The sequence below is a fragment of the Dendrobates tinctorius genome, unplaced genomic scaffold (genome assembly GCF_039654945.1).
Source record: "Dendrobates tinctorius isolate UK_male_01 unplaced genomic scaffold, ASM3965494v1 ptg000143l, whole genome shotgun sequence".
In the NCBI taxonomy this organism is placed as follows: Eukaryota; Metazoa; Chordata; class Amphibia; order Anura; family Dendrobatidae; genus Dendrobates; species Dendrobates tinctorius.
Genome location: NW_027361810.1, coordinates 23,914,484 through 24,202,841, shown reverse-complemented (window position 1 = coordinate 24,202,841; position 288,358 = coordinate 23,914,484). Strand labels below are relative to the sequence as shown.

Genomic DNA, 288,358 nt, shown 5'->3' with positions numbered 1-288,358 from the left:
CTAACTGTAGCCTTTTCTGGCTAATAAAGTCTCAGGATCACTCCATATGATTTAATATGTCTTAATCAATCATCTGGCCAGAGGTTATGCTAGTAGGATATCCTCTATAAAGTCCAAATTGACTTTTTGTTAAAAAAAACTTCCCTATTAGGTGAAATAATTATAATTCTACAATTTCTTTGTATTTTTTCCCATTGACAGCTTGTGATAAAACGTTTTTTTTCTAACCATATTATTATTATTCCTATTAATAACCAATTTGGCTTTTTCTGATTTGCTGACGCACATCAAAGGCAATGAGCTTAATAATGAAGTGGCCTTCCAATGAGCATAATTATACTTCAGTATCTGTGCGGACGGATGTAAGAACAGCGGCGCTGGAGAATGACTTTTCTGTACACGATCTCGGTTTATCTCCCACCCGGCGAGAGCCGGAGCATTGTGCAATATGCAGGGATGAGCTTATCATACAGTGACATGCCGCCATGCGATTTCATATGGGGAATTTATAACACGGCTAACCCAAGGCCAGATAATCAGTTCTATTAAATTTTACACCAAGAAATCCAGCTCGTTGCAGACTACAAAGAATGTCAAAATAATCCAATGAAAATGTGTGAAATATGGGATAATATTTATAGCCGCATAATGAAACCCTGTGGGAGCAGATTCTTTAGCTTGAGTTCATAAAATAAAAAACATACATACATTAGTTTGCTAAGGAAAGAAGTCATTGTCCTTGTTAAAGTTTTAGTCCAAAATGGGTTTAATGGGGTTGTCCAGGAATAGAAAACGGGGGATGGCGGGCGAGGTTCCCCTAGGAAACAGCGCTCCACCTGTCTATAGGTTGTGTTTGGTATTGCAGATCACTGCCCTTAAAGTAGACAAGAGTGGTGATGTTTCTAAGACACAGCCCATAGAATCATAGAATGTTATAGTCGGAAGGGACCTCCAGGGTCATCATGTCAGACCCCCTGCTCAATGCAGGATTCACTAAACCATCTCAGACAGATGTCTGTCCAGGTTTTGTTTGAAGACTTCCATTGAAGGTGAACTCACCACCTCTTGTGGCAGCCTGTTCTACTCATCAATCACCCTCACTGTCAAAAAGTTTCCTCTAATATCTAATCTGTATCTTCTCCCTTTCAGTTTCACTCCATTGCTTCCTGTGTTTCCATGTGCAAATGAGAATAAGGGTGATCCCTCTACACTGTGACATCCCTTCAGATATTTGTAGACAGCTATTAAGTCTCCTCTTAGCCTTTTTTTTTGCAAACTACACATTCCCAGATCCTTTAACCGTTCCTCGTAGGACATACTTTGCAGTCCGCTCACCATCCTTTTAGCTCTACTACAAACTTGTTCCAGGTTTTCAATGTCTTTTTTAAAATGTGGAGCCCAGAAGTGGACACGGTATTCCAGATGAGGCCTGACCAAGGAGGAGGAGAGGGGGATAATTACTTCACGTGATCAACACTCTATGCTTTTCTTAATACGTCCTAGAACTGTGTTTGCCTTTTTTGCTGCTGCATCACACTGTTGACTCATGTGCAGTCTGTGATCTATTAGTATTCATGTGGAAAAGGTTGGCACTATTTGGGGGGTTTAGTTGTACTATCAAAAACCGAGCATGTATGCTAGTATTGTTTTTGGTACGTCATGTCCCCAAATGCCCATATGCTATCTACCTGTAGATATAGGGTTAATTTGCAGGCCAATATCAATACATTAGTGTCCAGCCTCTGTACTGAAAGTGTGGCTACCAGCAGAAAACTAACTTTATTTCTTCTGGGAGCCTTTGACTTGCAGTCATAGGGACATACCCAGAGCAGCTACAGTACACAGTGAGCGACGACTGTACGCAAGCTCGCTCTCCAAGTGCAAATGGAGTGGTTGGAGCCAATCGTTCATTCGAAGCAAATACCCTGCTCAATCATTCCTACAGTATCTGACTTTTATTACCTCCTGTTGGTCAGTCAAAAGTGACAAAAGGGCTCAAGACAAGAAACTTGCTCTCCAACTTATTCAAATCAAGGACAGTTTCCAACAAGTTTAAAAAGTATCTCCTAAAGGTTGTGCCCTTGATTTGCCCTTTCGAGGACAGTGGATTAAGCACACCCTCTAAGATGCAATAGACCTTTATGTCTCATTTATAGCTGTGACCCCAACTTTTTTTTCATTACACTACATTGAATCAATGATCTAATTAATTATAGCATCCAGACTGCATTTACTGCAGTGTTGGTCCCAGTATCTCTCTCGGTATATTCAGACTGGCGCATATATTTTGGACTGAGGGAATGTTAAGTAAAAAAAAAAAAACTATAATGGCAACACCCAGCTAAATGTCAACAGACGTGGATGTCATCAATCAATTGTGGCTCTCATGTGGTCCTCATTACCGGTCCTGGACTGAAATGAATAACAGAAGGAAAGTAACATTCAGGTACAGCAATCAGCGAGCAATCTGAAACGTTAATTAATCAGTGTCAGGGCCACTTCTACAAGGCAAAGCTGATTCTCATTTTATAAATGTGTTTCTAATGAGCGCCTTCGCCTGTTTTATTATCATGGTCACATGTTCTCTGTTACATTCAGCGTCAATGAATCCTATTATAAAGAGAATCGTTGGGGGCCATGCTTCAAGAACACACGGAAGTAGATCAATCATCAGTGATGTGTCCAAGACTTGTGGACCCCCACCGATCTCAACAATGGTGGTGCTAAAGTCTAGTTAGTATGAATGGAGCAATCCTGCACATGCAAGGTCACCGCTCCATTTACTTATATTGGACTATGGTGCAGCAGTGAGCATCTATAACTGCATAACTACTGCTTCATGTACTTCTATGCGACTATGGGAGCAGTAGTGGGCATGCACAAGAATTGCTCCATTTCTATGGAGCTACTGGAGCTATAGTAAGCATGCATAACCTTTGCTCCATTTACTTATATGGGGCAATGGGAGCAGTAGTGAGCATGCATAACCTTTTCTCCATTTACCTATATAGGACTATGGGAGCAGTAGTGAGCATGCATAATCATTGCTTCAATGACTTCTATGGAACTATGGGAGCAGTAGTGAGCATGAATAACCATTTCTCCAGTTACTTCTATGGGACTATGGGAGCTGTAGTGGCCATGCATAACCATTGCTCCAGTTACCTCTATGGGACTACGTGAACAGTAATGGGCGTGCATAACCACCTCTTCATTTGCTTCTCTGGGACTATGTGACCAGCAATGTGCATGCATAACCTTTGCTCCAGTTACTTCTATGGAACTATGGGAACAGTAGAGGGCATGCATAACCACCTCTTCATTTGCTTCTATGGGACTATGTGACCAGTAGTGACCATGCATAACCATTGCTCCATTTACTTCCATGGGACTATGGAAGCAGTAGTGTGCATGCATAACCATTGCTTCAGTTACATCTATAGGATTATTTAAGCAGCAGTGAGCATGCATTACCATTGCTCCATTTACTTCTATGGGACTATGGTAGCAGGAGTGAGCATGCATAACCATTCCTCCAGTTACCTCTATGGGTTTATTTGAGCAGCAGTGAGCATGCATAACCATTGCTCCAGTTACTTCTATGGGACTATAGGAGGAGTAGTGGGCATGCATAACCAGTGCTTCATTTACTTATACGGGACTATGGGAGCAGTAGTGAACATGTGTGACCACCATTTTTATAAACAACTAGCTGAAGAGCCCGCCGCTGCCCGGGCATAGTAACTAACTGTGGTTAGTTATAACAAATTATAATTATCCTCCATCCCATAGTCCCGTGCCCATATACCCATCATACATATCCACTATCCCTTAGTCCCGTGCCCATATACCCATCATACATATCCTCCATCCCATAGGCCCGTGCCCATATACCCATCATACATATTCTCCATCCCATAGTCCCATGCCCATATACCCATCATACATATTCTCCATCCCATAGTCCCATGCCCATATACCCATCATACATATTCGCCATCCCATAGTCGAGTGCCCATATACCCATCACACATCCTTCATCTCATAGTCCCATGCCCATATACCCATCATGCATATCCTCCATCCCATAGTCCCGTGCCCATATACCCATCATACATATCCGCCATCCCATAGTCCCGTGTCCATATACCCGTCATACATATCCTCCATCCCATAGTCCAGTGCCCATATACCCATCACACATCCTCCATCCCATAGTCCCATGCCATATACCCATCACACATCCTTCATCTCATAGTCCCATGCCCATATACCCATCATGCATATCCTCCATCCCATAGTCCCGTGCCCATATACCCATCATACATATCCGCCATCCCATAGTCCCGTGTCCATATACCCATCATACATATCCTCCATCCCATAGTCCAGTGCCCATATACCCATCACACATCCTTCATCTCATAGTCCCATGCCCATATACCCATCATGCATATCCTCCATCCCATAGTCCCGTGCCCATATACCCATCATACATATCCGCCATCCCATAGTCCCGTGTCCATATACCCATCATACATATCCTCCATCCCATAGTCCAGTGCCCATATACCCATCACACATCCTCCATCCCATAGTCCCATGCCCATATACCCATCACACATCCTTCATCTCATAGTCCCATGCCCATATACCCATCATGCATATCCTCCATCCCATAGTCCCGTGCCCATATACCCATCATACATATCCGCCATCCCATAGTCCCGTGTCCATATACCCATCATACATATCCTCCATCCCATAGTCCAGTGCCCATATACCCATCACACATCCTTCATCTCATAGTCCCATGCCCATATACCCATCATGCATATCCTCCATCCCATAGTCCCGTGCCCATATACCCATCATACATATCCGCCATCCCATAGTCCCGTGTCCATATACCCGTCATACATATCCTCCATCCCATAGTCCAGTGCCCATATACCCATCACACATCCTCCATCCCATAGTCCCGTGCCCATATACCCGTCATACATATTCTCCATCCCATAGTCCCGTGCCCATATACTCGTCATACATATCCTACATCCCATAGTCCAGTGCCCATATACCCATCACGCATCCTCCATCCCATAGTCCCGTGCCCATATACCCGTCATACATATCCACCATCCGATAGGCCCGTGCCCATATACCTGTCATCCATATCCTCCATCCCACAGTCCAGTGCCCATATACCCATCACACATCCTCCACCCCATAGTCAACCATTATGACATCACAATGAGCGGCGGGGCTTGATGTCATCAGCGTCGCCATGGCAACCATTGTGACATCATAATGGGGGCGGGGATTGATACGCACACACTGTTTCCCCATTATGTAGACAGGGGCAAAATTGTTTGGTGAATTGGAACGCGCAGGGTTAAAATTTCGCCTCACAACATAGCTTAGGACGCTCTCGGGGTCCAGACGTGTGACTGTGCCAAATTTTGTGGCTGTAGCTGCGATGGTGCGGATGCCTATCCCGGACATACACACACACACACACACACACATACACACATACATACATACATACATACATATGTGGCGCCCCTGAGGCTCAGTCGCCACAGAGGTACTGCACCTTCTCCTAAGGTGTAGTGCCCCACCGCCTAGGTAAGTTGGGAACTCCTTTCCACACTCCAACACCTGCATCCCACACACAGGATAGTTCAGTAGGTCCACCTAGCAGCTTCAGGCTAGGGGTAGCAGAGCACCCTTCGTGGAACCTGCTTCGTAACACGAGATGTGCTGGGAGGTGGGTGGAGTTAGTATAAAAGAGGGGGAAAGCTTAGAATTGGAGGTCAGTCTGACAGAAGGTCAGTCTGGGGTGAGTCCCAGAGAAAGAGGAGTTCAGTTCTGAAGTTAGTTTTGAGTTCAGTTTGAGTTCAGTTTAGAAAGAGTGCTGCAGCTGCCTCAGTGATCTGAGCCAGCTGGCACGAGAAAGAGAAGAGAAAGACGTAGATCTGCAACCTAAGCTTCCATAAGAGAGAGAAGGAACAGCGCGGAACGAAGGAGTAAGAGAACAGAGAGGAGTTGTGGGTTGGAAGAGGAACCCTGCCTATAGGTTCTCAGTGCAAGGCCGGAGCCCGGTCCCTGAGGTTGTATGGACACTTATGGTTCTGCAGCAGACACCGGTGGAGTAGTTGGCTGTAAATGCACTACTCCCATCCAAGACTTGGGACACAACAGCAACCGATTTGCGAGCCAGGACTCTGAGAGGAATCCCCGATAGAGGCTACAGCTGTCTGTCATACAAGTGAGGTTCTAGGAACATCTGACAGGAGGAATTCCAGAGAACTACGGTACTGGAGTTCTTCACACTAAAAGGCGCAATAGAGGAGTCGTTCAGGAAAGGCACATGTTGGCGGAGTGTTGGAGAGGAGAACCCTGACTTGCCCGGGAGGTTGATTGAGTCTCTACCCCAGAGGACACGGCACGGAGGCAGGCACCAGTGGGTGCCACGAACTGTGAGTAAAGCTTTGAAACTGCAAGCCCTGGTGTCCTCCATTCATTCGTCGCTAATACCTTCAGCACCGCTACATCTGGGTACCAGCATCTATACCATTCTGCGCCTCTCCTCATCCATGGCACCCACACTGCCCTGGGACTACAGCTCCACCTGTGGGGAGCTACACCATCTTTTCTGCACCACACCATCAGTCCCAGCGGATCTGCATGCAGCGTTGGCTCAACACCTTACTTGCCAAACACCACGGGTGGCGTCACAAACTATTCAACTAAGCTATAACACTATTGACATCACCGCCATTGATATTGGGCGCCCAGGGCCACGGACCGGGTCACCGCTACTGTGACACATCCCCCTGACACCGGCCTTGTACCGAGTACCCCGCTGCCCTGGGTGTGAGGGGGCGACCCACATACACACTTTGAGCTTTATATATTAGATAAGTTGCAAAAGGCATTTGCACTACTGCTCCATTTACGCGGTGGACCACCATTTTCTTGATCAGTGGGGCCCCAGTAGTGAGACCATCACCAATTATATATTTGTCACCCATCCTGTGAGGTTGCTCACTTTTAACAATCATTTCATGTTAGAAGGGTTGTTCTGCCTTCTTCTACATACGGCCTGTGTAACCACCGCCTGCGACCGGCGGTTCCGTTTTTACTGAGCTCTGGGCTTTTATCCCTGTGGCTGTATGGCGGCTGCTGTAATACCCGTATGCGGAGAAGTTTGGGTGATAGCGGTTTAGTATAGCCTGTGTAATCACCGTGTGCGACCAGCGGTTCCGTTTTTACTGCTTTGCCTTCTTACACGTATGACGCTGTGTGGATTCCAGCATACGGTTTAACCTTTCATCCACTCCCAGAAACAAGACTGTATGGGTGCTTAAGTCTATATTTATTGGGATGATATGGACAACAATGGGAGATGATAACAGATGGTATAGTAAAACACAGTAGTAGAAGATTCAGGGGTTGTTGTACAAAGTTGTAGATGAATTCAGAGATTGTTGAACACAGCTATGGATGATTCAGGTAAAAACTATAAGAAACAGATAATGCAGCATGTCAGTACTGGTAGACACTATCACAGCAATACAGGGTACTATCACAACAGTAGCAATGATACAGGATGATGTTATATCGATAGCATGCATTATATAGAAGCTGAGTAATACAACATACACAGCAGCAAAGAAGAAAGATATCTAACACAACTATTGGCTGCCAGCTTTGCACTCACTGACAAGAGGATGCATATCCAGAGGACGCATATAACTAACATGCATTGCAAACATCATGGGGGGCTGCATTATGGCTGCTAACACAGATGCATAACATATATACATAAATGCATTAAACCTTACCAAAATCCGCTTGTTATAAGCAGTGCTTTTGCAAAGAGCTGAGCACATGTGAGCTACTCAGAAGACCAGCTGAAAATGGTTACATGTTGTTGACCAGGGAAGGAAGAAGGACAGTTCTGAACAGTTAACCATTTAGGAAAACAGAAGATTCCAAACACATGAATAAGAAAGAGAAGGGCAACTTATGACACCTACTGGCGATAGCTGGAACAGCACTTAAAAATATCTTGCTGCACAGAATGGGCGGAACAAGGGTCCTTAAAAATAAGTTGACCAAAAGGTGTCCTGTCACTGGGACCACCAGGTTTATGCAGGCCTCTGTTTTTTTCGATTTGGGTATCCTTTACATACTTTTGGAAATATTTTTCATTATTTTTTACATTTTGCATTAGCATTAGTTTCACCTAAAGGGCTTTAACCTATGATTAATACTGTAATATTGCAGATTATATTGTAAAATTACTGATCTCCTGTGAAGTCAAATCACAAGTTGGGCTTCATACGTGTATCAACATGGCGGACATGGGTGCATTCCATAGGCCTGTGGCGACCATGACAAAGCCATCTACATCACACAATCATATTGGTGGGGGGAATGATGGGCATTGAAAGGTACACCTCCCCCCATTTTGCTTCATACATGCCGTGTTCATGAATGTTGCAAATGGAAATCTGGGCCAAGTGAGCACAATAGATCTCGGCACGTTCTCTGAATCACGGGTTGCTGGCCCCGGCTGTAGGGGGCACCTGCCATGAAAGCATTGATTTGTTTAATAAAGCTGGCCTGAATCAGGTCTTCAAAAAAGGAAAAAAAATATATATGGCAGGAATCAGATGGGCATATTTCACCATATATGGACCTGGACAGACTGTGGGTCTCCTGACGGGTAAGTTAAGGTTGGAGGACCTATGGTCTGTATTAGGATGGTGACTTACGCCTGTCTGATTCTGGTCTTATCCAATGCAACTATCACAACACATTGTGAGAAATGAGCAGCTCAGTTCTGCAAATCAAAAGCACAAATAGTCATCCGGTGTCTAATAGCAGGATGACCTCAGTTGGGTTTAGCGCTCCATAATAGGCTCACGTACTCTCATGATTGCAATCTGCACAGAAATCCATCCCACACACCTGCGCACAATTAGCTGCCACAAGTACAATTAGCTCTGACACGTCCTCCTAATTGAGATTACAGTATCACCACCTACAGTACGACTGATTAGGGAGTCGGCGCTATTCTCTGTGGAACGGCTGCGATGGACTAAAAATAAAATGCACAAACCCAATGTGCGCGTAACATGTAATGCCCTCTCGGGGGATTTCAGATTTAGGGGAACAAGCATGGAAAGTCATAATGGTGCCTGCGCTCTTCACACATATATACTGTACTATTGATCATTTCAGAGCAATGCAATTATCCACTGGTAAAAGGGAGGGAGCCAGTACCTAGGATTAAGCCTTGTTTTAGAGCCAGGTTTTGCCACCAGATCAGAAGGGGCAGTACTAGTAGTATGTTTCTTTGTCTTCCTTTTTAAGATCAATGGGTAATTGCTAACAATAGGGGAGTCCTGCACATGTTCTCGCCACCCAGTATCAAATGATATAAAGCCAACTAGAGTCGGCCCTGTCCAAGTACTCCAGAGCTGTTGCAGGGGCTGCCTCTATGGTGCCCCTAAAGGAAACATAAGCAGACATTATAAGAACATCCAAGAAAGAGGAACAGTGTTAAATCTTAGGCCCTGATGGTGTACAAGAGTGCCTTCTGTATAAGTGTCTGATAGTGGTGGTTACAGATGATGCTGTTGTGATCTATTAAATATATATTTTGGACATTGAAGCTCTTGGTGATTAAGAGATTCCCCAGTCACAAATGGTGATCAACGCAAGTGTACATAGGATGCTATGTGCATGATGGCTGCACAGCTTTACTTACAGGGAGGAAATGTACTCAATGGTTACACAATTTTACTAACAGGGAAGCAATTTACTTGATGGTTACACAAGTTTACTCACAGGGAATCAATCTACTTGTTGGTTACACTTTACTTACAGGGAGGCACTGCACTGAATGGTTACACTAATTTACGAATAGGGAAAATATCTACTTTATAGTTGCACAACTTTACTTACAGGGAATTCGCTGAATTGTTACATAACTTTACTAACAGGGAAGTAATCTACTTGATGGTTACACAATGTTACTCACAAGGAGGCAGTGTGCTTGATAGTTACACGGCATTGCTCAAGGTCTCAAGATTGATAGTTTTAAAAATCTTCAATAAAGAAAGCAGGTTGAGCTGAACAGGAGTAGACACTTAGTCCTGATCATGGTAGGTTACACTTGTGACAATTTGCTGACACTTGTCTAATGGAAATCTCTTTTCTAGCCACTCCTTCACTATGCAACAGTCTCTATACTCACAGTCACCTTTTTGGCATAAATGTCCTGTAGAAGCTTATTTGGCATTCTTACTGCAAACCCATTCACATCACAGTCTGTCACACACAAGCACCAATCTTCTAGTTGTCAGAAATCGTCTTACGGGTTCATTGTTACATCAGCATATAAAATTCCATCCACATTATTACCCATATGCCTGTACCATAGAGGGATACAAAGAAAGGAGGTTTAATGTCTCATATGGGTACGCCTGTTGCTATAACTCAACTATGCTTCATCTGACCCCGTAGATCCAGATTACTCTTCCTGTTGCTGTCCTGCACAACAATGTCTATGGTTCCATCTGGGACACCCCACTGCGCCAATGCCATCTGTCCATGCTGCAAAACAACTCCTGATAATACAGCATAAACCACAGTGTCCTTTCACCGTCATTGGCTGGCATGCCCGTGGTGCCCATGAAATAGTACCAGCATAGACACTATTAGCGTCCATAATGAATATACACAGAGATGCCCACAGTAAAGAGTCATTCTTCATTGTGTTCCCAGTCAAAGAATAGTAGATGGCAGGTGTGATTAACAAGACTGGTGCCAGCACCCAGCCAACCTGGACCAGTACCGGGATCAGTGGCACCTTCGGGGGGGGGGGGCCACTATGCCCAGGATTTCCAATCCCCATCAGTCCTCAAAACATGATTGCGGAGCATTGACAGCATTGTCGTAGCAGCTGGAAACCTGCTGAAGGCTCCCCTTGTCTGATATATTTGTATATCTGTAAAGTCCACCCTGTTGCTAGGAATCAAAGAAGATAAGTAATTTTAAAATAAACTGCAATATTGCAATATCACGATCAACTGCTCTCAGGTACAGGTCTCCTGCGGAGACCAATAATAGGGATACAAAATTAAAAAATATTTTTTTAAAAATATAAACGGACATATTAGGTTCAAGAATGTACATCAAATCTAAAAATTAAAGAAAAAGTGGAAAAAATAAAAATGACATAGTTGGCATCTCCAAACGTGTGTCTGTCCGAACGAATAAAATGTTATACTATTTATCCCATACGTCGAGAGCCGAAATGAAAAAGAAAAGTAACAGTATTGCTGTTTTACAGTTTCTTCGCCTCCCAAAATGGGACAAAAAGAGATCAGAAAATAGTAATGATAAAAACTTCAGCTGATTCCGAAAAGAAACCATGTAGTATGCTAAAGACCAAACAATAAATACTTATAGCTCTTGGAAGGCAAAGATGAAAAACCAAAAGCAAAGAGGAGCCCACTGGGACTGTCGCCCAAGAACCCGCTTAAAACAGGAGTCGGCACTGTTGATGAACACAAAGGCGGAAACATCTTAGACACGACCCTCTTCAGTCTGAAATATGGTCCAGATTTAACCCCTTTTTTCATTCTATAGGGTATAGTTAAAAGTTGCAGTTAATTCCCAGTAAGGCCCATAAGACAATTACATTATCCCGATTAAAACCTTTTCATTGGACGGCGTGATTATCACTAATTGTACATGATTTGGTTAAATTGAGGGTCCCCTGTCACGGTTTTTGTTTTGTCATCTGATCTGCCAGTAAAAGTGTCGAGTTTTTTGACACTCGCTTGAAAAGCTTTCCTGACAGCTGGTAACTCGCCCCGGGCAATTCCATATAATTAGAGTGTCTTTATGTACGCACCCGCATATTGTCCTTCCCCTCCGCACATTTTAATGATGACAGTCTGCATCGGGTTTTAGGTGGGAAATCTGGCTGTGGGGCTGGAGGGAGGGGATTTAATTACTACTACTCACAAACCGCAAGCAAATCATGTCTACTTGTACGTCTGCAAAGATGGACACCTGTCAGATTTGGAAATTACTTTGATTGTTACAGTCTTATCAAAATATTTTGTTTGGACTCACAAGGACCAAAAATCAAGCAAAGTGGAGGACATTAACACCCAAAGTGACAATACCCTTAGTTGTATATAAATCCAAAAGTAGGTATATAAAACTAGGCCCAAACAAAGGGGCTAAAATCAGTAGTTAAATGTACTTAAATTAGTAAGTTATGCAAAATAATAGTAGGATGCTCCAATTATCAGCTGTGAGCTCGAGTCCTGGGTCCCAGCGGATTCGCCCTCAGTTTATGATTAATACTACTACACAGCTAAAAATGGTGCAAATTAATTTGCATGGCCCGATCCAGAGGCCACGCCAGTAATCTGTGGCTGCCGGACGGGAGTCCTGTGAACTGCTTCTTACCTGTTGATTATCCGTTTTTTCCAGATGTCATTATTGCAGCATGACGCACGTGTGAAGTTGCACCAGGCTGGGTAATCAAAAGAAGAACCGCGAACGCTGAACTTTAGGAAGCGATTTACAGGGTCCTGCAAATTAAATAGCAAAATCTCTAAGAACTGTGCTTCCTTTGATGGAAAAGTGAAATCAATCTAGAATATAACATTAAGATGTACTGTAAGATTTGCGAGTTTATAGAGGTTTAATACAAGAGGATAGGACTGTCCCGACTGGGTACATCTTGGGATGACTTTTACGCTTTATTTCATTAGAAACAGTGTTTACTAAGTACTCTATGTCATTTATATGCAGTATTGCTTTTTTACTTAAAGCAAGGTATATGCTTATTTTGTTTCTATCTTAGGTTTTGTGGGTTTATAGAGGTGGTCCGAAGAAAAGAGTTTTATATCTCACCTGTTGCTTTAACTCAAATCTGCTTCATCAGATCCCGTGGTTCCAGTTTGTAGTTTGCTCTTAGTGCTGCTGACCTGCCACAACATATTCTGTGTTCCATCTCGATGTCCTCGCTGCACCAACGCCACCTACCCATGCAGCACAACAGCTGCTCTTCCAGAATAAGAGCTTCAAGGGTCCACTTTATGAGGTGAGATGCAACAATCCCCTCTTAGAACCTGACAAAATTACATCTGAATCGTCGTTCATGTTATATTCTACTACAATGTCTAGATTTCCACCCAAAAAACAAAAATTGGACATATGATATATTGGTAAATCAGAAAAGATGAATACTGTATTCTGATAATTATGTACAAATGTACAGAGATGTTGGTATTTTTCAGTTTTGATGTGGTTACTTTTGAATTAACTTATAAATTATAATTTTGAACTAATTTTGCTGAGCAATCTAAATTTTTATTTTCTCATTCTTAAGCTTTGGGTGAAAATGCTATTTAAAGAGATTGCCTATCGAGGATAACCTTTCCAAATTTAGTCCTCTATATCCAAGGCAATACATTTCATAAAGGTAGGCCTATTCTTGGTCGAAACAATCCCCTTTACAACTTGGAAATGTATCCTAGCCCTGATGGCAAGAACTGGCATCTATGAAGGGTACATTTAGATCTTTGCTATGGGATAACAGTTCCCTTCTCACCATTAGGCTTAATTGAATGGAGTCAAACTGCAATAATATATGCAATCTTTGCACTGCCAACCACGGCCTACTTGAAACTATGAAATTCCAACTAGGCCTAAAACATCTATTGGTGGATAAAATCTACAATTAGAGATAAGCAGATCTATTTCTAAGAAATTAAATTCATCACAAATTACAAATTTGGATTTACCAGAATCTGAAATTTTCACTATTTGAGTTGCAAAATAACGATCGTTTGAGGAAGGGGCTGAAGACAATAAAAGATTATACTCAGCCAGTTTTTCACTTTTCCTACCACTGCAGCTCCTCTTCAGGTCCACCGTTCTTCCATTCCAATTTTTCAGCCTCCAAATCTTCCTTTCTCTTTACAGATCAAAGACCTGTTCTGTCGCTCCCCTCCAAGTCCTCTGCTCTCCCCTTCAAATCTTCCGGCCACGGTCTTTGAGATAAGACACCTGTTCTGCTGCTCATCTCCAGGTCCTCCACTGGTCCCTTCAGATCTTCCAACCTTGATCTTTGGAGATCAGAGGCATGTTCTGCCACTCCCCTTCAGGTTCTCCCCTCTTCCCATCAGATCTTCGGGCCTCAGTTTTTGGAGATCAGGGGCCTGTTCTGTTTCTCCTCTCCAGGTCCTCCTCTCTTCCCTTCAAATCTTCTGACCTTGGTCTTTGGAGATCAGAGGACTGTTCAGCAACTTTCCTGCAGGTCCTCAGCTCTTCCCTTCAGATCTTCTGGCCTCAGTCTTTAGAGATCAGAGGCCAGCTCTGTCGCTCCCTTCCAGGTCCTCCTGTTATGGTGAGTCACCGAAGGAGGAAAAAACAAAATACCAGCTAAGTCCAGAAAAACCAGAGAGGTTGGCAGCTATCGGATTGCAGACCCCTGAACCTATCCACAACAACTAGCAGTAGCCGTGGGGGGTTCCTACGGTGCCCTAGACCCCTCGATCACAGCCGGAGAACTATATAGCCTAAAGACAGAAAGGGGAAAAACTAAACTGCCCCAGAGCAGACCCCAAAGCAAAAGGCAGCCCCCAACATATAATGACGGTGAAGCAAGATGAAAACACTAACACAGATAGAAAGATAGTTTGAGCAAATGATGGGGCCCAAACTAACTACATAGGACAGGATAGGAAAGCTGCTGTCTGCCATCCGCAAAAACCCTATCAAAATAAGCCATCCGACTGATAGGAAAAACTGGCCCTGAAGTCGCTAAGCTTCAAAAGACTATATCAGCACTCAAGTATATTCTGAAGACAGAGCAAAATATCAACAGATCAGAGACAAAAATGGAGTTCAGCTCACCCCCGGCCGGGGATGGCAGAACTCCCAAAAAACAAGGCAAAACAAAAACCAAACTGAAGAGTACAAAGCAGAGCAGAAAAACTTAGCTTTGAGATGCAGGAATCAGACTGGTCTCCAAGCATCCAGCAGGAAAATCACCAGCCAGGAAGAAGGGTGTCGGCAGCCTTATATCCAGTCCTCAATTCCAGCCACCCAGTCATCATCTAGCTGCCCATGTGTTTGGTAATCAGCCTCACTACCTTCCTTCACCAGAGGAGGGAGTTCATCAGACCTCAATGGTGAAGGGAAAAATGAAATCACAACAGTACCTTCCCCTTGAGGAGGGGTCACTGAACCCTCATCCATGCCACCAGGGCGATCCGGATGAGCCCGATGAAAGGCACGCACCAATCTTTCGGCATGAATATCAGAGGCAGAGACCCAGGAATTATCCTCCTGACCATAACCCTTCCACTTAACCAAATACTGGAGTCTCCGTCTAGCCAGACGGGAATCCAGTATCTTCTCTACCTCATATTCCATGTTACCTTCAACCAATATAGGGTCAAGAGGTGCCACTACAGGAACTACTGGTTCAACAAACCTCTTCAACAAGGACTTATGAAACACATTATGAATTTTAGGGAGTGGTACAAGATGGACCATCTTAGAGAATCTATCACAAATCACCCAAATAACAGTCATTCTCTGAGAGACAGGCATATCAGAGATAAAATCCATTGAAATATGGGTCCATGGCCTCCTGGGCACCGGCAAAGGCATCAACAAGCCACTAGAGCGAGAACAAGGTTTAGACCGGGAGCAAGTCCCACAGGACTGCACAAAATTCCTGACATCATGAGACAAGGAGGGCCACCAAAAAGACCGACTCACCAGATCTCTAGTACCAAAAATACCTGGATGACCAGTCAATGCAGAGCAATGAACTTCAGACATCACTCTCTTCCTCCACTGGTCAGGAACATACAACTTTCCACAAGGACAACGCTCAGGTTTGTCCTCCTGAAACTCTTCCAGAGCACGTCTCAAATCGGGGGAGATGGCAGAAAGAACTACCCCCTCGCCTAAGATGGTAGCAGGCTTAGTCACAACAGGAGAATCAGCAAGGAAACTCCTAGAGAGGGCGTCTGCCTTGACATTCTTAGTGCCCGGAAGAAAAGAGACCACAAAATCAAAACGTGTGAAAAACAAGGCCCACCTAGCCTGTCTAGGATTCAAGCGCTTGGCCGACTCCAGGTAAATCAAATTCTTGTGGTCAGTAAGGACCACGACTTGGTGTTTGGCTCCCTCCAACCAATGTCTCCACTCCTCAAATGCCCATTTCATGGCCAACAGTTCCCGATTCCCCACATCATAGTTACGTTCGGATGGGGAGAACTTTCGGGAAAAGAAAGCACAAGGATTCATTTTAGATGTCATAGGATCTTTTTGGGACAACACCGCTCCTGCACCAATCTCAGAAGCGTCCACCTCCACCTGAAACGGGAGTGAGACATCAGGTTGCCGCAAAACCAGAGCAGAAGTGAATCTTCGCTTCAGCTCCTGAAAGGAAGAAACAGCCTCCGGAGACCAATTCAGCACATCAGCACCCTTCCTAGTCAAATCCGTCAATGGCTTGGCAATACCAGAAAAATTAGCTATAAATTTCCGATAAAAATTAGCAAAACCCAAAAACTTCTGGAGGGCCTTCAAAGAAGTTGGCTGAACCCAATCATAAATGGCCTGTACCTTGGCCGGGTCCATTTCAATAGTTGACGGAGACAAAATAAATCCCAAAAATGAAATCCTCTGTACCCCAAAAAGGCATTTCGATCCCTTGACATACAGGGAATTCTCCCTCAAAATCCGGAACACAGTCCGAACATGTTCCACATGAGAGTCCCAATTCTTGGAGAAGATCAAAATATCATCCAGATAGATAATCAAAAATTTATCCACAAAGTCTCGGAATATATCGTTCATGAAGCACTGGAAGACAGAAGGGGCATTAGTTAGCCCAAAAGGCACCACCAGGTACTCAAAATGTCCCTCCGGAGTATTAAACGCCGTCTTCCATTCATCCCCATGCTTAATGCGAATAAGATTATACGCCCCCCTGAGGTCAAGCTTGGTAAACCAGCAAGCACCTTTAACTCTGGAGAATAGATCAGAAATCAGGGGTAACGGATACTGATATTTAACAGTAATTTTGTTGAGGGCACGATAGTCAATACAAGGCCTTAATGAACCATCCATTTTAGCCACGAAAAAAAACCCAGCACCTAAGGGTGAAGAGGATGGTCTAATATGACCCTTCTCCAATGCCTCCTTAATATAGGATCGCATAGCCTCGTGCTCGGGTACAGATAAATTGAAAAGCCGACCCTTGGGGAATTTACACCCCGGGTTCAGCTCAATTGCACTGTCATAACTCCTATGAGGAGGCAAAGATGCAGACTCATTCTCACTAAATACATCATAAAAGTCAGCCAAATAGTCAGGAACATCATGCGACTGGGGAGAGGTGGAGAAAACAGGAGCATCACTAAGGGCTCACCGACAACCCCAACTCACCACAGACAAAGATTTCCAATCCAGAACTGGATTATGAATTTGCAACCAGGGAAACCCCAGAACAATGGTATCATGCAAATTATGCAACACCAAAAATCTGCAATTTTCTGGATGGTCTGGGGCGACCCGCATTACCACCTGGGTCCAAAACTGAGGTTTATTCTTCGCCAAAGGAGTAGCATCAATACCACTCAAAGGGATAGGCATCCGCAGAGGTGTCATAGGAAATCCACAACGTTTAGCAAAATCCAAGTTCATTAGGTTAAGAGCTGCTCCTGAATCCACAAAAGCCTTGGCGGAAAATGTGGACAGGGAGCAGATCAGAGTAATTGCCAGAAGAAACTTGGGTTGGACACCACCCACAGAAAACGTGTGTGCACAACGTTTCTCTCGTTTAGGGCAGACAGAAATAATATGCGAGGCATCTCCACAAAAAAACACAGCTTATTACGCCTTCTGAACTCCTGACGTTGCGCCCTAGACAAAACTCTATCACATTGCATAGGTTCAGACATTTGTTCAACAGGTGGCAACATCTCTCATGTAGTTTTGCGTTCACGTAAACGCCGATCCACCTGAATGGCTAATGACATAGAATAGTCAAGACCAGAGGGAACAGGAAATCCCACCATAGTATCTTTTACAGTTTCTGACAAACCCTTCCGAAAGAGGGCTGCCAAGGCACCATCATTCCAGGTAGTAAGGACCGCCCACTTTTGGAATTTTTGACAGTACAACTCTGCCGAATCCCGACCCTGGCTTAATGCCAACAGTGTCTTTTCAGCCTGATCAATAGCATTAGGTTCATCATACAACAACCCCAAGGCTTGAAAAAATGCGTTCACATTATTCAGAATAGGATCATCAGGTTTCAAAGAAAACGCCCAATCCTGGGGATCGCCGCGCAGCAAAGAGATGACAATTTTAACCTGCTGCGCGGAGTTCCCCGACGAGTTAGGCTTCAAGGCAAAAAATAATTTACAATTATTCTTGAAATTCAAGAATTTAGACCGATCCCCCAAAAATACATCAGGAGTAGGAATCTTTGGTTCAGCAGCATGTGAATGAGCAAGATATGCGGAAATTCCCCGCACTTCAGCAGCGAGCCGCTCCACACGATCAGACAATTGCTTCATCTCCATTGAGAGAAAAAAAGTTCCCCCTACGGCCTCAGAGATATAGAGGAAAAAATATGCACATAAAAAAAAAAAAAAATTCTGACACTTTTTTTTTTTTTTTTTACAATTCTCTCCTGCTATTGAGTAACCTAGGATCTGCGGTATGGCTGGTGATTCTGTTATGATGAGTCACCGAAGGAGGAAAAAACAAAATACCAGCTAAGTCCAGAAAAACCAGAGAGGTTGGCAGCTATCGGATTGCAGACCCCTGAACCTATCCACAACAACTAGCAGTAGCCGTGGGGGGTTCCTACGGTGCCCTAGACCCCTCGATCACAGCCGGAGAACTATATAGCCTAAAGACAGAAAGGGGAAAACTAAACTGCCCCAGAGCAGACCCCAAAGCAAAAGGCAGCCCCCAACATATAATGACGGTGAAGCAAGATGAAAACACTAACACAGATAGAAAGATAGTTTGAGCAAATGATGGGGCCCAAGCTAACTACATAGGACAGGATAGGAAAGCTGCTGTCTGCCATCCGCAAAAACCCTATCAAAATGAGCCAAACGACTGATAGGAAAAACTGGCCCTGAAGTCGCTAGGCTTCAAAAGACTATATCAGCACTCAGGTATATTCTGAAGACAGAGCAAAATATCAACAGATCAGAGACAAAAATGGAGTTCAGCTCACCCCCGGCCGGGGATGGCAGAACTCCCAAAAAACAAGGCAAAACAAAAACCAAACTGAAGAGTACAAAGCAGAGCAGAAAAACTTAGCTTTGAGATGCAGGAATCAGACTGGTCTCCAAGCATCCAGCAGGAAAATCACCAGCCAGGAAGAAGGGTGTCGGCAGCCTTATATCCAGTCCTCAATTCCAGCCACCCAGTCATCATCTAGCTGCCCATGTGTTTGGTAATCAGCCTCACTACCTTCCTTCACCAGAGGAGGGAGTTCATCAGACCTCAATGGTGAAGGGAAAAATGAACTCACAACATCCTCCGCTCTTCCCCTAAGATCTTCCGACGTTGGTTTTTGGAGATCAGAGGCCTGTTCTACTGCTCACCGTCAGGTCCTTCGCTGTTCCCATTAGTTCTTACGGCCTCGATCTTTGGGTATTCGGGCACTGACTAGGACTCACACATATCTCTGACAATGTTGTCGTTCCTCACGTGACTGTATGAGGCTAAGTCGAAGTTGAAAGATTAGATCTTAAGTGAATACCAGAGGGCTGAGCTGGGAACTATGGCAGCAGGACAGGTGATGGGAGCTTAGGACAAGTATAATTTTTTATCGTTTTCTCATACCATTTTCTCCCTTCGTTTTATTAGTCTTTAGGGTTTGGAGATAAAAGAGCATAATAAGAGTCTTAAGAGGGCACTTTCCATTTCTCACAAATCAATTTGGTCCAAATTGAATTTTTCGTCCAGTTCTGACAAATTGAACCCAAAGCAATATTTTACAAATTCTCTCACTTCTATCATCAAATAAATGTACATTTCATCTGCCTGACACTGAGAAGGGTATCATAGAGAACACATCGATCACCCAGTGCCATACTTTATCAACAAGGAGGCCTATAATAAGGGGGCAAAGAGAAGTGATGGCACGAGGCGTACACATGGGCTTTATTACATCTGGCGCCTCGTCACGTTGCAGTTGCAGCAGTCGGCACACTACCTGTCACCAGGGATTATTCCCCTCTATGCTCACAAGTTACTTGAGGTCTTCCCTTGTCAGAGGAAGGAACCCAGAAGCTCTGGTTGAAGACGATGAGTGAACGTCAGCCTCACACTTCAGCCCTGCGGATTGTCACTTTGCGTCTCTCTTTACTGGTGGCTACATAGCTCAGCTGTGCAGAATGTCATCTCCATTCTTGTCTTTACGAAGCATCGGGGTGTAAAGGCCGCCTGAAAGACGTGGAAAATCTCCCCGCGTCCTGTCTTGACATTAAAGACATACATATTGTATAAACAGATGATTGATGGACCCAATTAATTAACTCTTGTATAATTTAAATCATTTACTGTAGTGGGAAAAGGAGGAAGAAGGAGGGATAAATATAAAGAAATGGTTATAATATCAGATTTGGTAATGAGAAGAGGATTGATTTAACATGTCAGTTACCAAAATTGTTGGAATAAAGTGATTGCACAATGAAAAGATAGAAAAACTGAATGCAAAAGTGACCAAAAATAAAATAATATTAATTGGATAAATAGATAGATAGATAGATAGATAGATAGATAGATAGATAGATAGATATCGATTTCTCACTGCCGTTTTATCTCACTGGTGGGCCCAGTGCAAAGGTTCCATGAGTTAATGACGTAACTTTGGGGCTTGTGGGTCCCAAAGCAAAATCTCCAACAGGGCCCCCTACTATCACGTGTCTTTAATATTACTGGTCTTCTCACATAAGTTAAAGGGAACTTTTGGCCCCCTGTTGGAACTTTTTGCCCCCTCTTCATCCCCATAGTCCACAGGTCCCGTATACAACTGTAACCCCTGCACTCATTATAGTTACGCCCTGTTGGGTGTTTCTGAATTTCTTCTGTGTGAAAAGGGACAGATATACAATAAATAGGGTCTAAATGTGAACTACACGTACATGTAATTGGTGTCAAAATTGCAATTAACTTGAATGTGACCTCTAGAGGAGGGGAGCCTAGGATAAATGAAGCAGAAAGCATCAGGGGAATATGTATAGTTAGCGAATGTTACACTGGTGATGATGAATCCCAGCGGAATTAATGTTATCTCGCTAAAGAAATAAAGCAATACAAAGTGTGTGCTACCATAGTGATTGAGCAATGACCGTATCATGCGGAAATAATACTGGGGGTAATTGTAGTAATGATAGGAGCAGGAGTTCTAACAAAAGTTGTAGTTATAGAAGTAAAAGGAATAGTAATGATGGCTCGTAGTTCGGATCATATGAGATCAGACCGATAGGTTATATCATTATTTGAGTTACTCCGTCCAACAGAACCCATATGGGTACTGCAAATCCTAAACATGTGAACCTACACCTTCCCCTAGCTTCGCAAACGGTGAAATCTGCAGTGAACATCTAAAGCCTAAATTGACATGCTGCAGATTTTTTTTTCAGCAATTTGATGAGATTCTGGAAAATCTCATCCACAATTATAGTACTGCAATAAGCAGCGGATTTTCTGCTCAGGAAATTTGCTGTGTATCGGCCCCGTGTAATCATACCTTTATGAGTTTTTCTCAACATCATTAATGGGCAAAATTTTAAAAATCAAAAACTTTGCAATTCACTTGTTATTAGAAATCTTTTATCTTCTTAAGAACAGAGTTTGTTTTTTGTATTTAATTGTTTATTGCTCATTGCCTATGTCACCAGCCACCTTTGCAGGGTATCAGAGAAGGACAGTCTCCTAGGCAAGGAGTGCAGTGCTTACAAGTTCTTTACTATAAAGCTTGTAAGTGCTGCAGTGAGGCTGGAATTATCGCAGGATCTGGACAGATTTAGTGCCTTTACTTTCCTCTCAAGCTATAGAGGTACTGGTCAAGAGGCACGATAATGTCGCTGGTCCGAACTGTCAATCAATCAGGAGTGCACCGCCCCCAGTAAGCAGGAAGCCAGGAGACAGAGGAGAGCCTGAGCAATGATCATTAGGCAACTCTTGTAAATGAGAAAAACTGGTTATAGACCCTTTCCTTCTAGGGGCCACTTAGCAGACATGGCTGCCTCTAAGGTGCTCACACTTTTGCATCAGATCTATTTTCATCCCCACAAAATTTCACAAAATAACAAAAATTGCAAAAATCACAAAATTGCACAAAATAATTATTTTTTTACATATATATATACAGTGCCTACAAGTAGTATTCAACCCCCTGCAGATTTAGCAGGTTTACACATTCGGAATTAACTTGGCATTGTGACATTTGGACTGTAGATCAGCCTGGAAGTGTGAAGTGCACTGCAGCAAAAAAGAATGTTATTTCTTTGTTTAATTTTTTTTTAAATTGTGAAAAGTTTATTCAGAGGGTCATTTATTATTCAACCCCTCAAACCACCAGAATTCTGTTTGGTTCCCCTAAAGTATTAAGAAGTATTTCAGGCACAAAGAACAATGAGCTTCACATGTTTGGATTAATTATCTCTTTTTCCAGCCTTTTCTGACAATTTAAGACCCTCCCCAAACTTGTGAACAGCACTCATACATGGTCAACATGGGAAAGACAAAGGAGCATTCCAAGGCCATCAGAGACAAGATTGTGGAGGGTCACAAGGCTAGCAAGGGGTACAAAACCCTTTCCAAGGAGTTGGGCCTACCTGTCTCCACTGTTGGGAGCATCATCCGGAAGTGGAAGGCTTATGGAACTACTGTTAGCCTTCCACGGCCTGGACAGCCTTTGAAAGTTTCCTCCCGTGCCGAGGCCAGGCTTGTCCGAAGAGTCAAGGCTAACCCAAGGACAACAAGGAAGGAGCTCCGGGAAGATCTCATGGCAGTGGGGACATTGGTCTCAGTCAATACCATAAGTAACGTACTCCACCGCAATGGTCTCCGTTCCAGACGAGCCCGTAAGGTACCTTTACTTTCAAAGCGTCATGTCAAGGCTCGTCTACAGTTTGCTCATGATCACTTGGAGGACTCTGAGACAGACTGGTTCAAGGTTCTCTGGTCTGATGAGACCAAGATCGAGATCTTTGGTGCCAACCACACACGTGATGTTTGGAGACTGGATGGCACTGCATACGACCCCAAGAATACCATCCCTACAGTCAAGCATGGTGGTGGCAGCATCATGCTGTGGGGCTGTTTCTCAGCCAAGGGGCCTGGCCATCTGGTCCGCATCCATGGGAAAATGGATAGCACGGCCTACCTGGAGATTTTGGCCAAGAACCTCCGCTCCTCCATCAAGGATGTTAAGATGGGTCGTCATTTCATCTTCCAACAAGACAATGACCCAAAGCACACAGCCAACAAAACCAAGGCCTGGTTCAAGAGGCAAAAAATCAAGGTGTTGGAGTGGCCTAGTCAGTCTCCTGACCTTAACCCAATTGAAAACTTGTGGAAGGAGCTCAAGATTAAAGTCCACATGAGACACCCAAAGAACCTAGATAACTTGGAGAAGATCTGCATGGAGGAGTGGGCCAAGATAACTCCAGAGACCTGTGCCGGCCTGATCAGGTCTTATAAAAGACGAATATTAGCTGTAATTGCAAACAAGGGTTATTCCACAAAATATTAAACCTAGGGGTTGAATAATAATTGACCCACACTTTTATGTTTAAAATTTATTAAAATTTAACTGAGCAACATAACTTTTTGGTTTGTAAGATTTATGCATCTGTTAATAACTCCTGCTCTTGGGTGAAGTTTGAAGGCTCTAACTTATTTGCATCTTATCAAACCTGCTAAATCTGCAGGGGGTTGAATACTACTTGTAGGCGCTGTATATATATATATATATATATAATATAATATTTAGTGTTTTCTGTGGTGATCCTTAGCACTGAGCCGTCAAAGGGTTAAATAGCCGCTCGCTCGGTGCAGTGTAATTGCCTCGACTCTGTGGCTGCCTCATTCACATCCAATTGTTTTGACATGAAGACGACTATGGATGTATAAATTACAAAACACATTATGACCGTCTATAGAATTTCCAAAGCAAATTGAACAGCAACAAAAAAAAAAAGAAAAGTTCTGTTTGTAGTAAAATACAGCTGACGGTGCCATTACCATCCGCAGACTGACAGAGCTAATTTTGCTAAATGTCATTAGCTGTCTGTGGAAATAAAAAAATTTTGGGCAACGCTGCCAAAAAAAGACGCCAGTTTTCTCTATGCCATGTATGGAATACTGTACTTATAAGATGCAGCAAAGCTAAATCTGATATTTGGTGAAATGTGCCACCCTAAATCGCCATCTATGGCAAATCCTTCTACCCAGTGGTCAACGTGCCAGAAGACACATTAGTATATACAGTCTTGGCAGGGATCCTTGGAATAGACTCCATCAAATTCTTGGCTCTACGAGATGGTGGGTTGTCTAGGGTTTGTACAAGTCCAGTTTAAAGCCCCCAGTTAGTCCCTCAAAAATGGGCTGTAAGTGTAAGCTGTACTACAGCCAAGCCTCCGCCATAGTTTCCCTATGAAGAAGAAGCGAGACATGGACCTGCCTACAGACCCTCTCTGCTCACAGTCACATATAAAGGTCTTCCTTGGGGTGGGGAAGTGTGGGATACTTTTCATGCCCTTGCTTGGCTTCTTCTACATTGTAGTCTTCTTCACTCTGTTCATTGTGGAGCCCCTAACAATGCGAAACACAATCCTGGTGATGGCCTTCCAAATGGTGGCAAGAGGGGATCATGCCTGTGCCGAGTACTGGAACATTTTGGGCATTTTAGATTCTTCTCTGTAACTGCAGTCTGTGAAAATGCCAAAATTTTCTAAATTTTTGCGCAACTCCATGTTGGACAAATTTTGTTCGACTTTTCAACACGATTTACGCCATAATTCTGGCCTGAGAGTAGTATCTCCAAAAAATATTGTTATTCTGTACATTTGTTTTACATTAAAATTGGAAATATGGGGCACTTAAATAGCAAAGGATGGATACTTAGCTACTGGATCCCGCTTTGCATAGCACCGTTGACTATGTCCCCAAACAGGTTTCCTCACTTAATTTTTCAGCAGGAGACGTGACCACTGCAGCCAGTCAGCCACTGATCGGCTACAGTCTTTAAATTCCATACCGAATCCAGTATAGATACTGCTTTTTCTGTTCAGAATGTGACAGTTACAGGGGTGCAATGGAGCAGTGGGGGCCCAGTAAGTGAGTATCGGTTCTTTGTTGTTTTAATATCCCAATGGGCCCATTTTTAATATAAAAAAGTAGTAGACAACCCTTTCAAGGGCCAAAATTGTCTTTGTTCTCCAGGAATCAGAGCTGTATCGCACAGTACTGTTGGCCTTGACTTGCCCATCGATGCTGCAGTCACTGCACAGCTCTATTAATACTTGATATTGATATTTTCTCAAATAAACCTGCTTAATCTGGGAATGTTTCCATATGTGCAAGCGTCCAGATACAGATTTCAATAGAAAAATAAACAGAATTATCCAGAATTAGGTCAAACGTTTCCCCATAATCTGGTGGTAACTCATACCGTCTCACCTTCATAATAAACAGATCTGAACCCTCCTCTCCTGTGAAATTAGATGCGACCTGTGAGGCAGGAAGGAATGTGACCTCCTGTCGCTCCGTAAACTGGATCTAATTCCATTAGATGTTACGCTCTAATCTATTAAACTGCAATCTAAAAAAAGATCCTTTTAAGCGCCAGAGACGTGGGATTTGCAATTACTCATGGGCCGGGTAAATTCTCGGCATGTGTGATAATGCAATTATGTGTTCTGCAAGAATAAATCGTCACACGTTATTTGTTTTCCAATAATTTTTATTAAGGTATTTCAAATTTAACAAACATAGGAAAAAAGGGTATGGGAAATGGGATACAGAAGGAAAGGGAAGGGGTCACACGTTATTTGTACATGTTTGAAATGTACAGTCCAGTGTAGGTAGTAATATCCAAGTCAAAGGAGGTGTTTGTTTGGTTTTTCCCACGAAAAAATTGAACACAACAAAAATGTCCAATCTGTTAGAGACACCTTCATGATCAGAGATTCCCAGCATGGAAACTAGATCCGTTTTTCCAGTGATTAGTTTCAGTGTCAATCCAGAATGGGAAAACCGTGCCACACCAAACAAGTTATCAAGACATGATCACTGATGCTAGCCTAGCTGGCGCTTGTATCTTGTAGGTTTTGACCTTGCTACCTTGCGTAGTTTTCTCGTGCAAAAATCAAAAATCGTAGAGAGCATGTCCGATTTCTGTCCTTGTAAAATCAAAGAAAAACATCTCACAAAATTAGGTCTTGGGGATGTAAAGAACTCATCTATGAATGAGGTCAGACATAGATGTGAAGAATCGTTCTTACAAGCAGTCAAATTGCAGCCAAACAAAACTCTGTTGTAACTAACGTGCCCAAACATAATGCAAAGAGTGAAGAGTGCAGAAAATCCGCAGCATTTTCACAGCAAAATCTTCAACATTGTTTGTTGAAAATTTTGTTGAAATCTTCAAGATTTTCCTGCAGATTTTTCGCTGCAGAACAGATAAGTCTGTATAGCCGAAACCTCATGGGAAGAAAATGCTGTGGATTTTACCAGCTTTCTGCTTGTGGGTTGAATTTTACAATCCACAACATGTTTGTTTTTTTTCTGCAGCAAAACCTGATCTCTTGGCAGGAAGAAGGTTTTTCTTGCGTTTTCTTGCGGTGGTTTTGGCATGCTAGATTTGTCACTTGTGCGTGCCGATAAAGTTTATTATTGAAAAAAAAGTCCTATTCCAAAGAATGAGATTTTGGCAAAAAATGATACCTGCATTTTTGCTGCTTTTTTAGCGTTTTTTTTACCACCCATTCAAGTCAATGGGTGAAAAATGCTGAAAAAACGCTGAAAGAAGTGACAAGTTCTATATCCAAAAAAAACTATGCAAAGCACAAAATACTGATGATAAAAAAACCAAGCTGTGTGCATGAGATTTCTGAAGTCTCATAGACTATGCTGGTGTGGGAGGAACGGCCCCCGTCGAGTGTCCGGGCCGGAACCAAGGTAGCCGTCATCTAGGTTCCGGGGGGAAACTATTCCCAGGGGACAGAGTTCGGGGACGGACCGTTGAGATAGGCAGATGGGCTAGGGGAAGGGCCAGTATAAAAGGGGCGGGGAGCACCAGTCACGATGAGTCAGCAGACCAGGACAGAGGCGAGGCAGCAGGAAACTGTGGAAGCGACTGAGAGCTAGAGCGACTTACCAGTGCCAGGGAAGACGCTCACTGAGGACTTCGGAGGGACGGCGCCAAGACGACCGTCCGAGACTTGCTGCCCCGCTCCAGCCCGCGGCCACTGCCGCCCCAGCTCAGCCTACAGCCGCTGCCGCCTCACCACAGCCCGCGGCTGCGGCCTACCCGTGGTCGCCCGCGGCCATTGCCGTCCCACTCCGGCCCGCAGCTGCGGCCTACCCGCGGTCGCCCGCGGCCATTGCCGTCCCGCTCCGCCCCGCAGCTGCGGCCTGTTCCCCGCCACCCGCAGCCGCCCTGCTCTCACCAGTGGCCGCGGCAAGTCCAGTGCCGTCGGCAGCCACCACTGTCTCGCTCCGGTCCACGGCAAGGGCCGAGCCTCTGCTCACTGCGGAGTCCCTGTCGCAGCGGCTAGCTGCACAGGTGGCCTGTCACCCGCCACCCCGCATCGCTGCCGCTTGCCCCCATCCAGGGGCTGCGGCCTTCTCGTCCAAGGACTCCTCCAGGGCCGGAGGTGCCCCAGTGCCACAGGAGCGGCGGAACACTCGGAGACTACGCCAACTCTTCAGCAGCTGGGCCCAGCGGCTGCTCCGCCGAAGAACCACCGACCAGAACACCGAGGGACGTCAGGACGGCTAAGTTGACTATATAGTTAAGGACCCGTAGTCGGCCATACCGCGGCCCTATAATGACCGGCTCTCGCCGGACGTAGTCGTGTTCTCCTCTGTTTGTGTGAACTGTATTGAGCCCCTGAGAGGGCAACCCTTGTTACCCCCTTTGGTTGAACAGGCTGAGACTGAGGAAAGTCCCCTTTAGGCCTATAAACGTTATTATAAAAGCACCAAACCGACTCGCGACTCGTCACTGCATCCTGCTAGTACCACATTTGGCGTAGTCGGCAGGATGCAGTCTCCGAGCGCAGACGGCGGTGCGCCCGATCAGAGTGGGGCCGCAGGTGCTGCTGATAATGGGGGCCCCCGCTCCAGCATCTCCCTGGGTGCTATGCTAAGTAACTTGCCCCGGTTCTCGGGCTCCGATATGCTGTTGTGGAGCTGGACAGAGCGTATGTGGGGCCTTTTCCGCATGCACCCCATAACCCCCGATTTAGAGGCTGAGGTGGCCCTTATGGCGCTAGATGGGGAAGCCCGGAAGTCAGTGATGTTGAGACCCCCGGGACGCCGCAACACCTTCGCCAGGGTCTTGCAGATCCTGGAAGAGACCTACGGGGATCCAACAGACGTGGCGGAGTTCAGAACTCGGTTGTTCAGTCGGATGCAGGGGGAGGGGGAGACCATCATCCAGTATATGATCACCCTCCAGGAGCTATACACAGCCATAGAGAGGAAGGACGGAAATAGGGGTAGGGCTAGTGACTGGACTCTGGGACCAGCTAATCAAGCAGGCATTGCGGGAACAGGTCCGAGTGAACCCACGTATAGCCTTCTCCAAAGTGGGGAGTCAGGCCCGGGTACGAGAGCAAGAGCAGGGGATGGCGGCTCCCGTGGGGAAGGCACGGAGCATGGAGGCTTCCGTAAGCGTTGTCGAAGAGCCTCAATGGATTGAGGAAATGAGACAAGAACTGAAGAGTATCCGGGGCGAGCTGACTGAAGTGAAGAATAGAACGGAGCCCGCGCCCGGCCTGGCTACAATCCCGGGCCCTGGGGGCCTTGCAATACCCGGGGTGGCCGAGCCTCACCGCCCCGGTGTTATGAGTGTGGAGAACTGGGCCACTTCGCACGTGAGTGTCCATGGCGTGGGAGATACCCACCCCGGCGGACATTAAACGAGAGGGCTCCGGGCATGGGGGACGCCGCTCGGATTCGGAAGCCACAACAAGGGGTGGTGGAAGTCCTGAAGAACTGGTCCATAGTATGAGCCAAAGTCGAGGGTCGTGCTGTACGGTGCCTAGTGGATACGGGGTCGCAACTAACCACCATGCCGGCAGCTTACTTCAGGCAGCATTTCCCGGAAGCGGCGAGGCACCAGTGGGGGCCCATGATACGACTAGTGGCCGCAAACCAACTGCCGGTACCTGTCGCCGGAGTGGTGTGGCTCCAGATGACATTGTGTGGTAATTCCCTCGGCCGCCGGGGAGTGGTCCTAACCCAAGGAGAGACTAACAACCATCATCCAATCATCTTGGGCATGAACATACTGCGGGAGTTCGGCAATCTACTCCTCAACGATCCCACGCAGGAGGCCCTACGTCAGTGGGGTTCTCACACGGCCCAAGGGCAGGTCTTCCAGCGGTTGGTGCGGGAGGAGCGAGTGCTCCAGGAGTGCCAGAAGGGTGAGGTGCTGGGCAAGGTCATCGCGCCGGCGGCCCCCTCGCTCGTGCTTCCTCCAGGGCAGACCGTGGTGGCTCTGCCGATCCGCGCCCCGATGCCACTGGAGGGCATGGAGGTGCAGGTGGAACCATGTTACTCGGAGCGCCTGCACCCTGGCATCCTGGTGGCCCGCTCTCTGGCCACGGGGCGGGAAGGGACCGTCCTGGTGCGTTGTGTCAACCTGGAAGACCAAGATATCACCCTGAAGCCCCGGGCCAAAATGACCAAACTAGTAAGGCCATTGGAGGAGATGCTGCCGGACCCTGAGGTCCAGTTGAAAGTGCAGCCCGAAGATCCCTGGGCAGTAACGGTATGAACCCAACAGACTGCCGCATCCTCGGCCCAAGAGAAAGGTCGAGCCATCCTGGAGAGAATGCGAGCTGAACTTTCCGGCCTAGCGCCAGCCCAGCTTCTCCAGGTAGAGACACTTCTTGGACAATATTACAGTGTCTTCGCCAGCCACGAGGACGACTTCGGATGTACTACGGCCATCACGCATGAGATTCCCACGACCGGAGCGGCCCCCATCCGGGAGCGATATCTGCAAATACCACCGCAGCTATACCAGGAATTGAAAACTCTATTAGCCCAAATGCTCCGGAAGGGGGTCATACGAGAAAGCCAGAGCCCTTGGGCGGCCCCTATTGTCCTGGTTCGTAAAAAAAGATGGCACTCTGCGTTTTTGCGTGGATTATCGGAAGTTGAACGCCTGCACCATCAAGGATTCTTATCCACTGCTTCGCATAGAAGAGTCCCTGTCCGCCTTGGGGAACGCAACGTACTTTTCAACTCTAGACCTGGCCAGTGGGTACTGGCAGGTGCCGATGTCGGAGGAAGACAGAGCCAATACGGCATTTATCCTCCCCATGGGACTGTTCAAGTTTAATCGGATGCCGTTTGGGCTGGCCAACGCCCCAGGAACCTTCCAGCGGTTGAAGGAGCGGTGTCTAGGAGACCTCAACTTCGAAGCCACGTTGATATACCTGGACAATATTATCATCTATTCCGCCACGCTCGAGGACCACCTGCGGCGGTTGGGGCAGGTGCTCGGCCGGCTGCAGAAGTGCGGGTTAAAGGTAAAGTCCCAGAAGTGCCACCTGTTCCGCACCCAGATCGAATATCTGGGGCATACTGTCTCGGTGGAAGGTGTCCATCCCTGGAAAAGGTCGCTGCCATCCAGGGGTCGCCTACCCCCAAGACGGTGAAAGACGTGCGGGCCTTCTTGGGGTTGGCCGGCTACTACCGTCAGTTCGTGAAGAATTTTGTATGCCGAGCCCGAGCCCTGCAGGACCTGCTGAAGGGGGCTCCCGCTGAGGTGAATGGACGGAAGATCCAGTGGCAGCAACCACAAGAGGATGCATTTCAAGACCTCAAAGTTGCACTCTCGGGCGCCCCGGTATTGGCGTATGCGGATTTTTCGCAACCGTTCATCTTGCATACCGACGGGAGCCTCCAGGGACTAGGAGCTGTGTTGTCACAGGTGCAGGACGGCCGGAAGAAAGTGATTGCCTATGGTAGCCAGTCGCTGCATGACTGAGAACGTAACCCGGACAATTACAGCTCCTTTAAGCTCGAGCTCCTCGCGGTAGTGTGGGCAATGACGGAGCGATTCGCAGAGTACCTGGCGGGCTCCGAAGTAGTGGTGCAGACTGATAACAACCCATTAGCCCACTTGAAGAATGCCAAACTGGGGGCCCTAGAGCAGCGGTAGGTGGCTCGGATGGCCAAATTCAACTATAAGATCATCTACAAACGGGGAGCTGAAAACGTGCACGCCGACGCGCTCTCCAGAATCCGACACACCACCCCAGGGAGGAATCAAGACGACGAATTAGAAGCAGAAGAGACGCCATTCGCCCTCACCACCGCCGCGCTTACAGCCGATGCGCAAGAAGCGCCTCATCCGGGACTCCTAGGAGGAATACTGGGACAACCACGCGACAAATGGATTCAGCAGCAACAGGAAGATAGAGAAGTTGGACTCCTGTGCCGATGGGTGGCCACCGGTAAATTGCCCGCTGGCTCACAGAGACAGACGTTGACCTAGGATATATTGCTGATGTTGCACCAGTGGGAAAAGCTAATCATCAAAAAGGGACTTTTATATCGAAAAGCCGTGTCACGAACAACGTCAGCTACAATATGGCAGGTGATCGTGCCCGGAGCCCATCTCAACCAACTGGCCCGGGAAGCCCATGAGAAGGGGGCCCACTTTGGTGCTCAAAAGACTTCACAATGGTTGCAGCAGAGAGTGTACCATCCACGCTTGCACGCTGCTGTGGAAGAAGTTTGCCGAACCTGCCGGCCGTGCGAGCTCGCTAAACCCCCCACGCAACGAGCCCCGGTGCAGACTATTGCAACATTAGCCCCCCTGGAGCTCCTCACGGTGGACTATCTGACCATAGGTTCTGCCTATCAGGGGTATGAACATTGTCTCGTTATGGTGGACCATTTCACCAAGTTGCCGTGGTCATCCCCACCCAAGACCAAACAGCGGAGTCGGCCGCCTATGCGATTTGTAAAAACTTCATCCAAGTGTACGGCTGTCCGCAACGAATACAATACAATCTGAAGGAAACAACGCGCCTCTCACTCGTGTTGTGCACCGTAACATGTTACGGCCTTGTACGTCTACTGATCCCCCGCGGCTCGAACCGACCCCTCAGGTCCCCGACCCCCCCGCCCACGGTCTGGGACCTAGATGACGAAGAGGACTTCCCAGTCGTATCTGTGGGCCACCCAAGTAGTGGCACTAAAGTGGACCGGGACATCTCCCCAGAATCAACTAGTCGACCACCCTCCACCTCCCCAGAAGACTCCACTACACCCGAGCTTCGATGCTCCGAGTGGTCAACAGCTGGCAAACCCCCTGAACGTTACGAACAGGACCAGTTCGTATGGTGACAAGGACTGCCGTCTTAAAAGACTAACCCGAGTCTACGGAAACCCTCGCCCGAGGACTGGCAAGCATAAAGGGCGGGAGAGTGTGGGAGGAACGGCCCCCGTCAAGTGTCCGGGCCGGAACAAGGGAGCCGTCATCTAGGTTCCGGGGGAAACTATTCCCGGGGGACAGAGTTCGGGGACGGACCGTTGAGATGGACAGATGGGCTAGGGGAGGGGCCAGTATAAAAGGGGCGGGGAGCGCCAGTCACAATGAGTCAGCAGACCGGGACAGAGGCAGCAGGAGACCGTGGAAGCGACTGAGAGCTAGAGCGACTTACCAGTGCCAGGGAAGACGCTCACTGAGGACTTCAGAGGGATGGCGCCAAGACGACCGTCCGAGACTTGCTTCCCCGCTCCAGCCCGCGGCCACTGCCGCCCCAGCTCAGCGTGCGGCCGCTGCCGCCTCACCACAGCCCGTGAACGGCCCGTGGCTGCGGCCTACCCGCGTTCGCCCGCGGCCATTGCCGTCCCGCTCTGGCCCGCGGCTGTGGCCTGTTCCCCGCCACCCGCAGCCGCCCTGCTCTCACCAGTGGCCGCGGCAAGTCCAGTGCCATCGGCGGCCACCACTGGCTCGCTCCGGTCCGCGGCAAGGGCTAAGCCTCTGCTCACCACGGAGTCCCCGTCGCAGCGGCTAGCTGAACAGGTGGCCTGTCACCTGCCACCCCGCATCGCTGCCGCTTGCCCCCGTCCAAGGACTTCTCAGGGGCCGGAGGTGCCCCAGCGCCACAGGAGCGGCGGAACGCTCGAAGACTACACCAACTCTTCAGCAGCTGGGCCCAGCGGCTGCTCCGCCGAAGAACCACCATCCAGAACACCGAGGGACATCAGGACGGCTAAGTTGACTATATAGTTAAGGACTCATAGTCGGCCATACCGCGGCCCTATAGTGACCGGCTCTCGCCGGACGTAGTCGTGTTCTCTATTTGTGTGAACTGTATTGAGCCCCTGTGAGGGCAACCCTTGATACCCCCTTTGGTTGAACAGTCTGAGACTGAGGAAAGTCCCCTTTAGGCCTATAAGCGTTATTATAAAAGCACCAAACCGACTCGCGACTCGTCACTGCATCCTGCGTACCTGCTAGTACCACACTGGTACTATAAAAAGTAGCTGAAAATTAGCATAAAAAACGCATTTAAAAAAACGCAGCAAAAACGCCCAGTGTGAACTTAGCCTAAAAGTCCTACTATATTAAAATGACTGAAGCGGCTCATGAAGACTTTATAGCACTCAGTTACATTTCTGTGACCCTAATGTGACTCTCTGAATTTAATAACTGTATAATAACTGTACAGGATAAATATACATCGGGCAGGAATCACAGGCGTTTTGTATTTATAAGCTCTTTCTCACCAGTGTAGGTTACGATCCATCCCATTAATATGGTAACAGATACACAGGGAAGATTGCACTGCTGGGTCTGTCCTTTGTACTTTTTATGTCTTGTCCTCCCTTTAATGGGTCTGTTCCTCTTCCAAGAATCACATTCCTCTGGGTTCCCGATCATATTTCACAAAGGATGCTGAATATCTCTGGCTGGCAGGTATTTTCTGCCGTGCTATCTAGAAAACTATTCTTTAAGCCCCTGAACCTGAAGCTTCCTAGGGCTGATGGTATCATCATCACATTCCAGGCCGCAGATTCCTATACCTGATTCCTCTGTATTTACTGATGGAGCTCCCAAGCACGTTCCTCCAGGTCCTCGTTACGAGACTGGGGTTTAACATGAATATCCAACCCTGAAAGCTGTTTTGTTTTTTAATTTTAAATTGATATCTTAAAATATATGTTGCTTAATTTCTAAATTTATAGAAATATATATATTTTTGCATACTAATTTTATAATGAACTTAAAGGGGGTAAAACAAGTTATCATCACCTATTCCCGGTACGATCACTGGTACCGTCACTGATCCCCATCAGAATGGTGCGGCAGTGGACATATGTGACCTGCGCTCCATTAATTCCCAATGGGACTGATGAGTGCTGCCCTCAAATTTTTTCGACAGCCCTATAGGGAATGAATGGAGCACCAGTTGGGCGTCTGACCTTCTGCACCATCTTGAAACGGGGATATAAGTTCCCTGATCTGCTGTCCTAGCCGTGGGACACCCACCGATCAGCAGGTTATCATCTACCCATTGGATAACTTGTTTTAACCAGACCACCCCTTTTTTTGCGGTATGCTCCAAAGCTCCCCCTTGTGGTGAGCACAGGTAGCCAGAATTACATCACTTAATGCGAACCTGTCAGCACCTTTTGCTGATATAAGATGCGACCACTGCCTTTCAGGGCTTATCTACAGCATTCTGTAATGCTGTAGATAAGCCCCAGATCCGACCTGAAAGATAAGAAAAATAAGTTTTATTATACTCACCTGGGGGGGGGGGCGGCGGTCCGGTCCAGTGGGTGTTGCAGGTCGGGGTCCGGCGGCTCCTGCGCAGGCATAGTTAACTGCCATGTTGAGGGCAGAGTAAAGTACTGCAGTGCGCAGGTGCTGGGAAAGGTCAGAGAGGTCCAGCGCCTGCGCACTGCAGTACTTTACTCTGCTCTCAACAGGGCAGCTAAGTACGCCTGCACAGGAGCGTGGTGCCGGGGAGCCATGCAGGAGGATAGCATCGCAAGAAGATGGGAGGCGCCGGACCCAAACCTGCAACTCCGATCGGACCAGACCGCACTGGACCACCCCCCCAGGTGAGTATAATATAACTTATTTTTGTTAACTTTCAGGTCAGATCGGGGGCTTATCTACAGCATTATAAAATGCTGTATATAAGCCCTGAAAGGCAGTGGCCGCAGCTAATATTGGCAAAAACTGCTGACAGGTTCCCTATAACTCTATGCAGGGAATTTGGAGATATTGAAATATATCTGGGTAGAGTTGAGTGGTCAGTAGCCCTGCAAACCTTTTCTTATCAGCAGCCATATTTGGCACCACTTCTGATTAGTGGGTCCGGCGTAACATCACTCAAACGTCTCATCAAAATGATGACATTAAGCCGTGCATACTAATCAGAAAAGACATTGAGGATCCCTGCAGTTAAGGCTGGTTTCACATTAGCATTTTTTTGCACAGCGCATCATGCGTACCTATGTTTAATATGGCGTGCACATGGTCTTGCGTTTGCACGCGTTCGTATGCGTTTTCGTGCGCATGCGGTTTTTCAAGGTGTGCACCTAGGCGTGCTGGATGCAACCTGCTGCATTTTTGGGTCCGCCGAAAGGCGTCAAAAAAACGCATGTGCACGCTTACGCACGGAATGCAACAAAATAACTCATTACAGTCTATGGGACCGCAGGCGTGCGCATGGACATGCGTTCGTCTGCGTTTTCGTGCGCATGCGTTTTTGGCGTAAAAATGTGTAGACACTGGTTTCAACCCCTAGAGAATGAATGCACATAAAAAACGCAAACGCATGTAAAAACGCATGATGCGTTTTTTGCATGCGCTTCTATTGTGCACGATGCGCTGCGCAACAAAACGCCAATGTGAAATTAGCCTAAAGGCCCAGTCACACACAGGGATCTCGCTAGCAAGATCGCTGATTTTGTGACGCCACAGCAATCTCGCCAGCGAGATTGCTGTGTGTGACGGGGATCAGCGACCAGCCCCCCTGCCAGGTATCGCTGATCGTGCTCGATCGTCCTGGGCCATTTTTTGATCGCTGGCCAGCTCGCATCGCTGCGTATGACAGTGAGAGACCAACGATCAGCGACGCTGGACGCTGATTTCTAATGTAAACAGTGGGTATCCAGGAGCCGCGCAGTTGTTAGATACCCGATGTTTACATTAGAAACCAGCTTGCTCGCTGGTCCTGATCGCTGGAGGGGCTGTCTATGAGACAGCTCACCAGTGATCAGCCTAACGATGTCCCAGGGATCCCATCCATGTCGGATCGTTGGTGGGATCGCTGGAACATCGTTATGTGTAACGGGGCCTTAAGAGAAGATTTGCAGTGCTCTGATGTGCTGGACCAGAGTCCTGCAAATCTTTACGCTCAACTCCTGTGATAAAAAAAAGTCCTAGTCAGCGGAAAGAAAGCATTGACATTGGAATTCAAGGAACTTGACTTATAGAATCTAGACTGAAGGATTTGGTTGGGGTAAGGGGCTGTTTCATAGTTTGGCATGTACACAACAAAGGTATCCACAGGCCTGTGCAAAAAGGGTGTCCTCCAGGTGTTTGCTTGTCTGATATGCGTCAGTCAGAATACCTTTAATTTTTACTGTGGTATTTTTCCGAGAAAAATGCCAGGAAACACTTAGGCTATGTGCACACACTGCAGATTCACCTGCGGGTTTTTTCCCGTGGAACCGCAGGTAAAGTTACCTGCGGTTTTGCTGCGGTTTGGCCTGCGGTTTTGCCCTGCGGTTTCACACCTCTACTATGTTAAAGGTGTGAAACCGCAGCAGAATCCGCAGAAATAATTGACATGCTGCGGAAAAAAAACGCAGCAAAACCGCGCGGAAAAAAACGCAGCGTCAGCACTGCGGTTTTGAAAACCCATAGGCTAACATGGTAAAGTACCATGTCTGCAGAACTGCTGCGGTTCCGCAGGGCCAAAACCGCAGCGGAACCGCAGCAAAAACCGCAGCGTGTGCACATAGCCTTACAATGTATACCTCCAATTGATTAAAAATAATCTTAAAAAATCTTAAAAGACTGGGTTTATTACATTGGGTTTGGATTAATAATAAAAATGGTTTTGTCATTTGGTATCTATATACTGGACACTCTGGTGCTGGGGTACTGTAGTGACTGAACACTGATCACTTTTAACATGAATGGGGTTATTCCCATCTTTAGAAGTTATTACTTTGCAGAAGGTGATAACTTAATAATCGGTGGAGCACCAACCACTGGTGCCCACACAAATATTGGGGATGGGACTCTGCAGAGCCCTTTCTAGATGGAGTGGTGGCCTAAAACGCATACCATACTCCATTCATTCACTATGGGACTGCTGGAGAAAGCTAGACACTGTACTCGATTATTTTCGCTGTCCTATAGAAAGTGAAAGAAGTGGTGGTGCACAGAACACTGTTTCCAGTGGTCAGAGCTCCACCAATCAGAAACTCTCCAATTGAATGGTCCTAACTTCTAAAGAATTAAATAACCCTTTAAAAGGGTTGTATCATAAACTTCATTTATCACTGTAACACTGGTGTGTGTGGACCTACTGCACCATGGCCCGGGCTTACTCTGGAGAGGCATGACTTCGTGTCTACCGATCATTCATTAACGCCTCTGTAACAACCCTGCTGGCGTCACTGCATGGCCTCCCATCCCCCCCGCACATCTACTTACTCACTGCTCCGGGTCATGCTGTGAATTCTGTCTGTTGCCAGCCCTGTGCTCTGTGCCTCTGCTCTCCTGTATGTTTCCTGGCTATGTGTGTATAGGAGGCGGCGCCAGAACTCTCTGGTTCTTATGCAGTCAGGGTGCACCTGTCTAATCTGTCCCTGACCAAACACCTAGAGCCCTTGACTATTTAGTTCCGCAACACCCACTGAAACATTGCCTGTGCAATGTCTAAACTCGGTTAGCTCTTTGCTGCTGAGCTAGCCAGGCCCTGTCCTATGTCTTACCTTCTCTGAAGGCTCTTATTGCGTATTCCTGTGTCTTGGTACCTTGCCTAGTACTTCTCTGTCCGCCTGCCAGGAGGCAGATTATCCTGGCCCTTGAGTCTTGGTCCCAGTACCTTGTCTGTACTCTGTCCTACCTTGGTCTCCCTTTCTCCTTGTCTGTGGCTTACTTCCCTGCTGTGTCTTTCCTTGTGTCTTCCCTGTCTGTACCTCTGCACCCTTGCAGCTCTGCCTGCTCTGCACCCTTGCAGCTCTGCCTGCTCTGCTCTCTTGCAGCTCTGCCTGCTCTGCTCTCTTGCAGCTCTGCTCTCTTGCCGCTCTGCCTGCCCGGCTCCCTAGCCGCTCTGCCTGCCTGGCTCCCTAGCCGCTCTGCCTGCCCGGCTGCCTAGCCGCTCTGCCTGCCCGGCTCCCTAGCCGCTCTGCCTGACCGGCTCCCTTGCAGCCCAGCCTACTCCGCACTCCTGCGGCTCCACCTACTCCGTACTCCTGCGGCTCAGTTCCTAACATGTTCCAACATATTCCACTCCTTCCTGCCTGTATCCATACCTGCACCTCCTGTTGTGAGTTCATTTTCCCCTTCACCGTTGATGTCTGATGAACTCCCTCTGCTGGTGAAGAGAGGTAGTGAAATTGATTGGGTTGAGAAGAACCTGTCATCTGAACAGGTGGAGCCTGATTGGACACCCGGAATCACTGAGTGGATATAAGGCAGCCGACGCCCTACAGGGGTGCTGGTGATCCTTTCTGCTCTGAGCTCTTGCAACCAGTTAGTCCTGTCTTCTGAAAGCTAAGTTTTTGCTCTCTTATTTTTCCATGAGATTTTGTCTGTTTGCTTCGTGTTTTGTGTTCAGCCTGCCTTTGTTGGGACGGGCTGAGCTCCATTTTTGTCTCTGATCAGTTTATCTCTTTGCTCTGTTTTCAGAATATACCTGAGTGCTGATATAGTGATTTTGAAGTCTAGCGACTTCAGGGCCTTTTTCCCTATCAGACGGTTGGGACATTTTTGGTAGGGTTTTTTGCGGATTGCAGCCAGCATCTTTTCTGTCCTTTCCTATTTAGTTAGTTGGGCCCCATCATTTGCTCAACCTGTCTTTCTGTCTGTGTTTGTGTTTTCATCTGCTTTTCACCGACAATACATGTTGGGGGCTGTCTATTGCTTTGGGGTCTGCTCTGGGGCAGTTTAGATTTCCCCTTTCTTTCTTTAGGCTTATTTAGTTCTCCGACTGTGAACGAGGGGTCTAGGGCACCGTAGGAACCCCCCATGGCTACTGTTAGTTGTGGTGAATAGGATCAGGGGTCTGCAATCCGATAGCTACCAACCTTTCCGGTTTTCTGGACTTAGCTTGTATTTTTGTTTTTTCCTCCTTCGGTGACTCATTCATAACAACCTCCTATGTGAACAGGTCCAAACCTGTTCCTTCATATTTCACTCCTTCCTGCCTGTATCCATACCTGCACCTCCTGTGTGAACAGGTCCCAACCTGTTCCTTCATACACCACACCTGCTTGCCCTGTGTCTCCAAGCCGTGCCTGCTTGCCCTGTGTCTCCAAGCCGTGCCTGCTTGCCCTGTGTCTCCAAGCCGTGCCTGCTTGCCCTGTGTCTCCAAGCCATGCCTGCTTGCCCTGTGTCTCCAAGTCGTGCCTGCTTGCCCTGTGTCTTCAAGCCGTGCCTGTTTGCCCTGTGTCTCCAAGCCGTGCCTGCTTGCCCAGAGTCTCAGCCGTGCCTGCTTGCCCAGTGTCTCAACCGTGCCTGCTTGCCCAGTGTCTCAGCCATGCTTGCTTGCCCAGTGTCTCATCCTGCCTGTTAGTCACACCTGTCCAAGTGACTTGTCCCCGAGTGGGATCAGCAGCCACAGCCAGACACCACCCTGGAGTGGCACCCGACAGCTACCTGCCGCACAAGCCTGACCTCACCATCAGAGACTCCAGTGAAGACCGAGGTAGCTGTCGTAATCACGCCCCTTCCAGGCTAGTCTGGTTTGTGGCCCAGTGGGGACACAACCCCCCGGCTTGCGCCATTCAGCCAAGGCGCGAGCGCGACAGTTTGCACAGGCCATGGTCCCCGCTGAGTCCCATGTCCTTCCGCTCGCAGAGCGTCATGAACTTGTGTCCTGCCAGTATGAGCAACCAGAGGAATTTGTTCCGTCCTGCGTGGTTCCGATTGTGGAGACCTCTGAACCAATCATCGTCTCCAATGCCCTCTATAATCAGCTCCTGGCCTATGAAGAGCACGACCCAGCAGACCTGCCTAGGTTCTATGGGGACCCTAAAGAGTGCCAAGGGTTCCTGAAAAAGTGCCTGCACTACATCCTGCAGAATGCAGCTTGTTTCCCCTCTGACCGGGTCAAGGTGGGATACATCATGTCCTACCTAGCTGGTGATGCCTTGATGTGGATCTATCCCCTTTGGGAAGCAGGGGACCCTGTCGTCATGAGCCTGGGGGCCTTCCTGGTGGCCTTCCGTAAAGTGTTTGACATGCCTCGTCCAACTGCTCTTGAAAAGTCTTCCCCTCCAAGCTTCCAGGGACAGACCAGACAAGAGGAACCTGTGGGTGAATTGTCTCAACCGCCTGTGACCATCCCTGACACTCCTGTTCCACAGCCTGCCAAGTCGGCCTCCCGTGCAAGATCCAAGCGGTCTAAGAAACAGCGGCTGGCAAGCTTGCAGCCACAATCTGGTCTGGTGAAGGAACATCTTGACGGTCTCTGTCCTGTGAAGCCAATGACTGTTTCTCTGTCTTTAAGGAGCTTTGGTGTGTATAAACCGCCAGCCATACGGAGTCAGTGTGTGGTCTCTGTCGTACAGCTCCCGAAGCCGGCGTGGGCGTTGTCTCGAGGTGGCCGAGCCCTACTTGAGAACAGTCTAGTCCTGCAAGGACAGCTACAGCTCCAGATCTGAGCCTTATACATGAGGAAGTTCATCTTCCACTTGCTGACTGGTATGCCCATGGGTCATTCTGATCCAGAGATTCTAGTACCCGTGTGTGTCTGGAGACCCAGCAGGGCACCACACTTGAAACAATCAAGTGACAAGAGGTGTCTGGTTCCCTTGCGTCAGATTCAGTCAGCCAAGTCATCGTCTTTATCCAGTCTGCTGGTCGTCGAGTCTAGGGGTGATGACGCCTCCGAAGAGGGCGAAGCGGAGGTCTCCTCATCACACATCTCCAGCAATGATGCCAGTGATCTGCTCCCTAGAGCATCCCTGCCTCCTGATTGTCTTCCCCAGGATAAAGGGCTGAAGATGGATCCTGAGTGGATGCCCTCGGCTCCTCTATGGCCAGTACGTGAAGGTCCCAAGATGGAGCATTACTCATCCTCTAACCTGAAAAAGGGGGCCCAGTTTTTTCTGAGTAACAGGTTGAAATGGCTCCCTGTATGTATGCCTCCAGCTTCCATATGGCAAGTGGATGCAGAGGTGGGAACTGTGGCCTACGTATCTCTGTTGTTCACTCACCTGGAGGAGATCCAATTTTCTTTAGATAATGGGCTAAAAATGGACTCTGTGCAGGTGTGTTCAGTTTCTAGCTGGCCGGCTGATGTAGGGGCAAAGTCTGAAGCTGCCAGGGTCCCGCTTTTTGCCAATCTGGAGGAAGAAGTCTTTGTACCCTCTGTGTTGGAAACTGACTCCCTTGGGCACCAAGAAACTGGGCAATCTGGGATTCCTGATGGCACACATACTCCACCCTACCTGAAAGATGTCGTGTCAACCTGGACTGTGTGTGGTCCCATACTCCTTCTTCAGGTCATTCTGGCAGGCTTGAGGAAGAGGGGCCGTAAAGGGGGGGTACTGTAACAACCCCGCTGGCGTCACTGCATGGCCTCCCATCCCCCGCACATCTACTTACTCACTGCTCTGGGTCATGCTGTGAATTCTGTCTGTTGCCAGCCCTGTGCTCTGTGCCTTTGCTCTTCTGTATGTTTCCTGGCTATGTGTGTATAGGGGGGAGGCGCCAGAACGCTCTGGTTCTTATGCAGTCAGGGTGCACCTGTCTAATCTGTCCCTGACCAATCACCTAGAGCCCTTGACTATTTAGTTCCGCCACACCCACTGAATCATTACCTGTGCAATGTCTAAACTCAGCTCTTTGCTGCTGAGCTAGCCAGGCCCTGTCCTATGTCTTGCCTTCTCTGAAGGCTCTTATTGCGTATTCCTGCATCTTGGTACCTTGCCTAGTACTTCTCTGTCCGCCTGCCAGGAGGCAGAATATCCTGGCCCTTGAGTCTTGGTCCCAGTACCTTGTCTGTACTCTGTCCTACCTTGGTCTCCCTTTCTCCTTGTCTGTGGCTTCCCTCCCTGCTGTGTCTTTCCTTGTGTCCTCCCTGTCTGTACCTCTGCACTCTTGCAGCTCTGCCTGCTCTGCTCTCTTGCACCTCTGCCTGCTCTGCTCTCTTGCACCTCTGCCTGCTCTGCTCTCTTGCTGCTCTGCCTGCTCTGCTCTCTTGCTGCTCTGCCTGCCCGGCTCCCTAGCCGCTCTGCCTGCCCGGCTCCCTAGCCGCTCTGCCTGCCCGGCTCCCTAGCCGCTCTGCCTGCTCGGCTCCCTAGCCGCTCTGCCTGCTCGGCTCCCTAGTCGCTCTGCCTGCCCGGCTCCCTAGCCGCTCTGCCTGCCCGGCAGCCTAGCCTACTCTGCACTCCTGCGGCTCTATTCCTAACCTGTTTCAACATATCCACTCCTTCCTGCCTGTATCCATACCTGCACCTCCTGTGTGAACAGGTCCAAACCTGTTCCTTCATATTTCACTCCTTCCTGCCTGTATCCATACCTACACCACCTGTGTGAATAGGTCCAAACCTGTTCCTTCATATTCCACTCCTTCCTGCCTGTATCCATACCTGCACCTCCTGTGTGAACAGGTCCCAACCTGTTCCTTCATACACCACACCTGCTTGTCCTGTGTCTCCAAGCCGTGCCTGCTTGCCCTGTGTCTCCAAGCCGTGCCTGCTTGCCAGTGTCTCCAAGCCGTGCCTTCTTGCCCTGTGTCTCCAAGCCGTGCCTGCTTCCCCAGTGTCTCAGCCTGCCGGTTAGTCACACCTGTCCAAGTGACTTGTCCCCGAGTGGGATCAGCAGCCACAGCCAGACACCACCCTGGAGTGGCACCTGACAGCTACCTGCCGCACAAGCCTGACCACTGCATCAGAGGCTCCAGTGAAGACCGAGGTAGCTGTCGTAGTCACGCCCCTTCCAGGGTAGTCTGGTTTGTGGCCCAGTGGGGCCACAACCCCCCCAGCGCGCGCCATTCAGCCAAGGCGCGAGCGTTACAGCCTCTAATGGTGAGGATAGGCTTGGGCTTTGAGATAATCACTAGGTGCCACTCCAGAGCAGTGTGCAGACCTGCAGCAGCCTACCAATGGGTCAAGGCAGAAATGCAAGGCACAGAGGGCAAGACAGAAGCATAGTCAGACAGTTCAGAGTCAGGACAGAGAGCACTGGTTCAATGTACATAGTCGAGGTCAGGATAAATGGGTCAGAAAACAAGAGAGACAAGACAAGAGCACGCCTTACAGAAATCTAGACAGACTGAATTAGAACCTAAACTCAGGCCAAGTATGGAGGGTGGCGCTGCCTGATATAGCACTTGCTGGTTGGTGATTGGATGGGGAGTGCAAACCCTGCAGGTCACAGTAGGTTTAAATTCCTGCAGGATCTGGCTGTTCCATCCTATAGCCATGTGGAAACTGCATACACATTCAGCAGTGCTGAGGATTGCTGCCAGAGACAAACTCAGCAAGTTAGCTTTACATGATGAGAAGCAGAGCAGTGATCACAGTGAGTAAGGCGGTGATGAGGAGGCATGTGAGTTATTGCCGTGAAAATTACCTATCCACAGGATAGGTGATAACTTGATGACCTCTGGGGGTCCACTATTAAGACTCTTACCAATCCCAATAATGAGGCTCAGGCATGCTCAATTTAAATGGAACTGAGCTCCTCCACTCCATTCATTCTTTACCAGACTGTCAGAAGAGAGTGAGCACTGTACTCCACTGTCTCCATCTACCAATTAATGGAGTGTGGTGCGCACCTGAGGAGGGTCACTCTAGCACCCTATTCTCAAAATTGGTGGCAGTCCCAGTTGTGAGAACAATTGAGTCCCATTTATCACCTGTCCTATGGACTTGTACTTCTAGCACAACACATTTAACAGTGATGATGAAAAATAGTAGCATGCTTTGCTTAGGGGTGAGCTTAAAGGGGTTTCCCATCTTTATAGATGGATATTGTCAAATAGTTCTCGAAAAGACAAGCCATTTTGCGATTTACTACTTGTTAAAATTTGCAGCCATTCTTGAGATATTAACACTTTTATTTTGTTTACAGCTTGTTGCCAAGGAGACCGACCACCGCTGCTGTCTAGCTTGTAAGCGCTACAATGAAGCTGACCAGGATTAGAAAGTAACTGCATGCTCCAGCGATCCTGACCAGCTTCAAACATTGCTTACAAGCTCAATAGAAATGGGCCTATAAGCACTGCTGTCTAGCAGCGGTGGTCGGTCTCTATGGCAAACTAAAGAAACATGTTAATATCTCAAGAACCGATGAAAATGTTAACAAGCAGTAAATTGCAAAATTGCTTGTATTTACCAGCACTATCCAACAATATTCTTTTTTATGAAGATAGTGTGGGAGGAACGGCCCCCGTCGAGTGTCCGGGCTGGAAGCAAGGGAGCCGTCATCTAGGTTCCGGGGGAAACTATCCCCGGGGGACAAAGTTCGGGGACGGACCGTTGTGACAGACAGATGGGCTGGGGAGGGACCAGTATAAAGGAGGCAGGGAATTCCTGGGATGATGAGTCAGCAGACCGGGACAGAGGAAGCAGGAGACCGTGGGAGTGACTGAAAGCTAGAGCGACTTACCAGTGCCAGGGAAGACGCTCACTGAGGACTCCAGAAGGACGGCGCCAAGACGATCATCCGAGACTTGCTGCCTCGCTCCAGCCCGCAGCCACAGTTCAACCCGCGGCTGCTGCCGCCTCACCTCAGCCCGTGGTTGCGGCCTACCCGCGGCCGCTGCCGTCTTGCTCCAGCCCGCGGCTGCGACCTGTTCCCCGCCACCCGCAGCCACCCTGCTCTCACCAGTGGCCGCGGCAAGTACAGTGCCATCGGCGACCACCACTGTCCCGCTCCGGTCCGCAGCAGGGGCCGAGCCTCTGCTTGCTGCGGATTTCCCAACGCAGCCGTTAGCTGCGGAGGTGGCCTGTCCTTCGCCACCCCACATCGCTGCCGCTTGCCCCAGTCCGGGGGCTGCGGCCCATCCATCCAGGGACTCCCGCCGGGGCCTGTGGGGTTCCAGTGTCATCAGAGCGCCGGAGCGCGCGAAGACTTCGTCAACGCCTCAGCAACTGGGCCCAGCGACTACTATGCCGAAAGACCACCATTCCGAACGGCGAGGCACATCTGGATGGCTAAGTTGACTCTATAATTGAGGACCCGTAGTCGGCCATACCGTGGCCCTATAGTGACCGGCTATTGCTGGACATAGTCGTGTTCTACCAGTTTGTGTTTGCTTGTTTAGAGCCCCTGCGAGGGCAATCCGTGTTACCCCTTTTGTTGATCAGGCCGGGACTGAGGAAAGTTCCCTCTAGTCCTATAAACGTTATTATAGAGAGCACCAAATTGTCTTGCGACTCGTCACTGCATCCTGCGTACCTGCAAGCACCCCAATGGGACTAACACTTTAAGGGACACTTTAGATGACCTGAGCAACATTCAACACAAAGGCTGGCTCCGGCTGCTTCCTTGGGATCATGGCTAGAAATTAGAGACTGATATCAAGGATAAACAATGAGAAGTGTCGAGATAAGGAAAAAAGACAGAGCTGGCGGCTCAGACGTTACATCTCCTGTAAATGCCCTTTTATGTTGACATAAAATAATTCTGTTGGAGGAATGAGCAGCTAAGAGATTCTTGTAAGGCTCCTTTCAAGTTATGACATTGATGTGACCTTTAAAGACCCCCGAGTCGAGTTGGAGAAACGAGTCCTATGAGGTATGAAAAACTACCGCAAATGGCTATTTCCTGTGATCCAGACGTGACGAGAGAAATGGGCGCAATTATCAGACATTTTACAAAGCGCAACACCAAAGGGAAAAAAAAAATAGAAGAAAATTGAAAGAAAAACAAGGAGTTTCTTCTCTCTGTCAGGTCGTGAGCAGATTTCCCACCGAGAACATAATTGCAATTTCTGTTCCACATCATCACACGATCCTTTCCTGGAGAGATAATTGTATTGATTACATAACATTCTGTCGTGTCTCAGACAGGTCTACCCATCTCATCGCCTGTGCCGAGCCGGCGGCTTTACCGATTCTGAAGTGCAAACTGCCCCCGCAAAAAGGGAATCAAACTTTTTTTTTTGCTCCATCTTCTTTGCAGATGTTTTTAGTTAAATAATTTAATGATAAAGTTAAAATAAATATTTTAATAAATGAATCTGATACTTCTAGAAAGTCAATTAGTATACAGGGTGAGCCATTTATATGGATACACCTAAAGTAAATAAAATGGGAATGGTGGGTGATATCAACTTCCTCTTTGTGGCACATTAGTATATGGGAGGGGGAAACTTTTCAAGATGGGTGGTGACCATGGCGGCCATTTTGAAGTCGGCCATTTTAGATCCAACTTTATAAATGGCCCACCCAGGTGTATCCATATAAATGGCCCACCCTGTAGATATTTTGTAGCTACGACCATTAATATTGGTCAAACCCTTTGATTTCAGCAATCTGATGTTGATTGGGTTGTCCTGACTTTTTTGCAGGGTCAGGCTGTTGAATATTAATATGCCCTTTTCTTTGTTTTTCGGAGAGATAAGCAGACACATGAGGTGTCACCTCCCTCCATTCAAGAACATATGCACACTCGGCCAAGCTGAGCATGCATGTGTATTGGGGAGGTCAGGAGTAATAGCTGTTGGACGAATGAGCTTTCGGCAGACGGCTCTCTATAGTGTAAGTTCATCATTAAAAAGGCTGAGTGATGCAGAAAAAAAATGTAAGTACGGATGCTCTTAAAATAAAAAAAAATGGAGGCATACTCACATACTAGCAGCCCTATGGAACCAGAGCAAGTTGCTCTGGAGATCTCCATTACCACTTCATTCTCCATTCAGACATCACAGGACTGCTGAAGCATGTGTCTGGCTGCAGCGGTTAGGTGATTAAAAGAGCACAGAAACGTTGGATAATGCACTCCTCTTATTCACCTGGCTACTGTAGCCAGTCACAGGTTTCATAGGTCCTAACTACCTGTTGCTGGGCAGATTATAGCTTCATTCCTAACAATGAAAGTCATTACACACAAACATCATTAACGCATAACACTATTCACATTATACATCACAATTCACCTTGCATCACATAACATATTGTAACAATAAACTAGTTTCTTCAAGGCGGGAACATGGGCAACACATCCCTCTCCTTACACATCCGTGCCACTGATTAGCAGCTTCCAGTCAATGTACAGTGCACACAGAAAACAACCAATCAGTGGTGTGGGCGGAGTTATACACAGCTCAGCATTCTGAGATCTGCTAGATCTGCAGCAGAGAAAAAAGAGATTTTAGCAAAATTACAGCAAGCAGCACAGTGAATGACACATCCCTGGAAATAGGGTCTCAACCCTTACATCATGCTGCACTCAAATTACCAAGCAAAAACCTGCGGACAGATTCCCTTTAAGAGCATCCATGCCTAAAAAATATATATATATTAATTCTTAATGCACATGGGCGTATTAAATTGGTTGTCCACTATTGGACAATCAATTATTAATGGGCCCAGAGGAGGTAATACAAATTTTAAAAATCGTACTCCATGGTCAGCAACACGTTCCCTGCTGGAAATAATATCCAACAGCGGTATCATATAAGCGCTGCAGCCAATCAGTGGCTGCTGATTGGCTGTACGACTCACATGATGCCCCCCTACCGGATGCTGATTGCGGAGCGAGGAGTATCAGGGACAAGCACAAAATTTAATCCAAATGCAAAGTCAGGGGGAGCTGGGTCATAATACAGGAGGTCAATTGAAAATAAAAGGGACAGAAGGTGCCAGGAGGTCAAGGGTCAGGACAGAATGCTGAATGTTCCCAATAGATATTGTGGGCACTAAACCCATCGTTTGGGTCTCCTCACCATTTAGGACCGTCTGATGGTGGGAATTAAGTGGCAGCACAAATCCCGCCAGATCAGAACCAGGTGGGTTTTTGACAATGACTATGTGCGTGAGGTCTTATGCCTTCTCTATTCTAAGGGTTAAATATTTAACAAAATACAACATAGCAATAAAAATAACACGAACAGGGCCGTGACGGCAGAGGCGAATCCGCAACATGCAACCCGACCACGTGAGCAGACGTGCAACAACGCGTTCCACATTACATCAGCTTCTATGTGATAATCATCAGCCACTAAAACATGTCACAATATTCCGTCATTCCCTACGGCTGGCACCACGCGGGCTCGATATGGGCACCCAGGAGATTTTGGATATGTGATGCCAGATGCCTCTTAGAATTAACGACACACGTGACTTTCACATTCTGGCCCTGGAGAAAGTGCTCTCGCTGCAAGGACAGGTTACTCCCCAGTAAATTGCAGTCTCTGGTACAAGAGAATGGAATGATAATTGCTTGAAACGTTTCATATGGACAGGGCCGAGAACAAGAATGACTCATGGCAATTATCCTAACAAGTGCTGCTCTGAGCCGCCTTGTATCATCAGATGTGTTTACAGCTATTTATGCATCTGCAAAAAAAAAGCTTCAGAAAATATTATTACTATAGAAGAAATAAATCCTGTTTTTCACAATCTGTACACATGGATAATAAGGTCATTCGGGCCACCCAAGAAGTCCTCAAGACTTCTGTAACTTGGGCCAGGACAAAGCTCAGGCCATGTTCACACAAAGTTTTTTATGGGGCTTTTGGAGCAAATCCGCTCTAAAAATCCATCTCAAGAGCTGCGTAGAAATCCTTGGAAACCTCTTTGATATTCATATTAGGAGTGTTTTTTTTACTGAAGAAGTTTTGAAAAACTTTTGGGAAAAAAAAGTGCATTTCACTTCTTCGAGTTGGAATCTGCTACAAATTAGGCATTGTCTAATCAAAAGGTTGTGTAAGGTAAAAAAAAAAAAAATCTTCAAAAACTCTTAAGGAAGCATTTAAAGAAAAGCAAAACGCCCAAAATATGAACATTTTCTGAAGTGGCTTCTGCTTGAAAAACTTTGGAAAAAGAAATTGTGCATGTCACTTCTTTGTAATGAAATCCACTATAAACTAGGCACTATCCAACAAAAAGGCTTCAGGTAAAAAAAAATTTTTTAAAAAATCTTCAGAAGGAATTTCAGGAAAAGAAAAACATCTCAGAAAATGTACCCGAAATAGAAGCATTTCCTAAAGTGGCTTCTGCTTGAAAAAACTTGTTGTCTTTGAATGCCTCAAGAAATCTGACGTAAGCTTAAAAACCTTGTTGATGCAAAAACTGTTACTCTCTGCTGACATTCCCACCATCATCAGGGGTGACTTCAACATCCCCATCCCCATTGACACCCACCAGTTAGCAGCTTCCAAACTCCTGTCCCCATCCTTTGGACTTACTCAGTGGTCCTCCTCAGCCACCCACACAGAAGGACACACATTAGACTTGGTCTTCATCCATCTCTGCTCCCTATCTAACTTCACAACCTCCCCTCTCCCTCTGTCTGATCACCATCTACTCACTTTCTCATCCCTGTCCTCCGCACCTGTCACCCATGTCCAGCAGCATGCGCACCCCCGCAGAAACCTTGCACATCTAGACACTCACACACTCTCTAACTCTATCCTACCACTGTCCTCCATATCCTCACTCCACGACACAGACACTGCCACTAGTTTCTACAATGCCACTCTTGCATCAGCCATCGACTTGGTCGCCCCTGTCATGCATAGCAGAGTGTGACAAATCAATAGACAACCCTGGCACAATAACACCACTAAAAAGCTTCTGCAAGTATCTAGAATTGCTGAATGGCCCTGGAAGAAAACGCATTCCCAAGATGACTTCACTGCACTCAAGCAAGCAACACTTGCATTCAAATCAGCTCTCGCCTCTGCTAAACAGGCCTACTTTACATCCCTTGTATCTTCCATATCCCACAACCCTAAACAGTTGTTCGATACTTTTAACTCCCTCCTCCGCCCACCACTGCCCCCTCCAACTTCCCTAATCTCTGCTGAGGACTTTGCCATGCACTCCAAAAACAAGATAGACCAAACACGGCAAGTCTTTATTATTCAACCACCACAACCCCATTGTATACCAGACCAATGCCCAAACCCCATAACCTCCTTATCCAACATCACTGAAGGGGAGCTTGCTCATCTCTCCAAATCACACCTCACCACTTGTGCACTTGACCCCATCCCACCTCCTCCCCAACCTTGCCACCACTCTTATTCCATCTCTAATCCACCTCTTCAACCTATCATTAACTTCCGGTACTTTCCCTTCTACTTTCAAACATGCTACAATCACGCCTATTCTCAAAAAGCCAACCCTCGACCCAACCGCTATGTCCAGCTATCGCCCAATATCGCTGCTCCCATTCCAGGCCCGGATTGGTAATATAACCAACCGGGCATTTTCCCGCTGGGCCGCTGTCATGTGGGCCGCGGGCGGCAGCGCCCGATCATCTGGCCGCTTGCCAGCTGATGCGGCCACTGGCCTGGCTGTTGCTCCTGCCGCCGGCCCTCTGAGGGCACGGCGGTTATAGTTCCCAACCCTCCCGCACTGCAGGGAGATAAGCCGCCACGCCCCCCCCACGCACCCCATCCTCGCCGTAGCATGAGACCTTCCCCCCGCAGCCACTCACAGCGTCGCTTGCCTGCTCTCTTCTCTGTTCACAGGACCTGTGATGAGGTCACAGGAGGGGAGGAGTCAGGGGTCACATGATCAGGAGCCTTTGTCCAGACCCCTGATCATGTGACCCCTGACTACGCCCCTCCTGTGACCTCATCACAGGTCCTGTGCACTCAGCCTTGCCTCTTGGTGTCTGCAAGACTCTGCTGTGCTGTTGTCATGGTGCTGGATGAGGTAAGTATGTGTGGGGTCAGGAGGGGTTTACAGGGTAGATGTAGCAGAGCTGTGTGTGTATGAGGTGTACGGAGCGGAGCCGTGTGTGTACGAGGTGTACGGAGCGGAGCCGTGTGTGTACGAGGTGTACGGAGCGGAGCCGTGTGTGTACGAGGTGTACGGAGCGGAGCCGTGTGTGTACGAGGTGTACGGAGCGGAGCCGTGTGTGTACGAGGTGTACGGAGCGGAGCCGTGTGTGTACGGGGTGTACGGAGCGGAGCCGTGTGTGTACGAGGTGTACGGAGCGGAGCCGTGTGTGTACGGGGTGTACGGAGCGGAGCCGTGTGTGTACGAGGTGTACGGAGCGGAGCCGTGTGTGTGTACGAGGTGTACGGAGCGGAGCCGTGTGTGTACGAGGTGTACGGAGCGGAGCCGTGTGTGTACGAGGTGTACGGAGCGGAGCCGTGTGTGTGCGAGGTGTACGGAGCGGAGCCGTGTGTGTGCGAGGTGTACGGAGCGGAGCCGTGTGTGTGCGAGGTGTACGGAGCGGAGCCTTGTGTGTGCGAGGTGTACGGAGCGGAACCGTGTGTGTGCGAGGTGTACGGAGCGGAGCCGTGTGTGTACGAGGTGTACGGAGCGGAGCCGTGTGTGTACGAGGTGTACGGAGCGGAGCCGTGTGTGTACGAGGTGTACGGAGCGGAGCCGTGTGTGTGTACGAGGTGTACGGAGCGGAGCCGTGTGTGTGCGAGGTGTACGGAGCGGAGCCGTGTGTGTGCGAGGTGTACGGAGCGGAGCCGTGTGTGTGCGAGGTGTACGGAGCGGAGCCGTGTGTGTGCGAGGTGTACGGAGCGGAGCCGTGTGTGTGCGAGGTGTACGGAGCGGAGCCGTGTGTGTGCGAGGTGTACGGAGCGGAGCCGCGTGTGTCCGAGGTGTACGGAGCGGAGCCGCGCGTGTACGAGGTGTACGGAGCGGAGCCGCGTGTGTACGAAATGTATGGAGAGGAGCCGTGTGTGTATGAGTTGTACAGAACAGAGCCACGTGTACGAGGTGTACGGAGTGGAGCCGTGTGTTCGAGGTGTACGGAGCGGAGTGGACATGGGTGTGACTAGTTGCAAAATTGGTGTGGCCGGGCGTGGCCTAAAATTTGCAGCGGCAGCACGCCGCAGTCTTTGTCCCTCTTTCCCTTCTTCAAAAGTTGGGAGGTATGATAGGGACGGCTATGACCAGGGGGTCTGGTTGCCCAATGGATAGCAGTTCTGCCAGGAATTCTGTCACCGTGCGTACAAAAGGGGACAGAGCTTTGGGAGGAGTACTGTACCTAAAAGCAATAAATAGGACTGAGCTGAAATACTGGGCACAGCTGTGACTACATGTTATATAGTCGTGTTAATCTCCTCTCACTTCTTGTAACCTACAAGTGTACAAAATTATATAGTCACCATGTGACTAGTGGGCCTGTGTAACTTCAAATGCCAGGGCTGAATTTTAGTCCCAGTCCGGCCCTGTCCCATTCGCTTCCAAACTCCTGGAGCAGCATGTCCACGCTGAACTTTCCTCCCACCTCTCATCTAACCTGCTCTTTGACAATCTACAATCTGGTTTCCGCCCCCATCACTCCACTGAGACAGCCCTGACTAAAACTACTAACGACCTACTTAAAGCCAAAGCGAACGGACAATACTCTATACTCCTCCTTCTAGACCTGTCCTCTGCCTTTGACACAGTTGACCACTGCCTTCTGCTACAGATCCTCACTTCCTTTGGCATCAAAGACCTTGCCCTATCCTGGATCTCCTCATACCTCTCCAATCGCACATTCAGCGTCTCCCACTCCCACACTACCTCCTCATCCCACCCTCTCTCTGTTGGAGTCCCCCAAGGCTCTGTTCTAGGAACCCTACTCTTCTCAATCTATACACTTGGCCCGGGGCAGCTCATAAAGTCCCATGGATTCCAGTACCACCTTTATGCCGATGATACTCAGACCTACCTCTCTGGCCCAGACGTCACCTCTCTGCTCTCCAAAATCCCGAAGTGTCTATCAGCCATATCATCCTTCTCCTCCCGCTTCCTCAAACTGAATGTGGACAAATCTGAACTGATTATCTTTCCCCCATCTCACAGATCGTCCTTACCTGACCTATCTATAACAATTGACTACATCACGCTTTCCCCCGTACTGGAGGTCCGCTGCCTTGGAGTAACCCTTGACTCTGCCCTGTCCTTCAAACCGCACATTCAGGCTCTCTCCACCTCCTGCCGCCTCCAGCTCAAAAATATTTCCAGAATCCGTCCCTTCCTCAACCTTTACTCTACTAAAATGCTTGTGCATGCCCTCATCCTCTCCCGTCTCGACTACAGCAACTTCCTTTTCTGTGGCCTCCCTGCTAACACCCTCGCACCTCTCCAGTCCATCCTTAACTCTGCTGCCCGACTAATTCATCTCTCTCCTCGCTACTCCTCCGCTTCTCCCCTCTGCAAATCTCTTCACTGGCTCCCACTCCCTCAGCGTACCCAATTCAAATTACTAATACTGACCTACAAGGCTATCTATAACGTGTCTCCTCCATATATCTCTGAACTAATCTCCCGATATCTTCCCTCACGTAATCTCCGATCCTCCCAAGACCTCCTTCTCTCCTCCACACTTTTTCGCTCCTCACCCAACCTCCTCCAAGACTTCTCCCAAATAGCCCCCATACTCTGGAATTCTTTGCCCCAACATGTCCGGCTATCAACCACACTCGGATCCTTCAGACGGAACCTGAAAACCCATCTCTTCAGGAAAGCCTACAGCCTGCAATGATCCCCACTGCCCCCTCACCACTACTGGAGCTACCGCCTCACCATCACTGGAGCTGCTGCAACCCCTCAACCTACTGTCTCCTTCCCCACCATCCTGAAGAATGTAAGCCCGAAAGGGAGGGTCCGCTCCCCTCTGTATCAGTCTGTGATTGCTAGTTTGTATACTGTAAGTGATATCTGTAATTTTTATGTAACCCCTTCTCATGTACAGCACCGTGGAATCAATGGCGCTATATAAATAAATATTAATAATAATAAATAACTCGGGATAATGAAAACTTGTGAATGGCGGCAGCAGCAGAAACAAAACAAGATCAAAAACAGTTCACTTTGATCTGGTGACAGGTCGTCTTTAAGGACTTTTTATAAGGTAGAAATGGTAAAAAAAACATTCTGTTCTTCTCCCCTGGGTGCCTGTGTGTCGCTGTCAGCAGGGCACCCGACCTGTGGCTGTCTGATTCTCATCTGTAGAACAAGGTGACATCTGATCATTGTGAGCCGCTCGTGCTGGAGCAAAGATAAAGAACCACAGGCTGTAATATGTACCGAGGAGGAGTCTTATTGATCCTTCATTTAGTTCTATGGATCTCGCCAAAGGCTATTTGATTAAATGACTTTTACAAACCACTCGGCAAAAAGAGCAGCAAATGTTCTTCGAGTTCTTCCGTGTGATAACAATACACTGTGTTCCAAATTATTATGCAAATGATATTTTTCTATGAGTTTCCTAAATAGTCGGTACAAATGACAGTCAGTCTAATAAAAGTCATCACCGGTTAGAGTATACATCAAATTTTATTGAAGAAACCTCCCAATAATAACAGTATAATCTCCAAAATGAATAAAAGCTCAAATTGCACTGTTCCAAATTATTAGGCACAGTAGAATTTCTAAACATATGATATGTTTTAAAGAACTGAAAATGCTCATTTGTGGAATTTGCAGCATTAGGAGGTCACATTCACTAAGCAAATAGGATATTTTGGAGTTAAATAGCTTAACAGGCCAAGTTACATGGTAACATAGGAACCCTTCTTTGATATCACCTTCACAATTCTTGCATCCATTGAACTTGGGAGTTTTTGGAGAGTTTCTGCTTGTATTTCTTTGCATGAAGTCAGAATAGCCCCCAGAGCTGCTGGTTTGATGTGAACTGCCTCCCACCCTCATAGATCTTTTGCTTGATGATACTCCAAAGGTTCTCTACAGGGTTGAGGTCAGGGGAAGATGGTGGCCACACCATGAGTTTATCTCCTTTTATTCCTATAGCAGTCAATGACTCAGAGGTCTTCTTTGCAGCATGAGATGGGGCATTGTCATGCATGAAGATGATTTTGCTCCTGAAGGCACGTTTCTGCTTTTTATACCATGGAAGACAGCTGTCAGTCAGAAACTCTATATACTTTGCAGAGGTCATTTTCACACCTTCAGGAACCTTAAAGAGCCCTACCAGCTGTTTCCCCATGATTCCGGCCCAAAACATGACTCCTCCACCTCCTTGCTGACGTTGCAGCTTTGTTGGGACATAGTGGCCATCCATCAACCATCCACTACTCCATCCATCTGGACCATCCAGGGTTGCTCGACACTCATCAGTAAACAAGACTGTTTGAAAATTAGTCTTCATGTATGTCTGGGCCCAGTGCAACCATTTCTGCTTGTGAACACTGTTTAGGGGTGGCTGAATAGTAGGTTTATGCACCACAGCAAGCCTTTGAAGGATCCTACACCTTGAGGTTCGAGGGACTCCAGAGGCACCAGCAGCTTTAAATATCTGTTTGCTGGTTTGTAATGGCTTTTTAGCAGCCACTCTCTTAATCCAATGAACTTGCCTGGCAGAAACCTTCCTCATTCTGCCTTTATCAGCACAAACATGTCCGTGCTCAGAATCAACCACAAATCTCTTAACAGTACGATGGTCACGTTTAAATTTTTGGGAAATATCTAATGTTTTCATCTCTTGACCAAGGCATTGCACTATTTGATGCTTTTCAGCAGCAGAGATATCCTTTTTATTTCCTAAATTCCTTGAAACCTGTGCCCTGCTTAATAATGTGGAACATCATTCTTAAGTAGTTTTCCTTTAATTGAGCTCACCTGGTAAACTAATTATCACAGGCATTTGAGATTGATTTCAGTGATCAAAAGAGCCCTGATACACAATACCTTCTATGAGTTTATTTGAAAAACAAAAAATTACATCTTTATGACACTTAAATGCAATTTGCATAATAATTTGGAACACAGTGTAGATATTACGAGCTGACAAGTTCACACAGAGACTATGTTAGAAAATACTTGTGTTTCCTATGACATATTGTATACAAGTTCTGGAACATTTTTTGCCCCTACACGCTCTTACACTGTCATCACAGATTGCCGAGATGAATGGTAACATGATCTTTTCATTTCCATTTCTGCCAACTACCGATCTCTTCCGGCACAGAGTGGTCACAGACCGTTCCTGCCGGCGACTCAGCCACTTCCAATGTCGTCACATCAACAGAGCAGCTGTTCTTCTTCCACTCTGCTCTTTTGACAGGGCGTGACTGCCAACGTCATGCTGATTGACAGCGGGTTCCACGCTGCCTATCTGCGAGGAGTCGGCAGTCAATCAGCATAACATCTGCAGTCATGATAACCTGTCGACAGAGCAGCCTGGAAGAAGAAGAGCAGCTGACTATCCTGAATGAGCGGTCAGTGACAGCTCTGAGTCTGCATCAGGAACAGCAGACAGGTAGTTGCCTCTATTAGCAACTACCTGCCTGGACGACCCCTTTAAACCCACTATACACATCTGATGGCTATCAGCCGAACGATTCTCGATCATCTCTCCCATACACAGGAGCCATAATTCGGCAGAGCGCTCCTGTTTTCTCTATGAGAAAGCTGACGTGTTAGGAACGGCCGAACGCACTAAATAAAAATAATAATAAAGTGCGTTCACCGCTCGGGGTCCACCATGCAGTAGGTGTTACACCGCTGCTAGGTAATGACAGAGGAGCAATATGGCGTTATAACGTGCACGGGTTCAACTTCACCCGGAGTGCGCAGAGCGGGCTCTGTTCACACACAGGCGCCACAACATAAACATACAAAAACGCTGAGCCTGTTAGTGACACAGGCCTCAGGTAAATGCACACACGGTATCTGGTCACAGGAGCAGGACCTAAGACAGAGGAGCTGCGTCCGTCTAGACCTACCGTGTGTGCGGTGTCGCTATTGCGAGCGCCAAGGAGGGCTGCAACTTCAGCGTGGCGTAGGACACTGCCGTTCGACGACAAAGCCAGAAAGCAAGCGCAATGTTGGACGCTAGCGTAGACGTGCGGTGTGCACAGTGGCCTAAGACTTGCCACTGACTGGCGCTGACTGCTAAACTAATTCCCTATCCACATGCGTAATATCAGAGGGAAGGGGTTTTATAATGAGTCAGTCACCAGAATCATACATCCGTCACCATTCACACATAGCACGTTTAGTCTATACTAGCGCATGGCGGAACGGCCATGCGCGCTTTTTATAGCCGTGCGGGACCTTCCAGATCTCCGAGATGGACCAGTGAGATCTGGAACAGGACCTGGACACATGACTCCAGATCTCCAATGGGAGATCGTCTCATGAGCATGCCCAGTAGGAGCACAGAGGGACTTGGAGCGGTCTGCTGCAAAGTAATCTCCTCTGCAGTAGAAAGACAGCAGGAGACCGCAGAATGTGAGGCTCTGGATTCCTGCAGAGCAGACGCAGAAACCTGACGCCTAACATGACGACTGACATCTTGGCCAACAGCTTATCTCCAGGAGAACAAAGCCATTGGCAGTCAAAAATCGGACATGTCCAATTGTTGCCTCCCAAAAAATCATTTGGGACCTTTTGACTCCTGGGCCATAGACTATAAATTTAAATACAAGTAGGACTGTAGGATCGATCCAGACCTTAAAAGAAACAACCTTAGTCCAAATTCACACATTCATGTTTCACAGCACAAACCATGATGCACAAGCCAACCATGGGTCTCCGAACCTGAACCCAAAAGCCTCCTACAGTAAGTATCTATAAACTGTTGAGTTCAGGTCAGGAGACCTGGGTCCGATTTGTGCATCGTGGTTCGTGTCGTGAAACATGTGTGAACCTGGCTTTAGACTGCGGTGAGAGCAGTTGCACCTGTTCATATTTGACTCATTTTTCAGATTTGTTATTTATTCCATTTTCTCTGGTCGGCCCAAAGAACCCTGAAGTGACATTGAACAGCACATTGCTGTTATGTATTATGTGAAATGCGTCAGTGCCATCGACCCTATTACTGCAGCATGGAAATGACAAGCAAAGTTTTCAATAGAAATGGACTTTGGAAAAAGTTAAAAATGTGAGTTAAAACCACCGCAGAGCCAAGGACTGACCGCCGCACTCAATATGGTACACTGCAACACGATCCATTGTTCACTGGAGACAATACAATGACTGCAGGGAAAAGAAACATGGGAACAAAGATGGAATTCCTTCCCCAGAGAGAGTGCAACAAAGGTAAGAGTGTAACTACAGACCTGAGCGGCTATTGGAACAAAGGAGCATTGTATGAGGGCCAGCGGGCACACAGCACCAGCACAATGCGGGCAGAATGAGACCCCGGGAGCGTACGAGCCCAGTATACGAGCCGCAGCACAAGAGAAGTCACTTCCCGAGTGTTAACTTTTGTATATTGTAAATGTATATGGAGAAATTGAGGGTAAAATCTATACGACAGACAGAAAGATAGATAGTAGATAGATATTGATGATAGATAAATAGATAGATAATAGATAGACAGATAATAGATAGATAACAGATAGATAGATAGATAGATAGATAAATAGATAATAGATGATAGATATATAATAGATAGATAAATAAATAGAGAGATAGATAGATAGATAGATAGATATAGTAGATAATAGATAGATAAATAATAGATAATAGAAAGATAATTGATAGATAGATATAGATGATAGATAGATAGATAATAGATAGATAGATAGATAATAGATTATAGATATATAATAGATTGAGAGATAGAAAGATAGATAATAGATAGATAAATAATTGATAATAGAAAGATAATTGATAGATAGATAATAGATAGATAAATATGGTAGGAAATAGATGGATAATAGATGATAGCTAGATATTAGATCGATGATAGATAGATAGATAGATAGATAGATAGATAGATATGAGACAGACTCCAGGCCGCTTGTCTTCTCGCAGAGATTAGCCATGTAGTATACACAGGGCATCACCTCAATGCTCCAGAATCCTCTAATTGTTTTACACTTCTGGCGCAATAGACATGAGTAGACAAGAAGATCCTGCTATCAAAATCCTTCCCTGTTCATCTGTAAGAGTGATGGACTGTTCTGATGTGTACCTGCCCTGGAAGACAACAATCGCGCCATGTGTGCAGTGTTATGCGGTTTTGCATGTAGAATGACTGGTGATGTGCGTCTTATATAATATGTTGTGAAAATGTACAGAGTATAAGTCATGTAAAGTGTTAATGTATAATGTGAGTAGTGTATAGCGCAGGGTAATCATAGGATTAAGTATAGATTAGGAATAGGACACAAGATTATGATAGGATGCTTAGTGTATATTGTTGGTAGTTAGCTCAAGTTACAGGTATAAGATATGGGAAATGTTTGGGGTAAGCCCATAGTATGTGGGGCCTAGTGTTAGTAACAAGTGGGCACTTCCTGGTAGTGAGTCAGATAGGGAAGTGCAATCACAAGGTCAAGATCATGTACAGTGGGCTGCTAGGGCCAGCATGTACCTATCACACGAAACAGTGGGAGGCCATACTGATATCCCTTGTGGACAGTCCTGCAACGTCTGGAGCCTAGGACCCGATCCAAGCATTAGGGAGAGTGCCTGGTCTTCTGACATACAGAGATCTGTGGACGTGGAATTGCGTGAAAAGCAGCTGGCCGGTCCCAGGTGCACTGCTGAAGTGGACAGGAAATTCCAGAGGCTGACGGGGTCAGTGGGCTTAGGGATAGTCCGGAATGATCGAGTGTTAGGACTGAAGATGTGCTGTACTAAAGAAGTAAGAAGCATGAAGTGCTGTGCCTTATCCCACATGTTGCACCCTGATGAAATTGAACTGACCAGTAAACGTTTGCTTGTTGCAATGAACTTGGTGTCCCCTGACTTGTGTGCAGCGGCTCCTGCGGATGGAGGTCTGGAAACAGCGGAGGCCTGCAGTCATCTCGGCACTGATTATCCCCGATAGGGAGTCCATTGTATCCCTGGTTTTCACCTTTTAATACTATATAGTAGGATCAGGAGTCCATAAATTCCAAATTCTGCAGTCTATGACTTTGCAACCTACATCTTGATGTTGTGTGAGTGGTGAGATGCCGAGCGCAGAAGCCAAAACTGTCCCGGTCCGGCTGCCGCAGAGGACTGGACTGGAAGCCGGATCAGGGTAGCACAAATCTTTTCGCTCAACTACATTTTGTTCTAAATAGTGATGTTTCTGACGGCCGGTTATCCCCCCTCTCCCCAATTAGAAAACATGCATGCTCACCACTAGAGAGCATCCATGACTATAGGGAGGTCACAGGTAACAGATATTGGCTGAGGTTGGTTAGCTTTTGAAGGTGCATCTTAAGGAAGAAGGTAGAAAATTTGCTAAAATGGCATTTAAGTTGCAGAATAATCGTGAAGGACCTTTGTTAAAAACGTTTGCTTCCCCATTATCTTGCCGTGTAAACAGGCTGATGATGAGAGAGTACAATGCTCGTTCGTCGGGTGAAATGATCCTTTGTGCAGCACAAAAAAATCGTCGTTCTCGGCGGTGTAAAGATAAAGAGGCATTTAAATAAACGCAAATCGGTAACAGTTTATCGATTGGTGGACATCTTGTGCCGTCAGTGGGTCCGTTAGGGTCATAGAAAGAAGTGGATGGGGAGGAAAGTAACATCAAACACTGCACCGGGGAGCCCTCGATAACCCTCGCTGTGTGCATCGGGTTATCAGACTTATTTGGCTGCCAGAAGACGATGAAAGCCCCATTGTGCAGCTGTATACAGACACACCTTGTATGGACATTCCCAGCCGCAGAGAACATTCACTCACAATGATGTTTAATCACTTTGACAACGCATGAACTACACCGGCTCTATGGAGGATACCTCACAAAACACTGAAACAACTCCACATATTTCCACCCTGACATATTTCATCTCTGCCCAAGAGACTGGGAGGAAAGAGAAAATACGAAGGAGAATTTTGGGAAGAATTCCAAAAAAAAAAAAATGTACCCAAGGGGCTCAGGTTGTAGATCTGAAATGCAGCCTGAGGAAGGACGCTTTCACCACCATCTAGGTATACATATAAGGCCTGGAACATATGGTGCTGAATCAGGAGGAGGATTCGGGGGTCTTCATTTTTTCAGTTCCACGGTGTTAGTCCCAAAGGAGCACGTAGTTAAACTGGAGGATTGGCAAAACATTTTAGTGGAATAAAAATTGCAGCTATATAGGATTTATGAGCTGGAAATGTTACAGTGATGGAGCAGATTTGGATTATTTAACTGCAACGTTGTTTATATGCAGTCCTATGTAAACTATATGGCAAGATTAGGACTGATCCAACCTGTCCACATGGGTAAGAGACATTATCCCTAAAAACCTTTTCTGTGAACTCCTTCGGGTATGATGCAGATTGCAGGGTATAGAGGTGCTTATTTAGTCTTGTTACTTGTGAGTTGCTAGTAGCATAGTAAGGGAACATTATCCCATTTGCCCCCACACTTGAGGATGTTAACTTTGATCTCTGTATGAGGCATGAGCAATTTTATGCACAGGCACTTTATTATCACTAATAACCTACTCTAGTTATACCCTGCACTAGATGTTATTTAATGGTTTACATCCTGTGCACATTGTGTCGAGCGGTTTGTTGTTTCCACCTTATATATGCTCATTGGATTTGTGATTACATGTATTTTATCCAATAAAATTGATTGTATATTTTTGCACAAAAACAATTGTTTTGTGTGATTTCTCGTTAGAGTCAATATTTTTCCAGGCATTTTGAACTCAGGAGGTTCTTGGTAGGTGTCATTATAATAGAGAGTTGCCTGATTACCTATATATACACATATGTGTGTTCTTTGTATTTAGTGTGATGATCAATTATAGGTATGAAATTTGGTGTTAAAATCATTGTTATGTATACCGAAACCTGGATCTGTCCTTAAATGCAGGTTAGGTAAATCTGAACGTGGCAAATAAAAAAATAACATAGAAAGGAGAGAAATGCAAGGGCACAAGGCAACATGAAGTCACACAAGAACTGCGCAAAGGTTCCTAATGGTGCTCCGTGGCAAAGGAAATTGTTACAAGACATTGATGTTGCAATCATTGCATAAAATTATGACCGTGCAAAGGGGTCACGGTGCCGTATAAGTCGCCCGTACATGCAGTGAAATGGGTTTTTTCTTACAAAATTTTGTGCAACCTACATTATTAATCCATGGTCCCTGTGATATTTAGATTGTGAGCCCCATCAGGGACAGTGATGAAAATATGTGCAAACTGTAAAGCGCTGCGGAATATGTTAGCGCTATATAAAAATAAAGTATTATTATTATTATTATGTATCGTAGGGTGAAAGTCACAAAATGAAAGGAAAATGTTCTGGAAAACTTTTCTAACTTAGGCACAAACAAGTTTTTGCATCTAAACGTAACAAGTCAATCAAAAGATATGTTCACATTAGAGGATTTTTTTAAAGTGAATTTTTCAGTTTATTTGTTGTATTTTTTTTCTGGTGTTTTTTATGCTTTTAACAGCATAACTACACAGATTTGGGGGCAAAAAGTGTATTTTTGGCACCGAAATCCATCCAAAAATGTATTACAAAATAAGCCCAATTGTTTTAATCGGGTAACTGCCTTTGATACCAATGTTTTTTTCTCCCAACACAGATTCAAATACCATTTAAATAGACAACATGGCCCACAATTTAGCCCCACTAAACCCAGTGGAGTTTAAAGGGACCCTGCCACCAGGTTTTCACAACATGAAGTACAGCCACCACCTTTAAGGCCTCTTTTACAGTATTATAGTAAACTGTGCATAAATCCCCAATCCCTTCTGCATAGAACAAAAGAAACCTTTTATCATCCCCCCATACGGTGCGCTCTGGTCCAATGGGCGACTCTGGTCTTGATCTGGCACCTCCTCTCTTATTGTAATCCCCGTCCTCCTGCCATGCTTCATGTGGATGACGCATCCACAAACTATCACCCAATCTCGCTCTTGCGTAGGCGCACTTCTCTCTGCAAAGTATTACAGTGCGCATACCCCGGCTTTACTTTCGGGTCATCTCTTTGGCCTTTTCTGGCGCATTAGAGTGTTTTGCCCTTGACCTCAGTAGGGCAGAGAAAAGTGCCCCTGCAAAGAAGCAAGATTGGGGAACCCTGTGTCAATGACGAAGGACATATCATCCACATGAAGCAAGGAAGGAGGATGACGACTGCGACATGAGAGGAGACGCTGAAGCAAACCAGTGACACCAGTCGAACTGATCCATACCGTATGGGGGGGTAATAAAAGGTATTTTTTGTGCTGTGCAGAAGGGATTGGGGACTTATATACATCTTCCTAGAATACTGTAAAGAGTCTTAAAGGTGGTTGCCATATATTAAACTGGGAAAGCCTAGTGACAGGTTCCCTTTAAACTGCATTGGGATTAGAGAAAACTGAGGTTCTACAGCAGATTCCAGAATTCCAACGATAAATCTGAAGCATTTTATGACAAGGATTTTTTAAGCTGAATTCATCCTAAAATTTATGTGAAAATACCCAAAGGCCATTTAATGCACTGTTTGCTCTTGCCAGATTCCCCAAACTGTAAGGACTTGCTTGAAATCAAATTGCCTAGACCTCTGGGGAAAGAGATGATTTTTGTAGAGAATAACATGGATGGGAAGGTCGGACAGTGTAAGGAAATGATATTTGGGCATTTAGAAAAAGGAGTTAGTTTCTCTCCTAGTCAATTTGACTTGTGTGATGGCCACAATATCGAAGCCATGGCAGGAGAGTTATAGTCACAGGTAGCATGTGATCCTAACATGAGCCCAGCAATAGTCCTTCCTACAGAAACAGACACCACAATCTCCCGGCTTATGATGTACATACGTCCCGAGCCAAAATAAACACATCTTTACCGGATGGCCCATCTGTTCAGAAGAGTGAAATGGAATAATGAAGAAGCCTCCAAGGAGGTCATTCCCTTCCGTAAGTAATGGGCCATTGATTTCTTTTCAGATTCCTTTAGTGACTCTCAAGTAAGATCATCCTCAGAAAAGAAGTTTTGTTTTCCTTAAAAAGAGTACTGGACGTTGGCCGGTGACCTTGATATTGTCATTAGGGTCTTATCATTAATGCTAATTGTCCTCTGCTGCTTGTTTGGAGTCATTATCTACGTGATGGATGAAACTTTAGGATTAGTCATTGCTAAAGATAATCAATTAGTCCCTGATGTCCCTATGTTAGCGCTGATATGATGTTCTTATACCAAGGTAGCAGCATATGGGGCAGCATGGTGCCAACATCTGCAAGGAGTTTCTATCTTCTCCACATGTTTGGTTGTGTGTCCTCCGGGTTCTCCATCTTCATCCCACACTCCAAAGATATACTGAGAGGGAATGTAGATTGTGAGCCCCAATGGGAACAGCAATTAAAAAAAATTCTGTAAAGCGCCACAGAATATGTTGGCGCTCTATAAGCAAGCATAATAAATAAATAGGTAAATCACTTTGTGCCGGACAATGATTATCCCCTTATTTTCCTAGGATTGCAGGGCCATAGGTAGAGATGGCACAAATCAATTCTCAGGACCCGCTCCAGTGGCCAAGTCTACACTGCTATGTAGGAGACGGTTCACAGGCCTCCCATCTGATGGCCGCAGATTACTGATGTGGCCTCTAGTCACAGGGTGCTAACTGCAAAGCAGCTTCTTTGCGGGAACAAAGATGTGAAAAACTGCCTGTGCCGCGACCGCAGAAGCCAAATTGGATGGAGACATTGGGCTCACACTACGTGAAGATGGTGCATTGTCCCTCAGTGGGTACGTTCGGGAGCCTTGCATGTGTAGGGCAGTTAGACTACCTGCTAAAACCTACTTCATATTTTGGCAAAGCTTTTGCATTGCAGCATATTTAAGTCTGTCTACGCCATTTTTGCTCCATGGCACGTTACAAAGCCGCCAATTGCAACCCGTTCCCCAATTCAGATCAGCCATTGCTTGCAAAATAAAATGAATCAAACAACAGGTAAGCATGGCGACATCATTCACGGCACAAAAAAAATTCACCAACTCAGGGGAGACAAGCAACGTTCCGACTTCAAAACCACAGATTGGCCCTTTTTCAAGCCTTGACCTATCTATGTTTTGTGGTCGAAGCGTTGCTTGTCTCCTTTGTATTGGTGATGGGAGAATGGGCAGCAGGGTGGCTCAGTGGTTAGCACTGCAGCCTTGCAGCGCTGGAGTCCTTGGTTCGCAACCCACCAAGGACAACATCTGCAAGGAGTTTGTATGCTCTCCCTGTGTTTGTGTGGGTTTCCTCTTGGTTCTCTGGTTTCCTCCCACATTCCAAAGACATACTGATAGGGAATTTAGATTGTGAGCCCCATCGGGGACAGTGATGACAATGTGTGCCAACTGTAAAGTGCTGCGGAATATGTTAGCTCTAAATAAATAATAATGGAATTTTTTTATACTGGGAAGATCCTTACCTGTTGGTTGGATTATATATTGGACCGGGGGTCATCCTTCTCTTTCCTGTACGTACATGCCATGATTTTATACAGTATTGAAGGTTGTTGCAGTCCTAATTGATTGTCACAAAATAAAAGGGTAACAAATGTGATCAATTAAAGTTTGTGCCGTCTACAGCTGGACGGTTTCAGATACGAGAGGGAGAACCAAGATAGGCAAGAATTTCAAAAATGTTCTAAAATCTTATGATTCACCGGCTCGGACATCCGTGGAAATCAAATACTGATTTAGTTTTCCTAAACTTAAATGCCTTACAAATGTTCTGCAACGTAGATCGCCACGTCTACATTAATATTAATAGAAGAGAAATAAATTGATACTCCAAAGAAAATATTCATTAGCAACAATCTGCTCTGATTTGGATTAGTAAAGGTGCTATTACATCTGCATAATGCGATTCTTAAATAGTTTGCAGGCAATTTGTTTTTGTCATAAAACAGCCCCAGAGAGTTACCCCCCGCTCACACCCCGCGCCGCCATGTTAATAACCTGCTTTAAATTCACATTACAGCTCAGTGTGGCCAGAGCAGCTCACAGGCGAAGCGAGGATCTCCCGGTGTGATAAGATGGTGATCTCTCAAGAACCAACCATGTATAATTCATTATATTACAAACCTTTTCTATTCTGGATCCTTTGTTTTACTTGTATGCGTTCCCAAGAACTGAAAATATGAGACGCGTCAATAAAAAGCCCCTACTAATAATTACACCATTTTAATAGTAAAAGGCTGCACGTTCTAATGTGTTTTACTCGACAATTATCATACGTGTTTTATTAGTTACTGTACATTTACTAAATACCGTATATTATTTAAGAATCCTCTGCTTCAGATCATTCCTTTTTGTATGAAGAGTAACTTTAGAGTTCTCAAGATTTAGAAAACAAATAACGAACCAACAGAAATGTCATTATAAATAAATTAATAAATGCACTTACGGTAATTAGCAAGTCAAACTTGTTTTGCCTAGGGAAATCATAATTATAGAATTAAAATGGCCTCAATGTCTTGCTGTACTGACGGAAACCTGTCCTAGAATGTTTATAGGGCATGCGTCTGTGAGTATATGAGAAAAAAGATCCGCTCGTCCCCACTTCTTCTTGTTTAGGAAGATGTCCCAATGGATATTCTTAGATAATACTGGAGATACCAGGGGTGCTGAGGTAAGAAGAGGCTGCTCACACCGCTGTCCACCCTGTCTATCTGATCTAATACTGGGGATACCAGGGATGCTGAGGTAAAAAAATGCTGCTCACACTGCTGTCCACCCTGTCTATCTGATCTAATAATGGAGATACCAGGTGTGCTGAGATAAGAAGAGACTGCTCACACCGCTGTTCACACTATCTATCTGAACTAACACTAGAGATTCTAGGAATGTTGAGGTAAGAAGAGGCTGCTCACACTGCTGTCCACCTTGTCTATCTGATCTAATACTGGAAATACCAGGGGTGTTGAGGTAAGAAGGGCTGCTCACACTGCTGTCCACCCTGTCTATCTCATCTAATACTGGAGATACCAGGGGTGCTGTGGAAGAAGAAGCTGCTCACAGTGTTCTCTATCCTGTGTATCTGATCTAATAATGGAATAATGGAGATATCAGGGGTGCTGAGGTAAGAAGAGGCCTCTCACACTGCTGTCCACACTGTCTATCTCATCTAATACAGGAGATGCCATAGGTGCTGGGGTTAGAAGAGGCTGCTCATAGTGTTGTCCTCCTTCCCTGTTTATCTGATCTAATACTGGAGATATCAGGGGTGCTGAGATAAAAAGAGGCTGCTCACACTGTTGTCCTCCCTTTCTATCTCATCTAACACTGGAGATCCCATAGGTGCTGGGGTAAGAAGAGGTTGCTCACACTGCTGTCCTCCCTGACTATCTGATCTAATAATGGAGATACCAGGTGTGTTGAGATAAGAAGAGGCTGCATACACTTCTGTCCACTCTATGTCAGGTCGGGGCCGGCATCACCTATCTCACCGGGTCCCGCTCTTCCTGCTGCTGCTCCAAGGGTTCCCCCACGGATCCCCGCTTACCGCTCTGGCCGCCGCGCGACACCCTCAGCCTCCTGTCCTGCAGCCCGGGGGATGCAGCACGAGGGTTCCTCTTCCTGTCCTGCTCCTGCTCCAGGTATGTGCCTTAGGCCGCGGGCGGGCGCCCTTCTCACTTAAACCCTTCTGCACCACCCCTGTAGAGCAATCACCAATCAAGCTCCAGCACAGGGTATATCAGGCGGCTCCTCCCTCATGGAGGCGCCTGATTATCGTGTGCCTTCCGTACGGTACTCTGGCCCCGTCTGGTCACTCCTGTCTCCAGTCGCTCCTGACTCCGGTCGCTCCTGACTCCGGTTACTCCTGACTCCTGTCGCTCCTGACTCCAGTCGCTCCTGACTCCTGTCACTCCTATCACTCCTGACTCCAGTTACTCCTGACTCTTGACGCTCCTGACCCCTGTTGCTCCTGACTCCGGTCTCTCCTGACTCCAGTCGCTCTGCCTTGTCTGTCTCACCCGCACCTGAGCTGCCCCTCTTGGTATCAGCTGTCACGGTATTCGACTCCTTCGGGCCTGCTCCTAACGGTCCCTGTATAGGGGTCGGCACCACCTGGCCAGCTCGCCCCAGGGATCCCGGTACCGTGACCCAGAGGGTCCACTCTTGCTACTCATAACAATTTCTATGTAGCTACATAGTGGGCCCCAAGAATGATTTTCTCTGGTGGGCCCAATTTGCTCCAGTCCGACGCTGACTCTATCTATCTGAACTAACAGTAGAGATTCCAGGAGTGATGAGGTAAGAAGAGGCTGTTCAGACTACTGTCTACCCTGTCTATCTGATCCAATACTGGCGATACCAGTAGTGCAGAGGTAAAAAGAGGCTGCTCACTGCCTATGGAAGTACACATTACTGCTTCATTGACCTGGTGACACAAAAATCCATTTTCAGAATCTGTTTGGGTCCCCTAGTTTGGATCACCATCGATTATACATTTGGGAGCAGTGGTCACGCATACTGTATGTACTACTATCATTCCCATAGACCTGGAAGTGAAGGAATCAGTGGTCAACCGCTTCCATGAACCTATAGAGGTGAATGAAGTGGTGGTCACGCATTTGCATTGATTAGGCCTCTTTCACACATCAGGTTTTCGCCGTCAGGCGCGATCCGGCGCTTTTGACAGAAACCGGATCCGGCGAAATGCAATGCCGGATCCGGTTTCCCCCCATTGACTTGCATTTGCGCCGGATCGCGCCGGATGGCCATGCGTTTCATCCGGTTTTCGCCGGATCCGGCAATGTGTCGCGATCCGGCGTCTGGAAAAAACGGCTACTGTAACGTTTTTTGTCTCCGGCGTAAAAGCCGGACACGCCGGATCCGGCGCGTCCGGCTTTTTCACACAATGTAAGTCTATGAGCGCCGCAATGCGCCGGATCCGGCGAAAGCCGGATCCGGTGGCCGGATCCGGTTTTTTTGGTCTGAGCATGCTCAGTAGCTCTGCCCACAAGACATATATAAAAGCAAGACAGTGGGACCCACAGCCAACCCACACCCAACATGCCACCCAAGAAAGCAACCAAGCGCAGCAGGAGAAGGCAGGAGACCACTGCAGCACCATCAGCACCACCACCACCCCAAATGGAGCAGCAAATGGAACATGCTGAGGAGGGGAGTCCAGCAGCAGATGAGAGACGGTAATTATCAAATCCCCCATTCCTCCAAACTAGGGCTATTGAATATCAAGATATTCATTGGCCCTTTGTTTCTCTTTATTCAACAGCCGCCCAATAGATGCAGCAGCAGCAGCAATGGCAGCAGGTGGAACACCACCCACAGGCATGGAGTGTGGCCACCAGGAAGACAGCACATCATCTTCTGGGAGCCCTCCCTCGCATCGTCAGCGTTTGACGGTAAGTTTTTATTTCCAAAATCCATCATCTCTGTAATATATGTCTATTCATTGCCTTTTATTTCAAAACAGGATTCACAAGATGAAGAGGAGCTCCCAGAAGAAGAAGGAAGGGGTGGACAGACGCTTGGAGTGGGCTCACAATTGGTAAGTTTTTTGCATCAAACGCAGAAACACAACATCACACTACACACAACACATAGAAAACAATGTTCTGCAGACCACACACAGCAAACAAATGCCTACATCCAAAGACATAACATTTTTTGTTTTCTTCTCTAGTCTTCCCAATCTGGTGCTCGGCCAAGAGGTCCTCGCAGTGCCTCCCAGGGTCGTCGGCGACAGCAACGCGGCGGTCACCAGCGTGTAAGTATAAATATTTTTGCTTTGTTTTTTTGCACTTTTTATTTCATTTCTTTTGTGTAGGCTAATTATGTTATTTTTGTCTTTTTCTTTAACAGCCTTCACAGCGTGCTCCCGACTCTGACGGTGAGGATGGAGGGATTGATGTGGACCGCCTCATCGATCTCGTCAGAGAAAGGGAGCCGCTCTGGAATATGGCTGACCGCCGCCACGCTGACCTGATCATTACCCGACGACTCTGGAAGGAAATCTGTTCGCTCCTTGTGGGCCGCTGGGAGGACCTCGATGTTCGGGCCCAGATTAAAGAGCGTAAGTATATACAGTACCGGTTGCTTGATGTAAACCAGTGTTTCCCGAACTCCAGTCCTCGTGGTCCCCACGGATCATGTGTTCAGGATTTCTATTTACTATGGAAATCCTGAAAACATGACCCCTGGGGACCATGAGGACTGGAGTTTGTGAAACACTGATGTTGTATACTAACCACTCCTTTCTCGTTTCAGGGAACAGAATTGTGAATCGGTGGCGGTCTGTGAGGGATCGTTTCAAGAAGGAGTTCAATAAAGAGATGCGGGCCCCGAGTGGATCTGGAGGACGCAGGAGCAAGTACAAGTACGCACAAGCCCTGTCGTTCCTCCGGGAAACAATGGTCACTAGAAGGTAAATATTACACACCACATGTGAAAAAAAATGTTAGATGTAACTTTTTTTTTTCAGCCAGGGCCATACCATGTCAGTATTTTAATTGTTTTTTTTTCTCTTTATTCCACAGCACGGTGAGCAGCACTCGGGAGCCTGCACGATTGGACCCTTCTGAGGCGATCCCTGAGGAGACCGGCACCGAGGGACACTTCGACCGCCCCGGTACATCTGCACCTTCCCAGCCTTCCCACACATTCGACCCATCTGTCCCATCCACCAGCACAGGAGCATCGTGGCCGCCTACATTACATGAAGCTGCTGGTGAGGAGATCGCTTTCCCTTTACCCCACCCTTCTGCCCCTGCCACCTCTAGTACACCTGCGGGTACTGGGCGGCAGCGGCAGAGGGGTCAGGAAAAGAGTTATGCGCCAGAGTTCTTGCATCTGAATGCATCTTTCCAGAACTGTCTAAAAGTCTTGTCAGAGCAAATCTCCGCAGGCTTTCAGCAGATCAACTCCAGCATTCTGGAGGTGAAGACACTTCTGCAAACCATGCATTCAGAAGCAAGATCTTCGCCAAACCACACCTTTTTCAGGTCTGTTGTGGAGCGCATGGCAACACTATCTCCTACCCAGCAGATGCATGTAATGCATTCGTGCCACGGTGCTCTACAGCAGGTTACCTCCCAACCTCCACCTCCCACCACTGTAGTTCCTCCACCTGCACCCCCTCCAGCCACTTTCCATCCTCCCCCTCCTATTACATCTGCACCCCCTCCAGCCACTTTCCATCCTCCCCCTCCTATTACATCTGCACCCTCTCCAGCCACTTTCCATCCTCCCCCTCCTATTACATCTGCACCCCCTCCAGCCACTTTCCATCCTCCCCCTCCTATTACATACCAGCAACCTCACCAGTACCAGCAACCTTCCCAGTACCAGCAACCTCCCCAGTACCAGACATCTCCCCACTTCCAGCAACCTGCCCCGTACCAAACTCCTTCCCCGTACCAAACTCCTTCCCCGTACCAAACTCCTTCCCCGTACAACTTTCCATCAACATCATCTGCTCCTACAGTCCCTGCCCAACCCTCCACTCCACCACCCACCACCTCTTCTGCCTCCCACATGTCCACCCATTCTGTATCTTTTTCCACACCATCACCTCTAACTGTTCCTTCCCCACCACGATCCCAGTCCTCTCTCCACACTCCCATTGTCGAAGTGTCCCGCAGCCCCTCCAGCAGTATTTCCACCCCACACTACACCGAGTTATAATGTATTTTTTGTAATAAAAATGCCCATTTGGTTGGTTTCAAACCTTTATTAAAAAAGTTTTTTTAACTTTAAAAACAGTTTACACAAAAAAAAATTTTTTAAATAAAAGTTAAATTATTGTTTACACTGGTTGTCTGTCATTTCTTTCTGCGGCGAAATATGTTAAAAAAAAGGTTAAATACAGGGTATTTAAAAGGTAAAAAGGTATTCAAAACCAGGTATATAACTGTGGGTAAATTTTAGCTTTTTGCCACAGTTGTGTTCCTGGTTGTGTTTGAAGCAAAGTATTTCACCTAAAAAGTTGTGTTTATTGTTGGTGATTTCCTAACAATGTACACAACTTTTGTTAAAAGGTGAAATACTTTGCATAAAACACAACCAGGTACACACCTGTGGCCTAAAGCTAAAAAATAGTAAGACCATGACAAGATAGCCAACTTTGGTTGGCAAAGGTATATACTGTTGGTCCAGAAGGTACACAAGTTTGGTAGGGCACAAATCTTTCACACTCTGTCATCCTGCCAGTGTACTCTGCCTTGAGGTGACATAAAGTATAGTGCAAAATTGTCCCTCATTACTGAAACCGTCACAGAACTTCTAGTGGTAATATTTCCAATGACAACATCCATCTTCGCCAGTAACTTGCTCTTCTCTCCAACCTGCACTTTCTCCTCTACAACCTGTCAAAGAAGGGCTGTAGGAACACGCTATATATAGTTTTCCAGTAGCCAATCCCGTTCGGAAGGCCACAAGGGTCAATTTTAAAAACCAGATCCGGCGTAATCCGTCGAAAAACGGATAGAAAAACGGATGAACCGGATGAGACGGATCCGGTTTTGTCTGTCAAGAACAAGACGGATCCGGCAGAAAACCGGATCCGGCACATCAGGTTTTACAAAACATTTGCCGGATCCGGCATTCCGGCACGACGCCGGATCGCGCCTGACGCCGAAAACCTGATGTGTGAAAGTAGCCTTACTGATCAAGTGGATAGCTAATACATGTTTGTAGGATAACCTCTTTAAATTGAATCGCTTTTATAGCTAATGAGCTCATTGATTTAGAAGACTCCAGGAGACTCCTGATGCATACATGTAATGCCAGAACTGCAATGCAGACTGACAAAGGCCTCATTCAGACATTCATTGTTTTATTTTTTGCAAGCGAGAAAAAAATTATTATTTTTTCATCAGTGTGCTAGGTCCAATTTTCATCCGTTCTTGGTCAGTGTGTGGCATCCATTTTTCTAGTTCACGAAAAAAAAATTCCAAGCTTCTACCTATTAATAAACAAACAACACTCAGGTGATGCATGGATGGCAATCCTCGTACTATTCAATTTTTCATGGACTTATTAATTTGAGTGGCTGGGTTTGATCTCTGACACAGATCCATAACAGACATGTCTGGGGTTTTTTTTTTTTTACACTTGGGGGGGGTCCTGACACTTGGTCCTCAAAAAGACACTGATAGGTGAACAGTCCCGTAGACTCTAATGGGTATGTGTTCTGTCCACAAAAAATGGGTGTCTGAATGAGGCCATAGAGTCGGTGAATGGAGCGTGAGGAACGCCATGTTTTTCACGGGTAAATCACATACCCATTATAGTCTACGGGGCTCTTTACATGTCTGTGCGCTTTTGAGGACCAATGGTGCACAAAAAACAAATGCAGACGGCCGTTTTAATTCAGAGTCGCACATCGAAGTCACCCATTTGACTCAATAGGTTTGTGAAAAATTCATCTGTGTGTCCTCCTAGTGCCGTCCATATTTTACTGTGTAACAGATGGCTGAAGCTTGGATTTTTCCAAAAAAATTTTTGCATTCGATTAAAATGGACATAATATCAGATTCTAGCATTAGCTGCACTTTTATGGCTAGTAACGGGCATCGTGGTGTCCACGCATCTCAGACATCTAACGTGTCACATGGAAGCGTCTGGTTTCAATTAGATGTATACATCACAAAACACAGCTCAGACATCAAGGCACCACCTGAAAATCATTATGGTTCTAATTAGCCGCCCCGGACCCTCTGTGAATATGGGCAAAAAAAAAAAATGAATATGACATGACAGTCGGGAAGGGTGGGGTGGGGGGATGAGATTTCATTAAAGGTTCTCTTTTTTTTCAAACTGATTAACATGAAGAAAGGAAATTGTGCCTCAGTTCCATTTAGTTCATATATTGTTGGTTCACCGCAGCCGTCTGTATCAATGGATCCACAAGGATCTGAGAGATGAAGAATATTTCAGGGGTGAGAAACTATTGTTAGAAGGGGGCTGGGATGGAAGGTCCGGAATCACAAATAAGTGTTATTATTGTAATCCAGCTAAAAGTGAAGCAACTGTGGAAAATATATTTATTAAAAAATATTCTATTCTTTTGTGACCACAACTCATACAAAGACCTTTGTGTCTCCATGATAACAGACTACAAACAAAACTTGTGTAGTCTGATCCTGCAGTCCCTCCATCTATCATCTACTTTTTAAGGCCCTCAAACAAATTAGAGAAAAGTCGGCTGTATCGGCCAATCATTAAATGTGTAAGGAGGCTTCTGATGGCCCCCAGTAGATTACTTTGGGGATCAGGCGGTTAGAAGTTAAGTGCTTGATCCTTTTGTTTGGCATGTAGATAAGCTGCTGCCAAGGCATTTTGGCAGTGGCTCTCTCATAAAGAACATATGCATGGCCTGCTCCACCAGAGGTTTCTGGCCTCCATGACCTCTCCGTAGGACGCAAGCGTTATGGATGGACAGGTCAATCACTTCACTAATATGACACCATTTGACAAGTGGAGACATGTAATTGGCGATATTACTGCAGAATCTGACTACAAGTGTTGTTTGTAGTCTGTTACTATGGAAACATAAGTATGGGCACAACTATTTGTAATTAAAACTAATTGCAAAGATTACTGGCTTCAATGTTTCCCTAGAGATCCAACCAGGTCAGACGCTTTTACCAATTAATGCAAATTTTTTCTTTTCTTTTTTGGAAACACGGAGTTGGCGTCAAGGTTGCAATAACCCTACCATTGTCATCTCAATAAGTAGTTGATCTGATGAATGAAATAAGCTCCTCTTAAAGGGGTTCTCTGAGACTTTAAGGAGGACCCGCCACCAGCAATAAATATGTAATGTTTCTACTTTAGGAAATACTGATGAGTTGTTTTTCTTTTGATCCAGTGCCTCTCCTTTCCTACTATACACATCCCTTTTTCTTACAGGTAAAATCTGTTCTGTTTAGCCAAGTGGGTGTGGTACTAAATTTCCCTCTGATAGACCATGCCCAGTTGGCTAAAAAAAAAAAGAACCACATTAATATTCAAGGATGAGAGGGCCATATCTCAGGAATGGAGAGGCGCAGGAACAAAAAATATACAACGCCGGATTCAGGAGAACAGCACCATTTAGAACAGGTATTTATTCTAAGTACCAGGTCCTCTTTATTATTCATGGCCTATGATTGGGGTAGAACGTCCACATGAGAGGGCCGACTCCTAGCACCGCAGTCAATCTGCTGATTGAAGGGAACTCAGTGCACCGTATATGGGTTGTTGTTGTTGTTGTCATGACTGGTACTGTAGACTTTCTCCAATTTACTGCTCTCCAATATTTATAGGCTCTCATGGGGCAGGATAAGCCGTCAATGTGCCATCAGCCGAGGTCCGACCCCAGTACCTGCAGTGATCATCACATGGGGAATCCTAGAAAATCCTTTACTTCTACACTCCCCGGAGTGGGGGGTGGGAGGTGACAACCATTCTGAGCCACATTCCTGTTTTAGAAAATCTGGTTGTCACTTTTTTTTTTTCCATATCTTGATTCTACTGCTCAGGAACTTTATCGTAAGGCTTACAAATTACATTATAAACTCTAACGAGCTCTTGTGAATGTGTAATTTCATGCAAAGTTGAAATGTGTCTTGACAACTACCTGGGCCGCTTGTGCTTAATAAATGCCAAAAATAAAAACTGTGGGTAAGGAGGCCCAATCTGCTGTGCGTGCTCCAGCATGAGTAAACCTGGCACAGTCTGTACCACTCACAAGAGAACAGGAAAGATGACTGTGCCATGGGGTGAATAAGGAGATCGGATTGGCAAAAAGCCAAGGTGAAGATCATCCATAGCTCCACTACGCCTGTGTCAGATACGAGCAAAGTTTCAAACTGACGTCATTCATAAAGGAATTTACAATGAAGGGTTAATTGGAAAAGCACACTCAGATTATGGATTACACATGCACAAAAAAAATCATTTTTTTTCCAATTTAGCTGTTAAAAATCTGAGCCTTCAGGAGAGCTTGAATTTCTTCATTGGGGCTACTTATCCACCATCCAGACTATCCTGCTTTCCAACATTTCATCAATTTTTCTTTGCCGTCCATGTCCAGGGAGATTAGCTACAAGGCAGCTACAAGGCCATGGGTTGTAAACTTCTTGATTCATGTTGCGCACACTGGACAAAAGAACATCAAGATTTATTGAGATGGACTTGTAACCTTGAGAGTGTTAATATTTTTCAGCAATTTTGGTTCTCAAGTCCTCAGACATGTCCCTTCTGATCTTTCTGCTCTCCATGCTTAGTGTGACACACACAGACATGCAATCCAAAGATTGAGTCAACTTCTCACCTTTTTATCTGGTTTCAGGTGTTATTTTCATATTGCCCACATTTGTTACTTGCCACAGGTCAGTTTGAACGAGCATCACATACTTGAAACAAAGTTGTTTGCCCACAGTTTTGGAAAAGTGCTAGCATTTTTATCAGGCCCATTTTGTGGGTTTTGTGTGAAATTATGTCCAAATTGTCTTTTTTTCTCTGTTTTTTTGTGTTCTAATACACACAAAGGAAATAAATATGTGTATAACAAAAAATATGAAATTGCAATAATTTTCTGGGAGAAATACTTAATTTTTTGGAACAATTTAAAGGGTGCCAACAGTAACAGCCATAACTGTACTTGATTTGATCACATTTCCTCAAAAAACCCAAAACATCAGATATACGAATATTTTTGATCACAACAAAAATATGAAATCTTTTGAATATGAAGTCTTTTTTATGCAGCGATACATCCCTCTCCACATTACTGTATGACTATGTGGATTTGCCATTCAAAAAAGCTCGTTGACAATTCCTATAGGAGCTGTCATGTCTGATAGGATATCATCTCCAATGGAGATTCCTTCCATTATCGACCACCTGACACTCATCATTGAAAATTGTACATTTTTTGGTGACGATATAAAATTACAAGATTGACAAGACTATCTGGGATGAGTAGGGACTGGAAGGGGGGGACAAACATCACATAATATCTATGGCCAGTTTTAAAGAGGTTAACTACTACTTTAAAATATTTTATTAACGGGAATCTGTCATTAGGATCAACTCTCCTAAGCCGTCTATATGGGCATGTAGGTCAAAGAAAGACGAGTAAAGTGATACATTGATATCAGCAATCCAATGTCTTATTCCAGAGAAATCCACATTTTCCTTAATATGTAAATGAGCGGTTAAGATCTATAGGCTGGACAACACGGAGAGGGGTTAGCATGGTGGGAGGACAGTGAGGAGATATAGAAAGACTAATGGAAAATTAGAGAGGGAAAAGCGATTGGTATAGGCAATGGTTATTATTTATTTATATAGCGCCATTAATTCCATGGTGCTGTACATGAGAAGGGGGGTTACATACAAAGTTATTGATATTGTTAACAGTAAACAAGTTTACAATGACGGACAGGTACAGAGGGGAGAGGACCCTGTCCTTGCGGACTTACATTCTACGGGATAGTGGGGAGGAGACAGAAGGTCGAGGATGCAGCAGATCTGGTGGTGATGAGGCGGCAGCTCTGGTGGTGATGAGGCGTCAGCTCTGGTGGTGATGAGGCGTCAGCTCTGGTGGTGATGAGGCGTCAGCTCTGGTGGTGATGAGGCGGCAGCTCTGGTGGTGATGAGGCGTCAGCTCTGGTGGTGATGAGGCGGCAGCTCTGGTGGTGATGAGGCGGCAGCTCTGGTGGTGATGAGGCGGCAGCTCTGGTGGTGATGAGGCGTCAGCTCTGGTGGTGATGAGGCGTCAGCTCTGGTGGTGATGAGGCGGCAGCTCTGATGATGGTAAGGTGGCAGCTCGGGCGGTGGTGAGGCGGCAGAATGGTTATTGCAGGCTGTAAGCTTTCCTGAAAAGATGGGTTTTAAGGTTCCGTTTGAAGGATCCGAGGGTGGTGGATAATCGGACGTGTTGAGGCATGGTATTCCAGAGGATAGGGGATATTCCGGAGAAATCTTGGAGGCGATTGTGTGAGGAATGAATAAGTGTGGAGGAGAGTAGGAGGTCTTGGGAGGATCGAAGATTACGTGAGGGAAGATATTGGGAGATTAGATCAGAGATATAGGGAGGGGAAAGGATGTGGATGGTTCATAAGGGCGTATGGTGTGGCGGTTATAGCTGATAATGGCAGACGGTGTGGAGATCATATACCATAGGAGGCTTATTTAGGGTCAAAATATGAACAGATAGGAAGGTCTGCAGATAACATCTGTGGATGTGCCATGGCCTTCATCTGCCTAGGGCACCTAAATACTTTGTCCCGATATACAGATATCAAGGTATAATTTTGTTCAACTTTCTATGACCTGCGTGCCCATATAGATGGCTGAGGAATTAGGAGGGTTGACAGATTCCATTTAATGATGCTAAAAAAAAAATAAATAAAAGTATATTAGCCCTAAACATTGTCCCAAATACACATGAGATACCTGTCAGCTGAATATTCACTCGACAGACAGGTACCAGGTATACATGAGCACTGATTGTCCGAGCGTTCTTTTTAGTGGGGAGAGAGGAGAAAGCCACTGCCAGACCCTATTGGCAGTGGATTATCTTCCCTGAAAATGAATAGATCAGCTGTTGAAATTCCAGCTGCCAGATCCTTCTCTCCCTGACATCACCCATAGACATCAGATCATCATCTGGTCCCTCAAAAATGATGGGTTCTGGCGACTTTCATCTAATGTGCACGGGGACCTTTTACATTTGGCGTCTCGTATGACCTATTTCGATGGTCACGCTATACACCTCCAGTCCTTCATGGAGTATAATTGAGAAGTTGCACGGTTAGGGCGCTCGCTCCCTATGTGGGGTCTGCATGGGGGGCTCTAATGGTACGTCACATGAATTTCCTAGAATTTCAATTCATTTGGAGCCTGTTACTGTTATTAAACAGGGAATGCAGAGGGGACGAGAACCAGAAAATACAAATGTGTGGTTTTCATCATTTCCGCCATTGTGTTTAGTTACACACATTTGTCTTTGTTAGGGCTGAGTGTGCGCTGCTATGGCAGGAATGAGCCAGAGGGCATCCCTAGCACTATACATAATAATATAATAAGCGGAAATACAATATGCTCGCCTCTCTCCTCTCACAGCTTTGGCTTATATCTGTATACTATGATAGCACAAGAGTGCCCCCTAGCAGCCACACATGGTCATGACCCCTAATTGTAATGTAAAGAACATCTAATCTGGGCACTCATTTTTACTTTCTTTGCGCAGATGAACACTTGCTATGTTCACACGTTGCTTTTTGCTGCTTTTTTATGCAAACTTTAAGCTGTGTTTTACAGTACCAGCAAAAGCTGAGAGATTTCAGAAATCTCATACATTGTTTTTTTTTCCTGACTTAATTGGAAAAATGCTGCGTTTTTGAAAATTGACGCATGTTACTTCTTTCAGTGTTTTTGCACCGTTTTTCACCCATAAAAAGCTATGAATAAGTGCAAAAACGCTGCAAAAAAACGCAGGTATCAAGTTTTGCTGCGCTTTTAGTGAAAAAAAGCAAGTACAGCTGTATGTGAAACTCATTTACTTTTTGTGATTTTTCCAAATTTAAACCATAATGTCTTGGTCTCCTCACCTGAGAATGGCAGTTAGGATTAGTCCACTTTAATTAAATTAGTGATGCATGCAAAGTAAAGATTGGCCGACCAAGGTGTGAAATTAAACAATACCTGATCAACTCAAGAGCTGACCAAAGTGTGAGAGTAAACAGTGTGGTACAAACTCAATGTATTGCCAATGTATTAGGTAAACTATACTGTACAGATTCAACTCACCCCGCTGCTCCAAGTAATTCTAACTTTTTTGTTCAGAATAGTCACTATTTTTTCAGACATAAAAATCTTTTTCCACTAAATAAATTGATCAAATTGCCCTTTTTTCAAAATAGTTTTATGGTTTCGCATAGGTGTTTCATTGGTGACCTAACACTTTGCAGCGTTCATGCTTCTGTGGTGGAAGCAAAGCTGAACTTTGAGATCCTGAAAAATGCAGCAAAAAATGCAGCAAAACAACGTGTGAACATAGACTAAGATGCGACAATTTTAATGAATCATGCAACTTGTTTTGCTCTAAAAAAAATGCAAAAAATGTAAAAGGCAAAAAAATTATCTTTGATTTTGCAAAAAAAATGTATAAAAAAATATGGTGCAAAGAAAGCACCAAGGAATGCAGCAAAACATAAAAAAATTACTTAAAAAAACACAAATAATGCATCTGGACCCATGTTCCCAATCTTCAACATCTTCTTGTATTGGAATTTAGGGAATCTTGGTTTGGAGGAGAAGTGACGATGTTGTGACCTCCAAATTCCAGTTGAAACTGAGTTTTCAGTAACTTTTTGTTCTTTTACTGGTAAACCTCACAAATTAAATCTATCAATATCCTATATTTTATCTGTCTACTGTATCTTTCTATACATCTATCATCTATCAATCTTTCTGCTGTCACAGAGACATAAAAAGTTAGACTGCAATTTGCCAAAATGTATGTAAGTCAAAACCCTTCTGATAAAGCATCTTGTGGACAAATGCGACCAAGAGCTTTTTGGTAAAGCACATCATTCTTCTGTTTACCAAAAACTGAACGAGGCCTACAAAGAAAATAATACAGTACCTACAGTCAAATATGGTGGAGTTTCACAGATGTTCTGGGGTTGTTTTGCTGCCTCTGGCAGTGGGTGCCTTGACTGTGTGCAAGGTATCATGAAATCAACCTTGTGACCAAAGGATTTTGGGTCACAATGTAGTGCCCAGTGTCAGAAAGTTGGGTTTGGGTCTAGGCACATGACAGGTCCCCTTTAAGTTGAGGGTCCTAACAAATATATGTCCTGCACATTTTATGGGGTTTTGTGTGAAGTTATGCCTATTTTTCCTCAGTTTTTTTGTGTTGTTTCAATACACAAAAAAGGAAATAAACATGTGTATAACTAAACATATGTAATTGTAATAATTTTTTGAGAGAAGTACTTCATTTTCTGGAACAATTTGAAGGGTGACAACACTTTCAGTCATGACTGTATGCTGTTCTTGTTAGGCATCAGGTTTCTGCGTCTGCTCTGCAGGAATCCAGAGCCTCACATTCTGCGGTCTCCTGCTGTCTTTCTACTGCAGAGGAGATTACTTTGCAGCAGACCGCTCCAAGTCCCTCTGTGCTCCTACTGGGCATGCTCATGAGACGATCTCCCATTGGAGATCGGGAGTCATGTGTCCAGGTCCTGTTCCAGATCTTAATGGTCCATCTCGGAGATCTGGAAGGTCCCGCACGGCTATAAAAAGCGTGCATGGCCGTTCCGCCATGCGCTAGTATAGACTATACTGCTATGTGTGAATGGTGACGGATGTATGATTCTGGTGACTGACTTATGAAACCCCTTCCTTCTGATATTATGCATGTGGTTAGGGAATTAGTTCAGTAGTCTGCGCCAGTCTGTGGCAAGCCTTAGGCCACTGTGCACACCGCACCTCTGTGCTAGCGTCCGACATAGCGCCTGCTTTGTAGCTGTGTCGTCCAGCGGCAGTGTCCTGCACCACGCTGCAGTTGCAGCCCTTCTTGGCATTCGCAGTAGCGACGCCGCACACACGGTAGGTCTAGACGGATGCAGCCCCTCTGTCTTAGTTCCTGCTCCTGTGACCTTACCGTGTGTGCATTTACCTGAGGCCTATGACTCTAACAGGCTCAGCCTTTTTGTATGTTTTTGTTGCGGCGCCTCTGTGTGTGAACAGAGCCCGCTCTGCGCACTTCGGGTGAAATTGAACCCATGCGCATTATATAGCCATATTGCTCATCTGCCATTACTCAGCAGCGGTTGTAACACCTACTGAACGGTGGACCCCGAGCGGCGAACGCACTTTATTATTATTTTTATTTAGTGCGTTCCGCCGTTCCTAACATTATACTAGCTCCAGGGTCTGGCTAGTGATGGCAGATCAGCAGCAACTCCTTCAGTGCATTCGCCAGCTAGAGGGCCGGTTGGCTACTCCTGAGTGTTATCGCAGCGGCGAAGTCTTCGGAGGCTGCTGTACAGGCGATCGCAGAGGCAGTTTCTCATAGTATGTTCACGTCCTCCCAAGCGCCGACAGTTACCCGCCTCCCGTTGCCCGATAAATTTTCTGGCGATGGCGCCTCCTGTAAGGGTTTCGTCAGCCAGTGCTCTATCCAGCTGGAGTTACTGGCTGCGCGATTCCCTACGGAGCGGGCCAAGGTGGGGTATATTGTTTCCCTTCTGTCGGGCAAGGCATTGGAGTGGGCTACGCCACTATGGGAGCGTGGTGACCCAGAGGTTTGGACCGCTGCTCAGTTTTTAACAGCTATTAAGCAGGTGTTCCTGGGACCACGGGTCACGCACGACACCTCTCTACAGCTACTGGCTTTGACTCAGGCATCCCTCTCGGTTAGTCAGTATGCCGTTCGTTTTCGGACACTGGCTTCCGAGCTGGAGTGGTCTGACAAAGCCCTCATCCCTGTGTTTTGGAGAGGTTTAGCTGAGCATGTTAAGGATTCTCTTTCTACCAGAGAGGTTCTTGCAAGTCTGGAGGAGCTGATTGCCATTGCCACCCGTATTGATCTCCGTTTTTCGGAGCGCGGGCTGGAGCGTGTTCAATCCAGACGGAGGGTTACTCCGGCTCCCAACCTCTTTGAACCTCTGGAATCACCCAAGCCAGAGTGTTCACTTCCAGAGCCCATGGACGTGTCTCGCGCTAGTCTCGAGGTGCGTCCGGCACTAAGCTCCACTTGCGGCTGCCACTGTCAGCACTCTGTTCACCAGGATAACGGGGCCCCGCAATGGTCAAACTCTGTGCCGCCGGGCAAGACCTTGGTCCCCCCTCGCCTTCGGCCGAAGGTTCTCGCGTGGGCACACGCATCCAGGGCGGGTGGTCATTGTGGCTACATGCAGACCACAAAACTCCTGGCAGGGTCGTATTGGTGGCCGCACAGGGCTCGGGACATTAAAAAATATATTCAGGCATGCGCCTCGTGTGCTCGGATAAGCTTCCTTAAACAGAGAGTGGAGACGTCCGCCAACACACCGCGGCATCCCACTTCAACTTATGCTCCGGGTGGTTTTGCCGCTCCCGTTGTCTCCCACGTGTCCCTTCTTAAACCTGGCAATCTTGCCGCCTCTGATACCTTCCACGTGTCCCAGTTTTCTGTGTCACCTACCGGGACATAAGACTTGCCTTCGGACGAGTCTGAGGCCTATGCCTCTGATGGGCACAGGGTGGTGGATTGGAAGGCTCAGAGAGGAGTGGGCCCTAGGATGGGGGGTAATGTTAGGCATCAGGTTTCTGCGTCTGCTCTGCAGGAATCCTGTGCTCCTACTGGGCATGCTCATGAGACGATCTCCCATTGGAGATCGGGAGTCATGTGCCCAGGTCCTGTTCCAGATCTCATTGGTCCATCTCGGAGATCTGGAAGGTCCCGCACGGCTATAAAAAGCGCGCATGGCCGTTCCGCCATGGCTAGTATAGACTATACTGCTATGTGTGAATGGTGATGGATGTATGATTCTGGTGACTGACTTATTATGAAACCCCTTTCCTCTGATATTACGCATGTGGTTAGGAAATTAGTTCAGTAGTCTGCGCCAGTCTGTGGCAAGCCTTAGGCCACTGTGCACACTGCACCTCTGTGCTAGCGTCCGACATAGCACCTGCTTTGTAGCTGTGTCGTCCAGCGGCAGTGTCCTGCGCTGCAGTTGCAGCCCTTCTTGGCATTCACAGTAGCGACGCCGCACACACGGTAGGTCTAGACGGACGCAGCCCCTCTGTCTTTGTTCCTGCTCCTGTGACCTTATACCGTGTGTGCATTTACCTGAGGCCTGTGTCACTAACAGGCTCAGCCTTTTTGTATGTTTTTGTTGCTGCACCTCTGTGTGTGAACAGAGCCCGCTCTGCGCACTTCGGGTGAAGTTGAACCCGTGTGCATTATATCGCCATATTGCTCGTCTGCCATTACCTAGCAGCGGTGTAACACCTACTGCACGGTGGACCCCGAGCGGCGAACGCACTTTATTATTATTTTTATTTAGTGCGTTCCGCCGTTCCTAACAGTTCTAGACCATAAAAAACGACATTCTAATGTTTTAGAACCCGAGAATGTCATCTACCGACGACCAGGGCCAGCAAGGATTAGATATGGAGCGCGCTGTGCGGTATTACATAGTGTGGGCTCTAATTGTCGGGATCCCACACATTTACTCACATTGTGCTCATCACATTTTTAACTAATGTAGTTATATGAAATTTGTCAGTATCCATGGTTACATAATTACTAACACACGCAGAGATCCATGACGCTTAAAACCTGGTATGGATACGCGTCTGTCCAGAGTAACGCTCCATCATGGCCTCGGTTTGCTTTGTATGTTTGCCTGGGTTTATGTACAATAGGTAACAAGAGTCGGCTTTATTTTTTTTTTCAGCAGCTCCTCCATCCAGCAGCTAATGGTCTGGTGTGCAGTCTACAGTCACAGCAAAGACAAGAGATAAGGACTATACTGCCACCTACTGCTGGTTTCGGAAAGCTGATTATTTTGCAATTTTTGGGTCGACACCTATTAAAACTTCCCTTAAGGGAAAAAAATGACATTTAATAGAGGTTCTACAGAAAAGTACAACACCACCATCATCATCATCACCATATCACTGGGGGGGTAATGTCAATAAACCACATCCGATCACTGGCTCACTCTTGTTATCTGCACCTCAAAAACATTTCTAGAATTCGACCTTTTCATACTTTTGACTCTGCAAAAACTCTTACTGTTTCTCTTATTCATTCTCGTCTCGACTATTGTAACTCTCTTCTAATCGGTCTCCCTCTTACCAAACTCTCCCCTCTCCAATCTGTCTTGAATGCTGCAGCCAGGATCATATTCCTCACCAATCGTTACACCGATGCCTCTACCTTGTGCCAGTCCTTACACTGGCTACCCATCCACTCCAGAATTCAGTATAAACTTATTACCCTCACCCACAAAGCCCTCCATAGTTCAGCACCACCCTACATCTCCTCCCTTGTTTCAGTATACCACCCTACCTGTGCCCTCCATTCTGCTGATGACCTGAGGTTAGCATCCTCAATAGTCAGAACCTCCCACTCCCGTCTCCAAGACTTTACACATGCTGCGCCAATTCTTTGGAATGCACTTCCCAGGTCAATATGATTAGTCCCCAATCCCCATAATTTTAAGCGTGCCCTCAAAACGCATTTATTCAGACTGGCCTATCGCCTCAACACATTAACCTAACTATTCCTCTGTGGCACAGCCAAAAGTTTTACCATAATCAGGTTCCCCGCATCATGTTCCCACATGCTTTATGCATCCATTAGCCCTCTGTGTCTGTACTGTCACACACTTAACATTATGGCTGGTCCATACAATCAGGGCAACTGTTACCACCCACCTTTCGTGTCTACCTTTTTCCTCATAGATTGTAAGCTTGCGAGCAGGGCCCGCATTCCTCTTGGTGTATAACATCCGGCCCCCACCCTGGTGAATAACATCCAGCCCCCGCCCTAGTGTATAACATCCGGCCCCCCACCCCAGTGTATAACATCCAGCCCCCGCGTATAACATCCGGCCCCCACCCCGGTGTATAACATGCAGCCCCTGCCCCCAGTGTATAACATCCGGCCCCCACCCCCAGTGTAAAACATCTGGTCCCCGCTCCCAGTGTATAACATTCAGCCCCTGCTCCCAGTGTATAACATCCATCGAGCCCCAGCGTACGACAATCACCAGGGTAACAAGTCCGTCCATGACATTTTGTCCTCCTGAATCTTTCCCCATCACCTGTGAGTGATATTATTGAGAAGTGCAATGAGCCGCAGCAACTCATCCACTAAGTGGAGACCCCATAACACTACAGAGCGGGGGGCTGAGTACTAAGGAGCAGAGGACAGCAAAGTCCCCACCGCTCTGCTGACTCCATAACTGCAGAGTCCGGATCCTCTGGTATCAGCACAAACACTGCTGAAAGTGGAAAGCCCCTTTAAAAAAAAAAAAGAGGTGCCGATGGTGTTACTATAGGAGCCGAGGGGCTCGGGATTTTCCCCAGTGTCTATCATATTTGCTGCCAGGCGCTATAAGAGATCAGTAATGTTACTGTATAATAGTACAGAATACGAAAAATAAATAATGAAAAATCAAAAAAAATAATAATAATGAAAAATCTACAAAAAAAAAATAAAAGTTCTTATCCTCCAATTTTTCCTAAAAAAAAAAAGGAGGAATAAAAATAAACACATTTGGCCTCTCTGAGTGCGTAACGATCCAATCTAACAAAACATCAGAATATTTATCCCATGTGGTGAACAAAGAAAAAAAAATCAAAAGGAATAAAAAAAATCTGAAAGTCGTACGATAAAAACCACGATAAACTATAAAGACCACGGCTCAGAACAATAAAAATCAGCAACATATGTCTGCAAATCGGAAAATAAACAGTGGAAGTGAAAAAGAACCCGCTGCCCTCATATGTAGGATAATTGGAGATTTAAAAAAAAAACATAAAACTGAAAAATATTTTGAAAGATCCCATTAACGTGTTATAAAAACTGCATTTATATAGGACCTCGCATACACTGACAGCCCGCGAGCGGCAGCCTGCGGTTTTCATTAGAGACGCCTCCATGTTTACTACTGGCAAGCGTCCATGTTTAGTACTGGCAAGCTTTGTTATCTCTTACAGCGTGAACGCTTGTCGCTTGGTTGGTAAGGCGTCAGGACCTCGTTCCTGAACGTCTATTGGCTCGTAGAATTATCAGTCTGACATGCCTCCAATCAAATCTTTATATCCCAACAGCTTCCGCGTTTTCAGCCAATCGCACGGCAGCTTACGTTCCACAGAGGGGCGGATCTCTCCTGGCCAATCAGACGACAGCTGTGACGCTCGTAGACAGTGGAAGAGCAGAGAACAAGGCTGGTGGGCGCACTGATACCCTGAGTGTGAGGACAGGTAGGACGGAGCCCCGGGGGGCCACACGGTGCTGACCCAGCAGGCACCGCGCCTTGTAGCGAGGCTCGCTGTACGGCCCGCGGTCCCGATTGTCTGATGCAATCCTTTGTTGTAAGGTGTCATTGTATAGCATTATAGTAATAGTATACATTGTTCTGGCACTTTAATAGTTAAAGGGGGTTTCTGCCTCCATTTAATTAAAACACCAAAAAAATGACAGTTTGAATAAATTGTAAAGCCCTTTAAAATGAGACGGCAGTGACAGATTCTCCGGTCGCTCGCCATTTTTGCGTTATTTAGTTAATCACATCATGTGACTTTCAGCTTCCAATCCGCTGCAATGGATTTAACGGAGACCCCCTATATACAGTAAGAGCCTCCACACAGCCCCTATATACAACATAAGCCCGCCACATATCCTCCTGTATGCAGCGTGAGCCCGCGCGCAGCCTCCTATGTGCAGCGTGAGCCCGCGCGCAGCCTCCTATGTGCAGCGTGAGCCCGCGCGCAGCCTCCTATGTGCAGCGTGAGCCCGCGCGCAGCCTCCTATGTGCAGCGTGAGCCCGCGCGCAGCCTCCTATGTGCAGCGTGAGCCCGCGCGCAGCCTCCTATATGCAGCGTGAGCCCGCGCGCAGCCTCCTATGTGCAGCGTGAGCCCGCGCGCAGCCTCCTATGTGCAGCGTGAGCCCGCGCCCATCCTCCTATGTGCAGCGTGAGCCCGCGCCCATCCTCCTATGTGCAGCGTGAGGCTGCGCCCATCCTCCTATGTGCAGCGTGAGGCTGCGCCCATCCTCCTATGTGCAGCGTGAGCCTGCGCCCGGCCTCCTATATGCAGCGTGAGCCTGCGCCCATCCTCCTATGTGCACCGTGAGCCTGCGCCCGGCCTCCTGTATGCACCGTGAGCCCGCGCCCGGCCTCCTATATGCAGCGTGAGCCCGCGCGCAGCCTCCTGTATGCAGCGTGAGCCCGAGCGCAGCCTCCTGTATGCAGCGTGAGCCCGCGCCCGGCCTCCTGTATGCAGCGTGAGCCCGCACGCAGCCTCCTATAGGCAGCGTGAGCCCACGCCCGGCCTCCTATATGCAGCGTGAGCCCGCGCGCAGCCTCCTATATGCAGCGTGAGCCCGCACGCGGCCTCCTATATGCAGCGTGAGCCCGCGCCCGGCCTCCTATATGCAGCGTGAGCCCGCGCCCGGCCTCCTATATGCAGCGTGAGCCCGCGCCCGGCCTCCTATATGCAGCGTGAGCCCGCGCCCGGCCTCCTATATGCAGCGTGAGCCCGCGCGCGGCCTCCTATATGCAGCGTGAGCCCACGCCCGGCTTCCTATATGCAGCGTGAGCCCGCGCCCGGCCTCCTATATGCAGCGTGAGCCCGCGCCCGGCCTCCTATATGCAGCGTGAGCCCGCGCCCGGCCTCCTGTATGCAGCGTGAGCCCGCGCCCGGCCTCCTGTATGCAGCGTGAGCCCGCGCGCGACCTCCTATATGCAGCGTGAGCCCGCGCGCGACCTCCTATATGCAGCGTGAGCCCGCGAGCGGCCTCCTATATGCAGCGTGAGCCCGCGCGCGGCCTCCTATATGCAGCGTGAGCCCGCGCGCGGCCTCCTATATGCAGCGTGAGCCCGCGCGCGGCCTCCTATATGCAGCGTGAGCCCGCGCGCGGCCTCCTATATGCAGCGTGAGCCCGCGCGCGGCCTCCTATATGCAGCGTGAGCCCGCGCCCGGCCTCCTATATGCAGCGTGAGCCCGCGCCCGGCCTCCTATATGCAGCGTGAGCCCGCGCCCGGCCTCCTGTATGCAGCGTGAGCCCGCGCGCGACCTCCTATATGCAGCGTGAGCCCGCGCGCGACCTCCTATATGCAGCGTGAGCCCGCGCGCGACCTCCTATATGCAGCGTGAGCCCGCGCGCGGCCTCCTATATGCAGCGTGAGCCCGCGCCCGGCCTCCTATATGCAGCGTGAGCCCGCGCCCGGCCTCCTATATGCAGCGTGAGCCCGCGCCCGGCCTCCTATATGCAGCGTGAGCCCGCGCGCGGCTTCCTATATGCAGCGTGAGCCCGCGCGCAGCCTGTATGCAGGGTGAGCCCGTGCGCAGCCTCCTATATGCAGCGTGAGCCCGCGCCCGGCCTCCTATATGCAGCGTGAGCCCACGCCCGGCCTCCTATATGCAGCGTGAGCCCGCGCCCGGCCTCCTATATGCAGCGTGAGCCCGCGCCCGGCCTCCTATATGCAGCGTGAGCCCGCGCCCGGCCTCCTATATGCAGCGTGAGCCCGCGCCCGGCCTCCTATATGCAGCGTGAGCCCGCGCCCGGCCTCCTATATGCAGCGTGAGCCCGCGCGGGGCTTCCTATATGCAGCGTGAGCCCGCGCGCAGCCTGTATGCAGCGTGAGCCCGCGCGCAGCCTCCTATATGCAGCGTGAGCCCGCGCCCGGCCTCCTATATGCAGCGTGAGCCCGCGCCCGGCCTCCTATATGCAGCGTGAGCCCGCGCCCGGCCTCCTATATGCAGCGTGAGCCCGCGCCCGGCCTCCTATATGCAGCGTGAGCCCGCGCCCGGCCTCCTATATGCAGCGTGAGCCCGCGCGCAGCCTGTATGCAGCGTGAGCCCAACATAGTTTCTTTTATACATACTAACATCACATAAGCATGGAACTAAAAACCCACCACCACATACTCGCCTCTCTCCTTGTTCCCCGGAGCGACTCTCCGCAGCGCACAGTTGACGCAATGAAGTGACGTTATCACGTCTGCTGTCTCACTTGCTGATTGGTGGAACACTGAGCTAGCGGCGCTTTCTTCCACCACTGGATTAATTCCAATGATGGTGACAGCAGGTGGCGAAGGCGCATGTCAGGCGGGTGAGTGCACGGTGTGGCATGTAGGCCACTCTCATCTGCTCTCCGGCTGTCTCGGTCCGTTGGCTGCAGTTTGCCCAGGTCTGGTGTAGATGACAGCCATCCTGTGTCGCGTCGGGACCTGAGTATGTGATGCACTCTCTGGACGGAAAATCCAAAAATGACGTGGGTCTACAAGACGCTGTGCACACAATACACACAACCAAGAACTCCCCAAAGACGGAGCGTTTCCTGGAGTGGTTTGGGGTTTAGAAAACTTTTCGTTTTTGACCTCCAAAAAAAAAACCCTCAGGTGCAAACGGCCTTAATTTCCTGAAGTTTTCTTTTCTAAGGCTGGAGTCACACACAACGATTAAAAAATCGGTCCAATTTTAACGGTCCGAAATCGCACAAAGGTTTCTTCACCATGGCTCCGTCTGTGATCCGATTTTCCAGCGTAGAACCGATTTTATTCGCATGTAAGCATCCGTTTGACATCCATCTGCCGAGATTTTCTCGCAGACTTGCAAAATGGACATCTAATGGAGCCCTATGACAGGGTTTCAAACACAAAGGAAAGAATAGATATAGACACATATATATATATATATATATATATATATATATATATATATATATATATATATATATATATATATATATATATATATATATATATATATATATGTAGTGGGGAAAAAAAGTATTTAGTCAGTCAGCAATAGTGCAAGTTCCACCACTTAAAAAGATGAGAGGCGTCTGTAATTTACATCATAGGTAGACCTCAACTATGGGAGACAAACTGAGAAAAAAAAATCCAGAAAATCACATTGTCTGTTTTTTTTTCATTTTATTTGCATATTATGGTGGAAAATAAGTATTTGGTCAGAAACAAGCAATCAAGATTTCTGGCTCTCACAGACCTGTAACTTCTTCTTTAAGAGTCTCCTCTTTCCTCCACTCATTACCTGTAGTAATGGCACCTGTTTAAACTTGTTATCAGTATAAAAAGACACCTGTGCACACCCTCAAACAGTCTGACTCCAAACTCCACTATGGTGAAGACCAAAGAGCTGTCAAAGGACACCAGAAACAAAATTGTAGCCCTGCACCAGGCTGGGAAGACTGAATCTGCAATAGCCAACCAGCTTGGAGTGAAGAAATCAACTGTGGGAGCAATAATTAGAAAATGGAAGACATACAAGACCACTGATAATCTCCCTCGATCTGGGGCTCCATGCAAAATCCCACCCCGTGGGGTCAGAATGATCACAAGAACGGTGAGCAAAAATCCCAGAACCACGCGGGGGGACCTAGTGAATGAACTGCAGAGAGCTGGGACCAATGTAACAAGGCCTACCATAAGTAACACACTACGCCACCATGGACTCAGATCCTGCAGTGCCAGACGTGTCCCACTGCTTAAGCCTGTACATGTCCGGGTCCGTCTGAAGTTTGCTAGAGAGCATTTGGATGATCCAGAGGAGTTTTGGGAGAATGTCCTATGGTCTGATGAAACCAAACTGGAACTGTTTGGTAGAAACACAACTTGTCGTGTTTGGAGGAAAAAGAATACTGAGTTGCATCCATCAAACACCATACCTACTGTAAAGCATGGTGGTGGAAACATCATGCTTTGGGGCTGTTTCTCTGCAAAGGGGCCAGGACGACTGATCCGGGTACATGAAAGAATGAATGGGGCCATGTATCGTGAGATTTTGAGTGCAAACCTCCTTCCATCAGCAAGGGCATTGAAGATGAAACGTGGCTGGGTCTTTCAACATGACAATGATCCAAAGCACACCGCCAGGGCAACGAAGGAGTGGCTTCGTAAGAAGCATTTCAAGGTCCTGGAGTGGCCTAGCCAGTCTCCAGATCTCAACCCTATAGAAAACCTTTGGAGGGAGTTGAAAGTCCGTGTTGCCAAGCGAAAAGCCAAAAACATCACTGCTCTAGAGGAGATCTGCATGGAGGAATGGGCCAACATACCAACAACAGTGTGTGGCAACCTTGTGAAGACTTACAGAAAACGTTTGACCTCTGTCATTGCCAACAAAGGATATATCACAAAGTATTGAGATGAAATTTTGTTTCTGACCAAATACTTATTTTCCACCATAATATGCAAATAAAATGAAAAAAAAAAACAGACAATGTGATTTTCTGGATTTTTTTTTCTCAGTTTGTCTCCCATAGTTGAGGTCTACCTATGATGTAAATTACAGACGCCTCTCATCTTTTTAAGTGGTGGAACTTGCACTATTGATGACTGACTAAATACTTTTTTTCCCCACTGTATATATATATATTTCATGCAGTTCTTCATAGCAGAATAGCCACTGTAACATTTGCCAGCTTCTGTAAAATCATTCCCCTACCCGACATGAAATGACACATGGTTTACATACAGTTAACCATTTCATTTCATGTTTTTTTTATGTCTATCACTAGTGATTAGATGAGGGTTTTTGTGTAAAATTTTGGAGTTGTAGGTGTTAATTTAAGGAGTTAATTCGTTGTAAAAAATTGTGGGGACTCCCTGCAGCCTCAGTGATGTCAGCGGAATTCCCCGCAATTTTTTACAACGAATTAACCCCTTAAATTAACACCTACAACTCCAAAATTTTACACAAAAGCCCTCATCTAATTACTAGTGATAGACAAAAAAAAACATGAAATGGTTAACTGTATGTAAACCATGTGTCATTTCATGTCGGGTAGGGGAATGATTTTACAGAAGCCGGCAAATGTTTCAGTGGCTATTCTGCTATGAAGTACTGTATGAAATATATATATATATATATATATATATATATATATATATATATATATATTGTATTCTGTGTGTCAATATCTATTCTTTCGTTTATTTAACCGGTCAGTGTGATTTTACTGTATTGCTAAATGAATTGCCGGCTTTTTGTAAAGGACACCGGGTGCGATTTTATCGCAACTCACATATCTGGTCCGTTTGTACTCCGATTTTTTTATCGCCCCCATAGACTTGCATTGGCGAGTCCGATCCGAAAATTGGTGACAATCGCAGCATGCTGCGATTGTCTCGGTCCGAGGAAACGTTCAGAAAAAAAAAATCGGATGATGGGAGCAGCACCATAGAATAACATTGGGACGAATGCAATGTGATTTTTTTATCGCATTGCATTTGTCCGATTTAATCGCTAGTGTGACTCCGGCCTAATTCTTTAATAAGTTTTGAAACGTTTTAAGGGTATAATGCAAAGCTATCTGAGGCACCATAGAGATTCTGATAAAATCCAGAATATTTAAGACGTCGCAGCAGTGAGGAGACAAAACTAAAGCAACGTTTCCGCCAAATGGCCTTTCTCGGGCACAGTCACAATAAGGCGATGTTCACACGTTGCGGTTTTGCACGTTTTTTTTTTCCTGCAGGCAAAATCAGCTCTCTTGGCAGTAAACAAGCTGCTTACAAAAAGCAGGTTTTGCTGTGGGTTTTTTTTTTTTTTTTTTTATTGCTGAGTTTTTATCATGTACATTTGTCTCTTGCGCATGCTGATAAAGTTTAGCGCTTAAAAAAAAAAAAAAAAAATGCAACTTCCTGAGATTTCTGCATCAAAACCTGATGCCTGTGTCTTTTGCTGCGTTTTTGCACTTGCTCATTGCTTTTCATGGGTGAAAAAATGCCGCAAAAAACGCAAAAGAATTTTACGTGATGCAGTTTTCCAAATCAGTCAGGAAAAAAAAAACAATGTGTGCATGAGATTTAAGAAACCTCGTAGCTTTTGCCGGTACTGTAAAACGCAGCTTAAAATTTGCATTAAAAAGCAGCAAAAACACAACTTGGCTTACGGGTACATGTTCACGCCGTCTTTAGGACAGACCCGCATATTTTTTGCTGCCGGCGACTTTTTTTAAATTGTAATTATAGCAAGAGCCCAAATAATGAACATTTTACTTCTTGTAACCTATTTTTATTCTATATACGCAGGGGGTCAATTATGTTGTAGAGATTCCCCCTCTAAAGGCCAACTGACAAGGGTGGGATTTGTCACATCGCCTCTTCTGGCTTTTTGACCCTGCTGCTCCCCATATGCTGCGGTGGATGTGTATATAATATACGGTGACGTCGTTCTCATCCTTTTATTTAATTCTTAATTTTTTTTTCTCTATTTCAGGTAAAGGAAAATAATAAGGAACCCCCCCCCATTAGAATGGCTACTGTGAGTAAGCAATCATTCATGCATTGTGTCCTCTCTATCCGCTGCCGTCGACCTCTGGAGAGTGGTCTGCAACGCGAGACTGCAACTCCCAGCTTGAGGCCTGTATATGGCTGAGCTTGCTGGGCGGGTTACACAACAGATCGAAGATCACTATCGACTCCCCCCTAAATTCACAGAACCTACAAGATAGGAGCAGAAAAAAATGTAATGCTGTCACGCCGGACCTAGTAATCGGAAAAGGTGCGGGTATTGCCGGGAGGTAAGAGGCGGCTCGCGGGGCTTTGGTCTGGTGGCCTCTGACTACTGACATGGCTGCTGGACCAGGGACCTGCGAACCTCGCTGCCCAACTCTGTTTAATAGGCCTCACTGGTGTTCTGTCCCTTTTTGATAAGAGGTTCTTCGATGCTGAATAGATGACACAGTTAAAGGAATTGTCCGGTCTAAAACTACAAGTCTGCAGTCGCTCTGTTGTCTGCAGACTTGTGAATCCTCACATCGCATGTTCTGTCAACTCCCAAATATCCTGCCGGTGTGTAGAAGACACTTTCTTCCAGCATGAGAGCAAGAAAAAGTCTGCAGCTTTCAAGAAAACAAGGATTGTTCTGCAGGACAAGGCTCCATCACAGCATCAACGTCTCCACTGCTCGGTGCCAGGAAAGACCCTGAAGATGGAGAATAATGACCCGGCCCCGTCCTCACCCGACCTAAACCCTAGTGAGATCTTGTGGCCCTTCTTATACGGGAGATTTACAGTGAAGGAGAACAGTCGCCTCTCTGATCAGCGTCTGGGGCTGTGGTTGGTGCGGCCCAGAAAGTTGATCATCACCAGATGAAGAACTTGACAGACTCCATGGATGGAGCTTATGGCTGTAACTGAGATGAAGGGCGGCCATATTACTATGTTGTCACTGAGCTTGTTATGGAAATGTCACAAATGTATTTTGTACATGTTGAGTTGTTGGTTCTTATTCTCACTGTAACACATGAAATTACGTTTTCTATTTAGTCACCCACTATCTCGGCACACAGAGATATTCTCCTAAGAAAGACGAAGCCGCACTGTAACTTACTTACATTTTCAGATTTATTATCCTTATGAATGGACACAGTGTACCTCTCATTGAGAGTGAGGGTGATCAATGAGTGGAACAGGCTGCCACAAGAGGTGGTGAGTTCTCATTCATTAGAAGTCTTCAAACAGAGGCTGGACAGACATCTGTCTGGGATGATTTAGCGAATCCTGCTTTGAGCAGGGGGTTGGACCAGATGGCCCAGGAGGTCCCTTACAACTCTACCATTCTGTGATTCATTATTATTATTAAGGAGAAAATCGAATTTCATTAATAAGAATGCAATCATATAAGATTTGCAAAGGATTGAAATAGGCATAAATCAAAAGTCTGGTCTTTGAGGGTCCGGGGCCTGGGACCACCAGCTCTGGGCATGGAGGGTACCTGTTCACCAGATACACAAATAGCCAGAAGTGTGTCTTCACCATTGCACCAAATCTATATTTGTTTACTCCAAGTGCAAGAAAATACAGATAGTAATAAAGCACGGATTTGTGTTTTCCAGGCCTTCTGTAGCAGAGCCAGACTGGTCACCTACCTCCCAGGCTTCTGCTCCCTCATAAGACGGGTGAGGGGGACTCGAGCGTTTTCTGCTGCCGGATCTTCGGGTTCTGATGAGCCTTACATTGCTGCTACCCCACCGGACCTATGTAAGTCTCCAGGACCGCTGCTGACACTAATGCTTCACTACCACATCTGTATGTCAGCACGTCTGAGCTTGACTTGCATCATGTCTTCTACTCTGCTTACCTCCATACAAGCTTTCTGAGTTCTCCACATCACTATTTATCTCCTTAAAGGGGTTGTCCAGGATTGTCACAGAAGTCGGCAGTCATCCTGTGTGACTGCAGACTTGTGAATCCTCACAAAATGTTCCGTTACCACCAGGGCCAGGAGTGGCTGGTCATGTGACCACAAATGTGCGATGTGCCTACTTCCGACCACATTCTGAGTAGCAGTGCGCATGTCAAGTCAGAAGTAGGTGTATCGCTTACTTGCGGTCACATGACCACTGGTCATGGTGGAGAAAGCAAGCATTGAGTGCTATGAAGATTTCCATGTCTTCAATCACTTAGAGCGACTGCAGACTTTCGTGCCATACTGGAACAAGACCTTTTACTGCACATGTCTTGTCTCACCACCGGAGCCCACATCTTTCTTGGGACATGTCAGCTATTAAAATGCAATAACGGGCGATCAAAAGATTGTATCTACACCAAAATAGTATCATTAAAAACGTCAGCTCGACACGCAAAAAATAAGCCCTCACCCAATCCAAGATCACGAAAAATGGAGACACTACCGGTATCAGAAAATGGTGCAATTTTTGGAATTTTTTTGACCACTTAGATAAAAAAGAGCCTAGACATGTTTGGTGTCTATGGACTCGTAATGACTTGGAGAATCATAATGGCAGGGCAGTTTTAGCTTTTAGTGAACCTAGTAAAAAAAAGCCAGACGAAAAAACAAGTGTGGGATTTCACTTTTTTTTTTGCAATTTCACCACACTTGGAATTTTTTTCCCATTTTTGAGTACACAATATGGTAAAACCAATGGTGTTGTTCAAAAGTACAACTCGTCCCGCAAAAAATAAGCCCTCAAATGGCCATATTGACAGAAAAATAAAAAAGTTATGGCTCTGGGAAGAAGGGGAGCGAAAACAGAAGCACAAAAACGAATGGAAGGGGTAAAAAAAAATGCAAATTGGCTATGTCCTTAACCTCTTCATGACGGAGTCCATTTTCGTTTTTGTGTTTCTGGTTTTTGCTCCCCTTCTTCCCAGAGCCATAACTTTTTTTTTATTTTTCCATCAATATGGCCAAGTGAGGGCTTGTTTCTTGAGGGACGAGTTGTACTTTTGAACAACACCATTGGTTTTACCATTTTTCTACCCCTTCCATTCTTCTAAAAGTGATAACCTTTTTCTTTCTCCCCCAATCTTCAGCTTGTTCTCCGTTTGCCAAGCTATTGTTTCTAATTATTCCGTTTTGGGCTACATACTGATGTTTTGATTGCATTTTTTGGTGGAGGTGCAGTGACCAAATAAAACGTAAAGTTTTAGAAATTACATTCTATGTTTTTTTTTTTTTTATGTAGTTTACTTTTTATAGGTTAAATATTTATGTTTTGATAGATCTAACTTTGATCAATGCGGCGATACCAAATATGTTTACTTCTCAATTTTTAAAATCCGTAAAGTGATTTGAATTTAATGTTTGTTTTTTTTACACTTCACATTGTATTTTTTTTTACTCTCCATAGTGTGGTGTAGTAACCACTGTGTCCGCTAGGGGGCGCTGTGTGGATGGCCCAGGAGAAGGGATGAATGGCAGAGTGTTGAGTTGCCGTTATGTATCTCAAAGTGGGTGGCTTTGAGATGGAGACTTATATATCTGTGATCAGCAAGGACATTGCTGAGGTGCTGCGTTAATACAGTTGTGGCCAAAAGTATTGACACCCCTGCAATTTTGTCAGATAATACTTAGTTTCTTCCTGAAAATGATTGCAAACACATTCTTTGGTATTATTATCTTCATTTAATTTGTCTTAAATGAAAAAACACAAAAGAGAATGAAGCAAAAAGCAAAACATTGATCATTTCACACAAAACTCCAAAAATGGGCCAGACAAAAGTATTGGCACCCTCAGCCTAATACTTGGTTGCACAACCTTTAGCCAAAATAACTGCGACCAACCGCTTCCGGTAACCATCAATGAGTTTCTTACAATGCTCTGCTGGAATTTTAGACCATTCTTCTTTGGCAAACTGCTCCAGGCCCCTGATATTTGAAGGGTGCCTTCTCCAAACTGCCATTTTTAGATCTCTCCACAGGTGTTCTATGGGATTCAGGTCTGGACTCATTGCTGGCCACCTTAGAAGTCTCCAGTGCTTTCTCTCAAACCATTTTCTAGTGCTTTTGAAGTGTGTTTTGGGTCATTGTCCTGCTGGAAGACCCATGACCTCTGAGGGAGACCTAGCTTTCTCACACTGGGCCCTACATTATGCTGCAAAATTTGTTGGTAGTCTTCAGACTTCATAATGCCATGCACACGGTCAAGCAGTCCAGTGCCAGAGGCAGCAAAGCAACCCCAAAACATCAGGGAACCTCCGACATGTTTGACTGTAGGGACCGTGTTCTTTTCTTTGAATGCCTCTTTTTTTCTCCTGTAAACTCTATGTTGATGCCTTTGCCCAAAAAGCTCTACTTTTGTCTCATCTTACCAGAGAACATTCTTCCAAAACGTTTTAGGCTTTTTCAGGTAAGTTTTGGCAAACTCCAGCCTGGCTTTTTTATGTCTCGGGGTAAGAAGTGGGGTCTTCCTGGGTCTCCTACCATACAGTCCCTTTTCATTCAGACGCCGACGGATAGTACGGGTTGACACTGTTGTACGCTCGGACTGCAGGGCAGCTTGAACTTGTTTGGATGTTAGTCGAGGTTCTTTATCCAACATCCGCACAATCTTGCGTTGAAATCTCTTGTCAATTTTTCTTTTCCGTCCACATCTAGGGAGGTTAGCCACAGTGCCATGGGCTTTAAACTTCTTGATGACACTGCGCACGGTAGACACAGGAACATTCAGGTCTTTGGAGATGGACTTGTAGCCTTGAGATTGCTCATGCTTCCTCACAATTTGGTTTCTCAAGTCCTCAGACAGTTCTTTGGTCTTCTTTCTTTTCTCCATGCTCAATGTGGTACACACAAGGGCACAGGACAGAGGTTGAGTCAACTTTAATCCATGTCAACTGGCTGCAAGTGTGATTTAGTTATTGCCAACACCTGTTAGGTGCCACAGGTAAGTTACAGGGGCTGTTAATTACACAAATTAGAGAAGCATCACATGATTTTTCAAACAATGCCAATACTTTTGTCCACCCTCTTTTTTATGTTTGGTGTGGAATTATATCCAATTTGGCTTTAGGACAATTCTTTTTGTGTTTTTTCATTTAAGACAAATTAAACGAAGATAATAATACCAAAGAATTTGTGTTTGCAATCATTTTCAGGAAGAAACTGAGTATTATCTGACAATTGCAGGGGTGTCAATACTTTTGGCCACAACTGTATGTGAGGGAGAAGTCTCCAGGTAACTAGAGAGTGGGGGGGCCTGGTTACCTACAAACCCACCCAGGGGGTGTGTTTAAAGCACAGTTGTAAAGAATGTGAAAATGCCTGAAGGACCTGTGATGAGGTCAGAGTCATTTGACCCAGTGGGCGTGGCTATGAACGATATAATGTGGCCAGGGTGAGTCACAAGTGGTGAATGCTGGGACCTGGTTGGTCCAGTGTGGAAGGTCCTGCTGCGATGGAGCTTCCTGCCTGACAGCACGTATGGAGTGGCTGTGTGTAATGGCTGCCACCACCTGTTAGTTCCCTGGAGGGAATGAATGTCGGCTGCATGATAAAGGAACCGTGAGGTTACCCGGACGTGGGTGAGATAACTTGGTAGCCTATATGACTATAGGACATTGCTAACAGAGGGAAACTCTGTAATGGACGCTATGCTGATTATGCTGGTGAAATGAACTGTCTGTTGCTGTGATGGTTTATGATGGTGAATAAACCGCAAGGACTGTATTGATTTGATGGAAAACCCGTGCCGGATCTGATTTTTGTGGCTGCAAGCGAGTGATCCCCTACTTAAATGACAGCGCTACCTCACATTAGGAATCATTTGATCACTTGTTCTATATATTGTAATATGTAATGGAAAGTTTTCTCCAAGAGCACCAAGATGGCGTCTGGGTGCGTAGGTACCCAAATGGATGAACTAGTGGAATTTTGCCACTTAAATGCTGCTGTCAAGATTTTCACAGCAGCGTTTAAATGGTTAAACAGCAGTAATTAGGGCGGGCTCCAGTCTCTGCCGCTAGAGACAGAAGCCGACTGTGTTTCACGGCCGGCACCTGCACATAATACGCCATGGAGCAGAATGAGGTTATAATTTGGTGCTACTTTCCAAATCCTCCTGTAATGCAGAGTTTTGGTTCCTCACATTACAGGAGATGTAGTCTTGCATGATGATGGGAAATCTGCGGTATCAGAGGGCACCTGACTGTCGCCCATTTCCCGTACGACTTTCTTTTATGAAATAATCCGGTTATATTATTTGAGGCCCTGAGGTTGTCGCTTGTCTCCCCAGTGCCCCGGACAGTTTGGCCTGATGAAGTAATGGGACCTTTTGGTCCCCAGGACCAGCGCTTTCAGCTACCCGGAAACGTCGGCTTTGATGCTCATGTGAATGGAGTGAATGATCTGAGGAAAGTTGAAGTCCCAAGAAATTTACCAGATCTCCTATGTGAACCAGCCGCCAGCGAGAGGCACGAGTTCGTCATGGCGCAGTTTGTCAATGAATTTCAGGTAAATCGTGCCGTTACACCCTGTCATTGCTGGTTTCCAAAAATCCATTGTTTGCGGTGAGACATCAGACGAACGTCTAATATACGACTCAGACTCCCGGTTCCGGTGACGATAATCTGTTGTGATTACTCAGCTTTTTTGTTCAATTTAGTGGGGGTCCAAATCCTAGCAATCCCTGGAATAATGTGGCAGCGGTACTAGATAAACTTCTGCAGCCTTTGTGGATGTCGTTGCTCAGTTTCGGAGATATACACGGTGGCGCTCTCCAGTCTGTGTCTTTTAACTTTTCTTGTCAGTCTCTCTGCAAATCAAGGGGGGGTCCATGAACACTTGAGGTCTTCACCAATCGCTTAGAAGACTTGTCAGAAGTTTTTATTGAGTCCGTACTTTGCCGAGATCTTCTGCCTCCGGAGCAGGACACGCCATACAGCTCTTTTGAACAGCCGGTTGGAGTCTCTGGACTCGGATCCACTGATCTGCATGACGTCTCGGCTCCTATCGCATATTTATTAAAAATAAAATGTTAAGTGTAGATACACTTTAGGAAAAAGTGCCACATGACATCAAGATATCATTCATACTTTATGACGTTGCTTCTTTGCTGACCAAGTCCAGCGTTCATCAGGAAAGCTCCCGGCAAGAGCCGAGCAAAAAGACTTGCAAGAGCCTAATCCAGCGGCCACCTCAGTAGTCAGTCCATGTCCGGCAGACCTGAGCCCTGCAAACATTCAGGCTTGTAGGGCTCTGATCTGGTGGCCACGGACTATAGGGTTGTGCGAATCTTGTTGTTCAACCTCACTCTTGGCAAATATTTTGACGGTAAGCATGGCTGCCATGTACATTATGGAAGCCAAAATAGTGTGCTTTCAACCTTCATAGCCGCAGGTGGTGGCACTGTCCCCTACAGTTACCATCAAAATAAGTGTACTTTTTTTTTTTTCTTTTACTGGGGCCGATTGGTATTCATCAGGTTTCCTCACTGCCGTGGCTGTATTACATGCTGCAGCTGATGGAGATGATTTCTTTTCCCTAGATTATTGTCAATGTTTCTTGCTTTTGTTGAGGACAGCTCTTTCTTGGTTTTTTTCTGCCATTTCCTTCTATGGCAGACACTATATCAGCTCTTAAAATGAAGGACTGGATGCTTTTCTCACATCATTTTTAGTTATACATATTCTAGCGATAGATATTGTCTAACTGGACGAGAAAGTTTGACCTTGACGGGACCCGAGAGGTACGTCAAAATATTTAAAATTTGCTAATAAAATCACATTTTTATTTTAGGGAAACGAAGCTTCTCTACAGCAGCAGGAGGTAAACCGCATCGGGGCATACTTCGAAAATGCAAAAGTCGAGTGCGCCATGCAGTCCTGTCCGGAGCTGCTAAAAAGAGGTACTAAAATTGGGGAAAAGTGATCGTACTGAAGTGGTGGAAGCCCCTATGATACTTATGACCTGTCTGACTGGTAAGGATTAGTGATGAATGAACGTGCTGGGATAAGATGTTATATGAGCATGCTCAGGTGCTATCCGAGTGACTTCAGCGCATTCGAAAAATATGTTCAAGTCCCTGCGGCTGCATGTCTCGCATTGTGCAGGGATTAACAAACAGGCAATCATTGCATGTGTTGCTGCTGTTGAACAGCCACCAGACATGCAGCCGCGGGGACTCGAACATATTTTTTGAGCATGCTGAAGACACTCGGTTGGCACCCAAGAAAGCTCAGATAACACCTTATCCCAGCACGTTCTCTCATCACTAGGAAAGATAATGAGAATAAAGGGATAAGGGTCCATTTACACTGGGCGACCACGCTTGTCACCAGCGCAGGTCTTGTTTACACAGGACGATGTGCTGCCGAGAGCGATGATCTTTTGTTGAAACAAAAAGACCTTTTCACCCTACGAACGAGCATTTTCCTTGTTCGTCGGGTGATTGGCAGCCTTTGTGCAGTGTACATTGACCTTCAATGGTAGCAACATGAAGAAGATAATACGCTCTTTACACAGATGAATCCTGATGATTCCAGAGTAAAGTTACTGTCACACTTAGCGATGTACCAGCGATCCCGACCAGCGATATGACGCGGTCAGGATCGCTGGTACATCGCTAAGTGGTCGCTAGTGAGCTGCCACACAGGCAGATCTCACTAGCGACATCGCTGGGGACGGGGGTCGCTACTTACCAGTCACACCAGGCGATCCTGATGTCCTCCCGCCCGGCTCCACGCGTCGCTCGTCGTCACAGCAGGAAGCTGACGACGAGAAACAGTCCAGGCCGTTCTCGCGCGATCAGCGATAACCAGCGGGGGAGCCGGTCGTAGGTAAGTATCACATGCAGCGATATCGCTAGCAATATCGCTGCAACGTCACAAAATCGGTGACTTTACAGCGATATTGCTAGCGATATCGCAGTGTGTAACGGGGGCTTTAATGTTGGCCGAGCGGTCAGAACTTTATTACAGAAACTCTTTGCCACTGATCACAAAGGACAGTAAAGGTGGAAGCAATATTATGAGAAATATTCTTCATTTTTAGGCATTAGACCTTCTAAGCTTTTGCAAAAGATAAAAAAAACCTTCACTATGAGTTGGCCGCCATTTAGTAGTTCTCAGCTCCTGGTTCATGTTACAGCATATGATGGATGTGGACACTCTTGGGGGCTAATTATTATTTTTGCACTTAAAAATGTTGCACCATTTGGATTCTATTGTCTCTGGTTAAACAGCCTATATATGACTGCAGAATGAGTTAACTGAGAATCAATCAGGGAGCTGTCTGACTTTAGTTTATAACTCTCTTCTCCCTTTGTCTGAGCTCTTTGCTGATTTTATGACCAAATTAGTTGAGCAAAAACCTTCATGATGTGATAAATCGGCTTAGAGGAAGATAAAAATGATAAACTAATCCCACTGTTAGAAGGAGCTCACAGACAGATCCTTCATCAACTCATTCTGCATCCAGCAATAGGAGGCTTTAGAAGCCAAATGGTGCAAACATTTTTAACAAATCACAATTGCTAAAATTATTTTTTTTTAGCCAAAAATACATTCATCGTAGTAAAAAAAAAATGCAAATAGTTCCTGAAATCATCCATATCATCTCAGTTTAATGTAAAGGATTTTGGTGCGTCATTGGCTCCCTCTAGTGGCTAATTGGAGACCTACAGGCTTTTTGGGGTTTTTTTTTTACTATTTTTTTTATACCAATTATTTGATAGAAATATAATGTTATAATTCCAGATATATTTAGAATATATTTAAAGGGAACCTGTCGCCCCCCCCCCCCCCGGCGTTTTTAAGTAAAAGAGCCACCTTGTGCAGCACTAATGCTGCATTCTGTCAATGTGGCTCTTTTATTTAGCGTCCCTTCCACCGCTGAAATAATCGTTTTTTTTAAATTAGTCAGACATACCTGAAGTTTGTCAGGGGGCAGGTCTCAAACCCCCCCCCCCCCCCCGGACACTGACGCCTCACATACGCCAGTCATGTCCTGCTTTTGAATTTGGCGCCGCCTCTTCAGCGTTCATTTCTTTTTCTCACCGTTGTCCGGCACCTCCCTCCCCTAGCATTCCTCTAATTCCTCTAACGTCCTGCATGTCCACAAATCTATTGATGGAATTCATGTGAAATAAAGACGCACAGTTTTTCAGCTATATCGGTGAGTGCTGCATATTTTTCCTTTTTTCGCTTCACATTGAAATATTCATGTTTTTTCATGCAGGCACCTCCGTTTTTTGACTGAAACATATACCGCAATACTTCAGATCAATAGCTCCGTCTGTTAGTGTGATGATTTGTGTGCCCTACTATGCCGTTCATCTGTTTGCTCTTTGCTAGAAAAATGAATATATCGTGTACGATAATTGTTTCTCTGAATCACTTCCATTAAATACTTAAGAGCACAATCGCTAATAGCAGTGGTGCAGAAAACTGTTCTTGTGCGAGCCCCTCCACTACCATCTCTTCTGTATACTTTAGTGGCTCCTAGTATAAACCTTGAGATTAGCACAAGTGCTTGTGGCTCACTCGCCCGATCCTTAGCTGCTTTTATTTTTTCCATGATTATATATTACAGATTTTGCATCGATGTTCCCCGAGGTCTCCAGCAGCAACTTAATGGTATTAACCGTCACACAGAAAACGGTGAACGACATGACCATGTGGAGCGCGGAGGTGGAGAATGAAAGAGAATCCATGATGGAGAAGGTCAGTGTCTCTTGTACATGACAGCGGCTTCATGATGAGAAGAAAAGTGACGTTCTCTTGTGAAGCCCAGCGTGCAAAGATGGCTGCTTTGGGGGGGGGGGGGGGGGTCTTCAGCGGTCTTGATGAGTTTGTGGTTCCTGTACAATAGCATTACATGGCAGCCATGTGTGCGAGCTTGTGCAGCGGCAGTCATGTCATTTAAATGCTGCTGTGATTGACAGCAGCATTTAAGTGGTTTAACAACAGTGATCGGAGAAAACTCTGGTCTCATCTGTTACAGGCAGCGCTGGATTGCACAGGAATTACCATGCCGCAAAAAAAAAAAAAAAGAAAATCATCATACAGTTACTTTAACGGAAAATAAACCTAAAAGCGTTATCAGATGCCAGGAAACGTGTGCGATAACCTGCAAAGTTAGTGTCCCCCACCGCTGTGCACCTCCCAATGCAGACGTGAGCAGCACCTGACGACCTCCATAAGCGTGTGATCACGTGGATGGGTTTGTTTTCTTTGTGCATTATGGAGCGTATTCTGCTCCAAATCTACATTAAAAACACTTAAAACGCTCTGTCTCAACTGGAAAACACGCCAGGTGCTGATTTCCCCCCCCCCCTTTGCTCATCGGGAAACCACACTGCACATGGTGCTGTTTTATTCCATGGGAAAAGAAGTCCACATGCTTGGGGAAAAAAATGCTCCACATTTGACTACTGAATCAATTGAAGAAGAAAACAAAAAACACCCCATGTGTAGAAAATAAGCACCAAAAACTTATTGGTTATTTAAGCTTGAATTTTTAACGTGTGTCGAAAAAACTGCGTGAGCACATCCTCGGGGAAAGTTCTTACATTGAATATTTGGTGCAGGATTTCCCACAGCACATCTGCAGCAAAATAAATCCATGCTGGTTACTTGTGGATTTTTGGAGCAGGTTTTCCCCTTTCCATTGCAAAACCCACAATGTGTAGATGCGATTTGTTGACCCCTCATCTGCTTAGCTGGCTCTGTATTGCACTGTGGGTTTTCTGCATGTAAATTCTAATCTAAAATCCAAATATGCAACTTTTGAACTTGGCATAAGGTTATCTTCACACATGGTGTATTTGACCAGCGAAAGCTGCGAGATTTCAGAAAACTCACACACACACACAGCTTTATGTTTTCCTTACTGAATCTGAGCACTTTAGCGGTTTTGAAATTCTGCAGCTTGTCAATTCTTTCAGCGTTTTTACAGCTTTTTAACTCACTAAAAGTAATGACGAAAGTGGAAAAATGCTGAAAAACCACAGAACTACAATTGTGTTGTGTTTTTGGTGAATAAAATGAACTTTATTAACATGTATTGTGGATAAATTACACTTGTAATTGCTAGGCCCTATAGTTTTGCAGTAACCTTATCCAGAGCTCCTTCTGTGTGCTCCATCCCCAGCACCACTTCTGATTAGTATTCTCATTTCTCTGCTCTATGTAGAAACAGGAAGTCTCTTGTCCCTGCATAAATCACCCCCCTCCTCAGCGCCTGACCCAGCTGCTCCTTCCTCCCCCTGCCAGAGACTTTTGCAGTGAATCATGTCTCCTACAGGAAAATTTACCTCATGTTTCTACATAGAGCTTAGAAGGATTCAGCTAGTCAATTTTTAATCACGTGATGTCATAGACATGATGGAAAAGAGAAGAATTATCTGGGTAGAAAGTCAAAATGAACAATTGTAAGTGCACAGTGCTATAGAATAGGATGACTGCAATATATTAAACTTTGACAGGGAGGGCTTTTTTAACTCTACTTTGCCCTTAAGGCTCAAAATAGGGTGGTCTTTTAAGGAGTATTCTCATCTCCAAGATCCTATTCCAAGATGTAGTAGGTGTCATAATAATAATATTATCAAATACCTTCAATTAGAAATGCAGCATGGTTCTTCTGATTCACTATGTCACTTACCCCATGTGCAGGACATCGCAGTAGCTTATGTATCCATGGTTACGACCACTCATGTAGTGACAGTTAATTAGTTACTTAGTATTTAGCGGTTGTAACCATGGATACCTAAGCTACTGCAATGTCCTGTTCATGGGGTAAGTGACATAGTGAATCAGAAGAACTATACTACATTTCTAATTGGTGGTATTTGCTAATATTATTATTGCACCTAATACATATTGGGATAGGATCTTGCAGATGGGAATGCCTCTTTAACATGTCACAAACTAAAATTCACTTTCACAAAACCAGACAAGTGGTTTAGCCTTGTTATGTTTTTCCTTTCCCCTTCCCTTTCTTTCCAGTGATTTTAATGACGACGTCTTTTCGGCTTGAGCAATAATGTAGTAATTAACGTTGCCTGAATGTAGAGGTGCACGGGCTCCTAATTCTAATCTGGCACATGATATACTTTGCTCTGAGTAGATGGCTGCTGTGCGTATCCGGCATCACGCCGTTCTGACCGGCTGTGCACTGCTGATGCATTTTTCCACTAAGCGTCAGTGTTAGGCCAGTCCACATGGCGATCTGCTTTATAAAGGCTGACGATGTACTGTGTTCTCTATGAAGCCCCCCCCCCTCAGGAGGCTCCCGGTGCATTGTGTTCTCTATGAAGCCCCCCTCAGGAGGCTCCCGGTGCATTGTGTTCTCTATGAGGCCCCCCTCAGGAGGCTCCCGGTGCATTGTGTTCTCTATGAAGCCCCCCTCAGGAGGCTCCCGATGCATTGTGTTCTCTATGAAGCCCCCCTCAGGAGGCTCCCGGTGCATTGTGTTCTCTATGAAGCCCCCCTCAGGAGGCTCCCGGTGCATTGTGTTCTCTATGAAGCCCCCCTCAGGAGGCTCCCGATGTTTTATGTTCTCTATGAAGCCCCCCTCAGGAGGCTCCCGGTGCATTGTGTTCTCTATGAAGCCCCCCTCAGGAGGCTCCCGGTGCATTGTGTTCTCTATGAAGCCCCCCTCAGGAGGCTCCCGGTGCATTGTGTTCTCTATGAGGCCCCCCTCAGGAGGCTCCAGGTGCATTGTGGTCTCTATGAATCCCCCCTCAGGAGGCTCCCGGTGCATTGTGTTCTCTATGAAGCCCCCCTCAGGAGGCTCCCGGTGCATTGTGTTCTCTATGAATCCCCCCTCAGGAGGCTCCAGGTGCATTGTGTTCTCTATGAATCCCCCCTCAGGAGGCTCCCGATGCATTGTGTTCTCTATGAAGCCCCCCTCAGGAGGCTCCAGGTGCATTGTGTTCTCTATGAATCCCCCCTCAGGAGGCTCCCAATGCATTGTGGTCTCTATGAATCCCCCCTCAGGAGGCTCCCGGTGCATTGTGTTCTCTATGAAGCCCCCCTCAGGAGGCTCCCGATGCATTGTGGTCTCTATGAATCCCCCCTCAGGAGGCTCCCGGTGCATTGTGTTCTCTATGAAGCCCCCCTCAGGAGGCTCCAGGTGCATTGTGTTCTCTATGAATCCCCCCTCAGGAGGCTCCCGATGTATTGTGTTCTCTATGAAACCCCCTCAGGAGGCTCCCGGTGCATTGTGTTCTCTATGAAGCCCCCCTCAGGAGGCTCCCGGTGCATTGTGTTCTCTATGAATCCCCCCTCAGGAGGCTCCCGGTGCATTGTGTTCTCTATGAAGCCCCCCTCAGGAGGCTCCCGATGCATTGTGTTCTCTATGAAGCCCCCCTCAGGAGGCTCCCGGTGCATTGTGTTCTCTATGAATCCCCCCTCAGGAGGCTCCCGGTGCATTGTGTTCTCTATGAATCCCCCCTCAGGAGGCTCCCGGTGCATTGTGTTCTCTATGAAGCCCCCCTCAGGAGGCTCCCGATGCATTGTGTTCTCTATGAAGCCCCCCTCAGGAGGCTCCCGGTGCATTGTGTTCTCTATGAAGCCCCCCTCAGGAGGCTCCCGGTGCATTGTGTTCTCTATGAAGCCCCCCTCAGGAGGCTCCCGGTGCATTGTGTTCTCTATGAATCCCCCCTCAGGAGGCTCCCGATGCATTGTGGTCTCTATGAATCCCCCCTCAGGAGGCTCCCGATGCATTGTGTTCTCTATGAAGCCCCCCTCAGGAGGCTCCAGGTGCATTGTGTTCTCTGAAGCCCCCCTCAGGAGGCTCCCGGTGCATTGTGTTCTCTATGAAGCCCCCCTCAGGAGGCTCCCGTGCATTGTGTTCTCTATGAATCCCCCCTCAGGAGGCTCCCGATGCATTGTGTTCTCTATGAAGCCCCCCTCAGGAGGCTCCCGTGCATTGTGGTCTCTATGAATCCCCCCTCAGGAGGCTCCCGATGCATTGTGTTCTCTATGAAGCCCCCCTCAGGAGGCTCCCGTGCATTGTGGTCTCTATGAATCCCCCCTCAGGAGGCTCCCGGTGCATTGTGTTCTCTATGAAGCCCCCCTCAGGAGGCTCCCGTGCATTGTGTTCTCTATGAAGCCCCCCTCAGGAGGCTCCAGGTGCATTGTGTTCTCTATGAAGCCCCCCTCAGGAGGCTCCCGGTGCATTGTGTTCTCTATGAAGCCCCCCTCAGGAGGCTCCCGTGCATTGTGTTCTCTATGAAGCCCCCCTCAGGAGGCTCCAGGTGCATTGTGTTCTCTATGAAGCCCCCCTCAGGAGGCTCCCGGTGCATTGTGTTCTCTATGAAGCCCCCCTCAGGAGGCTCCCGTGCATTGTGTTCTCTATGAAGCCCCCCTCAGGAGGCTCCAGGTGCATTGTGTTCTCTATGAAGCCCCCCTCAGGAGGCTCCCGGTGCATTGTGTTCTCTATGAAGCCCCCTCAGGAGGCTCCCGTGCATTGTGGTCTCTATGAATCCCCCCTCAGGAGGCTCCCGATGCATTGTGTTCTCTATGAAGCCCCCCTCAGGAGGCTCCCGTGCATTGTGGTCTCTATGAATCCCCCCTCAGGAGGCTCCCGGTGCATTGTGTTCTCTATGAAGCCCCCCTCAGGAGGCTCCCGTGCATTGTGTTCTCTATGAAGCCCCCCTCAGGAGGCTCCAGGTGCATTGTGTTCTCTATGAAGCCCCCCTCAGGAGGCTCCCGGTGCATTGTGTTCTCTATGAAGCCCCCCTCAGGAGGCTCCCGTGCATTGTGTTCTCTATGAAGCCCCCCTCAGGAGGCTCCAGGTGCATTGTGTTCTCTATGAAGCCCCCCTCAGGAGGCTCCCGGTGCATTGTGTTCTCTATGAAGCCCCCTCAGGAGGCTCCCGATGTTTTGTGTTCTCTATGAAGCCCCCCTCAGGATGCTCCCGATGTTTTGTGTTCTCTATGAAGCCCCCTCAGGAGGCTCCCGGTGCATTGTGTTCTCTATGAATCCCCCCTCAGGAGGCTCCCGTGCATTGTGTTCTCTATGAATCCCCCCTCAGGAGGCTCCCGATGCATTGTGTTCTCTATGAAGCCCCCCTCAGGAGACTCCAGGTGCATTGTGTTCTCTATGAAGCCCCCCTCAGGAGGCTCCCGATGCATTGTGGTCTCTATGAAGCCCCCCTCAGGAGGCTCCCGGTGTATTGTGTTCTCTATGAATCCCCCCTCAGGAGGCTCCCGGTGCATTGTGTTCTCTATGAAGCCCCCCTCAGGAGGCTCCCGATGCATTGTGTTCTCTATGAAGCCCCCCTCAGGAGGCTCCAGGTGCATTGTGTTCTCTATGAAGCCCCCCTCAGGAGGCTCCCGGTGCATTGTGTTCTCTATGAAGCCCCCCTCAGGAGGCTCCCGGTGCATTGTGTTCTCTATGAAGCCCCCCTCAGGAGGCTCCCGATGTTTTGTGTTCTCTATGAAGCCCCCCTCAGGAGGCTCTCGTGCATTGTGTTCTCTATGAAGCCCCCCTCAGGAGGCTCCCGATGCATTGTGGTCTCTATGAAGCCCCCCTCAGGAGGCTCCCGGTGTATTGTGTTCTCTATGAAACCCCCTCAGGAGGCTCCCGATGTATTGTGTTCTCTATGAAACCCCCTCAGGAGGCTCCCGGTGCATTGTGTTCTCTATGAAGCCCCCCTCAGGAGGCTCTCGTGCATTGTGTTCTCTATGAAGCCCCCCTCAGGAGGCTCCCGATGCATTGTGTTCTCTATGAAACCCCCTCAGGAGGCTCTCGTGCATTGTGTTCTCTATGAAGCCCCCCTCAGGAGGCTCTCGTGCATTGTGTTCTCTATGAAGCCCCCCTCAGGAGGCTCCCGATGCATTGTGTTCTCTATGAAACCCCCTCAGGAGGCTCCCGGTGCATTGTGTTCTCTATGAAGCCCCCCTCAGGAGGCTCTCGTGCATTGTGTTCTCTATGAAGCCCCCCTCAGGAGGCTCCCGATGCATTGTGTTCTCTATGAAACCCCCTCAGGAGGCTCCCGGTGCATTGTGTTCTCTATGAAGCCCCCCTCAGGAGGCTCTCGTGCATTGTGTTCTCTATGAAGCCCCCCTCAGGAGGCTCCCGATGCATTGTGTTCTCTATGAAGCCCCCCTCAGGAGGCTCTCGTGCATTGTGTTCTCTATGAAGCCCCCCTCAGGAGGCTCCCGATGCATTGTGTTCTCTATGAAGCCCCCCTCAGGAGGCTCCCGGTGCATTGTGTTCTCTATGAAACCCCCTCAGGAGGCTCCCGATGTATTGTGTTCTCTATGAAACCCCCTCAGGAGGCTCCCGGTGCATTGTGTTCTCTATGAAGCCCCCCTCAGGAGGCTCCCGTGCATTGTGTTCTCTATGAATCCCCCCTCAGGAGGCTCCCGATGCATTGTGTTCTCTATGAAGCCCCCCTCAGGAGGCTCCAGGTGCATTGTGTTCTCTATGAAGCCCCCCTCAGGAGGCTCCCGTGCATTGTGTTCTCTATGAATCCCCCCTCAGGAGGCTCCCGATGCATTGTGTTCTCTATGAAGCCCCCCTCAGGAGGCTTCTGGTGCATTGTGTTCTCTATGAGGCCCCCCTCAGGAGGCTCCTGATGTATTGTGTTCTCTATGAAGACCCCCTCAGGAGGCTCCCGATGCATTGTGTTCTCTATGAAGCCCCCTCAGGAGGCTCCCGGTGCATTGTGTTCTCTATGAAGCCCCCCTCAGGAGGCTCCCGATGTATTGTGTTCTCTATGAAGCCCCCCTCAGGAGGCTCCCGATGCATTGTGTTCTCTATGAAGCCCCCCTCAGGAGGCTCCAGGTGCATTGTGTTCTCTATGAAGCCCCCCTCAGGAGGCTCCCGATGTATTGTGTTCTCTATGAAGCCCCCCTCAGGAGGCTCCCGATGTATTGTGTTCTCTATGAAGCCCCCCTCAGGAGGCTCCCGATGTGTTGTGTTCTCTATGAAGCCCCCCTCAGGAGGCTCCCGGTGCATTGTGTTCTCTATGAGGCCCCCCTCAGGAGGCTCCCGATGCATTGTGTTCTCTATGAAGCCCCCCTCAGGAGGCTCCCGGTGCATTGTGTTCTCTATGAGGCCCCCCTCAGGAGGCTCCCGATGTATTGTGTTCTCTATGAAGCCCCCCTCAGGAGGCTCCCGGTGCATTGTGTTCTCTATGAAGCCCCCCTCAGGAGGCTCCCGGTGCATTGTGTTCTCTATGAAGCCCCCCTCAGGAGGCTACCGGTGCATTGTGTTCTCTATGAATCCCCCCTCAGGAGGCTCCCGATGCATTGTGTTCTCTATGAATCCCCCCTCAGGAGGCTCCTGGTGCATTGTGTTCTCTATGAAGCCCCCCTCAGGAGACACCTGGTGCATTGTGTTCTGTATGAAGCCCCCCTCAGGAGGCTCCCGATGTTTTGTGTTCTCTATGAAACCCCCCTCAGGAGGCTCCCGATGTATTGTGTTCTCTATGAAGCCCCCCTCAGGAGGCTCCCGATGTTTTGTGTTCTCTATGAAGCCCCCCTCAGGAGGCTCCCGATGTATTGTGTTCTCTATGAAGCCCCCCTCAGGAGGCTCCCGGTGCATTGTGTTCTCTATGAAGCCCCCCTCAGGAGGCTCCCGGTGCATTGTGTTCTCTATGAAGCCCCCCTCAGGAGGCTCCCGATGTATTGTGTTCTCTATGAAGCCCCCTCAGGAGGCTCCCGGTGCATTGTGTTCTCTATGAAGCCCCCCCTCAGGAGGCTCCCGATATATTGTGTTCTCTATGAATCCCCCTCAGGAGGCTCCCGGTGCATTGTGTTCTCTATAAATCCCCCTCAGGAGGCTCCCGGTGCATTGTGTTCTCTATGAAGCCCCCCTCAGGAGGCTCCCGGTGCATTGTGTTCTCTATGAATCCCCCCTCAGGAGGCTCCCGGTGCATTGTGTTCTCTATGAAGCCCCCCTCAGGAGGCTCCCGATGTATTGTGTTCTCTATGAATCCCCCCTCAGGAGGCTCCCGGTGCATTGTGTTCTCTATGAAGCCCCCCCTCAGGAGGCTCCCGATGTTTTGTGTTCTCTATGAAGCCCCCCCTCAGGAGGCTCCCGATGTTTTGTGTTCTCTATGAGCCCCCTCAGGAGGCTCCCGGTGCATTGTGTTCTCTATGAAGCCCCCCTCAGGAGGCTCCCGGTGTATTGTGTTCTCTATGAAGCCCCCCTCAGGAGGCTCCCGGTGCATTGTGTTCTCTATGAAGCCCCCCTCAGGAGGCTCCCGGTGCATTGTGTTCTCTATGAAGCCCCCCTCAGGAGGCACCTGGTGCATTGTGTTCTGTATGAAGCCCCCCTCAGGAGGCTCCCGATGTATTGTGTTCTCTATGAAGCCCCCCTCAGGAGGCTCCTGGTGCATTGTGTTCTCTATGAAGCCCCCCTCAGGAGACACCTGGTGCATTGTGTTCTCTATGAAGCCCCCTCAGGAGGCTCCCGGTGCATTGTGTTCTGTATGAAGCCCCCCTCAGGAGGCTCCCGATGTTTTGTGTTCTCTATGAAACCCCCCTCAGGAGGCTCCCGATGTATTGTGTTCTCTATGAAGCCCCCCTCAGGAGGCTCCCGATGTTTTGTGTTCTCTATGAAGCCCCCCTCAGGAGGCTCCCGATGTATTGTGTTCTCTATGAAGCCCCCCTCAGGAGGCTCCCGGTGCATTGTGTTCTCTATGAAGCCCCCCTCAGGAGGCTCCCGGTGCATTGTGTTCTCTATGAAGCCCCCCTCAGGAGGCTCCCGATGTATTGTGTTCTCTATGAAGCCCCCTCAGGAGGCTCCCGGTGCATTGTGTTCTCTATGAAGCCCCCCCTCAGGAGGCTCCCGATGTATTGTGTTCTCTATGAATCCCCCTCAGGAGGCTCCCGGTGCATTGTGTTCTCTATAAATCCCCCTCAGGAGGCTCCCGGTGCATTGTGTTCTCTATGAAGCCCCCCTCAGGAGGCTCCCGGTGCATTGTGTTCTCTATGAATCCCCCCTCAGGAGGCTCCCGGTGCATTGTGTTCTCTATGAAGCCCCCCTCAGGAGGCTCCCGATGTATTGTGTTCTCTATGAATCCCCCCTCAGGAGGCTCCCGGTGCATTGTGTTCTCTATGAAGCCCCCCCTCAGGAGGCTCCCGATGTTTTGTGTTCTCTATGAGCCCCCTCAGGAGGCTCCCGGTGCATTGTGTTCTCTATGAAGCCCCCCTCAGGAGGCTCCCGGTGTATTGTGTTCTCTATGAAGCCCCCCTCAGGAGGCTCCCGGTGCATTGTGTTCTCTATGAAGCCCCCCTCAGGAGGCTCCCGGTGCATTGTGTTCTCTATGAAGCCCCCCTCAGGAGACACCTGGTGCATTGTGTTCTGTATGAAGCCCCCCTCAGGAGGCTCCCGATGTATTGTGTTCTCTATGAAGCCCCCCTCAGGAGGCTCCCGGTGCATTGTGTTCTCTATGAAGCCCCCTCAGGAGGCTCCCGGTGTATTGTGTTCTCTATGAAGCCCCCCTCAGGAGGCTCCAGGTGCATTGTGTTCTCTATGAAGCCCCCCTCAGGAGGTTCCCGATGTTTTGTGTTCTCTATGAAGCCCCCCTCAGGAGGCTCCCGATGTATCGTGTTCTCTATGAAGCCCCCCTCAGGAGGCTCCCGGTGCATTGTGTTCTCTATGAAGCCCCCCTCAGGAGGCTCCCGGTGCATTGTGTTCTCTATGAAGCCCCCCTCAGGAGGCTCCAGGTGCATTGTGTTCTCTATGAAGCCCCCCTCAGGAGGCTCCCGGTGCATTGTGTTCTCTATGAAGCCCCCCTCAGGAGGCTCCCGATGTATTGTGTTCTCTATGAAGCCCCCCTCAGGAGGCTCCCGGTGCATTGTGTTCTCTATGAAGCCCCCCTCAGGAGGCTCCAGGTGCATTGTGTTCTCTATGAAGCCCCCCTCAGGAGGTTCCCTGTGCATTGTGTTCTCTATGAAGCCCCCCTCAGGAGTTTCCCGGTGCATTGTGTTCTCTATGAAGCCCCCCTCAGGAGGTTCCCGGTGCATTGTGTTCTCTATGAATCCCCCCTCAGGGCATCTGTGTCTTTTTGCTCTGGACATTTTATTCTCTGAAATATTCTATCTAGAAACTATTTGCAGCATCGGCATGAAGTGAGATCCCCGGTTGAAGCCCCTTTTGTTTCGCTGGCGACCTGTCTCTGGGGCGCGTTCTGGTCTGTTGCATTTTGCTGCTGTAATGTGGTCTAATTCTGCATTAATTGTCATATTTCTCAGCTCATCACCTCCCTGTCGGCTCCAATCTAGCAGCAGCGATTGTGTCCTGCTTGTTAGACGTAACCTCTGCGGCGAGGTTTCCCAGAGCGGAGGCTTCACCACATAATGAGGCCACGTTACAGCAGCGCCGGACCCGCTGCACTTGCGTCACGTGAGTTAATGTGTTTATTAAGTGACTGTCGACATAGATCTAGAGAGCGCAGATTAATCCATATTGTCAGGGTGTACACTCAGCTCTTCTCCGGGATTGCCCTCTCCATCCAAGTATATAGGAGGTAGGGATAGATATTTTATATAAGATGTTATTATTTGCTTCCTGTGTGCTGAGCTTGTGCTTATACACAGAAGATAATCTGAATAGGCAGGGATGCAGTGTAAAACATGGTGGACAGGCACAGTAACTGCCAAAGCCTGTAATAACATAGGAAGATTTTAGACCTGTTACTCCACTTAGATTATGCATCAATCATTGACTTCAGCTGTGCTATTTGCTGCTCCAAAATTTGTAAGTTTAGGGAGGAGGAGTTTTTGCCTCGTTCATCTGACAACTGGTCAAATAATTAAAGGGGTTGTCCGGGCTTTTCACATAATCTCAGTGCACATCTGGGCTGCAGAATGCTGACAATAAGTAATTTACCTTCTGTGGCCAGTCTGCACGGTTTACAAGATATCAGCTCTTGCTTGTAAGAAAAACGTCCAGGGGCGGTGTGTTCTGGCATTGAAATGAGAACTGGTCGTTTCCTCCTACTGTACTAAAAACATGCCCTCTATAGCAACAACCCCACCCTCCATAGCAACAGGCCCTCCCCCAACCACATGAAGAAGACCTCATCACACAGTTACAAATCCTCCCCCTCTAGCAGCCTCAGTGCAGAGAGCAGAGCCACCCAGCTGCTCCTCCCCCAGACACACGCTGAACAGTGATCTATGGAAAGTGAAACTAGTGAGGAGGAAATGACCAGTTCTCATTTCAATGCCAGAACACACCTCCCGGACGTTTTATTACAAGCAAGAGATCATATCTTGGAAACAGTGCAGACTGGCCACAGAAGGTAAATTACTTATTGTCAACATTTTGCAGCCCAGATATGCACTGAGATTATGTGAAAAGCCCGGTCAACCCCTTTAAAGAATGTGCACCCTCACAAGCTTATATTTTGTCTAGTTCAAATGTATTGGCAATGAAACCAGTTTGCAAATGATCTTAATAAAATGTCTATCATTGTGGCTATACAGCTCTGATTCAGAGCGATGTGTCTCCATGGTTACAGACTACAGTTAATCCCAGTGTAGTCTGATCTGGCAGTCATGAGGACCGCCCAGTGACTGTGCCTCTCCAGGGGGAGGACCGCCCAGTGACTGTGCCTCTCCAGGAGGAGGACCGCCCAGTGACTGTGCCTCTCCAGGGGGAGGACCGCCCAGTGACTGTGCCTCTCCAGGGGGAGGACCGCCCAGTGACTGTGCCTCTCCAGGGGGAGGACCGCCCAGTGACTGTGCCTCTCCAGGGGGAGGACCGCCCAGTGACTGTGCTTCTCCAGGGGGAGGACTGCCCAGTGACTGTGCCTCTCCAATGGGGAGCACCTCCCAGTGACTGTGCCTCTCCAATGGGGAGCACCTCCCAGTGACTGTGCCTCTCCAGGGGGAGCACCGCCCAGTGATTGTGCCTCTCCAGGGGGAGGACCGCCCAGTGACTGTGCCTCTCCAGGGGGAGGACCGCCCAGTGACTGTGCCTCTCCGGGGGGGAGGTCCGCCCAGTGACTGTGCCTCGCCGGGGGGGAGGACCGCCCAGTGACTGTGCCTCTCCGGGGGGAGGACCGCCCAGTGACTGTGCCTCTCCGGGGGGGGAGGACCGCCCAGTGACTGTGCCTCTCCGGGGGGGAGGACCGCCCAGTGACTGTGCCTCTCCGGGGGGGAGGACCGCCCAGTGACTGTGCCTCTCTGGAGGGAGGACCGCTCAGTGACTGTGCCTCTCCGGGGGGAGGACCGCTCAGTGACTGTGCCTCTCTGGAGGGAGGACCGCCCAGTGACTGTGCCTCTCCGGGGGGAGGACCGCCCAGTGACTGTGCCTCTCCGGGGGGGAGGACCGCCCAGTGACTGTGCCTCTGCACAAAGTTTGCTTGTGGTTTGTTTCCATGGGGACACATAGGTTGACACAGATGCTATGAAAAAAAAAACAGATACACAATTACTCCACATGGACGTGACATTTTCATACATTTTTATGACTACTTTAATGTGGAGAGTGAAGTTCCTGTGACCCGTACAAGATACTCTATTACTTAATTCCAAGGCATAAAGTGTTCATCATCTTGTCTCTCACGCCAAGTAAAACCACAAGTCTGGGAAAGCTTCCAGCAGTGAATTTTGACTACATGTTGTATGATCAGGTGTAATCGCGTCGGTTGCTTTATTTCTCACTGGTTACTGTTCTGGGTGATATTTACTCTGTGCTTTATACCTTGTCTCCTGGGCGGCCCTGACACCAAGCGTCCTGCTGCCGATACTGCGAGAATAGACATTTTACATGTATGCTTTGCTGGCTGACGGGTAATTAATTTGTTTTCTTTTCCCCATTTTCTAGTTTATTAATGGTGCCAAAGAAATCTGCTTCGCCCTAAGATCAGAAGGATACTGGGCGGACTTCATTGACCCATCATCAGGACTGGCGGTAAGTGACAATACAACCAGTTTTACCCCACGTTCTCACATGTTCTTTTTGTTGTTGCCAATTTAAACAATGTTACTGTAGAAAGCGTGGAGGGGGCAGATGCAGCTGCAATCTCTCATCTCTGAGATTACACGGTGTGAGAGGGGAAAGGGAGCCGAAGAGAGAAGATCCTAGCTAGCATGACAGCCTCCCTAATTAAAGGGGCTGTTTGCAAGCAGACTTCTCTCCTTTAAAAGTTCCCCACTTTTTGTAATCCACTGACCTTACAGTGAGCGGCTCCTTCCAAATTTTCTGGTGTGCAGTCAGACGTCCTCGCTCTCCTGTTTTGATCCAGCCATGATAATATCACGTCATCCGGACAATTGTTGTTCTGAGCTTTTCAGGACACCTAGCACCGCGCTGTCAACAGGATGTCCTCAATGACGTCCCGTATCAGGGCGGGCGGGCTACATTGGTATGTGTACGACGCATGCACACGTCAGGCTGACGGCTTTGTGCACATGCGCTGAGATCAGTACTAATGAACATGGAGAACAGTGAAAAACATATTTTATTTGTAGCCATTTTTTTTTTCTTTAACAAAAACAGAAAACCCATTTAAATGCACCAATATATTGGGCAATTGCTTTAAGGGGTTTTCCAGTCTTCTGATAAGTCTGCAGTATGACTGCAGGCTTATGAATCCTAACAGCGTGCGGTGTCCACGCTGTCAGGATTCACCAATATTGCCGGTGAGAGAGGGAGGTCATATGTGATGTATATACTTCCGGTCACATTTCAACTAGACGTGACTGGCTACAGTACTAATGATCGCATACTTGTGACCACCAGCAACACTGGAGAATCCTGAAGGCGTGTGCACCGCACACTGTCAGGATTCCAAAATCTTTTATCAGAAGTTCAGACAACGCCTTTAATTCCTTCATGCCACAACCATCTTCTATTTTTTTCGTTTTTGTTTTTTTCCGCCCCTTCTTCCAAGAGTCATAACTTCTTTTATATATTTCCGTCAATATGGCCGTATGAGGGCTTGTTTTTTTTTTCTGGGACAAGTTGCACTTTTGAATGGCGCCATTGATTTTACCATATAGTGTAAATTGGGAAAAAAAAATTTAAGTGCGGAAATATTGCTAAATGAAAGTACAATTCCACAATTGTTTTTTTATTTGTTTATTTCCAATGTTTACTATATGGTAAAACGGACCTGCCATTATTCTCCAGGTCCGTGCGAGTGCGCAGATACCAAACAAGCATACTTTATTTTTTATTTAAATTGTGAAAAAAAAAAAAAAAGCTTTTGCGTTTGTAGCCAGTTTTTGAAACTTGTAGCCTTTCCATTTTTCATGATGTGGGGCTGGGTGAGGGCTTATTTTTTTGCACCCTGAGCTGACGTTTTTATTGATACCATTTCAGGGAAGATAAAATATTTTGGTCTCCTCTTATTCCAATGTTGTGGTGGCCAAAAAAACTTGATTCTGGTGTTTAATTTTTTTTTTTCTCGTTACGCCATTTACCGATCTGATTAATTTTTTATATTTTGATAGATCAGACATTTCTGAACGCAACGATATCAAATATGTGTAATTTTTTTCATCGTTTTATTTTCAGTAGGGCAAAAAAAAGGGGGGATCTAAAATTCTTTTCATATTTTTTAAAATCTTTCTTTTCACTTTTTACTGTATTTATTAGTCCCCTTAGGGGACTTGATGCTGTGATCGTCCAATCTCCTGTGCTGTACATGGCAGGGCTTCAGCACTACTGTGTATAGCAGAAATCATGGTCTCCTATGAACGTTGGCCATGAGCCGGCATTCACAGGCGTTTAGTAATGACCGGCACGAGGGGCTTCTGCAGACCCTTGGTATCATGACAAGCTATCTGCATATGCGACCTTTATCTGCGGCTCTCCTCCGCGTTGTGTTTTTACACTTGTTCTCGTTTCCTTCAGTACTTTGGACCTTACACAAACAACACTCTCTACGAAACCGATGAACGTTATCGACATCTTGGATTCCGAGTGGAGGACCTGGGCTGCTGTAAAGTGATCCGCCACAACGTCTGGGGAACGCACGCGGTGGTGGGCAGTATATTCACCAATGCCCCAGCTGGGAGTGACATCTTGAGGAAGTTAGGGGAGCGCTAAAGCGGAGCTTTACCATCCAGCCATTACCTCTATACTTGATACTTTGTCTCTCTGACTCGTGAAAAGGGGAGAGCGCGTGAGGAACTGTGCAAATGTATTTAACATTAAACCTATCATTTATTTATCAGGAGCACCGATTAAAGAATGATCGCTGTAAATTTTGTTATGGGTCTCTCTCTTACTGCTTGTAAAATATGTGAATCTCAAATACGATCCTTAGTAAAAAAGTGTTTTTCAATTATATGGGATTTTTTATTAATTATTTACGCCTTCAGTTTGTAATGAAACAACAAACGACAACACCTCCTCTCTGATTGACATCACCTCTGTATACAGTAGATAACACAAGATCCACCATTCACAATAAGTGATGTCACAGCTCACCTCCTCCTCCTCTCCAATGACTGATAACACCTCTATATGCAGTAGATAACATAGGATCCAGTATACACAATAGTTGATCACAGCTCACCTCCTCCTATACAATGACTGATACCACTATATACAGTAGACAACACAGGATCCACCATTCACAATAGATGTCACAGCTCACCTCCTCTCCCTACAGTAAAATGACCTGGCTTCAGAGACATTTTCCAACATGGTTGGAAAGATGATTGTTGCCCATCCATTAAGTGGAAGAAGAAATAAGTGTGGCCTCATGTGCTGAAATTGTACCACAGTTTGGTGTTGTTTAGTGGACTAAAGTAAGTCTAATAGTCCCAAGATGCTCGAAGCTTATCAAACCGTATAAATGCACTTATTTTCAGGCGTTTTCGGTGTGGATTTAGGAGAATAGGAGAATAGGAGAATTGTTAGTAGCGGCCAAATCAACAATTTGGTACATTCCGCAAAAGAAAGAGCGCACTGGTGATACGGGAACTCGAAGAGGCCTAGATGTCCATGGGAGACAACCGTGGTGGATGATTGCGGAATCCTTTCCATGGTGAAGAAAAACCTTCACAGCATCCACCTAAGTGAAGAATGTTCTCTAGAACATCGGTGTCTCAGTATCTAAGTCTCCCATAAAGAGAAGACTTCATGAGAGCAAATACAGAGGTGCAAACCATATCCTCCTGAAAAATAGGCCAGATTAGACTTTACTAAAAACCATCTATAGAAGCCGCATAGTTCTGGAAAAGCAAAACTAAGGTCAACCTGTACCAGAATGATGGGAAGAAGAAAGTCTGGAGAAGGCTTGGAACGGTTCATGATCCTCGGCACACCACACCCTCTGTAACGCATGGTGGAGGCGGTGTGATGGCGCGGACAGGCATGGCTTCCAATGGCATCGGTGGTTATTGATAATGTGACTGAGGATGGATAAATCCTGTGTGTACGGGGCGATAATTTCTGCTCAGATTCTACCAAATGCAGCAAGGTTGATTGGACGACGCTTCACAGGACAGATGAACAATGACCCAAAACATCCTGCGAAAGAAGAGGAATATTCTGCAATGGCCGAGTCCTCACCAGATCTCAGCCCATTGAGCAGAATTTCACATGGTGAAGACAAAACGTGAGGCAGGAAAGACCCACAAACAAGGACTGAAGTCACTGCTGTAAAGATGGCAAAGTCTCACAGAGGAGGAAACCTGGCGATGGTGACGTCCACAACTTCCAGACTTCAGGCTGTCATTGCTGCAAAGGATTCCCTACAAAGTATTAAAAATGCACATTTTATTTATGGCAAAGTTAATTTGTCCAATTACTTTTGAGCCCCTGAAATGTGGAAGCGTTGTAGAAAAATGGTCTCAATTCCTAATCGTTTCACAGATTTTTGTTCAATCCTTTTAATTACTGTAAATCTGAAAATCTTCACTTCAGTAGCTTCTTAGTTGTTTCATTTTAAATAAAAAAAATAAAAATAGCGGCTGCAGAGCTGAAATCACGAAGGCTCGGTCACTGTCCAAAGATTTCTGCATCTAACTGAAATTAATAACTTAAAAATTATTTTTTATATAATTTTCTTCAGTATGTATACTTTATTGCAAAACTTCACAGTGAATTATTTCATAGTTTCACTTAATTATTTTTTCATTTTTTTTAATTTAATAAAAAAATATATATTTTTAATTTAATAAAAAAAAATTTGATTATTTTTGTTTTTATTTATTTTGCCTAAGAGGACAATGGTAGAAGGAATTTTTCTTTTTCATTTTTATGTAGATTGTGTTAATTTATAAACATTTAATATATTTTTTGTATTGTCTATAAAAAAAAAAAACTGCAGAGTGGATTATTTCCCAGATTACATAAACTAACTTAACCTCTGATTTATCGGGCTGATCTCGCACACTGGGAATCGACTCCAAATAATATCTATTCATACAGTTCTTTTGAGTTAAGTATTCGGGATGGCAGCCAGCATCATTCAAGGGCTCGTGAGCTGTGAAGGAGCCATTATCTCCCCTCTGCCCATAGACTCTGCTATAAAAAGGCATCTTATAAAACAAGGTCAGAGGTCCTTATTCGAAGAGACTGCATCCTTTCTTGTCTTCCATCTTGATTTCCAGATCCTTTTTTTTTTCTTCCGAATTGAGGTGTCATTCAACACCAGATGTCCCGGCAGTAATGCCCTAAATCGCACGCTTTGTAGTTTTAGATGAACTGACCCACGACAGGTAAGCTCTCGCGGAAGATCTATGTTTTATTCATGTCGGGCTGCTGTAATTTTTGAGAACTCGTTCTAGTCGATTCCCCTTAATTTACATTTTTTATTGTGTGGATTCCTCCATAGTTTGGAAAATTATAGATTACAAATTAATTTATCCAAATATTTCAACTTTAAGCTTTTTAAGACAATATATTTAAAGGGAATCTGTCTCTCCCCGGGACGTATATGACCTGTTATTATGGGCATACAGGTAATAGAAATGTTACACTAGTCCTACCTGTACGCCTCATATTAATGGTCTTGTTAATAAGAAATCTTATTTTATTTCCTTATGCTAATGATTTCTTCGAGACGTGTGGTGCTTATAAGAAATCTCATACTACCTCCTCCCATCAGCGTCAGTTATAGTGCCTGAATCCCGCTCCTGTGCCCTGCACTCCCTCAAAAATCCACACCTCTTCCTCCCTTCTATGGGCACTGAATTTAGGGATTTTCTGCACAGGCGGCGGCGACTCACTGTGACCTCCAGCGTGCGCTCTGATAAGCTGCACTCTCCACTTCCTCCCTGCATAGTCATTGCTAGGAACCCATGTGTACATAGCGATGACTATGCAGGGAGGAAGTGGGGAGAGCACCTTATCGGCACACACACCGGTGGTCACTGGAGCGGTAGTCACCGGCACCTGCGCAGAAAATCCCTGAATGCAGTGTTTATAGAAGGCAGGAAGAGTTATGGATTTTTGAGGGAGTGCAGGCGTGGGATTCGGCGCCACAACTGATGTTCACGAGAAGGGGTAGTATTACAATGAAGACAGGAGGCAGGGATTTCTTACAGGCACTGTATGCTTCAGAGCCTGGAAGAAATCATTAGCATAAGGAATAAAAATAAGATTTCTCCGCAACAAGACCATTAATATGAGGCAGATAGGTAGGACTAGTCTAACATCTCTATTACCTGTATGCCCATATTAATAGGCCATATATGTCCCGGGGGGTGACAGATTCCCTTTAAAGAAGGACTTGTCCCTTGCAATCAATATGTAATATTTTTACGTGATGTAAATGCCGCTGTTCTCCAGAATTTAGCAATGTTTTTCTTTTGTTCCTGCGCCTCTTCTGTTCCTGAGTTATGCCCCCTTTTCAGTATGTAAATCTAGATTTGTTAGCCAATTGGGTGTCTTCTCGTAGAAGTCCGTCCCTTGATGTCTCCACCATTTCACAGTACGAGGTGACCCGCAGAGCTTGCTAAAATCACTCTGATCAATCACGGCTGTTTAGCGCACAGAAAATTGTCTAGGATGGATGCAACTGTAAAGAAACCTGATAGTAAGTGTTCAGTTTTCCTGCAGCACCCCTACAGGTAAAATGAAGTATTACACACTGCAGCTCCTCCAGGGGGAGAGACACTATTTGTAAATGCTCATTGCTCTGGCCAAAATATGTGGCTCTAGAACAAGGACTCTGTCCATTAAATCTGCGTTACCTAATAGTATATATAAAACACGCATGCAGCAAAAAATGGATGAAAATCGGATCCAGCGCAATGATGAAAAATTGTCTGTTTCTGGCTCAAAACCAGAAGTTTGAATAAAGCTTTAGGCTGAGCAAAAAGTCATACAAACCTCCCCTAATATATAGAAGTACCTGCCACCTGATCACAGTAGGGGTAAAAAAATAACAAGTCCAATCCAATTGCATTCAGTTCACGGATACATTGGCGGTAAACCAGATCAAGTGAAGTTAGTTGAAGGCAAATTACCAAATACAGGGGTTGGACAAAATAATGGAAACACCTAACGTTTTGGCATCATAATCTTCGAACATGTTATAAACATGCAAACCGTGACATATGGTAATGTTTTGTAGTTGATTATTTGTGTTATGTGTATGTAAATTAACTTTGTTTTGCAGAATTGTAAAAACATTGATGTGAACCTGATGCCAATGGCAGACCTCTCGGATTTTCAAAGAGGCCAAATTGTTGGTGCCCGTATGGCAGGTGCTAGTGTAACAGAAAGTGCCCGAATGCTTGGCGTGTCAAGAGGTACTGTCTCCAAAGTAATGACTGCATTTGAAAGAGAAGGAAAAACGTCCGCAGCAAAGCACAGGTCCGGCCGAAAGTCGAAGTTGACTGAGAGTGACCGTCGGACTCTAAAGCGAATTGTGAGAGAGGATCGCAAGACCACGGCTCCAAAAATCACTGCTGAGCTCGATAAACACCTACAGAACCCACTTTCCACGAAAACTGTTCGTCAGGAGCTGCACAAATCTGGATTCCACGGAAGAGCTGCAATTCGAAAACCGCTGCTCTCAATGCAAATGTTTCCAAGCGTTTAGAGTGGTGTAGAAACCTCCAAAATTGGTCCCTCGAGCAGTGGAAACGTGATATTCTCAGATGAATCATCGTTTACCCTATTTCCGACCTCCGGCAGAGTGTACATTTGGAGACTGCCGAAAGAAGCATTCCATCCAGACTGCCTTCTCCCAACCGTAAAACATGGCGGAGGTTCTGTGATGATCTGGGGTGCTATTTCGCGTAAATCCGTCGGGCCAATGATATCCCTTCATGGAAGAATTAACAGCCGAGATAATTTAGGCATTTTGGGCGACCAAGTGCATCCTATGGTTCAAGCACTGTTCCCGGAGGGGAACGCCATCTTTCAGGATGATAATGCACCAATTCATACAGCTAGAATCATTAAAGCATGGCATAAGGAACATTGTAATGAAGTTGAGCATCTCATCTGGCCCCCACAATCCCCAGACCTCAACATTATTGAGCATTTATGGTCAATTTTAGAGATTCAAGTTAGACGTCGATTTCCGCCGCCATCATCGCTCAAAGAACTGGAGGATGTTTTACCTGAAGAATGGGCTACAATTCCTTTGGAAACAATTCACCCCTTGCATGAATCCATACCTCGGAGAATTGAGGCTGTAATCGCCGCAAAAGGTGGACCTACACCATATTAAACAAACTTTTGTTGATGTTTCCAGGTGTTTCCATTATTTTGTCCAACCCCTGTAGACCGGTACTGATCGGTTATTTCAGCCGTTCTCCAAGGCTCTTATTTGATTTAATGGTTACAACCAAACTGCAATTATCATCAGCGGAAGCTCGGAGGACTGTTTAGCACTGGTTAAACAAAAAATGCTTGAAAAGATCCTTTTCAGATTGGTTCAGGGGCAAAAACACGGCGGCCGGTGTTATGGCAGATGTCCTTATTTCCAGACTGATTTGACGCTTTGATCGGATTTTCTACTCTTGATTTTGAGCTTCTAGCCTTTATACCAAAAGGAACTTTACGTCAGAAGCGGCCATCCACCTACCTTATATCTGCAGATTTCTGCCTTGCGCCTACATCTCAGATGGCGGAAAAGAAAGGATTGTTGCTAACAATTTTTGGGAACTTATGATGCTTTGATCACTTTTTATTGCACCTGTTTGTACAAAAGAAAGCGTTTAGTTTTTCTTTACGGCGTTAGATAATTTTATGTTTTTATTGCTCAGACTTTTACAGATGCGGCAAGTCCAAATATGATTTTTATTTATTTTTTGGGATGAGGAAAAAGGGGAGAGTGACATTAATTTTTCAGTATTTTTATTTAGTACACAGCAATTTAAAAATAAGATTGCTGTGCACAAGTTCAGTGTTTTGTTACTTCTTTTAACCACTTCAGGGTTCAAAATCCTTGAAGAAGTATCATGTCCATCCTTCAGGTGGCTTCTGCTAGGGAGCTGATCACCAGCTATAGTATATAAAGTATAGGAAAAACGATCGCAAAACCACCCTCGAAGTTGCTCCAGAAAAAAAAGATCGCCGGCCTTTCCCTGAAGCCGCCTCGCTTGGAATTACTTGGCAACTATGCACCGGAGAAAAGACTTATGTGCACAATTTCTAAGGGTATATGCACAAATTAAGTATTTGCTGCAAACATTTCTGCATCAAAATTGTGTCTCTTGACAGGAAGAAAACTGCGTAAAAAACACATTTTTGACTTGTTTTGCCTGTGTTATTTTTATAAATTTTTTTCCCCAATCATTTCAATGGGTGAAAAACACTAAACGCGCTGAAAGAATTGACCGGCTGCAAATTTGAAACTAAATCTGCAAGTAAAAATAAAAGCTGCGTGTGCATGAGATTTCAGAAATCTCATTTACTTTGCTGAGACAGTAAAATGCTGCGTTTTTTAGGGGGATAAAAAGCCACGTCCTTAGGGGGATCTGAAAAAGATTTTTTACTGCTTGTTTAAATGGGACATTTTCAAGGTTTACTGAGAACTGTAGTGTATAGTGTGTATTACGGCATGATATATTGTGGTTTTACGCTTTTATGATTCCCATATTCGATTTTCTGCTCTTCAGCCTTCGATGGCGCATTCTTCTGCCCGTCTCCTACGTTAGTAGGTTTTTTGTTTTTTTTTTTACATAACATGAATTACAGAATGGGGCAATTTGTAGAAAGTTATAATGTGACCAGATTAGCCCCGAGCTGTGTGTAATTCCAGCCCTATAATCCCATCCGCATTTCCTTTCTCAGGACATGAAATAGATTTGTGATCTGTAAATTTCAGCCGTCCATCGGGCTGTGACTGCTTTATCCCAAACAACTAATGATACCTCCTTGAAGGGACTTTTCCAGGTTCTGCAAATAAAGCTCCTTCCCTGCTGAGTAAAAGCCATAAAATCCTAATAAAACTTCTACATCAATTCCTTTGCGAAAAGCAAAATGAGCATATACCCTGTAGTAATAGTACATATAAAATAACATAGGAGACTTGGCTAGTACTATTTTGATCAAACAAGCCATCCTACCGCGACAAGGTGACCCAATAGGTTAGGACCATCCCTATCTCTAGTAGTGATGAGCAAACGTGCTGGGATAAGGTGTTATCTGAGCATGCTCATGTGCTAACCGAATGTCTTCGGCGTACTCGAAAAATATGTTCGAGTCCCTGCGGCTGTTCAACAGCCGCAAAACATGCAAGAATTGTCTGTTTGTTAGACTATCCCACCATGTGTGCGGCGAATAAGCCTCCTTACCTTGACAAACCAGAGCTGGTATGTCACTCTGCACAAGGAGAAACCTTACCTTAGACCTCATTCCAGAGCCTCTCGCCTAGCCAAATCAGTTCTCATGCTTTGCGCTAATGAGGGCCAATAGGCCGAAACATTGTGTCTTCAAATTGAGATTCTGATTTGGTTTTTATCCTAAATCATATTGCAAGACTCGTTAAAGGGTTCATTGTGACTTGTGACTTGTAGGATTGCTGCTTCCAATGGGGGGGGGGCTATAGAGTTCAAGTCCTCTTCCTCTCTGAAGAAGCAATTTGCATATTGAATCTCATACAACCACTTTAGCCAACTTGCAGAATTATTCCCTCTTGTCGATGTTTCACACGCGGTGTCCCTTGATCACTTTTATGTAAATGTAGCAGAACCGAGAGCTTTGTGACGGGTAAACAGGTTAGAGCCGGGGCGCTGCAAGGCGACAATACCATTTAGCGCTATGTAAAGCTGACACTACCATTAAATAGCTAATATTTACTTATGTCACTTTTTGTGTTAAAGTTCACGTCCTCTCACACACCCTGAAAAATAACGTTCACCCTGTGAACTCGTGACCGTCTAACGAGACACGTTGTTTGGAAAGCGGAGAGCAGAATAAACACGACGCTGAGATAAAGCACATACATATATGTATATTTATATGTCCTATTCTTCACGAAAACTCCATTTAGTGTCGCTCGGCCCCCTTTGTGTTTGGAGAGTTCGGGGACGTGCCGCTTATACTGTGTGTACAGAGCTCAAGAACTAAGGGGAGCAAAAACAATATAGTAATGCTCAAAAAGGGGAACGTGTTGTGTGTTTTCCAAGGTAGTGGCGGTCTTCTGACCAGTAGGGTCAGCACCGGAGCATGCTGAGATAACACCTTATCCGAGCACGTTCGCTCATCACTATTTGTGACCCTTTTATTTAATGGCACCCTACGCGAGGAGAAATGTTACTCTTTACATCCCCTGTCGGAGGCTTCTCACCCAGCCAAAAAAAAAAAAAAAAAAAAATTTGCTAAGATCAGAAATTTTTTTTTTTTTTTTTTAAAGAGTTCTTTCCAAAAGTTTTCAGATTCCGAGCATGACGTGTGCGTTGTTGTAAACGAGTTGTTGTTTTTTTTTTTTCGTGAAGCGCCTGTTGAAAGTGTGCGGCGTGTTGTATGTGTGTGCGTTAACTGTGCGCATGAAGTGTGTCGCCTGCCAGAGCGAGTGCCGGACGGTGAAGGATGGGGCTGTGACAATAAAAGAGATATTTGTAAGAACATCAGCAATTTATGTTGGCCTGCGGGCTGTGCTGCGGGGCCGGGGAGTGCGCTGACAGCGGACCGTAAAAAAGGTGTCAAGCATTAGAGCTACCTGGGGTCAGAGGTGACATTCCGCACTGCAGAAATTCATCACTCACAAACAAAAGAAAAAAGAATCTTTTATTCTCAAAAGTAAACAACAGTTTATAGAAAAAGGAGAATAGCCGACACCATGATAAACACCCGGACAAATTACCCCGTCCTCGCCCTCACCGGGGCAGTACAGGGCTGGATGACACTAGGCCAGAGCCCACGGCGGCGGCGGAACCTCTGTGTCATGTTTGTGTTCCGGTAGATTCAGTGGATTCCAGTCATTAGGACCGGTAAGGCAGGATGTTTTCTTAGATATCTTTGAGTTGCTTCAGGTTATTGAGGCCATATTTCTTCTGACAAATTTCATCCGCAGGTGTTTTTTTTTTTATTATTATTATTTGTCACGATAGACAAAAATATATATTTTTAAAGGTTATGTAGTATTTTGTGAATGTAATTATTGCACCAGTGCCTATAAAAGACTGAAATCTGGTGACAATAAATACAGTACTGTGCAAAAGTTTTAGGCAGGTGTGGAAAAAATGCTGCAAAGTAAGAAGGTTTCAAAAATAGAAGTGTTAACAGTTTATTTTTTTTTTTTTTATATATATATATCTGTTAATAAATTATAAAGTGAATGAACAAAAGAGAAATCTAAATTTCTTCAATATTTTGGTCACCAGACTTGGCCTGAATCACTTCTTCTCAGTCACTTGCACTCAGTTTGTCAAAAAAACTTGGCAGGAGGTTGTTCCAAACATCTTGAAGAAATAACCCCAGATCTTCTGTGGATGTCACTTGTGCTGATACTTCTGTCTCTTCATGTGATCCCAGACAGACTGGATGATGTGAGATCAGGGCTCTGCAGGGGCCGGATCATCACTTCCAGGACTCCTCGTTCTTCTTTACACTATAAGTCCTTCTTAGGGTTCGTGCACTTGACTGTATTTTTTATCTAAATGCGATCCGACAAAACACCAGATCGCTCTCAGCCGATGAGCGCTTGGAAACCACTGAACTGCACTTGGATGTCTTCGAGTGCAACACATTTTTTTTTTTACACAGACTCCTTGACCTTCATGGATCAGTAAAAACTCATACCATAGAATAACATTGGTCCGAGTTCAACCTGATGTTTTGCTGGATCGCAATCTGACCGAAAATACAGCTGTGGCCCGGAATCCTTAATTTGGAGCCAATCAGATGCGTTCGGATGGTATTATATGATGGAGAAGTATCTGAATGTGTTTCTCACCATTGAAGTCACCATTAATCCTAACGAAATTCCCAGCTCCATCCCTGTAGACACATATACTAATCCTATCAGTCTAAGGTCCCGTGCACTCGTTGCGTCTTTGTGGGGGGTTGCCACAAAACCTCAAGGGTTTGCTAGTGCCAACAAAGTGAATGAGATTCGTGAAGTTTCAATGATACGTTGCCTATTTTTTCTTGCAGATTTAATACTGCGGCACGTCAATTCTTTTACACTTTTTGCTGCAGATTTCACCAATAATAATGAATGAAGGAAAATCAGCAGCAAAAACTTATGCGCATATTTTATCCAGAATTTTCTGCTGTAAATCAGTGCAGAATCCAACTTGTCCTTTGGATTCAAAGGCTTTTTGCTGAGCAAAGTTATATCTTTTTTTTTTTAAAAAGTTAGTGCTCCATAAAAAAGTTGTCCTGTAGGCACAGACGAACTGGACAATTTTTGCACCTTAATTTTATAAATAATAATAATAATTTTATTTCTATAGCGCCGACATATTCCGCAGCACTTTACATTTCAGAGGGGATTTGTACAGACAATAGACATTACAGCATAACAATAATCACATAGATTATAACAGATACCAAGAGGAGTGAGGGCCCTGCTCGCAAGCTTACAGTCTATGAGGAAAGAGGTAGACATGAAAGGTGGGTGGTAACAGTTGCCCTGATTGTATGGACCAGCCATAATGTTAAGTGTGTGACAGTACAGATGCAGAGGGATGATAGATGCATAAAGCATGTGGGAACATGATGAGGGGAACCTGGTTATGGTAAAACTTTTGACTGCGCCACACAGGGATAGATTAGGTTAATGTGTTGAGGCGGTAGGCCAGTCTGAATAAATGCGTTTTCAGGACACGCTTAAAATTGTGGGGACTGGGGACTAATCGTATTGACCTGGGAAGTGCATTCCAAAGAATTGGCGCGGCACGTGTAAAGTCTTGGAGACGGGAGTGGAAGGTTCTGATTATTAAGGATGCTAACCTCAGGTCATCAGCAGAATGGAGGGCACGGGTAGGGTGGTATACTGAAACAAGGGAGGAGATGTAGGGTGGTGCTGAGCTATGGAGGGCTTTGTGGGTGAGGGTAATAAGTTTATACTGAATTCTGGAGTGGATGGGTAGCCAGTGTAATGACTGGCACAAGGTAGAGGCATCGGTGTAACGATTGGTGAGGAATATGATCCTGGCTGCAGCATTCAAGACAGATTGGAGAGGGTAGAGTTTGGTAAGAGGGAGACCGATTAGAAGAGAGTTACAATAGTCGAGACGAGAATGAATAAGAGAAACAGTAAGAGTTTTTGCGGAGTCAAAAGTAAGAAAATGTCAAATTCTAGAAATGTTTTTGAGGTGCAGATAACAAGAGCGAGGATCGAATGTGGGGGGCAAAGGAAAGCTCGGAATCAAGTATGACCCCAAGACAGCGGGCCTGTTGCTGGGGAGTAATAGTAGAACCACACACAGAAATGGCAATGTCGGGTGTAGGTACATTAGTAGAGGGAGGAAACACAAGAAGTTCAGTCTTTGACTGGTTCAGTTTCAGATATAGTGAGGACATGATGTTAGACACAGCGTTTAGACAATCGCCGGTGTTTTCTAGAAAGGCTGGCGTGATGTCAAATAGTCGATGTTTCTACATATCCAGGGTGCTGCCATCTTTGACGATTTCCCATGTGTTTTTTTATGAAGAGTGGGGAGTGAGCTGCGGCTGACGCCTCTGGCGGTATCTTTTCTTCCAGGGAAGTGAAAGCATTGGGTGTTGTAGTACGTACAGTCCTTGTCTTTCCCAATGTCATCGGCCCGGTAAGAGTCAGTTTGTTGTGTTCTATCTCTAGATCAGCCCAGGTCTAGGAAGCCGTAGACTCAAAAACGCAAACACTAAGACCATTTGATATAATTGCTCTCTAGACAAGAGTATAGCGGTACTACAATTACACCACTTGAGTTAAAGTATCCTCTTGTGAGGCCTCTTTACAAGGTCTTGACTTGAGTTCTTGAGTAAAAGTTGTCCCTATTTGGCGTTGACATATGCTACAATGAAAATAAAAACTTACTAGTCATTATGGCAAAGCTATTCATTTACTGATGTCTATATCACCCCCCCAAAAAACTGTCCATAAATGCATTACACCTAAAATATAGCTTCCTCCTACTTATTATCAACATGTCCAATAAACAAAAAGTAATATCTCCAGACACTAAATATATATATATTATATATAGCTAGTAATAAAAGTTGGGAAAAAATTATATAGGCATAATCAATATCAAGAAACCCAGTAAGAACTAGGACAAAATCACTGGAAGATAGCAGCGGTAAACTAAAATGACTAATGTAATGTGTATCAAAGTGACGTAACGCCAGATAAATGACTCAATAGTAATATAAATAAGAAATAAATATTTCCCCCAACGGAGAAAAATTCCTGGACGCAAAAATTGGAGCAACGCGTCACGCTAGCGGAGAGGAAATGTCCTGCACTCCAGTGTGCAATTTGCAACCAGATGAAGATCGGTGGATATACGGGTGTTGGGTTTTCAGACATTTTTGCACCTGTAACTATTTATACCACTTGGGAGTGTTTTACGTGATAGTTTAGCGCTGCTGTTTTGAACTGTATACACATATACATACAGCTCTGCAAAAATTAAGAGACCACTTTCATATTTTCAGTTTGTCTGATTTTTCCCTTTATTGGTATATTTTGGAGTAAACTGTAAATTGATCTTTTATTCTATAAACTTCTGACAACAAGTCTCCGAATTTCCAAGCAATAAATTTTGTATTTTTTTTTTCGGACAAAGAAAAATGGTCAAAATTTAAAAAAAAATAACTGCTTTCAGACCTCAAATAATGCAAAGAAAGCAAGTTCATAATCATTTAGAAACAACAATACTAATGTTTTAACTCAGGAAGAGTTCAGAAATCAATATTTTGTGGAATAACCATGATTGTTAATCACAGCTTTCAGGCGTCTTGGCTGCTTTCCACCAGTCTCTCACACTGTTTTTGGGTGACCTTATGCCACTCCTGGTCCAAAAAATGTAAGCAGTTCTTCTTTGTTTGATGGCTTGTGACTGTCCATCTTCCTCTTGATTACATTCCAGAGGTTTTCAATGGGGTTCAGCTCTGGAGAATGGGCTGCCCATGACAGGGATTTGATGTGGTGGTCTCTTAATTTTTGCCAGAGCTGTATATTTCCAAGGGTTTTATAGAAGAATTTACCCATTGTGCCCCCTAATCTGGAAGATACTTTACTCTAAATTTGAGCAGAGTGCAGTATGACCCCCAGCAGGGTACTTTGGTACTTAAGGCAAAAATTACAATTCTATCTCTCCTTCCGCACTTCTAAAAGGATATTCCGATCATAGACATTCTTGGTATTTCCCTGCGTGTGTGCTGTGTGTTATTATGAGAGCGGACTGTCTGTTATTACATGTCTCACACTGGTAACATATCCCCTTAAATTTAAGATAAGCCCGGGAGGCAGTTTCTTGGGGAGATCTATGTCTGCCCCATAGATCTTAACAGCTCATTTACATATTAAGAAAAACATGGGGATTTCTTTGGAATAATATATCAGATCAAAGATATCAAGGGATCATTTTATTCAGCTTTCTATGACCTACGAGTCAATATGGATGGCTTAGGAGGGTTAATCCTACTGACAGATGCCCTTTTAGCTCAGTGAACTTTCATATTTTTACTGGTTTTCTTCTCTAAAAATACTTGGAATATTGAAGCAACAGAAATAGGAAGAGTACACCAGGAAATTAATGTTAAAGGTACAGATTTATTTTAGTGTATGTATATTCTGGAAACAAACAGACATATAGAAATCTTGTAGAAAGTCAGGGTTACTTTTTTTTCCCCTACCTTTTTTATTTGGAGATGGCCAAGTAGGTGAACCTTAGCATTCTTGCTGTTGCCAGTGCATTGCGGTAGGGCTCGTGTTGTGCCAATGCATTGGGGAAGGGCTTGTGCTGCAGCCAATGCATTCAGAAGGGCTCATCCTGCGTGCAGTGCATTGGGGAAGGGCTCGTGCTGCGGCCAGGGCATTGGCAAGGGCTCTTGCTGTGGCTAGTGCATTAGGGAAGACTCCTGCTGCTACCAGTGCATTGGGACATGCTCTTGCTGCAGCCAATGCATTGGGAAGGGCTCTTGCTGCAGTCAGTGCATTGGGGAGGACTCGTGCTGCGGCCAGTGCATTGGGACAAACTCTTGCTGCAGCCAGTGCATTGGGGAAGGGCTCATGCTGCAGCAAGTGCATTAGGACAGGCTCCTGGTATGGTCAGTGCATTGAGACAAGCTCCTGCTGCGGCCAGTGCATTGGGAAAGACTCGTGCTGAGACCAGTGCATTAAGATGGGCTGCTGCTGAAGCCAGTGTATTGGGGAGGGCTCCTACTGCATTCAGTGCCTTAGAACAGGCTCCTGCTGTGGCCAGTGCATTGGAACAAGCTCTTGCTGCAGTCAGTGCATTGGAGAAGGGCACCTGCTGCAGCCAATGCACTGGGACAGGCTCCTGCAGCAGTCAGTGCATTGGGAAGGGCTCCTGTTGCAGCTAGTGTATTGGGAAGGGCTCTTCAATCAGTGCTTTGGGGAGGGTTTGGCTGTGGCCAAAATATTGGGAGAAGGCCTCCTGCTGCAGCCAGTGATTTGGGGGAGGGATCCTGCTGCATCCAGTGCATTTGGACGGGCTCCTGCTGCGGCCAGTGCATTGGATAAGGGCTCCTGCTGCAGTCAGTGCATTGTGGAGGGTTGCTGCTGTGACCAATGCATTGGCTAAAAGCTCTTGCTGCAGTCAATGTATTGGGGAAGGCTCCTGCTGCGGCCAGTGCATTGGGAAGGGTTCCTGCCGCAGCCAGTGCACTGGGAAGGGCTCCTGCTGCAGTCAGTGCATTGGGAATGGCTCCTATTGCAGCTAGTGTATTGGGGAGGGAGGGCTCTTGCTGCAATCAGTGCATTGGGAAGGGTTCGCTGTGGCCAAAGCATTGATTGAAGGCCTCCTGCTACAGTCAGTGTAGTAGGGAGGTGCTCCTACTGCAGCCAGTGCTTTGGGGGAGGGATCCTGCTGCATTAAGTGCATTTGGACGGGCTCCTGCTGCGGCCTGTACTTTGGGGTTGGATCCTACTTCAGCCAGTGTAATGGAAGGGTCCTGCTGCAGTCAGTGCATTGGGGACAGGCTCCTGCTGCAGTCAGTGCATTGGGGACAGGCTCCTGCTGCAGTCAGTGCATTGGGGACAGGCTCCTGCTGCAGTCAGTGCATTGGGTAAAAAGGCTCCTGCTGCAGTCAGTGTATTGAGTAAGGCCTCCTGCTGCAGTCAGTGTATTTGGGATGGTTGCTGCTGCCGCTAGTTGCCTTATAGATATGCCCTAGTCCGATCTCAGGTTTGTGAGAACAAAGGAGAGAAAATGGCTTATATCTTTGGACATCTATTGAAAAATTATTTTGTTACATTTGCAGAATAAGTCACATCACAATGAAAGGAGAAGAAAATTGATTGAATTGCTGGGATTTTTTTGTATATTTGCTATACTTTGTGCTTTTTTAAGTTAAAGATCTGTCACCTCTGCTGACATGTCTATTTAAATGAATACTTGTATTCTTCGTGAAATAACAATAACGGGGCATATTTGCTTAGTACTCTGCATTGTGCTTCCTCTGATACTCTTACTAGAAATATATAAATTGACAATTCCCCCTGTCAAAGGGGTGTGCCCCTGTATAGTCTGCCTGCACTGATTGTTATTGACCAATCTGTTTTGGGACCCCCCTACTGGTAACTTCCAGTTATCAATTTATTCCCAGCTAGTCCCTCCAGCTAGTCCCTCCTGTGGATCATGTGTTGGAGGATCTCAGGAATAACAGCTTCTTCCAGAATATTTACCGCAGCTACATCGCCAAAACCACATCCTGAAAAGCCATCCATCTGCGTGTAGGGAGAATGTACCATAAAGCAAATGTCAGCACAAAAATGACTGTTCAAACCAAGCACAGGTGCTCGGTGCACCCTTGCGTGACCAAACATTTCAGTGCAACTTCTCACCTAGTTGTTTTTGCATCTAAACTCCACCTTCTCTTCCTTGATTGACAGCTCTGCTCAGTAGGCAGAGGAGGGCAAATAGCTAAAAACAGTAGGTGGGAAGATACACTTTTCGGCCACATCAAAGGGTGCACTGAGAGACAAATTCCCTTTATATACACTGGGACCCCAAGATAGCAGCAGCAGCTGGGGGAAACGTGGGGCACTGATTCATCTGACTGGTCCTGGAGAATATTTAGCGTTACATCTCTTGGCCAATCTGAAGCACGGAGGTTTTCAAGGAACATACATTTACAAGGGTTGTCCAATAAACAACATTACCTGTCCCCAAGATAAATGGTTAATGTGTCTGAATCCTATTGATCGTAAGAGTAAGAAGCCCAAAGTCTTGGGTGAATGGAGCAGTAGTGACCACCAAATCTATTCAATGAATGGAGAAGTGGTGGCACATGCTCACTACGACTCCATTCACACAGTGAACCTTGAGACCCCTATTCTCTCCATTATGGAGGTCCCAATGATTGGTATTCCAGGGATCATACATTTATCATCTAATCTGTGGATAGATGATCTCTGTTTTTTTCTGGGACAACACTTTAAGGTGGCAACCAATGAGAACTCCTCAGTACAGATTCGGGGATTATCTTTGCAGAAATTCCAGGAGGTCCTGACTCCAGAAGTCACATTCCTGCTATGAATCCATTGAGAATCAATGACAGGTCAGACTGCATTCTCATTGATGGCTGCTCCGTGTTCAGAATGGCCACCTCCATCGTAAGTACACAAAGGAATGACCTTCAGGGCCGGCTTTCTGGTAAAGTATAGTGGGCCGGCACAAGCTCGTGCCTACGGGCAGCAGAGGTTGAAAGGCAAAAATTGAGGCAGAAAATAACATTCTTTTACAACATTTTTCATAAGACTGGGGCTTTAAAAGGAGCTGGAAGGTTGGATCTAGTCCCTAAAAAAAGGTCACACTCTCTGAATTCATTGGAGATTTCCACTTCTGTTGCCATAAATGGAAGATGCAGAAACTAGTGATGAGCGAGCATGCTCGTCACTCAGTCGCGCGTCGGGGTGCTCGGGTTACGCATCGAGTATCCTTGGAGCTGGAGCACCATGTTTAAGTCCCCGCCCCATATGTTTTGTGACTGTTAGCCAATAAATATGCAGGGATTGCCTACCATACATGGTAATGCCATAGCCGCAAAACATGAGGGGACTCAAGTATGGCGCTCCAGCCCCCCGCAATATTTGATGTTAACCCGAGCACCGCAACGCAAGATCAAGTGGGGAGCATTCTCACTCTTCTCTAGCAGAAACCTATAAAAGCTTTATATTATTATACTGTTATGGAACGATGGCCGGGCGCACACCCGACCTGTGGACGCTGCCTCTGTCTTATCTCTACATTGGTCCCATCAAACACATTGACATATTAACTCCAGCTATAGAAAAGTTATTTTTCATCTCATGGCTCTGGATCAAACACTTCACTTCTGTAAATAGTGTCTATAATATCCTCCAAATAACCCGCTCCGCCATTAATCCAATAATAGAGGACTTCCGCTGCGCAGCCTTTTAGCTGTCATTTACTGGTAAACTTCTAAAGCCAAAGTGGCGTTTCTGGTTTTCACGAACAATGGAAATTTCTTAATCTCCTCCTTCATAGAAAAACTAAAACTTCCCCATGATTTCTTAGGAAAACGTTTATTAAAGTAATTGCATCACTAATCTCAGCCGCTAATCGTGTACAAGTCCCGTAGTAAGTCCTCCTGTCAAATAAGTGACTAATAATAGAATATATGGACAAAAGTATGTGCCCCCTACACATCTGCTTCCAGGACCTTTTCTGACCTCCCATCCTACATCGATAGACATTAATATGGAGTCGGCCCCTCTGCAGATATAACGGATCCCGCTCTTCTGGGGAGGATTTCTATGAGATTTTGGAGGCCGTCTGTGGGAATTTTTGCCCGTTCGTCCAAAAGATTTGTGGGGTCAGACACTCATGTTGGGGGGGGTGAGGAGGAGGTCGAGCTGACAATCTCCATTCTAGTTCATCTCAAAGCTGTTGGATGAGGCTGAGGTCCGGGCTCTGGGCGTCAGGCCATGTTCTTTCACACCAAACTCTTCCAACCATGTCAGTATGGGTCTTCCCCAAACTGTTCCCACAAAACTGAAAGTTACATTTGTCCACAATGTCTTGTGTAACATTAAGATTTCACATTCACTGGAACTAAGGCCTCAGCCAACACCTGAAAAACAAGCCCATGCAATATCCCTCCTCCACCATCTGTACAACGGGCACAATGCAGTCAGGGGGTAACATCCTCCTGGCATTCACCAAACCCAGACTCCTCCATCACATGCAGATAGCGAAGTGTGATCAGTCACTGCACAGAACAAGTTTCCTTCGGAGTCCAGTGGTGGCGGCTTTACACCACTCCATCCAACGTTCGGCATTGTGCTTGGTGATGTACGGCTGCATGCAACTGCTCAGCCATGAAGCTTCCGGCGGTGGGGGGGCGCAGCATTTGTGCTGATAATACCAAAGGAGGTCTGGACTCTGCAGTTACGGAGTCAGAAGATTTTTCTGCCCTCTGGTCCTCAGCCCCCTGCTCTGCCACATTATGGAGGTCTCCACTACATGGCTGAGTTGCTGCGGTTCCTTCCACTTCTCAATAATATCACTCACAGGGGGGGGGGGGATACGGGAGGGCAGAAATGTCATGGTCGGACTTGTTACCCCGGAGGCTCCTATTACAGGGCCGCGCTAGGATCAGGGCGCTCCAAACCACCGGCTATTCTGTCACATGGTAGTAAAGGCAAATTGCATCAGCGGTCCAATGTAAGAAGCATCTACATTACACATAGAGGTCATTTTATTATATATTACATTGCAGCAGCACGTTTATACACAGGAGGCGTAATAAAAGTACAAAGCTATACTGTACAATATATACAGATCTGCAGCAATAAATATTTGTACATCACATGAAGAATACGGTCTATGTTTGTACACCGCTGTTCTGGCCATAGGTGCAGTTCAGGAGCCCATACTGTATGTCAGTGTATAAGACTGGTGGCTGTATACAGAGTCTGTGCTGTATACCCTCATGGTCCGTCCTGTAAATATCACATATGAATACAGTATGGTGTGCCCCCCCCCCCATGATGGGGAGGGGGGTGTTATACAGATTGGATGGTCTCATTTTATTACAAGGGTCCTCCAATAAAAAGCTGATCACAGGGTGTTGCACTATTGGAGGATTCTAACTGCAACTGTTTGATTTCCCTGCAGCGCCCCCGCAGGTAAAATGAAGCTTTTAATGCAAATGGATTGTCTGGAGGACCATTGCCCATTATTTTAATTATATGATATAGAGATCAATTAGTATACCAGGTGGTACATGAGGGAAGAACTGAATCGCTTCCTCTGATTACCGTGACCCTGGAATAAGTGCAACCTTTAATCTCCACTAGGGGGAGCTCACTGCGTACAGATTGTTACAGCTCACAATGAGTCCTACACTAGCTGTGTTAATGCATACTCAGCTAGCTCCCCCTAGTGGCGGCTCCATGCACCCAAAATTCTATCACTTATGAAAGCAGAAGCCCAGAACTCTCCTTTACAGATATAGATATTATATAATTAATCAATACAGGACTTAAAAATGCAAGTGGGAATATGAGCTTCAACGTCATAGTACATTTGGCAGAATTGTCTTTGAGGTGGGGAGTGGGAATTGTTAAGTGCATAAAATTATTTCTGCGTTGGGTAACAGGACTTCAGAGTTTAACAAAAACACTAGGACGTAACCATACTTGGTACTTCATACTTAAGTGAATATAGAACTTTGACACACATTTTCCATTTTATATCACCTGGCATCTAAAGTGCTTTCGTACCGTTTAATACTATGATTTTCTGTGCAATTAAATAATTGCCTAATATATCTTCATTGCAGTTGGAGATCCATTTATCTGATACAGAGCTCCAAATCCCCTGCTTAGGCTTAGAGTTAAGATATAACATTCTGAATGTTTGCAGCCACCACTAGGGGGAGTTTTGTGTATACTGGATATACATTGAATTCAATAATCACACAGTATGCAGTCAGCTCCCCCTAGTGGTGGCTGAAGGCAGACAATTTTATCACAGATGATTTTGAGCTCTGTATTGAAAAAAAAAATAAAAAAATCTGAGCTCCAGAGACTATGAAGAAATCTAAAAAAAATATTCAGCACAATATTAGGATACAAAATGGTCATTCAATTTAAAGAGAGTCCTGGGATAAATACAACATTATAGGTGACAAATATAATCATCTATGTATCATATAATATAACAGTGCCATCCTGGATTACCTTCATTTCAGCACATCAGTATCTGCAGTACAACACACTGCCTCTCTGACCTGCACAGACTTGTTTTAGGTCCCACCAGAAGACAGGAAAAGCATCAGTAGGGAGAGGTGAGAAGAGTAATAGTTGTTGAATGTAAACCAGCATGTTTCTATTCACTGACAGCAAGATCAACTTTATGATTTCTAATATGCCGTCAGGTTCAACTGCATAAAACTTCTTCAGGTCTAAAACTAGAGAAGCAAAAAAAAGGAGCATGACATCCAATAATCACTTACTGATTGAGCGCCGAGGCCTCTCGATCTGCAGCCAAATCCTGATATATATTATACCATTGTTAAATAATAATGTGTGTGTGCTGGCATATAATATAATTATATACACACATTATATACAGAGTCCGGGGTTGGGGGGGTGTCACATAAATAAATCCTATGTACACATCCATGGTGGGAATCGAGCTCACGTTAGTAATAGCCACATAGTGAATACTAAGCATAGCGGGTAGGTGGCGCTGTGGGCGGAATGTCTCTGAGAGTGACTCAGCGGGGACGTTGTCGCAAAAACGGCATCTGTATCGTTCCTGGGCACAGCCATGTTACAGATATTCCCTTCACAACATGAAGTGCAGACCTAGAAGAACAAGATAGTAAAGGTAAAAACTCAAGAGGGAATTGCCTAAATAACAATTGCTTTATATATGATAATTATGGCAGCTACTCCCTTTAGGAGGAAACCTATAGACGCAGGTTCCCTGTCAGCTCATCAGCCAGGATTCGCTGTTTTATAGCAGCCTGTGTAGGCAGCTTTGTGGACAGGATGTTGGCTACTGTATTTGGCAGCTTGTATTCTGCTGACCTATTTATTTGAAACATAATACTTGGCTGCCTGTAGTCACCTCCAGAGGGAGCTCACCACCGTCACCTCCAGGGGGAGCTCCCCGCTGTCATCTCCAGGGGGAGCCCACCACCGTCACCTCCAGGGGGAGCTCCCCGCTGTCACCTCCAGAGGGAGCCCACCACCTTCACCTCCAGAGGGAGCCCACCGCCTTCACCTCCAGAGGGAGCCCACCGCCGTCACCTCCAGAGGGAGCCCACCGCCGTCACCTCCAGAGGGAGCCCACCGCCGTCACCTCCAGAGGGAGCCCACCCAATGCCTACACCTTATACTCAATAACAGTATGCAGTACGCCCCTAATTTCCCTCTAGTGGTGGCCATAGGCAGCCAATATTATATTCATCTAACTTCAGTTTATACAGAGGGTTTGTAGCTTTGTATCAGGAAAATAAAACTGTGGCTGCTATAAAGATATGCTAACAAATTAGTCACCACAGAATGTAGGACTAAAACCTGACATAACAAACGGATGACATTCACTATTTCCATATAAAAGAGGTATAAAGTTTGGGGGTTGGGGGGGTGCAATATTAAATGACCCTAAATTGAGTTGAGGCTGCACACATCAGTCAGGGGAGACGGCATCTTAAAGATTAAGCTAAAGAGGATTTCCAATCCCAATAAAAACAAACATTCTCTGTAAGTTATAAAACTGCATGCATAAGGCCTCTTTCACACTTCAGTTTTTTGCATCAGTTAAGATCCGCCAAAAGGACGGATGGCGGATCCGTTTTAGTACTGATGCCAACGGATGGCACCCGTCCGTTTTTTTGACGGATCCAACAAATGAAGAATTTTAAAGGAATCGCAGCAGAGAAAGATTTTTTTTGTCCGGCACCCAGAAAGAATTTATGGTTAAATGAGTGTCTGGAGGATCCGCCACAGAATAAAACGTTGCAAGCTCCGTTTTCAAATCTTTGAGGATGGTGACGGACAGGAATTTTTGGCGGATCCGCAAAAAAAACGGACGGCAATCCGTCACAATCCGCCAATAATGGAAGTCAATGGGGAAAAAAAACGGATCCTCAAAAGAAAATTGCGGATCCGTTTTTTTCAAAACCTGGCGGATTGTGACTGATTGTAAAAAACTGAAGTGTGAAAGAGGCCTAAGGCTACTTTCACACATCCGGTGTGTGGGGTCTGGCGGCGTGCGGCGAAAAGCCAGGCCGCCGGATCCGGCCTGCAGCCGTGACACCGGATGTGTATGCGGCGAGACATACGGCTCGGACATGATTTAAAGGAGCCGCAGGAGGAGGTGGACAGAGGCAGCCGCTGAGAGACAGCTGCTGAAAGGGAGGTGAGGGGAGGAGAGGAGACAGAGGAGAGGGGAGGAGAGGAGACAGAGGAGAGGGGAGGGGAGAGGAGAGGGGGGTGGAGAGAGAGAGACATGGGGTTAACACTTAGTGTCCAGGCCGAGAGAATCTCTCTCTCTTGCCGGGCACTTGTGGGGTTAACCCCACACAGAGATCTCTCTCTCTCACCCAGAGACTGAGTGTTAACCCCACAAGTGCCCGGCGAGAGAGATCTCTCACAAGTGTCCGGGTGACAGAGAGAGATCTCTCTCTCTCTCGCCGGGCACTTGTGGGGTTAACATTCACAGAGTCCGGGCATGCGCTGTGGAAAAAGCCGGTCCGGCGCTGACAAAAAACGTTGCAGAGAGCGTTTTTTGCAGATGCCGGACGGCTAATTTTTGCCGTGTCCGGCAACAACCGGACACGACGCATAACCATCCGGCACGATGCGGCGCCCATGAAAGCTTATGGGACAAAACCGGATCCGGTTATGAAAAATTTCGCCGCATCGTGCCGGATTACAAAAACCGGATGTGTGAAAGAGGCCGAAGTCTTACCCTGTGTCCCTGAAGACCGGACTCGCTGCATCCCGTGTTCAGGCACTTCCCCAGCGAGGCACAGCTTTTAGTCACTGACAAACTTTCCCCTAATGGATCCATAAGATGCTGAGAATAGCAATATCTGGTATCTGGGGGGAAACATACATTTGTATGAACGTTAAGCATCTCTACAACTTTAGAAAAACATCACAGCGCCACTTACGTCCATTGCCTGTGAGTGGTATTGCAGCTCAACGCTATTCACTTTAATAAGGCTGAGCTGTAATATCAAAAACAGACCATGGAGACGAGATGCACAGTTTCCTTAAAAAAGCAGATGTTTTTTAGTTTTATAAAATCCTTTAAACCTTCACTCCCCAAGATGTAATAGTACGTCATGGGAACGGTTCAGGTACATGGAGCAGACTCCAGCGCAAACTCTAGAGGTGACCGCAGTGGAGGCTCCCTCCAGAGGTGACCGCAGTGGAGGCTCCCTCCAGAGGTGACCGCAGTGGAGGCTCCCTCCAGAGGTGACCGCAGTGGAGGCTCCCTCCAGAGGTGACCGCAGTGGAGGCTCCCTCCAGAGGTGACCGCAGTGGAGGCTCCCCTCTAGGTATCCATGGTTATGACCACTCATAGTGAGTTAGTTGCCGTAACCATAGATACCAAAGCTGCTGCAATATCCTGCACATGGAGTAAGTGACATAGTGAATCAGAAGAACTGTGCTACATTTCTAATTGAAGGTATTTGCTAATTGCTTACTACACCTACTACATACTGAGATAGAATCTTGGGAGATAAAAATACCCATTTAATTCAAGCACAAATCTGATGGGGCATCCATTTGGACTGGGGGGGGGGGGGGGGGCGCATCAGCATACTCTCCTCCTGTATCCCCTCTTCCCCCTTCCACACACACACATATTTCACCAAATATGAAAGCAAGGTGCCAATAAATCGGCATGATGGCCAAGGGCCTGCTGAAGGGCCCGGCTGGCACCATTTTGGTGCTCATAACTAGGTTTTACGAGAGACTGGGATTTTCATTATATACAGTCATTTTGCGGTATATAGTACAAGTGAATAAATGGTTTTAGGTTTAAGTCCCTTAAAAATATTAAAAATTTTTAATCAAACTGCGAAAAATAGAAAAAAGTATAAAGCATCTTTAGTAATGTCACATGCATAAAAGTACAATCTTTATGTATAAAATTGTTTAGCTCTACAGTAAACATTGTAAAGAAAAAAAAATAAAAATTATTTTTATGGTGGCACGTTCCATAAAAAAATGCAATAAACAGTGATCAAAACATCATATATACCCCAAAATGGTGCCATTAACTACAGCTCTGTACACCGAAAATCAAAAGCTCTCAAACAGCTCCATCCATGGAAGAATAAATAAAAACGTTCTGGGTCTCAAAAAATGGTCACTTCATACAAATTTTTTTTTTTTTTTTTTTTTTTTCTTCTTACAAATTTATTTATTTTTTCTTAAATAATAAAAGAACTATACCAGTTTAGTATCTCTGGTATGAGACTGACTTGAGATATCGTATTGCCAAGTCATTTTTACCAAACATGACCTCCATAAAAATGAAATCCAAAAATTAACAACGGAATTGAGTTTTTTTTTCCCCCTCACCATTTCACCGCACTTGGAATTTTTTTCCTCAACTTTTCAGTACATTATAATGGTAAAAAAAAAAAAAAAGAATGGTGACAATCAAAACTTATCATCCAGCAAAAAAAAAAAAAAAAAAAAAAAAAAAAAAGCAGCCATCAGATGACTACGATGACGGAAAAATTAAAACGTTATATCTCTTGGAAAAAGGAGATGAAAATGACAAAAGTGCAAAAATAAAAAAAAACGGCTCCATCGTTAAGGCGGTAACGAGGCTGTAGGAGGTAGAAGCTCAATCAAGGTCTAGTTCTCACCTAAAAAGTCTTCGGCTACTCCCGGCAGTGACACATTCAGGCCACGTTGTGCCGTTTCTTCCCCCATAGGGCCGTGGCACATCGGCTCCGCCTTGACCATGGGGCCTTAATAGTTAAAATACATATCAAAACGTTCACATTGAAATTATGATCTCAACCTGCCCCGAAATAAAACAAGAAGGTAACTAAGCCCTCCTGACAGAAGGCGCCGTGTTCTCACAAGTCGTCTGACAGATCTCTCATCTCCATTCCCAACACATAAGGCTACAATGCAAACAGAAATATTTATCCAGCCAAAAACAATAATACAAAAAAATAATAATGATACTGACAGATGATGGATTTGATACGTGATTTAAAAGCATGCATTGAGGTTTTTCGCTGGAATGAATGGATGTGAATTACGCAAAACGTGCGGAGGGGGGAATGTGATTATATATAATAAAAAAATAAAAAAAAAAAAAAAAAAAAAAAGGGTCGTTGTTGCCTGTGGCAACCAATCACAGGACTGTTTACATTTTACCAGAGTGCTTTAAAAAATGGAATCTGTGCTATGATTCGTTGCTATGGACAACAGAGTGGTTCAAAAAAAATTGAAGCTGCGCTGTGACTGGTTGGTAGTGGCGATAGGCCGAGTTTCTTTTAGAGAGTTTGATAAATCCCCCTATAATTCATATTGATGGTCCACATTGTTTTCTGGCCTCACCATCTAACGACTGACAAACACACCGATGTTCAGTATGGTGGCACCTATCGATCGCCTAACCCCTGGGCACAGCGGCCTATTTCCTCCAGTTACAGAATGTACAGATATGAGTGTTCAGCCTAGTCTGTTTCTTCTATAGGGAGAGTGGTGAAAGCCGCTGCCAAACTCCCCTGGCAGCTTCTTATTTCCCCTGGAAAAAAAAAAAAAAAAATAAGGTCACTGAAATCCCCAAGGCCAAGACCTTATATCTGATCAACATCATCTGTTGCTAGAAGAGTCGGGAGGCCCACATACCCATCTTATGGTCAGCCTGTCCCATCAAATTGGCGGGTTCGGACCACTTTCATCTAGTGTGTATGGGGGCCCTTAAGGCTACAAGTCTGGTAAGTCCAAATACTATCCATGGATAACTCCTCATGCACACAGCCATATTATGGGCCAGATAGTAGCTACGGTATGTGATGTGCCGCCAAGTAACATCAGTATTTTAAAAAAAAATTTAAATAATGTAAAAAAAAAATAAAAAAAAAAAAAAGGTAGAATTTGAATAATTGCCATTTTCCATATACATGTCATAGTATAGGGTTATAACGAATGTAAATAGGAAATGAAAAAGCGTAAAAAAATAGGGGAAATGATCATATTCTGGTTATGGAAAAAGGTCCCCCCTCCCCGGCTTTATCAGACAGCAGCAATCCTCCTGTTATTCATCAAGTACCAGAATTTTCCAAATGACAGAATACGAGAGGCGGATTCATTATTGCAGTTGCCCATTTTTATTGTGGAATTTTTAATGTATTGTACCTTTTTATTTGCGCCATATTCATCTTTAAATTTGCATCTTTTTTTAAAGTCTATGTTAGATATTTTCACCTGTTTTTTTTTTTTAGTTAGTCATTGTGGGACATCTGGATTTTCCAGATGTTTTCACCCGACTCATCCAATTGTGTCTTTTGAAAATGTCGCTAAATTTTGGCACAGGTGTATTCCAGCCCACCCTACAAAGTTGAGTTTATTTACACCAAATATTTTGACACAGCTTTTGCGCCATTTTGTGAAACATGCTACTTTTTCCATGAAAAAAAAAAAAAGGTTAAAGACAAAAAAAAAAAAAAAGGATTTTTTATTTAGCCCAAAATTTATGAACGGCATGTGCTATTTTGAAGAATTTGGAGCAAAAAAAGTGAAAAATAAATACGAGACAAAAACAAAGAAAAAAGTAGAATGATAAATCAGGTCCAAAATTCTACATTAGTCTGAGTTACCCCCCTGGGGGTTCTAGGAGGATATGACATGGTCAAGTGAAGTTTTCCGAATGTGGGGACTAAACTTTACAATGGTCCTGATTATAAACTGGTTAGATTGGCGCTCAGGACCCCAGTCCTTACAGCCACCGCCCTTTACATCAGTAACAATTAAAAAATTAGCAGAGCCACTTAATCGTACAGTATTTCTATACTTTTGAGTTTTTGTGTTTTGTGGGGGGTTTTTTTGGGGGGGTGTCATTTTTCTCCCCATCGTCTCTCTCTCGTCTTCCTGGTAATAATCTCCTGCCAAATTCACTTAAAATGAAACAACTGCGCATTATAATATGCTACAGGTTTAATCCGCGCCGGACAGAACGCCATTGTGCGCTGATTAATTAGCTAGTGTGTGGATTCCAGACGCATTTTATTATTTGTCGAAAACACATTCTTTGCGGATGTTGATGTTTGGCAAATAAAAAAAAAGCCACTTTCCTCCTGGAAATAAAGAAAACTTTGAGGGCATGCTGAAACACCGGCTCCTCGCTAGTCGCAGACGCCAGGTGAGGTGCCGAGAGATACACAGCAGGTAACGTATAAATCATGAGAGCTGTCAGGAGTCTGCGACGAAAACATGGCTACAGCACACAATGACTCTCCCAGGGAAAAGTGAGAACTTTCAGTGTGACCAGGACAAACCCCTTTAAATTGGAGCATGCATAAGATGCCTCATTGGGCCAAGCTGCCGAAATGTGGTATCAAAGGCATATGGTGCCCCCAGCCTCTTAGTGAGCTAGATGAAAGCATCTTACAGATTGACTATTGAAGAATCATAAAATAAATCAGAAACAGAATGTTATTAAAGGGCTGAGACATCTTCATAAAATTCCATACCTGCAGGATCTCTTTAAATGTTCAGAAAACTCCTCAGTCACCCAAAAATCTACTTAGGGTAAAACAGTAAATAGAAGACAAGAAGTTGGGGGAAGGAGGGAGATGCAGCTGCAGATTTTCTCCCAGTGTTTATGGAAAACCGTTTGAAGGAGATGAGGGAGAGAAAGTGGAATGAGACATCAGAGTGGTGGAGTGCACAGCACAGCTCCGACACCGCAGGAGGAAAAGCCCACCCACTTTGCAAGAATTAAGAATGAAAACATGCATTTAAACCAAGCAGCAGAGAAAACCCTTTCCATGACTGCAGGATCTCTGTAATTGTTTCAAAACCTCCTAAGTCACCTAAAAATTACACTTAGTATGAAACGGTAATTAGTTGGCAAGGAGCAGGAGTAGGAGGGAGATGCAGCTGCAGGTTCTTGGGAAACCATATGGGGAGGAGATGAGAGGGGGGGGGGAAGACATCTCACTGGCTCAGAGAAAAAAAAAAAAAAAAAAAGCACAGTTCTGGCATCACAATAGGAAGGGAGAGAATAGGGAGAAAAAGGGCCAAAAGCATGGGATTTTTGTTAATAACTTTGCCACATGTGCCAAACAGCCATTTATCCATCTAAACACAAAACTTTGGGAAACTTTCAAAGTCTTTGTTTGGAAAAACTTTTAAAACGAAAATGCTAAAGCAAAGAACAGCAGCCGTACAAACTGATCTACTAATGGCATCTGTAAATTAAGGATTTGCACCGATAAGATCGCCGGGAATTGCTGCACATCTCAATCCTTACAATTACCTGCCGGACATATTTTAGTAACAGCATAAAACTGAGCGTCCGAAAAGTTTTTTTATTTCTCGCCTTTGACGAGCCGCATATCTCCCCATAGCTGCACTCTCCCACCAGCACTTAGAGCAGATTTACAGTGAAAGTTGGATACATCAGGTACAGAAGGTTATGAGCCCCGGAGGGTGCAGTAATGTCTGATCTTGAACTTTCTCTGAAATACCAGAAATAAAAACGATAGAGGTAATTTGGCTTTATTTTCGCAGCATGGGCGCTTTTAGACCTTACATTTTGCCCCAAGCCATTAAACTTCATATATATCCAGTAACTTGACACAGTCAGCTGTCAAACTTGTGCACGCAAAGCTGACTGATGTCCCCAAGTATTGTAACAAATCACAGATACGCGGGTAGTGAGCAGAATGTCGTGTTACATGATGGTCTTTCAAAAATAATATGCAGATGGGCCTGTAGGGATGCATGCTCTCAGGTAGGCATAGGCAGTGTTCACACAGGCAATACGGTTTGGTCCAAACAGGTGCAGTTTTATTGCTTCATAAAACTCCAAGGGATTCTAAAACAGCCTCTTCTGGGCACAAAGTATCACAGAAAATAGGCCGTTCATTCAGCAGAAACATACATATGTAAGTGCTGGCTCACCCGAACAGATTACAGTCATTTCTCCTAATGCAGACTTCATACACAGAAGAGGCCAGATCAGATCCCACCAGTCCTGGTATCCCCTTCATTCCGAGCTCCAACAGATTCCAGCACCAAACAGAAAAGTTCATCTCCAGGCACAGTTCACACTGAGCAGACTGCAGCTTCCACATGTTTCTCTGCAGCTCCAACACACAGACTGCTCAGTTTTCCTAGCTGACCCGTGCAGTCTCCATCCAGAGAGAGACCCCGGCATGTATCTCTCAATGTTCATGAGACTGCCGGAAATAGCCGAGCGCTGTACTCAGCTTTCTTTAGCAGTTCCATAGACAATTAATGGAGTGGCGTTGGACATACACAGCTCTGCTACAGTCAGGACAGGGATCTGCAGAACATTGTTATTCTTAAGATCACTGGGGGTCCCAGCAGTCGGATCCACAACAATCAGCAAATGATCACTTATTCAGGACACTTATATGGTCGGCAGACACTTCAGCCTTCACTTGCAGATAAAGAATGGTTTCAAAGTAGTTTTTAAATAACATGCGGTGCAACAATGGACTGATGATGTTTTCAGGCGAGAACCAGTGGTCACAGGTTTATAGGGGTAGATCCTGTTGACAGGTTCCCTTTCAAGGACTCCACATAGTTTGTCGTCTACTTTGTACATTTTGCCTCAAGAGTAATAATACCCCCAGAAGGCTATCCCGTGCTTAGAAGGGCATGTCCATCCCCTGTCTGCTTTTCTATTGTTTGGCACATGTGCAGAGATGGAGGAGAGCTCACAGGACAGCAATGGAAAGTAGTAAGACACCAAGAATGCAACCAAATTCCTACCCTTATAGAACCACAAAACTAACAAAAAACTAAACTAAGTACAACTCCAACATAACAATACTGATTACAGCCTGCAACGTTACTAATCACAAGGTCGGGTCTTCTAGTATTGGAGAATATTAAAGGAAAAAGCAGGTTAAATGAGAATATGTATGTGCAGACGGTCAGGAATCAGCAGCACATGTCCGCTGCGTCCAAAACGCTGCCGGCTATTGAAGCAGGTGATTCCGCATGTGTTCATTGAACCGTGTGAATTCACCGCGTCCAATACACAATACATTGTATGGGTGAAATTTCTCTTATGGAGACTCGCATCTCCGCATGAAAAATTAACATACTGCAGTCTGGAGAGACGTGCCGCATGTCCGTCTCTGCGGGTGTCTATGGACGCATAGTGGACATGGGATTTCTTGAAATCCCATCTACTATGCTGTAACATCTGGACGCTGCAGAAGTACGCAGCGTCCAATCTGCAGCCTTTACTGATCGTCTGCACATACCCCAATTCTGTCTGGGGCTGATTTTGCAGATTTTCTCAGCTCAGTTCGAAAGGGGTGCCATCTGTGTTGCACTTAAAAAAAAATAAAAAAAAAACAAACATACAAAAATATTGCTCTTTTTTGATCACTTTGCCTCTCCCCCCCAACAAAAAAAAAATGGAATAAAAAGATCAAAAAGTTGAATAGCCGCTTAAAATAGTACTAATAAAAACAAAAAAAAAGCAAGAAAAAAAAAAGTCTAGCTCTTTAGACGTGTGGAAAACAAAGATTGGCCCAGTGGGACTTATCAACAAAAGTTCTGCAAAAATCCTGGAGCCGGTCCTGCCTGTGCCAGATACAACTAATGAAGTTGATAACTTTGTGCATCGGAGGTTTGGAGTCTGTAAATGGATCTAAAAAACACTGCATGGAATATTTTTTGATCTGTGGTCCATTGCAAAAATCATCCTCCATTAACAGTTTGGAATTGCAGACTTTCCTCGGTGAAGAGTCCAGTGTGCCGGGAGCAGCTATGCTATAATGGATTTTTGCTGTTGACTCCTGTCTTCTGGGCGTGGGAAGAAAATCATTGAGTGGAGTGTTTGTGTGCCGTCTTCTGAACGGACTGGTGGAGGGCTGTGCGGCGAGACGGCTTCAGTAAGGATACACTATAACTGTGTAGTCTCAGATCTTCTCCTCCATCTCCTCGGATATATCCCATGTAATCTAAGAAATGTATTATCTGATCAGAGACGCTGAGTGCATGTCGGAATATTGGGTTGCACAGATTATCTTCTGATTAGATTCAGACTTCCCAACAATTGTCCATCGCTTAGATATGAAGCTGGTTTATTTAGTCTAAAATTCGGGTTTAGGTTTCACCATGAACTCCTGCCTTGGTGTAGCTCCAAGAGTCATCCCTGATTCACGCAGAGAAAAGTAAAACATGGATGGTGCAGGACGAGGATGGGCCATTCCCCCACGCGTGAACACGGGAAACCTAGAACGTGTAGGACCATGTTTAGGGACTGTTTTCACGCTCTCACCTCTCAGACCTACCAATGTGACCCATTCATCCATACTAACAATAGCGTCTTTGGAGCAATAGGACCACCCCCCGTCCCTCCCGAAAATGCCACCGATCTTTCAGGAAGTGCCCCTAAAGTGCTGTTGACCACCCACATCCCAGATTTGCTAGGACTGCAAAAATTGAGATATTCCTGGCAAATTCTGGACTGTTGGCAGCTATACTCATAGTTGTGCACAGTTTTTTTTAAGAGGATTTTTTTTTTTTAATGCCTGAAAATCACGTGAAGTATTCCTCCTATTCATCTCTATTGTAAACCCACTTTCCTGTTCATACTTTCAGTCACCTGAATGTTTTGTTTCCAGTTTTTGAAAAACGCCTGATGGGGAAAAAAAAAAAAAAAGTACAGTACATGTCATTTCATTACAGTCACTCCTGATAGAAAATGCCCCAATCTAGGCAATGTCTGACGAGCAGGCAGCAAAAAAAAAACTCTTCCAAAACCTCTTCAGGGATGAAAACCTCCTCCAAAAGCGTCCCAAGATGGAAAGTTTCCTCTTGATAAACTCCTCTTTTTAACGTTGCCTGCACACATCTTTCTATAGACTCGTAGGCTTGGCTCACAGACAGTTCTTTTGAGGCGTTCAAAAACCATGACTTAAACAAAAAAAAGCATCATCATACGCTACTTTTTTTGGGAGTTTTTGTAAGAGGATTTTTTTTCTCCATGAAGCTTTTTTTTTTTTTTTTTTGCAAGATTTTAAATTTGTCAGCTCCTAATTTGGAGCAGAAGCCATCTGGATCCCTTTACGAAGAAGAGCACTTTTTTTCCCACCTTTCCAGGGGAAAAGAAAAAAAAAAAAAATTAAACACTCCTCATATGAACAGCAAAGCTACATGCACACGGAGTCTTTTGGCCGAGTTCTCGGAGCAGAAACTCCAAGTCTTTGATGCATCTTAGAGGAGAATTTGGAGTTTTCAGTAAATTTCTGTCCAAAAAAACTTTGTATGCATAAAACTCAAAGCAGATTTCCCATGGAAATTTATTGGAAGAGTTTTCCAAGCGATTTTCAACTTTTTTTTTTTTGTTTGTTTTTTGTTTTTTTTGGAGTGGAGCTGCGCCAAGAAATCTCTCAATAACTCTGTGTGAACATAGCGTATCTACAATATTATCGCTCTGGACCACCAGTGTATTTTCTGGAGGTACACACAGTTTTTCCATATGAACTTGGAAGCATTAAAGGAGGCACATACGGCGGCATAGTGTGGAGCGCACAGTGTGGAGCGCATAGTGTGTAGCACATACGGCGGCATAGTGTGGAGCGCATAGTGTGGAGCACATACAGCAGCATAGTGTGGAGCGCACAGTGTGGAGCGCATAGTGGGCAGCACATACAGTGGCATAGTGTGGAGCGCACAGTGTGGAGCGCATAGTGGGCAGCACATACAGCAGCATAGTGTGGAGCGCATAGTGGGCAGCACATACGGCGGCATAGTGTGGAGCGCACAGTGTGGAGCACATACGGCGGCATAGTGTGGAGCGCATAGTGGGCAGCACATACGGCGGCATAGTGTGGAGCGCATAGTGGGCAGCACATATGGCGGCATAGTGTGGAGCGCATAGTGTGTAGCACATACAGCGGCATAGTGTGGAGTGCATAGTGGGCAGCACATACGGCAGCATAGTGTGGAGTGCATAGTGGGCAGCACATACGGCAGCATAGTGTGGAGCGCACAGTGTGGAGCGCATAGTGGGCAGCAGCACATACGGCAGCATAGTGTGGAGCGCATAGTGGGCAGCACATACGGCGGCATAGTGTGGAGCGCACAGTGTGGAGCATGCACAGTGGCACAGAGTGGAGCACGCACGGCGGCACAGAGTGGAGCACCAGGGATTTCAAGCAGACTCTGCATTATTGCTGCACATAGTACTACTCATGGTAAATAATGGATTATTACTGTGACCCGCACCCTAGGAGATCACCGACTGTGCAGCGCCGGATTGCTGGGTGCTTTTCCCTTTAACCTCCATTTAATTACACATTAATAGGATCAAGGTAAGAAATTCACCAACTTTCTATTCATCCGAAAATTAAAACTGACACAAACTTCAAAACCTTCTGCATAACAGATTAACATTCTTTTAAAAGGAAAAAAATTCTTACAATTAACTGGGTTCACAAAGTCGGGGGAAGCGGGGGCGGATCTAAAGTGACGCGCAGACGAAGTTCTAAAGCAGAACGCTGTGCGAGTGTAACCGATGTGCTTTCATCACAAGGGCAAAAACTCACTGTGTGACAGTCATTAAAGGATTAGAGCGTATGATTTCATGCATGAGAGCACTCACCTCTTGGGCAGTAGACATCAGGGGCCCAGCGATTGCACTCGTAATTATCTCTTGCCTTTTCGCAGGTGAAACATTTAAATCCCCCGGGGTATGGCGTCGCTGTAAAGACAGTACACCCAACTGTTAGGAAAAACACATCGATGTCACCAAGGTGCTCATTACAGAAAAGCGGCAGCGACCCAAGAGATGGCGCATACGTGTCTGCTAGATCTATCGGGCATCCCTCCGCCAAGTTAGCAAGTATATTGATTGTTGGTTCAATCAGAAGCCCCCTGACATATCAGTGCCCACTCAGGTCAGCCTAAAATGAATGTGTTAATAATGGGCTATGTAAGGGCCTATCTCTCCCTGAAAACAGAAGGATCAAACATGTTGATATTTAAATCTGCCCCATCCTGCTCGCCCCAGAACTCTGCCCTCGAAGAGAGTTGGGAAGTAGCCAAACACTTTAGATCGTTGGACTTCACACCAAAAATTGCAGCTTTGACAGACATTAATTTGTCTAGCCATTTCCTTAATTGAGAACACATGCACGCTCAGCAGAGCAGAGTGTGCATGTGATTGGTGTCTCAGAAAACATGAGCCAGCAGCTGACTGGTTTCCCATGCGTATGACCAGCTTATGTCTGCACATAAAACAAGTGAGTAGAAATTACTGCATGCATAAACATATATTAAGAGTTTGGGAAAACTGAGTGACATTCAGGATTTTGGGAAATCTGGAAAACATTCAGAAGTTTGGGAAAGCTGCGTGACATACGGGAGTTTAGGAAACCTGGGTGAAATTTGGAAGTTTGGGAAAGCCGGGCGACATTCAGGAGTTGGAAAAGTTGGATGACATTCAGGAGTCTGGGAACGCTGCGTGACATCTAGGCGTTTGGGAAAGCTCAGTGACATTCAGGAGACTGGGAAAGCTGGGTGAAGGTCCAGCAGGATCTATAGTGCCATCCATACGGTCTTCCACCCAGCTTATCAAGAAGTAATATGTAGAATTCTTCACAAGCTGACAAACAGGGGAAAACTTGTGATGTCATGGTCCCTAGGAGACTCCGGGGATCGTTCCTACGTCGCTCTAGGTCGCGGTCTCATCACGATTCCGCCGATTCAGGTCGTTGGGTGAATAATAGTAGATTTCAGGACAGAATCTTACTTGATGGATAGAGGAAGACTATGTCTTGCACTGTGAAGTCTCGGCAATGAACTGTTTGGAGCCAGTCAGCAATGTGACTGAAGAGCAGGAACCAGGCAGCCGCCGGCCACAATTCCATCGCAGAAAAAGCGTCCAGTTCATGCAGCCATTAGTGCGGCCTCCCTAACACCTGAGAATAGGAAAAAATATTATTAATATCTAGAAGACAATCTGTGAACTGTAAATCATCCTGTTCTTGTATTGTAAGCACATCACCTGCTTGTTGATGGTTTCCTTAAGATGTTCAGGTGATTAGCATTGACCTCAATGAATGCACTAGTGTTCTAAACCTATTGTCGTGACTTCTGCTGTGATCACTTTTTTTTTGTAAGGCAGATTTTTTTTTTTTTCATTCTATTTATTTTACATGTGCGAATATCCAAGGCATGATAGATTGAGCTTTCCAGCCATATATTAAAAAAGAAGATATTAAGGGTCCAATCCAATAAGAAAAGGACGTCTTTGCCGCACCTTCTTTACTAAACAGAGACATAAAAAAAAATATAACCTGCTTGCTGATGGTTTCCAGGTAGCAACAAGAAGAAAACAGCTCTAATTGTAGAATACAGGATTTCAATCTGCCAGGTCTGTTTGTCTCAGATAATGGGGATGATGAGCATAGAGTCTCTGTAGAGCGCTACGGAATATGTTGGCGCCACATATGGAACGAGCAATAATTATGTGGCTACATTCAGCGCCGCTCATCAATCCCGCGGCCTCCATTGGATCCATTCTCGCCGTCTGCCAGGATAAGCACATTATCCATTGAGAACGTGTCAGAAAAATAACATTTAATCTCGGAGACACCCGGTCTATTGTATTTGGCTCTGGCTCTGATTCACAGGATGTTTTTCCAAATTTAATCCATGGCAAAAAAGTCCTGACAAAACACAAAATGCTTTCCTGCTGTTTATTTAGACAGGAGTAGATGTTGTGCTGACCGAAATCCGCCTGTCACGTTCATGACATCAAAGTGGTTTCTCTTAAAGGGACAGTGTATATTATTCTGAAGTTTCCCTTTGTAATTATCCATCAGAGATTCATTCAGGTCTCTTAATAAAAATGTGGCAGTCTGAGTACAATACCATTAAGTTTTCCATTTTTTTTGGCATGCCCAAATAAACGCTACCTATGACTGAGCAACTAAGGACCTTTTTCTGGGAATAGCCACAATGGGAGCTTTAATAACAGCCGTATTGATCAGTTTTCCCACCTACATCAAAGAAGCATCCAAACTGGCACTTGATTTTGCACCATTGATTTTCTATTAATCTACATAAGGGCTCATGCCCTCGACCAAAGAAATGTGACGTGTATCATCCGTAGTTTTGGCAGATGGTACTAATCCCCATGTTATTCTATGGGGTCGTGAACATGTCCCTTTTTCTTTTTTTTTTCCTTGGACCAAAAAAAATCTCAGCATGCCCGAATTGCATCCGACTATGGATCATTGGAAAAAATCAGATCGCACTCGGATAATATTCGAGTGCGGTCCGATTTTCAGACTGATGGAATGGAGAAGGCAGAGATTTTTTTTTTTTTTTTTTTAATTCTCCACATCCGAAAAAATCAGGTCACAGTCTCATCAGAGTATTAATACCATGATTGACACAATTTTGTAGGATGAGAGAAAAAAAAAGTCTTGTGACCCTAGCCTTAGGGCCCCGTCACACATAGCAACTCACCAGCGATCCCAACAACGATATCAACGTGTCAGGATCGCTGGTGATTCACTACATGATCGCTGGTGAGCTGTCAGACAGCTTCACCAGCGATCAGCACCAGCGACGCTGTGTACATTAGTTACCAGCGCTCTGATGCAGGGAGCTGGTAACTAAAGGACACATCGGGTATCTAAGGGACGCACGTCCCTTAGATACCCGATGTGTACGTTAGTTACCAGCTGATCGCTGGTCTCCCGCAGCGATGCGTGCTGGCCAGCGGGAGACCAGCGATCAAAGAAATGTCCAGGGCTTTCCTACAGCGATCAGCGATACCGGCAGGGGGGCCGATTGCTGTCACACACAGAGATCTCGCTGGTGAGATCGCTGTTGTGTCACAAAACTTGTGACTCAGCAGCGATATCGCTAGCGAGATCACTATGTGTGACGGGGCCCTTAGAGTTGAGCAAAAAGCTAGGCAGAACCCTGGTTCAGAAGCCACATTGGTAGTCGGTGGCCACCATACCAGAGTCCTGAGAATCTTTTTACTCAACTCTACTCTGCATAATGTGACAAACATAGAAAAGCCTTGATAGAAGTGAGTGTAACTTACCAGTCTAATAAAAAGGCAATCGTAACAACCATGCAGAATGGGTGTAATTGTAATTAGTGCATGTGCTTCACGTGTTTAATCCTCTGGATGACAAAGTTTTCACTTTCCAGCCCAATTCCGGATGTCCATCCATAGCCTGAAACACAAACATTTGGATTGTTAACGTCCATACCTTAACTGAACATTTAGAATTTACCTTTAAGTATGGAGTTAAGTTATCCATGCCTTTTAATGCTGGTCATACACATATCGGCCACAATCAGAATTATAGGTGAAACATGACCCACCTTTTCTAAACATTCAAAAGCAACCTGTTTATGATCATTTCCCCATGTCGACCTCAGTATGAAAATAATTTGTTATAAATATTCCAGATAAGAACTGTATTCACATCAGAAATGTGGTACCGCCATGGGGTTTGCCACATGTCTAAATTTCTAGAAACATTGCTTGGTACTTTGCAATATAAGTAGTCAAGGTCATTATAACGTAAAAAAAAATAATTCTGACATCAAACTTGTCATTATTTTATAACTATTGAATTAGCAGGTTTGCGCTTACAAGCCAAGACTGCATAATGGGATTAGGTTTTTAAATGACGACCTGTCACCAAGCACTCTCTTGACAGACCAATAAGTGTCTCTAGGAGTTTACTCTACAGATTTTTTTTTTTTTTTCATTTAACTTGCCTATATCACACAAGTAGATCACACATGTGTTGACCTGGGTCAGGATGAACAAAATCCTACATAAGTATTTCTTATTGGCCATAGTTATAATTATTATTTGTGTACCAAATCATCAGTTTATCCATACATATTCGTGGAAACCCCATAATATTAGAAAGCTGTGGATGTGCTTCAATGTTTTGCTATCTCCAGTGGGCTTTACGTGAGAATGACTGGACATATGTGGTGTATTTAAAACTACCATTTTAAGAAATGAATCACTACTGAATGCCCTAAAACTTAATGAAAACCTTAATAAAAGGTACTTAACTACAGATAATTGTGCAGATATGCATAATTGATCTTGGGTTTAGGGGCAGGTGACAAATCCAAAGACAATTGAAATCTTTTTCATTTTTTTTTTTAAGTGGATCCAAATAGAATTTATTTTCAGGAAGAAATTATTAGGAATTCTCCCCAATAACAATCTATTCTTTATTTTACCCTTTTAACTTTAATCTTATCCCTTTAAGTACAAGGGAAAGGGAGAAAACATTGTTTCACATGACTCCAGCTAAGTCTCTGCTCATATCATTTTACGCGGGTCTGTTTGGAATGAATGGTACACAACTGTCCTGACTGAATGTGATGGATCCTATTTTATATACAGTATCTGTGGGGTTTGGTGGGTGTTGCTGATGTCTGTCATGTGGTAGATCCGACACAGCATTGTGGCTTCCATTACAAACACTGATGTGAGCATAGCCGAAATCAGGAGTGATGTGCTGGATTATTTAAAAACTTTTGGAAATCTGGCGATGAATATACCGATGCTTATTTTGGCTTGATGTAGCACTTATATGCTGCCGAATTTTTGGACTATTGAAAAATGTAATTGTACATATCTCAAACTCTATGTACTATAGTTCTACATCCCACCAAGCCAGATGCAAAGCCCTATTTAATTATTAACTTCATTCTTCAGCTTATTGGACACTGACTTCAATGTTATTTAAAGGGGTTTTCCATTGAACAAAAGTTAATTTTAATTAATTTAATCAATTGTGGCGGACAGTCGGATGTCTTGGCACAGAATTCCAGAGAATGGAGGACACTTGAAACAAGTCTCGGAAATGATTGGGTGAGGAACATATGAGTGAGTGTGGAGGAGAGAAGGAGGTTTTGGAAGGACCAGAGGTTGCGTGTTGGAAGATATCGGGAGACAAGTTCAGAGATATATGGTGGGGACAGATTATGGGCGGCTTTGTAGGTCAGTGTTAGCAGTATGAACTAGATATGTTGGGGAAATGGAGGCCAATGAAGGGATCTGCAGAGGGGAGAAGCACAGGAGTTGCATGGAGAGAGATGGATTAGTCAGGCAGCAGAGTTAATGACGGACTGGAGAGGTGCAAGAGTGTTAGCACGAAGGCCACATAAAAGGATATTGTAGTAGTCAAGGCGGGAGATGACAGCATTCACTAACATTTTAGTAGATTCAGAGTTGAAGAAAGGACGTATTCTAGAAATATTTTTGAGTTGGAGATGGCAGGAGCTTTGGTGTGCGGTTTGAAGGACAGTGCAGAGTCGAAGGTAACTCCAAGGCAACAGGCTTCTGGTACTGCAAAGAAGGCGGTGTCGTTAATTGTGATAGCTCGAGTAGGAGGGCTAGGCGAGATGCAGGAAAGATGACTAGTTCAGTTTTGTCCACATGGAGTTTTAGGAAGCTAGAGGAGACGAAGGATATGGTTGATAGATGGGACTTTATGAGCTGTCCTAGGCCAAAGAAATAGATTGAGAAAAGTAGGGGTCCCAGAACATAGCCTCGAGGGACACCAACAGAGGGAGGGTGAGGCAGTATTGGTATAAGAGACACTAAATGTTGCCTCCGTTCACTGCCTATCATGCTGGATGTTTCTCGGAGAGAATACCTACATAAAAACTAACATTGCATCCTACCTTAAATACTTTCACATACCTCTGTATGAAATTGGAGGGAAAAAATGGAACAGCAGAAGGTTCACGGAGCTCTTTCCAGTAGCGGAGAAAGGGGGCAAGGCAGAGGAGTGGTTTCCCTTGGCACAAAAGTAGAAAGGGAGTCCCCTCTGCGCCTATACTGTTGTGGAGTGAAGATATGAAGGACAGAGGTAGAATAAAGTCAGACAGTGTGTGTGTTTAGGTGTGCAAGGTTTCTCTGAGGGTGTGCAAGTTGCTGGAAATGGTTGGCAGGTGAGGAGAAGAAGGATGACAAAGTGAGTAGATGGTGATCAGATAGGGAGCAGAGGCAAATGAAGATCAGGTGTAATGTATGTTCATCCACGTGGGTGGCTGTGGAGTACCACTGGGTAAGACCAAAGGTTGAAGCAAGTGACAGGAGTTTGGAGGCTGCAGGCTGCTGAGTGTCAGTGGGGATGTTGTAGTCATGCATGATGATGGCAAGAATGTCAGCAGAGAGAAAGTGTAGAAGCCAGGTGGAGAACTGGTTAATAAAGGCAGTGGCCGAGCCCGGTGGGTCGATATATGATGGCCACTTGGAGGGAGGGTAGATACGAACAGAATGCACTTCAAACGAAGGGAGGGTAGAAATGGGCTTGAGTTGAAGGTGCAGTTGGTAGAAAGTAAGACCTACTCCTCTACCATGTTTATTACCAGGGCGAGAATTGTGGGTAAAGTGAAAGCCACCATAAAACAGCGTAGCTGGCGAGGCCGTGTCGGGGGGCGTCAGCCATGTTTCAGCCAGGCCCAGGAAGTATAGGTTACAAAAGGTAAAGAGGTCGTGGAAGGCGTGGAGCTTATTGCAGATGGAATGGTCGTTTCAAAGCGCTCCAGAAAACAAGAGCGGTGAAGTGGGGGTCAAAGGAACAGGTTTTAAGTTGGAAAGATTATATTTTCTGGCAGGTGGTGTGTGATAGGAGGGAGAATTAATGGGGGTAACAATGTGGAGCTCCTGGTTTTTGAAATATACCACTAGCTGCTAGGAAAAGCAGAGAGAGGAGGTGAGAGAAGGCGAGTGTACGGATTGTTTTGGTAGGAGGGATGTGAGGTTGAGAAGCAGGTGTTGAGATTACATCAGATGGGGAGGTAAGAGAAACACTTCTTTGGAGAGTGTTGGGATGTGAGGTTCGGAAGAAGAGTAAGTATTAGTGGAGCAAAAACTGAACTGGCATAAGTTAGCATGGTGAAAAGTAACTGTGGGAGATAAAGAGGTGAGTACAGGTAACGGTAGCTCTTACCTTCTGGTCACTTCTCGGAGATTTCTGGTATATTTCTAATGTGCACTTAAGAGCAGAACTTAAGAAAATGCACTCAGAGACCAAAATCAGAGACCCCTTAGTCCAAATTTATACACCTTTAATTGCACATGAAAGACACCAGGTGAGACCAGAGGGGAGAAGCCACAGGGAGGCAGGTAAGAAAATGACAGAAATAGGATCAATTAACAGACAGAAGTGAAAACTTTGCTAATTACCCAGCAGGGAAGCAGCAGACATTCCAATATAGAAAGACAGGTGTGAATTGTGATCAATGAATGTGAGGAATATTCAGTTCAGGATTAGTGGTGGTTTATTGCAGCTAATCCCATCCCCCGGCAAATATTTCTGCACCACCATGGACTGACCTTCTCATTATGTCTATCTTGTCATTTCAGTGCTAAAAACTTTAGTAAACTTCTCATCTGCCCTGTAAACTTAGCCACCTCCTGAACCAAAAAGTCTTGCGGTAAACACCCCGGGGTTCCGTACAGTCTACAATCTCCTCAAGTTTCAAATCTCATCAAAGGAAATTTAAATAATTTAAGAAGAGCAGCTGCAAGAAAAGGCAGTCGTAGGTCTCTGCAAATAATGAGGCCGCACGACACCCCAGGGGAGGTGGAAGGTCAAAGTAAAAAAAATAAAAAAATATTCAGGGCTTTTACCAAACTGGAGATGGGATTCCACTGAAGACGAGAGAACTTTAGAAGATGGTTTTAATGAAATTCTATTGCTATTACAAGCACACAGGCATCAGTGTAACATAATATGGGAAGGTGATATCTCCCGTTACTTCATTAATAGAATTTTTAATCTACCGTTAATGTTGTTTGTTTTTATCCATTTCACACTTATTTTTTAACATATTTTAACCAATTCCTTTTATCTTTGTTTCATTTTTGTTTGGACCCACGCTATGCCACCTGGCACAGAATTGACTGTAAGACACAGAAACAAAACACAGTATGACAAACGTGCATAAATACTCTGTTGTAAAATATATGTAACAGTAACAAGCAAGTGCTAGTAACAGATGTTAACAAAACCAGGGTATTTTGTTGATACTTTTTTTTGCAAAAAAATGTACGCTAAGCCACTCCGCCACGTCAAGGCATACCCTTCTCGGAGCAGTCCTATATAATATATTTAAAACCTGAACATGTGAATAATACCTTCATGAGCAGGGTTCAGAAAGGTGCTGCCCGGTATGGGCTCGCTGGGCAAAATGGCTTTTTATGTGCATGTCCCAAAAGAGAGAGGCGGGGATCTCCCAAGACTTGCATAAGCAAGAAATCAATGGATTCAGAACACATGACACATGCACAAAAAATGAACAGGTCAATAAGACCCTGTTCACACCACCCAAGAACTAAGACACAGAAACAAAACACAGTATGACAAAAAAAACGCAAAAAAAAAAACGTATCAACAAAATACCCTGGTTTTGTTAACATCTTTTACTAGCACTTGCTGGTTACTGTTACATATATTTTACAACAGAGTATTTATGCACGTTTGTCATACTGTGTTCTGTTTCTGTGTCTTAGTTCTTGGGTGGTGTGAACAGGGTCTTATTGACCTGTTCATTTTTTGTGCATGTGTCATGTGTTCTGAATCGACAGAATTGACTGTGCATGACGCTTTAGTATGGCCACGGGTGTTTTTGTGGACAGTTATTGGTCCCAACTTATCCAAAAATTTGGATTGTTTGATTTAATTGGGCATTGAAAAACAGGTTTTATAAACACTTTTTCAAGTTACTTATTTTGGGGCAGAAATAAAATATTTGGAATCTTATTCCCTCTGATGACCGAACTCAGTATGGGGTTATTCTGACCTTCCAGACATAGATTGTTGGTAGATCATTTAAAAACTTTCTGCTGACAAAATATAATGTCTCTAGGCAATTTAATATCATGGTCATAATATTAGGTTCTTTAGAACAGGGGTCCCCAACCACCGGTCCGCGGCCCAGCACCGGGCCGTTGCAGTGCCCTTGCCAGTCCGTGGACACAAGGGGAGCCGGCGGCGGTGCAGCAGCTGATACTCATCTAGCGGTCCCTGTCGGCGCGGCGGCTTCATCGAGCGCTGAGCGGTCAAGTGTACCGCTCATTTAAGGTCATGAATATGGACGCCACTCATCTCCCATAGGCGTGGCGTCCATATTCATAGACCTTAATGAGCGGTAGCATGTGACTGCTCCGCACAGGAGCTGAAGCGCCGCGAGATGCAGGGAAGGAAGTTCAGCGATGTGAGGGTAAGTATGATGGGGGAGCCGAGCAGAGCCATATATACAAGGGAGGGAGAGTGGGAGCAGAGCCATATATACAAGGGAGGGAGAGTGGGAGCGGAGCCATAAATACAAGGGAGGGAGAGTGGGAGCGGAGCCATAAATACAAGGGAGGGAGAGTGGGAGCGGAGCCATAAATACAAGGGAGGGAGAGTGGGAGCGGAGCCATATATACAAGGGAGGGAGAGTGGGAGCAGAGCCATATATACAAGGGAGGGAGAGTGGGAGCGGAGCCATATATACAAGGGAGGGAGAGTGGGAGCAGAGCCATATATACAAGGGAGGGAGAGTGGGAGCGGAGCCATAAATACAAGGGAGGGAGAGTGGGAGCGGAGCCATAAATACAAGGGAGGGAGAGTGGGAGCGGAGCCATAAATACAAGGGAGGGAGAGTGGGAGCGCAGCCATAAATACAAGGGAGGGAGAGTGGGAGCGGAGCCATAAATACAAGGGAGGGAGAGTGGGAGCGGAGCCATATATACAAGGGAGGGAGAATGGGAGCAGAGCCATATATACAAGGGAGGGAGAGTGGGAGCGGAGCCATATATACAAGGGAGGGAGAGTGGGAGCGGAGCCATATATACAAGGGAGGGAGAGTGGGAGCGGAGCCATAAATACAAGGGAGGGAGAGTGGGAGCGGAGCCATAAATACAAGGGAGGGAGAGTGGGAGCGGAGCCATAAATACAAGGGAGGGAGAGTGGGAGCGGAGCCATATATACAAGGGAGGGAGAATGGGAGCGGAGCCATATATACAAGGGAGGGAGAATGGGAGCAGAGCCATATATACAAGGGAGGGAGAGTGGGAGCGGAGCCATATATACAAGGGAGGGAGAGTGGGAGCGGAGCCATATATACAAGGGAGGGAGAGTGGGAGCGGAGCCATATATACAAGGGAGGGAGGGTGGGAGCGGAGCCATATATACAAGGGAGGGAGAGTGGAAGCAGAGCCATATATACAAGAGAGGGAGAGTGGGAGCAGAGCCATATATACAAGGGAGGGAGGGTGGGAGCAGAGCCATATATACAAGGGAGGGAGAGTGGAAGCAGAGCCATATATACAAGGGAGGGAGGGTGGGAGCAGAGCCATATATACAAGGGAGGGAGAGTGGAAGCAGAGCCATATATACAAGAGAGGGAGAGTGGGAGCAGAGCCATATATACAAGGGAGGGAGGGTGGGAGCAGAGCCATATATACAAGGGAGGGAGAGTGGAAGCAGAGCCATATATACAAGGGAGGGAGGGTGGAAGCAGAGCCATATATACAAGGGAGGGAGTGTGGAAGCAGAGCCATATATACAAGGGAGGGAGGGTGGAAGCAGAGCCATATATACAAGGGAGGGAGGGAGGGTGGAAGCAGAGCCATATATACAAGTGAGGGTGGGAGCGGAGCCATGCATACAGGATGGGACAGGGGAGCCATGCATACAGGATGGGAGGGTGGAAGCAGAGCCATGTATACAGGATGGGAGGGTGGGAGCGGAGCCATGTATACAAGGATGGGAGGATGGGAGCAGAGCCATATATACAAGGATGGGACAGGGGAGCCATGCATACAAAAGGGGGAGCCACACAGAGCTGGACAGGACAGGGGGAACCACACATACATTTTCTGATTATTAGAAAATAATCAGCATGTACAGTACTCCAGTACAATTTTTCTTAAGTGCTCAATGCTCCATTTCCTTGTAGGTTCCAATCATCATTAGCAGTGACTGTCATCAGTAGAAGTAGCCCGGTGCTCTCACTGAAACAGAGAAACAAGCCAGGTGCTCCCACTCATTCAAAACCTATGGTGAGTTGAGTCACATTATAAAACTACAACCGCGTCCATAGCCCCGCCCCCTTATGACCAAATCCCCGCCCTGCCGGGCCATGGAAGAATGGTCTTGCTTGAAGCCAGTCCCTGGTGCAAAAAAGGTTGGGGACCACTGCTTTAGAAGGACGTAGATCTGGGGATTTATTCTGATGGAATATAGGCTGAACTGGAAAGACAAATGTCTTTTTTTCGGCCTTGCTACCTATGTTACTATGTCCATCCATTCAGAGGTGCAGCAGCTAGGCATCTGATCCAGAAAATCCTACAGATCAAACTTCTGCACGTTTCACCCTATTTGCGGTTTTAGACTTCCCATGTTCATACTTCTGATATATTTTTACTTTACAAAAAGTACAATAAAAAAAATAACAAACGTATCTAATTCAAACACAAAGCTCCTCTACATAAATAAAACTATTACAATTCTCCGCACTGCAACTTTCTCTGTATAAGTGAAGTCATTATGAGATTTCCTTGTAGGACTGCAGCACTATTTCCTTTTTGAATTAGTCGCCCATACATCTAGTAACCAAGAAACCAAATAAACTCACTCTGACCTTATGCGGAAAAATATTATTTTACCGTTTATGAAAATTACTAAACTGCTTGTTTTGCTGATGACAGCGTTTTTCCAGGAAAAGTACAGGAGCCGGAGTATTATTCCAGAAGAAATTCATAAATCTTTAGCTTTGAGGATTTGAAAAAAAAAAAATATATAATCTCTTGAGATGACCATTATTAGTGTTATTTAACGGCCTTCAGCTCAATCTGGAGCCATGGCGAACTCTGTAGGAAGATCGATCTTGTGCAAGCTTAGATAGGTCCACTAGGGTCTTCTCTGCCGTTATCTTGGCTGTATCAAGCCATCAGGTTGCTGGTCTTCCTCTTCGCCTTGTTCCTTCTATTCTTCTGACCATGATGTCCTTCTCCAGTGATTGTTCTCTTCACATGATGGGGTCTAAAGTAGCCAAGTTGTAGCTTGGTGATCTTTGCTTCGAGTCACATGTCTGACTTGATTTGTGTTTTTAAATCCTTAACCCCCACCAAATGTGACAAAGAGAAGTTCTGCGGTTGAAGGAATCGTTGGCATCTTTATTACAGGGGGGCATAACTTTGTAACGGAGGGGCACAGAAGAAAAAGAAACTGTTCTAGAATCAGTGATGCTGAACCAATTGGAGGAAGATACTCAGTTTAAATTAAAATAAAGATATCTAATGTAAGGTCCTCTCTGTTCCAAATTTGGGTATCATAATTACGGTAGTTCAATTTGGTCAACTTTTCCTAATTTGTATTTTTAGTAAATATTTACTTTCTGACTTTCCACAATGTAACAACTGTTAAACAACGCCAGAAAAGTAACTTATTAGTTACATATATATTGCGTGTATAGTCCCTGAAATTTAGACAAACCTTTCAAAAAATGTGACTAAACACCAGAAAAATATTTAAAAAAAAAAAAAAAATTTTGTCAATGACAGTCAGGATAAAAAAAAAAAACCCTAGAGGAGATGCAATCCTATATCGAAAAATCACAAGAAAACTTATAGGAAGTGGGTATAACAGACAAATGGTATTATCACTGGATCATATATCAGGATCATTATGGGTGACAGAAATATAATAGCATGTAATCAATAGTGGGTCCTAGTGGACTAATAAATAGGTAATCACCTACAAGCATCAACACAACAATATCAGTACAAGTGTATAGATCTATAAGGGCAGAGAGTATATTACCAGATCTGAACACCCAGGGACTCCAACGTACGTTTCGCCAGGTGGCTTTCTCAAGGAGTATTATGTTGGTATATCATGTTCCAAAGAAACAAAAACAAAAAAAAGTGTTCTTTAACCAATTGTGGTGCAATAAAAATGAGGAAAGTTCAAATCTTGACCAATGTAGACTTAAAAGGATTGTCCATAAATCCTATTATGGCAATAGGTCGCCGTTGAGGGAGCATGGAAATAATGTCATGGCAGCGCAATTGATGCTCATATAATGATTCTGGATTTTCAACAAAATCTAGAAAACGTAGCAAATATTGAAGATCTCAATCAGACGATCATGACAACGAAACAGATGTGAATCAGTGCCAACAGCCAGTGCACAACACTAGGCAATGTCCTTGTTAAAATTCGAAATGCTGAGGGCATATTTCACACCCCTGCACTCAATTTTGGTCAGGATTAAAAACAGAGAAATTTTAATCTTTGCTTAAAGGGAAACTTCACAATTTAATTTAAATGTAAATGTGGGTTACTCTATAAGGGATTATAGATGTTAAGATGAAAATCACTTTAAAGATATTTTATCTTACTAAATATCTGTAATCACCGGCTTAATATGATAAACATGGGCCTACTTATGGAAACTTCCAAGTCTCAAAAGCCCCTTCAGACTTACTGCTTTCGAACAATATGACATATGGAAACTATTATTCCTTGTCTCATTTGGTCAAGCATTGTACTTTTACAGCAATTGCATTTATAGACCAATCTCAAACCTTTATGTTTGCTAAAGTAGAATTCTAACAATTTACTGTGTGTTACCGTTGTAGTATTTTCCTTGTATGCACTGACTGGGTGTGCACTAGAGAAGAAGCTGTTCAGGGCAAGTTTTACTTTCGCAGAGCATGAATAATGTTAATGCATTTAAAACAACTGCATGAAGTGTATACTAAAGAAAATCATTAAAGGGCACCTGTCGCCCCCTCCAGGCGTTTTTAAGTAAAAGAGCCACCTTGTGCAGCACTAATGCTGCATTCCGTCAAGGTGGCTCTTTTACTTAGCCTCTGTTCCACCACAGAAATAATCGTTTATAAAGTTGTTCCAAAATACCTGAAATTTGTCAGGTGGGCAGGACTTTCCTCCTCTGCCAGACGCCTCTCATCCATCCTTCTTTTCAGACCTGGCGCCGCCTCCTTAGTTTGCTTTTGAAAGTCTGGCGCCTGCGCTGTACTGTATGTTAGGGGGCATGCGCAGTTTGCGCTGCCCGACGTGACCAGGCTGTCAGACAACATCTTGGCCTTTGATCTCGCGCGGACTGAGATCCCGCCCCACAGTCGTTTATGATTTATCCACACTGCGGGGCTGGGATTCTCAGGCTGACGATGCAATGTAGGAAGAAGGAGGCGGAGTGATTTCCGGGAGGCGGAGCGCCGCAGATCACCACTGCGCATGCCCGAGAATCCCAGCCCTGCAGTGTGGATAAATCATAAACGACTGCGGGACGGGATCAAAGGCCAAGACGTTATCTGAGAGCCTGGTCACGTCGGGCAGCGCAAACTGCGCATGCCCCCTAACATACAGTACAGCGCAGGCACCAGACTTTCAAAAGCAAACTAAGGAGGCGGCGCCCGGTCTGAAAGGAAGGATGGATGAGAGGCGTCTGGCAGAGGAGGAAAGTCCTGCCCACCTGACAAATTTCAGGTATTTTGGAACAACTGTATAGACGATTATTTCTGCGGTGGAACAGAGGCTAAGTAAAAGAGCCACCTTGACAGAATGCAGCATTAGTGCTGCACAAGGTGGCTCTTTTACTTAAAAACGCCTGGAGGGGGTGACAGGTGCCCTTTAATAGCTGGTCAATTGTCCAACTATGAAGGTGAGAGTTTGTGCGCAATATAACTGCACAAATAGAGAATTGTATGTAGATGTAGATATCAGGATTACCCTCCACTTCAAAGGAAAGGAAGTCGGAGAAGTCAGCGGAAACCCACGCAAACCCGGGAGAACATACAAACGCCTTAAAGATGTTGTCCTTGTTGGGATTTATACCCAGGAACCCAGCGCTCCAAAGCAACAGTGCTGACCACTGAACCAATGTGCTATCCATAAATGACTAGGGGTTTCCATATAGATCCGATAGTTTGCTTTGAGATCATTCACATTCATCAGGGGCATCACTTCTGACGCCGGACCCTTCAAGGAGCCAGATCAGAAAACATTACACATTGCGTTTTGCCATCCGGCTCATCATTTTCCAGAAGAAACTGGTGAAAAAGCGGAATGACAACTGTTTTGACAGCAGTTGAGGCATAAAAAAACTAACACTGGTGGGTTAGAAATACTGGAAACCCCGTCCCGTTTAGAAGGCCCATTCCCATATACCATTCTGAGTTAGTAGAGTGGTCCCACCCTCAGGTTCTTCTTGGTCAGAGTGGAAAGCAGGTTGAAAGAGTCTCATTCTCAAAGACCCGTTGTGCCCTGAATTACATAGAAAACCCAGTGTTTTTTTGTCCCTGTGGGATCTCGGCGAGTTGGATACTTTGATTACCTTTATTGATTAGAGACCCAAGTAGGGATTTCACAAGATGGAGAACCTCTTTAATGTGATATCTCTGAATCTCAAAAGTGTAGTGAAGAGCTTTGGGTTTACTGTTAAGTTGACCTATTTCGGGAGGAACAGCCAACTATCTAGTGTGGGCCTTTCCCTTTCTCCCCCAATAAAGGATGTCAGGGGAATAAAGAGTCAGGCAGTTGCAGTTCCACATTATATCCTTTTTGATCACAGTGCGCACTGCAAAGGTTTCTGACATTGCATTATGCATACTTGGCTGTGAAAGTTGGGTTCCGAAAAGGTAACTTGGAGGAGAAAGTCGTCTGGCTGCCAACTATCTGAGAATGGTCAACTTTAAGGGTGTGTGCACACGCTGCGGATTCTGATGCGCATCCGCAGCGGTTTTGGTCCTGCGGTGTACAGTACCATAATATCCTATGAGAATTGGAAACCGCAGTGCAGATGCTGCGGATTTTTCCGTGTGGATTTGCTGTGGTTTGTAATCTGCAGAAAGAACTGACATGTCAGTTCTTTCTGCGAATTCCGCTGCGGTTTACCATCTCCTCCATTGTAAAGATGATAAACCGCAGGTCTTTCGACCTGCAGATTTACCTGCGGATTTTACAAAATTTGCGCGGCCAAATCCGCAGAGCATTCCGCAGTGTGTGCACGTACCCTAAGGTGTCCTACAACTTAGACATTCTCTGCCCGATTCCTAGGAGCCATGGGAGTTTGAAATGCAGTAGACATCCATATGTGTCTCAATTTCTAATTTTATACATGGTTTTGGAGATGGAAATAAAATAGTTTTTTTGTTTGTTTGTTTTTTTTTACTTTTTTCAATTGTGCCGGATGGCAATTTTTATTGTTTACTCAAGGAACCTCTTCCATCTTCGGAGGGATCCACAATCTTGCTTCTCCACATGGCGTTGAACTGAAAATCCACTTTTCGAATTGTTGTGTCCCAGCCACCTATACACATCAGATGGTTGTTCAATCTAATGGGAATGAGGGCCTTTAGGTTATAAAATCTAAACGCCCTACAGTTCAGGTGGAAAGGTTTTCCATAACAGGTTTACTACTAAATGTTTTTCTGGGGAAAAAAAAAATTTAGAGCAATGTTCTAGATAACATCGTATAACGCAGAGATCTTTGTTAAGGCTTCATGGCTGAATGACGGCACTTTACAAACTTGACATTTCACCATTATACAGACAACCACAATGATTTAAGGTCAATGATCACAAAGCAGAATCTGAGTCACTAAACGAGTCCAGACAGTGGGATGTTGAGGTGAAATGGTCTCTCGGGCTCACAACAAGATGACGAAAACATCTCTAGTAGTAAACGACACAAGACAATGGGGAGACACATTCATCCTTGCATTCATTCCGAAAAGACTTCATGACGTAGTGATACTGTCATGTACTATAAATCTATTTTATAACAAAACCTTGTCTGCTTAGAGGCCAGTGTGAACATGTGCCTACACGTTGCATGCATGCATACCAACAAATATTCCAGTTCATCTCTTTAAGTTTTTGTTTCCATTTTGTTACAGTATATTAGTGAAGGCAATCCTCCAGGACTCAAACACAACATGTAAGGCAAGGTTCACAAATATAGGCTAAGTTTATAAAATCATCAGGATACAGTATGGTCAATCCGCATGGGATCCATTTTTTTTTTTGTGCACTAATAGACTTAAATAGGCAAGTCTCGTCCGACAAACGTGCCGTCCATGTAATGTCAGTTTTTTCACAGCAATCAGACTGAAGTAATGGTCATGTGAACGTAGCCAAACAGTGCTTGCTACTGATTCCATCGGAATCACCGAAACAGAGGATTCCAAGTGTGGCAGAACAAGTATTGTACAAGTCCTTTGATATCAGAATAGTAAATGGCTCCATTGGGATAATGTCCGAGTCTGCCGTAATTCCGTCCCATACCACCTCCGAGTTAGACAGAGCCATGTTGTATCCTATGACAGCATTCACTGCAGCTCAGGTATTCTCTCTAATATCCGGTGAATGCTGACCTCCCATTTAGTACAGCAACGATAGATATGGGATCCCAAGTTATTGTAATGGTGGATACAAATCTCCCCATAACTGGTGCGTGGTAATGAGTAAACACATCTTGTGATCAGTGCTAACGTTGCGTTCGGATTACCTTGATCCAAAAATAAAGATGAATACAAACCGCACATGGACTATAATAAAATAAGATACAAGTATATGCGAAAACCATCTATACACATTAGATTGGAATTAGGTGACCATCAGGACCCCCGATTCTCCCCTGACAGATGATGGGCATGTTGATATTTTTGATTCCCCACTCTTCCTATTGAAAACTTAGTCACACTTGAGTGTACATGAGTATGGGGAAATCGGGACAGATCGCTGTCTGCCAAACAAGTGTTTGGCCAACCATTAAGATTTATGGGAACGGTAAAAAGTTGTTGCCAATTTGGGAAGTTACCACTTATCTACAGTCTCTGAAATGTCCTGTTAGAAAGGAACGGTGCCTTCCTTCATGTTCTGCTGCAGATAGCCAAGTAGGGCTTTTCAAAGACCTGTTGTTGAGATCGATGGGGGTCCCGGTGAGCAGCACCACCCTATTCTGTTGATGGGTGATAACTTGCCAATTTGGGGACACTGCTGTAAGATGTTTGTTGGATACAGTCCCTCCGAAGTAGTAAGCATACAAACATAACACAGTCCCATCAGTCTTCTGTGCTCATGTTGGCTTGCCGAATATTTGCTGAGGCTTTATAAGACTTATCTTTGCACTATTTGACCTCGATTGTTGCAGGTGTGGCCGATCGCTATCAGTGGCCACATTCTAGCTAATGACCGCATCTGGAGGTATTACAGGCAAATCCGCCTAATATCGAAAAATCCCACATGAGCTATACCGTCTTGATGTTTGGGTGTTTCCATTCAGCTTGTGTTATTACGAGCCATATTATAAACAGATAGTAATGATAACGTTGTGTCATACTCGGCCCATTACAGAACAGGTGGAGAAGACAAATGTCTTATGTAAGCAGGTTCAGTGAGGAATCCTGACGGATAAAAGTCTTCTCGTGGTTTCATAATGACAGATGATTTCAGATGACCTGTAGTTGCTTGCCCTCAGCAAGGTAATTAAGCATTTTCCTACATGCTCAAGTTCATTGTAAAAGCCAAAGACAGACTGGCAAATGCATAACTGTGACAAATCAAAGGGAGAAAGGTGGATTTTATTAGTCTGGAATCGCAAGCCACCGGCAACAGACTGCACAGAAGAGCCGTAATTGATGGATTCTTTAATTTACTAGTAAAAAAAAAAACACAGATTGGTCCCTTGAATTATACCGAGAATAAATATATAGTAAAAAATATTGGAAGCTTGTAATAAAAAGAAAAACATCTAAAATTGTACAATACTTTTTTAAAACTATAGAGTTGGTTTAGCTACTATATGCGGGTACCGTAATGGGGGCGTTGTGAATGGCATTTTTATGGGGCACTGTTAGCTTACTTATGACAGCACATCACTGTTTTAGGCAAACTGTTTCGAACTATTATGAGCATATTGTTGCTGCCATTATTATGGGACACTGATTCAAACTGTTATATAGTACTTAAAATTGGTGGGGGGGATTGTACAGAGGGATTGGAGTATAAATACGATCTTTTTATTTAATCCATTAAAGAGCTTTGCATTTTCAGAAAACCCATGTACCGAGATGCAATTAAAAACAAAAAAACACAAAAAAAAATGAGCTTTACTCACCCTCACCAGGTTCAGCACTGAGTCACCACTGCTGGTCCTGGTGTCTGTTGTTGTATGTAGTGCTGATATCATGTCGACAGCGCTGCAGTCAATCACTGATATCAGTAGGTCTGAGCAGTTCATGCTGTCAACATGTACAGAAATGCTGAGCTCAGTGACATGACATCAGAGCGGCAGACAAAAACAGATTCTGGGAGCAATGGCAGAGACTTAATTCTGGACCCAGAAAGGGTTAGTAAAGGACAATTTTCGTTTTTTGTTTTTTTTTAAACAAATTGCGCCTTTGGACAGGTTTAAAAAAAAAAAAAAAAAAAAAAACAGAAAACCCCTTTAAGAAACTCACAGAAGGAAACAGACTATAGAGAGGTCATCTGTCAGTGACTTAAGGCTCCCATACACATTAAACAGCCAAAATCTAACTCTCCTACGACTGCCCAATACACAAGAAAGCCAATAAAATTAGCGGTCACTAGGAAGCACCGGGAAGGTGGTATATTAAATGGGTGGTCCAATGCAGCTCCAGCCATAAACCTCCAATGGAGGATAAGCTAGGACAATTTGAGTGTACGGTCAGAGGAGCGCTAAGGACACAAACAAAGCAAAAGTTTATTTAGCCCACAACGTGTTTTGATGAGACAGACTGCCGTCTAAACACGTTGTGGGCTAAAGAAACTTTTGCTTTGTTTGTGTCCTTAGCGCTCCTCTGACCGTACACTCAAATTGTCCAGTACACAAGAAGGTTCAGCCGAGCACGTCTGTGTTCTCTATGAGAGTGTCTGCTGTGCTCGTCTGATGGTGGCTCATCTCCCGGGGATCAAAATTGGAAATGCAACATGCTGGATCCTTCTCATACCCTGACCTCATCTGTTGAGGAAAGTCAGGAGGCCCCCAAAACATCTAACGGTCAACCGATCCAGCCAAAATTGTCGGATTCAGTTGACTTTGGTCCTAAGTGTCTTCCTATTAACAAGAAATGCACTCTTGGTTGAATGAATTGTGAGGAATTGCTATTGGCAGAATGAGCAATCAGCTGGAAGCGTTTGTATATGTATGGGGAGCCTAAAAGGTATTCTTATTCAGTTACTGCCATCATTGCTAGGGGCCTAACATCTGGGACCCCCCACTACTCCCAAAAACATAGGGTCTACAGCGCGGCTTCAACTTCACAGTATATCCTTGCACTGGTTCCCGCTGCATAGAAGGGAGACATCCAGGTGGTTGTGAGTGGCACGCTACAGGGGAAAACTATGAAGCCACTCCATGGACCCTTCATTATCAGGATTGGTGGTGGTCTAATTGTTCTGCCCCCATCAATGAACATTAATTGGTGGCTTAAACTAAGAATTCCAGTTTAAGAATCTTTAAGCTTGGCCAACATAAGTTGGCCAAGCCCACCGATATCGATGGGTTCAGCCAATGGTCTAATGTGTAAGGGAGCGCCGGCCAAATGATGGTTGGGAGTGATATCGTTCATTTTCTCCCTAAGTCGCAGGTCAATGTTTCAGTCAGCGGCTTTCTCATAGAGAACACAGGAGTATTCGGCTGAACGAGTGCTCCTCTGTGTATGGGAGAGTCAGCTGAGTAGCATGTCAACTGAACGATCTTTTGGTCCGACAGTCATCTAATGTTTAAGGCTGGCCTGAGGGTTCAAAGATCACAATGGTGGCTGGATGAACATTTGTTCTACAGACATCTATCTACCCGACTTTTCCATACACATGAGCACTCGTCATGGCTAAGACACCTATGGCATGGACTTATCTGCCCTAAAAACAAAAGGGTCAACCCTCTATATTCCAATTGCCTGATACTTGTATCCCCTAAGAAAATGTGCTGGTGGAAAATCAGGAGGTCCCCAAACACATCAGGGGCTCTGCAGGTCCGGCCATCCTCCCTCTAATGTGCAAGGAGCCTTTACTAAAATAGTCCATCCCACAAAACTTCATCCAAAACAGCTACCTGACAGGTAAATTCAGCTTTCTGATGCTAATTGTGTACATTTCTGGGAGAGGCAGCGAGTTGTGCCAAACAATGACGGGTGTTTCCAAAACTTTATCAATATATCAAAGCTGTTATTGTTTAGACGTCAGGGGGTCTAGGGCTGTCAGTCAGGTCTGAGCTGGGCAGGGTTCACAGCCAACACATGGGTGGTGTCACTTACAAGACCAGACTTAGATAATGAAGACGAATTAAAAAAAAAAAAACAACAACTTTGACATGATTATGACAGCAAGTATAAACAAAAACTGCTGCCTTAACTACACAATGCCAGATGTCTTTGATTTTTTCATTGGTGCTACAAGTGGATCTTTTATTTTTTCTAATGCTAATTGTCACCTTAAGACTATTTTTAGTTTTCCATCATTAAAAAAAATATATGTAAGATTTTAATATGTAGTTTCCATAAATACACACACCCTCAAAATTACGACTTTGCATTTATGAGGACCGGTTGGACACTTGGCAGAACTATAACGCTGATCAATCATGCATGATCCAGTCTACGGAAGAGCTAATCTGTCTCTTCTGATCCCAGATTAAGCACTAGTCAGTCTTCATAAAGTCTAAATATTAATATTTTACAAGAGGGGATGTGCTCCTGACCAATAATGATTTTTAGACTTCTAAAAATTCTGATCATCCACCAACGAGAAAATGGATAGTCATTGAGAAAGGACACTCCAAGGAACGCTGGTTCAGTCGATTTATGCGCCCACGTAAAAGAACCATTACTTCTGACTCCTACATGCACGTTTGACATTACTAGTTGGAACGAAGGGTTGGTTATGTAGAAATTCAACATGCCCAAATCTTCACTCCCCAACTTTAGTCATCGAGGAAGGGTCAGAATTCATCCAAACACATTGGATAGTTATCTGATCCTGCCAAAATCAGACGATTTATCTGCCTTTCTGTAGCACCGGCATCTCTGCCTGCTGCCTTTCTTCTAGAGCAGACTGTGGCTTACCAGCCCGTCACTTCCTTAGTTTCTGCTGATGCCAGGAGTGCGCAGATTCCCAGGCACTGTGTTTAGGACCCTCTTCTCTTTTTTTTTTTTTTTACAGGGACCGTGCTTCATCCTAAGGAGTCCCCAGCCAATAGCTGGGGGACACCTACTATTTAAGGTGCCTTCTCCAGCATAGAGGTGCCTGAGTAACATGATTGGTTAGCCCATAGCACACTTGCTAGTTGTTAGGTCCTCAGTACCACTAGTCAGTATTATAGTACAGTACCTGTCTGTCCACACCTGTTTGTCTATCTGCTTTCCAGTCCGCACCTGGCAGTGCTCTTCTGTATATCAGCTGGTCCAGTCTGCACCTGCCAGTGCTCATGTGTATACCAGCTGGACCAGCCTGTGCCTGCTAGTGCCTATCTGTCTATGAGCCGGACCAGTCTGTATTCATGGCTCCTGTGTTCCTTCAGTGCCTGCCTGCATCTGCTGTCCTACCTGTTACACCCTTCCTGACCATATGTGCCCTCCTGTCCTTTGGGGGTCAGCTACCCGAGGTCAGTCGTGGTGTAGCACCTGGTTCCATCTCCCTTGTCGCTCCTTTGATCATGGTATCGCCAGCCGCCGTGCTTCTGAGTTTGGACTTAGTGAGGCACCTTTCCTCGCATCACAGCACAGTGGTTCCATCAACCAGTCCATTACACTTCCTACTAATATTTATACGCACAGTAATAGTACAAACCATTTTTATCCATCATATTTGCCAAAATTTCTATGGGAACAGCAATAGAACAACAAGGTTTACCCGTACAGGCCTCCAAACAAATGCACTATCAGGATGCAGTGGACCCATATAATAAAGATGGCAACACAGGTGCAAAAATACCAATCAAGCAACTGCTCCAGCCTACCAATACATGGAGGGGGCGATTGCCTGGTATGTTGATGCACAAAACAACTTGTATGCGGCGCTGTTCACACTAAGGCCATGCACAGCATCCAGGCCAGCCTAGTACCAACACCCTTCTATTAGTTCAGGCGGGCTGCCCAGCGCTAACAAAATGCATGCCGTGTGAACAGACACCGCAGTTTACAAGACCAAATGGGCCCAACTGCACCCCGAATAAAAAGTGCAAAAAACACATTTTAAAAAAATGTGGAGTATTAGCTGATATTTTGGCCAAAATACGTGAGCCCGTAACCTACGTCAAAGATCTCCACGCTTACGGGTACCTAACACTAAATAATAATACAGCACAGTACAAAAAGAGTGCAGTTGGGCCCATTTGGTCTTGTAAACTGCGGTGTCTGTTCACACGGCATGCATTTTGTTAGCGCTGGGCAGCCCGCCTGAACTAATAGAAGGGTGTTGTTACTAGGCTGGCCTGGATGCTGTGCATGGCCTTAGTGTGAACAGCGCCGCATACAAGTTGTTTTGTGCATCAACATACCAGGCAATCGCCCCCTCCATGTATTGGTAGGCTGGAGCAGTTGCTTGATTGGTATTTTTGCACCTGTGCTGCCATCTTTATTATATGGGTCCACTGCATCCTGATAGTGCATTTGTTTGGAGGCCTGTACGGGTAAACCTTGTTGTTCTATTGCTGTTCTCATTATTGGAGGATTTTCAAGTCCTCTTTTTGTACTGTGCTGTATCAAAATTTCTATGGTCATCGACTCATGAATCTGTATAAGCTTAGAGTTAACTGGAGCCATAACACATTGCTCATAAGGCCATATTGTACCCATGTAAATCTCCAGTTTTCGGGTTCATGCACACAATTGATTTTCTCAGAAGTGTGCTATCCGTGGTTTTCACAGATGGCACTGTGTGTGTAACATTCTATGGAGATGTGGACATCTGATTTTTTATTTTTTCCTCGTGCCGAATGGTCCACGGAAATAAACGTTGACATGTCCAACTTTGATCCAAGTGGCAATGCAAGAGTATGGGTCCGATTTTCACAGACTGCTGAATGGAGAAACCAATTTTTTTTTCTCTCCACGTCTGAGAAAAACGGATACCACTCTGATCAATGTCAGATCCGAAAAATCTGATTGTTTTTCCTGGATGTGAAGGAAAAGGGCCGGGTGACCCTACCCTAAGAGTGATTTAGCCTTATGTTGCGGAACCCGTTCAGTGGCCCCATTGATGTTTAAGTCTGAACCCCCCGCCAAACTGGATTCTGACTGTTGTGGCCATAGACTATGACGGTGCCAGCAGAGCGAACGTGTCCTCTGCCATGCATCATTTTTGAGCATGTATGCCTAATGGAGGCAGACACTCAGACGTAGTAGACTGCGTCTAAGGCTGGAGTCACACCAGCGTATGGCATCCGATGCGAGGGCATCAAATGTGATAAGCTAATAACCCTCAGCTGTGAGCTGGAGCCGAGTATCATGCTACTGTGATCTAATCCTCTTGCACAGGGAGGATCGGAGCACAGCTGCCGACGAGGCGGAGAAATTAGTTTCTCCATCTCCTCCACTGCCGGCGTCGGCATATATCGCACTACACTTGGGTGATATTCGAGTATTGTGTGATGTGTCACTCGCACTCGGGTACGAATGAGCCGAGACTCGCTGGGAATTGCAGCATGCTGTGATTGGCATTCAAGAACAATTCGACATGAGAAAATAATCGCAGATCTGAGCTGCCCCAGAGAGTAACACTGGGCCGGGTGCTATGCGATGTTGTAAGCTGCCCACAGAGTAACACTGGGCCGGGTGCTATGCGATGTTGTACAGTAGTGTGACTCCGGCCTAAGTGTCCGCCTTCATCACGAAAATGATGCACGGCAGAGCGCACGTTCATTCTGCCAGCACCATTATATACAAAGTATTAAATATGCAATTATAAGTTGGCTGTTAGGTCTCAGTCTCATAGAAGGAAAGGGGGTTATTGATCATTTTATTCTATTTTTTTTTTTTTTTTTCAGCAGATTAAGATGAAAATTTCAACAAGTGGCATCAAAATCCAGCTCACTTCCGAGAAAAGATTTTATGCTTTAATTTATAATACATAATGTTTCAAAATCTGAACATGCCCCATAAATATTCTTCTATAGAACGCTTGGACATTTTTATTCTACGTCATTTAAAAGTAGTTTAATTTTTTTTTTCCATATTCCTGAAAATGGGCTAAATAGAATTTTTATATTAAAAAAAAAAAATCAAATTAAGATCAAACTATTCTTCAAACAATTTTACATGTAAAAAAATATTTGTAGAATGCTTTTAGTCTTTCCTTTAAATATGATGTCCAATACAAAATAATATTGTGGTACAGTGTTAGCCAGAAAAATAGATGTAAATACTTATGTCCCCCCCAAAAAATTGAGAAAAGTATTCAAGGAGTGATACCTTTATTGGCTAACCAGAGAAATTATATTTGCAAGCTTTCAAGGCTCTGAAGGCCCCTTCATCAGGCTATCATTACCTGATGAAGGGACCTTCTGAGCCTTGAAAGCTTGCAAATATAATTTCTCTGGTTAGCTAATAAAGGTATCACTCCTTGAATACTTTTCTCAATTTTTGGGGGGGACTTATGTATTTACATCCTTTAAATATGCAAACTGTCTCTTTAGAGAGGAAGAGGCAATTTGCATATTTATTTTCCCAATACGAGAATGCATGGCGTATAAGTCTCCTCACTCCGACATACCAGGTTTGGCTTGTCACTCTCCCCAAGGAGAAACATCACCCCACAGACTTCAGTCTTTCCTTTAAAAATACCGAATAAATTTCAAAATTTAGTCAAGAGGCTCGAGAGAAAAAAAAGTCCAAACAGAAGATGAAAATGTTGCATCATTGACCAGAAGCTATTTCTATTCTCTTTGTATTTTACTGTGTTTGAGTCCTAATTAATGTTTTTGCACATAAAAGAAAACCTCGGCCACGCCTAATGACTGATCTCTAATTACTCACCCTTAGAACTTTAATTAATGGTTATTATCCTAGTGGGGAAGAATTGATCAAAGTGTTAAGTGTCCATTAAGTACGAGATAAAGATAGGATAAGGATGGAACCGCTGTTCTTATTCCTTACCAATCAATAAAAAAAAATATATTAAAAAAAACCCCATAAAATAACAAAAACTCTCAACTTTTTCTTAAAGAAACCTAAGAATGACATCAAGAGCTCTGCCATGAAAAAAAAAAATCCATTGCTGTTTCCCATGCACATATTTAAAATGACTTTCTACAACAAAGCCAAACTTGTGATTAGATAAACTTCTGTAATCACCACTAGATCTCATTGTTCAGCGCCTCACCTGCCAGACGCTGCACAAAGAGCTTCAAATCCTTCCTTTAGAGTAGGTGTGACATAAAACACCACTTTAAGCTTTGTGGTATTATCCAAAGAAAGAATGCTATATAGAAAAAGAAAACTAAAAAATCCACAAAAATATAAAACATTAAAAAAATCGTTATACTCACCAGTATATCTATTTTTTTTTTTTATCCCTTTAGGACTCCCTAGAAAAAGTGTTATTACTAATGATACATATAAAGCTTCACTACACAATACATATTTTATTATTTTCTTTATATCATACTTGACTATGTTTATGCTTTTTGTATCTTTTAGTTCTTTAAAGTGATCATGAATTTTTTTCTTTAACTTTTTTACCCCGTATTTCTAAAAAATTACATAACATTTCACCTATATACGTTGCATATAATTGTTAATATTTTAAGATGATAACCATTTGTGTGAATATTACATTTATGACTTTCAAAATATAGTTTTACATTATATAAATTGTACTGTTGGGCAGCACGGTGGCTCAGTGGTTGTCACTGTATGGTGGCTCAGTGGTTGGCATTGTATGGTGGCTCACTGGTTGGCACTGTATGGTGGCTCACTGGTTGGCACTGTGGTGGCTCACTGGCACTGTATGGTGGCTCAGTGGTTGGCACTGTATGGTGGCTCAGTGGTTGGCACTGTATGGTGGCTCAGTGGTTGGCACTGTATGGTGGCTCAGTGGTTGGCACTGTATGGTGGCTCACTGGTTGGCACTGTATGGTGGCTCACTGGTTGGCACTGTATGGTGGCTCACTGGTTGGCACTGTATGGTGGGTCACTGGTTGGCATTGTATGGTGGCTCAGTGGTTAGCACTGTATGGTGGCTCAGTGGTTGGCACCGTATGGTGGCTCAGTGGTTGGCACCGTATGGTGGCTCACTGGTTGGCATTGTATGGTGGCTCACTGATTGGCACTGTATGGTGGATCAATGGTTGGCACTGTATGGTGGCTCACTGGTTGGCATTGTATGGTGGCTCAGTGGTTGGCACTGTATGGTGGCTCACTGGTTGGCATTGTATGGTGGCTCAGTGGTTGGCACTGTATGGTGGATCAGTGGTTAGCATTGTATGGTGGCTCAATGGTTGGCACTGTATGGTGGATCAATGGTTGGCACTGTATGGTGGATCAATGGTTGGCATTGTATGGTGACTCAGTGGTTGGCACTGTATGGTGGCTCAGTGGTTGGCACCGTATGGTGGCTCAGTGGTTGGCACCGTATGGTGGCTCACTGGTTGGCATTGTATGGTGGCTCACTGATTGGCACTGTATGGTGGATCAATGGTTGGCACTGTATGGTGGCTCACTGGTTGGCATTGTATGGTGGCTCAGTGGTTGGCACTGTATGGTGGCTCACTGGTTGGCACTGTATGGTGGCTCACTGGTTGGCATTGTATGGTGGCTCAGTGGTTGGCACTGTATGGTGGATCAGTGGTTAGCATTGTATGGTGGCTCACTGGTTGGCACTGTATGGTGGCAGAGCTGCAGTCCTGGGTTCAAATCCCACCAAGGACATCTGCAGAGTTTGCATGTTCTCCCCGTGTCTGTGTGGGTTTCCTCCCAAACTCCAAAGACACAGTGACAGGGAATATAGATTGTGAGCCCCAATGGGGACAGTGATTATGTCTGTAAAGAGTTGCAGAATTAATTGAGCTATATCAGTGCATAATAAAATATGGTAAATACTGTACACATATAATACTATATATCTGTGATAGAGATATTAAAGATACAAGCAGCTTAATTTGAAATCTAAGTAATTTCATATAAAACTGTCACAAAGTTCGGTAACAAATATCTGAGATACAAATAAATTTAACATTTAACGGATCATATATAAAAAGGCAACAAAAGTAATGCATGAATAAATTCTTCACCAATTAAAAAAAAAATGTGTTCTAATCTTTAAAGTTTGGCAAAATGGTTGACGAAACATACAAAAATGTCACAAAATGTGAATTATTGAGATCTCCAGGGCCACACAGGTCAACCCGTAAGTTATTTAGCTGAAAGCAGGAAGGACGTTGGTCCTATGAAGACTCCTCATCCTGACTTGTGCGTGTCTTTAAAGAGATGGCTTTTCAGACAAGGAGTTAAGACCACACAGAATTTTCTTTCTTTGGCCCAGTTGAAAAAAGCAAAAACAAGCACATTTTCCGGCCATTGAGCCCCCATTGACTGTATATTACACAGAACACACAAGTCTCTGAGCCACATTCCAGAAAATGCCCGATCTTCACACCTCCTCCAACACCCTCAGGCCCCCATAATATCTAAGAGCCGTATCTTTCATTTCCAATTGCCCTTTCACCCTCAGTCTCCTGGAATTTTATGGAATTTTTGTTAATTTTGGGGGAAAAAAAAGACTATAAATCATCCTTGCACTGTACTAATGTGTAGAAAACATCACTCATAGACTATTTGAAGGCCATATTTTTTTTTTTTCCTTGGCCATGGCAAGAAATTAGGAATTCCACCCATCCAACATACTTACCGCCACTCTCTACCTGTGTGGTTATACGGTAAGAAAGTTAACGGGATGAGCTACTGACTGGTGATAAGAGACATATGGCGGCACACTGCTACCTACAACAAAGATACATGTGATTTATGGGAATCTACTCAAGTCCAAGGAAGGCAGCTTCTTACAGAAACAAAAATGTTTACTTAAGTGGCCTCCTCTGTCATCTGCTAGATGGGGCTCTGTGATTTACTAAGATGGAAATAAGTAATGGGCTGCTTGTGGTCTAACTATATAATGTAGGATGGCCCTGGACATACAAACACTGACTTCATTATATTCTAAGCTTTCTAGAAAGAAAAAGTAATAAAAAAAAGAAGCAAAATATTTATTAATAGTAGTCAAAAATTAAAAAAGCTAAATAAAAGCAAAAAATTAATGATGGGCAAATAAAAATCAAAAAAGCGAAGGCTTAGTGGTCAGCACTGCAGCCTTGCGGCACTGGAGTCCTGGGTTCAAATCCCACCAAGGACAACATCTGTAAGGAGTTTGTATGTTCTCCCCGTGTTTGCGTGGGTTTCCTCCCACATTCCAAAGACATACTGATAGAGAATTTAGATTGTGAGCCCCATCAGGGACAGTGATGAAAATATGTGCAAACTGTAAAGCGCTGCGGAATATGTTAGCGCTATATAAAAAGATTATGAAAAAAATAAAGATTATTAAATAGAAGTAAAATATTAAAGATGTGCAAATAAGGATAAAAAAAGCTAAATAGAAGCAAAAAATTAATAGTAGACAAAAATAAAACTAAATGAGAGCAAAATATTAATGGTGGGGGAATAAAATTTTAAAAAAATAAAATAAAGTATTACGCTAACTAATGGTGGTCAAAAATGCTGGGTTTTTTTTAGAAAAAGCTAAGCAAAAAAAATAACAAACAAAACAAATGGTTGGCAAAAAAAAATATATATATATAAAAAAAAAAAAAAATGGAAGCCAAATAGTAACTAATGGTGGGTAGTAAAAGATTTTAAGAACAGAAGGTAGAAGCAAAACATTACTTAAACAGTGGTCAAAAAAGCCAGAAAACCACAAACTTTACCTGCATTCACACGTTGAGTTTTTGCAGCCTTTTTTATGCAAATTTTCAGCTGCATTTTACAGTACCAGCAAACTCGATGAGATTTCAGAAATCTCATGCACACAGCTTGTTTTTTTTTTTGTCCTCAGGATTTTGTGCAATACCTTGTTTTTTTTTATGCAAAATACAGCAGGCACTTTAGCGTTTTTCACCCATTTAAAACAAACCGCTTAAATGCAGCTTAAACTTGGCATAAACAAACACCGCAAAAACGTTAACGTGTAAACCTAGCCTTAAGGTCCAGATTCATTCATTTTTGTTTCAAGTTATATTTTTCTCTTGTCTTTCCTTTTGCCCTGGTGGATTTTGCACGCTATCCATCAAAATAAGTGTTCGATGAATAGCCGCAAATTTAGAGCTACTTTTTTTTTTTTTTTTTTGCGCCTTTAAAAGAGTCGCACTCTCCTTTCATTAAGAATTACAATGCCTCAACTACGCAAAATAAAATAAAATCAGATTTTCTGCTCCAATAAGGTACTGGAGTAACATTTTGCAACAGTTTGCAAGATTTCAAACTATGAAATAACCTAAAACATCTGGATAACCAACTCCTCTCCCTAATAAAATTAAAAAGAGCAGGCGAGTAAACAAGTAAATCAATAAACTTGGAAAAAAGGCCCAAATTAAATAAGAAATGAGGTGTAAATAAAAAAGTCACTATTAGATCTACTTTTTTCAAGAAAAAACAAAAAAGTGAGAAATCGGTCTCCGGTTTGTTTTTTTTATTAACCAGCTGCCCAATAGATTTATCAGTTTGAAAGATACTACAACAGTAATACATGTATACAAAACACTATAGAAGTTACTCCAGTTTGCAAAGTACCGGTAATTACTTTAGTTTTGTCAAGTTATATTAATCCAAAAAAACCAAAACACCTTAGTTGACTTTGAAGTTTTGGTGTTTTTGTTTACTGCTATACAAAAGTTAAAAAAAAAAAAAATGCAAATTTCCAGAATAGTGCCTAGTAATTTACGGCCTAATTGGCTATTAACCCTTCACACCTTTCTTAGTACAGTTTTTTTTTTTTTTCTTACTAGCCCCCTCTTAACATTGGCTTGAAAAAAAAAAAAAAAAAAAAAACTTGTTTATGTGCTCACCATGATAACAAGCTTACAATAGCTGTGGGTAAAAAAAAAAATAACACCGTAAATAAAATATATAAATGTCAAAGTATCATAGTTCTTCCCAAATGTCTCATTTGCATTGAATGGGATATGTTTGAACACACACCCTATGTATAAGGGCACGGTAGTACAAAAACTGAGATTGGATTTCGTATTTTCCACATCAGTATTTATTGTAACTTATTGTATCATTTTTGTTCATTTGCTAGATTCTTATCATGTGTCTCTCCTATATAGTATCACTTTGCGCTTTCATACAACTCCCAAATAGAATGATCACCGCGAATAACAAGATTTAAAATACAGAATCGATCACGTTACCATTCCGCGGCCTGCGCAGTTTTGTTCAGATTCTGCTATTTTCCCAGTGAGTTGAGTTGATTGCTAAATTCCAATTTATTCTGCATTTCCAAGTCCAAGTGTTTTCAGTAAGTTTAATACTGGACCTCATCCAAAATGTCTGCACACAGTCCTCTAAAGCCTCATTCAGCAAAGCCATCGACTCAGTTACATGGAGGGAGGGGTGCGCGATCATCCTATGAGCTCCGCGCTCTCATCTGCTCGCTCAGCAGCAGGTGTTGGCCAACGACTCCCAAAATAAACATCAATATTCTATGATATCCTATCCTCCGCCTGATGGTCTGAGCCACAATACTACGCAACAGGAAAAAGGAGATACAAAGGCTATTATCGATCTAATATATACCTATTATCTATATATCGCTATCTATTATCTATGTCATCTATCTATCTATCTAGCTATGTAGTCTACGTATTTAAAGAGTTTTCCACTATAGTACTAGAACAACTCCTTCTTGAACTAAATGTTTGGCCCGGTAAAACAAAAAAGCCTATACTCCCCTCTCGTTGCAGCAGCGTCAGCACTCGCGGTCCTGGAGCTCCCATGCTGTGCCTGGCGCCCAATCGGTGCTGGCGTCACTGTCTCCGACTTCGTACGGATGGAATATGAAGAGGAAGTCCGGGCTGTGGCTCATCTCCAGCTTCTTCTTCATGTTCAATCCGTGTCACAACAGCTGCACGAGAGCCCTGGGAGATGGAGTACCGACACCGCGGGAACGGCGCCGGCATGGGAGGAGAGTATAGGCTTTATTATTTTATCGGGGCCAAACCTTTAGTTCAAGAAGTTGTCTTATTAGTGGAAACCTCTTTTTTTTTTTTTTTTCCATCTGAAAAAGGGACACCAGTTAAAAACCGTCAATTAGCAGATCCGTGCATTGCCACACTAAGGCTGTGTGCACACGTTGCGGATTTTTTCGCACAAAATCCGCATCTCTTGGCAGAAAACGCTTTTTGCCTCGGATTTCATGCGGTTTTTCAGTGCGGTTTTGCTGCGGATTAATGCAAGTCAATGGGTGCAGAAACGCTGCAGATCCGCACAAAGACTTGACATGCTGCGGAAATGAACCCGCAGCGGTTCCACGCGGATTTTTCTGCAGCATGTGCACAGCGTTTTTCAAATTACATTGACTTTAATGCTACTGTACAACGCAGCAGAATCTTCTGCGGACCCACAAGGCCAAATACGCTGCAGATCCGCGGCAGAATCCGCAACGTGTGCACACAGCCTTAAGCGGACCTAAAATCTGTCTGCACTGTGGTTTCCCACTGCAGCCTGTGGACTATTTAGACTCTTTGCAGGACATGAGCAGGAATGTCTCTGTGGCTGCTACATCTGTGTATAAATATTTTAGAATTCCGTTAAAATAGTAACCCCATGAATAATTTAGCCTTTATAACTAAAAAGAAAAAAAAAAAAACACTATGAGGCTATGTGCCCACGTATGCAGAAATTTCCTGAGAAAAACCAGACTCCTTCCCAGGAAATCCACAATTTTTTTATTCGCTTTTTTTGCGTTTTTATTCGCGTTTTGTGTGTGTTTTTTGCACGTTTTTCCGGAGCATCCTAATACAATGAAATCCGCAGATTTTCTGCAAAAATAATGACCATGCTGCGTTATTTTCAGCAATGCGTCTTTTTTGCGGAAAAAAACGCATCATTGGCACAAATTGCGGATTTAATTCTATTAATAGGATGCTTAATCTATGCTTTTTTGCTGCAGAAAAACGCACCAAAAATGCATAAAATCCTGAACGTGTGAACACAGCCTGAAACTAAAATAATTTTTTTGCAAAAAACACAAATATGTCGTGGCCGTGTAAGGTCCATTGCAGATTGCTGATTTGTTTTCTATCCTAGTTCATTAAGGGGATAAAGCTGAATAATATTTTGCAAACTCGCAGTAATCTAGGCCAGGAATCCAGTACCTGCCTTGAGGGAATGAAATCTGCATTGTCACCTGTCCTGTGGGCAGGTTGTATCCTCGCTGATGTGTTGTCAGGCTGGATACGTAGATCACACAAGTGTCAGGGTGAGATCGGACCGCGTGCTTCACATAACTTATCGCAGCGAGGTGGGAAATATTTAGGGAAGTCTCCGCTCACATCAACCACATGTGACACCTATCTGCATTGTTCTCGAAGTCCTAGTCACGAAAGAAGAACATTGCACGCATGCTACGAGATGGTGCTGTGTGAGATACGCTTTGTGAAGCTAGTGGTACTTCTGCTGGACCTCCAGTGCCTTGTATTATGCACTGGTTCTGGCTCCGATGCCAATCCTCGCATTTTCCTTCTCTCTCTGCTCTCCTGGTAATCCGGCACACACCTCTGTTGCCACTTTCCTAGGCTTTTATAAAAGGCTTAGGCAGCTGCAAACTCCCTGAGTATTCATGTAGTTAGTGTGCACTGAACTACATGTAAGGATTAAGTGTGCTTCCTGTCCAACTCTCATCTACTATCCACACATTCAACGGTGCTATACCAAGGTGCCAGTCTGCTAACACATCTCTGCTGCTGCAAACTGCGTGTCTGCACTCCCAACTCTGCTGTACCAAGGTGCTTGACTACATGGCTCTGATGCTCCAAGGTGTCAGTCCACACACCCTGTAATGCTGTACCATGGTGCTCTGCTGCTTCAAGGTGTGTGTCCACACATCCAGCTCTACTGTTCCAAACTGTTCAACATACCATGCACTATATTCCACTGTTCCATGTGCCATTCTGTTAGTGTTCTGCTGTATCTCACTGCACCAACGCTTCCGGTCCGAGCTGTTCATCCAGACTGCTTAGCGAATCCACATCACCAGGTGAGCCATAACAGAGTCAGGCCACCTGGAGGATCATTTGGTCATTTGATGACTAGTCCAATAGTTATGACAAAATTTGCATCAATTCTTTTAAAAATGTTTTCAAAAACACCTGGATTCTACCTATTGAGAACAAGCAGGAAATGGCCCATTGGTTCAAGGTCTGTACTTGATACCTATGGTTAAAGCCCCCATACACAATAGATGGCTGTTAGCCTGTAGCTGAGCGATTGGGCATCTCACCCAACTGCCCCTAAGTAAGAATGTCCAGCTGATCGTTCTTGTGTTCTCTATGAAAGAGCCGCTCTCCGACTCCTCTGTCCCCTCAACACACCCTTGACGGCAGCTGATCTCCTGGGGAACGAAAGGAACGGCCATGGGGAATCAAACTGGTCAGATCCTTCCCTAGACCCAACATCATCTGTCGAGGGAAAATCAGGAGGCCCCGGTAAACATTAGACTCAGCAAGTTGGGTGACTTTAAGGTACTGTCACAGGCTATGTGCACACGGTGCGGATTCTGCTGTGGAATTTTCCGCGCAGATTTTGCTAAATCTGTAGGTAAAATTACCTGCGTTTTACCTGCAGTTTTAGTGCAGATTTAGTGCAGATTTATCGCAGATTTAGTCCGGATTTCCCCTGCAGTTTCCACCTGCAGATTTCTATAATGGAGCAGATGGAAAACTGCAGCAAAACAGTACAAAAGAAGCGACATGCTGCTTCTTTTATTCTGCACCAAATCTGCGCAGAAAAATCTGCAGCATGTGCACAGCCTTTTTTGTTTTACATAGCCTTAAATGGTACTGTACATCACGTGCAGTTCTGCTGCTTTTCTGCTGCAGTTCTGCAGGGCCAAATCTGCTGCAGAACTGCACAGAATCTGCACCGTGTGCACAGGTCCTCAGTGATGCACCAGCGATCCCGACCAGCGATATGACGCGGTCAGGATCGCTGTTGCATCGCTAAGTGGTCGCTAGTGAGCTGCCACACGGGCAGATCTCACCAGCGACATAGCAGGGTTCGGGGGTCGCTACTTACCTGTCAGACGCGGCGATGAAGACGTCCTCCCGTCGCTCGTCGGCGCCACAGGAAGCCCAGCAGGAAGCTGACGACGAGAAACGGCCCAGGACGTTCTCGCGCGATCAGCGATAACCAGCGGGGAGCCGGTCGGAGGTAAGTATCACACATAGCGATATCGCTAGCAATATCGCTGCTACGTCACAAAAACCAGTGACGTTACAGCGATATTGCTAGCGAGATCGCTTAGTGTGACAGGCCCTTTACTCTAACGTCGTCCGACACTGGTCAATTCTCATTATGAAGACGTCACCGATGTGCAGTATCTCACTGTCACTGTCTTATTGTCAATGTCCTATGTCTATAGTACTAACAAAAAGTCAATCCGGACAGATGGAAAAATGTTCTGTTACCTCAAAATAGCCACTGGATGAATTAAAAACAGTCCTCACTATTATTCTCCACAGTCAGACAGCTTTGTCAGAGTATACAGAATAGTAGACTTGGAGAATCTTCCCATTGTACAGCCATCAAATATCTGAAAGCCAAAATACCCCAAAAACATCAGATTGCTCGTCGGCTTTGTGCATATTTTTTAGTCTGTAACTCAGGCACAAATATCTCAAACAAAACCTTAATTTAATTTCATAGTTTTCAGTTTTGCCTTTATACACTGTATCATTACAATAGATAGAATCAAAACAGAACAACAAAACATAAATTCCAAATTCCACAAGTATCACTGCTAAGCCCAGGTCTATATACAGGAGCGTAAATCTCAAGGCCCCCCCAAAAGGCCGGTATGTATCACTCTGTAGGGGAATCGTATAAACACTTTGTACTCATAGACTGTAAGCTTGCGAGCAGGGCCCTCATTCCTCGTGGTATTTGTTCTAATCTATGTGATTATTGTTATGCTTTAATGTCTATTGTCTGTACAAATCCCCTCTGAAATGTAAAGTGCTGCGGAATATGTCAGCGCTATAGAAATATTTATTATTATTAGAAGGGTTATTATAAGGCGATCACGGCTGGGATACAATACCAGGGGCACAACGGGGTCTTCTATACTAGGGTACAAAAGGCTTAGTAAGGATATTGGGGACTTTCTACTTTAGCATAAGAATGTATTGCAATACTAGGGACCCTGGACAGTAGAACACAAGTGGCCCTATGCATGAAATGGGGCCCTGTGTATTAGAACATAAAGGGGCCCTCTGTAAAAAAAAAAAAAAAAAAAATCAAGGTGTCTGATAATAAGAACAAATTTACACAATAAAATAAAAGGGACCCCTGTACTAGAATATAGGGCCCCACTCAATATTCATGGAACCCCATACATTAGAATATAGGGGTGCTGATAAGATATAAAGGGCCCATGTACTAGAATATAGGGGTGCTAATAAGACGTAAAGGGCCCATATACTAGAATATAGGGGTGCTGATAAGATATAAAGGGCCCATGTACTAGAATATAGGGGTGCTAATAAGACGTAAAGGGCCCATATACTAGAATACAGGGGTGCTAATAAGACGTAAAGGGCCCATATACTAGAATACAGGGGTGCTAATAAGAAGTAAAGGGCCCATATACTAGAATATAGGGGTGCTAATAAGAAGTAAAGGGCCCATATACTAGAATATAGGGGTGCTAATAAGATGTAAAGAGCCCATGTACTAGAATATAGGGGTGCTAATAAGTAAGAAGTAAAGGGCCCATGTACTAGAATATAGGGGTGCTAATAAGTAAGAAGTAAAGGGCCCATGTACTAGAATATAGAGGTGCTAATAAGAAGTAAAGGACCCATGTACTAGAATATAGGGGTGCTAATAAGAAGTAAAGGGCCCATGTACTAGAATATAGGGGTGGTAATAAGAAGTAAAGGGCCCATGTACTAGAATATAGGGGTGGTAATAAGAAGTAAAGGGCCCATGTACTAGAATATAGGGGTGGTAATAAGAAGTAAAGGGCCCATGTACTAGAATATAGGGGTGCTAATAAGAAGTAAAGAGCCCATGTACTAGAATATAGGGGTGCTAATAAGAAGTAAAGAGCCCATGTACTAGAATATAGGGGTGCTAATAAGAAGTAAAGGACCCATGTACGAGAATATAGGGGTGCTAATAAGAAGTAAAGGGCCCATGTACTAGAATATAGGGGTGGTAATAAGAAGTAAAGGGCCCATGTACTAGAATATAGGGGTGGTAATAAGAAGTAAAGGGCCCATGTACTAGAATATAGGGGTGGTAATAAGAAGTAAAGGGCCCATGTACTAGAATATAGGGGTGCTAATAAGAAGTAAAGAGCCCATGTACTAGAATATAGGGGTGCTAATAAGACGTAAAGGGCCCATGTACTAGAATATAGGGGTGCTAATAAGAAGTAAAGGGCCCATATACTAGAATATAGGGGTGCTAATAAGAAGTAAAGGGCCCATATACTAGAATATAGGGGTGCTAATAAGAAGTAAAGGGCCCATATACTAGAATATAGGGGTGCTAATAAGATGTAAAGAGCCCATGTACTAGAATATAGGGGTGCTAATAAGAAGTAAAGGGCCCATGTACTAGAATATAGGGGTGCTAATAAGTAAGAAGTAAAGGGCCCATGTACTAGAATATAGGGGTGCTAATAAGTAAGAAGTAAAGGGCCCATGTACTAGAATATAGAGGTGCTAATAAGAAGTAAAGGACCCATGTACTAGAATATAGGGGTGCTAATAAGAAGTAAAGGGCCCATGTACTAGAATATAGGGGTGGTAATAAGAAGTAAAGGGCCCATGTACTAGAATATAGGGGTGGTAATAAGAAGTAAAGGGCCCATGTACTAGAATATAGGGGTGGTAATAAGAAGTAAAGGGCCCATGTACTAGAATATAGGGGTGCTAATAAGAAGTAAAGAGCCCATGTACTAGAATATAGGGGTGCTAATAAGAAGTAAAGAGCCCATGTACTAGAATATAGGGGTGCTAATAAGAAGTAAAGGACCCATGTACTAGAATATAGGGGTGGTAATAAGAAGTAAAGGGCCCATGTACTAGAATATAGGGGTGGTAATAAGAAGTAAAGGACCCATGTACTAGAATATAGGGGTGGTAATAAGAAGTAAAGGGCCCATGTACTAGAATATAGGGGTGCTAATAAGAAGTAAAGAGCCCATGTACTAGAATATAGGGGTGGTAATAAGAAGTAAAGGGCCCATGTACTAGAATATAGGGGTGGTAATAAGAAGTAAAGGGCCCATGTACTAGAATATAGGGGTGGTAATAAGAAGTAAAGGGCCCATGTACTAGAATATAGGGGTGGTAATAAGAAGTAAAGGGCCCATGTACTAGAATATAGGGGTGGTAATAAGAAGTAAAGGGCCCATGTACTAGAATATAGGGGTGCTAATAAGAAGTAAAGAGCCCATGTACTAGAATATAGGGGTGCTAATAAGAAGTAAAGGGCCCATGTACTAGAATATAGGGGTGGTAATAAGAAGTAAAGGGCCCATGTACTAGAATATAGGGGTGGTAATAAGAAGTAAAGGGCCCATGTACTAGAATATAGGGGTGCTAATAAGAAGTAAAGGGCCCATGTACTAGAATATAGGGGTGCTAATAAGAAGTAAAGAGCCCATGTACTAGAATATAGGGGTGCTAATAAGAAGTAAAGGGCCCATGTACTAGAATATAGGGGTGCTAATAAGACGTAAAGGGCCCATGTACTAGAATATAGGGGTGCTAATAAGAAGTAAAGGGCCCATATACTAGAATATAGGGGTGCTAATAGGAAGTAAAGGGCCCATGTACTAGAATATAGGGGTGCTAATAAGAAATAAAGGGTTCAAACTTCAATTAATACCTTTGCCTCAATGCCAGGCTGCTGTCTGTAAAGAAATGGGCAGAACATAACATAACTTTACCGCCAGCAGCCTGGCATTGAGGTGAAGCCAAATTATCTATCGGTGACCATTAGGCTGTGTGCACACGCTGCGGATTTTGCTTACTCCGCTCTCTAGTAAATGCTGCAATGATGAATAAACGTTACGTGTCCAATAAATGTCCGGGGTCCAAGGGACGAATCAGTGGTGAAGAACTCTGTCATCAGATTCTTCTGAAATATCAGGACGAGCGGAAAATAAAGTCCGAAAAGTCAGTACACCCTGGGCCTACCTGCTGCTGCGCACAACTGTGGAGAGTGCAGCCATAGCGCCGGCACATATAGCCGCGGGGCCGGGGCAGGAGCGGCGCTAAGTGCTGCGCGGACTCCAACAGGTGAGAGGACCGAGGAGGCGCCGGCCGCCCCGTCCTGCTCCAGCCCTCACCCACCTCGTCACTCCATAGGCGGCCCCGTCAGGATCCAGTGTCCGCAGGAACGATCCCCCTGTGCTGTGCGGTGCGGACTGAGAGCCCTGACTGCGGGACAGCGGCCGCACCGCCCATGGGAGGCACCGAGAGAACATGGCGGCGCCATTGGCCCGGAGACACGTCCTGTGTGACCGGGGGAGGCCGCGGCCACAGTCAGGGTCACCGGCAGCAACAGCAGAGACCGCACCGACTGCTGTCACCTCTGTGCGGCTGGCTGTCACTGTGTCCTCCATAGCCTGGAGATCTGTATCTATCTATCTATCTATCTATCTATCTATCTATCTATCTATCTATCTATCTATCTATCCATCTATCCATCTATCTATCTATCTATCCATCCGTCTAGAAAAAAAAATGATACCGCACCGTGTAGATGAATTCAGGGTGCAGAGCCCCTCCAAAAAATATCCATTTGTATAAATAATAAAAAGAAAAAAGGAGGCAGCGCTCCAATAACTGATTACAAGAGTGGACTTTATTAGCCCATATGGTGTGAAAGGCTGGTCACAGCCGAAACGTTCCCACACTATATGGGCTAATAAAGTCCACTCTTGTAATCATTTATTGGAGCGCTGCCTCCTTTTTTTTTTTTCTTTTTTATCTATCGGTTATCTGTCTATCTCTCTTCTATTCCATATGTATTTATTTAAGTAGCAATAATGGAGGGTCAGTGTAGGACGTGCTCTGTCGGGTCAGTGTAGGACGTGCTCTGTCGGGTCAGTATACGACATGCTCTGTCGGGTCCATATAGGACGTGCTCTGTCGGGTCAGTATAGGGCGTGCTCTGTCGGGTCAGTGTAGGACGTGCTCCGTCGGGTCAGTGTAGGACGTGCTCTGTCGGGTCAGTATACGACATGCTCTGTCGGGTCAGTGTAGGACGTGCTCTGTCGGGTCAGTGTAGGACGTGCTCTGTCGGGTCAGTATAGGGCGTGCTCTGTCGGGTCCGTATAGGACGTGCTCTGTCGGGTCAGTATAGGGCGTGCTCTGTCGGGTCAGTGTAGGACGTGCTCCGTCGGGTCAGTATAGGACGTGCTCCGTCGGGTCAGTATAGGGCGTGCTCTGTCGGGTCCGTATAGGACGTGCTCTGTCGGGTCCGTATAGGACGTGCTCTGTCGGGTCCGTATAGTACGTGCTCCGTCGGGTCAGTGTAGGACGTGCTCCGTCGGGTCAGTATAGGGCGTGCTCTGTCGGGTCCGTATAGGACGTGCTCTGTCGGGTCCGTATAGTACGTGCTCTGTCGGGTCAGTATAGTACGTGCTCTGTCGGGTCAGTATAGGACGTGCTCTGTCGGGTCAGTGTAGGACGTGCTCTGTCGGGTCCGTGTAGGACGTGCTCTGTCGGGTCAGTGTAGGACGTGCTCTGTCGGGTCAGTGTAGGACGTGCTCTGTCGGGTCAGTATAGGACGTGCTCTGTCGGGTCAGCATAGGGCGTGCTCTGTCGGGTCAGTATAGGACGTGCTCTGTCGGGTCAGTATAGGACGTGCTCTGTCGGGTCAGTATAGGACGTGCTCTGTCGGGTCAGTATAGGGCGTGCTCTGTCGGGTCAGTATAGGGCGTGCTCTGTCGGGTCAGTATAGGGCGTGCTCCGTCGGGTCAGTATAGGGCGTGCTCCGTCGGGTCAGTATAGGGCGTGCTCCGTCGGGTCAGTATAGGGCGTGCTCCGTCGGGTCAGTATAGGACGTGCTCCGTCGGGTCAGTATAGGACGTGCTCCGTCGGGTCAGTATAGGGCGTGCTCCGTCGGGTCAGTATAGGGCGTGCTCCGTCGGGTCAGTATAGGACGTGCTCCGTCGGGTCAGTATAGGACGTGCTCCGTCGGGTCAGTATAGGACGTGCTCCGTCGGGTCAGTATAGGACGTGCTCCGTCGGGTCAGTATAGGACGTGCTCCGTCGGGTCAGTATAGGACGTGCTCCGTCGGGTCAGTATAGGACGTGCTCCGTCGGGTCAGTATAGGACATGCTCTGAGTTTTTTCTTTGATCCATGATTTTCACAGATGTGTGAATGGACAAGTGACACTAAAGGTCTGAGTGTTAGTAATAAATCAGACAGTACTTGGACATTACACACGCTTGTAAGGCTACATCCTCACGTCCGTGTGACAAGTCCCAGCGATGTCCATTTTTTATTCATCTCATAGAGTTTCATTGATCCAGACACCCATCAGTAACAGGTCCGTGAGAACCAGAGCAGCTCCTATTCTCATCCGTTTTGCAGATCAGATTAAAGTCTATGGAGTCCACGAGACACGGCAGAATCTAGGTAGGCAGACATTGTACTTGTGATATCGCACTGCATTCTTTCACTATCACAATATTTAACATCACTTTGGAGACGAGATCTAAGGCCGGGTTCTGGAGAGTCCATAAAAAATCCGATTTTCATCACAAAAAAAACAGATACTTTTAATCCGTGCTGTCATCCGTCTGACCGTTTTGTCCATCTCTGCGGTTTCCATTTTTATACATCAACATTTAAAAAAAAATGTGCAGATCCCAATACAGTTTCCTATAGTAAAAATGGCAATGTGGTGTAAAAATCTAATCCAAAATACGCTACAATGTATACATATATAATTGCCTTAAATTGTCAGTCATCCACTTCCGTCTGGATGTCCCCAAATCCCACAATCCACCACGCCTCACCGGAAGTACGCCGACCGCCATATTGGAATACCCAAGTGATGGGTGTTCCAATATGGCACCCACTGATGGTACCAGGCCCTTCCACAGTACGACCAGCGGGACACCGCCGAACCCCCCCCTGCTGCTGGACCCGCCGCCACCAGACAACGCCGGACCTGCCGCTGCAGGACTCACCCCTGGACCCCCGCCGCTGCTAGACCCGCCGCTGCCTACCCACCCACCTCCGTGCAGTCACTGCCGGCAGGAAAGACCGCGGCTTGCGGCCTGTGCTGGAGATGGGGTGCGTGCGCCCTCTGGTGGCGCCACACCCCATCTCCAGGACAGGCCGCAAACCACCGTCTTTCCCGCCAGCTGCCCGCCGCCGCAAGGATCTCCACCGCTGGACCCCACCCCACCGCTGAGACCCGCTGCCTGCCCACCCACCTCTGTGCAGTCACAGTCAGCAGAAAAGACCGCCGCTTGCTGTCTGTGCTGGAGATGGGGAGTGAGCGCCCTCTGGTGGCGCCGCACCCCATCTCCAGCACAGCCCACAATACAGGAGGGGGTATAACGAGAGGGCTGTAATGAAGGGGGTGTAATGAGGGGGGAGTAATGAGAAGGATGCCGCTGCCGGACCCCTGCCAGGACCCACCGCCTGACTACACGCGCCGGATCCCGCAGCTGCCTGCCCACCCAGTCACAGCTGGCAGGAAAGACCGCGGCTTGAGGCCTGTGCTGGAGATTGTGTGCGGCCACCCTCTGGTGGCGCCGCACACCATCTCCAGCACAAGCCGCAAAACACCGTCTTTCCTGCCGGTTGTGACTGCACGGAGGTGGGTGGGCCGCCACCCCCAGCGCTACAAAGCTGCCCCCATTGTGATGTTACTGCCCTCCCGATGCAATAGCATCGGGCACACATCTAGTTTTTTACATGTGTGTAAAAATGTTCATGTGAATTAACCCATTGACTCCCATTGGTGCTTGAGGTGTCCGTATACGACCTGTTTTGCATAGGGACAGCACACTGAAGTTTAATTTTCTCGTCTGAACACTGCCTTAATCCCAGGGATTTCTTTCTACTTGCAGTAAGGCTGGTTTTACACGTCTCACATTCACGGCCTGAGTATGGACCGCTACGTACTGACCGGTCGAGGGTCTCCTGATCCCAGTTCAGCAGCTTCATACATATGAGGCCATAGAGTTTGGGTCAGGAGATCCATGGCTGGTCCGGACAAAGTTTTGTGCTCCGCATCCAATTCGAGATTTACAGAATTTTATTGTATGAATTCCATGGAGGAAAGTTGCTGATACAAACAAATCATGTTCATTAATACATAATGATAAAACAATACTCGTCATTTGGCATCTGTTAGTCCAGAAATTCCAGGTCGGGGACTTGCTGTCTATAGATATTCTGCTGAAAAGTCTTGTGCAGCTTATACCAACACTTGGGTCACACCCTGCGAGAGCAGCTGGATTCTGCCAAGTACAACAGAAAATCTGTCATCCGAAAACCATTGTGTCAGAATTAATGAACAAAGATCAAAAAATAGTTTGTTGTTGCAACCGAGGGATGAAAGCGGAGCCTGAGTAACTACACAGATGTGGCTGGGTGCAGCTCTGCAGCACACTGTGCCCGCTCCTCCGCTGGGTGACCGACATGACAGCGATGTCATAACACGGCTACCGGGACACGAGCAGTAATCCCTTTATCATATACTTGTCGTGTAGCCAAGTAGCATCAGATGGAATCGTAAAAGCGATGCATTAAGTGGTGCGCAAAACGCCTGCCCTTTTATAAGGGACACCCCCAATCTAGGTCAATAAGCAGTGATATGACCCCCTTAATTATAGCCCAAAAGATAAACGGCAAACCCGAACGTTGAAACCACTACAGACCCCCAAAATATACAGACCAAAGAAAAGAAATACAGACCCCCTAAAGGAACACCAAGCCCACACCCCCTGTACAAATACTGACTACATACCAGACCCTCTAAAAATCCAGACCCCATAAACAATTAGAGACTCTAGAGGAAACCCATAGTGAATACAGTGGCAAACCCTCTAAAATAATAGACCCCCAAAACTGCAAGAAACCCCCGACAAGACCCAAAATATACAGACAATTGAAAAGAAATACAGACCCTATAAACAAATACAAACCCAGGACCAGACCCCCTAAAGTAATGCAAAGCCGATGCCCCCTGTACATATACTGAATCCAAACATGACCCCCTAAAACTCCGAGACCAGACCCCCTTAAACAATTACAGTATCTAGAGTAAATACCAAACTGAATACAGAAGCAAGCCTCCAAAAATAATACAGACTCCAGACCAGAACCCAAAAGCCACTCGACACCTCTAAAAAAAAAAAAAAGTATACAGATCCTAGAAAGGACCACTAATCTAGTACAGACCCCCTAAAACAAATACAGACCCAGTATTAGACCCCCTAAAGTAAAAGAAAAAAGACAAGACCCTCTGAACAACTACACAAACCAGACCCACTATGAATACAGACCGGGGGGACATCTGTGTATGGCCGTCCGATTCTTCCCAAATTCCATTAGCGTCATCTACCGTACATGTCCGGAGGATGTGATCGCATACTATATGGAGAGGGAGGGCTCTGGACCTGCTCAGGAGCTGGCTGTGTTGTACAGCTGGCACAAGAGTCTAGAAGCATGACAGCGGCATTTAAGAGGGTACAATTGGGGGCAGGTGTCTGTTCTGATGCCCAAACCCTACTACTGAAGGTCATGTAGCCATATTTGTAGTCTTATGTGGCCCTTTGGTTGTGCTTCATAGGATACTTGTAATTTTACAAAACACTGAAATATTTCAGTATTGCAGTGTATTGTACAAGCGATCACAGGTTCCAGTCCCTATGGGGACTAATAAATAATAATGTAAAAAGCAATGAAAAATATTTGAAAAAAATAGAATGTAAACGTTAAAATCATCCACTATTTCCCGGAATAGAAATAAAATCTAAAAAAACCTAATAAAATATATCACATTCCTCCTATAATGGGGAAACATTAAAAAAAACCTAGATTGGGTTCCGCTGTAACCATAAATTGTAGGACAAAGTTAATGTCACTTATAAACTGAACTTTGTAAGAACAAAACCCAAAAAATAAGTTGTTTTAAGATTTTCAGTACATTATATGATCAAATCTTTGGAGTCCTTCGATACAATTTGTCCTGAAAGAAAACAAGCCCACATATGGGTAGGTTGATGGAAAAATAAAAAAAAGTATAGCTCTTAGAAGGGAAGGTGAAAAGTAGACCCACAGGCACTCTGGAGACTGGAGTCAATGACAAGAGCTCAGACGCCCAACCAAGCTCAGATGGGCGAAGATATTATAGGTGCAAAATGTGGTCCTAGGGTTGGTTTCGACATAGGGCTCTTTCTGATCAGGTGCACGATATGGTCCTAGGGTTGGTTTCACCATAGGGATCTTTCTGATCAGGTGCACAGGTGCACATTTTGGTCCTAGGCAGAGGCGTATCTAGGCTTTCTGGCACCCGGGGCAAGAATTCGGTTCGGCGCCCCCCCCCCCACACTAAGTACATATGCGACTTGAACACTTAGCCATGTACCTGCGAGCCGCTCTTCCTAATGCTCTCAATGTTCAGTAAAAAACTGAGAGAAGCAGGAAGAGAAGTTCGTTGTCACAGGACCATAACTATGAAAATCGCATATGAGTGAAGTGTCCATGTGATGACTACTGCAACCTGCAGAGCTGAATCCTGACATTGCTGCTTCTGAATTCTCACAACTAATGCACTGCACACTTTTAGGATTCTCCCTTGCCGATGTACAGTCATGTCAGCACAAGCATGTGATTTATATACTTCTGGCCACATTCCGACTAGACGTGCCCGGCCTCGCTCTGTTCATTTTCATTGAGTGAGGCCACACATGTCTAGTCAGCATGTGACCGCATGTATGTAAATTACCGGCACGAGAGAATCCTGACAGCGTGCAGTGAGCACTGTGAGAATTCAGAAGTCTGCAGTCACATAGAATGACTGCAGACTCAGCACAAGCCTGGACAACCCCTGTAATGTTCCTAACAAATAAAAACATGAGAATGTCAGTATCACAAATAATATTTACACCCAGGTACCTTATATATGACGTCGTCTCTGCAGTCAGTCACCTTTTCTTCTAGACCCCATGAGGAGTTTTCTCATCCACATCTCGTCTCTGTAGACTTCCATCTTCTCCAGTCTTCTGCAGCAAATCTCCACACGATGCCCTTAAAGATAGAAGTGTCATTATAATGCCCCTAAATAAAAATGTCTGCAATATACTGTCTCCTCACACTATTCCCCTCCCTCCTTATACTATCTCCTCTAACATCCCACCTGTTCACCATACTGTCTCCTCATATATTTACCCCCTCACTCTCTATACTGTCTGCTCACACATATCCCTGACTCCCCATACTGTGTCCACTTACATTAACCCATTCGCTCCCCATACTGTCTGCACCAATCCCCCATCCTGTTTCCTCATACATACTCTTTATTTTGTGTCCTCAAATCTCCCCACACATTAAATCCCCCCATCCCCAATCCCCCACACACATTAAGTACCCCCCATCCCCACTCCAATCCCTCCACACATTAAATAACCCCCCATCCCCACTCCAAATCCCCCCACACATTAACCCAATCCCCACTCATTAACCCCCATCAGCACTCCAAATCCCCCCCACCCCCACTCCAAATACCCCCACACATTAACCCCAACCCCACTCATTAACGCCCCCACACATTAACCCCCATCCCCATTCATTAACCCCCACACACATTAACCCAATCCCCACTCATTAACCCCATCTCCACTCCAAATACCCCCACACATTAACCCCCATCCCCACTCACTAACCCCATCCCCACATTAACCCCCATCCCCACTCATTAACTCCCCCACACATTAACCCCCATCCCCATTCATTAACCCCCGCACACATTAACCCAATCCCCACTGATTAACCCCCATCACATTAAATAACCCCCATCTCCACTCCAAATCCCCCCACACATTAACCCCCACACACATTAACCCCCATCCCCACTCTAAATACCCCCACACGTTAACCGCCATCCCCTCTACAAATCTCCCCCCATCTCCACTCATTAACTTCCCCTCATCTCCCATCTTCGGTGGTTCTTCAGCTCCACAGAGGAGCACACTTACCATCAGCGTTTACTTTGGGCGCCGGGGAGTGACGTCAGCAGCGTGATCACATGACCTGATCATGATGCTGACGTCGCTCTGGCCCGGCGGTCAGAGCTTCATTTGTACTGGCATCTATACAGACGCCAGTACAATTGTTCCCTGGGAGTCGGCACGCGCTCCTTCTCTGCGCCGGCTGTCAGCTTGACAGCTGACACAGAGAACCGCCGACTCTCAGGCCGGGGGGGCGGCAGAACGCAGCCGCCAAGGAGGACACTGCGGACCGCTGCATTAGGCGGCCCGGACTGCGCCCCCCTGCTGGCTGCGCCCGGGGCAACTGCCCCGGCTGCCCCCCCCTAGATACACCACTGGTCCTAGGGTTGGTTTCACCATAGGGATCTTTCTGATCAGGTTCATGATGTGGTCCTAGGTTTGGTTCACCATAGGGCTCTTTCTGATCAGGTGCATGATGCATGAGCTAGTCTGATTGCCGTATGTGGAGTCGGGAAGGAATTTTTTTCCCCAATGTGAAGCTTACTGTTGCCACATGGGTTTTTTTTGCCTTCCTCTGGATCAACATGTTAGGGCAAGTTAGGATAGGATATGGGTTGAACTAGATGGACTTAAAGTCTCCCTTCAACCTTAATAACTATGTTACTATGTTACTATGATGTGGTCCTAGGGTTTGTTCGCCATAGGGCTCTTTCTGATCAGGTGCTTGATGTGGTTCTAAGGTTGGTTTTGCCATAGGGCTTTTTCTGATCAGGTACTGGATGTGGTCTTAGAGTTGGTTCTCCATAGGGATCTTTCTGATCAGGTGCACAATGTAGTCCTAGGGTTTGTTCGCCATAGGGATCTTTCTAATCAGGTTCATGATGTAGTTCTAAGGTTGGTTTTGCCATAGGGATCTTTCTGATCAGGTACTTGATGTGGTCGTAGGGTTGGTTCGCCATAGGGCTCTTACTGATCAGGTTCATGATGTGGTCCTAGGTTTGGTTCACCATAGGGCTCTTTCTGATCAGGTGCATGATGTAGTTCTAAGGTTGGTTTTGCCATAGGGCTCTTTCTGATGAGATGCATGATGTGGTCCTAGGATTGGTTAGCCATAGGGCCCTTTCTGATGAGATGCATGATGTGGTCCTAGGATTGGTTAGCCATAGGGCCCTTTCTGATGAGATGCATGATGTGGTCCTAGGATTGGTTAGCCATAGGGCCCTTTCTGATGAGATGCATGATGTGGTCCTAGGATTGGTTAGCCATAGGGCTCTTTCTGATGAGATGCATGATGTGGTCCTAGGATTGGTTAGCCATAGGGCTCTTTCTGGTCCCTACATGTAATTTTTTTTTTACTTCTTGATTGCTGTGACCGGGGTCAGTGTCCTCTGACTAATGGCCGTGCAAGGCGCTAATCTAATCTTCCATTGTTTACAGCCATGATAAGACCATATTCCTTAACTGCCTAATGTCCTATTATTAATATTCATCCTATCTGCAAGGAGATAAACTTTTTACAAGTAAAGATTTCCCATGAAAGACCCAAAACAAAGAGCAAAATGAAAGCTCATTGAGGAGCCGTAAAAAAAAAGGCAAAAGAGTATTTGCATAATCTGGAAAATCAGGATACAAGTACATGAAAAAAAAACTGGACTGCTCAGTTACTCATTCACTTAACGTATCATTTGCCCGCAGGGAAAATACTCTCGCCCCATTAGGAAAGAAGGGAACGGCCTCCGTGCCTGAAACAAGTCTGTCAGTGTGAGGAAGCTCAGATTCCATAGATGTTTCTATGGACAGTGGAGGAAATTAGAGACTCGGGTGACGTCCGTTGGGTCCAGAGAAAAAAAATGATAATCCCTGAAAGTATTCATAGGCTATAAAGGATATGGCCGGTTCGATACACCTATAAGTCATATCCTTGAGACAAACAGGTGGGAATTTCATACGCGTCTGATCAAGTACTTGTTGTATGGCTTTTAGCGGAAATACTAGAATCACAGAACCTCATATCATTAGACCCCCAAATTTGCCAACATTTCAAAAAAGGATATTTTTACTTAGAGGTTGACCACTTCTTTAACATTGATGGCCTGTCCTCGGGATATCTCATTAATGTCTGATTGGAGGTGCGACACCCGGTACCCCGCCAGTGTCGGCGGCTGGAACTGCTTAGTTACCGAGCTGCACAGCTCCATCCCTGAAATAGTGGCCATGGCTAGGTACTACACATTCACCCTACTTATTGATTTGAATAGGGGGTGGATGTGCAGTACCCGGCCGCCAGCTGAGCAGTTCCGGCCACTGCTGACACCGAGAACAGCTGATTGGCGGGGGTGCCGGGTGTCGCACCACCATCAACCAGATATTGGTGACCTGTCCTAAGGACAAGACATCAATTTTAAAGCCCCTTTAAGTAAATAGAGACCCTTGAATAAATGCAGACGTAATATCAGATTCTGCGAACACTCATCCCTTCTCTTTATAATGGCCACCATACACATCAGATAGCTGATGGTCAAACAATCGGTTGGCTGATAGTTCCCTCTCCCGAGTCCACATACATAGGAATGCTCTGCTTAGCGAAGCGCTCCTCCGCCCTTTATGAGAGACGCTACCAGAATCATCAAAAAACGACTTATCTCCAGTCAAAAGGATCGGCTATTGAAATTCCAATATCCGGATCCTTCTCTCCATCAACATAATCTGTCAGGGGAGAGCCAGGAGACACCTGTACATGTAGGCTGTGGGTCTATACCTTCAAAATGTTCGGCCAATTTTTATGTTGGCATTTAGCGCTTGTAATCCCCTTCATCCCAAGCCCTGCCGTCGGTAAGTTTCTTTGAGATGGAGAAGATGAAGAAGATTGTAGGAGCATGGAGAGGCGAGTATTAAGAGTACATTTGCCTACTTTCCCGGCAATCTGGGTAATCTTCTCCTCTCCAGTGTTCTCCCAGAATGTTGGCGAGCATGACTAAAATGCTGTTCATGGGACAATCTCTTTATCACCAATCCCCGGCAGAGGTTTGACCAATTGGACCTCCGACAATTCTGGGAGCAGGGGTCCTGCTGCTCCAGTGTGAATATAACAGTAATGAGTTCATTTACTTCTATGGGAGTGGTAGTGTGCATGCGTTACTTACTCTCCCGTAGGCTGTGATACTCATGTGCATTACTGCTCCATTCACGAGGGGTGCAGGACCTCTGTTTCCTGGATCGGTTGAGGACCCAAAGCAATGCATATTACCTACGTTGAAACCTCGGGTGTGACAAAAGGCATGGAGCATTAAATGCTAAGAATCCGGCCCTGCTCCATCAGGTTTGGCTTAATTTGCCTCCTGTGTCTAAAGGTACCGTCACATTTAGCGATGCACCAGCGATCCTGACCACGATATGACCCGGTCAGGATCGCTGGTGCATTTCCAAATGGTCGTTAGTGAGCTGCCACACAGGCAGATCTCACCAGCGATGCAGCAGCTGTCGTTACTTACCTTTCAGACGCGGCGATGAAGATGTCCTCCCGCCCGCGTCCACGCATCGCTTGTCGGCGCCAGCAGGAAGCCCAGCAGGAAGTCGCCGATGAGAAATGGACCTGGACGATCTCACGCGATCAGCGATAGCCAGCGGGGGGAGCTGGTCGGTGGTAAGTATCACACATGGCGATATCGCTAGCAATATCGCTGCTGCTTCACAAAATTGGTGACGCTTTAGCGATATCACTATGTGTAAAGCTCCCTTTATGCTTCTTTTCTTGATCTCTCCCATTCTCGCCTTTAATGTCCCCCAATTATTACTATAAGGCCGGGATCACACATGCGAGAAACACGGCCGAGTCTCGCATGTTAATACCCGGCACTGCCGCCGGCACTCAGATTGGAGCATGCGGCCGCATAGCAATACATGGAGCCACACGCTCCGCTCCTGAGTGCCAGAGGCAGTGCCGGGTATTAACATGCGAGACTCGACCGTATTCCTTGCATGTGTGATCCCGGCCAAAGTCCCCTCCAAGAAATGGTCTTTCTTAGTGGCTGGGCTCCATATGAGCAGCAATACCTGCCCATCATGACTGATACATTATAGTAAACTATTAGGACAGCTGATGGATTTGTGTTGCTGATGGATTTAGCTCACAGAGCATTATCTGGACTGGATACAATTGTATCAAAGCTTCATCTACGACAAACACTAGGACCGAACAGATCTTTAGCATCTGGATGTAAACAAGACTGTCTATTCAAAGAGTGCAAGCAGAGTGTTAGGGCTCACCCGGTGAGGTGGACTCACTAACCTGCAGGTGATTGCGAACACACGGACCGATGGTGACGGCACAGCGGACAGGATTTGAACAGCGAGGACCAGGATAACAGGCAGAAAAACGGAGCAGGACACACTGGAAGATACATACCCAGGGGTGTAGACAAGCGCAGGAACTGAATATGTACAGACAATCCAGAATTAGCCGCAGCCGTGTTTAATTTCAAACAGTCCAGAGGTAAGTTCAAAATGCTTTCAGCAGACGAAGGGTTAATAATCAAACAATGGAAAGTCGTCAGCAGAGGTGAAGCGGCAAACTTGTTTATGGAGAAGATACACTGTGCAGTTGCGATAGTAATGTGAACAGTCTCTAGCGAGGTGTTCGTAATGCTTACAGCACACGATTGGCTAATCAGCAGGTCTGAACCAGGATGTAGGCTGTTGAAACCATAGAAGTTTGCAGAGATAATTACAATTGAAGTAACTTGATTGTGGCAAACTCCAATACACATAGTAACTGAATACAAAGCTCAGTCAATGCTCGGACCCACAAGTTTGTCAGAATCGGCCTTACAAGACTGGTACATAACACAGATTTTGAAAAACGTGAATAACAAAGTATATTAGGAAGCTAGAGATCTTTTTTGTTATACAATGATTAAATAAAACCTGACCAAATTAGTTACTACTGAAACTTTTGGTACAGCTGAATAGGTCCTAGTACAACAATAAAAATGATACCTGTAGTGTTGTAAAAAAAAAATGTGCCGGTGCAGAGCAATTAGGTTTATTTGCACGTGGCTTCAAAGCTTAATTTCTCAGCACTGGCATATGGGATTACTACAAGACAGGTATAATTTTTATTGTTACACTAGGTTCTATACAGCCACATCACTAGTTTCAGTAGACTTGACACATTCCCTTTACATTTTTAAATGAGATATATATATATATATATATATATATATATATATATATATACAGGAAATCCCCTTTATGCCTCCCTAAGCTTTCATTTCAATTTTTTTTAGATTTCTTTTAAATATCAAATGTGCAGTTTCATGATTGTACAATGCGATTTCTTCACATAGCAATTTCTTCCCCAAGATATTACATCTCACGCAATTCATATAGTGAGAAGTGGAATACGAGCTCCGTCTCGGATCTTGCTCTGCACATGAAGCAAGTCTCGTACGCTGTGCAGGTGTATCCACTTGTGGACAGTGATCCGTGGCAGCACCTGTCTCCATTATTCCTCATATGTGAAGCTATTGATGACAATAATAACAATCAGCGTTAAAGGGGAAGGGCACGGGGACTGGGACAACAGTGACATTTGGAAGTGTTGACATGTTGAAGAGATGCTTGTATCAAGAATTAGCAAGAAAGAGGAATATAGGGAGTCAGTATATGAGTGGGGTGCTGGGGGGCCACGGTCCCGGAGCTGATTAATAGACCGATGACAAGTCTTGTCATTGTAGTCTAGCTTCCAACTTTTTGTTTTTTTCCAGGTGTCTGGTAATGTCATGTCTGTACAATATCACATAGGCTGGAAGATGAGTTTGAAATCCATCATTTGATGACCACCTACATAGACATCATCCTGCCGTGGTCCTACTAATGTATCACATCATGTATACAGGTTTTAGGTCCTAACTGATAACAGCACAAGGGGGATGAGGGTATTCCTCAAAGAAAAGGAATTTCACCTACATTTTTCACATTCACGTATCTGTCTCTATGGATGAACTTGGACCTATCGGCTTCCCAAGACAAGAGGACCATGGTGCTCCATGTACCTCCATTTAAAAAAATTTCATATAGGTGTCCTGACCCTTCCTCGGTTGCACAGAACAGAGAGCAGATATAAAAGGTCTCTGACTCTCGTGGACCTACCGCATCTATACATCCCAATTCTTTTCATTCGTTTCTGTATAATACTTCATTTTCCCTGTGGTGTCGCTGCTGAGAAATTCTTCCGTTGATGCCAATTCTCTTCAACATTGTACAGCAGATCTCTGGGGGTCTTAGCAGCGACTCATCCTGTGATTAACGTATTGTTGTGGACCCTTCATAGAGCTCGTTCAGACATTAATTTTTCACGTACAAGTTCCATCTATGTTTTTCATGGATAGAACTTGTAGTCATTGGGGCTGGTCACATGCCCATGAATCTTTGTGGACTGAGTGGTCGACACCAAAACATGGAGACATGTACCATTTTGATCCAAGCCATGGATCAAACTCGCCAACGCAAGTCTATGGATCCATGAAAAAAATCGGACAGTACTCAGATGCCATCCTGGTCCAATTTGTGTGTAAACTGTGTGCCATTTGTGTGCCATCCACTTGCCATTTGGGTTTCCATTGGTGTGTCATCTACATGACATTTGTGTGCCATCCGTGTTGCATTTGTGTGCCACCAATGTAGAAAAGGATGCAGAAAAGCTGCAGGCCAGCAGATCCAGACGATTACTCCAGTACCCAAACACAGGGTTATACGCTGAGTAACAAGACACAAAAAAAGTGAGAAGAATTTTTTATTTCTATCTGACATAATTAAAACTCTGCACTCCCCTTCTTTTTCTGGATATTCCTTGAAATTAATGAGTCAGCCGGAAGCGCTCCTTGACAAACTGGAAATCTTTCTCTGTGCCACCAATGTGCCATTTGTGCGCCATCTGTGTGCCATTCATGTACCATCTGTGTGCTCCTTGTATGCCATCTGTACTCCATTTGTATGCCATCTGTGTGACGTGTGCTATTTGTGTGCCATCCGTGTTGCCTTTGTGTGCCATCTGTGTACCGTCCGTGTTCCATCCATGTGCCATTCGTGTACTATCAAATTTAAAAAAACTGACCGTCACGTCCAAGCATAAACTAAGTGTGAACAGGTGCTTAACCTAGAGTCCCCAACTCATATACACTCAAACAAAAAAGGAAGCACTCTGTAGCGCCATAGCATGAAAACATGAAATATGAAAAATGAATTGCATTACTGCATTAGAAATATGAAAAATTGAGAAAGCTTAGTGCATAAAATGGCCAATTTATGTGTACTTGGAAGCCACGTTAAGGCATTTCTGGTTTTCCAAGACCCTAACCTAATGCCAATCCTCACTTAGACTGAAGTCTAATTCGTGTACCATCAGCATGCTCTCCGATTTTCTTGTTTGATAGATGATAAAGCTTGTGAAAACTCATAGTAAAAATATAAAAATTAGTCCAGGTTTTTTGCGCATGAGAACAATCACTGACGTCCGAATGAGCCCTTACAATAAGGCATTTAAAGGGAACCTGTCACTCTATTCATACTGTCCAAACCATGGGCAAAAAGAACCAGAGGCCTGGCTGCAGCTAGGTGTATTTATATCTGAAATGTTCTGGCATTTCATAGAAAATAGAATTAGAATAGGGGACCATAGGCAGATGCGAGACTAGTCCGTCACTGCCCCTGGCTGGCTATTCCCAGTGACGATCAAAGTGATTGACAGGTCTCTCACTATAGGAGTGACGATGAAATCAGGACGCAGCACTCGGCTCTCTCCATCAGTGCCGTAGACTACAATTCCAAGGCAAAGTCGTATGACTCTATAGATACTTATTGTACAAATATATGAAACCTACACCTGGAATGAGATCGTAAATTCACCACTTTCGTGTAGAAGAATGCTGAATCTGATGGCCACCACCAAAAATTGGATTTGCAGCAAATATACGACAAGACAGATGCCTGTGAAACAAGAGGCATCGCCTTTATACAGAAGGCTTGTGTTTTTCGATAATCACTGGCAAAGTTTGTTGAGCCCGGGCCCAACTGGATCGGCGCAAATCACAAAGAGATTTCGGGCCCCTGGGGGGATTTACCAGCAGATTAAGAGTATAAAGCGTTTTGATTTTTTTTTTCCCACAAGCTGCTCCCTATCAAAGAGAAAACACGATGGACATGAAAGGGGGACTTGTTGCCTAATTATTAACTGCTGGTGGAGCCCATTGGTTTATTTACTGGAGTGACAAGTAATGAGGAAGCTAATGAGGGCTTTAAACAGGGGCAATCGGCTCTCAGCACAGTCAGGCAGAAAATCAGAAAGGAGTCAGCCCAGCGGAGGGATTAGCTGCCAAAATAATTCTTGGAGCTGGGAGTGAATGTCATCCCAGGACCCGAACAGTGTCTAATGAATGCTACAATATGAGTAAACCGCCTTTGGGTATTTTTTTATCAGCATGTGGGAAATGTGTGCGGCCATACCAGACAATAGATTAAAGCCATACATTAATGTCATTAAAGGTCATTTATGCTTCTCATTATCCACCCTTCTCTTGAAAAGTGTTCGCCCACATTCTGGGGTTTGGATAATCCTTATTTTACATGATAAAATCTACATAGCCCCCTCAGGGGCGTAGCTATGTTCTTCTACCCCTTTCCTGATCTGCTATCCTACTAGCTTGCTGGCACTCCGCTGCCCCTCTAGGTACGCCCTTGCACTCTAGTAACACAAATCTAGGACTGCCACCTTGTATATTCTGCTCATTCATTCATATTCAAAGGGTTTTTTTACCAAGTTTGTAGTATGGTAGTCGCCGTACTGATCGCTGAGAGTTGGACCCGTGGGACCCCACTAATTCCTAAATAAGGGCAGATCTATCGTATATTAAGGGCTCTTACATAAAAAACGCCCGACGGCCATGCTTCCAACCTGTGCTTCCACCTTTCTACCAAATTGGATGTAAACAATTGCAATGGCTCAAAACTGCCATTGGATCGCAGTCCTGTAAAGGGATGTTAGAGTTATAATTTATCAGTTACTGAAATTTTTGGGAACTTCATAGTATGGGTTTCCATGGCCGATCAGCTGCATGCAGCCTTACATCACCAAGCAGAACACCGAGCGTCGGATGGAGTGATGTAAAGCTGCCACCACTGGACTCCGGTTGATTGGAAACATATTCTTTGCAGTAACGGATCATACTTCTCTATCTGATGGAGGAGTCTGGGTTTGGTGGATGCCAGGAGAACGTTACCCACCTGACTGCATTGTGCCCGCTGTACAGATTGGTGGAGGAGGACAGTGCTCTCAACTTGTTAGCAAAGGTCGGTCTTTGCCCCTTAGTTCCAGTGAAGGGAAATCTAAATACTACAGCACAAGACATTTTGGACAATTGTAGCTTTTGGCCTTGTGGGAACAGTTTGGGGAAGACCCTTTTCTGTTTCCCATGACTGTGCCCAGTGCACAAGCTCCATATAGACATGGAGGGAGAGATTGGTGTGGAAGAACATAAAGCACAGAGCTCAGACCTCAACACCATCCAACACCTTGGGGATGAACTTGAACTGAGATTATGAGCCCGACCTCCCCCCAAAATCAGGGTCTGACCAGACAAATCCTCTTCTGGATGAAGGGACAAAAATTCCAATAGACGCCTCCAAAATCTTGTGGCAATCCTTCCCAGAAAAATGGAAACTGTTATACCTGCAAAAGGGCCGACGCCATGCTAATGTCTATGGATGCAGAGTTGGAGTTCAGAAAAGTTCCTGTAGATGTAAGAAGGTGTAGGTGCCCCAATACTTTTGTCCATAGGGTGCACATAAACTGTCGTCTTCTCAATCCTACAATGAAGCAGTGAGAAACTTGTGTTTTGTAAAAGGAAAATGTTATTTCTACAGCAAGAGGCCATAGTAGCGGTCCTGCTTCAAGGGGACTGTGCAGCAGATCATGGCTACCAGAAGCTCAGACTCCTCCTTATGGCAAATGACCCATGGCCGGTGTGATGGTCAGGGGCCGTTATTTTACCAGAGTGTAAAAAGTCTTTGTTCCACCAATTCCTTGTAAATACGAGAACTCTATACGCAGCAATGTTTTTTAATGTTCTTTTTTGTATATATCTACAAGTAATCGTATCCAAGATCTGTGGAGTATATGTCATGGGATGACCGTCTGTCAGGCTGACATTCAGGCGAGTAATGTCGTGTATCTGCTGTGAGTTTAAGGTTGAGATTCAGAGGACCCTGGTCCATGGTCGCTTTGGTAGTCATTGGCCGCCTGATCAGAGCCTGCGAACGTCCTCCTACTTTCCGTCATTCATGGTGGCTCTTCTGATTAGTGAGCCGGTTGCACCGTCTTGCATGATTCTTGCCACAATGATGACGCCACTCCTGCAAATTCATGGAACGGTGCTGTGATTTTTTTGCTTATGTATACAATGAGGCGCAAGAGGAGCCCAGGATGGCTGGTGGCGGCTACCGAAGACCAAACCAGACACCAGACCAAGGTATCTGAGCCTTTTGGTTCAGCCGCTGTTCACTTCTGCAACCGGCATCCTCAGCTGAGTATTCTGGCTACCTCTTGGGCTTATTAGGTGTGGTCACCACTTGTGACATCATAATAATCAACAACATTCCCACCACCTGTGATTGGCTGCAGCAGTCAGGTGACATCACATTTTTTGGTCACCTGATCAGTGAGGCCTGTAATTGGGTGCAGCTATCAGGTAACAGGAACTGGTCATTAACTGATTCACACAGAATGTTGTCCTGCTCCAGTAACCTGAATGATGCAGCCTATCACAAGCCTCACTGGTCAGGTGACCAAAAAACATGATGTCATCTGACTGCTGCAGCCAATCACAGCCCTCAATGGTCAGAAGACCAACAAATGGGACGCTGTCACTTAATATCCCAGTGGAGACCACTATAGTGGTCACCAACATCACTACACCTCATCTTATTATGTTAAAACAATCCTTGCCATCTCAAAAATTAAATTAAAGTCAGACAACCTCTTTAAGGAGGACTCGTTACTCTCCACAAATATGTAATATACTACTTGGTGTAAATGCCGCTATTCTCCTGAATCTGGCCTTGTTTTTCTTTTGTTCCTGTGCCTCTCTGTTTCTGAGATACCGTCTCCTCTTCCCTATCTATAAATTTAATCTTTTTAGCCAAGTGGGCATGGTCCTCAACTCTTCTTCGTGGGCGTCTACAAGAGGACCACGCCTTATTGGCTAAAAAGACTAGATTTATACACGTTGAAAAGAAGGTCATATCTCACAAACGGAGAGGCTCAGGAACGAAAGAAAAACATCTCTGGACTCCGGAGAACAGCGGCTTTTAACCTGGTAAAAAATTTACATATTTATGACAAGTAACTGTTTTTTTTTTTCTTGGGCTCTATCAGGCACAAACAATGTACTGAGTGGGTCTGTTTCTGGAAATTTAATGAAAAATCTTTTAAGGACCAAACCGATAAGTAGCAGGATTTAGGACCATATGAATCGGTGAGAAAAAACAACTGCATAACATCAGAGGCCTACAAAGATGTAACTGGTTGCACAGTAGTCTACAGGTCCCTGTTATACAGCTGACTCCAGTTATTACTATATCATACCAACATCTTTTTTGTGTCTAGTGTGCAGGTTCCCAAGACCTGGTTATCTTATATTTGGAGTTGTGTGTTCATGTCTGCACCCTCCCTATATTTCAGCCCCGGGAATCGTCCTGTCATCTATTGGACCTCTGACCATAGACACTTAGATCTTAGCGCTCTGTCTTAGGCCTCTTTCACACATCAGTTTTTTGCCTTCAGGCGCGATCCGGCTTTTTTTTGGAAAAAACGGATCCGGCAAAATGCAATGCCGGATCCGGTTTTTCCCCATTGACTTGCATTAGCGCCGGATCGTGCCGGATGGCATTGCGTTTCATCCGTTTTTTGCCGGATCCGGCAACTTGTCTCATTCCGGCGTCTTGAAAAAATGTCTACTGTAACGTTTTTTGTCTCCGGCGAAAAAGCCGGAAGCGCCGGATCCGGCGCTTCCAGCTTTTTGCTACAATGAAAGTCTATGGGCGCCGGAATGCGCCGGATCCAGAAAAAGACGGATCCAGCCACCGGATCCGGTTTTTTTAAGTCTGCGCATGCTCAGATCCAATTGGCCAGCCCCCAGGAACAGAGACGGTTCCAGCAAAAAAACGGATCCGTTTCTACAGTTCTCCAAAATTTATGCCGGATCCGTTTTTTCTAAAAAAAGCCGTATCATGCCTGACGGCAAAAAACTGATGTGTGAAAGTAGCCTTATTGACGCAACATTGCGCCGAAGAACAGCGGGAAACCCATCTAGTCGTGTTTCCCTCTATAGAGACAGAATATCAGCGAAGGACAGAGACTCCGCTGCGGACAGTAGATACCACTGACTATAAAATAGCGCTTGGCACTGCAGGTAGCGCACAGTGTCTGTGCACGCTCTCAGCTGTGGCGGCACTGCCCAATATCTGATCGTTAGATCCAGCTTTAGTAAAGAATGATAAGTGCAGCTCGTCAGCGCATGCTGCGGATATAGCTCACACTTTGCAATGTTTAAGCTGAACTGTGCATCTCCCCTTGCAATCTGTGCCCTCTCCGGGTCCTGACGTCTGCAGTGAACATGCTACGTGTGAACAAAGCCATATCACCAACAACTTGCATAAAATGCTTTAAATATTCTAGTCCATAGGCAGAAATGTACTTCTATCTCCTTCACCCCGCAGCCAGTTTTCTTTTTATTTTTACACTTCTGTCTTTTTCTCTCCCTCTTCCAAGAGTCCTAAACCTTTTTTCTCCATTAGTATAGCGGCTTTTTTTTTTTTTTTACCAAGAAGAGTAGTTTTGATTAGCCCCTTTCACGCTACCATACAATGTGCTGAAAAACTGTAAAAAAAAAAAAAAAAAAAAATACATCATTGATTTTTCGGTTCATCATTCAGTGTCAATGACTTGGTAACAGCAAAAGTTTCCAGGTAAGTACAATTACGGCGATACCAAATTTATAAAGTTTTCTTTTTTTTCTTTAAGTGCTGAGAAAAAAAGTTTGTTTTGTCGCCATTTTCTGAGACCTGTGACTTTATATTGGACCAATGTGAGATCTAAAGTCTTTTTGCGCGATTAGACAGAATTTTTCTTTATTCCTCTTTCACAAGGATGATGGCTTGATGGGTTTTTTTTGTGGCAATTGAAAAACACCAATTTTAGCATTTTTTCATCTTTTTTTTTTTTCATTTTTATGGCATTTACTATAAAGGTTAAATAATTTAATATTTGGGTAGATTGAACTTTTATGCACTCGGCAATGGAAAATGTGTTTTCTATTTTTTTTTTTCTATGTTTCTATTTTTATTGCTTTGTTTAGAAAGAGAGACAAGGGGAGGGGCTTACAATTTTTATATTTTTTTTAAAACATTTATTTATTTGAATGTATAGTCTCCTTAGGGCAGGTGAACCTGCAACCACAATATTGCTGTATATAGGAAAAATGAAACCTATGGCGGGGCTTCACAGGAGTACCAACATGGCAGTAATGGGGGCCTTCAGCAAGACTTCTGGCTGCAATTGCAACCCATCAGAACCCCCGACTGTGCTAAGAAACAGCCAATGCATGTCCAAAATGGCGCTGCATCTGGACTGCGCACCTTAGCAGGTGGTGTCAGAGATTGACAGTGGCACTTAAAGGGTTGACAGGAGCTCTGGCTGCTGCTGTTATACGGTGATGTCGGCTGTAGAACACAGCCAGCATTCTCAATGTGTGGAGGGGTTATCCAGCACCTAGACATGGATGGACTATCCTGAGGGTAGGTCGTCAATATTAGATCAGTACAGTACCCCACCGATCAGTTGTTTTCAGCTTCCGCTGCAGCTGGATTTACCCATTGTAAAGAGATGGAGCAACCCAGTGTCCATTCTTGAGTATTGCAGCTCAGATCATATTCACTTTACTAGAAGTTGAGCTGCAATACCGGAGAGCGGCCACTACACAGCGTATGGCGCCGTTCTGTTATCGGTATGTACAGTGTTGGTATCTGGGCACAGTTGATCGTTGGGGGTGTCAGTTGTCGGACCCCACCGATCTGATATTGATGACCTAAGGAATAAATATCTAAGTCATATATGAGAGGTGATTCTATACAAGAGGTGGTGAGTTCTCCTTCAATGGAAGTCTTCAAACAGAGGCTGGACAGACATCTGTATGGGATGGTTTAGTGAATCCTGTATAGAGCAGGGATAGGACACGATGACCCCTGAGGTCTCTTCCAGCGCTAACTGTGATTGAAATGATTCATGTGCAAGTAGGAAATGGTGCATTATAGAGCAAATCATTGAATTAACTCCTTGCTTGCCTCCATCGTATTGGCTATGTGCTCCCCATCTAAACCATCCAGTTGCTTTGTGATTATGATCTACTCCAGGTTTTTAATTTTGTAGAAATGAAAGACTCCCTAGAGCTGGAAGCTGTCTAGTCTTGTCTTTTGTCTCCATCTTCAGTAGAAAGCTCTACTCCTACAGTGAGAGAATCCGTATTTTCCTGTAGGCAACAGTCACTCAGTCAGCGACCCTCCAGCAATATCGCTCTCCGCAGATTGGCAGGAGTTGTCACGTCCCTCTGCCATCCCTGTCCCGCACTTGCTCTGATGATGACCTTGAATTCTTATGTGTCCTTCAAAGTAAATCTCCAGGCAATGAATGAAAGTTTGAATTTATGCCTGGGGTAGGGTCAACGTTCTCACTCCTGAAACTTCTCCGTCACCTGCCGTCCTGTGAACATCTTGGATGTTCTTCCTGCCGACATCCTCAGGTTTACCATGGAACGGTAGCAATCCAATGATGGCTTCTAAGGTCCCTGCACTATTGGTGCTGGATCTTTGCAGAACTGCAGATGCCATTGATGGTAACCTGAGGTCTTAAAGGGTCAATTTCAGAATAGACACAGTATCATTCCGAGTGAAGTGTCTGGTATTACATCTTAAAGGGGTTTTACTGTGATTAACAGTTAGCACTTTGTGCAGTAAGGATTGAATAGAGAAGAACGGTGTCACATCCATGCAGACCCTTCATTCATGTCCATGGAACGGACGGCCTTCCATCAAACCCATAGACTATGAATAAAAGTCAGGAAGCAGGAGAAACAGCTGCTCCATTCTTTCCAAACAGCTGTAAGGAGGAATAGGGGCTCAGGACCCCCATTCTCATGAGCTGATCCCATGCCATGCAAGACATGAGCCGACTGTGTTATACAGCCAGCATCTGCCTCTAAAGACAGCAATCAAGGCTTGCTCCCATCGCTGCTGTTTAACCACTTAAATGCCAATGTCAATGTTTGGTGGAGCCCCCATCATTCACCTTGCCTTCGCAACGCGATTGTAGCATGCCAAGTGGGTTGCCATGTCATCCCCTTGCCCCCCCCCCCATCGCTACCATCTTTCTTCCCAGTGGTGGTCTTTTTGCCACCAGCTTGGGGCCGATTTTTACTAAAGTTTTGAAGTATAGAGTATAATACCTCATCGTAATGCACAAATGCAACGGGTCTTGGATAACGACACAAAATTTTGTTTTTACAAAATTCCAAAGTTTTTTAACCATTAAAATCTAAAACAAAAACTATGCAGGTGTGTAATTGTGGCGTCCCTGAGGCTTCAGTCGCCACAGAGGTACTGCACCTTCTCCTAAGGTGTAGTGCCCCACCATCCAGGTAAGGTGGGAACTCCTGACCACGCTCCACACCTGCATTCCACACACAGGATAGTTCAGTGGGGCCACCTAACAGCTTCAGGATGGGGGTTAGCAGAGCACCCCTCGTGGAACCCTTCTTCGTAACACGAGATGTGCTGGGAGGCGGGTGGAGTAAGATGATACAAAAGAGAGGGAAGGTGTAGGATTTCAAGTCAGTCTGGGAGAGACCCAGAAGGGGTCAGTCTGGGGAGAGACCCAGAGAAGAGAGCAGGCTGACAGCAGGTCAGCCTGAGAGGAGCTCAAGGTGGAGGAAGGCAGTCAGTCAGGAGAGGCTGAGGACTGGTCTTAGTGGAACGAGCTTCTCAAGGAAGCAAGAGAAGGAGAAAGAGACGTAGACTGGAGACTACAGATTCCATAAGAGAGATAGAACAGATCGGAACGAAGGAGAAGAGAAAGACGGTGGGAAGCTGGTTGAGAAAGAGAGAGAACCCTTCCAGTCCAGAGAGTGCAAAGGCCGGGGCCCGGTCCCCGAGGTTGATTGGATCTTTATATCCGGCAACAGACACCGGAGGAGTAGTGAGCCGCTAACGCCTTACTCCCACCTTAGACTTGGGACACAACAGCGAAACGGATAGAGAGCCGGGACTCGGGAGAGGAGTCCCTGAAGTAGGCTACAGCTGTCTGTCATACAAGTAGAGACTAGGAACACCTAGAGAGAGGCATTCCAGGGTAACTAAGTACTGGAGTGCTTCGCAACTAAAGGCGCATTTGAGGAGTCGTTCAGTGAAGGTACATATTGGCGGAGTGTGGAAGGGAGAGTCCCGCCCTGCCTGGAGCTTGGCTGGAACCCTGACCTGGAGAACACAGTACGGAGGCAGGCAGTTGTGTGAACTGCAAATAGTGAGTAAAGCTTTGGAACCGCATACTCTGGTGTCCTCCAGTTATTCCTGCACCACTACACCTGGGTAACAACATCTACACCATCCTGCGCCTCTCCTCATCCATTGCACCTACACTGCCCTGGGACTCCAGCTCCACCTGTGGGGAGCTATACCATCTCTGCTGCACCACACCATCAGTCCCAGTGGATCTGTATGCAGCGTTGGCCTAACACCATACTTGCCAAATACCACGGGTGGCGTCACAAACTATTCTAATAAACTCTAAACATCAACACCACCGCCATTGATATTGGGCGCCCAGGGCCACGGACCGGGTCTCCGCTGCTGTGACACATCCCCTCTGACACCGGCCCGGTACCGAGTACCCCACAGCCCCGGGAGGGCGACCCATAATCACCGTCATCGTACTGACCCCAGGAATCATTGTTGCCATCTCATTCTTACCGCACAATAAATGCTGTGAAAACTAAAAAGAAACAATGAACAGAATTGTATTTCCGTCACCATTTTACCCCACTTGGGCCTTTTTATTTCTATTTTACAGAACATTATATTTTAAGCTATATTAGGGCAGCATGGTGGCTCAGTGGATAGCATTGTAGCGCTGGGGTCCTGGGTTCAAATCCCACCAAGGACAACATCTGCAAGGAGTTTGTATGTTCTCCCCGTGTTTGCCTGGGTTTCCTCCGGGTTCTCCGGTTTCCTCCCACACTCCAAAGACATACTGATGGGGCTCAAAATCTAAATTCCCTATCAGGAACAGTGATGATAGTGTGTGTAAAGCGCTGCGGAATATGTTAGCGCTATATAAAAATAAAGATTGTTATTATGTTCAGAACTACAGCTTGTCCTGTAAAAAACAAGTGTGGCTATGTCGATGGAAAAATGAAAAAGTTTTGGCTTTTGGAAGAAGGCGAGGAAAAAACGGCAGAGACAAAAATTTGCAAATCGGGTCCATTGACGAGATTGGAACTGAGCTGCAATACCATGTACAACCTGTGGCCAATAATGACGCTGTTTTTCTAAGCACATAGACATGTTGTTTTTTTCTAATTCTGTACAATCTGTACAATCCCTTTAAGAACTTTAATGGTATAATGAATGGGATAGGAAACAAGTTTCATCTACTTATCAATCAGCCATGACAGGAGGCAGGTGGACGCCTAATTTGCGGATGTGATATTTAATTCAGGTCGTTTATCTGATGTTACAATGTTTCTTCCGATTTTTTTTTAACATAAAGAAAAGACGATAAATGTTACCTGTAGATGAGTTTCCATCCTGTGATGAATCTTATCTTTTCATCCATCTGGTCTGATGTGTGGGGAGATTTATGTGAAATTTTCTAAGATTCCACACACCTTCCTAAAGTGCGAGGAGACCACACAGATAAGGAGCTGACAGTAACATTGATGGATCAGATAATATTTCACAGCAAATTGGGTTTATTTAACAATCTGTCGCCGAGCATCTGGTTCTCTGAATTAGTCTTTGCAGAAAAGTTTGCAATCATATTTTACTTTTTCTGCCAAAAAGTAATTTTTACTCACCTCCCAGTATGTGAATTTCTGGTCGTTGCTTGTAGCTATAGTATGAGGAAGAAATTATACAATTTCCATAGCTAAATTAGTATTAATTTATTGGGAGCTGTAGAAATCGGTATGCAGTGAGTGCCCACTAGTGGTGGCTGCAGGTTAGCAGAATTTTTGTATTTAGACAACCCCTGTAGACTTAAGACAGTGGATCCGGCCAGAGTAACCTGTCAGAGCTTGTGTCCGACCGCTCTAAATCCACCTTCTGCTCTTCCACCTCCACATTCAAAGCATCGGGACCAAGAAGGAGGGCATGCCGCCTTCCTGGATCTCCTACACAGCCAATTGAGGAAGGTGTCCCCAATTCTCGAGCTCTGAGCAGCAGAACCAAAAGGAGGAACATGTTGCCCAAGTGGAACTCCCACCCAACCATTCTGTTAGCGCGGGTGGTCAGGAGCGGGAACTCCGAGAGTGGACCCTCTGGACCGTGGCACCGAGGGACCCCGGGCGAGCTGCCAGGTGGAACCGACCCCTATACAGGGACCGTTAGGAGCAGGCCCAAGGGTTCGAGTACCACGGTAGCCGGTACCGAGAGGGGCGGCTCAGGATGGACCGGAGTAAGACTGAGACTGGAGTAGGACGGCAGGAGCACTGAAGACAGGACTGGAGTAGGACGACAGGAACACTGAAGGCAGGACTGGAGTGGGACGGCAGGAACACTGAAGGCAGGACTGGAGTAGGATGGCAGGAACACAAGGCAGGACTGGAGTAGGATGGCAGGAACACAAGGCAGGACTGGAGTAGGACGGCAGGAACACTGAAGGCAGGACGGGAGTAGGACGGCAGGAACACAAGGCAGGACTGGAGTAGGACGACAGGAACACTGAAGGCAGGACTGGAGTAGGTAACCAGGAACACGGGTAGCAGGACTGAGAAGCTGCTGTGAGGAGCAGCCGAGACAGGAACTGCAGGAGCAGAGTGTGCATGATGGAGAGAGGCCAGAGTGTCAGGAAACACAACGATCAGGCGCCTCCCTCAGGGGGAAGCGGCCTGATATGGCCCCGTCTGGTCAGCCATTGGTCCAAAGGTGCTTCCGGGTCAGGGCACAGCCGGAGCATAAGAAGCAGGAAGGAGGCACGGCCGCGGCCTATGGCGCATGCGCATAGCATGCAGGGAAGGCATCGGTCGGGGGCCTGTCTCAGGTGACCGCCGCGGCCGTCGGGTGGAGAGAGGCTGCGGCGTGGGAGCGGAGGGCGACTGCGGCGTGGGAGCGGAGGCCGGGTGAGTATGGCGGAGCGGTGTAACAGTACCCCCTCCCTTAAGCCGCCCCCCCCGGAGGTTAACAAGAAACCTCTTGAGGATACGGGGAGCATTAATATTCTCCCGAGGCTCCCAGGATCTCTCCTCAGGACCAAAGCCCTTCCAATCAACGAGAAAGAAAGTCCTACCTCTAACCCTTTTCACAGCGAGGATGTCCTGCACTTCAAAAATATTGTCGGCACCCTCCGGCTGAGGACCAAGATCAAGCGAGGAATGGAAACGATTCAGCACCACAGGCTTCAGGAGAGAGACGTGAAAGGTGTTCGGGATCCAGAGCGAAGCAGGCAACCTCAATTTGTAGGCAACCTCGTTAATACGTCCCAGAATTTCAAACGGACCAATGTAGCGTGGACCCAACTTGTAGGAGGGCAGTTTTAGTCGGACGAATTTGGAGGAGAGCCAGACCTTGTCGCCAACACGATACGGTGGAGAATCCAACCTCTTTTTGTCTGCATAGTTCTTCATCTGATCAGCGGATCTCTTGAGTGATGTGTTGGTCTCAGCCCAAATCTTAGAAAATTCCGAGGACAAGGCATTGGCCGCGGGTGCCTCAGAGGCAGGGGTTATCGGAAGAGTAACACCAGGATGTCTGCCAAAAACAATAAAAAACGGAGACTTGGCCGAAGACTCACCAGCATGGTTGTTATAAGCGAACTCTGCCCAGGGGAGTAGGTTGACCCAATCGTTCTGGTGGGCGTTAGAGAAGTGGCGTAAGTATCCCATAAGCGTCTGGTTGGTACGCTCTACTTGTCCGTTGGACTGTGGATGGTAGGCCGAGGAGAAGTCGAGGGAAACGTTCATGAGCTTACAAAGCGAACGCCAGAACTTGGAGGTAAACTGAACCCCTCGGTCAGACACAATGCGTCGAGGTAGTCCATGAAGCCTGAAGACTTGATGAATGAAGATTTCGGCCAGCTCTGGCACTGAGGGAAGACCGGGAAGAGGGATGAAGTGAGCCATCTTGGAAAAACGATCCACCACCACCAGGATGACTGTGCAGCCCGCAGAGCAGGGTAGGTCGGTGATGAAATCCATGGCGATGTTCTCCCAAGGAACCGTAGGAACAGGCAACGGAAGCAACAAGCCGGACGGAGATCTTCGTGGCACCTTGTTTTTTGCACAGGATGAACAAGAAGCCACAAAGTCAAGTACATCTTGGCGAAGTGAGGGCCACCAGTAGTGACGTTTGATAAGGTCAAGGGTCTTTTTAGTTCCGGCATGGCCGGCCAGTTTGGAGGAGTGCCCCCATAGAAGAACCTTTTGCTTGAGATCCTCTGGCACAAGCGTCTTGCCAGGCGGAGGAGTAAGCCAGTTCACTGGAGCCACGGTGATGATCCTAGTGGGATCAATGATATGTGACGGTTCCTCCGTGGATTCGTGTGGTTGGAAGACCCTGGACAGGGCGTCGGCTTTGGAATTCTTGTTGCCGGGACGGAATCGGAGCTCAAAATCAAATCGGGCAAAAAATAAAGACCATCTGGCCTGGCGAGGGTTTAGTCTCTGGGCAGACTGGAGATAGGCCAGATTCTTGTGGTCCGAGAAGATGACAAAAGGATGGACAGCTCCTTCCAGGAGGTGGTGCCATTCCTCCAAGGCCAACTTGATGGCCAAAAGTTCCCGGTCACCGATCGAGTAGTTACACTCGGATGGAGAAAAGGCCTTCGAGAAGAAGCCACAAGGGTGCAGGCGACCGGAGGCGGTTCTCTGGGACAGCACCGCCCCGGCACCAGTCGAGGAAGCGTCCACCTCGAGTACAAAAGGTCGATCGCTCTCAGGGCGATGCAGGACCGGAGCCGTGGAGAAAGCCCGTTTTAGGGTCAGAAAGGCCTCCTCTGCCTCAGGAGACCAATCCTTGGAAGTAGACCCTTTACGGGTGAGCACAGAAATGGGTCTTGTGATCGCGGAGAAGTGGGAGACAAATTGCCGGTAATAGTTGGCGAACCCGAGGAATCGTTGTATCGCCTTTAATCCGACGGGGCGAGGCCATTTGAGGATGGCAGACAACTTCTCGGGATCCATCCTTAGACCAGCGTCGGAGATAATGTATCCCAGGAATGGCAGAGAGGTCCGTTCGAAGAGACATTTCTCGATCTTTGTATACAGACGGTTCTCCCGAAGACGCTGAAGCACCAGGCGGACACTCTTTCTGTGGGACGAGAGGTCCGGCGAGAAGACGAGGATGTCGTCTAAGTACACGACCACACAGGAGTACAAGAGATCCCGGAAGATCTCATTGACGAACTCTTGAAAGACTGCAGGAGCATTGCAAAGACCGAAGGGCATGACCAGGTACTCGTAATGGCCATCTCGAGTGTTGAAAGCGGTCTTCCACTCGTCACCTGCACGGATACGGACCAGATTGTAGGCTCCTCTGAGGTCCAGCTTGGTAAAGACCCGAGCCCCTCTGAGACGGTCAAACAGTTCTGGAATGAGTGGAAGAGGGTACCTGTTCTTGATGGTAATCTCATTCAAGCCCCTATAGTCAATGCATGGCCGTAGAGTCCCGTCCTTCTTTTTGACGAAGAAGAACACGGCTCCCGCGGGCGAAGAGGATTTCCGTATAAAGCCTTTGGCAAGGTTCTCTCGGACGTACTCAGACATGGCGCTGGTCTCCGCGGGAGACAGAGGGTAGATTCTGCCCCTTGGGGAGGTTGAGCCAGAAACAAGTTCAATTGGGCAGTCAAACGGCCGGTGTGGAGGAAGGACCTCCGCTTCCTTCTTATCAAAAACATCGGCGTAGGAGCTGTAAGCTGGAGGCAGACCCGGGAGGTCTGGAGGTGACCGTGGAGCGGCCGCCAGGCGGACAGGAGTCAGACAGCGAGCTTGGCACGGGTGCCCCCAGCGGAGTATCTCCCCAGAAGACCAGTTGAGAACCGGCTGATGAGTCCTTAACCATGGAAGACAGAGTAGAATGGCGTGAGAGAGCTTAGGTAAAACGTAAAAGGCTATCTTCTCTCGATGTAAGGCTCCGATTTGCAATTCCACCTCTTCAGTGACCAAGGTGACGGTCACCTGTAGCGGTTTGCCATCCACGGTGGCAATCTGAATTGGGTTAGATAGAGTGACTACAGGAATTTGGTATTTGTCTACCTCTTCCGGCCGAATGAAGTTACCCGCTGAGCCCGAATCCACGTAGGCCACCTCGGAACCACGCCACCCTCCTGAAACCAAAAGCACAGAAATCGTAAGGGGTTGAGAGGAATCATCATCATCACCTAGGAAGGCCTCTCTTACCTGACCTAGGTGGAGTCGTTTCCCTGTCTCTTAGGACAGGTGCGGATATAGTGTGACGAATGACCGCAATAGAGGCACAGACCTTGTGCCCGTCTCTCTCTCTGACGTAACTCAGCCAACCTGAGATGATCTATCTGCATGGGCTCACCCGAAGAGAGGGAAGAAGATCCGACTGAACGTGAGCTGGCCGACTGAGTGAAAGGAGAAACTGACCTGGAGGAGCGCCTGTCTCTCACTGACTCCCGAGCGCGCTCCAGGAAGCGCAGGTCAATGCGGGTAGCCAGCGAGATAAGGTCCTCTAAGGTGGACGGGGTATCTCGACTATCGACTTCATCCTTTATTTTACTAGAAAGACCGCGCCAGAATGCACCCACCAAAGCTGCGTTATTCCAGCCGAGCTCGGAGGAAATAGTGCGAAAGCGAATAGCGTACTGTCCGACCGTGAGAGAGCCCTGGTGTAAGTTAAAGAGTGACTCAGTGAGAGAGGCTAACCGGCCCGGCTCATCGAAAACCTTACGAAACGTATCCAGGAAAACCGGGTGACTCGAAACGACCGGGTCGTCACGTTCCCAGAGTGGGTTTACCCAAGAAAGGGCCTCTCCCTCCAGATGGGACATGATGAAGGCCACTTTGGCCCGGTCCGAGGGATATTGCTGCGGCAGCCATTCAAAGTGGAGACTACACTGATTTAAGAACCCCCTACAGAGCTTGGGATCCCCGGTGAAACAAGGCGGCTTGGCGAGGCGGGGCGTCGGAGGAGCAGTAGACACAGGGGGAGGAGTCGGCACTGCAGCGGCAGCCTGGAGGGCCGACACACGACTATCAAAGGAGGCCATGTAGGACAAAATGTGGGTTTGAGTATCTTGCTGCTGACCCAGCTCCTGTTGGAGACTGGCCAGCTGAGTGGCATTTCCAGGATCGGCCACCTGTAAGGCCGACAAACGGGTGTCCATCGACTTCATGATTGACATAATGCGCCCCTGATTCTCCCGTAGGAATAGCAACTCTTTCTGGGTAGCAGCCGTAGTACCGGCGGAGTCCATGGCCTGATCGTACTGTTAGCGCGGGTGGTCAGGAGCGGGAACTCCGAGAGTGGACCCTCTGGACCGTGGCACCGAGGGACCCCGGGCGAGCTGCCAGGTGGAACCGACCCCTATACAGGGACCGTTAGGAGCAGGCCCAAGGGTTCGAGTACCACGGTAGCCGGTACCGAGAGGGGCGGCTCAGGATGGACCGGAGTAAGACTGAGACTGGAGTAGGACGGCAGGAGCACTGAAGACAGGACTGGAGTAGGACGACAGGAACACTGAAGGCAGGACTGGAGTGGGACGGCAGGAACACTGAAGGCAGGACTGGAGTAGGATGGCAGGAACACAAGGCAGGACTGGAGTAGGACGGCAGGAACACTGAAGGCAGGACGGGAGTAGGACGGCAGGAACACAAGGCAGGACTGGAGTAGGACGACAGGAACACTGAAGGCAGGACTGGAGTAGGTAACCAGGAACACGGGTAGCAGGACTGAGAAGCTGCTGTGAGGAGCAGCCGAGACAGGAACTGCAGGAGCAGAGTGTGCACGATGGAGCGAGGCCAGAGTGTCAGGAAACACAACGATCAGGCACCTCCCTCAGGGGGAAGTGGCCTGATATGGCCCCGTCTGGTCAGCCATTGGTCCAAAGGTGCTTCCGGGTCAGGGCACAGCCGGAGCATAAGAAGCAGGAAGGAGGCGCGGCCGCGGCCTATGGCGCATGCGCATAGCATGCAGGGAAGGCATCGGTCACGGGCCTGTCTCAGGTGACCGCCGCGGCCGTCGGGTGGAGAGAGGCTGCGACGTGGGAGCGGAGGGCGACTGCGGCGTGGGAGCGGAGGCCGGGTGAGTATGGCGGAGCGGTGTAACACATTCTGAGTAACACCTCATGCTACTCAACCTCCACATTCACAGCAATGGGACCAGTCTAAAGTTCATTGAACCCATCTAAAAAGTTTCGTGGAGCCACTTGGGAGATAATGTGCCACTTTCCCACCAAGGGAGTGAGAGTAGGCCTCAACACCGGACTGTTGGGATGGAAGAACAGAAGACCAGGGCAGTGCATAAGATCGGGGAAGAACAGAAGATCAGTGCAGAGGATCAGGAAGAACAGACCAGCGCAGAGGATCAGGGAAGAACAGAAGACCAGTGCAGAGGATTGGGGAAGAACAGAAGACCAGTGCAGAGGATTGGGGAAGAACAGAAGACCAGTGCATAGGATCGGGGAAGAACAGAAGACCAGTGCATAGGATCGGGGAAGAACAGAAGACCAGTGCAGAGGATCGGGGAAGAACAGAAGACCAGTGCAGAGGATCGGGGAAGAACAGAAGACCAGTGCAGAGGATTGGGGAAGAACAGAAGACCAGTGTAGAGGATTGGGGAAGGACAGAAGACCAGTGCGGAGGATCGGGGAAGGACAGAAGACCAGTGCAGAGGATCGGGGAAGAACAGAAGACCAGTGCATAGGATCGGGGGAAGAACAGAAGACCAGTGCATAGGATCGGGGGGGAACAGAAGACTAGTGCAGAGGATAGGGGAAGAACAGAAGACCAGTGCAGAGGATTGGGGAAGAACAGAAGACCAGTGCATAGGATTGGGGGAAGAACAGAAGACCAGTGCATAGGATCGGGAAGAACAGACCAGCGCAGAGGATCAGGGAAGAACAGAAGACTAGTGCAGAGGATAGGGGAAGAACAGAAGACCAGTGCAGAGGATAGAGGAAGAACAGAAGACCAGTGCATAGGATCGGGGAAGAACGGAAGACCAATGCAGAGGATCGGGCAAGTGAGAAAAGGTTATAAACATATGATCAATGGAAGTCCCAGCACTGAGACCCTCAGGATCACTTTCCATCAGTCCCATAGTCTTTGAACATAGTAGCAAGCGTATGCTACTCCATCCAAATGGGAGACATGGATTTCTTTTCTTTTTGGCAGGACCTCAGGAATCAGAAACGTATCACTTATACTGTGAATGAGTGATATGTTGTGTTTTTAGGAATTAACAGAGTTTAGCAAAAATGTTTGAAGGATCCTGGTCCATTGGCCACAATGGTAGTCCATGGCTGCCAACAACAGCAATGCAAACTTACTGGAATATTCCCAACGAATTTTCTGATTAGCAGGCTGTTTACACATCATTTTGTTTTGTCTGCCTTCTAAATTGAAGAGGCACCATAGATAATGTGGGTAGTAGGGGGTTTGCATTATTCTGGTCTGGCGGTCAGGGACTACCTACCAGAGCACTGTAAACCTCCTGCTACCTTCCACATCCCCAGCGCCCCTTCAGATTAGTGATGCCATTTTGTAACACAGGGATGATGTTGCAGTGGCCTGATAAGTAGAAGAGGCTCCCAAGATTTAGTAGGGGGTTTGTATTGTTGTGGTCCAGCAGTCTTGGACTGTCTACCATTATAGCCATTGGGTCAGGGGTCTGTGAATATTTTTGCTCAACGACACGTTGCCCTTTACTATATAACCAGGGCAGATGGTCATTTTTGCTCTTGTTCCAGATATTTCTCCAGATTCAGCCACATAAGGCCTGTTTCACATTTCCGTCTTTCAAGGTCAGTCAAAATCCGCCAGGCGGTTAAAAAATGGATCAGTCTCCGTCAAGGGCCAAACTGATGCCACTGGATCCGTTTTGTATACGTATCCGCTGCAGCTGGGAAGAGGGTGAAATTTAAAGCAACCGCGGCCTGGAAAAACGAGAGAGAGCGCAATACAAAATAGCTGACCGTCGCTCTGAAAAAAACGTTTCAGAGTCCGTCTCCTCCACCCGGGAGCCGCTAAAATTCTGACGGATCCGTCAAAAAACGGGTGAGACGGACGACCGTCAGTCAAATTCCGCTGCTAATGTAAGTCTATGGGGGGGAAAAAAACGGATCCGCCAATGAAGGGGCGGATCCGTTTTTATCTAAAAGTGGCGAATTTTGACTGACGTCAAAAAACGGAAATATGAAACAGGCCTAAAGCAAAATTGACATTAGAGCAAATCCAATATGAAGCTGGATCCATGGCCTGAGATACCGATCTAGCATACCTTGAATATCTCCTTTGATGAGGCCGAGTCTATCACCTTCCTGCTCTGACTTGTCTGCTGCAATACATTGTGTCCTGACACTACTGACATACATTATTGGAATTTAGTGAATATCTCTGCGCACAAATTATCATGTAATAGTCAACCCTAACCTAAAGTGACTTTTATTGCTTTCTCCTACAGGATTTTTAAATTGCAGGAAAGTAATGTATAAAGTTTGCTGCAACTTCCTAAAGTTTATTGCTTCCTACTATCAGTCATTTCAGCCTAGGGAAAAACTGGGGAAAAGTGTTCTTCAATAGAATGACTAACAAGAATTTTGAAAAGATCCTGTCCCTCATATTCGATATATATTTTTTCACACATATTACATATATTTATTAAAAGTAAAAGGTAGACAACTTGCAATTTTCACACTGGCCACTGGGAGTTTTTTTAAGACTATAACTTGCTGTTGTTTAAGGAAATCACATGTACATTAGCAACAATGAACAGACTCCTCCCCTATTGTATTGAAGCTTCTAATAATCGTTCGCAAAGGTGATTGTGGAGGGATAGGGAGCTGTGACATCATCATGGATCCTGTGTTATCTGCTTTGTATAAATGTGTTACCCGTCATTGTAATCCTGACTATGATGATATGGAAACTGCTGTAAACTCTTCCTGAAAACATAGAAATTATGAGCCAAAAATTGCCCCTGTGGCCAAATTGATAATTGGAAGATTAATTATTTTATTTTTTTTTTATATTTTGAAATGGAAAAAAGATTTGCCAAAATGAAAAAAAAAAAATACACGTAAAGCAAAAACCCTGGTTTAATCAAGAGGTCAGATAAGACACTCCCTTTGTATCTGAAAAATGTCTAAAAAGTATTATAATGGACAGACTTTGAGTTGTGTAACCTCTCTGGTTGTGTAATCACTGATGCCCTTATTTACCTACAGTTTACAAGTAGTTTTATCTTCTGTGAGATTACCTGGTTAAAGCCCCCGTTACACACTGCGATATCGCTAGCAATATCGCTGTAAAGTCACCGATTTTGTGACGTTGCAGCGATATTGCTAGCGATATCGATACATGTGATACCTCCGACCCGCTCCCCCGCTGATTATCGCTGGTCGCGCGAGAAGCTCCTGGACCATTCCTCGTCGGCCACTCCCTGCTGGGCTTCCTGTGGCGCCGACGAGCGACACGTGGAGCCGGGCGGGAGGACGCAGGATCGCCGCGTCTGACAGGTAAGTAGCGACCCCCGACCCCTGCGATGTCGCTGGTGAGATCTGCCTGTGTGGCAGCTCACTAGCGACCACCTAGCGATGCACCAGCGATCCTGACCGGGTCATATCACTGGTCGGGATCGCTGGTGAGTCGCTAGGTGTAACGGTACCCTAATTCTCACTTGAGATAGCCCTCTGTGCACCCTGACAGCCAGGAATTTATTAAAGTCACATGGGGATAAAAAGTCTCAAGCGAAAAATAGAAAAAAGTGTTAGGGTACCATTACACTTAGCGATACACCAGCGATCCCGACCACGATACGACCCGGTCAGGATCACTGGTGCATTGCTAAGTGGTCGCTAGTGAGCTGCCACACAGGCAGATCACACCAGCGACATAGCAGCGGTCGGGGGTCGCTACTTACCTGTCAGACGCGGCAATCCTGACATCCTCCCGCCCGCGTCCACGCGTCTCTCGTCGCCACAGCAGGAAGCTGACGATGAGAAACAGCCCAGGACATTCTCGCGCGATCAGCGATAATCACCAGGGGAGCCGGTCGGAGGTAAGTATCACACATAGCGATATCACTAGCAATATCGCTGCTACGTCACAAAACTAGTTACGTTATAGCGATATTGCTAGCGATATCGCTTTGTGTAACGGACCCTTTATAATATAAGGTGTTAAAGGCATGTGTTCATTTTCATCATCATTATATATAGACCGCACCTTGATAAAGTGCAGCGAAACGCGCGTCGGTGGCGGCGGGCTCGGCTCCAGGCTGACACAATATGGGTAAGCACTTCGCTTGGATAATATCCATCATATTCTTTCTACACTTGTAATGGAGCTTATAGTTTAAATAAGGATCTTCTTATATACCCTGTTTTTGTGTCTATATTCTGTTGGAGCACTGCAGCGTTTTGTACATTTTTATACAAAGTGAACTTGGCCATCACTACCTGATCCTGTAGTGTATTATTGTCTGTATTCCCTATGATACATTTTTGATAAAATCTTTATATTTTTATAATATCATGGACGTCTTTTACTCCTTTTATGGTCCTTTTGGTTGTTATGATTGAATTCAGGAGTGTCCTCTAGGGTGCCTATACTGTCCCAATATGGTTGCTTATGGGCTTGGTATCCCAAAAGTTATTATACCTTTTTGGTCTGTATTTATCATTATATATATATAGAGAGAGAGAGAGAGAGAGAGAGAGAAAGAAAGAAAGAAAGAAAGAAAGAAAGAAAGAAAGAAAGAAAGAAAGAAAATGTGATATATATATATATATATATATATATATATATATATATATATATATATATAATTTTTTTATTTTTTTTTTGTCATATGACGGACACAAACAGCTCCTGACTGACACATTGACTATAATGGGATCCATTTTGTATCTATTAGGGGGTCCACTTTAGAGGAAAAAAATGGTGCTGCTGCACTTTTCCTTATGGTGAAAATAATGGAACTTTCAATGGAGTCTCCTAAAAGAGGCTCGAACACATATGTGTGATGTTAGCCCTACAGTGTGTATTTTCCTCCAGAGCTGTATTCATAATTCTGCTGGCTGGAATTGGAAACCATTAACAAGCTAGTTAAGAGACCCTCCTAAAAGCTTAACTGAGCTACTATAAGGGGTCAGTTTCTACAATATCTGATTACTGTGATAGTCTGGTGGAAAGACTTCTCTTTCCTTAATCCAAATCATCAGAGGAAACTCTACGCAGACAATAAATCAATAGAGATTTCAGTTCTGAAGCTGGCAGATTTGTGAATGTGATTGTGTAGCATAATGCAGGCTGTAACTCAGGATGGATGTAAAAGAGTCAAGATAAGATCTTAGGAAAGGTCATGACTAAATAAGAGTTGGACCTTGGAGATCATCACCTATCAACAGCCATCAATCTTTGACTCCCAGAAGAAAAAAACACTTAAAGGACCATTAAAATGAGCTGTATTACATGCATCTCTCTGAAAACAGGCAAATTAACTAGATGTGTTACTTTTTTACTTTTCTTTGTAAAAAGTTTTAAAAAGTTTTTTTTATATCTGCATACTTTCAAATACAGGAAAGATGTATATCTTTGTACCGTGTTAGCCAGTGGATAGAAAAATATTCAGGATTGAGAGTCCTCAGTAGTTGATACCTTTTAATGGCTAACTGAAAAGATGGTAACACATTGCAAGCTTTCGAGACTACTCAGGTCTCTTCATCAGGCTAGACTAATACAAAATCTGACAAAATATGTGACTTCAGATTTTGTATTAGTCTAGCCTGATGAAGAGACCTGAGTAGTCTCGAAAGCTTGCAATGTGTTACCATCTTTTCAGTTAGCCATTAAAAGGTATCAACCACTGAGGACTCTCAATCCTGAATATTTTACTTTCAAATAAACACTTTTCCTGCAGTGGTCTGAGCTTTTGGAAAATGTTGTATTAAGGCCCCGTCACACACAGCGAGATCTCTGATTTTGTGACACATCAGCGATCTCGCCAGCGATATCACTGTGTGTGACATGCATCAGCGACCAGGCGCCCCCCCCCCGCCGGGTATCACTGATCATGCAGGAGGGTCCTGGGCCATTTTTTGATCGTTCGTCTCCCACTGGCTAGCACGCATCGCTGCGTGTGGCAGCGGGAGACCATCGATCAGCGAGCTCCCAGCACTGTAAGCAGACGCTGGGAGCTGGTATCTTAGGCAAATATCGGGTAACTAAGCGCGCGCATCGCTTAGTTACCAGCTGTGTACCTTGGATACCAGCTCCCAGCGCGAGCACGCAGGTATCCAAGGTACACAGCAGGTAACTAAGCGATGCGCGCACTTAGTTACCTGCGTGCTCGCGCTGGGAGCTGGTATCCAGGGTACACAGCGGGTAACTAAGTGACGCGTGCGCTTAGTTACCTGATGTTTACCTTGGATACCAGTGTCCTCACTGGTCCTGATCGCTGGTGAGATCTGCCTGTTTGACCGCTCACCAGCGATCATGTAGTGAGGCACCAGCGATCCTGACAAGGTCGTATCGTTGTCGGGAGCGCTGGTGCATCGTTTAGTGTAACGGGACCCTTACATGCAAGCTAGTCAAATAACTATATGAATGACTACAAAGGGAGTCCTGAATGGGGGACTGCCCTCCAGGATATGAAAAACATGGATTTTAAAATGAGTTGATTTCATAATAAATTCCTTTTAAGACAACTGCTACATTTGCCGATGCTTTATAAAACATTGTAACATTGGTAAATCCCATTTCTAATATCTATCTATGTTGTTCTAATATTATTGCTAGTGACACAAGTGGGTCAGAGGGCAGCATGGGATAAGCATAAGAATACATGCTCACTCACTTGGAAATGATTCTGTAAGAATCTCCCGTTTCCCAGCATAAGAGGTCAGACACACACTGACCGACAGTCTGGCACGTAGGAAGAGAGCTGTGCAGCCCAACAGAAAGTGTCTGCATCATAGCTAGCAAAAAGTAGGGGTGAGTAGTACTTGCTATTTATATAAGTAGAATGCAGATTATAGTGCTATCCTATAGCCCACCTGTAATAGCAAGTTCTGACATTATTCATAAAGGGTGAGGACATCCACCTCTAGGGGAGCATTAAGGGCTTGTGAATGAGAGTTTTTCATAAATTGAATACCGCACATAGTCAATACATAGTAACTGTTACGATATGTCAGTGTGCATAAGTGTCAGACGTGCTGTTAAAGTGCATTGCTGGTAACAGGAATGGTGACGGTGACCAATCTTTGGGAATGTAACAGTAGTGACACATTCTGTGCCTAAGGAGACTGACAGCAAGTCGTACAAAGTGTCATAAGTGCTAGCCTACAGTTGATAGCTACATACGTTATCTACCTTTCTCTATTTTCAGGGTGTTCCCTCATTTGAGAATATTATAATAATAAGCTTTATTTTTATATAGCGCTAACCTATTCCACAGCGCTTTACAGTTTGCACACATTATCATCACTGTCCCCAGTGGAGCTCACAATCTAAATTCCCTATCAGTATGTCTTTGGAATTTGGGAGGAAACCGGAGTACCCGGAGGAAACTCACACAAACACGGGGAGAACATACAAACTCCTTGCAGATGTTTTCCTTGGTGGGATTTGAACCCAGGACTCCAGCGCTGCAAGGCTGCAGTGCTAACCACTGAGCCACCGTGTTGCCCGTATAGAATATTTATAACCACCAAGCACATTACCTTTTCAGAAACTGTAACCACCAAGTTTGTTTCCTCTTAGGGGGTTCAGTTTTGTTGAACTGTCTCCAGGCTACATTTGTTTGGGATCCAGGCACCGCTTTACCACCCAGGACCATCCTATCATTTATTTATAAGGGTAAAGCCCCCAACACTCCTTATAAGTGAAGATCCTGTGGATTTGCCATGAATACTTACTATAAAAATACTTCCTACCCTGTTTCTTTTTTAAAAGAATAAAACGTTTCTAAAGTTTTTACGCTGAGATCTTGACAAACACTTGCCCGCCTGCTGCATTTCCCCTGGATTAGGAGACATTGTCATACAGTAACCACAGATCACACACATTGTTTCATTTAGAATAAAATTCAAAGACTCGAGCATTATGGATGACCAGAGGGCAATACACACATTAGGAAAGTAAACCCCGGTCTCTGATTATGTATTTCTGTCTAAAATGTAAACTTCAAGTTATTATTCTTTTCTTTACTAACCAAAGGCTCTGGTGTAATTACTCTCTTAAATCTCACATAATCGTATGTATTTCCAAGTTTACTCTTTTGTCTAATCCTCAGCTTCAGGCAAGGCAGGCAAAATGGATACAGATTTTGTACACAATTAACTTTAATGAACGTCAAGATGGAGATCCAACTAACAGAGAAACCGGAGATGCAGGTTCCACGACTCGCAGGAATATAGTGCGGACTGGCCACATTTCCTAATGAATTAATTCTAGACATTACAGTAGAATTCCCCTAAAGGGAAGCTGTCATCGGAAAATGACCTATTGTTTAAATCAGATTTTTCTTTTACATGTGGATAAAAAAGGCATTTTTTTTAAGATTACAATGTGTATTACAAATGCAATTAGTAATCATCCAATTTTCACACTGGCCACTGGAGATGTTTTAAGGCCCCATCACACTTACCGAGATCGCTAGCGATATCGCTTAAGTGTCACTGATTTTGATATTGCTATGTGTGATACTTGCCTCCAACCGGCTCCCCCGCTGTCTATCGCTGATCGCGCGAGAACATCCTGGGCCGTTTCTCGTCGGCCGCTTCCTGCTGGGCTTCCTGCTGGCGCCGACGAGCGACGCGTGGACGGGAGGACGTCTTCATTGCCGCGTTTGACAGGTAAGTAACGACCGCCGACCGCTGCTGCATCGCTGTGAGATCTGTCTGTTTGGCAGCTCACTAGCGACCATTTAGCGACGCACCAGCGATCCTGACCGGGTCGTATCGTTGTCGGGATCACTGGTGCATCGCTAAATGAGACGGTACCCTTTGATTCAAACTTCCTGTCCTTTATGGCAGAGTCTTCAGTTTCCTTATCATCAGAAACAGGATTACAAAAACAAGCAACACCTTCCTACACAGCTGATAACTTAGGATCCAGGATGATGTCACAGCTCCCCATCCCTTAACAATTCCCTTTGCACACGCTCATTAGATGCATCATTAGAAAAAATAGCGTCAGAGTCTGATTATTGCTGCTAAAGTACGTATGGATTTCCAGAAACATCAAGCAGTTAGCGATAAAAATTGCCCCAGTGACCAGTGGAAAATTGTAGAGGTTTTAGATTATTATTATTATTATTATGATATGGGCAGAACAAAACTTCCTGGTATAATGTCCCCATCCTGGGCCCCTTCCTGCTATGTTTCCCATCATGTAATAACGTCCCCCAGCCTGTGCCCTTTATTTCATTTTGTCCCCCAATCCTGGGCAACTTCATATAATAATGTCCTCCATCCTGGGCAATTTCCTGTTATAATGTCCCATACTGGCCCCTTCCAGTAATAATGTCCACTGTCTTGGGCACTTACAGTAATAATACTCCCATTCTGTGCCCCATCTTATCTCGATGTCCTCCATCCGAGGTCCCTTCCTGTTATGTTATCCCCTATCCTGGATCACTTGCAGGTATAATGCCCCCCATCCTGGACCTCTTCCTGGTATAATATCCCCCATCCTGGGCCCCTTCCTTTCTTGTCCAGCACATTTTATAAAGAAACAAACGATTATTCTTACCTTCTTCTGCTCCTATGACATGCGCCATCCTCCTCTCTCCTCTATAGCTGACGCAGAAGTCAGCAGTAGACTTCAGAGTTCTGGCATGGGTAGCTCATGAAGTCTCTGCCATGCACTGCCTGTCACAGGCAATCCGACATCTGCTGCCGGCCTCTGATTGACCCGCAGCGTGTATGCAGTGCAGGGATATCAAATAAAGAAATGGTTGCACTCAATTGCATTAAGACATGTCAAATATGAAATATATGAAGTACGAATAGCATAATGGCTTTTGTAATCTAGAAAAAACACATGAGATACATAGCACAAAATTTGGCCAAAAGATGTGAGCCCATTCACCAACGTCAAGGTGATCTCATTGAACGGGTCCCTATTCTAACTGCCTAGTGTGAACTAACCTCTGCCTAATAACATGGTAAAGCCTGACTGAGCACTCCACCCTTCATCAAGCTGTGATTTTAATTGCATCCAATCACATTTTGGTTCCTATCTTCCTATAAATACAGGCTTTAAATAAATAATAAAGCCATTATGCTATTCGTACTTCATATACTTCATATTTGATATGCCTCAATGCAATTGAGTGCAACCATTTCTTTATTTGATATGTAAGCTGTTTTTTTGGTATGCACCTATTCTGACTAGTTCTAGATGTGCCGTCAGTTTTTTCTGTCATATGCAGTGCAGGGAGTCAGTGGTTCTCTGCACCACAATATGAAGATGCACTTTCAGGAGAAATTGGCACTGGCATCGGCAAACCTGATCATAGAATCATAGAATGTTATTGTTGGAAGGGACCTCAAGGGTCTCGTGTCTAACCCCCTGCTCAATGCAGTATTCACTAAATTATCCAAGACAGATGTCTGTCCAGCCTCTGTTTGAAGATTTGCATTGAAGGAGAACTCGCCACCTCTCGTAGCAGCCTGTTCCACTCATTGAGCACCCTCACTGTCAAAACATTTTTCAAAAATCTAGTCTGTATCTTCTACCTTTCAGTTTCATTCTATTTCAAGCTAAACATTTCCACATCCTTTAACCGTTCCTCGTAGGACATACTTTGCAGTCCGGTCAGCGTCCTGGTAGCTCTTCTCTGAACTTGCTCCAGTTTTTCAATGTCTTTTTTAAAATGTAGAGCCCTGAACTGGGCACAGTATTCCAGAAGAGGTCTGACCAAGGAGGACTAAAGGAGGCTAATTACTTCACGTAATCTAGACTTTCTGCTTCTCTTAATACATCTTAGAACTATGTTTGCCTTTTTTGCTGCTCCATCACACTGCTGACTCGTGCAGTCTGTGATCTATTAGTATATCCAAGTCTTTTTCACACGTGCTGATGCTTAGTTCTTGTCCTCCCATTCTGTAGCGTTCAATTTAATATTTCTTGCCCAGATGTAGAATCTTGCATGTCTCCCTGTAAAATACCATTCAATTAGTTGCTGCCCATTGTTCATTTGAACAATCATTCAAACTATTTATAAAAATAAATAGATCATTTGAAAAATGCTGATCAACACTGGGGCCAGGAAAGAACCTTGTTGGTACCCCACTTGAAACATTCTTCCAATTGGATGTGTAACCATTTATTACCATTCTTTTGGTACGATCACTGAGCCAGTTATGAATCCCCAAATCCAGGTGTGAAAAATTTGTTGCATCATTCCCAAGAAGACTCCTGACTGTACTAGCTCAAAAAGTGCATCTACTCAATACTGAGCAAAAGGTCAGAATACTTATGACCATGTGATATTTCAGGTTTTCTTTTTTAATACATTTGCAAAAATTTCTACATTTGTTTTTTTTTCCGTCAAGATGGGGTGCAGAGTGTACTTTAATGAGAAAAAATGAACTTTTTTGAATTTACCAAATGGCTGAAATGAAACAAAGAGTGAAAAATTTAAAGGGGCCTGAATACTTTCTGTACTCACTGTAGCCTTGTCAATCCTATACTTGGTCATTTTTTCAATAAGGATGGCATGGGATACTTTATCAAATACTTTGCTGAAGTGCAGATATACTACATCTACCTCATTTCTCTGATCCACCCAGTCAGAGATTTCATCACAGTAGGAAATTAGTTTAGTCTGGCATGACTTGTTTGCTACAAACCCATGCTGGCTCTGATTAATTACTGTATTCTTATCCAGGTAGGGTACCGTTACACCTAGCGATGCACCAGCGATCCCGACTAGCGATATGACGCGGTCAGGATTGCTGGTACATCGCTAGGTGGTTGCTAGTGAGCTGCCACACAGGCAGATCTCACCAGCGACATCGCTGGGGACGGGGATCGCTACTTACCTGTCAGACGCGGCGATCCTGCGTCCTCCCGCCCGGCTTCACGCGTCGCTCGTCGGCACCACAGGAAGCCCAGCAGGAAGCTGACGACGAGGAATGTTCCAGGAGCTTCTCGCGCTATCAGCGATAACCAGCGGGGGAGCCGGTCGGAGGTAAGTATCACATGCAGCGATATCGCTAGCAATATTGCTGCAACATCACAAAATCGGTGACTTTACAGCGATATTGCTAGCGATTTCGCAGTGTGTAACGGGGGCTTTACACTCCTGAACTTGGCCGATGGACCAGAGTCCTACGAATCAAATTAGCGCTATCTGACCTCAAGGTCCAAACTCAGATATGGGGTAATACCGCTCTTCCTCCTTGTCTCACCTAAAAGGGTCCAAAAAGCTATCAGAGATATCAGAAAATGCCCCTGGCATACACATGAACCATCAGCTCATGTGGTGTTAATAGGGAGAGAAGAGGAATCCTCTGCCGTACAACACCTTATCTTGCTTAAAATCAAAAGGATTGGACTTTTAAATTCAAACCCCACAATCTTTCTCTCCACCCACATGATCTGTGATGGAAGAATCGGGGTGCCCCCATACACTTCAAATGGTCAACTGGTATTGCCTAGATTGATGGGTGTAGGCAACGTTAATATAATATGTATGGGGGCCTTAAAGCTAGATAACTGTTGGCCAAACGATCATTCAGCCATTAGCTTTCTCTCCCATCTTTCCCATACACATGAGAGAGCTAGTGTAAAACTTATCTTACAAACAAAAGGATCAGAAGTTGAACTTACAGTGAGATTCTTCACTCCACTAACTTCTGTTATGGGAGAGTCAGGACCCCCCATGAACATTAAATTATTGGCCGATGATGCCAAAATTATCATGTAAAGCCACTTTTATCTAATACTAGCTGAAGAGTTTTTTTTTTTTCTTTCTATAACCACCTAATTTAGATTTCCCTCTTCTTTATGAGTGTTCCAAGCGCACACTAATATTATGAGTTAAATTATAATTATCCTCCATCCCATAGTCCCGTGCCCATATACCCATCATACATATCCACGATCCCATAGGCCCGTGCCCATATACCCATCATACATATCCACCATCCCATAGTCCCGTGCCCATATGCCCGTCATACATATCCTCCATCCCATAGTCGAGTGCCTATATACCCATCACACATCCTCCATCCCATAGTCCCATGCCCATATACCCATCATACATATTTGCCATCCCATAGTCGAGTGCCCATATACCCATCATACATATCCTCCATCCCATAGTCGAGTGCCCATATACCCATCATACATATCCTCCATCCCATAGTCCCGTGCCCATATACCCATCATACATATCCACCATCCCATAGTCCCGTGCCCATATACCCATCATACATATCCACGATCCCATAGGCCAGTGCCCATATACCCATCACACATATCCTCCATCCCATAGTCGAGTGCTCATATACCCATCACACATATCCTCCATCCCATAGTCCCGTGCCCATATACCCATCACACATCCTCCATCCCATAGTCAACCATTATGACATCATAATGAGGAGCGGGGCTTGACACACACACACTTTTTCCCCGTTATGTAGATAGGGGCATTATGACATCACAATGAGGGGCGGGGCTTGACACACGCACACACTTTTTGAATTGGAACACGCAGGGTTAAAATTTCACCTCACAACATAGCCTAGGACACTCTCGGCGTCCAGACGTGTGACTGTGCCAAGTTTTGTGGCTGTAGCTGCGACGGTGCGGATGCCAATCCCGGACATACACACACACCTACATACACTTGAGCTTTATATATTAGATTTACGATGGCCTTTAGTCTCTGAGCGATTACCAACATTCTGATCTATCTGCTTCTCTGAAGGCTGTGAGCAGCAAATTAACATCTTTGAAAGAAATCCATCGCTGAGATTTTTTTTTTATTCTATCACAGTAACTTTCCCTAAGTAAGTGAAGTCTATGTTATTCAGATTACACTTTTTCTTTCAAGTAGAAGAGAATTCATAAGTCATTGTCAAGGAGCATGTACCTTGTGTGAGAGAATTGAAGTAGATGACATGTGGTCCTTGACCTGCTGAGACTAGACTGATCCTTAGTCATTTGTCTATACACAGGCTGCATTGAGATATTGGCTGCAGTGGTCCTAAATCTAACCATTATCTCAAAATCTAAGCAGGGTTGGACTTGCAAAGTCTGTAGTCGCAGTAGCTCTTCTATGAATTATAGAAATGTTTCCTGAATGTAGGGTTGGCATTAGTCAAATTCCAAGCCAAACCTCACCTGAAAGTCATAGAAGAAGGCTGCTTAGTACTACTGTGTGCAGTACAATGATATATTAAAAGTGAATCAATGGAGAATCTGCAAATGACTTCAGTGTCTCTGTTGACAACTGTAATCCATATCTAGCAGCAGAGACAACTAAATGGAAGCATTGAAGCAATGTATGCTAGGAAGTAAAGGAATTCCAGAGAGCTGGAAGAATGATATGCCACTCAAAAGAAGTGAATAGCTAGTTAGAGAGCATGGGTATCCGGACAGTTCCAAGACATGTTTGTTGAGTTTGTGCACCAATAAAAGTTAGAACTTCCTGCAGGGAATAGCCATGCTTTTCTACAGATTTTTTTTATGTGAAAGGACAGGAATGGAAGTTAAGCAATGTATTTATGACCACAGCTAGGAAAAGAAAATGTTTGAATTGTATTTAATAACGTATCCCCTGGTATCTACAGTATTAGATCAGATAGACAGGGTGGACAGCAGTGTGAGCAGCCTCTTCTTACTTCAGCACTCCTGGTATCTCTACTATTAGATTAGATAGACAGGGTGGACAGCAGTGTGAGCAGCCTCTTCCTACCTCTGCACCTCTACACTGTGTGCAGAATTATTAGGCAAATGAGTATTTTGCTCACATCATCCTTTTTATACATGTTGTCCTACTCCAAGCTGTATAGGCTTGAAAGCCAACTGCCAATTATGTAAATCAGGTGATTTGCATCTCTGTGATGAGGAGGGGTGTGGTCTAATGACACCAACACCCTATATAAGGTGTGCTTAATTATTAGGCAACTTCCTTTCCTTTTGGCAAAATGGGTCAGAAGAGAGATTTGACGGACTCTGAAAAGTCAAAAATTGTGAGATGTCTTGCAGAGGGATGCGGCTGTCTTGAAATTGCCAAACTTTTGAAGCGTGATCACCGAACAATCAAGCGTTTCATGGCAAACAGCTAAAAGGGTCGCAAGAAGCGTGTTGATAAAAAAGGCGCAAAATAACTGCCCATGAATTGAGGAAAATCAAGCGTCAAGCTGCCAAGATGCCATTTGCCACCAGTTTTGCCATATTTCAGTGCTGCAACGTTACTGGAGGTGTGCCATACTCAGGGACATGGCCAAGGTAAGGAAGGCTGAAAAACGACCACCTTTGAACAAGAAGCATAAGATAAAACGTCAAGACTGGGCCAAGAAATATCTTTAGACAGATGTTTAAGGTTTTATGGACTGATGAAATGAGAGTGACTCTTGATGGGCCAGATGGATGGTCTCAAGGTTGGATCAGTAAAGGGCAGAGAGCTCCACTCTGACTCAGACGCCAGCAAGGTGGAGGTGGGGTACTGGTATGGGCTGGTATCATCAAAGATGAACTTGTGGGACCTTTTCGGGTTGAGGATGGAGTGAAGCTCAACTCCCAGACCTACTGCCAGTTTCTGGAAGACACCTTCTTCAAGCAGTGGTACAGGAAGAAGTCGGTATCCTTCAAGAAAAACATGATTTTCATGCAGGACAATGCTCCATCACATGCATCCAAATACTCCACAGCGTGGCTGCTCAGTAAAGGTCTAAAAGAAGAAAACATGACATGGCCCCCTTGTTCACTTGATCTGAACCCCATAGAGAACCTGTGGTCCCTCATAAAATGTGAGATCTACAGGGAGGGAAAACAGTACACCTCTCCGAACAGTGTCTGGGAGGCTGTGGTGGCTGCTACACGCAACGTTGATCGTAAACAGATCAAGCAACTGACAGAATCTATGGATGGAAGGCTTTTGAGTGTCATCGTAAAGAAAGGTGGCTATATTGGTCACTGATTTTTTTTTTTTTTTTTTGAATGTCAGAAATGTTTATTTCTAAATTTTGTGTTATATTGGTTTACCTGGTGAAAATAAACGAGTGAGATGGGTATATATTTGGTTTTGATTAAGTTGCCTAATAATTCTGCACTGTAATAGTTACCTGAAAAAACAGATATCCTCCTAAAATAGCCAAATCTAAAAAAAAAAACCCACTCCAACTTCCAAAAATATTAAGCTTTGATATTTATGAGTCTTTCGGGTTGATGGAGAACATAGTTGTTGTTCAATAATAAAAAGAATCCTCTCAAATACAACTTGCCTAATAATTCTGCATGCAGTGTAGTATCTCCAGTCTTAGATCAGACATACCGGGTGCACGCAGTGTGAGCAGCCTCTTCCTACTTCAGTACCCCTGATGTCTCCAATATGAGATCAGAATATGAGAATGTGGACTCATCTTCGTATACATGAAGGGAAGGAAGGATTTTCCTTCTGCACATACTCACTAGCTCAGGTTTGTCACTGTAGCAAGACAGCCGTCAATTTAATGTACTACAGTGATTATCTCCTTAGACAAAAGAAGAGTTCTTTTCTAAATAACAATGTCTAGGAATTTATTTATTGCAACCTTCCTTTTCCTTATTTATTTTTGCTTTTTTATTCCAGGAAAACTCCTTTTAAAGGGATGCCAGTGATTTATAGAGCTCTCCTTTTTGGAAGTATATCCATCCTTGACAAGTTGATTTGCTTGAGTATGGGGAATAAGGGGGAATATCTAATGTGTAAGGCTAGTTTCACATTAGCGTTTACGGCCGCAGCGTCGGGCTGCGCACGGCCGCCGCTAAGTCCCGCCCCCTGCCGCACCTCCGCCGGTAGCTCTGCCTACGGACGCATGACGCTGCATGCGTCCTGCGTCCCCTATCTTTAGCACTGGGGACGCAGGCCGTGTGCAGTATGCGTTTGGCGGTGCATGCGTCCTTTTGACGCTGTGCCGAGCGCACCAAATTGCAACCTGTTGCGTTTGTCGCTGGTCGGCGCAGCGTCAAAAGGACGCATGCGCCGCCAAACGCATACTGCGCACGGCCTGCGTCCCCAGTGCTAAAGATAGGGGAGGCATGCAGTGTCATGCGTCCGTAGGCGGAGCTACTGGCGGAGGCGCTGCAGGGGGCGGGGCTTAGCGGCGGCCGTGCGCAGCCCGATGCTGCGGCCATAAACGCTAATGTGAAACTAGCCTAAGCCATCTTTAAACAGGAGCCTCTTGCAACCAATGATCCATCTGGGATTTCCATCATTACACTCGTACCCCCCTCCCATTATACAACACAGGCAGGTACGGACTGGGGCTGAAATTCAGCCCTGGCATTTGAAATCATACAGGCCCATGATGTCCCACCCTGGATGGGGTAAAGGAAAATTTACTATAAGACCAATATTTCTAATGATACCCGTAGCCTGCTGGGGTAAGTGACTGAGTCAGCTACTTTGTGCTCCGTCACAACTCTTAACAGTATGGGTGTCTTGAGAACACCTATTCTGTTAACAAGGTAGCAGACAAGGCAGCTCTCGACCAGACAGGCCCTTATGGCATTTGCCAGAATTGCCAGATGGCCAGTCCGGCCCTGAACACAGGGACAATAAATGCATGTATTTTAGTAACAGCAGAGGAACAGATATTGAACCATTATGGCTACTCTCTTCTAGCATCCAAATTCTGATTTATTTATTTTTATTTCTAAAAATGGCGCCACTCTAGTGCATAGACAGTTTCCAGTAGCGCAGATCAGCCCCATTAAAATGACTAATACCCAACACAATCTGTCTGTGTACATTACTAACCACTATTGTAATATTCTTATTATGATTATTGTGATTTAGCATTTTATTATTTTGCATTGCACTTTAATTGCAGCGGAACACTTCTCCGTCACCCCGATGTCTGATCCTTGTTCCGATCTTGTTTTCTGAAATGATTGTTTTATGCTCCTCGCTGTTGGTTTTTCCCTAATTGCAGCCTATGGAGGTGAGAAATGGTTAATGAGAGTGTTTGGGTCCATTTGCACAGTAGACTATTATAACAGTTTGGAAATCTGAGCTCCTCCTTTACATGATAAATGATTTTCTTGCTACAAAGGTCTAAGTCTTTATTGTTTTTTCACGCAACCTATAATTCAGCCACTTGAGCATCTTTACCTGCTGCTGGTGGTGGGAGATTTACAGCCAAGGGAAGCGCTGCTCAGTCACAGGGAAAGAGCCCCAGGACAGAAAATTCCAGTCCTGATCCCACAAATTACAGGTGGACATTGTTTATGTTTAGTGACAGCGAGATTTACGGCTTCTGTAAATGGGTTTTTGTTGCTTTCCTTGTTTAATGTGTTAGATTTCTCACAGGATCATCACTTGCAGTTTGCAAAGTTGATTTTTGTTACAAAACTTTACATAAAGGGTCAAGTAAAGAGAAAACAGCTGCACTCAAAAAAAAAAATTTTGTTTTTCAATGCAAACAAGTTTTATTTACATAAAGGGTAACATAAAAAAAAATGATAGGTTGTAGATATTGTTTTATTAGTTTTGTTCTCTGGCTGTTTAACACCCTTCTATCACTCAAGGGAAGGAACAGACGAGCTGAGCTCCGTTTATCCCTGAGCTATGTAGAGACACCTAGACCCCAATTCATCATTCTCCCTTTTTCTCCTTTTTGTTTTTGAAAGAAAACTTAGTTTGTCATTTTTATTTTTGTGCCATGTTTACGCTACTTCTTTTCAGTCCTCATCTTTCTTGGGTTCGCGCAATAACGTTGGTGCAATTTTAAGTTTCCACATGTTTTCAGCTACTTTATCATTTTTCAATTTTTCAAAATAAAAAAAATCTGTTTTTTGTTTTTTTGCTTATTCCCTTTTGTTTTGCTCCATTGAAGAGTAACGTGCGACATTTTAAAGCGTATTGAAAGGATTTTGCTATATTCTACTCTTAACCCTTAACGCCACAGCCGGTTTCCATTTTTGTTTCTTTTTCTTCCCCTTTTTCCAAGAGCCATGCTTTTTTTTTTCTTATTTTTCCGTCCACATAGCCATATATGGGCTTGTTTTTTTTTGTGGGACGAGTTGTATTTTTGAATGACACCATTCATTTTTTTTATGTGACGCACTGGGAAAAAAATCCAAGTGCGTTGAAATTGCAACAAAAAAAAAATGTAATTCTGGAGTTTTGATTTTTTATTTTTTTTGTTACGTCGTTTTTTACCGGATTAATTTATTTTATAGTTTGATAGATCAGACTTTTATGACTGCACCTATACCAAATATGTGTACTTTTTCTTTATTTTTATTGTTTTCATTTTTAATGGGGTAAGGCCACTTTCACACTTCAGGCTTTCGGTATCCGGCATGGTGCGGCGAAAAACCGGACTGCTGGATCCGGCGCCTGTTACGACAAGATCCGGCTTTTTCCCCGTGCTGTTTCATTGGTGCCGCATTGCGCCGGATGGCAATGCAGCGCGTCCGTTTTTTTCCGGATCCGGAGAAAATAGCCGGTCCGGCGTCTGGAAAAAACATTGAAAGCAACGTTTTTTCCCAACGCCGGACCGGTTTTTCGCACTGCGCATGCCCGGAAACCTTCTCTGCCAGGAATATATCCGGCAGAAAGAAAGATCCGGTGTCTGCGTTTGCGGCTGGATCCGGTAGTCCGGTTTTTCGCCGCACCATGCCGGATACCGAAAGCCTGAAGTGTGAAAGCGGCCTAAAAGAGGGGTGACTTGAAGTTTAGTTTTTTGGGGTTTTTTTCATATTTTTAAAAACTTTTTTTTCACCGTATTTAATACCCCTCTTAGGAGACTTGAAACTGTGATCATCCCATCTCTTGTGTGATACATAGCTGTGCATCAGCACTACAAAACTACTAAACAGTTGCTACAACTTTTTAAAAGGTTCAGTTAACCTTCAATGACTACAAGTGAACATATATTAATAAATATTTTATTAGATTTATTTTGCTCAGATATGTTATGGGTGGAATAGTCAGATCAGCTCCTGAGCATTATAATATTGGGCACGGATCCAAGCAGAGAAGATTCTTTTCTCCTTTTATTGAGATCTATTCCAGAATGTCACTGACAAGTCAACATATTAAATTATTAAATTCTGCCTGCAGTCCTTATTAGAGTAGCTTAGAACTGCAAATTATTACTGGGTTTAATGTGTGTAAACATATCTTATAGTGTCCTAGGGGTGTCTGCAGACAGCCATAATGTCATCATTTATAGGGGATTGTGTCATTAAAGGATTGTACCATGATAGCTGAATAGAAGCCACTGATCACCACAAATACATATCTAACAATTTGGCATATGTCCCTAGGGGACACAGATTCAGCTAGGTTCAAATGGAACAGACGTCTCATCTGCAAGAGGCAAGTACAGTGTAGAAGCATTGTGGTTAAACATCAGAATTGAGACACTGAATTTGAAGGTTATAAATCAGCATTAAGGCACAGAGCTTGGTGGTTACACATTAAAGTTGAGGCACATGCCTCGGTAGTTAAACATCAGAATTAAGACACATAGCTTGGTAGTTATGCTTGAAAGTTAAAGCACAAAACTTGACAGTTACATATAATTGAGACATAGAGCTTGGTGGTTAAGCATTAGAGTTAAAGGGAATCTGTCACCCCATTTTCGGCCTATAAGCTGCGGCCACCGCCATCAGGGGCTTATCCACAGCATTCTGTAATGCATTCTGTAATGCTGTAGATAAGCCCCCCGATGTAACCTGAAAGAGAAGAAAAACAAGTTATATTATACTCACGGCGGGGGCGGTGGGTGTCACGATCCGGTCCGGCGCTTCCCATCTTCTAGCGATGATGTCCTCCTCCATACTTCTGCCTCGGCTCTTGCGCAGGCGTACTTTATTTGCCCTGTTGATGGCAGAGTAAAGTACTGCAGTGCGCAGGCGCCAGGAAAGGTCAGAGAGGTCCGGCTCCTGCGCACTGCAGTACTTTACTCTGCCCTCAACAGGGCAAATAAAGTACGCCTGCGCAAGAGCTGAGGCAGAATTAAGAAGGTGGAGGTCATCTCTAGAAGATGGGAGGCGCCGGACCGGGACACCCTTCGGACCGGACCGGATCCCCGGGTGAGTATAATCTAAGTTGTTTTCCTTATCTTTCAGGTTACATTGGGGGCTTATCTACAGCATTACAGAATGCTGTGGATAAGCCCCTGATGGCTGTGGCCGCATCTCATAGGGCAAAAATGAGGTGACAGATTCTCTTTAAGGCACAGAATCTGGTGAGAACATGGCCAGGATTTAGGACCAGCATAGAGAACATATTAAAGTACTGAGATACTGTCTATAAATCATAGATTATCATCAGAAAAATAAAGAGAGCTTACATCTCCATAGAATTTGACACAGTAACCATAGAAAAAAATAGAAAACAAAATCAACCAATGCCAAGTTTATGCAAAAAGTGCCAAATAATTTTATTAAATACAAACAGGGCAGAAGAAATGCATACAGTAAAGACCATGAAGAAAATACAAAGTTAATAAAAAACCAGTGGATAATGATGCAACTATGGTGTGACTAGACAGGCATCATTAATTTGTCCAATCAGGGAACAAAAGTGGGTGTTACTGAAAGTATACATAAGCAACCCATAGTTCCACTGAAACGGGCGGAAAAAGTTATCCCCATAAGACAGGAGAAGGAAGGCATATATATCAAATTATAAAAGGGGAGAAAAATATTGAAGTGAAAGCATCTCCTATTATGAAAAAAGGACAAAATCGAGACACTTCAAAAAATATATTTTTTCCAAAGTACCCAAAGATCAAGCCCAACTTCTCACTAGTCAAAAGAGAGCATAGTAAGCTACTAAAGAGGAAACAAGTTCATACCCAAGATGCGATGCCTGCAGGTCACGCCGAGGCCCCGACGTACGTTTCGCTGTACCGCTTCCTCGGGGGGGGGGTTACATATCAGAGTTAAGGCACAGAGCTTGGTCATTACATATCAAAGTTGAGGCACATAGTTTGGCGGTTACACATCAGACTTACAGCACAGATCTTGGCAGTTGTAATTCAGCGTTACAGCACAAAGCTTGGTGGTTATACATAGGAGTTGAGGCATAGAACTTTCTGGCTAAGCATCAGAAATGAGGTACAAAGAATGATGGTTACATATCAGCTTTGAGGCACAGAGCTTGATGGTTAGACAAGAGTTGGAAAACAAATTTGTGGTTACGTAACATCAACAAGAAGAGTCTCTTGACACAATTCATAACATGACATAACGAGGCAAAGGCCGCCAGTTTGTCTGCTGGCCAATTATGCAGTTGTGGGTGGCTCATTACCTCTACTGTCACATAGGGGGCCTCATATATGTCATGTGCCACATTTTAATGGAGTTCAATACTATAGAACTGTAAAATATATATTTTTCAAATTTCTTTAAAAAAAATTGGAAAAGTGAAACTGTCACTGTTTTACTGCTGTTACTTGTGGAAACACATATCAAAAATCTATATGGAACTTCTAATGACACCATCCCAGGGCAAAAGACTATTTTGCTCTCTTTCCCTCTTTATAACTAAGACTACCCATATAATTCTCTGGAAATTATTCCCCACTTTGGAATTATTTTCCAGCTCTTCTTATTTCTAGACTTGTTATCAAGATGTTGTTCGTCTTCAATTTTTTTTTAACCTAATGGCGGTACCTGTCACATTGGTCTTCAAGAGGAAATGTTAAGGAGCCCATAAAGCACTGGGGACACAATGCTCCCAGTATTATCACAGAAACAACACGCAATTAAAGGACGAGACTAGAGGGAACAAGGTCCCTGGTGATGGACGTTTCAGATAAAGGATGATGGCAACAGAAGGAAGATTCACAAAACGAGTACACCTAATTGTGAAATCCTATACATGGCGGTAACCGAGCCCTCTATAGATAACAGTACAGGGGCCATTTACATTTTTTTGTATCATTTAAGGGCAGCTCATGATGAAAGTGTAATGGGCTCAAAAATGAGGAACAGATCAGTTTCCATCCTTCAACTTTTATTATAGTGAAAATATATGTAGACATGGATTTAATGGATACCAAACTCCAAAGACTCAGATACTGGTCCACAGGAAATATTTTAAAAATATACTCCTCCGTAGCTCCGTTCCCTAACTGCAAAATCAATCAAAATCAATTCCACCAAATATCAATGATTATTTTTAGACTGGGATAATTTTTGGAAACTCATTTTCTAATTAGCAACCAGATCTTCTGTGTATCACTTTATGAAATCAGAAGCAAATGGAGGTAAGAATTTTTCCATAGATATCTATGGGTGCCATGGACAGAAAGCCTTAAAGGAGTTGTCCACTACTTTTGCAACCCTTCATAAATGAAACCAGGTCCCATTGAAAATAAATGCAACTTATGCTTATATCTGGGATCAGTGCTGTTTCAGCGATGTAGGTGCTAACACTTGTCATGTCCCGTGAGCTCTGCAGCTAATCAGTGATTGGTAATTGGCGCCTTTGCTCGGAGTGGAGGTGTGAGCGCTGCGGCCCACGTTCAGCCACTAATTGGTTGCAGTGCTCACGTGACATGATATCAGATGAGCTCTGGCAGAAAGGCACCAACATCGCTGGAACAGTGCCAGTCTTATAAACTGGTTTTATTTTTAATGGGACTGTTTAAGAAGGGGTTGTGCAAGTAGTAGAAGACCCCCTTTTTTGACCAGATTTATTTTTAGGACCTAAAAGGCTATTTCTAATAGATGTGGACTCTACTTCTAGCCCTGCAATTTTTGGAGCTCCCATTGAATTGAATGGAGAGAGCAGTGCTGCCATGCGTAACCGCATCTCCATTTCTAGCAGCACAACACAGATGGGTTCAAACGATATGACCTGCACCTAATGGACATTTATGGCTTATCCGAGTGTCAGAGATTTGACGACCCGCAGAGTTTGTCACCAAACTTTCAAGACATAATAAGCAGTAGCCGCTGTATATAACAAGATTACTCCAGTGGCGACTTTACAAATCAAAGTGTTTATGGATATTGTGAGCCGCCGTACAAGCTCGGTCATGGGCGTGGGGCATGAGCACTCTGCATTTTTTCAACATTCTGAAATCAAATGAGAAAAGCAGAGACATAAGATGGTCATCGAATGTACATAAATTATAGGAGGCCTCCCTGCATGTGTCTATGGACCTGTTATACTGGAGCAACAGGCGGACCCCCTGCCATTTAATGGAGGTAAAGTGAGACCGTTCAGGAGATCATGCTCTCCTTAGGCAGAGTCCCTGCCGGCATAGACTCCTGCCACACACAGCATGCACTCACTGACTATTCTTTGATACTTGTAGCCTCTTGGTGTAAATTGCAGTTTCACACCCTCCAAAATCAGCATGAGGGCAGGATCCAGTTCTCCCTGAAAGTCTCCAATCAACCCCTGTTGCAATCTGTCTCCCAGGGGTCACACAGGTGCAGACTTCCCCAATACAACATGTATAAAGATCTAACATATCAGTTTCAACCTCTTGTTCCATAATAGCTTGTTTAGCTGATTCCAGTTCCCCGGCCGATAACCTGCACTGCTGCAGACAGTCGTGATTATAGCCCTGGGTCACACTGGGCTCCTCTATAGAATCGTTATCACACTGCGGACAGGAACAAGGCCCGCAAAGACAAAAGTCAGGTCAAGTAAGCGACAGACGGTCAAATATACAACATATCAATTCTCTAATTGAAACAGACCATGTCACTATTGTACTACTGTGCTATAGTTATATGCAGTAGCATTAAGGCTATGTGCACACGTAGCGGAACTCTCGCGGAAGTTACCACGAGAATTCCGGAATTCCATTTCGTGAGAAAATCGCATTTTAAATTCCCGTGATTTTCCCGCGGAAAAACTAGCGATTTGCAAGCGTAATTAGCTTGCAAAATGCTAGCGTTTTCCAAGCGATCTGGAGCATCGCTTGGAGAACTGATTGACAGGTTGGTCACACTCGTCAAACATAGTGTTTGACTAGTGTGACCAACTTTTTACCACTGAGGCTGCCTATGCAGTGTTAGTAGTAAAATATAAAATGTCTGCAGAATGTCCACAGCATTTCCGCAACTCTCACCGCGGGTAAAACGCATGCGGAATTCGCATGCGTTTTCCTGCTAAACACAAGTGTTTTGCAAGTGTATTTCAGTTAGGGTACAGCGGAGGTCAAGATTAGGTCTGTAAGACCAAGCCAAATTACAATGAGCTGCTTGTAGGATTGCTACATAGTCAACTCAGAACCCCTGCTTGACTGCAAAAGACCTTCAGAAAGATTTAGTAGAATCTGGAGTTGTGGTACATTGTTCTACTGTTCAGAGAAACCTGCACAAATATGGCCTTCATGGAAGAGTCATCAGAAGAAAGGCTCTCCTGTGTCCTCACCATAGAATTAAGTGTCAGAAGTATGCAAAAGAACATCTAAACAAGCCTGATGCATTTTGGAAACAAGTCCTGTGGACCAATGAGGTTAAAATAGAACTCTCTGGCCACAATGATCGAAGGAATGTGTGGAGAAAAGAGGGCCCAGAATTTCAGGAAAATAACATCTTGCCATCCATTAAGCATGGTGGTGGACCAATCATGCTTTGGGGTTGTGTTGCAGCCAATGGGACAAGGAACATTTCACGGATAGAGGTAAAAATAGATTCAATTAAATTTCAACATTCTTGATGCAAACATAACACCATCTGTAAAAAGGTGAAGTTGAGGATGGCTTCTACAAATGGATAATGATCCTAAACACACGTCAAAATCCACAATAGACGACCTCAAAAGACGCAAGCTGAAGGTTTTACAATGGCCCTCACAGTCCCCTGATCTGAACATCATTGAAAATCTGTGGCTAAACCTCAAAATAGCAGCGTAAGCAAGACGACCCATGAATCTCACAGAACTGGAAGAATTTACCAAGGAAGAATGAATGAATGAATGAAAATACCTTAAGCAAGAATTGAAAGACTCTTTTCTGGCTACAAAAACCATTTACAAGCTGTGATACTTGCAAAAGGGCAAAAAGGAAGTGCTACTATGTTCATGTACTATGCAGGGTGTCGAAACTTTTGCATCGGCCAATTTTCCTTTATGTAATTTTTAAAATGTAAAAGGTGAATATAGCCCAAAATACGAAAGAAATGTGTCATCTTTAACTTTAGGCCTTTTAGAGATCATTTCATCTTCAACTTAACTGTTCACAATAACAGTAATTTTGACCAGGGGTGCCCAAACTTTTACATGCCACTGTAAGTCCTAGTACAAGAATAACAATATCTGTCTTATGGTAATCCGATGTGTCAGTACTGAGAAATCAAGCTATAAAACCACATGCAAATTAGCCTGGAAGTGCATCAGTGGTGTGTCACAGCAACCCAATATTGTACATAGGTCCATGATGTTGATTGGCGAAGTTTTTTGGACAAGATCACCTAATTTTTACAGCCCGCTCTTCACTCCCTTTTCTCTCTCTATGGCTCTGTCAATTAGGATTTTTATAGAACTTAATGCAACCCTTGGTTACAGAATTCTATGATGTGTTTTTCTCCCTTTTATAGCGCCATTAAAGGGAATCTGTCGGTAGGATCAATCCTCTGAAGCTGTCTATATGGGCATGCAGGTGCTTTTTATGTGGTCCGGTTCCTTGGCGTTGCTGTTGGACAACAGTGGGTTGAGCTGTGTCTTTCCAGGAGGACGGTAGATGTCAAGTGATACCGGGTGTTGTACGGATATACTTCTTTGGTCGATAAAGAACAAAGTTGTTTATTGCTATGCAAAATCGCAACGCGTTTCACAGCCGGACCGACTCTTTCATCAGCCAATACAGAAAAATCCTGTTTGACTCTCAACAGAAGCCAATTTCAAAATTAGACCAGTAGGGGCCCCTGCCGATCCTGAGGACCAAATGACTGGGAATTGGGCTGTGCTGTAATTCTGTGCCCAGCAGGAGACCTGGTGCCGTAAAACTATGGAAGACCGGTCCTGAAGAGCAAGCGAGTTCCCAGCAGGTGGATATCCGGAGATCTCAAAGTGAGGACTTATCCTAGTAATAGGTCATTAAACAAGTGGTGAAAACAAAAAAAATTAGATATGCACTAAAAATTAAGGAAATTTCACCCCTAAAATCAGGGGGAAAATCTGAGACCGTACACAAAAATATCACTAAATCTGTACTTAGTAAGGTTCTAGCATCTGCTTTTGCATTTAGCCCTCCCAGCCCGCAGTTTATTCCTTGATGTCGGGATCTTATAACATGCAAATTACATGTGACTGATTAAACTTTTATTAAGATCGCAGGTGAACGCCAAGACTTGTGAAACAATGGGCTGCACTGTTCAATATGCCAACGGCAACAATGGCCTTATGGATACCGGGCTCCGCACCTTGCCTGATGGAGAGCAGTAATTAGTAGGAGAGAAAAGAGGGAGCAATTTCAATAGAAACCAGAAGTTGACAGTGTCCCAGCGCATTTAAAGTGACCTCCAACCGGCACTAAGATAAACCACAAGAGGACTCCTAGACAAATTAGAAATCAATATAAAACGAGCCCAATTTATTTTTGCCTTTTTTGTCTAGTTTTTGCTGTTTTTTATTTGTGCCTCTTTCTTCTTTTAATGTGTGCCTTTTTAAAGTCTATTATACATGTTTCCACCTGTATGAGTTGGTTTTTTTTTGTTCGTCAATGTGGATTTTGTTTGGGGTTTCCAGATGTTTTCAGCTGATTCATCAATTACGCCAATGTAATCCAATCCACCGTGGTGTGTTTCTACATATTTACGTCCCGAAATGTTCCCAGTAAATTTAGAATCATTTTACAGATACATCTTACTTTCCTTGCTAAAAAGTCACAAAAAGGTTAAAGATTAAAAAAGTAAATAAAGGGTGTTTTTTTTGCATTTTGCGCAAATTTTATGAAACACGTCCTGAAGAAAGGTCAATGAATACAAGACAAAAAAAAAGGTGACTTTAAAAAAATCGCAAATGATGAATTAAGTCCTACAAGTACAAAATAATGAACCGTATTAGCAAATACAGTCTTCTACTATGACCAACTAAAGTTCCATATTCTACAAGGGGTCCCCTTCCATAATTACTAACATTGATGTTGGTAATTTTAGGCCGTTTTTGCTCAGACTCCGATCCTGCTTCCGATCGCCTATTTATGGGTCGGGTTTATATCAAATTGTCCCTTTTCTGGACTGTTGGCGGATATGACCTTCAATAAAATACTGACCACATCTTCCTTGTATAATCATGTACTTTTGAACGGTTGTTAATAAAGCAGATAATTTGGGGATATGGCATCCTAATACAGGTAAGGTATTGATGTAAAGTTCTCATGTATATTAGGATACAATGACAATGCCTGTTGCAGATTTCAGCTTTCAGCAAAATCATGCAGCACTCAGGCACTGGGGAAGAATGAACTGTTTTACTTGTGACCTAAAGAAAACATCATATTCATCATCACAGGAAACAACTAACACAAACAAAATCCAAAGAGGTCATACAGAACAGTATTTAACCAAAACTAACAGTTAACACAGCACCATCTGCTGTCTGCTTTACACAGTCCCTCCACAACCTAAGCCTGCAGCTGTTGTATCCCCTAACAATGCAGATATACTCCAGTGCGGTACTATTTATTCAATTCTTCCTTGATACTGCTGAGAATAGATACCGTAAGTGATTATTTAAAGAGAGGATCCCACTGACTGGGATGACACCACTCATTATAAAGGCTTGACCGAAATGCAAAAATCCAGAAGACGAGGGTCACCCTAGTGCCCTCTCTAGGAATCATGTCTCCATGTGAATGTCTTTGGATCTCCTGGAGTAGCAGTGATCGCAAAACTGGGTGACGGATGTGTTTAAAGGTGAATCAATGTAAAGAAATGGAGCTGAAGGGGTAACAGACACATAAAGACCATAATGTCATCTTTGTAGCCTCGTCCATTTTGCACATTAGTCAGTGACGACGGCGTGTGACAAGCTGTTATTACTGGGCATAGGTGTGAATGGGTGTAAGAAAAACAATCATCTAAAGGTTTCATTCACGAAGACATTTCAGGATCAGAAGTGATTTTTGCTCTCCTGTGGTCGTCCTTAGGCGAAGTTCTGCTCCCGTAGTGTGTGGTCTTGGTAAAAGTTACTTATATTGCATGTCAGTGACATCAATGTGTTTTTCTTTCAACTTAGTCAATATTGTTCTTATCATATAGACTCATATGGCAGAAATTTAACGACTGGGGTGCGGCGTGTTTGCCACCCACATTTTTTTGGGGGGGCTAAAAACTATATGTGTAATTTGGTTTAATTAAAACTTTTGCAAAGTTTGGTTTTTACAGGTTCTTTGTTTCACCAGTCATTCAACTTTGATATGGTCTGTGGTCAAAGATATGGATAGAGGAGCTCAGTAAAAGACAGATAAAAGAGAAATTTTTACCAGTGGGGTGCCCACCAGTTGGTGGTGGGGTGCAGATGAGGAGGCAGTTTTCAAAGTATTGATCATATACTGATAATTGATTTCTCAGACTGAAGCTACATAATGCATTAATTTGGTAGCTATGTTATGTTGGTTTGACAAAAAAAGGAAAAATATTTGTCCCCCTTTACCTAATTTAGCCCATTGGTTTGGTAATGTGTAAAATAACGAACTGATCTTTACCTACCTTCCCCATGTCCAGCGTTGCCTCTCCACCACTGATTGATCTTTACTGACTGTCTGCAGCAGTGAAGTCACATCTTCAGTGCTGCAACCAATCGCTGAGCTTATGTAGATGGCATGACCTTCTGGGCCCATTGACTGGCTGCAGTGCTATCACTGCTGCAGCTGATCAACATTGATGGGTATTACGCGCCCCGATGCTCACCTGGGGTCCCCCTCCTCCCGGTGCATCCCTCCTTCATCCTCGCGCCGTGCCCTATCTGGCTTTGCAGGGTCACGGCGCGTCAGAGGCACGCACATGCGCACTCGCTCGTTTCTGACCGCGGGGCATCCTGGGAGCACGTGACCCGGTGGCTCCGCCCCAACATGGCGGCGCCCACCGGGTATTTCTGTCTGGCGTCTTGAATGGTAAGATGCCTGTTTGTCTTTCTCTGTGGCGCTTAGCGTTCCTGCGCAGCGTCGCCCCCGACTCTCAGGTCCCCCCTCTCTCCTAGTCTGCGCTCTGCTCTCCGCTCCATAGCCCCGTCTGGACCCCCGCTCAGTTCCCTCTGCTGCCTCCGTGCCTGACCCTCGCCTGGTCCTTCCCTGCTGCTGTCATCGGTAGCCCCTTAGCTAGGTTCCGTCTGTACCCCTAGGTCAGTCCCCCCTAACCTTCCTTCCTTCTTTCTTCCAGCGTTCCTGCTCTGGCTCCATCCTGATCGGTCCTGGTTCCCTACGTTCTGTTCCCTCCTGCTCCGGGTCTACTCTAGTCAGTATCCTTTGGCCTTTCCCTCTGTACACTCCCTGGGTCATCCCTTTGGTTCCGGCTGTCGTGGTCTCACCCCCCTTGGGCCTGCCCCTAACACTCCCTGTATAGGGGGTGGTCATCACCTGGGCCGCTCGCCCTCGGGGGCTCTGGAGCCATGACCCAGAGGGTCCACTCTCTGGTTCCTACTTAGAACCGTAACAGAACAAACAGGCCATGGACCCCGCTGGAGCCGCTGCGGCTCAAAAGGAGTTGCTGTTTTTGCGGGAGAATCAAACTCGTATCATGGCTTTCATGAAATCCATGGATTCTCGTCTTTCCGGGCTCCAGTCCTCTGACCCTGGGAATGCCTCCCAACTGGCTGGACTGCAGCAGGAACTGGCCCAGCAAAGAGATACCCAGACCCATATCCTCAGTTATATGGCCTCCATAGATGACCGCCTACTCTCCTTACAGTCGGCTGCTGCAGCCCCCGTTCCAGCCCAGGCGCCTCACCCGCCACCCCGTTTAGCTAAGCCGCCCCGCTATAACGGGGATCCCAAGCTGTGCCGAGGTTTCCTGAATCAATGCCGCCTCCATTTCGAACTCCTGCCCCTGCAATATCCCACTGAGCGGGCTAAGGTGGCTTTTATTGTCTCCCATCTTGAGGGAGACGCTTTAGCGTGGGTTAACCCCTCTGGGAACGTGATGATCCGGTAGTCTCCCAGCTAAGTACTTTCTTCGAGACGTTTCGTCGAGTGTTCGACGAGCCGGGTCGCCTGGCCTCTACTACGGAATCTTTATTTAACCTCCACCAAGGGTCCCAAACCGTGGGTCAGTATGCCATCCGATTCCGAACCTTATCTTCTGATTTGGGATGGAATAACGAGGCCTTGGTAGGGGCCTTTTGGCGAGGCCTCGCGGGTCGAATTAAGGATGAGTTAGCTGGGCGGGATACTCCCACTGCCTTAGAAGATCTCATTTCGCTAGCCACACGTATCGACCTTCGGTTCCAGGAACGTGCTCGCGAGAGGAGACTTCCCCGTGCTTCCCCAACCATCCGCGGTCTACCCTGTCTCCGGCCCGGAATATACGCTTCTGCTTCCATGCCTGAACCCATGCAAGTAGACCGGCTTAAGGTATCTGGACAACGCCGGGAGGAAAGACGCACTCACGGTCTCTGCTTCTACTGTGGTAGTGACTCCCATCTGGTCCGTACCTGCCCGGAACGTCCGGAAAACTCCTCCGCCTAGGTCAGGTAAGAAAGGCCTCCCTAGGTGTGTATGATACCTCTCTACCCCTCACTCTGTCTGTCTTGTTGCACGTTGGTGGAAAACGTTTTTCTCTGGCAGCCTATGTGGATTCCGGCGCAGCGGGAAATTTTATTAGGCTCAAAGAGGTTCTTAAATTTTCGGTCCCGGTCAAGACCTTAGAAACTCCACGGATCCTTGCTTCCGTGGACGGTAAACCTCTCAAAGAGACCATTACCTTGGTCACCCATGAGGTAGAACTCCAGGTAGGGGCCCTACACAAGGAGAGGATTGCTTTTTATGTCCTAGCGAGCATCTCTCACCCTATCCTTCTAGGCCTTCCCTGGTTACGAGCCCACGGCCCTACCTTAGACTGGCATAAGGGTAATATCCTGCGCTGGGGGGGGTCCTGTAGGTCTGGGTGTCTGCTGCCGGTGCGTCCCGTGGGTGGTTCTCCTTCCCCCTCCTTACCCTCCGGGTTGCCCATTGCTTACAGCTCTTTTTCGGATGTTTTTGACAAGAGGGAGGCCGAGAACCTTCCGCCTCACCGACCCTATGATTGCCCCATCGAGCTCGTCCCTGGAGCCACCCCTCCGCGGGGTAGGATTTATCCGCTCTCGCCGGCAGAGACGCAAGCCATGTCGGAATACGTTCAAGAGAACTTAGCCAAGGGTTTCATACGGAAGTCTTCCTCTCCTGCGGGCGCAGGCTTCTTTTTTGTCAAGAAGAAGGACGGGTCGCTCCGCCCGTGCATTGATTACAGAGGTCTGAACAGCATCACGATTAAGAACAAGTACCCGTTACCCCTCATCCCCGAACTCTTTGATCGCCTGAGAGGGGCGCAAATATTTACCAAACTTGATCTTCGAGGAGCCTATAACTTGGTCCGAATTCGCGCTGGGGATGAGTGGAAGACCGCATTCAACACCCGTGACGGTCACTATGAATACCTGGTGATGCCGTTTGGCCTCTGTAACGCACCAGCGGTATTCCAGGAGCTCGTTAACAATATTTTTCGGGATCTCCTTTACTCCTGTGTCGTGGTTTATCTTGACGACATTCTTGTCTTCTCTCCAGATCTCTCCACCCATCGACGAGATGTACGGCAAGTGTTGCAGCGTCTAAGGGAGAACCACCTATTTGCCAAGTTGGAGAAATGCGCCTTCGAACAACCGTCTCTGCCGTTCCTTGGGTATATCGTTTCGAAGTCTGGATTGAGGATGGATCCCGAGAAAGTGTCCACGATCCTGGCCTGGCCCCGTCCCCTTGGTCTCAAAGCCATTCAACGCTTTCTCGGCTTTGCTAACTATTATAGGCAATTCGTTCCTCATTTTTCCACCATAACCAAGCCCATCTCTGCTCTCGTGCGCAAAGGAGCCAATCCCCGCCTCTGGCCTCCCGAGGCAGAAGACGCCTTTCAAACTCTGAAGAGAGAATTCGCTACAGCGCCCGTTCTCCACCGTCCTGATGCCGAGAGACCCTTCATTCTCGAGGTCGACGCATCCTCCGTGGGAGCGGGGGCGGTTATCCTGCAAAGAACCTCCTCTGGCCGGACTGTCACCTGTGGGTTCTTTTCTAAAGCCTTTTCTCCCCCCGAGCGCAATTACTCCATTGGGGACAAGGAACTACTGGCAATCAAACTGGCTTTAGAGGAATGGCGTTACCTTCTCGAAGGAGCTGTCCATCCCTTTACGATATTTACCGACCACAAGAATTTGGCCTATGTTCAGTCTGCCCAAAGGCTCAATCCCCGGCAAGCCCGATGGTCCCTATTTTTTGGATGCTTTGATTTCGAGCTCCGCTTTCGTCCGGGTAATAAGAACATCAGAGCTGATGCCCTATCAAGATAATTTCTCCCGACCGATGAAGAGGAGAGCCCCGCTCACATCATCGATCCAGCAAAGATCGTCACCCTAGCCCCTCTAAGTTTGGTCAACCCACCACCAGGCAAGACCTTGGTATTGGACCATGACAGAGTAAGGGTTCTGCACTGGGGACACTCTTCTAAGGTCGCCGGGCATGTCGGAGCCAAGAGGACTCTATCCCTCATCTCCCGCCATTATTGGTGGCCTTCACTCCGCCAGGACGTCCTGGAATTTACCGCTTCTTGCTCATCCTGCGCCCGGAATAAGATTCCACGACAGCTACCCTCTGGTCTCTTACATCCTTTGCCGGTTCCATCAGTTCCCTGGAGCCACATCGCCATGGATTTCGTCACGGATCTACCTCCATCTTCCGGCTGCTCTGTCATTTTGGTGGTGGTAGACCGTTTTTCCAAAATGGCTCATTTCATCCCGCTACCTGGTCTGCCTTCTGCGCCCGAGTTGGCGAAGATCTTCGTGCATCATGTTTTCCGACTTCATGGTTTTCCCCAGCACATCGTGTCTGACCGTGGTGTTCAATTCACCTCTCGTTTCTGGAGAGCTCTCTCTAGCTCAATGGGGGTAGTCCTGGATTTCTCCTCCGCCTATCATCCACAATCCAACGGCCAAGTGGAGCGGATCAATCAGGTGTTAACCACTTATCTTCGACATTTTTCTAATGCACACCAAAGTAACTGGGTCTCACTGCTTCCCTGGGCGGAATTTGCTCACAACAATCACCCCAACGAGTCCTCTTCCAAATCTCCCTTTTTTGTAGTTTTTGGGCAGCATCCGGGCATTCCCCTTCCCGTGTCCCCCACCTCGGGCGTGCCGGCGGCGGACTCCTTGTCCTCAGAATTCTCTAAAATTTGGGAGGAGACTAAAAGGTCCCTTGAGAGAGCTAGCGATCGGATGAAAAGATACGCCGACAAGAGGCGCCTGGACACCCCTCCTTATCATCCAGGCGATAAGGTCTGGCTGTCCTCGCGCTTCCTCCGACTTAAAATCCCCTCTTATAAGTTAGGTCCACGTTACGTTGGCCCCTTTGAGGTTTTGACTCGCATCAATGATGTAACCTATAAACTAAAATTGCCTGCCTCCCTGCGGATCCCCAACACTTTCCATGTCTCGCTTCTCAAACCCACAGTGTTTAATCGCTTTCAGCCAGCCTCGTCCCACGCTCCGCAACCTAGCTCCGCTGGGGACGTCTTTGATGTCAGGGACATCCTGGCAAAGAGGACCGTCCGAGGTAGAACCTTCTTTCTGGTAGATTGGGAAGGATTCGGTCCTGAGGAAAGGTCATGGGAGCCCCGGGAGAACATCAATGCTCCTCATATCATGAGAAGGTTTCTATCCCGCCTGAAGAAGGAGGGGAGTAAGAGAGGGGGTACTATTACGCGCCCCGATGCTCACCTGGGGTCCCCCTCCTCCCGGTGCATCCCTCCTTCATCCTCGCGCCGTGCCCTGTCTGGCTTTGCAGGGTCACGGCGCGTCAGAGGCACGCACATGCGCACTCGCTCATTTCTGACCGCGGGGCATCCTGGGAGCACGTGACTCGGTGGCTCCGCCCCAACATGGCGGCGCCCACCGGGTATTTCTGTCTGGCGTCTTGAATGGTAAGACGCCTGTTTGTCTTTCTCTGTGGCGCTTAGCGTTCCTGCGCAGCGTCGCCCCGACTCTCAGGTCCCCCCTCTCTCCTAGTCTGCGCTCTGCTCTCCGCTCCATAGCCCCGTCTGGACCCCCGCTCAGTTCCCTCTGCTGCCTCCGTGCCTGACCCTCGCCTGGTCCTTCCCTGCTGCTGTCATCGGTAGCCCCTTAGCTAGGGTTCCGTCTGTACCCCTAGGTCAGTCCCCCCTAACCTTCCTTCCTTCTTTCTTCCAGCGTTCCTGCTCTGGCTCCATCCTGATCGGTCCTGGTTCCCTACGTTCTGTTCCCTCCTGCTCTGGGTCTACTCTAGTCAGTATCCTTTGGCCTTTCCCTCTGTACACTCCCTGGGTCGTCCCTTTGGTTCCGGCTGTCGTGGTCTCACCCCCCTTGGGCCTGCCCCTAACACTCCCTGTATAGGGGGTGGTCATCACCTGGGCCGCTCGCCCTCGGGGGCTCTGGAGCCACGACCCAGAGGGTCCACTCTCTGGTTCCTACTTAGAACCGTAACAATGGGGCTGCATCGAAGGTTGGGTAGGTAAAGCTCAGTTTGTTAGTTTTAGTCCATGATGTATAAATTAAGTAGCATAGTCTTTCACTACAGATGATGAGGTGCAGACAACATTTTGCTTTGCCTGATGAGGCCCCATTAGGGAAAGGTTTGAGATGCCCTTGCCTAGAGGAATACCACTAGGCATTTTTGAGAGCCATGGAGGAATACCGGTAGGAAAAAGACACTTTTGGAGGAAAATTGGTAGGCAATGAAAGAGAGCATTGGAAGAATCACTGTTGCTTTGCAGCGCTGGGGTCCTGAGTTCAAATCCCACCAAGGACAACATCTGCAAGGAGTTTGTATGTTCTCTCCGTGTTTGCGTGGGTTTCCTCCATGTTCTCCGGTCTCCTCCCACACTCCAAAGGCATACTGATAGGGAATCTAGATTGTGAGCCCCAATGGGGACAAAGATGATGATGATGTCCAGCAGGGACTTTCCAAAAAACCTCACATATGAAGGGTCTCTCGAATATGCAGACACATTACTCATTTCTGCTTTTTCCTGAAACCCTTTAATAAGCATCGAATGTCATTGTTTGTTCCTGTTCCTTAGTGTTTCTTGGCATAAATGTAAAGAAGGGAAAGTCCAACAATTACTTGAAGAAAGCGAAGAAAAGTTAGAGGTCAATGAAGACAATATTGTCGTTGTCGTTTAATTATAGCGCTACAATCCAGTCCCATAATTAAGGAAGCTGTAATCATAATGAGATCACAGCAGTTTCACCTCCGATTCTCTCCTTTATATAATGATATGATCGCATTCTCTGTTCTGTTGGAAAGAAATAAAAGCGGTCACTGACCGACAAAGTGACGAGTTATGCTGACCAGGGATAACATGGACGAATAATTGTTTGGTGTGCAGAAATCACCTACGACTCCACCAATATAAAATGTGTATGTTATTCTACCACGCTGAGATATTTTTGGCCTTAAAGGCCCAATATTGACATGGGTTATTGGGGAAGCACAACACCAGAAAGCCACCAGAATATGGACTTCGTCCTGAAAGGTCAACCTGGATGGATGCTACTTCATTTGACCTCAATGGACTCTATCAAGCTAAGCGAGAGGTGGCTCTTTCCGCCTAATAGGATCCATTTGCTGTTGAAATTGTAAACTAGAGAGGATAGTGCTCTACATGACTAGGAAAAGGACTATGGCTTACATTGACAATAAAATGCTAAGTATGGAGTCAAGAACAAGTCAACAGTGGTGCCATTGGAAAAAACATTGGAAAGTCCATATTCTGGTGGCCTTCTGGTGTTGTGCTTCCCCAACAACCCTTGTCAATATTGGGCTTTTAAGCCCAAAAATATCTCAGGGTGTTAGAATAACATACACATTTTATATTGGTGGAGTCGTAGGTAATTTCCTACCGTAAAGCCTAAGATGGCTGTCAGCTGAACCATACTTTGGCCGATCGTTCAGCTGATAGAAAACTTGTCTGTCTCTTCCATACAAAGGAGCATTCGATCGGTTTAGCACTCCTGGGTTCTCTATGAGAAGGTCGCCGATGGACATCTCTGCAGGTGGCCTATCTTCAGGAAGCCAAAGCGATCAGCAGTCCAAAATCGATGGACATCTTCCCTGACAACCAGTTGGCTGGCACGCCCATACACATTTTTTTTAATCAGATAAATTTTTATTAATGAAAACAATTATAACATATATGACATCAAGCTATTGTTCACATATAATCATATATTTTTATGGGCAGCACGGTGGCTCAGTGGAGTCCTGGGTTCGAATCCCACCAAGGACAACATCTGCAAGGAGTTTGTATGTTCTCCCCGTGTTTGCGTGGGTTTCCTCCGGGCACTCCGGTATCCTCCCACACTCTAAAGACATACTGATAGTGAATTTAGATTGTGAGCCCCATCGGGGACAGTGATGAAAATGTGTGCAAACTGTAAAGCGCTGCGGAATATGTTAGCGCTATATAAAAATAAAGATTATTATTATTATGAACAAAACTTCCCCCCCCCCTTCACGCCCATACACATTAGTGTGTTGGCCGATCCGGGCAAGATCGGTGAGCGCTACTGACATTAGTGTAACGTGTACTTGGGGGTTTTACGTAGGAGCCAACCGATTAATGGTTGGGAAATCATTCGTCCAGCAGCTATCTGTCCTGACTCCTCCATACCCAGGGTACTCCCTCGGGGGCTGGCTTATCTCTTGGAGAACAAAAGAATTGACATTCCTCAATCGGACGTGTCAGATCCATATCTTCCCTGACATTATCTGCCAGGGGAACCCATACACATGAGACTGTCTGCAGGTTTTTCTGGCGTTAGTCCAATGTATATGGGGTTCTTAAGGGCCCCGTCACACACAGCGATCTCGCTAGTGAGATCGCTGCTGAGTCACAAGTTTTGTGACACAACAGCGATCTCACCAGCGAGATCGCTGTGTGTGACAGCGATCAGCGACCGGCTCCCTTGCCGGTATCGCTGATCGCTGTAGGAAAGCCCTGGACTTTTCTTTGGTCGCTGGTCTCCCGCAGGCCAGCACGCATCGCTGCGTGTGACAGGCGGGAGACCAGCGATCTGCTGGTAACTAATGTACACATCGGGTATCCAAGGAACGTGCGCCCCTTAGAAACCCGATGTGTACGTTAGTTACCAGCTCCCTGCATCAGCGCGCTGGTAACTAACGAACACAGCGACGCCGTGCGCTCAGCGTCGCTGTGCTGATCGCTAGTGAAGCTGTCTGTGTGACAGCTCACCAGCGATCACACAGCGACTCACCAGCGATCCTGACACGTTGATATCGTTGTCGGGATCGCTGGTGAGTTGCTATGTGTGACTCCACATTAAGTTTACATTGAAAGTTGCATAATTATTATCACTAAATTATGGGCGGAATTAGGCCCTAGATGGTAAATAGTATATTAAACCATATATATCCTTTATTAAATATTGTATAAAAACAACACCAACATGCATATAAATCAGAGTGCTACTAAGAAAATGTAGAGGTGTACATTCATTACTGATCCAAGGAAAAAATCACTTGTGCATAAATAGTATAAAAAAATGATTATATTTCTATTAATATCTGCACTTTAAGTCCTTAATGGCATATGATAAACTCCAATGTGTCAGTGATGTATAACACCAGCAGTCTACACTACTTCTATGTAAATTACTACCATGCTGTGTGCAGGCAGAGTCTGACAGTGCTTAGAGATTACATGTATAGTGCTATCATGTTAATGCACATAATGTCAGGCATTAATAAGTACTACAAGTAGGCAACGTTATATGACCGTGATTTAGACTTTGTCAGGCAAAAACATGTACCAGCATGAAGATAATGGGATACTCACAAGTGATTGTTGGTAAAGTGCCTCCCTGCCACACCAACGCGCGTTTCGCCCTTTTCTTCATCAAGGGGCGTGACATACTTATGATGCCCCCTGATGAAGAAAAGGGCGAAACGTTGAGTTTTGGACCAGACTAATAATAGGATTCTATATGGGAATGTGTTGTATGTAATTGAAAGTTTTATCAAAAAATGTTCTGTGGGACTTGTTGGGAGGCATACCCCGTTCATGCACACTGTCGTTTGGGTGATCCACTCTCCAGTCTTTCATTATTTATCAAATCCCAACACTGGAAAGGTGAACAATCCCAAAAACATCCTTTGATAAGGTTTCCCTTCTCCCATATGCTGGGATCATCCCCTCCCCCCCCCCCCAAAAAAAAAATAAAGCCAGATATGAGACTGCTGGACAATCCAGATGTACTTTAAAGACCAGAATAGAAGTGGCAGATCCTCGCAGATCATTAATAAATTACATTTAATTATTTTTCTAGAAAACTTTTGACTTTAAAAATCCCAAATGAAGGATACAAGTCAAATGAACAGACTGTGACATCCGATGAGCGTTTCTTTCTTCTGACTGTACACAGCATGATATCCCATACGGTGCATGAAGCTATACTGTGTATTGTGTTACATTCAGGTATGGCTCCTCACTACGCACCGGCCGCGTCACACAGGTAACACAAGGAGTAGCCACGGGGCAAAAGAAATCTTGATGTGAGTATAATTACATCAAGTGGTTGACTCTCAAAAGTCCTGCAGGGTCATCTATCAGCATGGATATGTTTTCCCACATACTTATCGAGACGCGAATTTTAAGTACAGTAATTATAATCAGGTATGTGTGATATTTCATATGTTCTCCGTGCGTCTGCACAGATAATATGTCACTTTCCATATGTCACAGAGCACGGTAACATTTTGATTTTTTTTTTTCAAGTAACATTACAGCGGAGCAGGTTTTACTATGACCCAAAGATGGGCGGAATTTAATAATGGCCAAAAGGAGAACCATCTCTCTTAAATAAAGTCAAAAATTTTACCAAATTTATTTTTGCCAAAATTTTGTCACAGTTGGTACAGGTTGAGGTTTGGAACTTTGGGGACCTTCAAGACTCCTAGAAAAGTAGGTTGTTCAACTGGGGTCTCGTTGAGAGGCTTCTTCACTGATTACCAATGATGGAGAGTTTAGGAGTCGTAGCGCAGACAGTCAGAGCAGGCACTCAACCCGAGGTTGCACTGCTCAGCAATAAGTGGCTGGGACTGGAATCTACTGGTGCTATGTGCTGGGACTGGAAACTGCTGGTGCTGGGACTGGAATCCCATGGAGTCTGAAACTGGTGCTTACTGGGTCTGCCAATGTAGAAGGTACAAGCTGACGATCCCAGTGATTGGCTGCAGTGGTGATAGCACCACTGCAGCCTATGAACAAAGACTGGTGCAGCAGCAGAGACACAGTCTTAAACCCAGGGAAAGTGAGTAACGTGATTCACGACTGCTTCGTGAAGGGTTACCGTGACGTGGTGAAGCAGCTTGGTTTATATTTCTTGCAAAAAACGTATCGACTAAATACCCTGTATTTGTTATACAGCACTTGCTGATTACTGTCATGTTTTTTACTGCAGAGTATTTTTGCAAATTTGTCATTTTGTGCTTTCTCGTTGTGGTTCAGCCATTGGGTGGCGTGAGCATTGTCTGACCGACTTGTTCACACTTGTGCATGTCACATATATGTTTTTAAAATTTTAATCTGGATGTCTTGTAACTTCATATTGTATCCGTGCTGAAGGAATATTGCGGCACAATGAAGTGATTCGAACTTAGATTTGGCAAATTCGGCTCCCAAGTTTTGCATATACGGCAGTCTTGACACAAAGGGTAAATCGTTGGTGCTCACAAAATGTTTGGAGCTTGTATATCTGTATATTAAGGACATGAGAATTTGGGAATTTCTGCAGCAGAGATAGAAAATGTAAAGCACCACTTCAGCAAAAAAATTTTATTGCAGTGCTGGAGTGGTGCTTCTAATCTAAGCTCCCTAGTCTTATACTTATTTGTCTCCATCTTAACCTTCTATCATCGCCGCTCCGGTCAGTCTCCAACAGCTTGTGCCCTCCCGGTTTGCTCTAGTGTTTGCTGATTGAGTCAGAGTCTATCATAGTCTCGTTCTGGCTCTCATTACGAGTTTGTGACTGTCACTTCTGACTACTGGCCAATCGGACGTTGCGGCCACAAGATTGCGGTGCAGGATAGGGAGCGGCAACGATAGAAGACGGGGTCGGGTAAGTATAGGACTATGGTCAGGGACCTTAGATTAGACGCACCACTGCAGCGTTGAAAAAGAAGTAAACGCTGGAGTGGTGCTTAATGTACTATACAATGCACTTCCTCTTGATGCTACACAGATTTGTTTTAGTCTCCTTCAGGCAAAATGATCTGCAAATTAGCTGACAGTAGATAGTGGAGATGTGCTTCCAATAATAAAATAAAAAGAAGTACAAAGTATTGCAACATGAATCTCTTGGACCTCTGTGCAAAATCAGTAACAGAATTCCCCACCTACTATGTGCCATTTATAATACTAGTATCATTCTAGGTAGTAAATGGACTCCTTTAGGCACTAGTGGTCAGGTGCCATTATTTCCTCTGCACCCCGTACAGATAGCTTCCCAAAGAGAGTTTACATAGTGAGTAGTTGATCAGTTAGGGGTGATGGACAAGCAAATGCAGATTCAGGCTGCTGCTCTTCCCATAGAAGTCAATGGAGTGGAAAGTGAACAAACCCTACGGATAAAATGTATATGTTTATGATTGTCTTTAAATAACGTAGAATCCTCTCCGACTTCCTTTCCAGCTCTTTTTGCAATAATTTTGACAAGAGCAGGAAATGTGTAGAAACTCCCTGTGATGGAGGAAGGGGTACCGGATCTTAGGATCTAAAGGTATGTGCTACACCTTAGTGTTATCTTTATGATTTATTGATCCCAATGACTCATTCCTTCTCCAAGAGCAGCGCTCCAAATCTGTTTTCCTAATTGATTTAACACGTGTTAATTGCAGATACGCCTGGTTAATGACTGCAGACAGCACACCGGTGTCCGGATGAGACTGGGACTTGCACCTGGCGTCGTGGAAATCACATACTATTTGTAGATCAATAATGTGTCTCTTTGTAATACTAAAGGCCCATTAAAGGTCTATTAAAGGTCCGTTTACACTGCAAGATTATTATGGATCAGAATTCTCAGGAACGCGCGTTTCCCGATAATTTTCCAGTCTAAACAGGCTGCCAAGCAGAATGCTAGATCAACGGGTGAAATGATCTTTTTAGTTTGCACAAAATATCATTGTTCTTAGTGGCGCATCGCACAATTTAAACATATACGCGCTGAACGATCTATTATGAATGGCTCAGTCCTTGTGTAAAAGTCAATTAAACGACCTCCGATGGGTCAACATTCACCGATCGGTGGTCATTTATCGCTGCAAAATGGGGTACCCTAGTTATTATTATTATTAATCAATGGCCTTCAGCTCAATCGCAAGTCATGGCGACTTGATGGATGAAGGATCTGTAGGAAGATTGATCTTGTGCAAAGCTTGATAGGTCCACCAGGGTTTTCTCTGCTGTGATCTTGATAGTATCCAACCACTGGGTTGCTGGTCTTCCTCTTCAGTGATTGCTCTTTTCTTATGATGTGTCCAAAGTAGGCAAGTCGTAATTTAGTGGCCCTTGGTCCGAGTGACCTGTCTGACTTGATTTGTTTCAAAATTGAATTGTTTGTTCTTCTTGCCATCCATGGTATTGACAGAATCCTTCTCCAGCACCACATTTCGAAGGAGTCGATTTTTCTTCTGTCTTGTTTCTTTATTGCACAGGCATCCATATGTTACTACAGAAAAGACCAGACTATGTACGAGCCGTGTCATTGTCGCCAGCGAAATGTTCCTCAGTTTGAAGAACTTGTCCAGTCGTTGTTGATTTGGCCAGAGCTTTTCTACTATTGACTTCTGGTGTCGTCGCTGCATCTTGAGTGATCATTGATCCGAGTAGGTGAAGTCCTTTACAATTTCCAGTTCGTCTCCATCCAGCTCAAATGTGTCCCGGTTGTACCTGGCGGTAGTCAATATCTTGGTCTTCTTTATGGTGGGGTTATGTAAACCCATCTTAAAATGCTTAAAGTTTTTAACTTCTAGATCTGCCATGATAATCCTGGCATCCTTACAACGTTTTCTACTCGTTGTTATATACCATAAAATGAAGAAAACTGCTCCAAAATGCTTCAAGCTCAACACAAATGGATTAAAAAAACATGCAATATGTCATGAAAACTGTGTGAATGGGATCGTATGGAAACATTTGGACGTAGTGTAATGAGATGCAACCTGCATTGCACAGACTTAGCAAACAGTTGTTTTAACAGATTGACCTTTGTAGTTGATGCATTCAGTCCATTCAGTCATCCATTCTGTGATGTCATCTCATGTTGACATCATTGATTGTAGAGTAGAGAGATAGCAGATATCAGGCTGACTCCTATGTGACTGATTATTAATGGAGCATTTAACAAACTCATTCCTGCAAACTTTGAATATCTGCAGATTTTAACTCATTTCTCCTGCCTGGGCAAGACGACACCATTAGATCCTTTATGGTGAACGGGCATTGAACGCCCACAGGGTGTGAGGATGTATAGTGGACTCACTAGACCACTGATGGTGCAGTGGTAGCTGTATACCCGATACTCAAGAGAATGAGCTTCTTAGAACCAAAGATATTTATTAAAGACAGTTTAACAAAAGGAAAAAGGAGCCTGAGAGGAGGACCCTCTGGATCACAACCCTGTACCATGTAGTGGAGCACCGGGCAAGGTATACCCCTATACAGGGGTTCCCTTGTTACCACACAAGGAGGCCTAAATGCCATAAATCCCGGACCAGAGGGGTGGCCTGTACAGACTGTATAGAAGGGACTGTGGAATACTGATTGTCGGTGGAGAGAATCCCTGAAGCTCCCTGTAAACCTGGAAAGACTGCTCCAGCCAGTAGTGGTCTCTGGATGGTTCCGAGAGGAGAGACTTGGTCAGCCTGGAGTGGGATCCGGAGTGTCCAGAGGGATCCAAGATAGTCAACTGCCAGCAGAGGATTCTGAGGAGACAGAGGTATCAGTCTAATGCACAGCAACAGTCTTCAAATCGCAGAGCACAGCCGAGTGTGGCCTGAGCAGGAGGCACCGATGCTTCAGAATAAACACATTGTCCAGGCACCTCCCTTGAGGGAAGGATGCCTATTATGCACAGAGCCTCACAGCACAGACAGCCCTAAAAGAGAACAGGTGCCCTGCTGCTTTACGAATGAGGAGGAAGCGGGGCGCGCCTCCTAAGAGCATCTCCAGGAGACCTGCCTAGGGGTTACCCGTTTCTAGCAGAGAAAGCAGCCGCAGATTGTCTGGAGCCATGGACAGAGTGAGCAGTTCCAGTGGAGCTGCATGATAGGCGCCGGTCTCCTTGCACAGCGGAGACCGGGCCCGCAGCAGGAACAGAGTGGGTGAGGTGCATGGCGCCGAATTTTCTTATTATTGCTCCCACAGTTGATTTCATCACACCAAGCTGCTTGCCTATTGCAGATTCAGTCTTCCCAGCCTGGTGCAGGGCTACATTTTTGTTTCTGGTGTCCTTCGACAGCTCTTTGGTCTTCACCATAGTGGAGTTTGGAGTGTGACTGTTTGAGGTTGTGGACAGGTGTCTTTTATACTGATAACAAGTTCAAACGGGTCCCATTACTACAGGTAATGAGTGGAGGACAGAGGAACCTCTTAAAGAAGAAGTTACAGGTCTGTGAGAGCCAGAAATCTTGCATGTTTTTAGGTGACCAAATACTTATTTTCCACCATAATTTGCAAAATAAATCTTGCCAAATCAGACAAGGTGATTTTCTGAATGTATTTTCTCATTTTGACTCTCATAGTTGTGGTCTACCTATGATGTCAATTACAGGCCTCTCTCATCTTTTTAAGTGGGAGAACTTGCACAATTGGTGGCTGACTAAATACTTTTTTTCCCCACTGTATTTTGTACCTATGAAGATAATAACGCCATAAAGTTACCATACTGTTGTGTTTGCAAACTGTTCCATCATGTGAAGAGGAAATATTACCCAAATACTGCTCTACAATCTGCACACAGGGTTTTTATATAGTGTACGTAAAAGTCAGTCGTGCGCTTCATGTTCTGGCCAGTGAATAATGTGACGTTAATGAATGAGCCACTTGAACTCAAGGTCTGGCCAATAAGTAACTCTTTCACAAATCCACTCCACTGGAGAAAACAAGAGAATGAGATAATCCTTAAAAAAAATCCCAGATATAACCAGTCAACAGGACAACAGATAAGGAGTAAATCTGTCCGCCATTAGCTTATGTGTAATTAATCAGAGCGCAAATTGTCAAAACAGTAACCAAGATATCGCAAAACAAATGGAAGCTTTGAGCATTTCTGGAGAAATCAAAATCCCGATACATTGGGTTCATAGTGGAGGCATTTCCTTCCTGAGCTGGCTTCATGATAGCTGCCATGAGAGTGAATCATTTACTACCGGCGAAGACCTGTATACAGAGCAGGTATATCTATGTGTGTAGTGTTTGAAAAGTCCGGCACAATGAACATATATTAACATTTCTACAGTGCTTTCTTCCAAAATGTTTTAAATAGGTATAGAAAATCCATTAAAAAAAAATCAATACTACCAACGCGTTTCAGGCAACAAGTGCTCCATGCTGGTGAATGAAAAGGAATTCTATTCTATTAAAATAACTTTCAGTTCCAATTAACACATGGGCGAATTGGTCTAAGTTAAAGCATTTGGCTGTGTAGTAGCACACATTCAGTATAGTATCAGGATCAAATCATGAGCACACCCCAGTGATATTGCAACTCAACATGAGAAGAGTGCAATTTTGTGATATAAATAACATAATTAGTGATTTATGTTACTTATCTATGTGTATAGTATAGAGCGTTGCTATCCTGCCTCATCTAGAGCTGTTATTAACTTTCCCACTCTTTAAACGAAATGACTCTGCTCAAACCCGCCCCTGACTATGCAGTAAAGCTGATGTGCAGAAGACAGGAAGCGTTAGTCTATAGTAGTGACTAATGTAAAATCCATAGGTCAAGAGAATAGATATTAGCGTACCGAATTTTTCGGATTATAAAACGCTCCGGATTATAAGATGCACCCCAAATTTTGAGGAGAAAAATAGGAATTTTTAAAAAATAAAATGATGCTTCTTAGAATCCATGCATCTTATTGCTTACCAGGGGTGGGGGCTGCGGTGAAGCGGGGTCCCAAGGTTGCTGCTGGAGGAGGCAGGAGTAAGGTGATGCTGCAGGTCGCAGGCTGGGATGAGGGGGTGTTCCGATGTGCAGCGCGCCGCTGCGGGAATCCGATGCTGCGGGGTATCCGGCGGTGCTGCCTGGTGCTACTGCGGGTGTCTCCGGTGCTACGTGGGTGTCCGGTGCTGCTGCTGCGGGTGTCACCGATGCTGTGGAGGGGCTCTGCCGAGGGCTGAGCCCCTGCAGTTCCTTGGTTTCCCGTGCGGTGGACTCTGGGAAAATGGCCGCTGGGGGGTGCATGCGCAGATGGAAATCTCGGCACCAAGATCTCTGGAGATGAGATCTCAGCGCTGAAATCTCATCTTCCAAGATCTTGGTGCTGAGATCTCCATCTGCGCATGCGCCGCCCCCGGCGGCCATTTTCCCGGAGTCCATCCACAGGAAACCAAGGAACTGCGGGGGCTCTGGCCTTTCACAAAATGTCAGCAGAGACCCCCGCAGCATTGGAGATACCTGCAGCAGCACCGGGCAGCTGCACCAGACACCCCCGCAGCGCTGGGCATCCCCGTAGCGCCACTGGACACCCCCCTCATCCCAGCCTGCAGCAACGGTACCGGTAAGGTATATACGCATTATAAGACGCACCCCCATTTCCCCCCCAAATTTGGGGGGAAAAAGTGCGTCTTATAATCCGAAAAATACGTAGGTTCCTCTTGGCTGACTCATACTCAAAATGGAAACTCCTGTGTCTGATCCTGGAAGTACTGGTGCATATTATAAGCTGAATGGAAAAATATATCGTCCAAGGAGTCACAGAACATCACTCACTTGTATATTCATGTAATATAGCTGTTCATGAACTTTTTACATAACAATTGGCTGAATAGCTATTCTTCCTGACTCCATAAACATACTTTCTCGGCTCAGCCATGCATGTTCGCTTCAATGAGGACCAGTGAATAAACTAATTCTAACACCCTCTCCTAACAGCTTATCTCCCGTGGTAACAAATGGATTCTTGGATTTTATCATGCCCTTTTCTTCTTTCACTGGACCTCTACTGTCAAGACACGTTAAATCGTTGACCGATTCTGCCATTTTCGGCAAGTTCTACTGACTTTCCATTAAGGTGTATGGACAAGTTTTCAAAGTCATATGAGCAACCACTTAATAGCTAAAACAACTTTCTCGTATCCATGCATTACAAAAAGCGTGCTGATTTCGAGTTCTGACCCCAGGTCACATGATGCTGCAGACTACATGATGCAAAGTCATCCTACTTTCAGGATCCCTTAGGGCAGAACCGGGTCTCAATGTATGATACGTCATCACTGACGTTACGGAGATTGTTTATTCCAGCTTGCGTTGGTTGGGATTCCGACACTGTGGGAAATGTAGTCTATGTAGTTCCTCAAACGCAGGACACAACAATGCCTAAAACATGTCTGCTACATAAGGTCACCAAAAAAATGATCAAAACTGAAAAAGGCTAATAACTCAACTTACGGTTGACGGAATTTTTTTTTTAAAGAAGTTTTCCAAGTACCTAAAAAATGTAAAAAGGAACATGTAATCAAGTTGTCTTTATATAAACTAGTACAGCCATGTTGTCATGCATTCTTTTTACTTTCTAACACCCCCTTTAGCCACGCATACCTTGTAAAAGTCGCTTTGAAATTGTTCCACACAGTATGAAAATGAGCGCCAAAGGGGGTCTCAAGGACCACACTCGCTTCCTCCCTCCCATTACCTGCTAACACCACCCCTCTGGCTCTTTTTCACATGGATGATGCTCTGTCAACGATACAAACTCTGTGCTTCTCATCTGTCCTGACTCTGGTGCTAACACTTGGTTCCTTCCCATACCACCAGTTTCCTTCACGCAAATCAGTGCCAAGTTACTGTAGTGACCTGGCAACCATCTTTGACATCATCAACCACGGCCTTTTAAAGCTGACTCAGACAGCCATTCTGTCTGAGTATTCAGTAAGCACAGCTTTCAGTTATCACGTGTACTTCAGGAGTTTGCCTCATCATTCACTTCACATTACTGGCTTATCGTCTAATTTGCCAACTTCTGCTTGCGTGCTATCTGCATTTACTTCCTGGTTCAGACCTGCAGTTAAACATTCGCCTTCTGTAAGCATAACAAACTCTTATTTGCTGTACTGGTGCTTTTCAAGCTATAAAGCTGCTACAACAGTGTGAGCTTTTCTGCAATCAATTATAAATTTGCCTGTTCATCATTGCAGATCTGCAGTTAGCCATTTGTCTGCTGTAATCAAACTAAACTGTTATCTGCTATACTGGTGCTGTTCACGCTACAATGCTGTTGTCACTGTGTAAAAGCGTTTCTGCCAAGTATCTAGTTTGCCTGGTCATCACTTCTGCCTGCAATTAACCATTTGTTTGTGGATTGCCTACCTCTACCACTGACCATATGTCAGTTGATAGCATAAAGCTCTGCTGTTAACCATTTCTTTACTGCTAGTCCTGGATTAACAATACCTCTACAGTTCATGTATATATCCATACTCCTGTCTCTCTTTGATCTGATGTTTCCTGCTCTATTTGCTTACAGTCCTGCAGATTCTGCTGCTGCTGTTCTCACTGATCCATGTGCCATCCAGCAAGTCCTGCCCAGTATGCCATCAACTTTGGTCTGTGTTGCTCACTCTGACTATTGGATTATAGAGCCTACCACACTAGGCGTGCCCTTAAAACTGAAATCTCTTTTTAGCCACACATCAGGTAGGATTTGAGAAGCTATGTGGATGACATAACGGACATCTCTAGATCAACAAGAAGTGGCTTGTGCAGACATATAGGGGGCACCAATTCTAGTCTGAGGATGTCCTTCAAACTGTTGGGCATTTATTAATCATACAACAGGAAAAAAAAATCTATGTAATTATAATAAGGTGTGCAAGGGTGAAAGACATGGGTTTGTTGGAAAATAAAAACAAGACATGACAACATGGTGGCACCAGTTGAATACTGAATGATGGTTTCACTTTAAGCCCCAACGTTCCAAAAATCTCTACCTTCTCTGTGGCCCCATTCCAAGTTTCTTTATATGGCCCAAGGATGACAAACCACAAATAAAGAGTAGAAATGATCGTGACAAGGTCATCGTCTTCCATCTACATGGAAATTCCTAATGAATTAGAAGATTCCTTTGTGTCAAAGTCACCACGTAACAGCCTGGAGTTGAGACTTTCCTACCGCTGCAGTTACTTTATCATCTTAGACAGGCTGAACGTTGGCAACATGTGAATTGCAGGCAACGTGGGAAGGTTTAAGAACCTTGACCAAGAGCAGAAAAATAGTGTACACAGTAATTAAGTGTGACAGATTGCCAGTCAAGCGGATAATGGTGGAGATTATGTATCTCCGTGAGGACTGTCAATGTTCCATAACTGATGTTTTCTATGGCATACATTAAGTCTGAAAAGGTTTAATTTACAGTAAAGAAAAAAAAAAAAAAAAAAATCTTACAATTCTGTAAGAAAAAGGAAATTCAACAAGTGGGCGGAAAACTTGTCCTAAATAAAATATTAAATAAGAAATTAATTGTACTGAATGAAAAAGGTGGAGCGATGAATAAAGATAGATTACAGATGCGAAATGTATTACTGATAAGAGGAAATATATCAATTTAACACTGAAACGTGAAAGTGGCTCCAGTGAAAAAAGCTTAAAGGGATTGTCCACTTTGAACAAGCATCCAAAGTAAGTAGGTTTCGGCAGCCAGCATGTATCCATCAGTTTATGCACATTTTTGGCACAATTAAATGGGAGTAGATTTCCTTTTCTGACTATAGAGTGACTCCTCTGTAACTACTAAGGGGATCCCTTTAATAACTTAAAGGGGTTTTCCATGATTCTAGAAAACCTCTCTGAGTTTAGGGAATGATACAAAATAAAGAAGGGCTACTTACCTTAAGAATCCCTGATGTTTGGCATAGTGATTGGCTGCAGTGGTCTGGTGACTGATGGACACCATCTCAATCATCTGCTGCTCTAGCTATAGAGCACCAGTACTAGATCAGCAAGGGGATTCAATGAATGCTTATTTTAAGGTACATTGTTATGAATGAGTCACCGTAGGAGGCAAAAACAGAAATACTAGCTAAGTCCAGAAAACCAGAGAAGTTGGCAGCTATCGGATTGCAGACCCCTGAACCTATCGACAACAACTAGCAGTAGCCGTGGGGGGTTCCTACGGTGCCCTAGACCCCTCGATCACAGCCGGAGAACTACATAGCCTAAAGACAGAAGTGGAAATCTAAACTGCCCCAGAGCAGACCCCAAAGCAATAGGCAGCCCCCAACATATAATGACGGTGAAGCAAGATGAAAAAACACTCACACAGATAGAAAGATAGGCTGAGCAAATGATGGGGCCCAAGCTAACTAAATAGGACAGGATAGGAAAGCTGCTGTCTGCAATCCGCCAAAAACCCTATCAAAACAAGGGCCAACAGGCTGATAGGGAAAAAGGCCCTGAAGACGCTAGGCTTCAAAAAGACTATATCAGCACTCGGGTATTTTCTGAAGACAGAGCAAAAAGGAATTCAACTCACCCCAGCAGGGAATGGCAGAAATTCAGAAAAACAAGGCAAAACAAAACAAAACACAAATGCAAAAGCAGTGCAGAAAACTTAGCTTTTGAGGAGCAGGAATCAGACTGGTCTCCTAGAATCCCTCAGAGAGATCACCAGCAAGGCAGAAGGGTGTCGGCTGCCTTATATCCAGTCAGCAATTCCCGTCACCCAGTCATCATCATCATACCCAGGTGCTTGGTAATCAGCCTCACTACCTTCCTTCACCAGAAGAGGGAGTTCATCAGACCTAAATGGTGAAGGGGAAAATGAACTCACAACAGTACATTTTCAAAACCATGAAAAAAAACATGTACAGTCTCCACTTGCTGTTATTAAAAGGGAGTCTGGCAGCAGGTTTTTGCTATGTATTCTGGGAGCCCCATGATGTAGGGAAAGAGATCCTGATTCCAGCAGTGTCATTTGCTGGTCTGCATAGTGTGGTTTTGATACAATCACTGTTTTCTCTGCTGCAGATTTAGCAGTGCACAAATGCTGAGCTCTGTATAACTCCACCCACACAACTGATTGGCAGCTGTGTGCACTGTGCATAGGCAGAAAACTGCTAATCAGTGGTTGAGACAGGGTTACACAGAGCAGTTGACCAGAAAGCATGAGGCACCTAGTCCTGTAGTTTTATCTGCTGATAAAACACTGAATTTATTGAAACAGCAACACACAGCTTAGTAAGTAACACATCACTGGAATCAGGGTCTCCGATCCTAGATCATGCTGCTCTCAGATTACATAGCAAAAAAAAACTGCTGATAGATTCCCACTCAATAGAAATGTTCATTCTTTAGTTTCAGATAATGAAAGTCCATAGATGCATGGCTTGTTACTATACAAGTTGGTGATTATAAGAAATGTAATAGATGGGGTTACTGGCAGTAATGTGGAAGGTGATCCTGGGATCAGTCCAGTAACAGTAGGGATGAAATAGGAATTCTCCTGGTCCGTATTTACTGCTATTAGTGACTTTCTGCATGTCACAAAGAATGATGAAATTTTAATAATTGGAAGTTGCCTCCAACCCTCTCCATAAATATTAAGAAAACATACAGCTTGCTTCCATAGCTTTGCATATCCATAGACAAAGGCAGGATGAGTTGTGGGTGGTGGTGCTGGCACTCCGGGCACATGTCCTACCATCGGACGCAGTTACACCGCTGCATATTGGCCATGCTTGCTCTGCCTGATCTCAGATCTACAGTGGAATCACAGAAGCATTGGCCGCGACCACCCAGAGTCCCTACAGCCGGGAGGCCCAGTCCCTACAGCCGGGAGGTCCAGTCCGTATCAGGAATTGTACAGCGATTAGTATCAAGGTTGTAATGGAACCTGCATGCAGGGCTGGTATACAATAGGGGCGCGCTTCATTCTTTACATTGCACCAGTTGTGTGGGCACATCCATGATCTGGGCTGTTAGTCCATATATAGTATGGCATTGTAAAGTTACATATAATCCTTATTTGGTGTAATATAGTGCTATATACTGTAGAGTAACCTGCCATCCATATAGTGTGTGATATGCAATACTTCCATAAAGGGAGAACTTTTAAAATTCCTTTAATTATCAAATTATAGAAACTTCTCCAACTTTCAAGCATAGTTTCATCAAAAAAGTCATTTTTCTGTCTTTAGTCTTTCTGTCTTCACTGGTAGACATTGCACCAAAGTTATCCAAATGGAAAACAATGTTAGATGAAATGGATGCAAATTAAAATATGTATTTTTGTTTTTCTTAATTTTCTTTTTTTTGTGCCTTTTTAGAGGAAAATCTGAAACGATCCTTGCAATAGGTGTTAAAATAACATATTGCATAGTCTTCAACTGCACAAAACAATTAGGCAAATTAGCTCTGAGACACCATTTTTTGTGCCTCTTTTGGGAATAGAGGTTTGGTCTTCAAGCATTTTTCGTTTGGAACCAAACTCCTTATGGCTTTTGTAGCATTTTTGTACAAGTTTTCCAGTCTTTTGTTTTTTTTTAGCCACGTTCAGCAATGTGGGCATGGTTATCAATATCCATTGTTTTTTTTATTTATTTATCATTTGAGGCTTTTACAAATATTGCAAAATTCACCCTAGTGAAGTACAAAGTCGGTCTAATTTTTTGCATGCAGTTGAAAGCTAGAATGCAATATTTTAAAATCTTTTGTAAAGGTAACGAGTAGAGTTGAGCGAAACGGGTCGAAAAAATTCAAAAGTCGCCGACTTTTGGCAAAGTCGGGTTTCATGAAACGAAACCCGACCCTAGGATGAGGTCGGCCACGAGGTCGGCGACTTACGCGCCAAAGTCGCGTTTCAAAAGTTTGTTTTGCGCTCTTTTTCAGCCAATCAGGATCCACGGACACTGTGGGCAACGTGATGACATAGGCACGGGTCACCACCATCTTTCAGAAGGGCATGCAAGTGATTGGTTTGCTTTGGTGGGCGCCACAGGGGGTATAAAAGGGCGTGCACGCCGACCGCCATCTTCTGCCGATCTTAGTATAGGGAGAGGTTGCTGCTGATTCTGTAGGGAGAGCGCTAGGCAGGGAAGACAAAAAAACTGCTTCTGCTGCTAGCGATTTGGCCTGCACAACACACCAGTCACTGTGTGTGCAGTGCAAGGGGAGGCTATATAGTGGTGTATCAGTGGTGTTGGTTGTTGGGCTGCCTTCTAAGGCTTCCTGACATTCCTGCATTGCTGTTTACCCACTGCTCCGCAAACTGCTTTTTTAAAAGCAATCCCAATTTTTTTTTTTGTCCTGCTGAGAAGACAAAAAAACTGCTTCTGCTGCTAGCAATTTGGCCTGCACAACACACCAGTCACTGTGTGTGCAGTGCAAGGGGAGGCTATATAGTGGTGTATCAGTGGTGTTGGTTGTTGGGCTGCCTTCTAAGGCTTCCTGACATTCCTGCATTGCTGTTTACCCACTGCTCCGCAAACTGCTTTTTTAAAAGCAATCCAATCTCCCTTATCCTCTAGTCACTTTTGTCACAGCTGTGCCATCGAGCCTGTCACATAGCGCTCAGATATCAGTGGGCCTCACACAATCCAAAAGTGTCCACTGTCCACAAGTGTGTGCAGAAATTCAAAATCTCCCTTATCCTCTAGTCACTTTTGTCACAGCTGTGCCATCGAGCCTGTCACATAGCGCTCAGATATCAGTGGGCCTCACACAATCCAAAAGTGTCCACTGTCCACAAGTGTGTGCAGAAATTCAAAATCTCCCTTATCCTCTAGTCACTTTTGTCACAGCTGTGCCATCGAGCCTGTCACATAGCGCTCAGATATCAGTGGGCCTCACACAATCCAAAAGTGTCCAGTGTCCAAAAGTGTGTGCAGAGATTCAAAATCTCCCTTATCCTCTAGTCACTTTTGTCACAGCTGTGCCATCGAGCCTGTCACATAGCGCTCAGATATCAGTGGGCCTCACACAATCCAAAAGTGTCCACTGTCCACAAGTGTGTGCAGAAATTCAAAATCTCCCTTATCCTCTAGTCACTTTTGTCACAGCTGTGCCATCGAGCCTGTCACATAGCGCTCAGATATCAGTGGGCCTCACACAATCCAAAAGTGTCCAGTGTCCAAAAGTGTGTGCAGAGATTCAAAATCTCCCTTATCCTCTAGTCACTTTTGTCACAGCTGTGCCATCGAGCCTGTCACATAGCGCTCAGATATCAGTGGGCCTCACACAATCCAAAAGTGTCCAGTGTCCAAAAGTGTGTGCAGAGATTCAAAATCTCCCTTATCCTCTAGTCACTTTTGTCACAGCTGTGCCATCGAGCCTGTCACATAGCGCTCAGATATCAGTGGGCCTCACACAATCCAAAAGTGTCCACTGTCCACAAGTGTGTGCAGAAATTCAAAATCTCCCTTATCCTCTAGTCACTTTTGTCACAGCTGTGCCATCGAGCCTGTCACATAGCGCTCAGATATTCATTGGGCCTCACACAATCCAAAAGTGTCCAGTGTCCAAAAGTGTGTGCAGAGATTCAAAATCTCCCTTATCCTCTAGTCACTTTTGTCACAGCTGTGCCATCGAGCCTGTCACATAGCGCTCAGATATCAGTGGGCCTCACACAATCCAAAAGTGTCCAGTGTCCAAAAGTGTGTGCAGAAATTCAAAATCTCCCCTGTCCTATAGACACCTTGTACCTTGTTTTACATTACTATATAGTTTGTTGGATTTTGTCTACATTTCTACCAAAAATGAGGAAGGCTGGTGGAAGAGGCCGTGGAATTGGGCGGGGGTTGGCAGCTGGTAATGATGGTGTTGGTGGTGGATCTGATGGTAGTGGCAAGAGCAAAATAGGACCGAATGCAGGAGGTGCTGACCCTGCGTCATCATCTGGCTACATAAGGCCTCGAACGCTTAGTTTTCTAGGAGTTGGCAAACCGCTTTTAAAGCCAGAGCATCAGGAAAAAGTTTTGTCTTACATTGCTGACTCAGCCTCCAGCTCTATCGCCTCCTCTTCTTCAGTTGTAAAAAGTAAAAGCACTGAGTCGTCATTGGAGGCTCATGTTCATGAACCACACCTTTCCTTGTGTCCTTCACCCCAACCAAGATTGAAGGATGACGCAGGCCATACTACTGATTACTCCATGGAGCTGTTTTCACATACCATGCCTGGATTATCAAGTGAAATGGTGAATTACCCAGGCCAAGATGAATCTGACATGGAGTGCACTGATGCACAGCCGCTGATGGATGATTCTGCTGGTACATTCACTCAGAGCACTACATTGTCCTCGCAGTGTACAGAGCCAGATTCTGACCCTGATGAGACTCAGGTGCCCCTTCCCGCACACTATACCACCATACACGGTGACACAGAGGAAGGTGCACATGACATAGAAGAGGAGGTGATGGATGACCCAGTTGTTGACCCAGATTGGCATCCATTGGGGGAAGAGGGTGCTGCTTCCAATAGCTCAGAGGAGGAGCATCCACAGCAGACATCGACATCGCAACAGCTGTTATCTGGCAGGCCCGGAGCACTCCAAAGACAGGTTCCAAACATCAAAAGAGTTGCTGGACAGCTTGTCCAGAGGGTCAAAAGATCACGGCGTGCTAGGCCGCAAAATGTCTGCCAAAGTAGGAAGAGTGCAGTGTGGCACTTTTTTGAACAAAATCCTCATGATCAGGCCAAGGTTATCTGTAAGAAGTGCGCAAAGACCTTTAGCCGAGGGAAAAATCTGAAAAATTTGAATACCAGTTGCATGCTTAGACATTTAACCAGCATGCACTTGCAAGCGTGGACACAACACCAAACCTCAAGTGCCACATGTGCAACTGATCACAACGAAGGTAGTCAGCAACGCTACATTGTTTCCCCCACTGTAAGCCCACCGGTTAGCACAGCAGCAAATGTTGAGGTGTCGTTGCAAGACCACAGCAGTCAGGGAATCCCACTGTTATATCAACGAAAGACTGATTCTAGGCCATCAGAAAGAACACCAACTCCATCACCATCATCAACCCTCTCTCAGTCCGCCCTGTCCACCGCTACTTCCACCATATGCAGCTCTCAAGTCCAGCTCACCCTCCCAGACACTATGAGTAGGTCAAGAAAGTACTCAGTCTCTCATCCGCGTACACTGGGTTTGAACGCCCACATTGCCAAACTAATCTCGTTTGAGATGATGCCCTTTCGGTTGGTGGAAAGCACAGCTTTCCGCGAACTCATGGCCTATGCAGTACCACGCTATGACCTACGCAGTCGCCACTTCTTCTCTCGCAAAGCCATCCCAGCCCTCCACCATCATGTGAAAGACCGCATTGTCCATGCACTCAAGCAGTCAGTGAGCGGAAAGGTGCACCTCACAACTGATGAATGGTCCAGTCGGCATGGCCAGGGCCGTTACGTGTCCATCACTGCGCACTGGGTTAATGTGGTGGATGCAGGGTCCACAGGGGACAGCGGTGGTGGGACAGTGCTGCCTTGCCCACGGTATAGGAAACAGTTGGCTGTAGGCGTTCGACCCTCCTCCTCCTCCTCCTCCTCCAGAAGCGAAAGCTCGTCCACAGAGCGCAGTCGTACGAGCACTCCATCTGCAGCTGCCACTGTTGCACACGATGTGTCCCCCTATCGAGCAGCTAGTGGAAAGCGTCAGCAGGCTGTGTTGCAGATGATGTGTTTGGGCGACAGACACACCGCCGAGGTGCTGGCCGAGCACTTGAAGCGACAAACTGAGTCATGGCTGGGCAGTGTACATCTTGAGGCAGGCAAGGTAGTTAGTGATAACGGCCGTAATTTTGTGGCAGCCATAGCCGTTTCAAAACTCAGCCACATACCTTGCTTGGCTCACACCTTGAACCTGGTGGTGCAGTGCTTCCTCAAAAATTATCCGGAGTTAACAGCCCTGCTCCAGAAGGTGCGAAGACTGTGCGCGCACATCCGCCGGTCGCCTGTACACTCCGTTCGTATGCAGAAGCTGCAGCGATTGCTCCACCTTCCCAACCACCGCCTCATTATCGACATTGCAACAAGGTGGAACTCCACCCTGCACATGGTGGAGCGGCTGTGCGAGCAGAGGCAGGCCATAATGCATTTGTGGGAGGATACACGGCCAGGCACTTTGAGAGCAGACATGGAGTTGACAGGTGTGCAGTGGTCGAAGCTGAAAGACCTTTGTAAAGTCCTTCAGTGTTTTGAGGAATGCACACGGCTGGTAAGCGCAGACGACGCCATCCTAAGCATGAGCATCCCACTTATGCGTCTGCTCATGCAAACTTTGACGCACCTTAAGGAGCAGGCGTCTGCAGCCAATGTTGATGAGGAGGAAGAGGAGGAGGGAATCCTTGATGACATTCAGCCATTGTCTGCTCAGGGACCTCTCCTGGACAAGGTAGAGGAAGAAGAGGAGGAGGAGGAGGATGATGATTACTTAGGGGAGGAGGATGCATCTCGTGGGGCAAGTGAAAATGTTGGCGTGGCAAGGTCTGGTACAGGGTTTGTGCGTGACTGGAGGGATGTGGATTTGCCAGAAAGTGCTCCTCCAACCAGCACTCGCAGTGCATCATTGACACCGGGAACATTGGCCCACATGTCAGATTATGCCTTGCGGATCCTAAAAAGGGACCCCCCGCATTGCCAAAATGATGAACGATGACGACTACTGGTTGGCCAGCATCCTGGATCCACGCTATAAAGGCAAATTACAAAACATCATGCCACAGGAGAACCTTGACCTAATATTGGCTAATAAACAAGCAACTCTGGTAAATCGGTTGCTTGAGGCATTCCCAGCACACAGCAGCGGTGATGGTTCTCACACGAGCCGTACGGGCCGGGGGAAGCTTGGCAGAGGTGTTCGTGGTGCACACAGCAGAAGTGGCGTTGGAGACAGGGGTTTCATGACAATGTTGTGGACTGATTTTTCAAATACCGCTCACACAACTGGTAATACTGCATCGATGGAAAGTGACAGGAGACAGCAGTTGTCAACTATGGTTACAAACTACTTTTCCTCCCATATCGATGTTCTCCCACACAGGTCATTCCCCTTTGACTATTGGGCAGCTAAACTGGACACCTGGCCTGAATTGGCCCAATATGCCTTACAGGAGCTCGCTTGCCCAGCTGCAAGTGTGCTATCGGAAAGAGTCTTCAGTGCAGCTGGATCAATCCTGACAGAAAAAAGGACCCGTCTGTCAACCCAAAATGTGGATGATCTAACCTTCATTAAAATGAACCACGCATGGGTTTCCAAGGATTTTGTCCCACCTTCCCCTGATGACACATAGGGTGACAGAAAAATGGCTTGCTTTGGTCCACCTCTTCCTGGTACTTCACCTATTTCACCTTTTGCATCAGCTGAATGTCCAACATCAACATATGCCACTTTCTAAAACTCCCTAACTGTGCTGCCTCCCCCCCCATGGCCGGGTTCACCACCTACCGCACGACACCATGCGAGTGCCGTTGCCCTGGACAGGTGGGTAGGCCGACTCTTGGGCGCGGGCACTGGCACAGGGTCCCTCATAGTGCAATCAAGTGTCTGTGACGGTGGTGGTGCACACCCGCCGTCAGACACACCGCTGTACTATGAGGGGCCCAGTGCCAGTACCGACGCCCACGAGTGGGCCCCCCTTGCTTGGGCAGGGCCCCAGCATTTGCAATCTTTACCTCTCCCTGCTCCTCCGCTGTGTAATCTGGGCCGTCAAATCCATACTGTGCCTGACACCGTCTGAGCCTGCCTCCTGAGACATATATTTTGAATGTGTACGCTATCCATACATGTTATCCAGGGATACGGTACCCTTTCTAACCTTTGTGCAATCACGTGCAATCCATACTGGGCCTAACACCGTCTGAGCCTGCCTCCTGAGACATATATTTTGAATGTGTACGCTATCCATACATGTTATCCAGGGATACGGTACCCTTTCTAACCTTTGTGCAATCACGTGCAATCCATACTGGGCCTAACACCGTCTGAGCCTGCCTCCTGAGACATATATTTTGAATGTGTACGCTATCCATACATGTTATCTGGGGATACGGTACCCTTTCTCACCTTTGTGCAATCACGTGTAATCCATACTGGGCGTGAGAACGGCTGGCGAGCTGTTAAGCAAGCTACAGCACCTGTCCAGACAAGTACAGGGATTCCCTAGCGAGGAGACTTATTTGATTGTTTTCAATGTTGGGACAGCAATTTTTGGGGAGCACTATACTCTGGAGAATGATAGATGGGGCCCACCATACACTGGAACATTCCAAAGGTGGACATCAGACACTGGAGCAGCATTTACAGGGCCCATTATACACTAGAGCATTAGAAATGGGGCCCATTATGTTTGGAGCATTATTTGGGCCCATAAGACAGTAGAGCTTCATCCATGGGGACCAACATATACTGTAGCATTATGTGGAGCTCATCATATACTGTTTCAAACATTATATGGGACCAATGATTTTGTATGGAGAAATAGATGGGCCTCGTCATGAGATGTAAAAAGTGAGGTATTTTTCATTGTACTATACCGCTATTTCTCTGCCGTATCGGAGCATGATGAGTTGTGGTATGTGTTAAAGGGGCGCTCTTTCGCCCAGGGCACATGAAAACCTGCAGCCAGCCCTCCCCCCCCACAACTTTAGCCAAATAACCCCCATTTTTCAGTGCGTAACTTGTATTATGAAGTTAATTAAGGTTGACAAGCTTAAGAAAGAAGAATTGATGCTTTTGGCATTCAAATGGGCACTGTAGGTTTGTTTCCTGTCCTCCTCTCACTGCCGACTTTTATTCCCCATTGACTTACATTGGGTTTCGCGTTTCGGGACGACCCCGACTTTTCCCTATAATCGGACGATCTTGCTCGACCCGACTTTTCGAAAAGTCGGGTTTCACGAAACGAAACGCGACCCTAAAAAAACAAAAGTCGCTCAACTCTAGTAACGAGACTTAGTAAAAGGCGAAAATAAAGCATAAAAAAAAAAATCCTCTTTGCATTAGCACCTAATCAGTCAAACATTGCGAACCATTTTTATTAATTTGATGCAAAATTTTCCAGCGTAAAAAGAAAGACTAAACAAATAAATAGGAATACAAAAAACACAACCAATGAGTAGTGCCATAGTGTCCTCCACTGGAGAACAACTACACAAAAGTCTGGAGACATTTTGAAAAGTTGCAAAATGATAAACTGGGTCACGTTGCTGGGCAAACCCAAAATATGATGAGGGCCGCAAAAATAGTGTAAAAATGCTGCAAAAGTGAGATAAATTTGGCCGACAAAAAGAAAAAAAATACAAAAATGCCAAACTTTTCCTCCAAAAAATGATGAAGTGGAGCATAAGTTTTTCAATTCGTCACCATTTTTAGGATTTTCGCTTGTTCTCTGGGAATGAAAATAACAGGCAATCCATGCATGAGTTGCTGCTGTCTAACAGCCACGAGACATGCAGCCGCAGGGACTGGAACATAATATTTGAACGCGCCAAAGTCCCTCGGTTTTGAACCCTCGGATAACACCTTATCCGAGCACGTTTGCTCATCACTACTAGTAATAAATCATTTTTTTATGCC

The 288,358-nt window shown here is 45.5% G+C and overlaps 2 protein-coding genes and 1 long non-coding RNA gene across 6 annotated transcripts; 2 read left to right on the top strand and 1 right to left on the bottom strand.

Moving 5' to 3' along the window:
* The first annotated feature begins 87,361 nt into the window (after positions 1 to 87,361).
* MMADHC (metabolism of cobalamin associated D) lies at positions 87,362 to 120,709 on the top strand. The gene is made up of 8 exons (XM_073545598.1): positions 87,362 to 87,498; positions 94,481 to 94,525; positions 96,102 to 96,246; positions 100,740 to 100,957; positions 102,242 to 102,350; positions 105,035 to 105,165; positions 118,240 to 118,326; positions 120,274 to 120,709. The coding sequence occupies exons 2-8, from the start codon at positions 94,517 to 94,519 to the stop codon at positions 120,466 to 120,468; spliced, it is 894 nt and encodes a 297-aa protein (XP_073401699.1). The 5' UTR covers positions 87,362 to 87,498; positions 94,481 to 94,516; the 3' UTR covers positions 120,469 to 120,709.
* Positions 120,710 to 139,659: 18,950 nt separating this feature from the next.
* On the bottom strand, positions 139,660 to 194,975 carry LYPD6 (LY6/PLAUR domain containing 6). Of its 4 annotated transcripts, none has more exons than XM_073545594.1 (6): positions 194,825 to 194,975; positions 158,259 to 158,394; positions 155,946 to 156,114; positions 154,797 to 154,916; positions 143,907 to 144,037; positions 139,660 to 141,793 (listed from the first exon to the last, which is right to left on the bottom strand). In XM_073545594.1, exons 3-6 carry the CDS (start codon positions 156,061 to 156,063, stop codon positions 141,623 to 141,625), a joined length of 540 nt encoding a protein of 179 aa, XP_073401695.1. In that variant the 5' UTR covers positions 156,064 to 156,114; positions 158,259 to 158,394; positions 194,825 to 194,975; the 3' UTR covers positions 139,660 to 141,622. The 4 variants fall into 4 exon arrangements, with proteins under 4 accessions (XP_073401695.1, XP_073401698.1, XP_073401696.1 ...); XM_073545597.1 differs by having other exon boundaries at positions 154,797 to 154,895; positions 194,825 to 194,974; XM_073545595.1 differs by lacking the exon at positions 194,825 to 194,975 and adding an exon at positions 194,669 to 194,807.
* LOC141049308 (uncharacterized) lies at positions 155,409 to 269,606 on the top strand. Its single transcript, XR_012220328.1, has 3 exons — positions 155,409 to 155,436; positions 269,252 to 269,339; positions 269,458 to 269,606. It is a non-coding gene; the product is annotated as an uncharacterized lncRNA (long non-coding RNA).
* The last annotated feature ends 18,752 nt before the right edge of the window (positions 269,607 to 288,358 follow it).

Bases quoted from the DNA above. Each gene is read 5' to 3' on its own strand.
- MMADHC (XM_073545598.1), top strand. The intron at 100,958-102,241 runs GTAAATCGTGCC...TTTTTATTTTAG, and splicing joins AGTTTGTCAATGAATTTCAG to GGAAACGAAGCTTCTCTACA. The intron at 102,351-105,034 runs GTACTAAAATTG...TATATATTACAG, and splicing joins TCCGGAGCTGCTAAAAAGAG to ATTTTGCATCGATGTTCCCC.
- LYPD6 (XM_073545594.1), bottom strand. From the start codon at position 156,063: ATGGAATTGTGGCCGGCGGCTGCCTGGTTCCTGCTCTTCAGTCACATT. The intron at 154,917-155,945 runs GTAAGATTCTGT...TTTTCCTAACAG, and splicing joins AGTCTTCCTCTATCCATCAA to TTGGGTGTACTGTCTTTACA. The intron at 141,794-143,906 runs GTAAGACTTCGG...TTGTTCTTCTAG, and splicing joins CCGGTCTTCAGGGACACAGG to GTCTGCACTTCATGTTGTGA.